Below are 288,358 nucleotides of genomic sequence, written 5' to 3'. Positions count from 1 at the left end.
TCACAACTAAGCAGGCTATTTAGTAATCATGAGGAAACATTCAAGAAGGATTGAAAGTACAACGCTGTGCCAGGTTGTATGATTTGTCCTGTGTTAATCACATTCCTTATCTCACCTTGCCGCTTAATATTTATCCAACTAAAACTAAATTTTTGGCACTATTTAACTAATGCATGATCTTTCAAAAATTCCTATGTGAAATATAGTACCATGAGTATACTATGGTTGTTGTTATAAGAGTGTCTGCAAAAAGTCGTAGTTGTTATAGTCTCTGAATATTTTTGTAATTATGAAGAGAGTTATCTGGTTTCAAACAAGATTTTAACCAGAAACTGGAATCAGAATAGAAAATTTGCATGTGCTTATCTAAGCTAAATAAAAACTGAGTGACTAACGATTTTTTCTACCTCTTCAATACTTGGAGAATTTGACTCTAAACTTCACCCATTCAATTGTGAAGGCTATATACAGTTTTTAATGCCTATTAGTCTTAGCTCATTTCAAGCTCTGTAATCAACAATTTTATCTGTTGATTCCTTTTAGTTGAATTCATTAATGAAACCTAACACTATAGTGGCATTTCATAGGTTTTTTGTCCTTTGTATTAGTTATTTGATTTTCCTTCTCATTTCTGTCATCATCAGTAACTCTTTGGCTCTTTCTTTCCTGAACTTGTTTTTCATTCACTCTTTGTCACTTCTTTCCTGCTGTTTACCACCTTTTCAGGGCAGAAAATACAACTTGTCTATCACATAGAAAGCAGAATATTAATATGTAATTGGATGTAAATAATGCATCTCCCATCAGAAAAAAAATGGATATTTTAAAGGCAAAAAGAGGTTAGAAGACTAAAATTTGCAGAAATTTGTCTTACACGTTTTCCAGCATATTTTCCACGAAAAAAAGGTTGCAGTAGTGCCTAAAATTGCCAGATTAATTGATTAACTTAATTGATTGACTTAATTGAATAAGTCTTCCATTTCATATTCAAACATTCATAACTAGAGGCTTACTTATAGAACAATTGTTCCCAAAGCAATCTGTCACAGACTGGGACCATTCCTTACAAATCCATAATGAATAAAAGTTTATTTTTGTTTTAATTGGAGCAGTCTAACTGAAACCATCTTTTTTGTTGTTTCACAGAAATGTTATGGCCAAGAGAATGAGATTCAGATTTAGTCAGAAACCAAAATTAGATTCTACAATAAGTTTTGAAATATTTGAATCCAAGTAATGAAAATTGTCAGTGTAGGTTTTCTGAAGTAGTTAGTCTGAAAAAACTAATACTTACCAATTTTTATGACCTTCTTAAATGAAAATCTCTCTCAAAAGTTTCACTTCTGCTACTTCTGCTATCAAAATATATTTGCACACAGCTGAATACATTTCTAATTTAGAATATATCCTATTTAATTTCTAAAATTTCTAAAAGGAGTTTGCATTTCACTTTGCTTCCAATTATTAATTACACTTGATTGGAAGAAATTAAAGTAAACCATGCAGAGGTGCAAATTAATCTGTGACACTGTCTCAGATATTTCTGTTCCTTTACTCTGATATTCAGCTGTGATTGTAGAAGATATGGGTCTGGGAATAAAGTATTATTGCAAATATCCTGATTCTAGTCCATAAAAATGAAGAAACTCAGCAGCATCATTCATTTTGAAATTTTTCAGTTGCCTTCTATTTCAAAATGTTTTGATTTTGGTGAAATTCTAGATAACATGTTCAAACTGTGAATGCTTGTCAGAAAACAGTTCTCAGAAGAAATTTTTGGAAATATGAAAATAGTTGTAGAAGTTTTTTATCACAACAATAAAATTGTTATGGGCAGGTATTCAGAGTCGTTTGCATGACTGAAAGTAACTTCAAGGATGTTTTTCTAGTAGAGTATATAATTACACTATTTCCAGTGAGGCATTTTCTGTGTGCTACTGCAGTAGAGCTGAGTCTACTCTATAAGGCTCCATTGTGTGAAAATAAAAAGCTATGCTCATGATTTTGACTCTTCAGTCATTTCAGTGTCTCACAGTTTTTCTACACTAAACTGTCTCTTTCTGGAATAGTCTACCTTGTATTTTCTTTTCCCTATCCAACATTTTTAAATTCCATTTTACTTCTCCTACTCTTGTCTTCTTTCACCCATAGGGATCCAAGCCTGAGTGTTTTGCTACTTAGGTTCAATACATGGCTCTCAACCCATCTATGCACAAAAAATGAAATAACATTTTCTGTTACCTCAGAAATGCTTTGAAAAATTATTATTCTTCTCAAAACCCCATATACCAACTGAATGAAATATCTCAAAGTCATGATGAATTTGTTAATAACTTCAATGGACTATATAATTTCAAAGTATTTAAATAATTAAATAGAAAATATTATTTTGTTTTCTTATAATATCCATTTGAAATTTTTGTTCAAATTTATTTTAAAATAATTTTTTTAAAATAAATTCTAATTTTTTAATAGTCTTTTCACTATGTACTTTTTAATTAATATAATTTTTCTGCTTGCAAAGAACAAAAAATACATTTTTTAGAAAAAGAATTACATTTGAGTCTGACTTTTGGCTCAAAGTAAAAATAAAAGAAATTAAAATAATGAACTTACTTTTACATATTTGTCATTTTTATCACTGAAGAGAAGTTCAAACATATTTTCCTTAGGCCTGTGCTCTCATTTAGGTTAAATCATTGTTTCATAACCCTGTCAGTATAAAGGAACTGTAAAATAAACATATTTTAAGACCAATTATGTTGCAACAGGAAAATAAAGTAGCCTTTTAGTCTAAATTATAAATGGGCCTCATGACTCTTGTTTCATCAAGACCTCTCACTTCAAAGACCTTTTTTTCCCCCTCTTACTTTGTATTCTGTTCTTGCTTAGTCCACTTAAGGGGTTTTGAAATATTACTAAAATGAGTTTGAGCCACAAACAAATTAGGCAGATATTCCACCAATTGATAATTTAGGTAGGATGGATAGCTTTACAAAAGTAATTTCTGAATGCTTAATCCTCATTAAGGGTACAAATGCAGATAGAATTACTGAAGAAGCCCTCAGTGTTGCAGTGGTTGAATCCACTGCAGGAATGACCAAGGAGCCACAGAGTCCCAAAACAGTGGGCAGGCTCAGAGGTCTAAGACTACCCCGTTTTACCCCTTTTAAGTCCATGTTCTAGATAGTTTTCCTTTCCTTGATACCCCACTGGTTCCTGGGTCCCTTGTTCCACCCCTCGCCTTTCCCATTGGTCACTGTCCTGTTACCCCACACCCTCTCCACCCCCTGGCCCCCAAAGGATAGGCTCTGATGTTCTGTCCCTCCCTTGGTGGTGATCCGGATAAAACCCCGGGCCCCTCAGTGTTCTGTGTTCTTTGTCCCTGGGTCCCTTTGAGCAGGGATCCCAATAAACCCCTTGCAACTCCATACAAAGGACCCCTCCTGCCTCTTTGTCCCTGGCGACGCTGCAGAAGCTGTCCGGCTCTGTGTGTGTGCATGGCTGTGAGTATCGACCAACTACAGTGCGTCAGAGTGTGTCCTGACACGGTTGCGCTGAGGTCCCTGTTCGGGCACCATGTGACGCTCTGCCTGAGGGGTGGAAAGAGCCTTGCGTCCATCCCGATCGGATCCCACCAGAACCACTCCAGGGGGTGCCACGCGAACGCGCTCGGACACACTCTGACACACCGTAGTAGGTGGATACTTACAGCCACACACACACACAGAGCCTGACATAATGAACATAATAAAAAGCAATAAAACTGTCCCAGATGGCTTATATTCTAAACATCTGGCAAAACACAACCACTGGGTCTTCAGGGTAAGATAAGGTTACTGTCCAGGCAGGCATGTGTGAATAAATTAGATGCGACAGTGGCTCAGCCATCACATATGGTCATCGATCTAATCAATAGCAACAGAGCAATTATTCATAGGAATATTTTGGTACATATTTTCCCTTACATCTAAGACAGTTTAATTAATTGCATTTGTCTATATCCCACTGAAAAAAAAAAATCATGGTCATGCCTACTTACTATTTTCAAACTTACTAATGTAAATTAAAATTCACAAATCAAAGAACAATCTTGGTTTCCACCAATATACTTCACCATGTCATTGCTTTAATATTTCAAAGAAAGAAACCAGTGGATCACCAACACTTGCCTAGATCTGCTGACCATAGGTTAGCATTACAAACCCTAAATCCTGAAGGACCAATTCAATAACTAACCTCTTTAAATAGCATTTACTATTCATATTCTCAGTATAGATATGATTATGTCAACCTCAAAGCCATCTCTTCATTATGTCAAAATATTTCACCTAAAATATGCAACATAATTTAATAATAATGAGGTCTGCTTGTGGTGGGATAAAGTTTTCACCAAGGCACATGAGAGAAGACACATAAAACTTCTGACCAACATTTTCATAAAATAACCCCAATGGTAAATGCTAATATGAACAGATTTATAGTAGCTAAGCAGAGTGAAGGATGAGAAGCTATAAAACTGTAAAAAGAAATATGATAATATTCATTAATGTCTTGAGAATTGCTGTTTTATTTCTCTATAGTAATTATATCATAACTTGACAAACCTTCTGGAATTTTGTTTCAAGGTTTTCTTGGCAAAGAATATAGTTATAACCTCATAAACAGGTAGGAAGCATTCTTAGCCCATTACCAATCAAATTATATGCCTAAGGGGAAATTTCAGAATGAAAACAGACTGGTATTTTCAGCATTTACCTACTTTGTAAACCAGTATATCCACTAAGCAGGATAAGTAGTATCCACACAATTTTTACTAATGAGCAATAATAAAAGCCTGTTAAGAATTCCTGGCATTCATGGGTTGACATCAGTCTGAGACTGAAGATTGCATTTGTTTGTTTGAGTAGATCTGTGTCAGTCTGTAGACAAAAATCTCTTTCTTATCTCTCTTTTCCTCATATTTTCTGAAATCTATAAGTATGCATCCACAGGTTATGTCCAAAAACAGTGAAGCTAGAAGTAATTCACAAGGCCTTAGACTTATCATTAGTGAAACCATACACAGAACCTCTGAAGGACACAGTGGTGATTTGAAGACACATTTTTATATTAAATAATAATAATCTAAACCTGTTGCGTTTATTTCAGAGATCGTGTTTATTGATTTATTGTTTTTGAAAAAATGGTGAGTACTTATTAATATATAAGGCTTGAGTTTTTAATAGGTAAGGTGTTAAGGCACTGTAAAAATACACATAAAGGTAAGATTAAAATATATTCTGTTACCAGCCATTTATTCATATAAGAAAAAAAAATTCCTGATGAACTATATATGCTAATCAAAAAATACTGCAATTTACTGAGTGTTATATTCAACACTCTTATTTAGTAAAAAATCCATGGTATATAATTAAAATATCTAACACTTTTTTAAGAGCCAGAGGCATTGGTATTCATATTTTAAGATTATATTAACATGGTCTGTTTCATCATATTTTTATTCCTCTACATACAAGATCACATTAGCTTCTTTGTACTGGGGAGTTTAACATGTCTTACTGGTTTTATGTTAAAATATTATCAAGGCATTAGCACTAAGGATATATTTAGAGTAACATAACATAGCATAACCTAACATGGAGAAGTAACCTATTTTCCTTTTTATGAATTCTTGACTGAATCCTTATAAGAAATGATATTCCTAGAACTGACAGACAAGATATGTGTTATTGGGAAGCTTCTTCTGAGGAAACATATTTTATTTCTCAGAACTCTTGAAAATCTTGGGAGTTACTATTTCATCCACTGAAACATCATTTTAAGAAAATCTGTCACATTATCTGTTTAGAAACCCAGAAAAGCAGGTGTATGGTATAGCAAACTCATTCCCAATTTTTGTAGTTCAGGTGGAAAGAGCATTTTGGTTCACTTTTCCCCCTCTCTTTTCAAGGATGGATAGTCAGCATGAATAGGGGATTTACCTTTCACTCTTAATGTGTATTTTCACATCCACTTAGAGATTAGCTAAAATATAAAAAGCACCAAAAAAGCATTGGAGAACTGCTGAGGAGATAGTCATAAACATTTGGAAACATTCTCTCCCACACTTTCCTCTCTGAAAACCTCTTTGGAAACTTATATTCTAGGTCACCTCCTCAACATAGAAAAGGACTATGAAATCTAAAAATGATTCACATAAAGACTATTAAAGAAACTACTACACAATAATAGATTTTATAACAATGCTATTAAAAATTGTTTCTTTCATGGATTGAAAGCATGTTACGGGTTGCTGACCACAAATTTAATACAATAAAATTTATTTTTGTATATTATTCATGTTAAATAGTGCCATTAACATCCATACAACAATCTAAATGGATAAGGTAAACCAGATTTGTCCCCAGTTTATTTCCTACTCTGTCTTATTTGAATGCAAATATCTTTGAAGACTTTGTATAACCACTTCAAAAATTTAAACAGAACCTCAAGAGAGGCTGTGTAATTTTCAGTTCACTGAACCAGAGAATAGTCTCTCAAAGCTGTTTCAGTGTTGTCATTACTTCCACCTACAAAAGAAACAGTGATGACTCAAAGTTGGAAACAAGAAAAAATAAGCAAGTACCTTCATAACAGATAGCTTTCAGAAACAGCCTATTCAACATCTTTCTTGAAAGTTTTGCCTAAGGTAGATAACTGGAATTTTAATTTCAGTCTCTGAAATAACCTGAGTGTATTTCAATATATTTAATCACTTTGATAAAGTAATAATCAGACAACTTAATGTCAGTCCTAAACTTTTCTGGTAAAGAGCCAATCAGAATAAACGATTTGCTGAACACCATAAATTTAAATCAGAACCAAAGTGCCTTTTCCAAGCCTACGTAAATTACTGATGTACTGAAGGAAACAGTTGGCTTGATGACTCCCTGTGTGTATGATTTCAAATAGGAATACAAACAGACATCTTTTCTTTAGAGAATCAGGCCTTTGGAATGTGTCTTACTGAGCGGAAGGCTGCACACAACCTGAAGGATGGTTTCATGAAAATTACATTAAAGAGGAACTTATGTTTCATGAAAATTGTCATTTGACCACAAATTACTAACAAGCTGCTGTTATATTTGACTAAGTCCAAGTTGGGGCATCTTATTTTCTGTAAACAAGAAATCTTTGGAAATACTCTTTATGCAAGGGAAAAAAAAAAAATTAGCACTTTGAATTATAAATTCTGTGAAAGTTTGAAAATATTCCACTTTTTATATTTGTGTGCACATTGTGAATGAGGGTGATTCCATACACTAATTCAAAGTAACTAGTCATGTCTCTATATCAAATCACAGAGTCACAGAATATGCTGAGTTGGAAGGGTCCCACATGATGCCAAATGTAGTTGCATATATACATATATATTATATGTGAGTGTATATACTCACATAATAAATGCTGCTCATGTTATATGGAAATTTGTGAAGTACTTTAAAGGTGTTAGGCTATTCATGTTAGTAAATTCAGTGGAAATTAATTTCATTAATTACATTAACAAATGCAGCAAAGAATTAATTTAAGAATTTTGACAGTTCTCATGTTATCTTTTGGGAAGGTTTTCCTAGAAATTAGATTCTGTTCTGGTTTGGCCAAATTTAGAAATATATATCCTCTGAGAGAAGGCACAACCACCCCTCCCCCCACCAGGTTTGGGAAAAAAATAAATTTTCCTCGAAGGAAAGTGAAGAAGATAAAACTATTTATTTAACAAACACATGGGAAGGAAAATAATGTTAAATGGTAAAATCTTTCGCTGTAGAGGAAAAACCTGGGAAAGTGCTCAAGTCCTCCCTTTGGTCTCCTCAGAGCTGGGGCTTGGCCCAGGGCCAGGCCCTCTGTGCCCGGTGGAAAGTCCTCCCAATGTGCTCTGATGTTACAGCAATCAAGCCGTCATGTAGAAAAGGGAGAAAATCCGAAATTCCAGAGAAGGAAAAGTTCAACTCTCAGCCTCTCTCCGGAGAACAAGAAGAAGAAAAACTGGCCAAAAGCTGACTGGAAAAGCTGCAAGCCGGGTGCTTCCTCGCTCCCCCTGCCCCAGCTGGGAAAAAAACCCTGCTATCTTTATGTGACCTTGAACAAGTTTCAAACTGCTTTGAGAAAGTGTTGCTCAGTTTTTTTCTTCCCCCTCTCAGGCTCAGTTCAGAGGCATAGAAAGGCCAATAATTAATTTCTGGGCATAGGCAGCGACATGGGATACACATCATAAGGTCACCTCAAGACAGATTCCTTTTGTTAGAAATTGTTACTAATAATCAGAGTACATCTGAAATGATTTACTAATATTTCTATGAGTCACATAAATTTCTATTATACAAATCTTAGGTCTGTGATAGTAATCATTATATAGCCAAACTAAAATCCCTGAGGTATTAAAAGATTGGTAAGATGAGGGAAATTGTCAGCTTGATAAACTTGGCCAGTAGGGGCTGAAGGAGACAGGTTTGTTCAGCATGGAGAAGAGACATTTTGGGAGGATCTAAGAGCAGCCTCATAGCACCTATGAGGACATCGTTGTGAATATAAAGGCTGCTCACATTGGTGCATGACAGGAGAATGAGAGACAACAGGTGTAATTAAATTAAGAGTGGTTAAAACAGGATATTAGAAAAAAAATCTGATATTTAATATTGAAGCTGATTTCCAAACAATGTAGACATTTCCTTTTTTTAGGTTTTTAAGGCATGGACAAAGTGGGAAAACTGGGTTATACTTATTTGATGATGCTTTGAGTAGGGAATTGGATTAGTGATCTCTCAAGGGACCTTTTGAAAACATACTGCAACTTTTCTGCTCCGCAATTCATGCATCTGTCAGTGAAATTCAAAATTTAAATTTTTTTATCAAACTCATAGAGTATGTAAGTGGTACGTCATTCTTATCTTTTAAGGTAATTTTTGAAAACAAATATAATGACTTCCTATCATCTCATTTTATGTGGGTACTTCAGGTCACCTTTTTCCTCATGTGTTAAGTCCTTTATTACTGAACTTTAATTTAATTTCATTATGTCATTCTAATATTTAAAATATTTATTCACATCTTTTCATTATTTTTCCCATTGCTATACAGAAGACGTTTAAATAAAGAATCTCTTAAAATAATGAACCAAGGCAAGAAGTTTTCAACATAGGTTACCAACGAGGGTACATTATTGTCTCTTTTAGGAGTGCTGCTGTGCAAACATTCATACTGGAAAGGGAGTAAATGATGAAATGGAAAATTTTTCTAGTGAGTCAAAACAAAATTAAAAAAATAAAGATTGGCTGCAAATCATTGCACAAATTTGTTTTGTAGGAATGGTTATTCAGTAAGGCAGGAAGTGAATAGTTTCAACAGATTGAAAACAACACAAACAGGCAAAAAGATAACTGCTACCTCTGCCCTGTAAGGTAATTCATTTGACTCTACTCAGCAAAAATATCTTACATTATTATAAGCTGCTCTATAAAAACATCAGATTCATGTCAATAGCAACGAAAAAAAGAGGAAGAATGTTAAGTATTATTAGCAAAAGAATTTAGAAACCCACAATATCTGATTACATTGTTGTATAAACCGATGGTACATGCATTTCTTGAGTGCTTCCTGCTGTTCTAATCATCCTATCTCAGAAAGGTACAGCCTGTGGAAGTAAAAAGAAAGATGAAAAGCATGATCAAAGAAATGGAAGAGTTTTTATATTAAGAAATGCTTGATAAACTATGACTCTTCAGCCTGCAAAACAGACAGCAGGAGAGAGATGTGGTAGCATTGCTCAGTACTGTGTAGGCTATGAAAAAATTGATTAAGGAACAATTATTCATTTCTTTCAGTGCCCAGAAAATAGGAACATTCAACAAAATTATCAGGCCAAAGGAAGTACCTTTCCACACAGAGTAAAATTAAGTTTTGGATCACATTATTGTCAAGAGCTGTGGAGACCGGAAGTATAAGGAGGTTCAGTATGTGATTAAGGAATTTGTGAAAAGTCTATCAAGCTCTATCCAATATAAGAAAACTTGATACACCCCAAAAGAGCACACACAATCTCATGTATCTGTCGCAGTACTTCTAGTAGAGTTCAGAGTAGTGTTGATACATAGAATAATAAAAACACAGGACTAGAAAGCAGAATGACAAATTTTAGTTAATCACTAAGTCATTTCTGGGAGACATTTGTCTAACAGGTTCTGAAAGATAGCATCGATACATATTCTACACTTCCTTAGAAAATCATTATTATTAATTTCTTCCTAGTAAGTAATAAACGAGGTGTTCAGATAGACAGTATTTATAGACTGTATCAGGTGCTTCAAAATGTTCTTTGCATAATTTTCTTTAATACAGCTGGATTTCTCAGAAAGCATAGCACAGAGCAGGCAATCAAGTTCTTCATGTTAGGACTAATTTTGATGGACTCCAGTGTTCCTGGATACAACAGTGTGATGGATGTGCAGAAGTGCATCTGAGATGGTCTAATCTGTTGTACTTTGCTGGTTTGCCTTGTGGGAAATTACAGCATTGAACCTTTCTTTCTCTCTCTCTCTCGTCTTTAACAACGATGTGCTCAGTAAGCTGGGTTGAGACTGCTCCCGGTTTTGGTGTCAGTATTGGGATGATGAAAATCTTTATGGCTCAGTTGTGTTGTAGCTTTTTGTTAAGCTACCACACAGGGGTCAGTGTGTGGTCAGCAATCACCAGAGGCTCCTTCCATGCCTAGATTCTAAGTGTCAGGAAATTTGTGTTCAGGGTTTCTACCACTTTATCAATATGTTGGGACTGCAATGTGTAAGGTCTTCTGTGGGAATATTGGCAGGATTTAGCTTTTGAACACTTGGGTGGTTGGTGTTTCCTCTGATCAAATGCATATGGAAGATATATTACTTCTGATTATATCTGGAAGCAAAATAGATAGTTTCAGCTCCAATATCTGTTTGCATGTCTAACTACCAACCTTGGATAAAAGGGAGAAGTGTGCTGGGAGTTCTTGGTCGTGTCTCACAGGGCTTCATGTGACTAGGAGAAACTTGAGAAATAGATTAAAATGCCAGTGAAGCTTGAGCTGTCTTTGCACTATGAAGAGTTTAATTTGTCTGGAGATGCTGACACATCATCAAAATGAGGGAAGAGTTTTGAGATTAATTTACAGTATTCTGCTAAGAGCTGTGAAAGATTTACCAGAAATTTATTCTTCTGCTTCTTCAGAGAACAAATACAGGAGATCTTGAATGTCTAGTGTGTTATATTTTCAATAAGGAAAATGTTTACTTACCTGCCTTAGAAGGACCCTGAGAGGTGGGTTTTAAATTTCCATAAAACTCAGCACTTCATAATAATACACAGAATGTTTAGTGTGATTTAAGTAATCAGTCTTGAGGAGATCAGTTTGTTGCCTCATAAGGGTCATGTCTGCTTGGTTATTGCCTGATCTTGTCCTTTCAGAGGCAAAGCGGCAAGCTCATTGCAGTGCATCATGGATACAGTGCTCTGTAAAACCAGGCAGCTTCCTAAATAAGGATGATCCAGCTTTTTATATCTTCACAGGAGTGTTTAAGTATTTTTTCTTTTCCTGTGGTTCTAATGAGAAGTTTAATTTTGCCTGAATAATGAAGATCTGAATGGACAACCATGTTTTTTATAACAAGGGTGACTAAATTCTAGTCAAAGCATCATGCGAATTACTAGTAGGCCATGTTATATGTGAATAAAGGGGAACTAATTTAATCATCTTTGATCTTGGATATTACAAGCATACATTATTTTATGCTGTGTTCTTTGGTCTGACTCTTCAGATTTATACTCGATTGTGTTTCAAAGTGGCTTCTTTTTACTTTCTGTTAAAAAAGAAGAAGAGTTTTAAAGGTTTGTGATAGGTGCTTTGAGGATGGATGTGCTTTAAAAATGTTTCAGGGTTAGAATAATTATTGTGAAATTTTTCTCTTTCTTCTATTCAACAACAATCAGGCTAACTCATTTGATGATATATACATAGACACATATGTATATATTTAATAAAATGCATTATCCTTTGACAAGACAGAATTATTTTTTAATGGAAGAATGATGCCTTTTTTACTTTTCCACATCTGGGTGCTCCTCATTGCTCCTAGTCATTTGGGAAAAAGTGGTTGTGAGCTTAAAATGGAAAAGTGAAAAATCAGGCAAACAGTAAGATCCCAAATACACACTGTTTGTCACTTTAAAAATTTTGTTGGTTTGCATTTATTTCTAAAATAACATTTCTAGGTATCTCTAATATGAAGAGATTTAAAAGTTCAGGCTTGCTTGGAATCTTGTCTTGAAGCTCACTCTAATGTTTTGCTCTGAGGATTTATGATTTGTCTCTAGTAAATGATGCTACTGCAGTAGGTGTTGCAGTCTGAGAAGGCTGGTGTCCTGTTTCTGGAAGCTGTGATATCCCCCGACTTGAGAGGTAGGCAGTTCCTTACTGGACATGGCCAGGAGAACCACCCTCAGATAGTGATATACTACTGTCATGAAACTTTTTTCAAGTGTTTCCAGGCATAGAAGACTTGTCATCCATCTGATACTTGCTTGAGATTTTAAGTCCGTGTTTTCTTGTTGATTGCTCTTTTTACTGGCTGTTCCTGGCAGTACAGAAAGAGGGCGAGGAATGAGCCACTCTAAACCAGAACGCCATTGAAGTCTCTAAGCCTGCATGCTTAGAGGAGGGATATACCACGTATTATGCTGAACTTCACAGATCTGCCTTTAGTGTCTGCTCTTCTGGGGATTTCTTCTGTGATTTTGGGAAGCTGCTGGAGCTCTTTATACCAGTGTTCTCCATCTGGTATTTGGAAATAATAAGCTGTTACCTGACAGGGAGGACAATTCTACTAATATCTTAGGGACTAAAGGGTGAGTGGGAACTGAGAGCTTCCTCCATATGCAATAACCCAGAGAACTGAACAGCATCAGTCCAGCATGGCCTGTCCTCTTCAGCCCTGAAAAAAAGAAAAATTGAACAAATCAATACAGCAAAACAAACAGAAAAGTGATAGCTCATATATTGCAGTGCTAAGTGCTTTAATGACTTTTTCTCCCCCAAGAAAAGCAAAGCCTGTAAACAACATAAACTTTGGGTTGTTAGCACAAAAACATAAACACAGATGTGAGAGGATGTGGTGGTACAAGTAGCTCCAACTGCTCTGTCTCCTGAGGAGAACTCAATCAATCAGCTACGGTAGTCAGCAACCCAACAGTCATGGTGAGAACCCATGAGTCCTTTGTTCTGCTGTTTGCATGTTTTCCCCTGCTTGGTTAATGTTTTTCCCTTCTTGCTTTATGTACGAGGTTGTGTATATTCATTTCCCAAGTTTAATATGTATCAGTTCTAGAAAGTTCTTTGTTCCTTGATGCCCCATTGGTTCCTTCCCTAAATCCCTCCTTTGTGTTATTTCCATTGGTTCCCTTGCACTCAACCCTGCCTCCTGTCAAGTATCCCATTTGCTGTATCCCTTATCCCCGCCTTTCCTATCCCCACTATAAAATCCCTGGACCCTTGTCAGATCCTCGGCTCTCCATCTCGTCCCCCCCATTGTCTCACTTCAATAAACCTTCTGCAGAGAAATTACATGGAGAGTTCCCTCTCTCTTCCTTCTTTGCCTCTGCCTGTGTGCCTTCACCCCCTGTCTAGGGACGGCCCCCTCAGGTGAGGAGAGCACCCCTGTCTGCCTGCGCTTTTGTGTGTTTGTGCCTGCCGTAGTGCAGTCGGGTTGTGGCTACACATCTGGGCTCTCTTTGAGCTAGCACGCAAAAACCTGACAAGGGTTTGGATTTCAAATTTGAATTTCAAACTTGATTTATTCCATCAACTGCTAGAGATGAAGAAAACTCCAGGTTTGAATTTTTCTTCCTATATTTTTTTCAATGGAACAGAAGGGGAAAATCAAGTATAGGCATATCCTTCTTCTGTCTACCTTCCTGCCAAAAAATTTTGAAGGGAATCATAAGTATTTCTATTTCAGCAAAATGCTGTGAAGAATGCAGCAATTAAAAACACAATGTTTACCTTGTATTTGTTTGTCACTCTCTTAAACCTGAGGTTAAGGGTGTTTTCTAAAATTTGCAGAAAACAGAAGGACAAGGGGAAATTTGAAATTTGGTGATTGTATCTGAAGCCTTGATGTGTCTTTGTAAATGTAAGATCTGTGCTTTGATGATTGAATAGAAGAATACTGAGATTTATATTCTTTTTTTCAAAACTATAGTCAACATCGAATGTAGTAAACTCATAAGCCAAAGGTGGGAAAAAACATTACCTTGTTGTGCTTTTGCTGAGGAATTTTCTAAAGGAGACCTTCTCAACTCGTGTTTCTACCTGACCTTCTAACTGTCATGAAATAGAGGTAGTGATTTCTAACGTACAAAATCTGTGATTTTTTTCTGGTCTTCTAACCCATATTTTTAAGTTTTTTTTAGTCTGGACAGGGTGCTTGTTGAGGGTGATGTGGTCAATGGCAGAGAGACACAGGGAGAGAGCAAAGGCAGAAGAAACGGAGCTGAAGTGTCAAAGCATAGTCATGTGGCGGATTGGAGACAAACAGCTAGAAAGTCTCTTAAATATTTAGCCCAATATCATATTCCCCGGGCCAGTTCACCATAGTACACCCATGTACAAGCCTTCCAGGTCTCTAGGGATTTGTAGCTGAGCAAGTCTCTTCATGGAAGGAGAAATTGGGTTAGTAATGCTGGTTTCCCAATGGAAAGGAATGACATGTTTTCAGTAGCTAAAATGTTAATGGCAGATGGAACTTCTCCTTATGAAACAGAATAGTAGCTTTGCAGAAGTTGCTCTCTGTCTTAGGTTTTAGGCCAGTATTGGGATTCTAGGTGACTGAAGTTAGTATGTCACGAGTGTTATTAAAATTCCTCTTTTTCTCTCCCTTCTCTCCTTTAATCAGTGATGACCCCAGAGAGAAAATTTTTCTTGTTTTCAGTAGTTCCATTGTGGACTAAATTAAAATCTTGTGCTATATATAGGACTGTCAAGAAATTATACCTTCTTCACACATACAAGATGCCTGCAGCACAAAAGAAAGGTGCGCCATCAAGGGAATCAATGGTCTCCAAATATATAGTTCTGCAAGCTATATGCAGGACCTACAGGCCAGTCTTGGACTGGTTTCTTGTCTATTTGATGGTTTCACAGTGAAGTGGTTAGAGAAAACATTTTTATTCCTTGTATTAATGTGATATGATTAAAGAGAGAGGCCTGCACTTGCTTTAAGAGTAGGTTTCAATGCGATGCATGTGAGTGGATTGGTACTTGTTTATTTTTAGCTAAACAGATATATTTGTTATCTTAGAAGTCTTCATTGTCTGGAATCATAGGCACTGGCAAAGACATTCAATCTGTTGGACATAACATTGCGTCAACAATTTTCTCCAGACTGAAGACTTTAGAAGACAACACAAAGTATGATGTTTAAAGGGCTGCTTTATTGAGAAATACATCTTTCTGTAGACTAGTCATCTTCATCCTTCTGTACACACTGGGCATGTTACATATGTATGTCAAGTTGGACACCCAGTTGAGAGATGCAGCGTCAAGTACCTTTTTCAAATCTTGGTGGCAAGATGGGTGAAAGTTTTGGTTGTCAGCTTCTAAAAGTAAGGGGGTTTGTGGTGTAGAAGGTAGGTAACAATTATGGCTTCCAGTGCAAAGTTGCCAAATACTCTCTCACAAAGCTGCTGCCAGAGTGTCATCTTAGAACACAGAAGCTGAATTTGGAAAATGCGAGTGTGTGATACTAGGCATGTGTAGGAAATAGCCCTGCTTCTCTGCAAACTGCTGTCTTAATAATTATTCCTTCCTTCTACCTTGACACCATGATGCTAACTAGCAGTCTGCAGTAAAGATAAGATGCTGGAGAAGGTACATACCTGAAAACATGAGTAACAACCACACTCTTAGTTTTGTGAGGCTGGAATGCTTCCAAAATGTGTTTTGCTGGTTTTACCTGATCTACCACAATAGTCTTTCAGATAGTGATTTGACAGTGGCATTTATTAAATGTGAAAATAGAGACATTGGATGTCATAAATTTACAGGACTAGCAGTCTTTGATCAGAATGATTGTTTTGGCAGAGAACAAAAACAGCATGTATATATAACATTGAAACTGCACATTTGTACTGTTACAGACAAGATTCTACACTCCAGCAGTGCCAGCATGCTTCATAGGTTGCCAAGTGATCTTCTCAGATTTGATTTAGGTCTTGAAAGGTTTGAGATGGTTTCTGGGTGGTCCTGGAAGCAGCTGTAGGGAATGTGTAACTATGTGTCCATCTTTCACTAGGTTTGAAGCACTTACATCCAGTGGGATCAGGGTTGCCTCTGATAAAGGGGAATGGTTACACCTGCACTAAATTCCTACAGTTATGTTAGCTATGAAACAGAAGATTTCTGCATTAGTTTCTTATATGAAAGGCATAACTAGATAATTCCTCTCTCATCACCCTAAGGAATAAACTAAATCTGTGAAACTGACACTTCAGTCCCTTGTGGAATTGCACATAGTTTTGTAAAAAGTTTGGATGCAGCTTCTGGGAAACTGAACTATCACATGCTATGAGACGCTAAAGTAGAGCTAAATAGCTGATCACTGTTGGATGAAAATGAATTTATTATTCCTGTGCACTGAAGTTCAGTAGTAGATAACTATCACATCAATTGTGTTGACCCTTGCAATGATTAGATATTTAAAGCAAACTGGCAGATGCCTGTAAGATGCTGTCTTGATTTAGTGTTTCATACTGACATACCAGATTTGATTAGCTCTAAATTTAATATTAGGATTGCTCTGTCTTGGAAAATATTTCTCATATTATTTACAGTTCCATCTGAATCCCACTGTTTCAAAGGGTCTATCTGTAGATGGTGCACAGTAGTTTAATGTTTTAAAATCTCTGGGCTTTGATTCAATATTGTGTTAAATAGAATGATGGTTTCCATAATGCATGTAGTAAGAGAAAAGTGTAGACCTACAGGAGGAGGTGTAGGTTTTACCAATTTTTTCCAAGAGGAGATTGTTTATGTTGTCAGCCATGATGCTGTGCATCAGTTTTATGCAGTGGGAGAAGAACAAGTGCAAATGGAATTGGAGAATTGAAATGGATGAGACAAAGTAAGGTTTCTCCAACCTTCCCCTTCTGAGTAATACAGAAATCACCCAAAGGAAAAGAAAGGAGAAAACTCAAGTGCACAAAGTCAAAACACTGAGACTTCTTGATGCTTTTGTGTGAGGAAACAGTTGTTTTCTTTATTCTCATTACCTGCAAGAAACCACATAACAAATAAGCAGTATTTTTCCCATCATTTGAAGAATCAAGGGGTCCAAATTTAAAGAAGTTCTAAAACTCCAGCCAAAATTTGCAGCTAGTGTTCAAACACATGCATGCTCAGGTATACATTTCTCGGTCACTTTTAGTGGTCTTTCAAAATACTGGACAAAGATTTCTATATCCATTACACTTTGGCAGACAGTATCAAATGCATTACAGCACTGTAATATGGTATTGCAGGGCTGTTATGTAAGAATAAGCATTCAGTTTTGGTTTTGTGTTGCTAAGTTTAGGTATTCAATATACTTTAGCATGACTTGCAGGATCATCTGGGTTATTCTCTTCACAACAAAAATATTTTGAGAAATCTGACTTAAATAACACATAAATTTGTATAAGACCTCTATAGGGTCATTCTCTGCTCTTCTCAGTGAGAGAAAACAAATATCATGAAGGTGATCCAAGTGACAGATGATATGTGAAGTTCAGAAAGCAGAAAGCAAAGTGTTCCAGAAACTAAAGTTTTCTGAGCTGACCAGAAGTAGTTTAGAAAGCAGTTTAGGATGTAGGTAAGATGTGCTATTGGTGTCTAGAAAGGTGAGATGAGTACTAGACAGAAAATCTTGGTTTGGTAAGAAAAAAAGGAAGGAAAACAAAACAAAGAAAGAAAGAACCATTCCAAAAAACCAAACAAAAAAACCAAAGCTACAAGACAATGCTTAATAAATCTGGTATTTGAACTATGGTGTCCTTTTTCTCACAGGGTAACAGCTCTCCATGGGAGTTGTTCTACTGGGTTTTAGCTGTTTTCCATATAAGGAGGTGCTCAATATGACCTAGAAAAAGCAATTTGGTCCATAACAGAATTTCTCTTTCTGTTGTGTATTGTTCTCCTTTTATTGTACATTATAGATGTGCCTAAAGCCACACTCAGGATAACTTCTGTGAATCACTTCTCTCTTGGGTGAAATTCAATAAAACAGAAAATAGCAGGAAAAATGGTTTGAATTCAAAAGCAGCTGTACAAGATCTTACGAGTAAGGAAGCAACTGAGAAACGTCGTGATGGTTGGTTGCTCTTCAGTTTCAAGGGTGACCCTCAGGTGGGTGGAATTGTTTCCATTGGTGATGCAGTGGGCTTTTATAAATTTAATCTTGGAAAACTAAACCATACTAAATATTGAGCTTTCCTGTGTAATGTGTTGTTAAGGCAGCATTCAAACCGATTAGCCCTGGGTTGAATTTTCCTAGTGCAAAGCTGTGCAATTTCATACTATGATTGTGTTTCCAGTGTTGCTTGTGAAGGCTCTATTATACCCTCTTCTAGGCCTCTGTGCAAGAACATATTTGAAATCTTGATTGTAGTTCCTGGCTGAGCATGAGGGTAGGTTTTTTCTTTTAGTCATGCTAAAACTCTACAGTGAGAAGATTTGAAGAGAAGGGATAGAAGAGGAAATGATTTCGTGCAAAGGTATGTATGTACCCAAAAACTGGTCACATTAGAAACTGCCACTAGGTTTAGCTGATTTACAAACATTGTGTTCACAGAGCAAGCTGGTGTTATGTGTTTTTAGAGCTATAATAGTTCCATAATGGTTCCTGTGTTCAATGCAGTCAAAAGAGGAAGTCAGATGTTAAAATTTATGAGGGAAAGGATAGAAATCAGTGTTTTCCCACAGGAATTTTCCATTGCATGCACTCATCTTTAACACTAGAGACTCAAAAATGTTCAAAGGGCAGTAGAGGTGTCATGGGGATGGCTTCTGTACAAGCAATTCTGAACTGGTAGGGTAAGGTTTCTCAACCTGGAAAAAAGATGCCTCAGGTCTTGTGTGTGAAAGATACCTGTGAAGCAGGTGGCATGAATACAGTGTATAGCCAGTAGTTGCTTACTGTGTTTCCCTGTGAGCAAAGCCATTGCATAAATTTGTTATGTTTAGCATTGATGATCTCATCTTTTGGCACAGTAGCACCATTGTTCCTCCCCTGAGCTCTGTGGAGGCAAACCCCACTGGACAACTCAGCCTGCAGGGTAGGGATCTCTTTTAGTCATGGACACGTTTAACATTACAAGTGTAATCCATATGATCTTTATGCTGACCCAGGTGAGTAATTTTGATCCTCTTTACATTAGCTTAATCTGAAATTACAAAATGCACAGTATGTGCATAAGCAGTAATGCATCTGGCAGCACCTATATGTGCATGTTTGCTTGTTTTTTCTCAACAATAATACCACTTTAGTCTCCACATCAGGCAGGCTTCCAAGTCCCAGGGTATGTTTTGTGCTTGTGCAAACCACAGAACTGCTCTTTATGACAACCATGAAGAAGAAGGAAAAGTATAGATATGTCAAATATCAGACAAAACAAGGAATTTTATAAGCAGTGAAAAGATATTTCTGCTTCCCTTCACCAAAGCTCCTTTTACATTTGTTAAGAGTCACTTCTCACTTGACTGTTTCTGAAGAATACTCAGAAATGCTTAACAAAAGTGTCTTTAAGCACTCAAACTCAACCTGGAAATGAATGTTAATTAAAAGCACTTTAAAAAATTGCTCTGTTCAACAAAAGCCTTTCCTTTGACATGTTATAGCCCTTGATACTGAAAAACATACACAGAAATGACACAGGCACTTCAATTAGCTCTGAAACCTTTCTTAAATAGTTAGAATGAGGGTATTGGTTTATAGATTTGTACCACATATTTAAATGTCAGAAGCATAACTTTGAAAGCAAAACAATGACAAACAATTTTGTGCTAATGTGTAAACTCTGCAAGTGATGCAAGGTTTAGATACGCAGGGGGTATATTTCTGGTGTTTTTCTTACCAACCATTTTCTATTTCCTCTTTCAACGTTATCCGAGCTTTTAAAGAGGGGTTTAGTTTACTGTTGTGGTCATAAAAGATATGGCTGCTGCAGTCTTATTTATATGTTCAAACTTGTATATATATTTATACTACAAATGGAGGATCTTAATCAATACAATTACTGATTTTATTTTATTTTATTTCTCTGCTAAATTACTATTATAGGAAAAGAAAGTGTAATGCAAACTAACTAAATTACTAAATTAAAATGTCTTTTCTGTTTCATTTTACAGTGGTAAAAGTAGCACTTTTTTCTTTCTTCTTTTTTTGTGTTATGAGAGGAGTGGTTTTCAATCAGAGAGATGAACTAATCTTTGAGAAAATAAGTTTTCTCACATATAGGCTCGGGCTCTAAGGGGTTAACAGTTTCTTGACATGGTCAAAACTAATATTTGCAGCAGACTTGTTTAGGCTAAGGGCAGCATTAGCTACACTGCTTCTTGTTCTAGGAGTCTGAGCCCAACAAGTTAGAGAACCTCTCCCAAGATAAATAAAAAGCCTTGCAAAACACAGAGCAGACAACTTAAAGAAAACCATTTCCCCTTTCTCCTGCCTCAAGCAGGATGATGTCAAATCTTCATCCTATGCTGGCATATCATGAAAATCTACTCTAATGAAGCAAATTATCAGGAAAGAAAAGGGTTCTCCCAAAGTAACACACTTCTTTAAAGGGTAAATAAGGTCTACATCACCCCTCCTACATGAGCTGTCATATTGAGGGCAGCTATACAATGGCACCAGTATCCTGCTGGTCTTCCCTAAAGCGTACCAGTACTACCAGGGACCATGTACACTGGGTTACTCACTTTTACATATGCCACCTGCCTTGTTTTTGAATAGATACATTATACACAAAACAGAAAATAGAGATTTTTTTTCCCCTGTTTGTATTCACAGGGCAAATATACGGAAAAATATGTTAGGCAATTTCAGTATGTGACCCAACTAGGCAACAATTCCTTCAAATAGTTTCAAAATTTTCAACATAATGCATCCCTTCTACTTGAAAAGTCATTATTAGAGATCCTCAAAGTAAAAGGTGAATGGAACAGTGAATAATTTTAGTTGATTTCTTTTTTTTTTATTTTAGTTTTTGACTGGCTTATTACCTTACTGGGCCGATTCACCCAGCAGGTGTTGGTACATGTTGTTCCTGAGGAGGCTTCCTGCTGGCAAATTGGTTTGAAATCAAGAATTGCATTTATAATCTTGACAATAATAACTATGAGAAACATGCTAGTGAAGGCTGGATGAAAGGCAGATCATCTTTTCTTCCAAAGCATAGGCATAAGAGTTTTCAAACTGTGTTATCTCTTATTTTTAGCAAAGAACTTTTGATATACAATAAAAAAGCCAAAGTTAAGCCTTAGATACATTTTTTAACTATTGACTGTACATTCGTTTGATAAATCAGATCATCAGATTCATAGTTTTAAGTCCTGAGTAAACACTATGAAACTCTATTGCGTACATCAGTATAGTAGAGGAGGATTGAGATACCAGTCATTCTATCAATTGTGAAATTAACTTGTTTCTTGTGATTTCTTATTGGTTATATAGTATTGCACTTGTAACTTAACTTTTTTTAATACATCTGTATTTTTCTGTATCTTTAAATATATACTTTTCTAGTCAACCTCTGTTACGACCATATATTCAGGCAAAATTCCTTCTGAAATAAATAAAAACTTGTTTGTGCCTGTCCAGGAAGTTTGAGTAGTTGCTGTAAAATTAGCTAAGTTTACCTTAAAACAGGAATTTCAGTTCATCTCAGTGAAGTGTCAGTGAGCTGTTCCAGTTAAAAGCCTTCAGTTTCTTGGTACCAGTAATGCCTGTAAACCTCAGACAGGGCACTTACCATTAGTAAAGAGGAAGGAAAAGCTGTGTAGTTTGGTCTGCACTCTGATCACATCCAGATGGGCATTATAATATCTTCAGTAGGATTAATTTTCCCTTACTTTGAATGTGTACAGTCTACCTACCTTAAGCTACTTACAGGATGTAGCATGGCATTCTTTTGCCTAAATATGCAATGACAATGTGGTTACTAACTCAGATGCAGAGAATTGCATTTAATGTAAGAATTCCACCCTTATGGACCATTTCCAGTTTATGCAGATTATGTTAATCTGAGCCAATGTAAGGCAGCAGCCAGATTTTTTGCTACTTCCTTTCTTTTCCACTGCCAACAAAGCAAGTAACAGGTCTTAAGAGACACTTATCCTTTAGTTTGATACCATTTGACTCAAATATCTTTCTGACCTGGTATGGACAGATAGCTCAAAGTGATGTCTTCACATCAACAAATACAAAGATAAACAGAATTTCAAAAGCAGTAGGGTACTTGCTTATCCTACTGCCTTGAGCAGAAGTAGTTTTTAGGTTTTTTAAAGCAAGGTAACCTCTGTATGTATCAAATCTTCTTCCTTTTATACTAGAGCCATTATCATAACAGTCCAACAGAAGTCAACAACCACTTGATTGAAATTATGCACAGATGTTTTCATAGCAGTACTGTCAATCTCACAGGTACTGATATAATAAACCTTTCTTAGTATTGAAAGGAAATGAGAGGACAATCTTGCCATTAAGGATGGAAAAGTACAAAGAAACAGCCACTGGAAAAAAAAAATTCCTCTTATATGCGGGTGACAACGTGATGGGCTTTGAAGAAAACAATCATGATCACACTGTTAAGTGAGATTAAGACAGACAATATACAGTGATAGCAAAGTAGACTGAGAATGTGGAATTAAATAAGCAGTGCAAGAAAGAAGAGAAAATTTGTTAGTAAATTTTGTTTTTATTCCCTTAAAATCTGGTTTACACATAGTAGTCTAGGCCTTAATCTAAAAATGAACATTCCTGCAGAAGTACAAGTTTGCATTATGAAGACTCAGTCCCACTGATTACCCATGTAGTATATTTCACATGCCTCATCTAATATGCTGCTCTAAAACAGTTCTCAAATTGTGTAGACAAGTTAAAGTGCTCAGCAGAATCCATTGCAAAATGCCAAAATTGCATACATGAATTGGCAGGAACTCAAATAGATCTATATGAGTTCTTATCAGCTTTCCAGACACTGCATTTATGTAATTGAAATACTAAAAGATCGATGTGTTTTAAACTCCTCTGAACTGCACTGTCGAAAACTAAATCTAAAAATGAGTTTAGGTCTGCTTAGACATTGTGACAGCTACTGTGAAGAACTAGAATGTCCCCACAGATTTCTTGTGAATGAGATTTGCTTAAAAAAAACTAGATTTGAGAGGATGAAGTCTGCTGTTGACTCTACCTATTGAACAAGGATAAGAGTGGCACCCTGATGCAAGAGCTATAGATCTCTACAGGAGGGAAAGATAAGGGCCCTGAATGCACCAGTATCATCCTCCTCAGTCTCATTCCAGGTCCCCATCCACACACCCTCTTCCCTTTGGGCCCAGAGTTGCGTTTGAGCTCAGGTTCTGGCCCATTGCCCTTGCTGAACTGTACTGTAAGTATGCTGTGTCCAACCCTGTCTTGGTGATTTGGCTCTGACTCAGTACTACCAACCCATTTGGTAATCAGTGGACTTTTGTCTGACACAGAGTACTGCCACCAGACTTACTCTGCTCTTCATGGCTGGGACTGTGCCCCTGCCTTGCAGTCTCCCTTGGCTCTCATCTTACCTTCATTTGTGAAGACTCCACTTGCTCCCTGAAATGGAGCACCACTACTGCTTGATTTATAATAAGTGCACTGAAAGAGGAAATACATTTTTTTGCTGTATTTTGCTGACATGCTGGTCAGAGTGTTCTGAAAAAAAACAGGGCTAAATCTTCAGTTTCAGAGGAATAGACACAATACCTTTTTTCAGTACTGAACTGTAAGATATACCTATTCCACAGACCCAAAAATATCCAAAACAGGACTGCATTCTGCCAGAGGCAAAATGGGTTCAGCCATGGTGGAAAAACGACCAGGAAGCAGTGTCTGTGCCCTTTAGGAGTGTGGGCTGGGTTCCTGATAGAACACCTATATGCCATTCACTCTGGGGCAGGCATTTACCCCTGGGGTTTTGCTGGGTTACCTCTGCAAGCAGCCTAGCTGGGAGTATCTGGAGAGAGTTTAATTTAAGGCAGCTCTAAAGAAACAGCTCTTCATATGCAATAGTCCAGAGGTCCTACTCACTTTTGCTAATGAGACCCAGAGTGCTAAAATTTTAGCACACCATGACAACTAAATGTAAAAAAGTGTCTAATGTTATTTGGTCATCAGCTTGCTTGCTCACTTACAGCCAGGAGGGAAAGACTAAATTAAGTGGGAAAACATTGAGCCATGGTAGGTAATAAGGGTTTTACCCACTGGTTGAAAATCCACTTTTTCAAAGTGTTCATGCATCATTCTCCCCCGTCACCAATTAAAATTGGGATATTTTTGTATATATTAATAAAATAAGTGTTAGGTTCTTTTTTTAAACAACATTATATTCCTCACATCTTTCCAAAATCTTCTGAATATTAGTTCAGTAAGGCTATTTAAAATGTGAAACAAACCCCTCAAACAATTAAGTTTGAGACTTTATGTAGTCTAATAAGTTGGCAAAAGAATATTTCAAGAGAACTGAATGTTTTCTTCTATTGACTGCTAGTCAAACAAATAAAATTCTATTTTCTCATTAACAGATATCAAAATACAAGGAACAAGAAGTTAATAGCAGAGACAGTTTTCATACTGGCCAAGCTATTTCACCTATGTTTACTAGGAGTACTTTGGTAGACATTAGCAAACAGGAAGTCTTATTTCATATGACAAGTTGCACACCTTGCAGAAATCCTTGTAACATGTCCTCTGACCCCCGAGCCCACATGTCAGATTTGTGCATGGCATATGAGGTCTTCCTAAGTGAATTCATACTCATGCAGACAGTGTTTTGCACAACACTCCAAAGGAGACAGTGAAGAACTGGCTTCGGGAGCAAAGCTGGCACTAGAAGGCCTGTGCAATCAGCTCACTTACATGCCTGTTTTGACAGATCAGCCCTGGCGTGAACACTGGCTTTTCTAGCTAAATTGGCTCTTAGCCAAATGCAGTGATAGCTAGAAAATAAATAGTATAGAAGGTGAATTTACTGGCAAGGTACTGGGCAGTCTTCACTGCCCTTTGACATCCAGCATGTTTGGAAAATAGGGAAGAAGGGGAAGGAAAAAGAAGCAATATTTACTCTTCCTGGTAAATAAAGATAATGGAACACAGATGTGCCATATGGCCATGCAAACAATAATTTGAACAGAATAAAACAGTGCTTAAATTTAGCTGCTTCTTATTGGAAATGCCTTATGTATACTGTGATTTTTTATAATAACATTTAATTTAATTTAACAATTAGAACATTTTTTTGTTATTTGTCTTTATCCTAGGAATAACTTGATTTAATTTGCATTAATGTTTTGTTTGCAAACAGTAAATATTTGAACTTCATTTGACTCTGTCCCAAGTTGTCATTTTTTCTCTGCTGTACAGTTTGGTTACAAACAGTTCACATTAAAATCTGGAAACCAAAGTAACTAAATGGGGTTAAAGTTTCCTACTAACAGAACCTGAAGTCAGATGAGAACATTTTCTCTTCAGGTACATCAGAAATCTGGATTAGGTAATTAACCAATCTTTCACAATACTTTTGACTTATACATTTTCCATTTAATCACACTGAATTTGATCCCAAACCTACCAAGCCTATACTCATGCTTAAGCATGAGAAAGCAGTGATTTTCAACTTTAGCCCTGACTCAGCTTTCTTTTGCTATTCTGCAAGTGTTTTGACTTCTTACAAACAGAAATAGAATCACATACTGTTCTGATGTGGTTTTATTGACAAGAAACATTAAAGTGACAACTGCATCTCATTTCAGCTAGTCCTCAAAATTATCTGAGGACTTCTTCAAATTTATTACATAGTGAACCACAGAAACAGATTCAAATGGATTTTTTTTATCCAGGACTCATCACTGTGTTAATGTGGTTTAATGCATTACTATTCCTTAGCTGTCCTGTGTCATAAACAGTTAATGAAAAAGTTTAAGTCAGTGCATTTTAACCCCTGTTTGCCATGGCTTGACAGAGCATGCACAGATCTGTTACTGATGTCTAAGTAGTATGTGTAAATGACTTTATTACATTGTGGTAAACCCCGAGGGTTGATTGAATTTAAATAAATATTGGAGGCAGCATTATGGGGATGTTGTAGATCCAAAGCATGTCTATTGAGTCTTAAGGACAAAAGGTGATGTTAAAATTTTTATTTAGCTCTCTAGAATGAAATCAATGTGTTTTGTGTTAGAAGAGATGTTTGGGTGAGCTGGTAAGGATATAGAAGCAGCATGCACTTTCCTTTTCTCCTATCCCCCTGCTCAGAACTTGAAGATGGGGAACTGGTATGCAAACCTGTATATGTGACAATTACTTTCAGCTCAAAGTTTACCCATGATGGAAATAAGGCTGTCAATCTCAACAGAAGATATATGTTGGGGTTTTTTTAAATTGAACCCTAAATACTCCTTTAGAATTAGGGATTTCGCTCAAGAATCTGAAAAGTGAAACATCAAAAGTCACAATATGATGAAATTTATCTCAGATTTCTTAATTTTCTTCTCTTCATCAGTGTACTTTTTTTCCCACTGTTTACTCTCTTGGGCATACTTATGTCACACAGTGAAAATTGTAATCCTCTGAATGCAAAGCGCAGGTGACTAACAGCTATGCTCTGCAGTCACACACCAAAAAGCAGCATGTGAGACAAATCTTTAGATGCATTTCACATTTACAGGCAGTATATATATATGAATATATGTATTCAATATATATATATAAAATATATATATAAAAATATATATAAAAATACATATAAATATATGAAGTATATATTAACTATTAGTGCTTAAAAATCTCATAATCTGCCAATTTCTCTATATTGTGGCTTTCTTTACTACTCTTTAGTTCATAACCATGCCATGCTGATAATCCCATATGAAGAATTTTTTGTTTATTTTTCTGTACACCAGACTGTCCCCATTTCCTATGGTGAGACAAATAGCCCATTAGTCACCTATAAATCTGGGTGGGATTAGGAAGTGGGTGGTAAGCAGCACAGATGAGATACAACTATATGAGAGAGATTTGTTCTAACAAGCATCACAAAGTGTTTGTGTTGCATATGCAACTCTATTATTTGAAGCTATCCAGTGACTACATACATAAATCTTCTATGGATCAGCCTTTCTCTAGACAGAAAAAAAATCCTGACACTGCTAAAGTCCTCCAGGCCTTTCCACAGGGACTTCTCCATATCTGAGCTGTTATTCCTGTTCTGCTCTCTTCTCTGAGACACTGGTCTTCCTGACACTGCTAAAGGTTCTTGGGCATTGTGTAATTGGTCTTTGCTACCACTGGATGTCTGTGTCTGGCTCGGGTAAGAGTAAAGAACCTACTGGGCTCTCTTTGGTTGCCCATTGTATTTTGAATCTGAAGTCCATGTACCAAGCCATAAGAAAATTTTCTTGATCATATATTCCTCTGATGCGGTGGTTGCCTGTCAGACCTTCTACCTTTTTTTTAATTGGTGCTAAATCCAACCTGCATTCGTCTTAGTTTACTGCTTAAAGCAGGGCCTTAAAGGATCTGCAAGAACGAATTAATGAATGAACACTGAGAATTCAGAAACAGAGTAGGTATGCTTATTTTTCTTCTTATGAATATAAAAGGCTATATAATCAAAAGCATTTAAGCTAAAGACCAAACACTACATAAAATCTTTGCAGATTTCAAACCATTTTCTTGGGATAAAAAAAACAACCTCATAAAACTGGTGATTGCTTCACAATAACACCCTTTTCCCTACTTTCCATCTGCCCCTCCAATTTATGCAATCAATGGGAAGCAGTTCGATTAACGGGCCCTCATTTTTTGGTATAATGTTCTTTTTGATTTCTTCTTCCAGGATTTAATCCAAGTATTTATATCTGTATTCTAAGCATCGTTCTCTTTCTTGAGCGTGATATGAGGCAAGAAAAAAAATTGTTTACAAAATCCCTTCCTCTCCTTATTCATTTCCTGCCACTTTTGATTACAAATGTGTTTTACCTGAGGCTTAAAAAAAACAAAGCAAAGTGCAATGACAGAGTCCCTATGTACACGACCCATACAGAAGATTTCAGAAGCTAAAAGGATGTCCAAATGAAATATGTGCTCTGAACATGAAATTCCGTAAGTTGGTATTTGTTCTCATGAAGTATTAGACAGTTTAACTAACAGTTGAATCATAGGTATTTACTTAATCTTTTGAAACACAATTTTCAAAATAGATAGGAGCCACAGATAAAGTTTGTGAGTGTAGTGGAATGATTCTGTGTAAATTCTAAGACTTAATTATACTGGCTGTTTTGGATTCATAGATTATTTGTGAAGAACCACAATTTTGTGAGCATGTTTATCGTTCAAACCAGTGTGACAGTATTGCATTCAAATTTTTAGTGACTTGAAAGCCTCTGAAATTTTTCCAGTTCCAGATTTTGTGGGTCCTTATTCAAGGTTGAAACCAACCGCTTATGTTGCACACACTAGATTTTCTTTATCTGGATCCATATATAAAAGAGAGCTTGAAAAACATAAACAGGTCCAGTGTGAATAGATAAAATGCCATAACTGGAGAAGGACAGTAAAGCAGCACAGTCCTTTTGGCCATGTAATGGGTGTGGGGCCACACACTTGCTAATGTGAGGCATGGACACCACTTTAGACCTAAAGAAAATGATAGATGTTGACGCAGTCCAGCACCTTAATTGTGCCTCCCCTGATGGGAGAGACTCTTTATAGTTTTTGCCAGGAGTCCGAGAGACGGACGGGACTTCTGTATTTTCTCGGTCTTCAGGTTGTTTATTATATCTTATCAGTAATTCACATGCCGACAGCATAGCATGAAGCAGAGCAACATACAAAAGGCAAATGCAGGAATGCTCAAGGCTTTTTAAAGGTAAACTAACCAATGGTCACTAAAAGTGTACATTATTTTTACTTTTCTACCAATTATCTTGTCATGTACACAGGAACTGCGGAATTCTTTATCCAATCATCCCAAACTACTTCTACTGCAGAATATGGAGTAGTAGTAGTAGAAGAAGAAGAAGGTCTGGAGAACAACAACAATCCTCCATTTTGAAGTGTTTTGCTTTTATCTACTTACTATATTAATAAACCCAAAACCTCTAAATTTTTCACCCTGTGACAATCTTACATAGTATTCTATCACCTAGTTCACACCAGTGTAGATTCTAATTCTTCCCAGAGAAGAAGCATTGCTTCTGCATGGACGAAGGTCAAGAACAGTGCTGTCCAGGGGGGTAGAACCCTTCAAAGCAGGCAGAGAAATATTCTCTGCACTCTGGGTTCCCACAGATGTGGTAGTATTTATTGTTAGTATTTAGAAAGACAGTCATTCATTTATCTCTTCTTTCTTCTGTAGAACATGTGTATAACTGAAACAAAATACTATGTAAAGATAACAGAACAGTATTGTGAGATAAAAGTGCAATTCAGAGGGCAAGAATGCTTATCAGTGTACTCAAAAAGTTTTGAATTTGTTCATAAGGTGACTAATTTCAAACAGTTCATTACTTTAAAATAATATTTCCCAATGTTGTAAATGCTCAGAACTAAAGGTCCTCTCTGCTACTAGTAGTTTTACAGCACAAACAGATGGGTTTGAAAGTTCCTGGCATTCTGTTATTTAATTTCTTCCCACCAGTAGTCGTGTCAGATTTTCAGACATGCTAAAATGACAGAAAGAAAGACACAAAGGAAATAGCCTTGTATTCAAAACCTCTGGCCCATTTCATTCAGTATCATGTTTATAATAGTGGACTAAGTCAGATGTTCCAACAGATGACAAAAATAAGCAACTCGTATTTATGCCTACATTGCCAAAGCCGTTTGGATGTTGAAATCATATTGATATTAACCTTTGTGAATTTAAGCTCTAAGGAATAAATTGCCTTGAGCATCTCAGATAACTTGACATAGCAACAGAATAAAATAGAAGTTTATTCCTATCCTGTGGCAATGGCTAGTTGTCTTATTCACTGGAGCATTAGGGATAATGCTTTTTCTGAGTTCATTTGTGAATTACCTGATCTACCATGTACAAGAAAGACTTATATCCTTTGCTCCTCTGCACAAGAAATTATAAATAGGGTACTGGCATACCCATACCCACTGCCTGGTTTCTGTCTTTGTGCAGATGATATCTTTTGTTAGGATTCTCAGGTGCCTAGTAAAGTATGATGTTATTGAAACCATTCTTCTGACAAATTTGGTTGAAATTGGCCAAAACCTTCAGAAATTACAAGACAGGACTATACTTACAAATAATTCTCTCCCACATAGGATTATGTACTTGCCATTAAGACTTTCGGCCTTAGAAAACTGAAAACAAGATAGATCTCTTCAGTGCTTCAAGCAGCAAGAGAGCATATTTCTGATAGTGGATTTGTGCACAACATGGACAAAGGCTCTAAATCACAACCATAAGCTGAATGCCAGAGAATATTGCTGGTTTGCCTTCTTACATATTCTTCTGACAGAGAAAAATAGCCTTAAGACATTTTTTGTTAGAAAGACCTAGACCCATTTTGCCAGTTTTCTCAGTCTAGCCTCCAAGTCCCCATATACAAAAAAATAACTTGCTATGAATTGCAAGCCCAGTTCCCGTTACTCAAAAAATGAGAAAAAACTCTACATTCATCTTTGATTAAATATATGCAACTCGTCAGCTCTGGTGATTTTCACTACACCATATGGCTGTTACTTGTTGTAGTCAACTGCCACACACATATCTTCATGTGGATTTTAGATACTGGCAACTGAGTATGTTATGAAATATATGTTCCTGTATACTGTGGTTTATCAGTTTGCGTGAAAGTTAGCCTCCAAGGAAGCAGAAAAAGACTTGTGAATGTTTCAGCAGCACTAAAATAAGAAAACATAAATGAAAAGAGATATTTAAAATAATAATACTTTCAACAATTCTAGCAAGACCAGCGGAGGAGGGAAAGCAGCTTTCATATTATATCCAGTAAGGAGAGAGGCTCTCTTACTATCAGGTGTAGGGAAACAGTGTGTGAAATCAAGGGGCTCCACAAGAACATAGGAGATACCTGGTAAAGACCCAGTTACATAGTTCAGAGTCCACATGAGCGGCCAAAAGTCTGATTTCAGGTAAAAATTTTAGTAAAAATGGATTTTCTTCCTGTACAGTTCTCTCAAGGAAAACTGCAAAAGACACTGCATTTCCTTGTCATTTACGGTTCTTCACTGGATTGTTTCAGCACTGAGAACACATGATTTTTTGTGTTTATCTTGGTTTTTTCTTATTTCATTATTTTTAATTTTGTTGTTTCTTTTTCTGTCTTTTTCACGTTGGTGGGTTGAGGTGTGGGGGGTTTGGCTGTTAATTTTGGGGGTTGTTTTGTTGGGGTATTTTTTATTATTGTCCTTTTTTCTTTGTCCTTTCTATTTTGCCTGTCTCATCTTTTCTTCTTCATTAACATCATTCCTTCAAAAAATTAGTATTGGGCTCAGATTTGTGGTTGTGAGTAGCATTTGCAGGAAGAAACTGAGTGTTTGGAATTCTTCATCCATCCTTTGTATATACATACTGCCTAGAGACCCAGATAATTAGAAGATAGATAAATATTTTCAGTATAATTAGTGATAATTAGGGTATTCCTTTTAGAATCAGGTAGGAGAAGACAGATAATGCCTCTAACAGATTTTTCTACCTGGCTAGATTTTTCTGATTTTGGTTGTCTATTTTCCAGTTAGAGGAATAAGGAATGTTTTTATTATCATTGTTTCTCCAGATAGATTGTTTTTTCAAAGTCTTCAAATGCTATTTATTTTTGTATTGAAAATTTCTCTTTCCAAAAGTGTAGTCTATGAGCAGTTTTCCCTAAAGTTGTAATAAATGTCTAGGCAAGTCACTATCTTGTCAGTCAGAGGCAGCACAACTTTCAGTGATTCACAAAGTGGTTATTTTCATGAAAAGTACTGTCAGAAAATACTTATACTTTGTAAAGTGGTTACAGATTTGAAACAGAAAGCTTACATCAAGTTCAACTATTATTTGTCAAGTCATTCAATAAATAAATTAACTAATTAAACCAGCAAGCACCTTGCTACAATTCAACCAAATATAAACTACTTATAATCCTTACACACACACAAGTGTGTATAGCTGCTGATAGCAGTTCAGTCAGTAGGGTTTGTTTAAATTAGATCATAACTATTGATATAATTTTTAGGCAACAGATACAGTCAATTGCTGTAGTTCCAATTTCCTTTGATTACAAAGGGATATAAAACAGGACTCACTATTTTTTACAATACTAAAAGTATTTGTTAGTAACACAGTATTCATGTCTCCTATTTAGAGAAATGCAAATGTTTATTTTCCCTGAAAAACAGCATATATTTTATCTTCCTTTGGGTGTATTTTCATGACTATTGCTTATTAGATTTTCCTTCTTTTAATTTGAACATATATTGATAAATAGAACAACTGACCAGATTATAAAAAGCTTAATTTGAACTAGTATGGAAAAAAATAACTTCAAATTGTTAATACAGGGGAAAAAAGTCTTGATTTTCTCAGCTGTCTATCTGGAAAGGTCCTTTTTGCAAAGCTGGAATTGAAGTGCTCAGACCAAACACCTTAGATACCTAGAACTGGGTCAGCATAAATAGAAGGAATGATAAAAAATATTTTACTTAGCAGCATAGCATGTTTCTTTCAGAAAAAATATGTGCCAAAATCCTACATCACTTAAAGGATTTTGCATTTATATCCTCATATGTATAGGATGAGAACATAGTTGGTGTAAACTGGATTAGCTCCTTGAATTCCAGGACTGTTAAGTCAAATCTTCTTTGAGAATACTTCTTCATTTCTGTCCTGATGGACTAAGGTACAATCAGAAAAGAGATGCTGGAAAAAAAAATCTGACATACCTTTCAAAGTGTCTCCTCCTTAGAAGAAAAAGAATTGCTTGTTTTCTTATTAAGGATTAGTTCTGATTTGAGGCAAGTTGTTTTGCCGTATGTTCATGACATACTTTCTGTCTCCACAGTACTGAAAGTCAAAGTAATTTACTGTAAGCTTGTAGTGGGCTGACATTGGCTGATGTCAAGTGCCCACCAAAGCCACTCTATCACTGCCTTCCTCAGCTGTGGAGTGGAGAGAAAATACAACAAAAAGACTTTTGGGTTGAGATAAGGATAAGGAGAGATCACTTACCACAGGCAAAACAGACTTGACTTGGGGAAATCAGTTGATTTTATTATCAATCAAATCAGAGTGGAGTAATAAGAAGTAAACTCAAATTTTAAAAATACCTTTCTCTCACCCTTTCCTCCTTCTCAGGCTTAACTTTATTCCTGAATTCTACCTCCTCGCCACAGTGATGCAAGTGGATGGGGAATCAGGGTTACCAAAGTTCACCACACTTTGTCTCTGCCGATGCTTCCTCCTCAGAAGCAGGACTTCCACTGCTCCAGTATGGGGTCCATTCCAGGCAAGTCAGTCCTCCATAAACTTCTCAGATACGAGTCCTTCCCACAGGCTACAGTTTTTCTACAAAATGCTGCAGTGTGAGTTCCTTCCATTGGGTGCAGTCCTTTAGGAACCAGCTGCTCTGGTGTGGGTCTTCCATGCGGTCACAAGTCCTGCTAGCAAGCCGGCTCTAGTGTGGGCTTCACTCTGCATGGGTCTACAGGTCCTGCCAGGAACCTGCTTTAACATGGTTTTCCCCTGTTAGAAAGGGTCCCAGCCTCCTTTGGACATCCACCTGCTGCAGCATGTAGTTGCAGGTGGATTTCTGCTCCACAGTGGACCACCTTGGGCTGCAGAGGGACAGCCTGCCGTACCATGGTCTTCAGCATGGGGTGCAGGATAATCTCTTATGATGCCTGAAACATCTTCTCCCCCTCTTCTTCACTGACATTGGTGTATGCAGAGCTTGATCTCTCATATATTTTCACTCCTCTCTTCTCTCAGTGCTATTTGCTTCTCTGAAGCAACTTCATTTCCTTCTTGTTTCTCTTATCTCAGAGATGTTACAAGGGTCACTAATGGCTTGACCTTGGCCAGCGGCAGGTCTGTCTTGCAGCTCGTTGGCATTAGCTCTCTCAGACATGGGAGGAAGTTCCTGGCATCTTCTCACAGCAGCCACATCTGTAGGCTCCCTACTACCAAAAGCTTGCCACAGAAAACCAATGCTACAGTTTATATAATGAATCATAGACTTAAACAATCATAGAATGGTTTGGATTGAGAGGGAACTAAAAGGCCATGGCAGGGTGGCCACCCAGTAGACCAGGTTTCTCAGGACCCCACCCAGCCTGGCCTTGAACTCCATGGATGGGGCATCCACAACTTCTCTGGGAAACCTGTTCAGGGCCTCACTACCCTCACAGTAAGGAATTTTTCCCCAATATCTTATCTAAAACTTCTCTCTTTCCATTTAAATGCATTATAACTTGTCCTGTCATACCCTTGCAAAAAGTTCTCTCCAGCTTTCTTGAAGTCCTCTTTAGGTACTGGAAGGCTGCTCCAAGGTCTCCTCAGAGCCTTCTCTTCTCTGAGAAGAACAACTCAAACTTTTTTGCTGTCTTCACAGAAGAGGTGCTCCAGCCTTCTGATCATCTTCATGGCACTTCTCTGGATGCGGTCCAACAGGTCCACATCTTTCTTGTGTTGGGCACCCCAGAGATGGATGCAATATTCCAGGGGGGATTCTTATGAGAACAGAGTAGAGGGAGAGAATCACCTCCCTCAACCTGCTGGCCACACATCTTGTGATGCAGCCCAGGATGCAATTGTCTTTCTGCACTGCAATTGCCAGCTCACATCCAGTGCCTCATCCACCAGCACCCCCAAGTTCTTCTCACCAGGGCTGCTCTCAATTAGTTCTTCTCTCCATCTATGCTCGCGTCTAGGATTGCCACGACCCAGGTGCAGCACTTTGCACTCGGACTTGTTGAATTTCATGAGGTTATCATTGGCCCATTTCTCAAGCTTGTCCAGGTCTCTCTAGACAGCATCCTGTCCTCTTGTGTCAACTGCAGCACTCAGCTTCGTGTAACCTGCAAACCTGCTGGGAGTGCACTTTTTCTCACTGTCTATGCCATTGAAAAAGATATTGAAGAGCACCAGGCCCAAGACAGAGCCCTGAGGGACACCACTTGTCATGTGTCTCCACTTGGACATCAAACCATTGACTGCAACTCTTTTAGTGTGCCCACACAGCTAATTCCTTATCCACTGAATAGTCCACCTTTCAAATCCACGAGTCTTCAATCTGGAGATAAGGATGTCATATGGAACCATGCCAAAGGCCTTACTGAAATCTAGGTAAATGACATCAATGAGTCTTCCCTTGTTGAATGTTGCAGCCACTCCACCACAGAAAAGTAAGAAGAACATTGAAGTTGGGGTGGGTCATTACTACTGTAGCGACCCCAGTTATTTTACATATATTGACTTCTCAAGGACAAGCAAAATACATTTTAATTTGGTGTATTTACAAAGGGTAAAAGACTATTTGCCACTCTTTATCCTGCACCATTTGAAAGTAAGAGTCCAAGATGAAGAAAAACACACATTTTTCATAGTCAAAATACTACCTTTGAGTGAAGAAAGTGACTGCTGAAGAATAAGGTGGTATGTTGCATGATGTATGAGTGTCTTAAACAACAAAAGATTCCTTAAAAGTTTTTCCAGGCTTTGGATCAAGACAAGGAGTATGTAATATATTTTTTCGTTTTCCTTTTTTCTCCTTTGTGCAGGCATTTAGACATGATGAAAGAAAGAAACTTGATATCACTGACTTGAGTAAGCCATTGTGTGGGTAGTTAAGAAAAGTTTTTCATTTCATTTCTGTAGAACTTTTTTCTCTATCAAACTGAGGCATTTAGTTTTTCTATGTTCATAGCAGGCAACTTCAAAATAGTGTATTGTTATTTCTTTTGCAGAGTATTGTAATAATATGGATCAAAAAGATTAAACTTTTATGAGGTAAAACATGGGGGAAAATCAGAAAAAAATGTCCCGTACATATACATGTGAGGAAAGAGCCTGTGGAGATGACTGAGGAAGGGAATAACACAAGAGTACAAGAAAGACATTGGGTCAAGGGCAAGATCAAACCATACATATCAGAGCAATATTAGACCACCTATAAGTTGTTTTGAAAATCCCACCACTGACTTTTCCCCTGGAATCTAGAGAGACTCAATGTACTGAGCAGATTTTTGACCACCAAAGTGACTAACTGACCATTTGACCAAGATCCAGGTATAAGCTGGAGCATCTCTCTTACCCTTGGGTGGCTGTCTTTCACTGACTGTAGGCTGAACTCAGCTTTGTGCTGCCAGCCTCAGGAGAAACACCCAGTGCTACCTGATGCATCTGGTGGATGCATGGCATAAAGTATCTGTCCAGGCTAGCTCAAAATATGTCTCCTGAGTGGTGCATCAGGGACTGTGTTGCCATTTCTGCCTTGTGGCTCCAGACTTATGGTGTTAGTAATAGCAGTGAAAACAAAAACACATTTTCTGACACTATAAAGACCAAAGCAAAACAGTCAGAAAATTGGAGCCTCCCAGACCACAAGGAGAAATTGAAAAACTCTCAGCTTTTAGATACTGGGCTTTTGTGATACAAGCCAGTTCTGCTGTTAACAACAGATTTGTACACCTGCCAGTCTTAAACTAAATTATACTCAACATTATATTTTGTTGCTGGGTGATTTTCTAAACATTTCTTTTAGAATAAGGGTTTCTTTAAAACATAGACTGATGCCCAGTCTTTTGCTAGTCCTAATTTTACTGAAATCTAGGAAAAATATTATAGGCAATTTATGAGAAAGGAACACAAAAAAGATTGTGTTCACTTATATGATTCTCCTTGTCACACAGATACAGCATTTTGGGAGGCATTTACAAGTGGTTTACTCCCAGATGTTTCCAATGCCACAGGGAAGTAGATTATTTTCTAACAATACCTTTCCCAAATATCAGTCCCAGTATTGGAAAGGAGTATTGAGATTAGCCAGTAGGATTCTTTTAACAAAGCAGAACTGCCATTAGGCAGTAGGCATATGTCCAGCTCATCAGCACTTTGATTCACAGCTCTCTCAAGCCTTCCAGCCAATTAAGAAAGATGTAAAAGGCTAATCAACCCTAATTTGTGATCTTGTTTAGTGTCAGGAAAAAAATATTAAAATATTATTTCCTTTCTTTTGTTCTTTTCTTCAACAGAAGAATAAAAGACATGAGCTTTCCAGAGGAATAAAAGACATGACTTGCTAACATATTGGCCCTGTATGGCATTTTCAAGAAAACATAGTTTGTGGGTTGAGCTAGAATGATCCTGGCAGCTAGTGCATACAATTCAGCAGCAGTCACTATCCAAAAATAGGCAGGGCTGCTGTGTCCTGGGGTCTTGGATTTGGTATGCTGCCACACTCACTCCCTTCCAAACAGATAAAAGCATACACTGATGCCTCTGCCATCCTCTCTATCTATATCCAGTACCCCTCACATATTTTTATTATTTATTTGTATTAAAATGCCAGTATTTTGACATATACATACACATTCACACCATTTTACTGGGGCATTCCTAAGCACGTAATTTAAAGTTATCTAAAACCTGCCAGCAGACCCTATTTTCAACCTCTATTTCGGCTACAGCATAGCCAAACTGCATGTTTTACTAATCTGTGTTATTTTACACATTGCAAACAGGTTTGGCAATGCCTTTTCAATGGTTTCCTGAACACGATTTCATCTCTTGTAACCTTCACCTGTACACATTGCTTAGGTTTATGACCAGGCTCTGGACATCCCCTTGGTTTTTTGACAAGTTGCATAATAGCAAAAAATTTCAAGCCTCTGGCTTGAAAATGAAATGTCAGTCCACAAAGTTGCTGGTAGGGAAAGCTGGTGACAGAAAACCCCAGGGTGTGAGTGAAAGCAGCCTTGTACTTTGACAAGTGCAGATTCCAGCCTATTAATTACATTGACCTTAACATCAAAGCACTTTCGGGTAAGAGAGTTAACAGCAGCAACACTGTAAACTTACTGCTTTTGATGTTGTTGTAACAGTTTCTATAAATGATCAATTTAAAACAAAAAAAAAAAAGAAGAAAGATACATTAATTTCTTCATCCACTTGCAGTAGCTTGCATTCCTTCTCCTTGCCCTCGTCACAACCACCAGTTTCCCATCAAGATAGCAGGTACATGGCAGACTTTGTTAACAACAGAACATATTTACGAGTTGATTTGAGCCTTTGCACTAGATATAAATTCCAGCCTACTTCTTGAAGGGCTCTATGTGCTCTAGCTGCACCCACCAGAAGTGGTGATGCATCAAACACCTGCACTGGCTTCTTACTGCAGGACTTGAATTGTATAAAGCTGTGTGGTAGGAGAGTGACTCAGGAGAGACAAAGATCACAATTTATTAGAACACTTTTTATTAATGTTATGATTTAACCCCAGCCAACAACCCATACAGCTGCTTGCTCACTCCCCTAGCAGGAGGATTAGGAACAGAATTGGAAGGGTAAAAGCTGGAAAACTCATGGGTCCAGATGAAGAGAGTTTAATAGGGAATCGAAAAGTCATGCACACAAGCAACACAAAGCAAAGCAATGCAAAGCAATGCAAAGCAATGCAAAGCAATGCAAAGCAAGAAATTCATTCAATGCTTCCCATGGGCAGGCAGGTGTTCAGCCACCCCTGGGAGAGCAGGGCCCCAGCACGCATAACGGTGACTTGGGAAGACAAATACCATCACTCCAAACGCCCCACGCTTCCTTCCTCCTTCTTCCCCCACTTTACACACTGACCATGGTGTCGCATTATCGCTAACCCGAGCTCTCTGCAGCTTCTGTGCCGGAGCACGAGGTGCTCTGATTTTCCAAGAGCGTCTCGTTAGCAAAGCCACTCAGCAGGGCAGCCACACACACACGTGTACATGCACAAACACACAGATAGCTTAGTAATATGAGTCGATGGCAAAGAGGCAGGAAGGATCTTTGCATAGAGTTCCACGGGAGCAGTTTATTGCTTCCACACCGTGAAGGATTCCAGGGACTAAGACCGAGAACACTGGAGAACTCAGGTTTAAGTACAGGAGTTGGGCGAGCATCAGGGACTAATGATCCAAGGGCAGGGGGGTGGTACAAAGGCACAACTAAGGAATGGGGACCAATGGGGAAGCTCTGGGGGAGTGGTGAGGGTCAAGGGCCAATGGGGGGAACCTGGAGTGGAGAGCTTTCTAGGACATGAAACATATGAGGTAGCAAGGAGGCTGGGTGGCCAACAGCCAGCCATGAACACAGAACTGGAGTACATTACCATAACAGAACAAAGCATTCTGGGAGAGGCTTCTTTTCTCACAGTGACAGAGATGTAAGTCTCTGGTACCAGGGACTGTCTTACCCTCTGGTAACTCTTTGTCCCTTGTACCACAGGCTAACTGACCACCACATCACGTGGTCTGGAATATCCCTTCAGTCAATTTGTGTCACCTGTCCTGGCTTTGTCTCCGCCCATCCTCCCATGCACTCTCAGTCTCCTCCCCAGCATGGCAGTATGAAAAGCAAAAAAGACCTCGGCCCTGTGTAAGCCCTGCTTAACAATAACAAAAACATCTCTATATCATCAACTGTCTGTTCAGCACAAATCCAAAACACAGCCCCAGGCCAGACACTGTAAAGAAAATTAACTCTATCCCAGCCAAAACCAGCACAATTAATTATTTCTTTATGTCTTGGGGTGACCTTATGATGTGTATCCCATATCGCTGCCTATGCCCAGAAATTAATTTTTGTGCCTTTCTATGCCTCTAAACTGAGCCTGAAAGGGGGAAGGAAAAAACTGAGCAAAACTTTCTCAAAGCAGTTTGCAGCTCGTTCAAGGTTACAAAAAGATAGCAGGTTTTTTTTCCCTAGCTGGGGCAGGGGAGGGAGGAAGCACCCGGCTTGTTTTTTTCCAGTCAGTTTTTTGGCCAGTTTTTCTTCTTCTTGTTCTCCGGAGAGAGACTGAGAGTTGGACTTTGGATTTCCTTCTCTGGAATTCCGGATTTTTCCCCTTTTCTACTGGACTGCTTGATTGCTGTAACATCAGAGCACATTGGGAGGACTTTCCACCGGGCACAGAGGGCCTGGCCCCAGCCCAAGCCCCAGCTCCGAGGAGACCAAAGGGAGGACTCGAACACTTTCCCAGGTTTTTTCCTCTACCGCGAAAGATTTTACCATCTAACATTATTTTCCTTCCCATGTGTTTGTTAAATAAATAGTTTTATCTTCTTCACTTTCCTTCGAGGAAAATTTATTTTTTCCCGAACCTGGTGGGGGAGGGGTGGTTGTGCCTTCTCTCAGAGGATATATTTCTAAATTTGCCCAAACTGGAACACTTTATTAAGAATTTATTATTAACAGCAGATAAGTATTGTCATGATTCACTCAATTATTTCCTCACACAAACTCATATGTATGCAGCTGCCGTAACAGCTGGAAGGCCAGCTCTTTACCAAGGAGGGAAGTCATACTGATTTGCTAATGTATAGTGGATTGAACTCATCCTCAGCTGGACAAAGGAGAGAAAATGTGATAAAAAGCTCGTGGGTCAAGATAAAGACAGGGAAAGACCACTCACTCATTACTATCATGGGAAAAATATATTATAAACATATATTTAAGATATTACCAATCCAATCAGAGTAGAATAATGAGAAATAAAAACTAATTCTTAAAACCGTCTTGCCCCCAGCCCTGCCTTCATCCTAGGCACAACTTCACTCCTGATATTTTTTTACCTCCTCTCCCCAGCTGCACAGATGGATAGGAAATGGGGATCACAGTCAATTCACCACAATTTGTCTCTGCCACTTCCTTCTCACACTCTTTCCTGGCTCCAGCGAGGGGACCCTCCCATGGGAAATGATTCTCCATGAACCTCTCCAATGTGAGTCCTTCCCACAGGCTGGAGTTCTTCATTAACTGCTCCAGTGTGAGTCCCTCCCACAAGGCACTTCAAGAACCAGCTGCTACAGCCTGGGGCCCCCACAGAGTCACAAGTGCTGCCAGAAAACCTGCTTCAGTGTGGGCTTCACCCTGCATGGGTCCACAGGTCCTGCCAGAAACCTGCTCTAACATGGGCTTCCCACAGGGTCACAGCTTCCTTCAGGCATCCCCCTGCCCTGGCATGGAGTGCTAGACAGGCTGCAGAGTTCTCTACAGGCTCTGTACCCCCATGGGCCTCCATGGGCTGCAGGGGCACAGCTGCTTCACCAGTCTTCACTATGGGCTGCAGGGGAATCTCTGTTCTGGTGCCTGAAGCACCTCCTGCCCCTCCTTCTTCACTGACCTTGGTGTCTGCAGAGCTCTTTCTATCACATCTTTTCTCATTTCTTTCTCCTGGCTGCTGTTCTGTGCAGCTTTTTCTCCCCTCCTATATACATTGTTCCAGAAATACTACTGTCATCACTGACAGGCTCAGCCTTGGCCAGAGCCAGGTCTGTTTTGGAGCCAGCAGCATTGGCCCTGTTGGACATGGCAAAAGCATCTGGCAATTTCTCAGAGGGAGAAACCCTGTATTGTTACCAAAACTTGCCACCCAAACTCAAAACACTATTCCTTGGTAGTGGTAATATAACTCAAAGTTTTGTTGTTACAGATCTATATATAAAATTCAGTAGGATTGCATGTGGCCTGAGTTATACAATCTGTTGTTGGTGCTAGTGTGTGTGAGTGGCCTTGGATGGACACTTAGTGTCCTGAGTTTAACAGTTCTTGCAGATTCAGCAGAACCACTACACTCATTCCAAAACTTCTCTTTTCTGATGATACATTCAAGCAACAGCTCCCAGCAAATGCTTTCACTCTAATTGTCCTGCTATTTTCTGGTAAGTACTTCTGTGTCCATACCTGTAGATTGCTTGTGGGTCTCATTCACAACCACTCATACAGAAACAGGACTTTGTGGCATGTCTAAGTTAACCCACTTTTGAGAACACACTGTGCAATACTTCCACTTAGTGTACATTACTAAAAAGTTTTCACAGGTTTTTCCAAAGCTTCCTGGCATATTCAGTTTTAGACACTTAAAACACCTAAAAACCAAGGATAACCACCATAAGAAGCAAAAAGATTTGCAATATTAAGCTGCTTTTATTTTCTCCTCAACAGTCCTCAGTGCCCAGATCTCTATATAACATCTACATGTTATTCTGGGAAAAGTTTTGGTAATGATGAATCCCAACTAGTTTGTTCTCAGAAGCAGTGATGTGTATAATTTTAAGTCCTACCTAATCTTACTATTAAAAAAGACTAGATACTACCTTCTTTAGTAAATATGCAAGGTATTGGAAACATATTTCAGATCAGAAAATAACTGCACTGTGATAAAAGCGCTGTATGCTGAAACTTGAACTGAAGGTCTCTATGTTGGTCACTTTATGATCTGATGGAAATTGTAATTTTGAAATACGATGAAGCTTTTGCATTCTGAAATTCTACTCATAGAGCTTGTGTGTGATGCAGTTTAATTCCTGACACTAGATTCTTCATTCTCCACTCAGTATTCTCACATTGCGCTGTATCTCTTCACAAAAACTGTCAAACAGCACAGCTGGAGTTAATAAACTGAGGAAGGTTGCCCATTACCAGTTACAGACATCCCTGTTGTTTGATGCTTTCAGTATTTCATTATCTCTGCATCAGCACTGGTACTCCTGCAACTGAAAAGCCATCAAAATAACACAGCTTGAAATGATAAATGAAAGCAATAGAACAACTGCAGCACAGAGCATGCACTTCTGTGGGCTTTTCTAGGTGAATAGAGATTTGTATCTGTGCTGTGGCAGTCTTCTACTGCACAGAAAAGGTTTATCCAGATGTACTCATTGGCTTAAAGCCACCGGACTCATTTTACATAGCCAATTTTCTGTAACTGCTAGCATACCTAAGAAATTACATTTGATTGTTCTTCCTGAGAAATAGATTTTAGAAAGGTACAAGATTTCATTTTTTCTCTTTCATTAAGGAGAGAGAGGAAAATACAGTGAGATCCAGGAAAAGTCCATATTGACCACAAAAAATTTTACTGCAAAATTATTGTCAATTAATTGGAATAAGTCAAGTTAATTGGTACATTCATTGCTGAACTGAGGTTAGGTATGTGACTCAAGAAGGTACTAAATTCTCAATGAAGAGTTAACATAATGGATCAGAATTCTCTGACCCAGTTTAACAATTAGCTGGAGGTGGCGTGATGTGAAATTTAAATGTACACTCCAGAGGAGGGAGTTCTTTCATCCTTTTCACAAAATTTCACATGAATTCTTTCATCCTTAATAAACATGGCTAAATTTAAAACAGGAATGTATATTTCATTTTATTGTTATAAGCATTATATGCTTAGTGCCAACAGCATATTTCCAGAAACTAAAAGTATATTTCTCTCACCATTTGTCAGATCTGCAATGTATTCATATAGCTATTGTATATAATTAAACATGTAAAGCAGAAGACTGAGATTGGTAATTAATCCTTAAGATTTTGCAGTAGTGTCTGGGAATTAAGCCACACATTTCCCATTATATTCCAGAGAAATCATTCAACTAAAATTCTTTCACTGCTTAGGAAAACAGGAGCCAGCTTCTCCACCAATTTGCACTTTCTGATTTCCTATGGTCAATATCTGTTGGGGTCCCTCCCCCGCTGTGTAGCCCTGGCAGAGGGGCCCTGAGGGCACAGACACGGGGCTTCCCTGCCCCTGCTCAGCCTCGTTCCCATGGGTTGGTTTGTGTTCCCTGCACGGGCAGAAGGACCCTTGGTCCCGTGACTGGAACAGTTCCTGGGCAGAGCTCCGGCCATGCGGCTGGAGAAATAAACATCTCTGAAACAGCTATCAAGAATCTGTCTGTCCATATATATTTCCTTTCCACGGGACTCCTGGTTTGATATATGCGTGTTGCAGTATCCCCACTGCAACATAATGGTGGAGATTTGTGAGCAGAACGATCCCCGATCCCTAAGCGACTGATTTGTGTGAGTAAACCCTGGAAACTTTGGATTCCTCTTCTTGGTTTTGCTTTGCTATTCCATATCTAAACTATGGAGGAACCGTGGGAAGACTCTTGGCTCTCCGAGCCGCATATGGACATTTATCTTAAACTTAAAATGATTCTTGAACAACGATTTGTAAATTTTAGCTTGATTCAAGCTCAGAAAGAACTGAAACACTTCCTGGCATGGTTGTTTAAGAACTTTTTCTATGTTTCTTGGGATTTAATTCTTACCAAGGGCTTTTGGAAAACCGTTTGGACACAGTTAATATTTGAGTCAAAATATATGCCGATGGAAGAATATTTTCGTGAATATTATTTAGTTACCGAGACTGCTGAGCAATGTCAGCTGTGTCCTGGCGAAGGGAAGCCTGGCGCAGGGACTGTGCGGCCCAGGCCACGTGCACCGAGCGCTCTGCGAGCAGCAGCGAGGCAGTTCCCGCGCGCGGGCGGAGCCAAGCGAGCCGCAGTGTCGGTGGCGGAGCGAGGCGCGGCGGGACCCGGCAGTGCCCGCCCGGTCCTGTGCAGCGCGTGGTGGAGCGAGCCCCGTGAACGCCCGACTGAGAGGGGCGGCGCGCAGGCGGCGGCGGGCGGCGATGGCGGTGGAACGGAGCCGCGCCGAACCGAAACACGCGCTGGAGCAGGAGCGCGGGGGGGTCGTCGCTCGGGGGCCCGGCCGAGACGTGGATGCAGCGCCCGGCATCGGCAGCGAAGCTGCAACCAGAGGAGGCGACGCGCGGAGAACTGAGCGGCGCGGCCCGGCCCGGCCCGCGCAGCCCCGAACGCGACCCCGGGAAGAGCGCGCAGGCACCAGCAGCCCCGACAATTCCAACACGGGAGCGACCGAAGGAGAGAGCAAAGACGCAGCGAGACAAAAAACAGCAGCCACTCGGAAAAAGATCATAGTAACTAAGACCTTAGGGATAGTAAAATGGTATAATGTTAAGCAAAATTATGGTTTTATAACAAGGTGTGACAACCAGCAAGACATATTCGTGCATAGAACTGCTATTAAAAAGAATAACCCTGAAAAATGCATCCCAAGCTTGGGAGATGGAGAGGTGGTGGAATTTAATATTGTACTAGGGAGAAAAGGGTTACAAGCATCGCAGGTCACTGGGCCTGATGGTGTTCCTGTAAAAGGCAGTATATATGCAAAAAATCGTAGTCATGTTAGACAATATCTCCATTGTAAGCCCCCCCTACAGTTTCCCTTTCCTAATCCCACCTTTCCCTTTTACCCTATGTCCTATTACCCCCAGTGTATTCCCAATCCGTTTTTTCATCCATGGTTTCCCTCACAAAACCATGCTTTTGCCAGTTGTTCCCCCAAAAATCCCTTTCCAATGCCGAGTGGGGGATGAAAAGGGGGAGGAAAGAAGTTAAACCCTCTCCTGCCTCAGTTTCCCCACAAAGCATGCTCAGAGAATTCTGTCTCCCTTCTGTCAGCCCTAAGATGTTCCAGAGAATCTGTTTGGACATTTAAAGACTCAGGAGGGTGGCTTGTTTTGTTTTGAAACTGTTCTTGTTATGTTTATCCAGTTGTTTTCATTCTCCTTTTATTAAAATAAAACGGGTGAGGTGTTGGGGTCCCTCCCCCGCCGTGTAGCCCTGGGAGAGGGGCCCTGAGGGCACAGACACGGGGCTTCCCTGCCCCTGCTCAGCCTCGTTCCCATTGGTTGGTTTGTGTTCCCTGCGCGGGCAGAAGGACCCTTGGTCCCGTGACTGGAACAGTTCCTGGGCAGAGCTCCGGCCATGCAGCTGGAGAAATAAACATCTCTGAAACAGCTATCAAGAATCTGTCTGTCCGTATATATTTCCTTTCCACGGGACTCCTGGTTTGATATATGCGTGTTGCAGGATCCCCACTGCAACAAATATCTTTCCATTATATAGTTTTGTGTTTCAGTCTGTATGTTTTTCTGTAGAAATTAGAACTTACGTACTGTAATTTCAGATGTCCAGCCTTGAAGAGATGATACATCACAGTCCTTTACTGACAAACAGAGAAAACAAAAAAATTAAAATTCACTTTAAAATAAATGCAAAGTGCAAAACAGGGAGAGAGACAAATACTCCAGATCAAAGAGCCTACCGTTCTGATGTAAAAAACCCCATCCTCTTATAAATATAGGTAAATATTCTCTTTTGGGGTATTTTGTTATATATCAAGTGCAGCTAGTAAGGTGGTTTTTCTGTGTTGTTGTTCAACACCAGCCAGCAGCTAAGCCCTTGACAGCTGCTCACTTACTCCCCTGGTGGGAAGGGGGAGAGAATCAGAAAAGTACAAGTGAGGAAAAGCTTGGGCTGAGCTAAAGGCAGTGTAATAGGAAAAGCAAAAGCCTCGTGCAAGAGCAAAGTAAAACAAGGAATTCATTCACCACTTCCCATGGGCAGGAAGGTGCTCAGCCACATCTGGTAAAGCAGGGCTCCATCACGCTTAACAGTGACTTGGGAAGACAAACACCATCACTCCAAACATCTCCACTTCCTTCTTCTTTCCCCAGCTGTATATGCTGAGCATGATGCCACAGGGCGTGGAATATCCCTTGAGTCACTTGGGGTCAGCTGTGCTGGCTGTGTCCCCTCACAACTCACTGTGTACCCCCAACCTCCTCACTGGTGGGGTGGGGTGAGAAGAAAAGGCCTTGACTCTGTCAGCACTGCTCAGCACCTGTGAAAATATCCCTCTGTTATCAAAACAGCACAAATCCAAAGCACAGTCCCATACCAGCTAATATAAAGAAAATGAACTGTGCATCACTGAAATTCTGCTCATCTAGTTTTAGACTCCTGTTAACACAAAGATAGGGAATTTCAGGAATTCTTAGAGCTTCCTGAAGATTCAGCTTGCTTTGACATTTGTTGAGCAGTGTCATACATTTCCATTGCAGAGAATGAAATGATAATTCAAAAGTTTGGGGGAAAAAAAGAATATTTCTTCTCACAGTTTTGCATTTGGGCACATGCAGTGGGTCTAACTAAAAAAAAACTCCTATAACTTTTTTTTTATTTTTCTTTCCCTAACAGATTCTTTGGCCATACGTATATAATATACCTGGCATATAAAAACTCAGGAAGTTGCTAAGCCTAAGTATACAGATCTGATCCTGATTCTACCTGAATTTAGCTGCTTTTTAAAATTTTATTTTATTTTAAATACTGGAATTTAAATAGATATTGTCTGGTTTGACACTGAAATACTGTTCCAAACTTGGGAAAACTTGGGAAAACCACTTGGAATTAATGCAAGTAAGAACCAACTCTTTGTCTTCCTGGTCAAATATGTGTGAACAAATTAGTTATGTAGTTCCAGACACGAAGGAAGGAAGGAAGGAAGGAAGGAAGGAAGGAAGGAAGGAAGGAAGGAAGGAAGGAAGGAAGGAAGGAAGGAAGGAAGGAAGGAAGGAAGGAAGGAAAAAGAAAAGAAAAGAAAAGAAAAGAAAAAAAAAAGAAAAGAAAAGAAAAGAAAAGAAAAGAAAAGAAAAGAAAAGAAAAGAAAAGAAAAGAAAAGAAAAGAAAAAAGAAAAGAAAGAAAAAGAAAAGAAAGAAAGAAAGAAAAGAAAAGAAATTCTTTCAGCCTATAGTCATAGTTCCAGAAACAGAAAAAACACTATGCCTTTATCCATAGTGACAAATACTTCTTTCCCACTGACAAATAACTGGTTCGCAGGTTTCCCTATTGGAAAGTCAAAGAACTGACTCATGAGACTGACTGCAAGCTGCACACTGACACCTTTTTTTTACTCTTTTCCAAAATTATTTTGAGGTAATTATTTTCATGTACCTGAACTGATTGCTGAAATTCTTTTTCTTTCCCTACTCCACTCCCAGTCTTTTTTTTTTTTTTTGTTAATCCCCTGCAAGTATTTAGAATTAGCTTTCATGTTGTGCCTTAGTCCTACTTTCCCCAGGCTTTGCAAATTCTCTTTTCTTAATAAACATTTTTTATCATTTTTGTTATCCTTTTTTTGGAGTCTTTCCAATTCTGCAAAATCTTTTTTGTATTATGGAGCCCAAAACAGTGTAAAGCACTCAAACACAGTTTCACCAATTCTGCACTGAGATAAAAAATTAATTACCTGCCCCCCTTCTCCTGACCTAATTCCTCTCATTATACTGTACATGCTCAATATGGTATTTGCCATTCTGCTGCATATCACTCTGTATTCTTCTGCAGAGTTTATGGTTTGCTCTGAGCCTGTTTTTTCCTGTAGCCATGGAAATTTCTAAATTAGTCTTTCTCCATTTTACACATTAGGGTCTTTCACACTTCACTTTTAACATGATAAAAGGTCAATTATGCAGTATTTAGACCCTGATCACAGTAGGGCATATTGGGGTCTTCACTATATTCTAAGGCTGCAAGAAATGGAAAAAATGGTGTAGTTGGATGCAGCAAATTCCTCCAACCCTAGAGCTAAGCTAAAAATGCAAATCTCCCTTTTTTGTTGGAACATGTTGCCAGGGCTATTTGAAGAATTACCTGTGTTTTCCTAAGAAGCGGGGCTATAATTTAATTTTTTTTTAAATTTCAATATCTAATGTATACCGTCTTCCTTAGCTGTATATATCATGCCATCAATTCACACTCTGTTTTCTTGCATTCTGGTAGTTATTCTTACTTCTTCACCTCCATTTTTGTTTTATTTTTTCTTAATTGAAACAAGGAAATTTTTTACAGAAATTCTTTTTTGATCACATGGAGTATGTCACCTTGGTCAAGAAAACAGAATGACTGGCACTGTACTCAGGGAGTATGAGTATCCTTCTTTCTTCCTTTACCAGTTAGACCAGACAGACCTTAAAAAACAGTGTAAATGCTTTCTATTCTCATGCTGTTACTCATACAGCCTCCAGGACCTTAAACAACATGCAAAGATCTTATCACAGTACAGTTAAAGGAAAAATCAAATGTTTGGCTTAATAGCAGTTATGAACTTTACCCAATGACTTTACTCAAGTGCAGCATCAGATACAGGGAAATATGATTAAAATATTTCTACATAGATCTGTCCATCACTCTTTTATTATCTCTACTTACCACATTCTATTCACGTGTTAGCAGTATAAGTGTCTAAATAGGTACATAGATTTGACTTGGGGTAGGAAAATAAAGCCAAACAGTGTCACAGTCATTCCTATAGCACAGAATTTGTTGCCTAAAAAGCAGTTTATTGTACAACTTCATAGTATACAATGCAAATTGCCAAGAGTGTCTGATGAATAGCATTGTACCAGAAATGATGGGATGGTTAACCTGTAAAAGGTGCACAGCCACATAAATCCATTAGACCTGACAGATATCCAGTGATGAGCACTGCAGACAGGTAGTTGCTAGCCCAAGAGACATTAGAGCCTACCAATTTTATTAGTTTAGTTTTATATTGATGCTGATGCTCTTGGCCTTACAGTCATATCTCAAGTAACACAGGTTCTAAAAGGTTGGTGAATAGCCTCTGCTCTAAGTTATCTAGGCATTCTTGCTCTTTAGTCAACAGAAAGAGAGAAGCATCTCCCAAGCAGCAACTCAGTTTTTCATAGACTCTTACAATTTTCTCTGATGATTCAAGGGGAAGCTTAGATAGGCTAATTTGAACCAGCTGGCTAACTTTTAGAGAGTGAAAGGGACGTGCAATAAGCAACACCAAGAGTCTCTCCAGGGAGCAGTGTGAACTGTTGCTGTGGGACTGGAATTTTGCTGTCTTACATCTGCTTAAGCCATGCAAAATGTTGCATGATTTACCCTTGGTTGGGTGTTGGCTGAGCTGTGTTAACAATGTGACTGCTACCAATTACAGAAGTGAATCTGAGCCGATTATGACCCTGGCAGAATTGCTGCTGAGTACTGATTAGTCAGCAGACACCTAGAGCAATTCAAGTTTATGGCTGAAGATCAGTTCTGTATTCAAGTGTCAGCCTCTCTGGCCACAGCTAATAAGTCTATCATTGATGAAGCCAGAGACACTAAAACTCATCTGGCAGTCTTCTGATCAGCAGAGTGCTCTTATTCACATCAGTTTTCTTCTGATGTGGTACTTTGTCACTATGAAGGCTTAGCACCAATGGACAGTGATATTACCTCTTGCCTGTAATGAAGCACTAAGTTGGGATGATGTGCTGTGAGTGCCTTCTCAGTACAGAATGGAATATTTGCATCGATTAGCCTGCTAGCTGATGGTCCTTGACTGCTTTAATTTCAAACGCACTACTTTCCATTGAAGTGCCATAAAGGTTTATTTATTTATTACTTTGCATCACTAGTAGATACACAAATTCTTTGAACAGATTCCTGAGGCAATTTATTTCTTTACGGATGAAAAATTCTGTACTTTTTTGTTAGGAGGCAGTTGAAGAATATAGATGTATATGGAAGCAGTGGAAATTATGAAGCAGAGAACAAACACTATTTTTTGACATTGCTGTTGACTAATCTACTGTTACTACTGTTTTAGGTTTTTAACTCATCTCTGATAAAGTTCTCTGATAAGGTGTCTTGGGGTGACCTTATGATGTGTATCCCATATCGCTGCCTATGCCCAGAAATTAATTTTTGTGCCTTTCTATGCCTCTAAACTGAGCCTGAGAGGGGGAAGGAAAAAACTGAGCAAAACTTTTTCAAAGCACTTTGCAGCTTGTTCAAGGTCACACACAGACAGCAATTTTTTTTTTCCCAGCTGCAGCAGGGGAGGGAGGAAGCACCCAGCTGGCTGCTCCTAGGACAGTTTTTTTGGCCAGTGGTTCAGCTGCTTTTTCTCCGGAGAGAGACTGAGAGTTGAATTTTTCCTTCCCTGGAATTTTGGATTTTTCCCCTTTTCTACTGGACTGCTTGATTGCTTCAATACGTGCAAGATAACAAGTATAACCTGTTCTTCATAAGACATCTGGTAAAATGATGAATGACTGGATACATGCAGACTTAAGGTTGACCTCTTGACTTCTACTATTCAGTAAGATAAACCGGAACAGGAAAGAGTTTAGCATTCAACTCTTAAAATCCCAAAGATTTTCTAAGTGAAACAGAGGCATAGAGCTTCAGTCTCCAAAAATTATTTGGAATTTCATAGATGAAGTTAAAATACATCACAGCTTCCATTTTGGGTGTATCTTTCTGATTATAGAGATTATAGACACAAGCATTTAAATATATAGGAATAAGAATATACATATATAAATGAATACATGAAATAAACTTGCCAGAATTGTTACTAATCACTTTTTATTCTTTTCACTGTGAGTACTTATACGAATAGCAGTACGTTTTTCAGACTCTTTGAGAAATTTCCAGTACCCCCACTTTAATCTTTTAAGTACTCTCAGATGGAAAATATTTTACCCAATCTTCTTAGCCTCTAAAGGATCAGAGAATCCAAAAATCTAAAATCAGGAAATATATATATCAGGAAATATATAATGTGTCATTAGTCTTTGGACTAATATTCTGCCAGCACAGAATACATCCCCACATTACATTTACAATCTTATCTCCACACTTGGCTTCAGTTTGACAAACTTAAGATTAAATTATTTCATTATTTTATTGATTTGATAGGTAATTTTCAATAAGCCTTTTCTTTCTCTTTTTTATATGACCCTGCTTGGCATTGCTCCCTCAAATATTCATAGACCTGTCATTATAACCCCTTGTAACCTTTATGTGGTGAAGATGATGTGTGTTTAACTCTTTTAATTATTTTTTTTTCCAGAACTTAGTACCTGAAGTTCTCTAATCAATGACCATGTTATAAATTTCTCTTTCCTTTCAATCAGGCAATAAATTTAGTCAGAATCTACCTGGAGTAGAAATGCTATTTCACATATTTCCCTGCTGAAATCTAGTATTACAGAGAATAGAATCTGTTTCCTCCAGGGTGACAGAAATAAATAAAAAATGTTATGTACAGCATCTGGATGATGATATTTAAAGTTATGTTCCCCAAAAAAGAAAGATATTTCAGCTTACATAATTTACTGAGCTCTATTTTTGTTACCTTCTTCTGGTATGTTCATGAAGATGCTCAACGAGATTTGAACAGCACTGGGATTTGTAGATCATTAGTAACACTACTGTGACAAGTAAAAAAAATCTAATCAGAGATTAATCATAATGAAACATAATGCTATTATTTATTTTTCTCAAGCTCTCATTCTACACATTTCTATATATTCCACATTTCTGGTGTCTTGAAAAATATTTCAAATTTACCAATGACTTAATAGGTTAGATCTTTACTGAAGTCAGAGGAATTAAACAGTGCCTATCATGCTCACTGCATTAACCCTACCTTCTTTAGCAAATTGCTGAATTTTCTTTGATAGCAAGTTAATTTAACATGATTTCTTGCTTATGAACTCTTGCTGCCTGCAATTCTCCTCAAGGTGCTAAAGGATTTATTGAAGTATTTCTCTGATCTCATACATAGTACTTACTTAAGAGACTTATAAAAACAAGTTCTATGAATTACCCAATCTACTCCCTGAATTCTCAAAGATGACATTTGATGGTTCTATTTCTGATGCAATCTATTTATACAATCTGGCCACATTGATTTCTTCAGGTATATAACATTTAAAAGATGCATCCTTTGTGATGATTGCATTTCTTACATACTTTTCTGTATGACCTGTATTTGCTATCCACTACTAGAATTTTTACCTTCCTTCTCAAAAAAAAACAAAACCAAAACCAAGATGTATAAAATACATTTTAAAAAAAAATTTTTATACTCAAAACTCCAGCTAGTGACAGTCCATCTGCCTGAAGCACAGTTATGGACTATGGAACATAGTCTATAATTATGGAAATTGTGTAGAAGTCCAGTGTCAGAGAGTATGTATTAAATTTACTGTAAACTAAAAGAAGAGAGAAAAAAAAAAAATCAGCGTTCAATATTTAGAGACTAAGAAAATTCCAGTCCAGACCCAGCCAAAGGGAATAAATAGGTATGTTGATCATCCTTCCCCAGTCTTTCAGGCAATAGGGTTTTATAAACAATTTTATTCAATAACTATATGCAGGAAAAACAGGATATCAAAATAAAGTAAAAGCAATGTAATATGGTCGCAATTTTAACTGAAGTTATAATGTACTTAACATCTGACAGAGCACAAAAAAGGAAGAATGTCTTAGAGATTTTGTACTTAAGTTCAATTACAGCTTTCAAATATGTTTTATACTGTTTCTGAGTTTTTCCTCCCTTCTCCTTCTATGTGTCAGTTTGATCATACAAGAAAACAATTTGGTCACAGCTGTCAACATACAACATCAAAGTTGGGTTCTACCTCTTCACAACAGTGATAAAGTGCTGTGGAAAATGGTAGTAGATAGTAACAGATATATACAAGGCTTTACAATTCAAAATGTCTATCAGGGGACTATACAAGTCTTCTCAGTAATATATTTCAACATCTCAGATGTCTACTGCTTTATCAGCTCCTGCAACAGATTCCTAAAGAAACCACCAAGAGAGAATGCCTACAGTATGAAAATGCTTTGTAGACTCAGGTTCCCAACCCCTGGCTCTCACCGTCATTAATAGCACCAATTTTTCACTGAATTGAGAAATGCAAATTACAATTAATCCTTTTCTTCACATTAAATTAATAGTTAAGGTGTGCACAGATTTCTTTTAATCTTTCAAGTCAGTGATGATGAGCAAATACAGTTTTATCATTAGGATTTTAGTTATATCCAAAAATGTAAAGGAGTTCAAAATCAAACAGAATCAAAATCCTTCATTCTATCCACGTCACCCTGTATTATTCCCCAACTCAGTATTTCAAACGTGACCCATATCCAGTTTGAAGAGTCATATTGTGTTACAGTACCGTATGTAACACAATATGATGAGTGTAATGGGCATGAAACATCAAAGAAATAGTGTATCTGCTGAAAGTTGATCCAATTTTCATTTGACAATAAATGCAATGAATTTTAACCTGTTACTATGAGACTTATTGATACTTTCTTATTAATGCTCTGAAGAATGAATTACATTGTTATGTGCATATGAGTACAATTATAATGTGATTCAGTTCCAGTGGGAATGATGAAATGTCCTAAAAATAATAATGTAATTTCCTTTTTGTCCTGTGCTGTCCCTTCCCTGTCAGTGTGCCATTATGTTACAAGAACTTCAGGTGCTTGAGTTCACTATAAGCAGAAACAAATTAATGAAACTTCACCACAGTGTGGGATTCTAAACTATTTATTATAGGTCCACTGAATTATTAAGTAACTCATCTGTCTACTGTCTGGCAAAGAAACTTTTGATTAAAATATGTATTGAAATGTGGTTTTAGTAAACTTTAATTCATAAATACTTACAAATCACATTGGTGACTTACAATTATAAATCTGTGTTATGTTCATATATATGTTAGGTCTGTGCCACCAAAGTATTTAATTTAAATAAGTTTATTTATATTATAAGGATTTGAGTGTATGTAACACACAAAATGTATAGGTTTGTGTGTGTTATTATAGGCACATGTAATACACACACACACGCATGTGTGTGTATATATATATGCAGAAAAGAGAGGGAGAAAGATGAAATTATTATTAATATGAACATGATTTTATTAACATAATGTGGATGGGTATTGCTAAGTCAGGCGGTATCTAACCCGTCAGCAACCTGCTAAGTAGGAACGAAAGGTCCTGTTTTCCATGAGTGTGGACATGAATACTGTTGGATGGCTGAGAAGAAAATAATCAACTCCTGCATCTTTTTCTGAGTAGTCATTGAGCAACAGCAGCAAAAATGAACTCTAAAGAATCTGTGTTGATGATAATATCTCCCATAGGTAGTCCTGGCTACACCTAACTAGTTGAGGACATAACTAACAGAATTGAAAGGAACCTAACTCTGTTAGATATAGATGTGGTTCTTCAGAAATGTAGATTTTAAACACCTATAAACAAGTGATGATAAGGCTACTAAAAGAAAAAAAAAATCTTTTGAAACTAACACTCACATCAATTCATCTTCAAATGCTGCCCTGCCTTGCCAACTGATGTCCTGTTTAAGCAATTTTGTATTCTTTTAAATTTTATAGATGTCTTTATTTAGTAGACCATTAAGTTTCAATGCAATCTGGGAAATTTCTGATAGTATTAAATAAAGACAAAGTTCATTAAAACACTTCAGTTGCTTCATCAGTAAATATTGCCAAAACCACCTTGGGCTTTGATAATTTCTCTATTGAGTTGGCTAGGATGATCTGGTAAATTTACTCCTTTGAATTTGCAGAATGACAAAGACTCACATTTTATTCTCCCTGTCCAAGAGTGCCATCAGCAAATTATTTTGCAGTTTTTCTCCAACTTTCTTATTTTGTTTTGCCTGCTTTTTGTTTTGCCTGCTTTTTTTTTGGGTTGGGTTTTAGTGGTAAAACAAGAATGCAGTAATATCTAAGTTTGTAGTGTCATCAATATTCAAAGTAATTCTGGTGTCTTGGCTAAAGGAGAATAAAAAGTAGAGCCATTTCACTCTAGCAAGGCAGGGATGGGATTTTCAGATAACTGAATTCCCTATAGAACAGAAATGATACTGAGGACCAAAGACAGAATCTGCACAACTCTGTTGGTGATGTATTTTTTACAGAGTAAATTTAACTGACCTCTGTCAATACATTTTACTGTCACAGTTTTGTAAGACATATTTAGCCCTCAGAATGGCATATATGCCTTTTCTCTCTCACTCTCCCTGTCTTATTTCCCTGTACAGCTTGAGCATTCTTCTCTGAGATTGAGCTGAAAGCAGGGAGACACACCCATGCAGCCCAAGCTCTACCGAAACAGCTTATCCTACTATGTTAGAGAAACACCCAGCAAGGAAACTTAATCTACTGCTAACTGGAGTTATTCATCTTTGGAGTCAACTGAGTCATTGTGAGGAACATATTTAATGGTTGCTCTCTGCCCTGCAGCAGTTACATTTTTATTTCTGGATACAATTCACTATGTTGTTTATTCTGCATACAGCCTCAAGTCATCTAAGGCTCTCAGATCGGGAACAGAGCTAGTATTGAACTCTCTAGGACAGAAAACCTTTTTCAATAGAAGACTATGATTACTATTTGACCTATTTCACTTTGTTTTGAGAGGTTGTATGAAATATGCTCATTAGAGGAACCTGAATTTGGCTTTTTTCGATAGCTTCACAGTCAGCTTAAATCAAGCTAAACCAGGCAGCTATTAGAAAGGGTAATTCTGTCCATAATTACCTTCACCTTCTCGCCAGGGCTTCCTTGCTATTCTCTTGCATTAACTTTACTTATTTTGATCTATGGTATGAATCATATATATAAAAAACCCCAAACAACTGCTGGGCTCTGTAACCACTCTAGCTGTCTGTCATGATTTAATACCAAGCAGCAACCAAGCCCCATGCAGTTGCTTGCTCAGTCCCCCACCAGCAGGATCAAGGAGGAAATCAGAAGGGAAAAAGCCAGAAAACTCGTGGGTTGAGATAAAGACAGTTTAATAGGGAAAGTAAAAGCAGTGCACGCAAACAAAGTCAAACAAGAAATTAATTCACTGCTTCCCATGTGCAGACAGGTGTTCAGCCATCCCCAGGAGAACAAGATTCCTTCACGTGTAACAGGGACTTGGGAAGACAAATACCATCACTCCAAATGCCCCACCCTTCCTCCTTCTTCCCCCACTTTACACACTGACCATGGTGTCGCATGGTCTGGAATATCCCTTTGGTCAGTTTGGGTCACCTGTCCTGACTTTGTCTCCTCCAACCTCTCATATACCCCCAACTTCCTTGCCAGCACGGCAGTACAAAAAGCAGAAAAGGCCTTGGCTCTGTGTGAGCCCTGCTCAGCAATAACAAAAACATCACTATATTATCAACCCTATGTTCAGCACAATCCAAAGCACAGCCCCATATCAGCCACTGTGAAGAAAATTAACTCTACTCCAGCCAAAACCAGCACACTGTCAAAAAATGGAAACAGAACATGCAAATAAGTATGAGAAGAAAAATTTATATAATTGCTCATTTTTCACTAAGCATAATCCAGTTCAAAAGGGCTGCCGTGCTCTCCTACCCATCGTTTTTCCAGTGCCTGGTTAGTATCAGATATAGCATGCAAGAAACTGCAGAACAAGCTAGATCAGAAAGTTCAGTGAAACAGACACAAAGACTTAAGAAGGGCAGGATCATATGAAGAAGGATAACATGAAGGAGAGCAAAACCACCTGTGTTAGGTCCTCAATTAGATTAGATTAAACATTACACAAAACTTCACCCTTTGATCAGTCTAACTTGATTGTGAAGCCTCAAGGCTAAAAGTTTGATTATGTTTTGATTCAAAGCTTCTTTGAATTAAAGTCAGATATGAAGACAGCAGTTCTAATGGATTTAATTTATTTCGTATTAACACAATTTGCAGTGAGCACCAGCAGAAGGTGTCATTCAAGTCATCAGTGTTACATACAGTCTCAAGTGAAAGCAAGTAACAGATACATTAGAGAAATATGGTGTAGGTAGAGGTGGAATAAAGGCCTTCTGACCCTTGTTTCCAAAAAGTCTTGATTTGGTCTCTGTTGCTCAACATAGCCTTAAATACCGGGGTATGATATTTTCCCTAGCATTTTTACGGACACTGAGATGCGATGACAATGAGTTTCGACGTTCATTTACTGCCTTCTAGGAAATTTCTCCTATTTATGAAGCCTAGGGTATGGAGAATAACTGACCCTGATCTTCTGGGTTTTGCTACTTGGGCATTTTTTATGTTTTTACTATATAAACATGCTGGTAATTGTAGAAAATTTTTTTCCTGTTCTACTAATAATTTAGATTTTCCCTGTATTCCCTTTTCATTGTTCATCAATGATGAAATACTTTTCTTGAAATTGAATGAACTGTGTTACCCAGAGTATTCAGGACCAAAATATGGCACTGACTTTCTTGAAGGCATTACTTTATTTCCTTATTTACTGATCCTTATGAATCATCAGGATTTAAAGCATTTTTAAATGTAAATGCAGATTCAGTGAAGTTTGTTTTTTGAACTATCTACAGGAAAAACTCATCCAGTTCCAATAAGGCTCTTTACATAGACTTATACTTCACAAGCACGATTTTGGATTTGGAATTGCACTTTAGATTTGGATTTTGGAAGTGAACAATTCATAATGTCTGGTAAAGTTCTGTGGTGGTGATGGTGATGGGTGTATTTTTTATAATACAAATCACATTCAGTATAGCCCAGGCTTCAAACGGGATATTCAATGCAGCTAGAAAAAAATGTTTCAAATTACATAGTACATACACCATGTAATACATGGAAATTATATGCATTCTTCCAGTGCTGGATGTAAAAATCAATCCTTTTGTCAAATGCTTCTATTGTAGACTGCCATGTTGGAGACCTACATTCAAACAAAGGACTCGGAGGGCTGGGCACTTAGCTTCCAGGGAGAGGAGCCTTCTGTCATTCAACAACTCTCCTCAGTCGCAGGCGACAAATGAGCTGCTGTAGATAAGACACTTCAGACAGGCTTCTGAAAACCCTTTTGATAAAGTCTCACATCTGAGGTTAATGACAATAGCTAAGGTGTGGGAGTCATGTAATAAGCGTAAATCTGACTTGGAAAATTAAAAACAAAGAGCATGAAACAAAGAAAAAAGTAGCACTAGTTTGAAGAGAATGACATTATAGTCAGAAGGAGTAAATAATGAGGAACAATGCAGTATGATACATGAGAACTTAGATGATTTAAATACTAAAAGATGAAAGCTAGTTCAAAGCAGCTAAATAGAGAGCAGTGACAGGTTCCCAGGGAAAAAAAGGATATCAAACAATTGGGTGTGTCATTAAATATAAGAAATCAAAAGGTAAAAAGAGTCTAAAAGATAATTCTGTGTGCAGCATTAAATATGAATGATAAGTAATAAGATGAGAAAAGAAAAATCTATGTCTAACATTAAAAACAAAGGAACATTACCAACTATGCCTAAGTAGGGCGAAAAGGAGTCAGGTACAATTTATTAATATAAACAAAATCTAGAAGAAACAGACTAAGAAGTGAACAAAGGAAAAGGAATCCACTTTCAGTTAAAAAAATCTAGAAGGTTATTCAATCCTAGAAAATAGGAGTGTTAAATACTTCTTGCTGTACAGTTAAAAGATCTTCTAGGCTGCTGCTTTTGCTCACTGTGCCAATAGCTCAGCTAAACTATCACTACTGAGAGCTCAAAAGTCATGCCTAGAACTTACCTAGCCCATGTACTTATTTACAGGAGACATCTGAGGCCCAGATGATGATTCTGTAAGAAAAGTCAAAGCAAGAGAGACTGGATTTGCAAAAATACTTGAGGCACCAAAAGTTACAGATTAGAAGCACCCCAAAATCTCATAATGAGATCTCACAAATACTTGTGAAACTCTGGACCCTAACTGATGCTAGCAGAAATCTTAGTACTATGAATTCTTGTGGATTAAGTCCATGAATAGTAAATCCTATCAGTGTTAAATCCCACTGCTCCTGTTATTCCTAATTATGACATAACAACATTAGGAAACTTACATTTCTTTTTTTTTCCTTTGTCAACATGGATAGTCTACTTTTTTTCATTAAAAGAATGACCCTGGTTATACCTGGACATTATTCTAAGTTTTTGAGCCCATGAGAGTTTGTCCATAGTAAATATTTCCTAGTATATAACTTATTACCATAACAATTCAACCAGGACTTAATTTTTGTCATAAATGGTGGGTAATTAAGAAAAACAAGGTTGTTGCTGAGGTTTTTCAATTTAAAAATTTGGAATTTTTCTTGTTTTTCTCACTTTTTCCGAATTTAAAAATTTAAGCATTCAAAAGTGGAGAAATTCCAGCTGGTATAACTGAACTACTGACTGTACTAACAGTAACTGCATGAAATACTACTAAAAGGACAGTGTAGTTCAGAAACTGATTTTTTCCATTTTGTGGAGGCAGGAGGATTCACTGTAGATTTGGTGGGTCTAGGAACATCACTTCTGGTTTGTTTTTGGAGTTTTTTTAATCTGAAAATCCTGTAAATCAATAAAAATAAACCTGCCATACAAAAATGTTTAATAACCTCACCAAAGATCAGTTCTAACCAGGTCAAATCTTTCAAATTATAGAAAGTCTTGTGTGAGGATGAGAGAAACAGGCAAAATATCTTGCAGAAACACAAGAGAAAGATAAAGAATATCAAGCTGTTAAAGTATCTAGGAGTACTGTTCTTAACCACACCTCCATCTTCCAATGTAGATGGAGAATGGCAGTTGGTCACTAATTCTATCTTGGATTAGCTTGGATCAACCAGTTTACTACAGCTCCTTGACAATGGAGTTGTAGCTTAGTGTGGAAAGGAGAGAGAAGCTCTAAGAAACACTAAAAATAAGATCTTTTAAAATAAAAGATCATTTTAGCTACATTATGTAGTGAATGGGAAGCAGAAGATGGCAAAGAATAAAAAGCAAATGTTCACAAAGTCTGATTTTCTAGGACAATAGAGAGAGACATAGATATGACATCTCTAGATTTTATGCAGTTTTATTTCTTTTACAGATCTGTAATCTGTTGAGGGTTTGGTAGAAGGGGTCCAATAAACATACTGCATAACAAGCAACAGCACAGTGGACAATTTAGACTTGAGAATGAGGGCTTTGTGGGATGAAAACAAAAAAGATGGTGTGATACCAGACTGAAAGAAGAAATAACACTTCTTTTGATCAGATATGGAGCATAGCCAGACTTTTATCTCTGGGCTATCTGTACCTATGTATGTGTAGCACAGACCAGAATGCTTCAAAGTCAGGACATCTTTAGTTATCACCAGAACAGATGCTGGAACCTATGCCCATATTTATGTTAGTAAACTGAACTGTGCAATGCTCTCTATTTGTTAGCATGGTGCCTGGCACAGATTTCTGTCTTAGCCAATTAGCATATTCTATTGAATACATATGCTTCATGTATATTAGCAAAGCATGGTCACAAACCTGTAGTTGCTGTCATGTCATTACAAGCAGATTGACCTTACTCTTTGCCACGAGACTAACTATGCTTACTGTAAGTTGCCCATACAGGCCTCACAGAACTGAATTTTCTTTACCTGGTCATCTTAGTGGTACAAAATGCCAGACCAAACGATGTCTTGTATCTCTGGATCCTTCTATTCTTTTTAGTCATAACAAAGGCATAACTGACTCGCAGCATTCATCTGTAATAATTTAGTTTATCAAAAATCTTTTTACTGTCCTCTTTCCTTTGGTATTCATGTCTCAAAAGCATAAAGATGTTGAAGACCAATATCTGTGTGTGTTTCATTTCACACTTTATGAGAAAACCTTTGCTCTTTGAAATGTGAGCTTCCCTAATTAGCAGTTGTAATTCCAGATCTCTATAGATTCCCTAAATTCTATTTCAAATCTCCTAAAAAGACTACTACTACTTTACAGTTTCAGTAAATTTCAACTCATCCTCATATTTACATGATAACAATTTTATCATTTCAGTTGTTACCAGTCTTTCTCCTATCTCTCAGCAAAAATGTACTGTTTACCCTCCAACTCCTTCTAATTTTTCTTAGTTTTTCTGAAATTATGCAATTGTCCTACATCATAAAAAATGCTGTGCTAACTGATTTTTTTATTTCTGAACATACATATTGGCTAAGTTTCCAACAATAACTCTTGTATTTTGAGAGACAATACTTTTTTCCCTTAATAGGTAAACAGAGCTGATAATGATACACAGTCCTGCCCAGTATCTGTTCTAAAGTTAAATCAATCATTATATTCCCTCTCCATGAACATCAAACCTCTCTCACTTCAAAGGAGGTAATTTTTAATCTGCTAAATCTACAGATTCTGATTTAATTATTCAGATGTGATTTAACATATTAAGAAAATCTGAAGAGCTGTAGACCTAGCATTTTCACAAAGAAGAATATCTACTTCCTTGTTCATAGAATGATTCTGTCCCACTGTTTCTGTTTCATATATAAGTTCAGTTTATTAATTTGACAGAAATTTTAATACAATTATGTATAAACTCTTCAGTATGATGCATGACAACATTTTGAGAGATCAGGAGAGAACAAGAACAAGCAAAAAGATATCCCATGATCTTTTAATGAATAAGTGGATATGTGGAACTGCCAAGATTTCACATGCTTTTCCAGGTATAGGGAATGGGAGGCTGGAGAGCAGCACAGTGGAAAGGGACCTGAGGGTCCTGGTCAGTGGAAAGTTGGATATGAGTCAGCAGTGCCCTGGCAGCCAGAAGGGCCAAGCGTGTCCTGGGTGCATCAGGCACAGCATTGCCAGCCAGGCAACAGAGGGGATTGTCCCACTCTGCTCTGTGCTGGTACAGCCTCACTTTGAATATTGTGTGCAGTTTTGGGCACTGTAAGAAAGACATTAAACTATTAGAGAGTGTCTGAAGGAGAGCAACAAAGATGGTGGAAGAGCCTTGAGGGGACACCACGTGAGGAGCAGCTGAGGTGCCTCGGTTTGTTCAGCCTGGATAAGACAAGACTAAGAGGAGACCTCATTGCAGTCTACGACTTCCTTGTGGGAGGAAGAGGAGGGGCAGACACTGATCTCTTCTCTGTGGTGAACAAATGATAAGGCCCGAGGGAATGGCCTGAAGTTGTGTCAGGGGAGGGTTAGATTGGATATTAGGAAAAGGTTCTTCACCCAGAGGGTGGTTTGGCACTGGAACAGGCTCCCCTGGGAAGTGGTCACAACACCAAGCCTGACAGAGTTCAAAAACCATTTGGACAATGCTGTAAGGCACATGGTGTGACTCTTGGGGTGTCCTGCACAGGATCAGGAGTTGGACTCAATGATTGTGATGGATCCCTTCCAACTCCGCTTATTCTGTGAGTCTATGTATGATAACAGTTTGATTGCTTATGAGGTATGTTCTTAGAGGTATTTTTGTTTCTCTCTGCCTTTCCTCCTCAACTAAAATATGGAAAGATCTCCACCACAAAATCACAAAACTGCAGAATGTCTGAAGTGGGAAGGCACCTCTGGAAATCACCTAGTTCAGGTCCCAGATTAAGGCAGACCCTCTCACAGTAAACGTGTTTTTCTGATGTTTAAATTTAATTGATTTAATTGCCTGTATCTTAGTTTGTTATTACCGCCGGCCTGGTTCCTACGGTATATCACTGTGTCCCGCAGCCACAGGGAGGAGGAGGAGAGAAGATCCAGCAGGCAGGAATTGTGCAGCAAGATTGATTTATTTAATTATTTTACAAACTCTTTTATAGACTTTTTTCTTCATAGTCTAATTGGACAAAGGACCAGCCACCCCTTGGGGGTGATTGGCTAAAATCCTAAAACATCCATTGTCAAAGTATTTTTCTACTATACCATAAACAAGACTTTTCAAGGTTGCAGGTGGCTTGGTTGTTTACATTCCCTGCTACCTCTTCTGTGAGAGAGAAAAGTCTCTCACGGACTTAGAAAATAACAAGAAAATCCTCACTAACAGCATTTTTGTACCTACAGTTTGTGGTTGTTACCTCTTGCCCTTTCCTTGGCTACTACTGAGGAAAGTCTAGCTCATATTTACACCATCCAAACAGGAATATATACATATATTGATATTGCCCCCTTGGGGCATTCTCCTCTGGCACAACAGTCATCCTGAGCTCTGTCAGCCTCTCATATAAAAGACACTCCCATTCCTTGACTGTATCTGTGACCCTTTGATGGACTAGATCCAGAATGTCCATTTCTCTCTTACAAAGACAGCACTTCAAATTTGTCTCAGCAGTGCTTATTGCAGGAGAAGGATGACATCCCTTGAGCAGCTGGTAGGCCTTCTACCTATGTGGCCCAGGACACTGTTGGCCTTCAGTTCTGCAAGGACAGTAAGGTTAAGATATCTAAAGATATCTCCTGTCTGAATAACTTGTCTTACAGATAGGAGACTGGAGCTGATATCTTTTAAATATTCTCAGATATATATGACTAACTGATTTCAATGACAATTTGGCACTTAGATATTTCAGAGAATGTGAACCAGTAGAAGTTTGTTTATTATCAGGCAGAAAGTTATAGAAAAGAAGAAAATAGTGTCAGATCTCCAAAAATCCCTATTCCTAGACTCATGTTGCTACTTTACTAGATATATGTGAGATTAATATAATAGATTTCAAGCTACTGACATTATAATAGATATCTAAAACTGACATAAATTCAGATGTACTTTTAATCTTGGTAAATTTGAAAGCAGAGGTATGATCAATTCCAAATGAAATAAAGTACCAAGAAAAACAACACCCCTATTTTTCAAGCAAACCGTTTACATTGAGAGCTGTGCAGCAGCAGGAGCTCTGACTGAGGAAACACAAAATACAAAAGCTGTCACCTTCTCAAATATTTTTCCTTCATCTTGATTTCACAGAAGAAACTACCTATAATTAAGGTAATACCTTTTTTATTAACTTGTAAGAATAACATTTTCAGAAACATTGTCTGTATGAAGAAACCTGGACTAAAACTAAAAGCTGGCACCACAAACATATACTGCAGTGAGAAAAATAATTACCAAATGTTTGTGCTGCTTAATCCAAAGGAAGGGACAATAAAGTGGCAGAAAAAAAGGAGTAAATTAAAACCCATATGTATTGGAAATCCCTTCTCTATATTAACCACAATGTTAACATATTAGTGAATTTTATGTTTACTTGTAGAAAAGATCATTAGCATAATTCACAAACCTCAGAAGAGTCATTAGGATGATATGGCTACTCAAAGGAAGCATTCATATGTTACTCAGAGCAAAATAAATTGCTACAGATGTATTCATATGCTGTAGTGAGTTTTGAGGATTGATTTATTTTTTCTTAATTCTCACTGTCTATACAGGCAAGAAATAAATATGTAGTATGCATATGTAAGATAATATATGTTTAACAATAATTGCAGGATTGCAGGCAATTTATACCATCATAATTTTTGTCCAGGACTTGATCCACTGAGGATTTGATCTTCCAGTAGAGAAGAAAGCATTTTTCCCACAGGAGAACACTCTGTTGAGACAACAAGAAGATGCAAGGTCATGTACAATTCTTATGTTTGAAAGAAAACTATTTCAGAAGTTACAAGCTGAAGGACTAAATAATTAATTCAGATATCATACTGTCATGACTGACTTTAACTCAAGTAAGCAAATTCAAGATTCAGCAGCTTTTGTAAACCTACATCCTGTCCAGGCGTCTCAGGTGACTTGGGTGTGCTATTGGAAGTGTGTAAGTATAAAATAAACACAATACCCTGTTCCTGTGATTATACATGCAATATAATAAAGGGAAAAGTGAAACAATAAATTAGAAGGAAATGTGAGAAGCAATGTTCAGTAATAGTCAGGAGACCAGATGAGTTTTGTAACCTGGACCGTAATAAAAGAAGGAAAGTAATGCAGGTCCCATTTATATTATTTGCTTCCTCTTTCATCTTTCCCCCCCTCCTGGAGGAAGCACTATCCTCCTCACCTCTTCAGTCTCTGGAAATGGGTGGCAGTGCTGCAGTTCCATGGGAGATGGCAGGACAGTGTATTCAGCCCTCTCTGCTCCTTGCTCTTTTCTACTTCACTATCAATTCAGTCAGCAAGAGTACACCAGTTCTTCTGTAACTTTGTTTCAGGATCTGAGACCTAATTAGATGGAAGAAGAAGCACTAGGAATACTCCGGTGACAAGAAGATTTCCAATAACTGCAGTGGCAAAGCTCAGCTGGAACTACTCAGGTTCATTTTCAAGTTGAATGTATTAGTCTTGCATGTCAATGATGAGCAGCTGCCTCCCTCTGAGAGACCGTACTTTTAAGAGACTGCTAAAAATCTTAAAGCTGAATCCACTCCTAAGATATTAATTAGTTTGGTCCAAAATATTAGTCTGTCTTAATTAAGCCAATTCCATATGGACCAAAACAGGTTTGCTAACTGATTTGCAGCCTAAATGGAAGCATTTATATCTAGGAGTATGATATTAGCAAGACCCATTTAATGAAGATGGTGATTTTCTCAAAAGATGAAGAAAGGGGAGGGAAAACCCAACACCTAGAAACAGATTCCTGTATCTTTCTTTTTTGTTTTTAGTTATGTAGTTTTAACCATGAAAGTGGTTTTTAAAACTTTTTACCAATATGAGCCACTAGCATTTATCTACTGTGCTATGATCGAAAATTGGGATTTATTAATACATGCTCACGCAATCTTTCTCTCAAAATTATCCCCTTGTGAAGCAAAGGTGTAGATGTGTAGAATGTTTTCTGATTGTCTGTATTTCCACAGTGGGAACTAGAGTTCCTGGTTTATTACTACCGCTAAAAAGTGATTGGCACTTCAACAAAAATCAGTACAAAATAGCTATTTTCTCTCCAGCAAAAGTGGGGCAGTGAGATGCCACAGAATTTGCAGGGATCTGAGTCTCCATCTCTCTGTGTATTTTCTGATTAATAATAGAAAGTTCATGGATACCTTCACAGTACCCATCTAGGGCAGGAGCATAGCCAAAATCCATTTCATTTGGGTGCAAATCTTCTGTATAGGATTTACAGTTCTTCTGACAGACTGAGGAGGCTGCATTAACTCACAGTTTGAACTGATTCTCTGTCTGCACATTTTCGTTACCTGAGAGAACAAAATTGCATTTATGACTTACCAAGTTCTTGGTTTTTTAAGCAAAACTGTTCATTTGAGGAAGAGGGAGAAGGAATTTTTACTTTGAAAGAAATATCCTATGTTTGCAAAATCTTTGAAAATTCACCTTCGTTCAATTGAAAAATTAATCAAACAACCCTTGAGATGCTATTAAAATCCAATACACTGGTGCTATACACCTAATTATTTTGATAAGCCTACTGTTTTAAGAAGATACTTTCCCTTTTCTTTTTTGTGTTTTGTTTAGTTACAGAAAAATACACACATTTATAGTGCCAGCATGGGTTCTAATTTAAGATGATCTTACAAGCACAGATTTTAAGCAAACAAAAAAAAAAAAAAAAGTCTTTTTAACCAAAACCCATGGCCTTATGCACAGAAATACATTCAAAATGAAACTGGGAAACCACTGAGAAGCAGGTTTAACATATCCTCTTTCTTCAGTCCTTGTAGATTTTAGGAAGAATATGTGTTACACTTTGGGTCTGCCTGACCCAAAAAATTTTCATCATTGTTCATCCTGGAGGAAATATTCTGATCCATTGCATTAGCTGTTAAAATTGCTCACCAACGTTGCAGACAAATCTGCACAGCAGTATTGCAATAGCACAATTTTGTGTGATCATACCGGTCGTGTCAAATCTCTAAAGGATGGGTTTTTTTAAATAGCTGTATGACTTATTTATGGTTTAAACTGCAGAATATTTCTCTTTTCCTAAAGCAAAAGAAGGAATAATAATATTAAAAGGTAATCTCATTATGTCATTCACCAAATTTGCAATCAAAACTCTTTATCTTTGGAAATAAAAAAGATTTTGTGATTCACAGTAAAGGAGAAAATCACTAGCTCTGCTAATATGAAATAATTTTTGAAAGAATTACTGAAAAGAAAAGGCTATGCACTTGAAATTTCCAGCCAATATGAATGGAATGGAGAAAGAAATCACAGATTACTATGAAAGGAGAAAGAAAATATTTTAACAATTATGACTAAATAGATTTATCTGAAAATAGTCATCTTTCCATATTAGGAACTGTCTTACTATTAAATGAGAAAAGAATCTAAAAATTACATAAATAAGTGACTATCATAAAGCAAGTATTACAGTATATTAAGGTGATAAAATATCCTTCATTTTTCCTGCTTCTTTGACATGGTTCTGTCTTTTTCCTGATAGATGAAGAAAAAGGCAGACAAACAGATAATTTTTTCACTGTGTCTTGCTGCTGACACTGAAGTGAATGTTTTTCAAAAGAATATAATTTTTTTTTCAGAGAGAACATGCCTACAGAAAGAAGATGTAAGGACAAAAGCAAGGAAGTTTCTTAGAAGGGGATTCCTCTCCACTTTCAGAAAATACTGGTTCGTATTCTGTGTATTCTGGCATCTAATTGTAGTATGAAGTATATGAAGTAGTTAGGAAGCGACATTCTTATAGAACCCATAGAATGGTTTTTCTCTTGAAAATCAGGGGTTCCTAGTTTTTGTCTCTAAACTCTGTGTCTTCTTCAGATTCAGTGATATAATTCTTTCACCATTTGTTTCTTCTGGGCAAAGTCCAGAGCAGTTTTTTTTCTTCTGTCTTTTCATTTTTTATAATTACTATTATTTTTCTCTGCCTTTGTTTGTTTAAGCCTTAAGTTATACCATTTATTTTTAGATTTTAAGTGACTAGTTCCAGGACTGTGATCTCTGTATGAAGCTTGTCATGTACCTAGCACAGAGGGACACCAAGTAAGTAAGTTTCCAAATAAAATAAGTAAAAAAAATCAAGAAAACCCATTTTGGAATAAAAATACATGTAGACACCCTGCAGCTAGTGAAACCTAAGTTTCCCAGTGTCTTAGGGTCACTTTTGAAAATAGGAACTGACCACTTCTTAAAATAAAATGGTTTTAAATTGAAGATTACAATAAAGTATACCACTGACTGTCTTTTAGCAACATTTACAATAATTCACATCCAGCATATTTACATGTTTAGCTTTTCACAATACTTCCATTACAAGTAACTATATATTGTTAGGGAGTGAAGAAAAGCACTGGAAAGCCATCATCCACACTCATGATAAGAAGGTCAGGGGCATAGTTTTGTTCTTGCCTCCCACTATTCCCCTGAAAAATCCAGTGTGATACATAAGCACAGGATTTTGATGGCTGAGATCTTAATGATAAGGATGTAGCAACAGGTCTTTGATGCTGGCAAGAAAACCATATTCTATCACTATTTAGTTCACTAGTGCAGGAGTAGCCTTTGGATTTGTGTCCAGCTAATACCTCTATTACATCTATAATGATAAATATGATCATTTTGGTGTAACTTTTTTCCTTTTTCTTAATTTTTTTTTTTTAGATTTCATTCTTTATTTGCATAGAATTCTCCATAAGTATGCAGCACAAGGGCTGCATACTTGATGACTGAGTTACATCTCTTAATTGCAACTGATGCAACAGAGTGCACAGCTTTATTCTTGACTTGATAAATGTTTGCAAATTTCAGATAAGAATATTCACTGCATATATTTAAGACAATAGTTTTTACCTGTATGGAGTGAAACATATTTTCTGATGAAAATTCATGAGATGAAATATCACCTTCAGAAAGCTCGTGAAAAACAACCTGTAGGGTGAATCTTTCAGGATCCAAGTTTACATAGTTCCACTGGTGTACCCAGCCCATTTTCAGTGACAAGGAATGTACAATGATATGTGTACCTTTCCTAAACCTATTGCGTACTGCATCTCTGCACTGGCGTTTTTGCTGCTGGGAATAAGGGCTTGGAGCACAGAAAACAGTGAAGTACCTGGATACTGCACTTGTTATTTTAAAAATACCTATTTGTAGTTTCTGTGTGAAATCTGAGTTCATGATTTTAAGTGCTTCCTCTATGAAATCTGAAATCCCTGAGGTGCTGTTTGTGGCAATGTCTAGAAATAATTTTTATTTTATTTTAGAGCACAGCAACTCTTAAAATGGAGATTAGGTTTTTATTCTAATGGCAGCTGTATCAATGCACTTGGTTTCATATATTAATGGCAAAAAACTGGTGGTGTTGCAGGAGAACAGACTAAAACACAATGGTCAGACACATCACCTTGCTAGGTCTGATTGTAAATTCCAGATGCAGAAATGCTGTGGAGTTTGCTAGACCTTTTGTTTCTGATGGCCCTTGAATTATATTGTTCATGTCAGATCATGAAAGGACATTAATACTGGAATTTTGAATGCTCACTTTTTTTTTCCTACTTCTTCCATGAAGATAAAAGTACTTCTTTTCAACACAGACAACCTTAAGAGCTGTGTTTGTTCTTTATCTGTCTCATATTAAAAAAGTATTGATTACTTCATAAAGGTATTTCTTTTCGGAACAAAATGGTATTTCTTATAGAAGAACAAAGCTTATTCTGTTTTCCAACTTTCTTGAAACTGCTGTTTGCAGCTTGCATTTGCCTGCAACATTTCAAACAGCTAGCACTGCTCTTACTTCAAAGGTATGAGTTGAGCAGTTGCCATTACATCAAGGCTTTATATTTCACAAGGCTTTATCTACAATAGTCACATAATTTATTGCCTTATTATTAGGTCAAATTCAGTTATCTTTATTCAAGTTTTCTGACTAAAATAATGGACTAAAGAGTCCATCTAGCTGTTATTGTTAAAACAGTTTTCTTGTGATATTGTAGGGAGAGCATTCTGGATGGGATGTTACCCTTAATTTTTTCCATACTCTTTTAATTTCTGAAGACAGATGCCACAAACACATAGAAATGCGTGCTCACACACAACTGAGACAAATAAATTCAAAATAGTCTTGATCGATGAACCGTTCCATTAAAGATGGATGTCCTAGCTGTGACTCAAAAGAGCCTTTTAATTTGAATGTTTAATTTTAACACATATAGTAGGAAATTGAAAATGAACTTCATGTTGCAAAAACTACAGTGTTTATCTCTCTTTGTGATGGGAGGATGCAAAGATCCCACGCAGTGCTTCAGCCTGACTGTACTGTGCACAGCCAGGTCCATGGAAAAAAAGAACTTGTTATAAAACGGAAACACTATGAGGGAACAGAAATTATATGGTAGCAGTAACAAAACAAAGCAATAGCATATGCAATGGCATAATAGGGTCATTATGAATCACTGTTATTCTTGCTGACTCTAGGTATATAAATTAACAATCATTTAGGGTAAAATATGAATGCAGACAAAAGGGAGACAGATCCCCTAGAGACTGTAGATTTTCCTGTTCAGACTGGTGGAGTTTGGCAGTTTCATCAGCTCTTCCCTTTAAAGTAGGGTTGCTTCAAGTGGTGAGACCAAGTCCACTGGCTGCAGTTCAGCTGCACACCAGGTGATTAGACTGGGGTGGGAAAAAAGTCTGTAGGACAGAGGAGTCTGAGAGGGGAATACAAATGCTTTGGCAAATATGTGAGCTGATTCCTCTGTGTTTCTTCCCAGCTTCAGTGAAGAATACATGGTAAGTTTTGGGAATCCTGCCCCTTCACTGCTTTCTCGGCGCTCCTTTCTTGAAGTCTAAGAAAGTACATAATAGAACTCTTGGCCAGGAAAGAGAAGTAGTAATATTCTAACTTGAAATGTTTTTTAGTTTGTTGGTTTGGGGTTTTTTTTATGATAGACGTCTATTTTTTAATTTTTACAATGTTGCTTTATTTTGCAGATGAACACAGTAGAAAAAAATACGGATGTTTTTCAATACTATACACACATAAACAGACACCCTCATGTAAGTATGCATTTATAGTAGGCACATGTAAATATATCTAATGCCATAGATAAGGAAATTAAGATGCGGTTTCCTAAATCAAATAATTATGCAACATCTGAAAATTATTCTAAGAAACATTCTCAGTCCATATTCTTCTGCAGAATTCCTCAGTAAATGCTGTGATTTACCATAGCAAACATTCAAAAAAAGCAGGAAATAAATTAATTGGTGCTGACTGTATTGTATGCTACAATAACAGTCTTACTCCGCTTGAAGACTGCTGGGTTCCTCCCCCCCCCCAATAAAATCATATGTTTCTATTCAAAAAAACCCTTATTTCTGAATTCCTGTAACAGTAAACTCCAGTATTCTTTAGAGCATACAGTAGGAAGATTTCTCAACAGAAAGGAAAGTCTATCTTTAACATATCCCGTATGTGTGGATTTCAGCATATTTGTATTCATACAGACTCATGTGACAGATTCTTTTATTTTTGAAACCTTTTCCTTAAAGCAAGCATTTGTATTTTTAACTTTAGGTAAGGTTCTAAACATTAGCATTTGTGTGCATTTCATTCAGCCTACCTCATCATTTTCTTGTTTCATGCCCAGGGCTTAGCAGTTGGAGTTTAAAAACAGCTAGCTTTAATGTCTATGACTGACATGTAATTTCTGCTTACTTTAAAGCTTTTTTTTTTGCTAACTTTGCCTTTTTTAAAATTCTTTCCTGTCCATAATCACAAAGCTACATAAGCTCTTTTGTGGCTTAATAAATATTGTCAGTTTTTTAAAGCTCAACGTAGTGTGTATTCTTCTTCAAAGATAGTTATTAAGCATATAAAAAGAAGCTTGTTACATTTGTAGATTCATTTTTTTTATTATTCCTACTTCTTATATTTAAATGAGGAAAGATAATCCATTAAAGAGGTTGAACTGTCAAGAACACTGCCATATCTATAATTAAGTATAACCTTCCTGGGTTTAAATAACATTATCAACAAAAGCCTCTAAATTTGAAATTAAATTCTCTACCTTCCATTAACATTATTGTTTTGCTTGGAAACTCAGAGATGTGAATGCAAAGGAGGTATTTAGCTCACAGCTATGACATATCTCCCATTTTTAAAAGTAAACAATAACAAGAGGCATTCCTTTTTGGAATATATATGCCTTAGATTACATGTTTAATGACAAGCATATACCTTAGTTCTGCAGAAGTATTGCTGAGAATAGCAGTTAAAGGACCCAGCAACATATCTATGCACTCGCCTTTGCTTCTCATTTTGTGATCAAGTAAACAGTTCTGAAAGATAAACTGGAAGCAGTATTCCATGTCATAGTTCTTAAAAAGAAACTTATCATTACAGCTGGAGAGAGAGATTTGCCTCACCTCCAGAAGTTTGTTCCTTAAGAAAAATGTTTCTCGTAGCACTTTAGAAGTTTCTATAAAATAGAAGACACATATAACTGAATTATTTATTACATAGATTTTGCCATTATTCATTTGGAGTTGCTGGCAGAGCTCATTCATTATTTGCAACATATCTGAGTTTTAGATTAATATGAACATGATTTTAATGAATCTGTTAGAATTTTTCCTGCCATGACCCTCACCACCTCACTGCATGACAGAATGTGTGTGAATAGCTACCTGCTGAGACATACACATCGCAAAGAAAACAAAATACAAAACCCAGCAATTATGAGCTCACAACTCATCCTTCCCACACTGCAGATAGCTGATAATGGATCTTCATGGGGTAACCTGAAACGATTTGATTTGAGGACTGCATACATCCTTTCTTCTCTTTCTTCTCTTTCCTACACAATCCATTTGCTTAGTATGTTTATGATTTTTTTTTTCTATTTGTAGACTATTTCACATAGAGTAAAAATCACTAATATTGACTTGTATTATGACTGATAAGGGATCATTTAATCTGAAAATTTGTGACAAAATATTTCAAACAAGAAAATGATGGAGGACAAAAAATGAATGTGTGGCAAAGTGTTTCAAATGAAGATGGAAAAGAAAATTATTAGAAAGCACTCACTCTCTATCAAAATTTTCCTCAAAGCCCATCCTGCCCTAACTTAGCATTTAAATGAGGTTGTTCAGGTCAGAGAAACAGTGATGGAAGACCTGCTAACACAGTAAATTACCCCTTCCAATTTGAATTTCCCTTACTGCACGAGGAGTTCCATCTCCTTTCTGATTTACCTACTGTCTTAAAAGAAAGAGTAGAACTGAACCTTCAGAAATTTAACTTTCATTTTTATTTTTAAGTCTAGTAAAAATGCATTAGGACATTTCATGGGTAGTACCATGCACTAATCAAACTAGATACGCTATGAAATTAATTCTCTGTGTTGTGCTGTGTTGTGTTGTGCTTTGCTTTTTGTTAAAATAGCTGTAGGGCTTATGATGGTGTATATTGAGAACATATTGTTTATTTGTTAGAATACAGTAAAATACAGTGTTAAAAGTAGTCGGTGTAAAAAATAATTTCCATAAGCCTTTATAGTATCATTATGTTTAATATATCATATTCCTGTCAAATTGTAGCAAATTCTGAATTAAAATAACAATGCTCGGGAGTAGGAAAAAAGAAACAATTTAATTTAAAGTCAATCTTAAAGTTAGCAAACCATCTACTAAAACACTAATTATTAAATACTAAATTCTAAATACTAAAACACCATCAAATGTACTTTTCACAACTTAAAGAGCCCAATTGCCTGTCTCAAACACTGTCAAGGCCACAGAAGGATCTTGTCACAAGATAAGCCACCACAGCAGGAATTTGAGATACACACAGAAGAGAGGCACTTGCAACAGAAAGGCACTAATTCCAGGCCTGGCAGAGGAAGCTGGTTAGCACATCCTGCTTAATGCATCTAGACAAAAATTTCCCACTGTTACAGACTGTGGGAAAGGAAGCAATTGTCCATACATACCCAAGTTATGGGAACGGCATTTGTGACCGCCCCATGGATACCAAAACTTGGACTGTGTAAAGGTGGTACCCACAGAAGAACAGCTCTGGGACTCCCACAACTGAGAAGCCCAGGATGAAGAAGGACCAAGGGACACTGCTGGATTCACAGCTTTTTTTTCTCCTTGATATCTCTCTCTCTCTATCCTCCTTTTATATTTCTTTCTATCTCTCTACCTCACATTCATTGTTAAATACAATCCATATTATTGACTTTGGCATATGGTCTGTTTGCACTTAGTTTGGGCAAAGGCATCTGTCACCAGTCAGATTGTAACACAGAGTAAAATACATTTTAAAATCCAGGAAAAACCTTCAAACTCAGACTTCAGAGAAAACCTTCATACTACAAAATGAAAATGTACAGAAAGAGCTTTTTTCCTTACTACACTGACTCATCACTTCTAAAGCCACTGCTACTGTGTTTTTTTATCTAGCTAGAGAATTTAAGCTGCTTCAATAGCTCGTAATAGAAGAGCAGCAATGTTAAACCCAGGCACAATGCTGCTCTCTCCATCCGCAAAGGTGAATAAGATGGTTCATCTTTAGGCACATGCATAATAATACTTACTCTAGGCTGTTCATGCACATCAAGATAAGATCATCTACAATTTTTTGTACATTTGGTTTGCTCAAGCATAAAGAAAACTTTCCTGTGTGAAGTCCAATGCTCTGATTTAGGAAAAGAATAGACTGGGATGTTATTGCTGCACAAAACATTTCACAAGCACACAGTTGGGTGAGTGCACATGTACATGTGTCTTTCAGATGAAGGTCAGCCTACCAAAGCAGCTTGCTCTCAAGGATCTTCTGAAGTCCATCCAGCAGTCATGCTTATCTAGTATATCCAACTTGACTTTGAAGTCTTGATAATGATCTCCAAAGTCCTGAATAATTAGTCTTGATCATTTGAGATAAAACTCCTTTTTCTTAAGGTTACAATTAAAATATATTGAGACTCTTTTGCTTATGTTTTTAAGTGACTTTTCCTGAACCGACAGCACGCTAGTTAAAAAAATGAACTTATTCCTTACTGCAAGTTTTGAAACTCTACTGATAAGGAGCTTTCAAGTATTTTGAAAAGTCAAGATAAGCTGGAAAACAGAAATAAAAATATAGATGTTTCAGTCTTCAAAAAAGGTTATGAAAACAGCTTCTGTCAGTTACTAGTCAGTAGCAGAATGGCTGTATTACTAATCCCACAGCATGACCTACAGCATGTGGCAGAAAAATCACAGCACATCAAAATGAATAAGACCAAATATAATAAGAAGCTCTGATTTCATACAGTAAAATTATTTATTGAAAAGTCAAACATGTTGTACTGAAGATTTTTTTATGCAATGTATTCATAAGAATTGGACATTTCTTATGTTTCAAAAAAGAAGAAATATTCCCAGATCGGTCTTTGATGGACAAAAATTAAAAAAAAATTGATGAATGGTGGATGAAGTCATGACCAAAAACCTGATGCAGCCTTGAGTAAGAGAGAAGGCTCCACCTTTTTCTCATTTCCCTGTTGGAAAATATACTGTGTCTGTACTTCAGCCTGTTCTAAAATATCTCTTCAGAAAAAACAAAGAAAAATACTTTACTTATTACATTGCATTGATAATGTAATCCTAACAAAACTAGATCTTTTTCCTCCCACTAAACTGCAAGGGTTAACTACTACTTATTTATGCAATGAAGCTGAAATCAAGTAAATGCCTGTTACTGCTCGCCCAAAAAATAAAACTGTTTTAATATCACAGCTCTTGCTGTGTTTCTCTGAGGCTTTTTCATACCAGAAATTGAACAAAACTCTATTATGAAATCAAAGTAAATAACATCCCAGATATTACTTGTTGTCCCCCAAAACAAGAAGTTATTGTAGCACAAAAATAATACAATTTATTTTAAATAACAGAAGATATAAGTGAAGGGGAAGTGGAATAAAGTTCACTGACCTTTTTTCACAATTTTCAATATTCTTCTGATTTATGGTAAAGATCAATGGTAAACCACATGTGAAGTTATATCCTCTGAAATTGTTTGAATCTGCAGGAGATAAATAAAAAAATATCGAGCTCAGAACTGTGAAATGTTCACTTTGTCTAAAGATCATTTCCATATTTAATCAGACTGCAGGGATGATTTTCAAAATGTCACGGATTTTTCAGACTGACAAGTTTCTTCATATTAGAATGTCTTCCCTTTTAGAGTGAAAAATCTGTTGTTTTCATTCATCTTATCTTCTATAACTTGATTTATTATTCAGCATTAGCTGCCAAAGTGGTACAAGGGCTTTATTTGGAAGGAAGCTGAGTATGGACATGACAAGTTTCCTTTCCCATTGCTTCGCCCAAATAAGTCCTGAAAAGTTCCAATTTCCTCTCTGTGCATTGGCTCTCAAGGCATCAAAAACACACACATAGATGGGAAGAAAAGCCCTTGTATCTAAGGAGAACATAGAAATGAAACACATTTGAAAAAACAACCAAACTTCCACTGACAGGATAAGCCTTACAGGTTATTCTAAGTGTGGATTGTTTTACTGATGAAGAAATGTTTCTCTTTCCCTCTTTTTCCCAATAAGTAAAGGAAACTCTCCCAGTAAGTTGATGGAAAATGTCTGGAAGCCAAATGCAATGGTGGATTTCTCAAATTTTGACTTTCAGAAAGTGAGGAAGGGAGTAAAGAGCTATTACCAGAAGAGCTATTTCCAAAACTGTGTAACAGAAAGAGGGAAGATGAGAGCAACAAGTCATACATTAACTGAAGTGTGATGTTTATGCCTTCATCAATACTGAGCACCAGTTGATATTTTAAGCAATGATTTAATTGGTGAAATGACACATTTGAAACATAAGGAAATGCTGATGCTAATGAAACATGCTAACATGAAAATGCTAATGAACATGCTAACAAAACAGTCTAGGAAATTTCATGTTTAGATTCATATTTGCCCTTGTGTTCATGTGTCTTCCAACTGAAATTATCGAAGGGTTTCACCTTTCAAGCTCTTCATTTTCTATCCAGTTTTTAAAAAATCCAAAATTTTGTTGTATCTGGAACCTGCAAAACTTTTTTTTTTCTTCCCATAAAAAAAGTTGTTTTCATTAAAGCCTTTAATGGAATTTATCAACTGCTCTATTCCAGAAAACCCAAGTGTGTGTTCTTTTATTAGAGAATCATAAATGTTGATACCATTGACTTACAGAATAGTATGAAAGCAATAAACCGCAGCTATTCCTTCCCCTTTCAGCTATTTCCAGGAGACCATAATAAACAGAAAAACAGCATTATTAAGTTTTAATACCCTGTTTTATTTTTTTATTCAAATCAAATTTATCTTAATAGAGAAATATTTTATTTACCTTTTTTTTTCCAGCTACTTTGAGTAAAGAAACATTTTTGGAAGTAGACCTCTCATGAGTTCTCCAGAATTAGTTTAAGAAATGTGAAGCTGGCTGAAAGTGAGGGTTTCTCCCATTCACTGTATTTTTAATATGCAATTCTTCTCAAACTGTCTGAAGAATGATCTATCAAATTGAATAGCTGATGCACTTTGAACACTTAGCTCCAAAAGATAGATGACATTTTTTTCATTAGTTTAAAATTTATATGCTACAGTATCTGTCACAATAATAATAGAATCTGACAGTGCAGATCATATGGGTATTCCACACAGCAGAGGTAATGTGTTCTTTGGAAGATAAAATGACAATTTGTTCAAATCATAGATTTTTAAATTTTAGACAAACAATGTAGCTCTCACTCTATGTAACTCATTCTTTCAGACTAATCTCTTTGCTAACAGTTCCATGGCAGGATCCAGACCACCCACATTCTATCTCTATGGGAATTTAGCAGACTGTAAATGTCCAAGAATATGATCCGGAAAGCCTGCTCCACAGTGCTGTTTACCTCAGAGACACAGAAGCCTCTCTAGGTGCTGCTCTGAGCAGCCCTCTAGTTCCCATGATCTCTAAACCTCAGCTTTAGCCTATGTCCAGAATCACCCTCTGTCAGCAAAGGAAGGCCCCTGGCTCCTGCATCCTTATCCAGCGGGTACAGCATTATATGAATGCTGAATACATTCACCTCTTTCATAGAGATAGGGTGTTACTCAATGCAAAGCTCACGGTCATAACTAGTTTTATTAAGAAAAACCCCAACATATTGGTGGAAAAAGAGCAAGGTGTTTGAATAACAAGTAAAAGGAAGGTCAGGCTGCCAGGAACTGTAAGATCTATTATCTCTGCCTGAGGGACCTTAACTATAACTCCTAATTCCACTTGCTGCCTCACCAAATTATTATTATTATTGTGTAGCCAAGAGCACAAAAATCCCTGAGACAGTACTTAAACAAAAATATAAGAGTTTTGTCTCCATTATCTAGAATTTAAGACATTTGGTTATCATTAAATTCTGACAGGCTGATTAGCTCTACTGCTCTACCTTAATGCAGCATATTCCCTCTGCAACCTGAGCTGAAACCTGTGTATAACATTTGCATCCATTTACAAAAGCTGTCTTGTTTGGACACACCCAAACATCATAATTTCCTCATTTCCTGTACTTCCAAAATTATGTGTGTTCTCCATCCAACTATGTCTTTAAAAACAAAATGGACCAATAAACTAAATTTGTGTTCTTAAAACTGGTGAAGGAGAGAAGAATAAAGGTTTTTACAGAATAAACTCCAATCTCTGTTCTTGTTTTTTTCTTTTCTAGGACTTACACTGTTCATGTCAGTATGCACTGTACACAGTGACAGAAACGTTTGAGGACACACCCTCAGGTAAAGAACCATTTTCCTAGCATGGAAAAAATTAATCACAGATCAGTCTAACACTAACCAATAGTATTTACGACACAATTTGAATTTTACAAAAGAGACACAAACCCAGGAACTTTTGGAAAGGAAATACAACCAGCTGAATCATGCCTGCATTAGCAGAAACATCTGAGATCATCTTTTAAAGCCTTTAAATTCAGAGCAGCGACCATCCCTTTCTTTTTGTGCAAGAACTAAGTGCGTGTTTTTGACCATTCTTATTTCTTTTTCAACCTCCATAAAGAAAGGCCGCTGTAACGAACAATTTTCATTTCACAATCTATGCCTTCTATCCAAGCTTTTAGAGTAAGGAACTAAAATCCAAACACAATAGGATCCCTGAATATCAGAATGGTAATTTCTTTTAACTTCTAACCTATATCTCTATTCCAAATTATTTGTATGAAATACAAACCCTCACCCACGTTGCCTCTTCAGTTTCAGATTTATCAAAGTAATTACAGATAATGTTTCAATACTATATTAATTCACCATTTGATCTGATAGTGCATAGATAATTTTTTGAACACTTTTAAAAACTGATTCCACCAAACAAAAAAAAAAAAATATATATATATATATATAAAAAGGAAGAAAATTGCATCTACGGCCGTTCTCAGGCAATATCTTTGGAGGTTTTCAAGCAAGTTGTCTATTAAAGGGAAGATATTATAAGGTTTATAAGGAAAAAGCTTTCCGCTTTCATTAGCAGTTTATCAGTCACCAATTACTGTAGAATATCTGTTAGGGTTTCTACACTCCATATTCCCTTATCTAAAATCTTCATGTCTGCAAAGTAATATTATCCTAATAATTTTAAAATAAAATCTCATTTGCTAATTCTTCTTCCTGCAGCACCTCCCACATCTACCCCCAGCTAGGTATCTTGAGCTTGGTAAGAACCAGGTGTGACTGTGAAAGGTTCTTCTCTGAAGGCCTGCACCATTTTGTCCACAAACGAAATGGTACCCATGACAACTCTTAATGCAAATATAAAAAGGCAACTTCTGATTCACTAGTGGTTGAAATTAAGAAAAGCTTGCATTTCAATAGAGGATTTACCTAGTTACCTGGGAGTTTTGTAAAACTGTACTAGGATGCATCATAATCTCTGGTTGCTATTAATTTTATCTGGACTTGTGCTATTTCAAATTTCCAGAAAGGATATTTGCTCTACTTAAATCAAAATATCTTCCCCAACCGGTCACTTTTCCCTGACATTTTGCTAAATGTTGTTTCTGATAAATTTTTAGTCATGAGCCAAATGATTGATACCACTCTTTAAAAAAAAATATGCATGACTGTCAGGCAATAATTTTGACTTCACAGCAGGGTATTTTATGGATACAAAATAAGCCCCTGCTGTGCTCTAAAATTCACAGGGTGAGAGTCTCAGCTCCTGCAAGCCCAGATGTACTTTTGAAAATGAAGGATGTGTACTATCTTAAATTACTTACAGATCTATCCCAATACAACAAAGACAGAGAAATCTTCAAGGAAGCTGTACTTGCCAACTCTGTTTGAAAGACTTTTCCAAACATTTATAAATACCTCTTTTCTTTGCTTTCCAGCTAAGGCTGGCATGTGACTTTAATCAACTAGACTTCAGTAAACTTCACACCTCTGTTCTGTAGTGGTCTGTTAAGCTGCTAACAGATAGGCTGCTTTTGCTGACAGCAGCTGTTTCCAGTGTGCAGTAAGTCCATATATAGGAATAACTCAGGCCTGAGGGAATTAAGTAGAAGAGTAGATTTTAATAATGCTGTGCACAGTCTTAAAGATAAATGAATTGTTACAATATGAACATGACTTTAATATTTAGCAAAGGGTCCAAATATTCCCATGGCTATATATAACACCCTTCAGGAGGTTTAGGTGATCTAAATTGCTATCTAAATCCCTAAATCACTTGAATGGGAAGAATTGCCCATGTTTAGACAATCTAAACAACCATATAGTAGTTCAGAGGACATCTAAGCCAGAGGACATTTCACTACATGCAGACGAAAATGGAATGGGTGATATCCTGTCCTTATGTGGGCCTAAAACTAAATGAGACTGAGATTCACAGTTCAATACTGCTCCATTATTTTCTGGCATTTTGATGGCAGCAAGAACCCTTTCTTTTTAAATTAATTTTTTTTTTTCACTTATTTCATTGCACCTTTAGATGTTCCTCCAGGATATAAAGAATGTCTATTCTAGTCCCCCATCAGCTTCAAAATATCAACTCAAATACCTCAGGAAAGGTGTTCTGTCCATAAACTCATGGCCTACTTGAACAGCAGCAACTTACCTGACAGAAAGAACTTTCTCAATGTGTAGAGCTGAGACTGTACCACCAGGTAGAAAAGATGTATAAGGATAGCTAAAGCAGACAGTCTATATAAGGATATATAAGCCAAGAAGTCAGCAGATGTGCAAGAGAAAATCGAATATTGCCAGACATTAAGCCGTTCTCAGACAGGAAGGGGGAGCAAGGTTCTGTTGTTCTTTTGGGCATGGCTTATTTATTTTCTAGATTAACAATCGGTAAATAAAATGCACAAGTGGTCCAGAATTCAGGATTCTTTGTCCCCCAGGAATATCAAACACTCAGAGTAGAAGGTTTCTAATCTTACAACTACATTTTATGTCCAAAACATAGGTCCCTGGAGCTTTCTTAGACTACAGCTGTATTAGCAAACTGATCAGGACTTGGACACAGGCTGTAGGGATGGCTTTACTTACTCTATGTATGGACAAAAAACAATCTTTAAAAACATGCCAGGGAAATGCTCAGGGAACCACATGGACTGAGGACTGTTCCTAGCAGAGTGAATTTTCCCAGTATGCATGATAACAACCCTGTTTTGGAGAGTAATTTGGACAGCATATATTGAAATTACTGTAACCTGAGTCATATAAGTTTTAAGGAGGGAAAAGAGTTCTGTGTCATCAATTTCTATGTCTAAGTGCATAAAGCAAGGTTGTGAAGGTAGTGGTAATGCACATAGTCATCTAATTTTCACATAAATTATCCTTCAATTACGTAAGTGTCCATGTCTCAAAAGTGCCTAGCATTGTGTCTCAAATGTACATTTATAAGCTTACAATTAATAAAACTTCCTCAGTAAGAATGAGAAGATTTTTATACACTGTATTATAAAGTGTCTGTGGTTTGAAAGTTTTCATGAATTATGACCTTATTCTCAAAATATTTTAAAACAGTGTGTCCAATAAGTTTTCCTAGCGAGGAGGTATCTTTTCAGCTTTTTACCAGCTAGCACTTGTATTTCAAAGCCTTAGAAAGCCTCGAGCAACCCAGAGAGGTAGCACGGGCGATCTAGCACTTTAGTAGCTCTAAAATCGGTATCTGTATCAGCTGCAAAGCAAATACCATCAGCAGAAGCAAAGAGGGAGAAATATAGCTCCCTGCCCGCTCAATTCCCTGCAGTTAGAAGCTTTCAAATGAAACAGACAACCAGAGATGTTCACACGAGGATAGCAGAGCCAAGAAAGGGCAGGGCCGCCCTTGATCGTCTCTTTTATTCAGAGAAGGGGAAAGGGGTGGACTGGGGGCGGACCCGGGGTGAGCGGCCAATCAGACACTGCTAAAGAGTCTGAGTTACATTTGGTTTTGCCCCCGCTTGGAGCAAAGGAGTTCAAAGCACATGGCAGAGGCAAGTGTCTTAGGGAGGGGGAGGGGAAGGGGAAGCTCAGAACAGGCAGCAACATCCTAGTATGCACATTTTTATACACATTATATAGATAGTAAGTTCAACTTGAATTTTTCTGCTTCTGTTTTGAAAATGCAAATAATCATACAGGTCATGATCTCTGGCCTTAATTAGGTGACCATACTGAAAACATTTTATAAAAAGATATAGATGAAAAATCAAGGTCAAAACACTAACTCATTTTCCAGAGGAGAAATGTCCTCTATGTGTAATTTTTGCTAGCAAGGCAGTAAGGTTGCAATAACTTTTACCAAAAGGAGTTACAATAGAAGACTGTGAACTCGAAGAAAGATCTTAAAAATGTGAAACACAATTCTAGAGGAGAAAAAATCTAAACTACTTGTAATTTGGCTATCTGGAAATGTTTGTATATGATTTATCTTTTTGTTGCAGCTGGATTCAACTGTGAAGGTAAATTGCTGAAGAAGCAGTTTACTAACTTAGTTTATTCCCATTAGACAACACTGCCTTATAATGAGTAATGGGAAAAAAAGTCTCATTTTTTATGCATGATGTATCCATTTATGTAGCCTTTACAGACCCAAATATATATATCTGCATCTATAAATACTGTACAGCCAATTCTGTTTTAATTTTTATTATACTAAGCTCCTATATTTAAAATAAGTGTCACTGGTATTTTTTTATAATAAATCCTTGAAATATGGCCTAAACTGACTAAACCTCACATTAAAATAACCTCTTTAAAAATTAAATTTCGTACTTTCTTTGTTGGACAAGTCTTAAGTAAACACTTCATCATGAAAAATATTGCAAAATTTTCTATTAAGCTAAAGAAACACCAGAAAGCTCAGAATGAACCATCCCCTGGAACAACTTGGCTTTTGCAATTGTTCAAAAGTTGGAGGACTTTCTAAACTAGAAACTGCCTCTGCCTTGTTTACTAGCTACATGTGTACTATCCTCCCTAAATCTGTCTAATCTTTTTTCTAATATAATTTTCTTTTGACATTCACAATATCCCAGCATAATGAGTTCTACAATTTCAACACTAGAGATAAAAATTTTACAGAAATGTGCACAGCTTGTCAAATAAGAAGACTTTTTTTTTATTTAGAAGTACAAAAACTGTCCAGAAGGTCTACACAAGGCTTGGTGCACATGTTCACTTTCAGTGATGAAGGCGAGGATGCTCAGAAAAGACCTGGAGAAGGAAAGCAGAACAGAGAGACCAGGAATAAATATTTAAATATAGAGGGTGATCTGGAAAAAGAGAAGATCTTGTAGTATTATTCAAAAGCTTTACTTGCATTTAAAGAGACTTGTTGAACCAGTCTGTCAAGAAGGCTGTCTAAATGTCCTTGTCATAATTCCAGCCTGGAGGCTGGAACATCGCCCACAGGGCATGTGTTTGCACCTCTTACCTCCCCCCAGGCTCTTACACAAGTGAGTTATGTAAAGATTTAAGGGAAAGCCTGTTTATGCTCCTTTTCATACCATTCTATTTCATAAGTGAGAATATTTTGTTACACAAGATAGAGTTACAGAGATGGGTGATAGCAGGATGAGAAATGCAACAGCAAAATATGGGCAGTTGAGAATGGTTCAGCTGAGATCCAGTAAATGCAGGCAATGAATAGAGTATATGTCAGAAGGCTGCCAAAAATGGCAAAATCTGAGAGAGGAAAGGTCTGTCTCACACGGTCTGCCTAGGGGACATGTCAAGCAGCAAAAGAATTGTGAAGGAAGGGGCAGTGTGATAAGTTCACGTGGCTTCTTCTGTTCTAAAATAGAATGGTGTTCCCTGAGAGATAAATGCATTATTCAGAAGCCATTTCAGGTCTTGGCCAAGGCTGGACTTGAGGATGCATAAAGAAGTCCGCACACAGAAGTAACCATTTCATTGTTAGTTGCTGGCATTTGCAGAATGCATTAATGGCTGTTAGGGAGGTTTTACAGCATTGCTAATTTCAGTGGCGCTTTTTGAAAAGGAGATGTGGGAGCCATAATTTACCTCAGCCTTTTTAGTGAGGGAAAGGGAAGGTGTCAAAGAAAAGGGGAGAAAAAAACCTTTTGCTTCCTTCATGTAGAGAAGGGAAAAGAAAACTGAAATTGGACACTGAATCAGAAAATACCAATGTACTTCATTTGGTTTTCAGGCCAAAAATAAACTGAGATGCAGACCCTGAGACGCAGTTGAAATAGAAAGGTATCGTAGCTTACAGTGGTAAGCTTAATTGTAGAAAATAGGATATATAAAGTGAAGATGTAAAGCAGATGATGAGCAATGTTCAGTGAGGAGGTCAGATTTTTGCGGATACCAACATTTTAGGGTTGTTAGTATTTAATATACATGTTAGGAAAATAGCTGAGTGGTAGAACTTGTATACATTATAAGGAAAAGTATTTTGCTCACTGTGTAAAATCCATGATGTTGAAAGTTTAGTTCAGTCTTCTGAACTCTATAGCTCTTGTTTCTTCCGGATATTTCATACCTTATCTCAAGCTTTCTTCAGCTTGTTTACTGAATTTTCAGTCTGCTTGCTCAGGAGATTCTTAAGCCAGAGCAAGCAGACTAAAAATTCTGTAAATAAACTGAGGAAAATGCAAGATAAGGGCTAGTGTGTTCAAAAAGAAAGAAGAGCTGCAAATACCTTGGCAAGGAATTAACTCTTCACAATATCTACACACATGCACATATGCTATGTGCATTTGTGCTTTCATCATGTGCATTAAGCAGATTTTATACATAGTGGCAGGTGTGGTTGTCCTACATACCATGCATAGCAGTGCATCACTGTTTCCCATTTAATTAAATAGGAAAGCCATAAGTAAACTGCTGACAAAGACACAATATCACAGACAGGCTTAGTGGCTGCCACTGTACTTATTTAATTTTAAAATAATACAACTGGCTGAGAAGAGAGAGCAAAATCTGTGTAATTTTGAACCCATTTATTCTCATACATGTGCAAACATAATATCATCTTTATAAAATCAGATTAAGAAACTACAAATAGAGTTGTAGAGGAATACATTTTAAATGTTCTGTTACTGTTCTTTTAGAAGGTTCATTCCACTGAAATTGGCTTTTGTGAGGTCTTAAGGAATGAAAAGCTCCCTCAAGCACTGCTTTCAATTCTCTCTTCATCTGTAAAAACAAGCCAAGGAGTGGTTTAATTTACTGTTGATCACTGGGGAGAAAAAAAAGGAATGCAAAATTTAAATGACATTCACACACAAAGTTAATAGCTTTTATCACTCTCAGAAGGCAAGTGTAGAGGAAGTATTGCTTCTTATAATATACGACCTGCTTTCAGCTTTATTGTCTTTAATAGTTAAAGCACTGCTGCGAATGTGCATGGACTTAAGACATACAGTTGTCTTACCAAAGTGATAGCAGTGGGTCCTACAGTGTACTGGATTTACTATTATCACAGAGTTATTTAGTACTTTGCATTCATAGATTTTAAACTCCGTACTGAATGACCTAACAACACAACAGCCAGCAAGGGCAAAGTTCAGAAAGGTTGGGAGTGAGGCTGGGAGTTAAGAGTCTTAGACACTGAAAGTCTCACAGAAGGTGGGGGACAGATCTCCAGAGCCCTAGTCTAGTGCACCTATTTACACATTGCTTCCTTCAAGGGAAAAAGGAAAAGAAACACAAAAAAGCAAGCTGAATAACACACAAATGTGACATTAAATAAAACCTTCACATTCCTATCACTACCTGACTGATAACAGAAAAAAGAGCGGTTTTTTACATTTCAATTCCTATCAAGGTAAAACCTGGAAAATTACTTGTCAGAGTTCGTGAACAGTGAAAGAAGTTGCCCAGGTGAAAGACCTATGCTAGAGCACAGTTTATCTCCATAATTAGAGCACTCTTTTCCACAAGTTAAGTGGACTTTAAATCCTTCTGACAAATTGGTCAGGAGTTTGGCCTTGGTCAGCTCTAGAAAGAAGTCAAGGAAAAAGTTACTCATAAAATCTAGCTCTTATCTGTTATTTATAATGGGTCTCAGTCAGAAAAGATATTTAATTTTGATCTAACAAAGAAATAAAATCTAGTGGAATCATTTCATTCAGCTGATCAATTTCTGCTGTTTAAATTTCTTATTTGGAATAATCCTGTGACACAAAACAATAACAGCTTTGACAACCATTAATATTTTTTGAAACACTTGTGCAGTAACTTCTAATATTCATATATTTTATTTAGAAAGTGAACTATCTAGTATCTGCCAGCATAAATTCTATATAGGTATTCATACTTACTCCTGCATATGCTACTATTTTTTTATTTCTGTTGTGTGTTCCAGGAGGCAGTTTTTGCCTTTAGATGGAACGTTTCACCCAGTTTCACTGAGCTGTAAATATAAGTCTGCAGCCAAACTAACTTGATTTCAAGGAGGTTTTTTCCCTTGTCATCATCTCAGGATAGAAGATGCAATTAATATGATGGGACCATAGCAGATATCCAGTAATGCTATTACCAACTGGCTAGCTCAGCAGGATGTTTTCAGCATTTTCATGGCACAGCAAACATGGGAGAGATCCCTTTCTGTCAGACCAAATCAGCTGCATAATCCAAAGAACAGCAGTAAGAACACACAAAGCACAAGCAGAGTTAATGCTACTATCAATATGCTTTTCAGTTTTCTCATCAAACTACACACTGTTCCCTCCCTACATAAAAAAAAAAAAAAATCTTTCCCTGTTTCCATTTATTACTGTAGGCAATAACAATAATTTTCCCACTGATGCCTTCTTTTAGTAAAAAAATTATTTCTTAGGGACAGATGAGTAGTAGGACATCCTCATTAATACCAGCTGAATCAGTTAAAATCCAGTGAACATCAAATGTAGTAACGACAGTGTGTGAATAATAAATAGACTTGATTGTTACTTACACCAAATAGTGCTTATTTATATGTTTCTATAAAACATCCTCACCAGAGTATGACCCAAAAGAATGAATTTATGCCTTCCAGCCCATCAGCACCATCTACTGTGACTTGACATAACAACAGTCTTTGCCACAATAAACACAAGTTTCAGTTGGGTTTTTGTTCTTCACATTTGTCTTTCTCGGGATTTTCTTTTTTTCCCACTTACTGCTCCAGAACAGCCTATCAAAAAAAAAAGGTTTCCATTTGCCATTTCTGGAAAATTTCCTGAAAATATGATTATTTCTTCTTCAGAAGAAATCATCCTTCAGACTTCAACTGGTTGAATAACTGTAGAGTTTTGAAAATGCGTAAGGTGAAAACATATGTTCAGTTTTCCTTGTTTTAAACTGTCAGAGTGTAGGGAAATAAGGAAAAGAATAAAATTTTTAAAAGTTTTAAATTCAGCATAAACTAAGTCCCTAGAATCCATTCCTGAAAATGAAACTATAGTCCTCTCATGTCTGGTCAGTATTGAATAGGAGAGATCTGGCAGAATTTCACAAGTTTAACAAGTACATGCCAGACTTCCAACATAATCCTCCCACACAATGCGTTCATAATTTTGCTCATAAGGCAGAGAGTTCTCTTTATAGCCTAAATACCATCAGGAAAGAGGTTTAAACCATTTGATAAAGGCTAGAGATTTGCTATCTGTCATCATATCTAATTTTAGCTATATAACTTTCTCTTTCGTCTGTTTCCTTTCTTCCTTTAATTCAAAGACAGATGAATCTGCAAATCTCTCTGCATATTTTTGTTAGACTAATGGACTCACTGCCTTAAAAACCTTCCGTTAAATCTCATCAGTTTATTCAGATTCTTTCTGGCACAATACCAGTGGTTGCTGTGACTGTTGTGACTCCAGAATAATGCTTGGGCAAATGAAAAGAAACAAGCTTTTCGACATGTTTCGATAGGGCCTGTCACATTCTTGGTTACATAGTGCATAGCATTTATGAACTCATGATAAGGAAAAGAGACACTGTGATGAAACTAAACAAAAATTAGTTATGAGAAAAAAAGGTCTAAATTTTTCTCAGAGAAACTGATGCAAATCCTAAATTTTCCCCTTTAGTTCTCTCCAGAATGAATACTCTAGCACAAGTGACATTGGTCCCTCAGACAACCTTGTCAATAGGCTTATTTGTTCTATTTACAAAAGATATGCTTACACGTGCTTGCCTTCATGGGTGTAATAAATTTTATATGCTTTATTTTTCAGACATTAAACCATTTAAAACTGATTTGCCATACCTGGTATATAAGACATCGATTTTAAAAAAAGATGTTAAGTAATGAGGTATAGAAAGAAATTAGGTCCTCAGCGTGCTGCACTTGACAGAACAGCAACCTTCCAGAAAGAAGAGAGTGGAAAACCCCTCAATTGTAAATTGACCATGTTCCTTCCTTTTCCCTCTTATTCAGGCATAAGGTGATTTCTAAAACTCCTTCCATAGTTTCTTTTAGTGATTTGAAATGACAAATTCCTAACATTAATGGCACTCGTTGTGTGCTATTCTGGGTTATAGAATGGCTACTTCTTTTTCAAGCAGGCGGGAAAATCTAGGAGAACTCAGGAAATAGAAGTACATAATTGCATCCTTCAAATATATAAACAAAACAAACTAATATTTTATATGACCTCTTCATTCTTAAAAGCCAGATATTTACTTTTGTTACAATCACAAAGTATTGATGCAGGAACATTTTCTTTTCAGTATGTCCTTCACATTCTCCCCTGCAGTCTCTTGATACTTAATATATTCTTTTCTTTTAGTTTCCAACTTCTCTTTTACCTGTCCATCAACTCTCCATTCCATAGATCCAAGCATGCTTTTCAGTCTTTTTTTCTTTTTTTTCCTAGACAAAAGGAGGTTGTGTTTTTTATTCTTTTCACTGCAGTAAGAGGAGATGGAACTTTAATGGCTTTAATAAAACTTTTCTCCTCTACTTCAATGTTAAGTTACCCTTTCCACATACTGTATTTTGCTGTGTAAAAATTATTCTCTACTAAAGGTAAAGTTTTCCTACTTCAGTAATTGATTACATTTTTAATATTCATTAATTCATTCATATTGGATATTTTCAGTGTAGCACAGATATTAAATTACCATTATGAGGCAGGAGTTTAAATGAGCTAGTCATAATCTTGAGATTAAGGACATTCACACAATAAAAACTCAGAACACAATAGTGTAACATACTCAAGCACTGGTTATTTTACATAGCTACAAATGCCAAACATAAATGTAATAATATTAAAAAATTTATACTGTATCTTTCAAATTACTGACTTTGTGGTATATATTATGAATAAAAGCCCAGGCCATTGTCCAGTTTGAAATCAGTGGATTTACTACAATACAGTTAATTCAATGGATTATGTCTAATTTAAATCACTGTAGGATAATGTTTTAAGCAAGACTACAGTTGGTGAGGTGGGCAGGATCTGGAGCAGGTGAAAACATTAGCTTTTTAAGAACTGACAGAAGGTTGGATTTTCATTCATGTAGTCTCTGATGAGTTTAAAGAATAAATTCCAAAAAGTTGTCATGGGATTTCATGAAGGAAGAGTCCTTCAATATTTGAAAGAATCACTCAGTCAGCACTGGCTGCGCAATAAAAAAAAAAGATTTGTCAGCATTAGTTCATGGATTAAAATACCTCAGATACAATTGACAAAGGCATTTGAAGTGATGGCTGATATGTAAAAGCTTCAGACAAGCAAGCTCAAAGATATCGTTCAGCTTCTGTCCAAGAAATTACTAAGCAGACTAAGAGCTCTTCAATGTGAAAAATGATAGAGAGTGAAGAGAATATAGAGTATAGTATATGGGATCTGACTTTCATGAGTGGACTAGAAAGGTCATTCCCCATCTTTTACAATAAAAGAACTATGAAGAATCAAAGGAAAGTAGCAGATTCAACAATAACAACACCAAAAATAACAATTAAAACTGAAACTAATAATTCACCCAGCAGGAAGCCTGGGAGAGTTGTTGCCAAAGGTTCTTATTTGTGCTGGCAGTCTATATGAGGTTTAGGGGGAAAAAAACACAGAAAAAAATCCACTGAGAAATAATAAATATTTCAAAGTCCCCTGTGTTGCAAAGTCGAGACTGAAAAATAGAAGGAAGATATTCTTTTCCAGCAATCCTCTTACAGACATTCTTGGAAAGGGTAAGGGTTAAAGACAACTATGAGAAATAAGAAACTTGAAATTGAGCTGAAAATTTGAATGTGCACAAAACTCAATATAATAAAGAAAGGTCTTGCATTAATCGTGGGTGTGATGCATTCCTGGTGTTCCTACGTTCAAACTCTGAGTCTTTTATTTCTCTCTGATGTTTTAGGAGGTTTTTTTATCTCTTTTACCACCAAGTTTTATTTGCCATCAAGAGATCCTTTAGGTGCAGCCAAGTTCATTTAAACTTTTGCTGCAGGTAGAATTGACCCATGTGAATTACTCAAAACCAAACACATACCTTATTTCCCAATCAGATTTTACATGAATGATTACCTTTCTTGTAATACATGCTTTAAAGTATTAAAATGATTTAGTATTAATGAAAAGTGATAATTTTTTAGTAATTGATCATGGACATACAACCATGGGCCACAATACCTTATTACTTGTTTCATAAGTTGGTATTGCTGAACCTCATGCTTGGAAATGGGGCCAGTTACAATTAAATGAGCCTAATTTCAGATTAGCAGAGATTTCAGGCATCTTATTTTGTTTTTTTTAATTGGGTTTTGGTTGGTTGGTTGGTTGGTTTTTTGTCTAGTGAAAGAGAATGTCTTCATGTAGGATAAGCCTTTATGTATACACACATAAGCCTGTTTTGATGTTCCTGCAAATATTTAAGGTAAATTATATTGAAATATGGCTTGATTTTCCCAGATTCACTATGCTGGGTTTGTGACTATGAACTTGCAGAGATGTCCATAAGTGAAAGTAAAGGCATATCCCAAGATCTTTCCAGTTGTACTACAGGGCACTCTCACTTCAAAAAGCAAAATGAAAAAATAGCCTAACAATTTTTCTGCCATGTCCCTGGGAAGGTTGTTCCAGTGAATGGAACAAAAAAAATTCTTTCTTATGTCAAGATGAAACTTCTCCAATGCAAATTATATCTGTTGCCCCTTGTCATCCCCATGTGGCTCTTCCAAAGAGATAGCCTCCATCTTCTTTGTAGCCACCGTTTAAGTACTGGAACACTGTGAAGAAGATCCCCCTTGAGCCTTTTCTTCTCCAGTCAGACAAAGCCTAACTCTTTCAGCTTTTTCTCACAGTATTACCGCAGGCCTGGTTCCTACGGTATATCACCGTGTCCCGCAGCTATAGGGAGGAGGAGGAGGAGAAGATCCAGCAGGCAGGAATTGTGCAGCAAGATTGATTTATTTAATTATTTTACAAACTCTTTTATAGACTTTTTTCTTCATAGTCTAATTGGACAAAGGACCAGCCACCCCTTGGGGGTGATTGGCCAAAATCCTAAAACATCCATTATCAAAATATTTTCTACTATACCATAAACAAGACTTTCCAAGGTTGCAGGTGGCTTGGTTGTTTACATTCCCTGCTACCTCTTCTGTGAGAGAGAAAAGTCTCTCATGGACTTAGAAAATAACAAGAAGATCCTCACTAACAGCATTTTTGTACCTACATCACAGGGCAGATTTTCCAGCTCTTTGATCATCTTCATGGCCCTTCTTTGGATCCTCTTGTACTCTCCCTGCCTTTCTTGAATTGTGGGGACCAGCACTGCACACATTACTCCAAATGTAGCCAAACAAGTGCTGAGTAGAGTGGAATGACCATGTCTGTATCTCTACTAGCAATGCTCCAGGGACTGATTTGCCTTTGTCATTGCAGCAGCGCTCTGCTGACTTCTGCTCAGCTCATTTCCCACCAGGACCCACCGGTTCCTTTCAGCAAGGCTGCTCCCCAGCCACACAGAACTGAGCCAGTACTGGGCTATTTGTCCCAAGTGCAGGACCATGCTCTTGTCTTTGTTAAACTTCATGCTGTTATTTCTAGCCCACGCTACCAGCCTGTCCAGGTCTTTAAGATGCTGTCTCTTCAGACATATTGTCGTGGATTGACACTGGCTTGGTACCAGGAACCCACAAAAGCTGCTCACTCACTCCCTGCTGCAGCCAGACAGAGGAGAGAAAATTTAATGAACAGTTCATGCATAGAGGTAAGGACAGCGAGAGATCGCTCATCAAATACCATCAAGGGCAAAACAGTTTCAATTTAGAGAATATGAAGTGAAATTACTACTAAGAAAATCAGAGCAGGATAATGAGAAGTAAAATAAAACCTTCAAAACACCTATCCCCCCACCACCCTTTCCAGCTCTACCTCCCACCCCAGTGGTGCAAGGAGGCAGAGGATGGGCATTATGGTCAGTTCATCACCCTTGGCTTCTCCCACTGCTCAGGGAGAGGAGTCATTCCCCTGCTCCACTGTGGAGTCCCTCCCACGTGAGACAATTCTCCAAGAACTTCTCCAGTGTGAGTCCATCTCATGAGCAACAGCTGCCTGAGAACTGCTGCAGTGTGAGTCCATCCCATGGGCAACAGTCTCCCTCAAACTCCTGCAGCGTGTGTCTCTTCCACAGGGTGCAGTCCTCCAAGGAGAGGCTGCTCCAGCCTGGAAGCAGGGGCCATCTCTCTCCCATTGGATCACAGCCTCCTCCAGGCATCCACCTGCTCCAGCATGGGCACCTCCCCCACAGGCTGCAGGTGGATCTCTGCATTCTCCGTGGACCCATGGGCTGCAGGGGGACAACCTGCTTCACCATGGTCCTCACTACGGCCTGCAAAGGAATCTCGGCTCTGGCACCAGGAGCACCTCCTCCCCCTCCTTCTCCATTGCCCTTGGTGTCTGCAGAGCTGGTTCTCCCACATGTTCTCACTCTTCTCTGGCTGAGATTAAAACTGTGTAACAACTTTTTGTTTTGATTTCTTCTTAAATATGTGATCACACAGCCATTACCATCCTTTCTACCTGGCCCAGCCTTGGCCAGCAGCACATCCATCTTTTGAAGCCACAAGGGATTGGCTCTGCCAGACATGGTGGAAGCTTCCATCAGCTTCTCACAGAAGCTACCCCTGTAGCTCCCCTGCTACCAAAACCAGGCCATGCAAAACCAATACACATGTCCACCTTACCACCAAGCAAACTTGGTGAGGGTGCTTCCAATACCATCATCCAGATCATTTATGAAGATGCTGAACAACATGGGGCCCTGGGGGACCCACCTGTGACAGGCTGCCAGCCTAAGTAAAACCCACCTCTGAGTACAGCCTGACAGTAAATTTCCTACCCGTCTTTCAAATTACCTACCCAGGATCATCTCAGTTTTGCCAGGAGAAGGTTGTGGGAAACAGTGGCAAATGCTTTGCTGAAGTCCGGGTAAACAACATCCATAGTTCTCCCCATGCTGACAGAATTTTTTTTTCCCACATTTGTCCTTGGTAAATCCATCCTGGCTTTTCCCGATCATCTGCTTCATTTGTTTTTTAACAGTTTCCAGGAGGACTCACTCTATTACTTTTCCAGGGACTTAGATAAGACTAATGGGCCTCTATATTCCTCAGTACTCTTCTTGTAAGTGGGTATGACTTTTGCCTTCTTCCATTAATCAGTGATATTCCCTGGATAGGGAGTTTGGAGCTAGATATTTAAGGTCCCTTCCAAACCATTCTGTGATTGTGTGATTCTATTCAATGGTCTGTGCTGCAACAAAGCTGTAACTGTTTGTACAATGTAAAGCACATATATCACTAAATTATAGAGTAGGAAGGAACATGGTATCTGTCAGTCTTTATCTGGCATGCTCATTGCACATTATACTGCAGATTTTTTCAAGCAATAGGCAGTGAGGGATAGTGAAGAGTTTCAAAGAATACCTGGTAACATTACAAAGTAATTCCAGAAACATTCAAACGTAACAACCTTCACAGCAGGAAGTAATCAAGGCATATATGCCCCCTATAAGCCTAATCCACTGACACTCAGCTGGTCTATAGTATTCCATTTTACCACAAAATTTCAAGGTTTTAAAAGCTGTAATTAAGTGGATCGTTACAAGTATTGTGTAACCAGAAGAAACATGGGGTCTTGTGGGCATGCCAAAATTCCAGTGGAAGCTGACTTAGCTGTATTTCTGCAAAATTATTATTTACACATTTGAAATATATAACTACTTACTGTTCCATATAGTAGTAAACAAAGTCAGAAGTTACAGGTGGGTGGCAATTCTGCTGGGTTCATGGGCAGTCAGTAATGACAGAAAGTAACTTCACTAACCATTTGAGCAAATATTTCGGTTTACTTTCGTTCACTGTGCTCTTAGAATTTACTTCTCTATCTTTTAGAAAAAGAAATAAATAGCTGCAGAGAGTAATGTACTCGTGTACATCAAGTGTTATCAGCTGAAAAGACTAAAACACTGTGATGCACACATTGGAGCAGATCTAATATAATATCACATATTACATATTGTCTTTTTCATTTTACATCATATTCTACCGTCATTCTACTCAAGCAATGATGGAGAACATTTTTTGTATCATAAAAGAGAAAACTATTTAAAAAATAAATGTCATAAAGTCTATTTCAGATACTCTTCCACCATGAAAGAGTTTGTTTTTTTCCTAAGGAACCACAAGACAAGATTTGATAAATCTTACTATGCTTCAACTAGGACAACTTTATTCTCTCTCATCTTTTACAAAGTATTCCTGTACCACATAGATTCAGCAACATCTTGAAAAAAACAATGGAAAGCATTACAAAATGTGAGGCTTATGGAAAAGTTCAATTTATAATGAATAATTGGGAAAAAAATCCTGATATTAAAATTAAAGTTGCAAGTGACATTTTCTTCAGAAATTCAGAAATTCAGCATGCTTCTGTCTGGGAAAGAAACAAACACCTATAACCAGTCAAGCAACTATAATTCTTAATTGCATTGTAGAATTTTTTCATGTTGTTCTGCTTAGGCCTAATACAACTCATTTAGCTGTAATTTCAACTTCCATTCTCTAGAAAATTTAGTTTGTACCCATTAATTATGACTATCATGGAAGAAATGCAGCCCTTAACAATGCCAAAATCCCAATACATGTATATGCACAAGCTTGGGATGTGACACTAATTGTTATGTAAGGTTTAACACAATCCTCTCCTGAACCCATGAAAATTATTAGCTCAAAATATTGTTACTGGAAAAAGACTTCATAGCTACTTTCACCAAGTGAGCAGTAGGAGACCAAATGATTTCAAAACAGGTTAATGACTTATAATAATTACTGAACAACTATTATCTCACAAACTGGAAGAACCTTTCCCCAGGGTAATTTCCTTCTTACACTATGAACTTTGAAATTGGAGCTGGGCTTGAAAAAATTGGGTAAAACTGATGCAACTGATAAGGGCATCAAAGTTTCATTCATTAGATCTACATTTAAGAGAGAAATACAGAACAGTTTACAATGGCCTACATATTTATTTTTCATTACATAAATGCAAAACAGCTGCAAGCATGCCTAACCTAAGATGGTGACAGGCAGTATTTGATAGCGAAAATGAAGATGAAAGGGCAAAAAGAAACCCTGTGGCAGACTGTGTATTTTTATTCAGATGTATTGGCATAAGAAACAGATGTTAAAAGAGGTTAATTCAATATTTATATCAACCTCCAGGAGCAGTAAACCAGTAAAACTTGATAGTCACTAAAAGGAGAAGTGCTTTAAAACCAGCTAAAGCAAGACTACAAAGTTTTACTTTAGTCATGACAGTACCTAGTGGTCAGATATATAGCACCAAAATGTCAGACTAGGTTTCCTAAAATAGATGTGAGATGTAAGAGAAAGAAAAGCAACAACTATCCAGAGACAACACATATCATGTGAAAAGCCATGATATTCAAACCAATAAGAGAGAACACCAGGCAAGATGTGAGAAATCCTGCAAATTAATAGGCACTTATCTTGGCAATTGCTCCCTACACTTGTTCAGGGAAACAAATTCCTAAGGATGGTGCTCATTTTGTATTGTAGCAAATAGAAGCCCCTCCATGTCCATTGACAAGATGTAGATCTCTAGTTCAGGTGGAGCAATCATAGAATCAGAACAGTTTATGTTGGAAAAGACCTTTTAGATCATCAAGTCCAACCATTATCCCAACACTGACAAGTCTGCCACTGAATCATGTCCATAAGTTCCAGACCTATACATCATTTTGATACCACCAGGCATGGTGATTCCACCACTTCCCTGGGCAGCCTGGTCCAATGCTTGACAACTGTTTTCATAAAGAAATTTTTCTTAATATCCAATCTAAACCACCTCTGGCACAATTTGAGGCCATTTCCTCTTGTCCTATTTCTTGCTACTTGGGAGAAGAGACTGAGACCCACCTCACTACAATAGCCTTTCAGGTAGTTGTAAAGAGCAATGAGGTCTTCCCTCAGCCTCCTTTTCTCCAGACTACAAAATGGAAAAAACAACATAAGCTGAAAGGACATAAATATTTTCATAATTCAAGCCATGTGAAGGTAGTAGAAGTTTAGCGTTCAGTGATTTAGGCATCAGAAATGAGACTCTCCCTGTCATATATTCAGGTAAACACTGTGAGTCTCAGTCTTATTAAATGGTGAATGAAAGCCTCTCAGGCTGAAGCAGTGATTAGGAAGCCAGATACTACTTCCTAGGTTAGCAACATAATTAAAAAGATATTATGCAAAATATAGGTGGTTTTGTACCAACATTGCTATCTATACTTCTGTGGATGGACTAAAACTTTTAAATATCATTAGGCTATTATTCCTCACTTTATTATCACAACCATCCCCAAGTTTGTGTCATTCTTAATTTACAAGCAATGGGAAAGCATTTCTGTGGTTTCAAATTACCAGTGAAATAGCTGGTGAGAACAGGTTTCTCAGGAGTTAGGAAATTATGAATACTAGGCTGTTTATATAATTCTACAAGGGCCTGGTTCAGGCTCCATTAAAATTAATGGAAAGCTGTCCACAGATCTCAGATGTGCAATGAATCACTGGGAAGTGCTGTCCTGCCTAATAAGTATTTTGATCTTCACAGTCAACACCCATTTATGTAGGTTTTTAGAAGTAATTGATACTAGTGTATATCTACTAATTTCAGTTTGTCTAGTTAATTCTAAATGGAAAGAAAAATACAATTATATTGCACATTCAACTTAAAATAAAAATGTTTCATTGTATTATTTAAATCCAATTAGCTTTGATTACTTCAGCATAGTAACTGTCAACTTATGCTAAAGGATTTTTTAAAATACTTTTTCAAAGGGGATACCAGCTATCATGAAAGGTACTGGTACAGCTTTTGGTAAATAATTCATGAAGAAAAGATTTCATGGAAACAATCTGAAATGCTTCATTAGCCAGAAGAATTTGTACCCCACATACCACTCTCTAGTTCATACTTTATGATCATATGGGCCAGTTTAAGTCCCTACGGAAGAAACTAAATCTACTAAAGAAAGTAATAGATTTAGTGACATTCAAACAAAAATTGCACTTTCAAATTAATAAATTCCTTGAGTGAATTATATTTTATTGTGTGTTAAACTGACAGATGTTCAATAATTTTATTAGTCATAAAGAATAGCTTCTTTCCATCTTTTTTCATCTGACCTCACTTGCTGGATCTGTGGTGCTAAGCTGTCTCTGTGGACCAGCTCATTATGAGACACTCAGAATCAGACTGCAGTTCCATTCACCTTTTCTTGGTGATGAAGCAGATTTAAGAAGCCTATGATGCAATGCCATCATCCCACCCATCAGTTACAGTCTGCCACCAGTTCAATTGTCCAAGTATTGCTACTGTATATTACCTAGCTGTTGATAAATATTACTTGACAACTAAGTGATATATAGGAAGAGGTTTAGGGCCCAGCCCTAGGAAAGAATATGCTATAGCAGGAACAGTCAGTCTCTGTCCCTTTTTAACTTTTCCCCAGTGCTGAGTCTTTCTCTCTTTTCCACAATGATTCTTTATATAAATTCCATTCTTGTTAAACTACTTCCCATAGTTTTTCCTTAGATTTAACAACCCATTTTTAGGGATTTTGAGATATTTTACCTAAAGTGTGTTGACACTGCAGAACCCAAAGTAGCAGAAAAATATTTGAACTCTTCATTATCAACCTGTAGTACCTTTACAGGACTCATCTAGCCTGTGCTTCCATGGCCAAACTGTGCCAGGCAGCTGAGTTAACTCATTGGCAATATCAGTTAAGTCAGACAAACAAAGTTGTTTCTTGATTTAATGGCTAGAGTAGCATATATTATTAAACCACTCAGTTAATCCTGTTATCATTTCTTTGGAATAACATCCATATGATAACCTAATACTCCTCCCAGATATCTATCCATACAAATAAGTCTCTTTATAGAAACACCCTACCGCTATATCAGAACAGCTAGATTCTCTAGTTTCAGAGTGAATGAATGGCCATTGCCTTATGCAAGGGGGAATATTTCTAATGGATAAATCAAGAACATTTTGACAGAAATTATCCGCTTGTTGTGTGCAGCTGTTCCATGTAAGTTTCCAGATGAATAAAACTTGGGTATTATTTTTGTAGACTCAGTATGATCTGTAAGGTGACAGGAAACAATATGTGTATCTTTAATATGCAACAACAGATGAAATCCCTGTGAGCTTTCAGAAAACATTATTGGGGCTAATGTGTTATTGTTAATGACCCTATGGCTTACCATATGTCCAGATGGTAAAGTTAGTTAATGCATTCTTGTTTTTTTTTCAACTTCAATTCCTTCATAAAACAAGCTGATAATGGTATTAACGCTAAAGAATGAAACTATAGAGGAGAAGACACTTGGTTTTGTTTCAGGGTATCAGTATTCAGACAGCATTACATTCATTAGTATTTACAAAATTTACTTCCTGACAGTAGCTGCTTGTATAAATTCTGACCTCGATTACATGTATGACCTACATGAATATGCTAGAAGGTGACATTGGAGATTTCCTCATTTCCTATTACAACAGGACATGGGATTAATAAATTGTCAAATACTGTGTAATATGTTCAATTAAATTTTCACAAGTAGTAAGGAAAATAAAAAACACAAAACCAAGCTGAATGCAAGAAAATGTAGAAGACAAACACAAACGGATGATAAATATGCCCAGTAGCCACTTCCCAGTAATTTCTGAGCAGTGGCAAATGACACACAATTTTTGTTCTAGAAATAATAAATTCATAGAAAAAGCCTAGAGACAAAATTTGACTCATTCTCATTAGTACAAAGACAGAAGATCACCAGTGTCAGTGGAATTATCCTAGAACTACCTTGGGTACAACTGGGCTCAATAGCGAGACTTCAGAAAACAAAAAGTGTACAAAACTTTCTTCAGAAAATTTCTGGATTACTTATTTGGTTTTGGACTCTTGTGTTCTGCATTTTCAGATCAAAATTTTTTTCTCATTTCACCTTATTTCATAATTCAAAAAGTAAGGGAGTATATGTACATGTGAGCATGCCCACAACCAGTCACATGCATACACAAGTTAGTTGTGAATATTCCAAAGGAAAAATGGCAACTTCAGAAAAGCAATCACCATTTTCTACCTTGGAAGTCACACCTAGAAATTGCTCAGAACTGTTCTGGAAAGACATATGAACTTTTAAATGTTGAATGTTTCTGTTAAAGTGAATTAAAGCAACTATTAAAAATTTAATTTTTTTTTTTGCCTGAATGTTCTATTGATAAAAGGAAAATAAAAAATAATTCTTTCTGGCCTGAGTAAACTACAGCCTTTTCTGGGTTACAGAAAACCCCAACAATATATGGCTATTTGTGTAATATCACCATGCAGTTAAGTTTATATCTAATTATTCCTCTCATGGTCTAACTGCCCACTTTGCCCTCCTGACAATCCAAACCAACAAGATAAAAAAAAGCATTAAATTAATATGATTTTCACTGTGGTGGAGCAATTAAGGAGGTCATGTAAACAGGTATCCATCTCTCCTGATGGCCTTACATAGTTGTCATGCTCTTCACAGCCACGGGTCAGCACCTTAAAGCTGAGACTGCTACTAAACTGGAGAGTTATTCCTCTGCCTAATTCTCCTGTAATGATGAATAGTTTCATTTAGCCCTTTCATAGCTTTTGCTGGAAGAAAATACTCACTTTTCCAGGCATCTTTATTACAGAAGGGGACAATTTAAAAGTTAAGCAAGGAAGTCTGCTTAGATAAAACTCTGCACAGCTCCATTCAGAGCAAACAGCTGGAAGCTTAGGTTTCAATATTGCACTGACATAAAGTCGAGAAGCTTTCTCTCAGTCAGGCATTGCTCTGACAAGGGGAACATCTCACAGTAGTTTCACAGCTGTTGGTGCCTGTTTCCAGCTGAGGTCATGGCTCAAGGTGTGAGTGTTTTTTTCTTCTGTTCCCTACCACAGCAAAGTTAAATTGCATAGCTAGTACAAGCAAAAGTCAGCACAAAAAGCTTGCTACTGGTTTTTTGTTCAAATACATCAAATCTGGATGAATTTTGCATATTAGTAGGCGTGATACATATGAGTTTGGGATGAGAAGGCAGTTCTTAACCATCAAGACCCACACAATATTTTTCATGAGAAGATAGACTGACCTTGAATACCAGTCTTGTTTGCCAAACTCCATGTTACTTTCTCAGGATTTTTCTCCTTACTGTTTTAAACAGTTTTAAATTTTTATAAAAGGGGGGAAAACAGTGTAATAGGATTCAGGTAGTATTCATTTCTATAGCATCCATCCATTCAAGGGTAGTAAGTTCGTCTTTAGTCAACTATTTGTCAGCCAAGAAGGAAAACATTACCATTTTTACATATCGCACAGCAAGTGATCCTATCTATTTCAAATACTATGATGAAAAAGCTTTTGTTTCGTATGGAGTTTTGCTTACACCTTTTGGAAACTTTCAAAAGTTTAAAGAGATACTACTATACAATTGTTTTAATTGCAATTTGTTAGAAAAGTACCCCCGTTCACGAACTTAATCCCAGTGTTAATATAAGTTTAAAACTCTGTAATAATTATCTCTTTAGGAGGATCTCATCACACAGGCCCTTTATTGGGCCATCTGCTTTGTCCAATAATGCTCATTACAGCCTGGGAATGCTCATGTCTTCTAAATTTATGAAAAATGCCATTATGACTAATACAGAGTCTTCAAGAGATGCAGAAAAATATATATAGATCAAGTAGTCAAAAAGCCTCTGTCATGAACTAAAGCACCACGAGAAATATACTGCTGCACACCTGTCAATAAGCAGTTATGCATTGCTATGCATTCAGATAACTAAACTAGAAAGATCAATCCTAGTGTTGTAATTAGTTATAGATCTTATTTATTTTCTCTCCATATGATTAGTTTTTATTGTCTCCAGACAAGACTGGAGTCTACATTTGTTCTTTCATTCACTGTGGCATGTTCTAGTGTCAGTGTACACTATTTTTAGTTCCCACACACTTTAAATTATATATTTTGTTCTGACTCAGAGGTGATTTATGGCCATATCTTCTTTTTCCCCTCCTTATCAGACAATATGGATAATACAGATATGTCAGTTTGTTTAAATTTATGCCCAACACTCTCTTCCACAGCTTCTTGTTTTAATACCATATACTAATGGGCAAAGTAGGACTATGCCTAATCCAAATGTGTATGGAAGAGCTACTTGTCATCTCAGAAGCTTTTCTCCTGCTGTTCGCGCAAACTTCTTATTCACTTCAACACTTTATTAAACATTTCTTCCATCAATGACAGCAAATCGCCCTATTTATAATTCAGGTATTAAAAAAAAAAAAGAGTGAGCACAACTTGAAGACTGAGCATTCAGGTTTAATATACTTACATTGCTTATCTGGTACTCAGATTGCAGAACCTTCAGAATGAAAGGCAGGGTGTAGAACATATTTTTCTCTCTCAGTACATCTCTGGCATAGCCTAATTTATGATAGCTGAAGATAAATTCAGAACATTTAAGCCTTTTTATATAGGTCTCTAGCATTAGCTTACAATCTGGTTGCTACTTTTCTCTCACAGTGAACATAATTTTGATTTATTTTTATTTTTCCTCTTCTCAGCTTTTGCAGAATGCTGATGTGTGCCTTTACTTAAAAATACCATCTTGAGATTGACAAAAGTTCTCTTTTAAATAACTTTTTAATAATTATTTCCATGATTATTTTCCTTTTAAAATCCTCATAATCATTAATCATGTTGAATATCAGACTTTAATTCTTCATTGGATTTGGCAATGTATTTGTAGTGTTGTAGTATTTTTAAGCCTAATGTTTATATTGTATATTTGTGTACATTTTATAAATCCACATATATCACTTTTGAAACAAAGTTTAGGATTTGCTGATGAAATGTATCCATGACTTGGAAATCTATAAGGTATCTTCTCCAGTTTTTTTGATAGAGGCTGCAAGACCATGTATATAAACAAGTATTTTTTCAGTAGATTTCATCAATATGTCTATCACAATCTCATGCCATAATGAATGGGCAAGGGTTCTTCCTCTATTTGTAGAATGTCCAAGAAAAGCAAAAGTTTTGCTATAAAATCCAAAGTTTGATCTTTTTGCATTTAAATGGAAGTGCAATTCCTGGTTCTACACTTTACTAAACTCACATCAAAAACAAACAAACAAACAAAAACACAAAAAGCTGAAAAAGGAGTACTAACAAAGCTTTGTTCAAGAACAGAAAAAATGGCTTTTGTAATTTATCTTTTATTTTCACAAAAGGAAATATTTTAATGTTTTCTAGAAGTTAACTTTGATATTTCCCCTTTTGGTTATTCTGGAATTTTACACAGCAAAAATCTTTTTTTCATTAATGTAAGAACAAAAGCACTGAATCTGTCTAACTACCTGAATCTCCAACTGAAGAAATGTATTACTTTATATGGAGTTCTAGGAAATATCAGAATTATTTAAAGAAAAGCATTCCAGTGATTTCTCTTCCTATATTTTTATGAAGATCTTTGAGGAAGAAAATCGAAAGGTATAAAATGCCATATCTTGTAACTGCAATGCTGTAGTATCTTACAAGAATATTTATGATTCTTCTAAGGGAATATGGGTCTCAAATGACAGCTGACAACTTGCTCTATTCCCTTTGACTTCTATAGAAATTGGAAATACTCAGAAGTTCAGAAAAGGTAATACAGAGCCCAGCTTCTTCCTGTTCAAGACATGCTCATGTAGGAATCACACAGCACACCCTCTTCATAAGTATTAATTTTATTTGACACTCTCTTCTGGAGGTAAAAGATGGGGCAGAAAAACTAATAGAAAGAAGGTAACTCTTATGAATAGGGAAATTTGCTTCTCAAGGAGCTGCACATGGTAGCATAAAGGTGCATTAACATGCATCAATATGGTGCAACCCCAGTTTTCCACTCTGATTCCTATCATGGTTCAATTTAGATTTAGGAGCAATATTGATCTAAAAACAAAAAATGTAATTCCTTCCTACTTTGAAAATGAATGTTTTCCCCTTTTTTCTTCCTAATTTAAATACACGTAGATATTTCTTAAGGCCTCTAGCATTTCCCGATTGACACACACTTCTCGGGGTCCCTTCCCCCCTGCCGTGTGGTCCTGGGAGAGGGGCCCTGGGGGGAGGCACGGAGTTTCCCTGCCCCTGCTCAGCCTCGTTCCCATTGGTTGGTTTGTGTTCCCTGCGCGGGCAGAAGGACCCTCGGGTCCCGTGATTGCCTCAGTTCCTCAGCAGAGCTCCGGCCAAGCGGCTGGAGAAATCTCTCTGAAACATCTATCAAGAATTGGTCCATAAATATATTCTTTCCACAGGCCTCATTGATTGATACACATGTTGCAGTATCCCCACTGTAACACACACTAAAATATTTAATGGGCAAATATAGGGGGTTTTATATTGCTACATAAAAACATTGATTTCTCTGCACCTCTTTTCCTTTTTTCTGCCATCATATCGTGTCTCTTCTGATTCCCTTTCAGAATACATTTTTCTTTATTCAGGGTTTTTCCCCCTGTAGCGGGTTCAGCGGGTTTGTAACCGGGCAGAAACACCAATTTAGTGTAGTGGTTTGGTCCAAGATACTCATTGCTGTTTATCTTCTGTGAGATAAGAATTAGGAGAAACGCAAAGCAGGCACCAAACTTAAAAGAATATAAAGAAGTTTATTAACAGACTTAAAAGAGGGGAAAAAAAATTATACCATACCTTCAGAACTCTCCTCCTCCCCCCACCTTCCTCCCTTCTCCCACTGACAATGTAAAAAGACAACCCTTAAGATGTTCAGTCTGTTTACCACTTCCACAATAACCTTGTTCAGTCCATTTAGAAAGAGAAGTCTCTTCTTGCTCATGCTATGAAAACATTATCACAATGAGACAGCCGCCCACTTCCAAATATTGTTCAGTCCATTTAGGAAGAGGAGTCTCTCTGCCTGCGTGTGAGTCCCTTCCCCCGACTTGCAGCTTTTCCCGCAACTGCTTTCGAGGGTCCACTCTTGAAGTTTTTTGGGGTACAGTTTTAAGTTTGAGCCGTTCAGAAACAGAAGTTCTCTTCACCCATCTCTGGGAGCATTTCATCTCTAAGAACAGAGGCCCTTCTCCTTCCCTGGGAGCAAAGGGTCCTCCTCATCTTCATCTTTAGGACTATCTGGGAGCATCTCTAGGAAATGAGGTTTTCTCCTTTCCCATTTGGAGCCAAAGTCCTCATTACTTCCATCTCTCCCTGTCCAAACTTCTCATGAAATTACAGCTGCATCAGCATCTGCCTATCTCAGCGCAGGTGCTTTTGCTCACGAGTTGAACACTCCATCCCCCGTATCTTCATGAAATTACAACAGGATACTCTGATATATCATAGCTTCACAACCGACTTTCAGCTTTAAGCATCTCCTCTTTCTCTTCCCTCAGGTTTTCAGCTCTTCACAGCACTAAAAGGGTTAATCTCACCTCGGCCTTGCAGCTGGAATGAAGCTTATCACTGTCGGTCACCTGGCCTCTGCCGGACAGCGGTGCCGCTTTGCTGAAATCTTGGCCACAGTGGGGGGGGGAAGAGAGCAGCCTGGCCCGAGCACGGGGTCCGCAGCCACCTGTCCCAGCACCGGAAACGAGAGAGCGAGCTGTGGGGGGTTTGTCTATTCTTAAGTGTGGATCACAGAGACGGTCACAACTTTAAGTGGCTTAAAGAATTGTCCATATTCAAACTGGCCAGCTGATAGGGTCTCTCAGGTCCCAGAGGAAGCCGTAAGCACCCCTTAGCAAGGACATCCCTTCCGGGACTATGCTTGCTAACCTATGACACCCCCTTACTGTCACCTGCGTGTCTTAAAACTTCTCAACAACTTTGCAGTTTAGGAAGTAATTACTGCTTCCATTTAACACACAGTAAACAAAAATATGAAAATGTGCTTACCTGAAGCCACTAGAGAGTGGTTCTGGGACATGAAAAGACACCTCTTGATTTGAAGTCTAACCTTCTACCTAAAAGATTATTTCTCAATTGGCTCATGATTTAGCAAGTTGAGGGAATACATTCAAAGCACAAGAGATGATTCCAGTATCTAAATGAGCACTAAGTGTGTCTATACTTTATCCTGGCAAGGGTGCTACCTTCAAACTCCACCATCCATACAATTTGGTTACAAGTCCTTCCTGGGTTCCACATTTCCTTTAGTAGATCCCCCCACGCAGGGATCTTTTGCATTTACAAAAGGATGCTTGTTGCTGCTCAGGCAGATATTCACCTCATTGTGCCATGAATGCTTTGAAGATCCACAGATTCAAATTTTCTTCTGGTAAAGATTTTTGAGTGCTTTTATTTATTCCTGATTGTCATGTTCAGAGTAGTTAGAGTTCTGATGGACATAGTTCATGTACATTGTTCAGCTGATTCCCTTTCTGCTAAGTCCATCTGTTAGAGTCAGTCAACACATGTTTCAAAAAGGCACCCCCTCCCGATTTAAATGACAGATCATCTACATTATTGTCAGATCTGATTTTTAGAAATAAGTAAGATTTTGGCCTAGATTTACCATACCTTTACCATCAGAAATCTCTTCATATGGCTATTTACAAAGAATTTTCAGACTGGTCACTCTATTTGAAAGTTAAATCTATTAACTTTATAGCTTCAAAATAAATTTCTAAAAATTTAAAGTATTCTTGAATTTCTTTTTGGCCTTTTCTTCACAAATTTCAGCTATCAGTTTTAGACCTTAATACTGGAACAGTATGTTGTTAGTGGTCTCAGAAATCCTGTGTGTAGAATAATATTATTCTTCTAAATTTACTGGCTACTCTATTTATTATTTCTGTTTAGCCTTTAGATCAAAGAAAAGGTGTCATTATAATAAAAATAATAAAATTATATTCATTCTGATATGTTTTTGAAGGGTTAAAATTAGAGGGTTGCCTATGTTTGAAAGAGATCTACTCCTACAAACTCAGTATAAACAATTATGCCTTTGCAGTAGTATAATACAATACATATTTCTCTGTAAGATTCTAAGAAACTCTCTGCATTTAGATATTTGGCACTCTGAATTACTCCGCATCACAGAGGATGTTCCTAAGAATGATGTTACATAAATGACCATAATTTGCTATATCAGTTTGAAACAGAGTACACTTGCTTGCACGGGAGAAAAAATCACACCTATAGCTAAACATCATTTGGAGATTTATTCTCAAATTTCCCTTCAAATATAATTATTAAGTAAAGCCAATATCTCCAGATGGGCAATCCTTACAACAGGATCTGCAGTATAGCTGAGAAGCCAAGAGTGAGTTCTTAAATGCATTACTGCAACGTGTTGACTTTCTTGTCTTTGCTGTAGTTGCAGTTTTGCAGCCACAGTCAATGTAAATTGATGAGTTTCATATAAGATATTGTAAAAATACCCATTCCGATGTTTCGACTGCTGGCCAGGCGATTCCTTCCAGTTCAGCATCACCAGCGTAATCTTCTTTCTCTTATGAATTTCTATTTTTATGAGTTTTTGAAGGAAACTTGCCTGGAAAATACAATGTGGGGCTGCTCAAACAAGTCTGATAACGCTGGGTGTTTTGATTTGATTAGAGGTGTTCATGCTAATATAAAAGCAGTTGTCAAGGTCCCCTCAGCACAATGCCCCATCAGCTTTTGTTGTGTAGGCAGAAAAACTGTGGGGAAAAGAAAAACTGAGTTTTCAAGATATTAGATGCTTCTTTCACTCACCAGACAAAAAAAGCTTTGAACAAAAGCACCTCTGTAAAAAATACCCACTTGCCTAACAACGAAAACACAAATAAAAATAGAATATAAAGGTTTAATCAACAGTTTGTATCCTCCATATAAATGCATATGACTGCTATGTGATTATCTTCACATACAGATGGCTTAAAGGTATCATTAAGGTTGAGAAAAGAAAATAATATAGCAAAATAAAATCCTGCAAACCTGCAGGCAAACTACTTGCCAGTTTTAAGTATCCCTGATCAAAGAATAGCATACAATACAAAATGATAAAGGGAGGACATGAGAAACACCCTGAAAAGTAGTATTTCGTTCTGTTAGGCACTGACTGCAGACATAACCTCTAATCAAACACTTTGGAGAAGTGCCAGCAACAGGGTGAGAGAAAGCAGAAAATTCCTCCACAGAACACTATATGGCTGAAATCACTACTAAATGGATTTTGATAGTACTAAGGGAAAGTAGTTTCATGTTACATACCTCCCTCATTTTTGTAAAATTCACTGGTCCAGTTTAAAGGTAGTTCATGTCACACAGAAATGGCTTAGTGGTTCATACTAAGGGCTATCTGACCTAGTGATCAAGTTCGATGGTGGCCAGAGAGGACGCACATGGAAGCATAAGAACAGGGCAAGCACAGAAGCCAGTTTGTCCAAATATCCTTTCAGTATCCAGCTAAGGTGCCTTTGTCTACTCCTTCTTGACCCTGGGTTAACAGCTAACAAGTGAAATACCTAGGTGTTATGCGTTGCTCTTCAGGGCAGTAAGGGCAATGGCTGTCTGCCACACTGAGAATGGATTTTGTCCCTAACATAGAATTTTGAAGGCATAAAAAGAGAAAAAAAATGGTTCAAACAGTAATAAAAATGAAGAGTAGTCAAGAGGCCATTCAGAGACCAAGCAGGACAACAAAGGTGTCAGAAACAGGTGTGGATAAGAGAACTAGTAACACAGCTGGAAAAAGCCCAGCAGCTCCTATGAAAAGAAATGCTGTCACGAAGGCAAGGCATTGAAGGAATTCAGCACACACCATCCCCCTTGTGACCCGAGTGAACCATGTGCTGGAGGAGAAGAAAAGCACGATCTTTCCAATACTCACTCAAGAAGGATCACCATATCAGCTTCTGCTCTATTAGAGTCTTTGAAGAATCCTGACAAATACTGAATGCTTTGCCTGGTCTCAAACTGTGATACTATATTATACAATGGTGTTCTAAGGGTTTTCTGATTTCAAGTGCAATGTTTGGTTTGTCAGTAAGATTAATTTAAAAAAAAAAAGCAAAAATGTCAGCTCTATGGGAGGGAGAATGATAGGGTCATTGTCATGAGAGGATGGCAAGAAAGTAAAACACATTTTTTATTAATTTATTTAATAGACAGTCAGAAAGCCTGGCACTATTCATTTGAATTTGTGATGATTTCAAAGGCAGAACTCATATCTTTACCATTTTAGACTCTGAAATTCCTGATTTTTTTAATCATCATATTATCTCCAGAATAGTTTCTGAATTGAGAAGTGCTCTTTAAAGGAGAAAAAAATAAAAAATCAGGATCTGACTAGAAGATCAAATAGCAGACTATGGAAGGTCTCCCTCTTATTTTAATGAGCTTCAGACTACTCCTTTGTTGTATAAGCACTTTACCATACAAATATTTTTAAATATTTTAAAAATTATTATATACCTATGACATTTTTAAAGTGGAAGCACATTCAAGGTAAAACAGAGTGAAAGTTAAATGGGAAGCCAGTAAACAGCAGCACATTGACTAAATACATGGAAAAGAAAATTTATTTCTAGAAAACTGAAATATCTTCCAAATTTTATTCCTTCTCTCTTTTATTCTCTCCTTAACAAGGAAATGAAAATGGACAGCAATTTCTTCATTCTCAGTATTTCTCAGATGACAATACAAAACCGCAAAGAGAGTGAGCTTATTGAAAATATAAGGGTCAACTTCAGTAAAAGAGTCAATCAAATCAATTATGTATGAATCTGAGCTTCCAGGAATCTTGAGAGGTTAGATCTGATACTTATATCCCAAGCCATCCCTTTTATAGGTTTGCAAATGTTATTTTAAAATACTGAGACATTTCTTCACCATAGCAGTGTTAGACAGCAGAAATCCCCCTTTACACGTAGGTGAAAGAAAAAAAAAATGTGAAATTACTGGTTTTGTATAGATGGAAAACTATAGATTTGCACAAACTGAGACTTATAAACTAAACACCAGCACACTTCCAGAGGCAGAATGCAGCAGAGTTTTCTGACATGTTTTTCTGCTTTAAAAAACTACAATGCTTAATGTTTTGGAAAGCTAGACCTAGTCAATATTTATTACACATTTCAGATTTAAAACACATAAAAAGTAAAGCTTTAATTTACCAGTGCCAAGAAAACAAATGAACTCTGTTTCTACCATCATAATATCTGCAGCAAACATTTGGACTGAACTTACCACCCCCATCACCACCTATGCAAAAGGTAGATTTAAAGTACCAATAAACACATATTTTGGTAAATTTTTCTCTTACAGAGAGCAAAAGAACTGAAAGCCAATTAAACTTGGAGAATGAAAAAAGTCTCATTTTTCATGGTGCTTTATTTCCATATACCTCATATATTAATTTTTAAAAAAAGAAATGAGAGAAATATTTACGTAAATTAAAGATAAGATCAAAAATATTTTTAACTTTTATTATCTTCTCTTTCCCCCCACGCCCCTAAGGTAGAAATGAAATTTTTTATAGTTATTTTTCTTCTGAGAAAACAATGAATTTGGTTTTTTTGTTGCCTAAGATTCAGTCTGATAATCTCAGTTTATTGGATAAATGAAAAAAATGAATTCACAAGCAGAGCAAAGTTCTTTGCTGCAAAACTGCCTCATAACAGTGAAAAATACGACGTTAAGACAGTCCCTTTTCCTTACTTTTCACACATTCAACCACAGCTCATCTCATAGCTCCTTTGCTGTCAAATAAATTTCTTGAAAACCTTACAAGCATGGCACTGAATTATGTTAAGGTGAGCACTGTGTGATCCTGAGTGATCCTTGCCAATTCTGCAACAGCAGGGTATGGATGTCTAAATGAAAACAGGTTGGGAGTCAGAAAGCCAAGACTTACTTGTTTCACTGAATTCCCTGAAATGAAAGCAGAGACATGAAGGCTGAGATGCCCTCATTCTTTCACAGAACTTTCAATGTAACTCTGACCTATGTCTGATTATACATAAAACAGTGAAAGAAAAGTAAACAATTTTGGAATTTTTATTAGTAACTCTTGTTTATTTAAAATTTCACGTTCTCTTTGGGAAACTGCTAATTTTAATTACAGTTTTGGCCAGGAAAAGCTAGAAAATTTGCAGGCTTTCCTACATTTTCAAACACTCTATTCCCATCTATTTCCAGTAGGCAAACCAGTCAGGATGAAATAGAAACATAGCAAAAAGTTCATTAAGATTTCTACTTTAAATAAAAATATTTTTTATTAAATGCAATTTTAGTATATTTTGAAATATTATGCAGTAAAATAGTGTCTTAAATTATTCAATTTGCTTTTTGTTGCCCAAGTTGCTACGTTATTTCCTAGGCGTTTTTCTAAAATTTTGCTATTCTTAACTGCTTATTGCTTAGATTGCCCTTCAAGAAAAACTTCAAGTGGCATGTAATTATAATATGGTATAAAAACACCTACGTAATTACATGTTTAAAGAAACACATCCAAAATAAAAAAAGCAGGTATAGGAAAGAGAAAATTGTCTGAAGTTTCTGTGTTCCAGTGTATCACTGTATACCTTGGAAATGCTTACAATCAATGTATGGAAAAACGAAATTTGACATTTAAGCCAGTGTTTGGTTTTTTGTGCTCAGAGATAGATAGCTCAATGATAAAGGGCATTGTTTTTGATAAACATTACATAAATTATCGGCTGTTCTAAGTATTCCACCTAAAAGTTCCCAAGTGTGTCTGAGGATGAGCTGGGCTATTTGGATCATTTTAACAAAGTGAAGCCTCAGGAAAAAAAAAGATATATTAATTACGTATCAAAAAATAGTGGCTATTCTTTCAGTTTTGTGCATTTTTATTGAGAATGCCCATTAAAAATAAAGATCAACAATCAGCTATGGTATTTCATACAGGACAAGAATGTCAAAGATAGCAGGATCAGTTGCAGTGTCCCCTATTATGCTGGAAAGTAGACATCTATTTCAAAGCATTGGAAGTGGGAGCTTTGCTTCTTAAAAATGAAATGTGAATGAATAAAGTATTCTGATACCTTTTAAAGATACATGGAAAGTAGTTTTGGAAGGTGCTGTTAATATGTGCTGCTTCCCCTTAGTTTGAAAGTTAATCAGAACACCTTAAAAACACACAATTATTTTTTAAAAATTCCTATTTCTAGTTTTATCCTCAATAAGCATGTAGGTCTTCACATATGGCTGATTTATGGAGACTGTTTCACAGAAGGAATTGTCACTTGCTTCTGTTTAAATTGGGGTCTGGAAGGCTATGTGTAACAGCATTCCTGATAATTGGTTCTATTATGAAGCACTGTCACGGCAAATTTTCTGAACACAAAACAGACTGCATAACATTACCTCCCAGGAAAAAAAAACCAGAACACTATCCTGCCTCAGCAACACAAATTTGTATTCTAATTACATGGAGTAAATGCAATTATACCTCAAATAATGCAGGTGCCAAACCTGAAATTTGGAGTATGTATATTAAACAATACAGAGTTGCCACGGAGTTTAAAACAAAGACATGAAACACTATGGTTTCAATTCTTCTCTAAGAAAAAGAAGAAAAGAATTCTTCTGTCTTTTCAAAGTGTACTACACTGCTATATTTTTCTTTTAACTCACTCCCTAGCAGACCTTTGCTACTTCATTAAAACATTTTTCAACATGTCATATATATTTGTGGTGTAGCAAACCCTAGTTTATTCATGCTGAGTGGCTAACCTTTCTCAAAGCAATTTAGCAACATTTCTCCTTTCTTCCTTTTGTAAAATCTCATCTGAATGGCTCTGAAGTGGAACTGGGCAAGAATTGACCTAAACATAAACCTTTTTAGTATTAGAAAAGGAAAACTTTGGGGTTTATTTATTTGTCTTGGTTCTGGTACATCAGCTTTGCTTTGATTCTGATTTTCATGCTTTATTCTGTCATCCAGGTCCAGCTAGCACCAGAAAAAAATTGTTCATTGTAAAATTGCTCTCATACTATTTCAAGTGAGAATGAAACCAACGTGTTTCCCAAAGGCTATCACATAACATGGTCTTAGAATATAACAATCTTAATTTATAGTTGCCTTCACAGATACTGAGATTCTCCTCCAAATCATCAACTAAAATATCAATATTTAGGATACGAAACTTCACTTCAAGGAGTGCATGATAGTTTGGATGGATCTGAAAAATCAGCTAAAAAAAATCTGAATGAAATTAAGTAAAAAGCAATTCAAACATTAGTTACAAAAAGCAGTATTTCAATTTGCATAATTTATTTGGACAAATTACGTATTTCTTTTTCAACATTTAATAACTACATTTCCTTATTCCAGACAACATCTCATCATATTCAGTCAAAATTCTCAAGGTCTCAGGAAAATCCACACTCACAAAATTACATTCCAAATATCCTTGATTATATATTAGTCATCCTTCATATAAATAATGAAAAGTCCTCAGATGTGTCTTTTAAGAGTAGTCTATAGTCACAAATGTGTATACAGAATTACTATAAGGGTTTTCAGTGTAAAATTCCCATTTTCACTTTGATCTTGGAGTTGAAATTGTGGTGATTTAAATTGTAGATCAGACAGTAATAAATGGGACTCACAGGAGTACTTGGGCAAAGTACTGGTTGGGCAGCAGAACAATCTTTTCCCCTCTGGGATTCCCAAATATGTTTTATACCAATCAGCTCTAGGGTAAGTTTAACAATAGAGGTACCTTATTTTCTCAGCTGAAAAGGAAGAGGTTATTTGCCTGGCAGCCAGGACATGCTTTGGTGAAAACAGAGGATAACAAAGGCTCATCTGACCACTGCATCACCCACAGTGAAGTTGAAAATTTAAATGCTTAGCAAAAAAAAAAAAAAAAGAAAAAAGTTCAGAAAACTTTTAAGCCTTGAAATGTGAAGGCAGTTCGGACAACACACAATTTAGGCCCAACAAAACTGACACAATACATAACTTAGTATAGGAATAAAGAACTACACAATCAACTCCGTTAAAGTAGTGCTGCCATCAAAGATAGGATATACGTATTTACAAATCCACTTTCTTTGTATAACAAAAAGTGCTATTAAGTGATCAAAATTTTTGTTTTTCTCTTTCATTTGAGGAAAATCCTTTATGTTTGCAAATTTTTTACTTCTTAGGGATTCTTTTCATGAGCTAAGAGTACAGTACACAAAGCTCTCAAAAACAGTTAAAACAGTACTTAATTCACTTTTTGCAGTAGCAAAAGATCCCAAATCAGTTAAGGTGAAATCATTTCAACTTCCCCTAACTGGAGGATTCTACCTCTTTGCAGTCTGGTTTTAACCCTATCCACTATTCCCTAGACACCATATTTTTACTCATATCACAGTATTGTCAAGCACAAGTGTAACAGGCTGGCTAGACTCCTTCCTCATGCTTTGCAGGTGGATTAAAATCCTCTAACTAGCCCCTCTGGTTTTTTCCTTAACTATTGCCCATTTCAAAAGAGTACATAGCCTCTAGGCAGGATAAATCCTCTGTATTTCTGTATATTGTCTTTCCTACTCATCTACAATGTCTCTCCCTTGACTTAGAGATTTAAATACATTTTCCACTTCAGAGTCTCAAACACGTCCCTCAAAGGATCCCTCACAAAAACACACACAGCTCAAGCCTACTCAGAGGCCTAAATTAATTATGCTAATCAGACTAACCTGGATAACCCAATTAAGTTTAATTAGCTGATGCCTTTCTTCCTAAACCACCTTGCCTTGGGGACATTTTACCTTTGCTTTTAAGCTAGCTGCAGAAGTCAATCTCCTCCTGCAAACTTGCCCCTCAGCAGACATTCAGCAGGGAGAGACTTGTGGCAATAAGCCTCTCGAAAGCCTTAGCAAAGCTTCTTGTTTCTTGAATACTTAAAACTGGACTGTATTCATATTGAAATTTTGGCTGGGAACAAAAGGAGCTTATTTAGAAAGTCTAGCTTCCATATTCCACATTCCAATATTGCCAGTAATAATCATCCTTTTTGGTTTTTCTATGTCATTGGAGAGACATTGTAGCTCTCTGCTTATAGTCAAGAACACCTCTGTCTTTAGATAGCAGTGCCATTGACCCTCTACTACGTATCTGATCCTGAAGCTGTGCATTATTTCATCTGTGCCTCCCTTCGATTTCACTGCAGGAAACCTCATCTGCATATATTTACTAAACCTGCATGCAGTGATGCAGAAAAACTCCTCTATGGCAGATCCCAGTTAAATTCCCTCCTGCATGAAGTGAAACTATCTTCCCTCACTGCTTTGTGAACTGAACAAAAAACTTTTGAGCTTCAGGTTCATCAAAAAAATTAATTCTTTTCAAAATTTCCCTCAGAGAAAAGTCTAAACAAAAAAAAAAGTGAAGAATTTCTACCAATTGGAATTCCAAAACTATTTTGCCTCAGAAATACTGAAAAATGGCGTTTTCAGAAAAAAGCAGGCTTCTGGAGTTCTTCAGATAGCCAATAAAACTTAAAATTCGTTTCCTACTCTCAGTAGACTGTTCCATATAGTATTTCTAATGATAAACTAGAGAAACATTTATTTCAAATCACAGGAAATTTTAAAGGAAGCTAGCAGACATCCTTCTTGAAGTGCATTTTTTCTCATGAAAGAGGAATTGTGAAGTCAGACAAGGAAGAGAAATAAAATGGTGGTACATGATAATCAAATTATTTTTCACCTAAATAGAAACCACTAAAGAAGAGGCAATCAAAATTGCAAAATATGTTCAAATTTTGAAGCCTTTTTTTCTTTTAATTTTAAAAGTTGACATTATTTTATGCTGGATATCAAACTTTTTCTATTATAAATAAAGTTAATAATAACTGGAAAAGTTCAATAGAAACTTTCAGTATAACTCAAAGACTTTTGCCCAACTAAGTGGACTGTTCTCATTTTCACTCAAAAAATATGGAAAAATGCATTACTTTGAAAATTATAATACAACTTTGGTATTGTGTTTATTTGGTTTATCTTCAAGCTTAAAACTAATTATTGTACTGAACAAACTCTTATTTCCAAGCACTAAATGAAATGTGATTTTGGATAAATAGACTGTAGTTAAAATAAATACTGAAGCAGCCACTCTCATCTGATAAATGATGACCTAGGAAGATTTAATAAGTGATATAGAAAATCAGGAACATCATTGATCAAACATTTTATCCCATTCAAAAGTCTGTATTCTAAAGAAAATTTTGATAACCAGAAAGTTATTCCTTTAGTTATTCTAAGGAATATAATGCTCTGCAAAAAGTACAACTTACCTTCCTATTAAGGCATAACTTTGCCTCACATTACTGTCTGCTTAGATTTTCACTGTACAATCAAAGCATAGACTTATTCTAAATATTACTAAATTTCTGTGAGTTTCAGGTTTTTATTTGTGCTTTTGTTTATGCGGTTTTTTGAAGGGTGTTTTGTTTGGGGATTTTTTTGTAATAGTCAAATGTACAAAATATTGATATTTTAGAAAATATCTCTACTGATTTCAGTAAGACTTTTGACTAAGTGAGGATTGCAAGATTATCTCCTTGATTTTACATTCCAACAACATGAACATGCTTTGCAAGTATGGCCTCTATATAAGCATGATTCTTAACAGGCTTAAAATCCACAATAATTTGTGGCAGTTCTGTACTTTGCAGAATGCAAACTATTCATATTTCTCCAATTAAATACATTAGAAGTATGCTCTTAAGCAGAAATAGAAGTCTCTGACTGAAATAAGAAAGACCCTTATCAAGCTAAATGTTACATTTCCAATTATAACACTTGGGAAACAGTGATAGCAAAAAAATGCTGGCTGTTACATACCAGAAGAAACAAGTCAAAACTTACTTTCTTGGAGGTCTTCTTTTTTCCCTTATCTCAGCTCTACACCGTGGCACCTTCTGACCTATAATGTTGAACATGTTCAGGCTATTCAACTGTTAGAATAAACTCCAGCAGCAAGTATGAAATGAATTTCCTATTGAAAACATGTTGATAAAATGTTGGCAGGTGGAAGTAGTGGCACATGATGGAGAGAAAATTACTTTGAAAATACCCAATCTAATGTTCACATTTGGAATTAAACAAGTAGTTGCCTGAAGCTTCCCCTATATTCAGGAAACTGTCTATCTTGCAATTTGTGGTAGGATATGGATTCCTCAAGCCAAATAAGTCCTGAGGTGCATCTGAAGTACAGATAGCATGTTTCCAAAACTGTTTATTTAGAATACAACCATTATTATAACCAAATTCTGCTGTGAATTAGCTCCCTTAGCTCCACAGAGGTCAGGTCTGTAGCTTGCATTTAGTTCTTAAACACTAGCGTAGTACTGAAAAATAAAAGATTGAAATGCTGACATTAACATAAAAAAGAAAATTCACAGAACATGTAGCCTACTCAATGATTTGTACTACTTTAAGATTTAGACTGCTTAGCTCAGTACCGTATCACCTTGAGAAAAGCAATCAAACGTACGATTCCAGTACATAGAATTTATATGCTCTATACTCATGTATAACAAACATGTTCAAGTGATAGAAGAGTTTCCTATGAAATGTGTATATTTATTGTTTCAAGGAGTCTGGGTGAATCTCTAAAAACTATTCCTGGAACTGGAATTAATGTGAGTCTCAAAGCTTTAGACAAGTATCCTGAAGACAGTACTATAGGTTTCTAGATAATCTCCAAATCCCCTCCTTCTAAAGGTTTTATATGTGCTCCAAAATGAAAGGACACTGTGAATCATGCAATAAATCAAGGAATTATTATAGTATGATAGGGATTCAAAAAGATCAGATGGTACATATTTCTCTTGAAGGCAGAGGACATTAATGAAGAGGAATAAAACCAAACAAAAGAGTAAAGTTCAGAAGAGACATTCCTTTTTAAGCCCTCTTACTCTTCACCTCATAGTTCCTCTTAATCCGTCATGGATGCTTCTGTTCTCTGTGATCTCATGTCACAGTCAAACAATAGTGAGTTAAGAGAATGCAATTTAGAAGGATGGCATGCTATAGCAGCAAAAGATGTGGCAGGAGAGCTGCAACTGAGAAGTATTTGTCTCTCTTCACTCAGTGTTGACTTCTGAAGATTTGTAGGAAGAAAAAGTAGCCCTCAAGACCTTGAAAGATCTGCAGGCATATTTTTGGAGAGACACAAAACCTTCTATTGACAAGCCTCCCAAACTGGATTTATTTTCTGATGTCTTAACTTTGCAAGTAAGAGACTGAAATAATTTTTCAAGCTCACTGAAGACAAAAATCTGCTGTGATGCTCCAGTTTCAAAATTTGATATGCTACTGTGTTCATCTTCAGACATCACTGCTAGTCAGTAGTGGGATTTCCAATGTTAGTCTTTACCTGCGCTGATCACTAATCATCTGCTAGAGAGGAGGAACAGTAATTAATCTTGGTGAATATCTCTATTTCTCTGGTCTCACAACTCAGTAAATTCTTTAGCAAACTAGAACTTTTATAGAGAAATCCTGTCTTGGTTCTAGAATCTTAACATTAAAAATTAATATTTTGTGGTGATTTTAATAACAGCGAATATGGTTGGATGTCTTGAGCAGTTAGATGTTAGACATAGCATGAACTAACAAAATATATCTCAAAATGCATCAAAATTGCTGGGAAAACTGCTCTACATTGTGAATTGAGAAACAGAGCTCTCCACTCCGTTTTTTTATGATATTCCTCCAAAAACTGAGTCATAGTGTAGTTTTGTTTTTTTTACTTTGAGCACTATTTGCACATGCAGCCTTAAATTACATGCATACCCTTGGTTTAAATGCTTCTAACAAACATTACCACCCTCTTTCTTCAACACACAGTTCTTAAGACCCCACTGCAAATGGCAACCACATTTTCACTCCTTCAGGTAATTTTTTTAACAAATGATGTAAACACCTTTTATTCTCATAATCAATACAAATTAAAAGCCAAGCATATTTGAGGATTAGTTGGTTTAATAATTATGACGGTTTTATAAAACAGCAAGACAAAACTGTGGAGCTTTGTATGTGGAATAACACTACAACATAATACGATTATGTTGTACTTGCATTGGCAAGTAATTCAGTGTGATATGAACAGATCAGGAGAATAAAAAATTGGCACAGAGGCCCCTAAATCTACATTATACAATTCATTGCTGCACCTGCTTGCCCTTTTCCAATCAGAGGCTCTAATTCTGAGACAGGCTTAGCCTGGGAACATACTGTCTGAGATCTGAGGCACTTGCCCAAGGTTTTCAGGTTGGCATGAGCTGGTGCCACAGATCATAATCAGACACAATTCTGAGAGCCTTAGCTATCTTCAAGAAATCACTAGCACTGAGGAGATTCCTAACATACTTCTCACAGAGAGAAACAGCCCCTTTCGGAAGGAAATTCACCCCGCTGTGAAACACCTGCCAGAGAGGTACAGGGTGGAATCTACATCTCACTGTATGCACTGTGGAAGTTCAATCAGCTAGCCTAGTCATCTAATACCCTGAACATCAAATTTAGGAAGCATTCAACCAAATAGCCCCTCCTTCATTACTGTATCATTTTTATGTTTTAATTAGTGCTAAGCCAGTTGCAAAATAATAGTGACAATGTTCATACAAACTGGTAAACAATATTTATTTTTAAAAATAATTCTCATTACAGAAAAATTTTAAAAATATGGAATGATCAATCACAAATAAAAAGGAGGAGAGAGAAGGATAGTAATTCAAAGGGAAAGAGGAAGACACAGTGCAATGAAATATCCAGAACACTGGGTGAAGATGAAAAAGAAATTGTGTTAACCTAAAATGTTTCATTCAAACACACATACAATCTATATTCATAAATTCATACAAAATTTTAGCTTTTTCATTTTTCTTTTTAGTTTAGGCAATCAAACATAGTTAAATTCAACTTTTACATTTTTCAGTTTCACTATGTCTCCTTTTTCTTCTAAATTTTTTGTTGCATCTGATTATTTGTTTTATTTGACTAAATTTTTGGATAATGTAAAACATATCTTTATTATTTATAGGGAAATTGTGTCCCAATTCTTTCAAAGCACCAACTGTAAATTGTATATACACACACAGACAGACTTTTTCTAGTTGTTATAGAGACAATATTATCTTCAGTCTTTTATACTTAAAGTAGTGTTAGAGGGGTGTTCATGCTCATTGTAATTTAAAAAAAAATTGTACTTTGGTGAAAAATGGTATACCATACACATTTCAGACCTGTTATTTTCAATAATAATGTCATAGAGGTACTCATTACAGAGTAGAAATAACTTACTCCAACAGTTTGCCATGGGAGAGTTCATGCTGAGTGTTGAGATGCTGACAACAAAGAAAGCACATACAACTGGCTCATTTCCAGTACATGGCATTAATCAAAATAGTGTATTTCCAAGACGCGGTATTGTTTTTCCTCAATCTGCAAATTCAAGGTAGCATCTTAACACAAAACAGAGTCAAAAAAATATCTCCTTTAGCTGGCAGCACTGTTCATTTCCCACCTCTGCAGTAAATCTAATCCATTTTAAGAACACTTCTTCAACTTTCACATCACACTTATGTCTCAGATGTCATCCATGGATTAGTAGAAATGTGCAAAGCTACCTGAACTTGAGTTAAACGGTTTTTCTAAAGAAACATGCTTTCGTCAGCCAGAAAAATGTTGTCTCACTTATTTTTCCAGATAAGAGCACAGTGTTTTGGTAATAAGTACGGGTCAGATATTTGATGAGTGTAAATCAGAAGATGCCTTCCAAGTCCTAGCTAGTTTTATTCCCAGCTAAGGGACTGATTTATATTATCTTGGGACTTTTACAGTCTGTGTATTTTATTGTTTCCTTCTCAAGAAATAGCCAAAGTAACACTTCTTGTATTTTTAGTACTGTAATGAAATCATAAAATGGAAAATTCTAGTTAATTAGACAGGCAGAAATAATCTGAACGGTTTTCGAATAATTAGAAAATTCTGCAAGTAGAACATTTTTTAAAGGAAAATGGGGATTTTCAAAACCATGGGAATTCTAATGTTTTAAACAACACCTACAAAAGCTGAGCTACCCAAAACATTTAACTGCTTGAAAAGCAGTGACTTGTGCCCTCATCCATACCAGTACAGCACTCCAGCTGATTTCATGCTGTGGGGCTGGCTCTGCTTAAGCAGCACTACTCAAGGACTGATCGTTTCTTAGTGTATTAGCACCTTTAGTCTACTGCAGACGCTGGAATACATGCATAAATAGTGGGCATGACAATGAAGGAATATTTTGGAAAAAATCTTTGCATATTTTTGTAAAAAATGTCTCATAAACTTTTAAATCACTTACAAGCTCACTCGTCTTTTCACAAGGCTCATCTAACCCAGCATACTTTGACTCAGCGATGTAGTCCATGTGATGGGGATTACAACTGCCACTACTGACTATTGTCTACATGCTGCCAGTGACTGCTGCCATGCCCATCTTAGAAACAAGACAGTCACCTCAACTGGTGCCATGGTTTTTGTGAGGCACAGTATAGCACTAATATAGCTTCTATGCTTTTTAACCTGATGTGTTACTGGTGTTATTTCACACAGAACAGGCATATATGTTTGGTGCTTATATTGGTTGAGGTCAGCAAAAATTGATGTGCCTCTCATCTCCAATCTGCTACATGAAAAATATTCATGTAAATTAATCTTGTAAAATTATTTTCCCTCATTACTATTTGTATCTTTCCAATTAATTTCTATTTCTTGAATTTTAATGGTGAAGGTCCTAGAAGATATTCCATAAAGAATTTGTACAGGGATTTTCCTCATTTCCTTTTGTTTCACAGAAGTATTAAGCTTGATATATTGAAGGACCATATTTGCATTCCCTGAAGCTGGTTGTTAATGGATTTTTCTCTTTCCAACTGAAGGACAATAAGCATATAGCAAGCATTCACATTAAGTCCGAAGCTGGGATTCATGGGGATGTAGGCTAAGCAGACATCTAGTTTTCCTCCAAAACCAATGTAGTGAGAAAGGCATCTCTAAAAGCCAGTACAACCTTCCTGTCTTAAATAACTACTTTAGCATAGAAGTGTCCTTTTAGAGGCATTTCTCTACGATTATTTAAAGGAGCCCAGGTGAACAACTTAAAGTAGGCCTCTAAGTTTTAGACAGGTAATGATGGGCAAGATGAAAAGGCTGAATTCTGTGACCTTTTATTTTGTACTATTAAATCTTATTATAATTCTATTATCCTGGTCCTCAAGGTCTCTTAACTCTACACAATATTAAAGTGCTGCTTTGTATTTATAGTCCCTCTCACCCATATGCCACCTGCAAATTTCATTAAAACATTTTTGCTTTGTGTGCCAGGGTCATAAATGAATATATTAAATGACATCAATTCTGAGCCAAGCTTTGAGAAACTCCACTGGTAACCTACTTTCAGCCCAACATCTTGCTTTTCAGCATAGGTATAGCATATTCTTTTATTCTCTTTAGCTAAGCTCTTATACAGTATAAAAAACTTGCATTACTTTGCATCTTTCTAGGCTGGAAATATCAAAAATTTATAAACATTCAGAATTAGATTTTGGAACACATGATTTCTGAAAATTAGTAAAAGGATATTCAAATGATCTGTTCAAGGACTTAGGTTACAATGTAAGATGTAACCAAAAAGTATATATTCTATCACCACCTTCATAATCTGCTAAAGCAGGTTGGGGCAGTGTTCCTTATCTCCTTCATGACTCATCCCTGATAACTCCCTCAGGAGCCTATCTTCTGCTAATGGGCCATCAAGGCCTTATTGCATGACATCATCCCATTGTGAGATGCTCCACCCAGGGGTAGGAACCAAGCATTCCTGCCTGTATAGAATCTGAGGTTTGGAACACCACAGCTGGCCTTACATACTGGGTTCCCAGAGGACGAGAGCTACATAATCACCACTGGACTGTCAGAGGAAGACCAGACCTTTCTACAGGATCACCACTTCAACAACATCTATCCCTTCAACGGGACTGCAGCCACCATTTAATCAGACTGCTACCACCACCCTGACCAACAGGATGTCAGGCTGTATCCTGACTCTGTCAGTTTAAGCCAGTGTTTTCTGCCTTTATATTAATTTTCTTATTAAATTGTACTTCTGACTTGGAATTTCCCACTGGTTTGTTTTCAAACTAGTACAGACTTCAGGAATGTAACTCCGTTGTCTACACATGGGCATCTACTGCCCTGACCCTCACCTGTGCTGTATGTTGTGTTGCCATATGGACATAGAGAGTACCTTAAGATATGTCAGATGACAGCTGCTCAGGCAACTGATTCAGGCCCTTTGTTAATGTACTGGGTGTAAGCAGCAAGGTTTTGGTACAAGGAGGGCTGCAAGTGTGGCTTCTGAGAATTGAGGGCCTGCCCTTTGCCAGACATGGCCAGGTCGGGCCTGTTCCACAGCAGATCCACCACAGGCCACAGCTGAGCCCATCAAGCCAAGCTAATCATGGCTCTGTGAAAACATGTTTTCGTAAGGTCAAGAAATGGGAGAGAAGGGAACAAAGAAAGAGAAACAAGAGGAAACAACAAATTCAAAGGAGGGGGAGGTACTCCACGGTGAAGTGAACACATGCACCTTTCTCCCAAAGGACTGAGGCTCGTGCAGGACCAATGCTAGAGCCCCCTTGCAGGGATGACAGCCCACAGAAGTCCTACTTGAGAGAAAGTGCTTCTCATGAGGCTCTGTGGCCAGTAGAGGAGCCCACACTGGAGCCAGTATTAAACTAAATTACAATTTAGGGCCAATATATTAATTACTAAATGGTAGTAAATCCTTCTCTGAGTCCCAGGAACTTTGGTATGTAAGATACACATGAAACAGAAAAAGAAACAAGTCTGTATCATCACAACATAAAGATGAAATGGTTTTACTGAATATGCAATATGTGTAAGTCAGACAGATACCTACAATCATTGTATATGCTCCCCACAGTCACTCCAAACGCCTGGGGGAAGAGTCTGTGGTTTGGCTTTCATTGACTATGCAGGGAGCATAATGATTTGGCTAGGCCTCATGCCTTTTTTGAGGTTTTTTTGACAGCTAAATTTAGCAGGTTATTATGGACAATGACCATCAAAGTCCCATCTGAATTACATTTAAAATTTGATATGCCTACAATACAAAGAATATGGCTAAGTGAACAGATCACTGTACTCGATATTACTTCAGTCTCTAAGTAGTGATACATTACACCTGCTGGTCTTACACCCACCATTTAGTGAAAATGAGTTATGATTTGCATCATTAACTGTGATTACAGCTACAAAAATAGACCTATAATGGTCATATTCCCCATTTTCTGTTAGAAGAGAATTCAAAGCTAGGTGCTACAAAATAGATTATTTTAAGTTTTTCTTAGAATACTACTACTTTACAGAATTGAATGGGGTATTTCAGGTTGTTGATCTATGTTTAAGCCACCTGTGATAGGAATACAAAATAGGAAAATTGTTTCAGAGCGCCTGTGCAATAAAAATACACTATGCAAAGACAGGTACTAGTCAAGAGGGATATATAAGAGAACCTAAATGAAGGCCTGTGAGGTCTAACCTCACAAAACGGGTGTAAGTACCACTTTGAGATAATTCACCACTTTCCCATTGTCACAGTTTAACCTCAATAGGCAACAAAGTACCATGCAGGCGCTTGCTCACACTCCACCCTACCCCTCCACAGGGTAGGAAGGGAAAAAAAAAAGTTAAAACTCATGTTTTGGGACAACAGCAGTTTAATAGCTGTTTAATAAAATAAAATAGACATAATAATAATTTCTTAAATAAAATAATAATAATAATTTGATGAAATAAAAAATTATAATAAAATATAACAATGGGCATAAAATAGTAATAATAATGATGATGATAATGTAATAATGAAAAGAGAGACAACAAAAAGAGACTAAGAAATAAAAGCCAGAAAGGGCAAGTGATGCATAATACAGTTGCTCACAACCCACTGACTGATGCCCAGCCTGTTCCTGAGCAGCGATTGGTGACTCTCAGTAGTTTATATATTGGGCATGACATTCTATGGTATGGAATATCCCTTTGGCCAGTTTGGGTCACCTATCCTAGCCATGCTACCTCCCATATTCTTGTGCCCCTGCTCATCAGCAGAACATGAGACACAAGCAGTCCTTGATTTAGAGCAAGTTACTTAGCAACAGTTAAAACATCAGTGTGTTGTCAACATTATTCTCCTAGTAAATCCAAACCACAGATCACTGTGCCAGCTACTGTGAAGGAAATTAACTCTGTTCCAGCTGAAACCAGAACATCCATGATTAGTGAGATGCTGTCTAGAGAAAGAAAAAAAATATACATAAGGTTCAAATGTCTGTATGGGCACTTAGCTCAGGACACATAGTTGAGTTATTGGCATCTTTTTCAGGATACACATAAAGTAAAGGAGAACAAACAAACCCTATTTTTCACCATTGCTCACTCATTAAAGCACACACCGGGAAGTAGGATGTTTGGCATTTTCTGAGTGCAGGTCTAATTTCACAAGGGAGTCATTTCAGGATCAAGTTGCTCCTTAGCACTATTCATCTCAAGTGTGGCTCACTTGCTGTAGATAAGCCATGGTACAAGAAGGAATGGGAAATATTTTCACTGATTCTAAATAGTCATGGGCAATGTGTCAGCATCATGGTAGTATCACAGTTTTAAGGGTAACAGATATTAACATACTTCTGTACTAATTCTCTTCTGATATCACTGTACTTGCAGACTTTTATCTATTAACTCCTACCCTAGTGGCCCAAACCTCCTGAGACTCTGCCACCATCCTTCCCACTTCTCCATTCCAGGCCTATAGCATTCTGGAGATATTTTAGAGGAGTATTATGGAGTAAGCAGTAAAAAAGCTTTTGCCTTCGCTGCCATCTCAGTTAGCAGATCTCCTTGATATCTACAGAAAAATATCAAAGTTAAAAAGAGTTGTATATATGCAGCTTGACCAGGCAGGCAGTGGACTCCAAGAAGGACTGGTTGAGGGAGACAAGTTGGTTGGTATGGAATATTCATGCATGTAAATTTCAGAGTGGGTGATAAAAATCAGTCCTAGAGCTTCCAGCAGCACACTCTACTAAAATCTTCCCTCTGAAATGAAATCAATCAAAAGTTGCCTTTAAACATTCAGTGATGCAAGATCAATTGTAAACTGAGGGAATGCATCACTGAAGAGAGATAGCTTAGCTATTCTACATAGTTTCCAAGAACTCCATTGCCGTTTTTGGAAAATATTTAATGTCATGAAATGTGCTGATAACATGACTTTCTTTCCTCTTCACAGTAACACCATACAAAATCTAAACTTTATGATCCATTTCTAAGTCTTCATTTTCAGAGTATTTTCTCTATGACACTTGATTACTTTGGATTCTGGGCATTCTTTGGGTTTTTCTAATAGCTAGCAACCCAAGGAATAGTCTTTTAAGTGTAGAAATTGATAAATTTCTTTAAAAAACCCAAACACAACATAATCCTCAACCAAAACAAAGCATTTCCATTTTTTCACAGTTATTTTTCCAGTGAAGGGAAATAGAAGCAGTTCTTAAAGTCACTCTCATTCAAAATGAAAACTTTCTTGAAATATCAAAATTTCTTCTAGAAGGGATATTCAGAGTGTCAGTCAGCTCTGCCTGAAAGTACTGTTCTGAATTCATTCAACCACAGAAGCAAGTCTGTGATTCTTTTCAAGGGTTCTGAAAAGTTGTATTGTATTTTCACTTTAAAATGCACATTAAAGCATTACATGTGCTCCAATGTGCATTATCAGCAACAAAAATGCTTTTAACCCTCAACTTTTAAAAGCAGCTGCAGGGATTTGTTCCCCAGAGAAGACAGTCTTAAAAAGGCCAATGCAATTTCTAGGTTCCTGAGGGACCGTGCCAGGCTTGCTTGGATTGTCTCTGGGGTCTTTCACACAGTTCAGCTGAGGAAAGTGCAATTTGTTTGTTATGTTTGCTGATCATTCTTTTTTAACCAATTCAGCAAGTAAAAATAGCAAAAAAAAAGCAGAATAACCAGCAAACATAGGAAACATCTGAAGTGCACATCCTTCCATTCTACAATTACACCTCCAAAAATTGTACTGATCAGAATTTCCCCTGCATGTATAAGGAAATAAGGATTCTAAAATTTTTCTTTCTCTCTGAAATTAAACATTCACTATGACTTGCTGGACTGAGTTAGGTTTCGTTATTCATCTCTCACAGGAAACAGCCAGAAGGAATTGTGGGTTGGATTAAGCTATTGGTCACCCATGTCACCAAGGTAGCTCAATCAATAGCAAACTTTCAGTTATGTCCTGTGCAACCATGAGAAGAGATTAAAAAAAATTACAGGAAAGTACTTAAAGATCTTTTTTTTTTCCCCCCCAGGATTTGGAATACTACATTAATTGCTTTAGCACATAATCAAAGTTTGAATGAACACTGCTTTAGTTTACATCTGTGAAATACAACACAAACTGCTCAATAGGAAGTTCTTGTGATTATTTATTTGGAGTTAGGGAGAGAAGCCTCAGCTAAAACTGTAATCTTATTTAAAGACATTGAGCATACATATTACCAAACAGTCCCTGATACAATTATTTCTCACTTAAAGTAAATAAAACAGAAAAGAGCTGATGATTAAAGTGGTTATGTGAGTTACTAAGCATAGTCAGACATTCAGAGACAGGAATAGAACATAGATTGTCAGGTCTTGGTCCAGCATCCAGATGTTGTTTGTGGAATACTCTTTTTTTTTTTTTTTTTAAACATTTTCTTCACTGCTCTAAAAAAGACAGTTATAAAACTCTCATCAGAAAGCATTTTCACACTAAATTCTAACAGCTCTAGCACAGTTAGAGGGCAGCAATAACTAAATTCAGCTTCACTTTTGGATATGACTGGAAAGAAAGCCAGGAGACACTCTTTAGTTTACTCTTATCTCTAATATGGTCTATTCACTACTGTGCCATGGCTTTTACCTTCAGCTCCCAGCACAGCCTTTGCATATCCTAACATGAAAATGCAAGTATAAATTTAACTGTATTCCCACCACAAAAGATGGAATATTCTTTTACTTTAAAACAATAAAACATTATTAAAAATAAAATATTGCATGGTTTTGAAATATTTTTCCTTCTTACCAAAGGCAGATATTTCAACTAAATCTCTTTTCATGGAAAGTAATAGTTAAAATTCTGAGTTGAGCAATAGCAATGCATTGGAATGATAATAATTGTAACTAGAATCAAAATTGTACAGAGCCAATTCCCATTATAACTTGAAAAATATACTCTTGTCCTACTAATAAAAGTAAAAACGTAGAAGTCTAAATCAATGACAGTGATGTCTTATTTCAGCTTTGCAAATGCTACTGTAGTCATTCCGGAATGCACTATTTCATAATCATTCAATAAAAGATGAATCACAACTTTCAGTATCCTCCCCTCTCTCCCATATGCATACATTAACAGATTTGTGAATATAACAATCTCCTCAAACTGCATGATTTAGTTTTATGGCACAGCCACTATGTCAGACTAATATTAAATACACTTTTTTTATGTTCATGCCTACCAGTTTGGACAAAAAATGAGAAAGAATGTCTAACAATGTGAAATAGGTCAGCTTTAGATGTGATTTCTATCAAAAATAAAGAAAAATTACTAACTTTTCCTTATGAAACATTAGGGAAAACATGAAAGAGCACAGTAACTGAAGAAAGGTCCTTTGGACTAGAAAATTTTTTTCATTATATATTTGAAGTTCTCTAATAAGAGATTACAAATCCACAAAAGTGAATTACTAAATACAAACTAATAATATATAACCATTAAATTATGCTGTTGTCATCATATGAAGATAAGCATTGCTAGTTCTTAGGGCTGAGTTGAAGCCATATTCTTGTTTTTAAATTCTGTTGTGGGAAAAGATGAGGATAATGAAGTGACAGTAAAAAGATGCTGTGGTGTTAGCAAGGCTAGGAAACAGGCTTAGGAAACACATAAAGAAATTTTACGCCAATAGAGATTTAGTTAACTTTTGCTAGAAAACATTGAACTGCTTTGCAAGGTAAAAAAATCATGTAAACAGAAGAGCAAGACAGTCTAATCTGGTTATTGGGAAAATACCCACCTTATTGTATAAAGCCAGGAGAATTATAAACTTTTACAGTAGAAATGAGTTCTTTTTTTCCTTGAGAAGATAACACCATATGGAATTATTGATAGAAACCAAAACTGAAATCTGAGGACCTTAAAAGTGATGTCATCAGATAGCACAGAACTTGTATGTGTTCAAAATATAGCTACAGATCAAAAAGTGTTGTAATGAGAAGGGATAGCTTGGAGATTGTTACAGCTTGATTATCCATGGCTGTGGACTAAGAGCAATGGAGTTACCAATTAAGCACATCCACAAGTGGAAAGGTACATAACCTGTTATATTATCTCAGGAAGCCATCAACCCCTTAATCAAAATACCAAAATGTTACATGGCCTCCCTGGTGTGAAGACTGAAACTGTGATAAGGAGACATGACGGTTTTACTGCTAATGTCAAAACTTTTGAGAAAAAATAACAAAAAAGGAGGGGTTAGAAGCAATTTGTATTTTTTTTTTACAGCTCAACAGGGTTTTAATATGTCACTAAAATATGCATAAAGGATTTCTTACTGTCACTTTGTCAGCTCAGAGGGAAGTAGGAAGAAGCCTTAAAATTTGGAGGAAAACATGAGGACACTCTAAGGAGGGTTAGTTTGTCTAGTGGGATAGGAGGTCTTCAAAAATTTCATTTATATAACCGCAGCCAATTCAACTGTTGTTATTTCATAAACACTAAATTTAAAATAGTTCTTCTACCCCAAAAGAAATGATGTTCCACAGTTCTTGGAATATGTAGACCACAGAAAATAGAGAATTAATTTTTAAAGTATTATTTATGCTTCACCTGTTGGAGCAGTGTAAGGAGGCACCAACTAGACTATGAGAAGATGGAAAAGATGGGGAAGAATTATACAGAATGATCAAAGAGGATATAATGAAATCATCTAGAATCAGTTTAAGAAAGTAAAAAAAAAAAGAATCTTTAAAGACTGTTGTCAGTGAGTTCTAACAAGCAATAGAACGAAGACAAAACAATAAAAGGTATAAATGCTGCCACTTGTGGCATTTAGAACAGAAAAAATATTAGCACAGGAAATACTTTCCAGGGAAAACATGATTTACTGAAGGCAGAGAGACCTTGGAAAGCTGGAAATCTGGATTCTAAACTAAATGTGAGTTGCTGTCATCTTGCAAGAGTGCAGAGAAGACACTTTTGTTATTCTTGCTCTGTTGGCTTATATTGGGAACTTTAAAAGGTTTAGACAAGTTCTCTCTTAACATGTGCTTATAGCATACCTAAAACAACACGGCTTTAACCGCATCTCAAACTGTGTCTCTTTGTAGCATGGAAATAATGAGTACTCTTTTCAATTATTTTGCAGAGCAGAATCTTGATATAGTGAGATTTTGGAATTTTTTAGGCTTTATATCTTTTAACATGAAAAGTCAGTTAAAATATTATCAGTAGTAGTGGTATAAATTAGTTTATTATATTTTGTGGCATAATTAGCTTATTAGTATTTTTTAGTTTAAATATAGACTTGATAAAACAGAGTTGATGAGACTAGGTTATAGGAGTAGCTACAGAATATATGCTTCTCCAGGCAGGGGAAATGATGTTTGACACTTCAGGGATTCTGCTTGAAAGAATAACCACTGGCAACAGTCCTGGAGAAAAGAGGGGTCCAGAAGAGTGGTTTGATTTTTGTGCATCAACTCATCCAAGATCAAGAGCATTTAATTCAAAACTGCAGAAAATCAAGCAAAGATGGCAGGAGGCCTACTCAGATTAGCAAGGATCTTCTGACTGAGCTCAGATATCAAAAGGAAGCACACAAGAGGTAGAAGAAAGTTTGGATCACCCAGGAATAGAGAGGCAATGACTGCTTGGTCACACAGAGACCACGCAGGGATGTGGTCATGAGAGCCAAAGTCCACCTGGAGCTAAATCTGGAGAGGAATGTGAAGAGTAAAAACAAAGGCTTCTACAGGTATATTACCAGCAAAGAGAAGGTGAGGGAAAATGTGGGCCTGTTTCTGCATGTAGTAGTAGGTTAAAAAGGGCATGGAAAAAGCTGAGGTATTCCATGCCTTCTTTGCCTCAGCCATCAACAGGAAGATATGCGTACAGGAATCCCAGGGCCCTGAGAACAACAGGAAAATCTGGAGCAAAGAAAGTACCCTCCGTGGAAAAGCACTGAGGGAGCTGATCGACATCACTGGAAGGCCACTTCTGGTTATCTTTGAAGGGCCATGCCAAATGGGAAAGAGAGGGGGGATCCCTGACAACTCGCAGAAAGAAAATGTCACTCCTATTTTGAAGATGGAAGAAGCTTTGGTGGACTTCCAAGTGATCACCTCAAACTGTTGGAAGATGATGGAACAACTAAATGTGGAAGCCACTTTTAGACATGAAGGACAGAATGGTGACTGAGGTTCAGTCAACACGGCTTTACCACAGTCCTGAATACTGTGAAATGACTCATTCAGTGGCCAAGGAGAGAGCAGCAGACATTGTTTATCTTGACTTGAGTCTCCTATGAAATTCTCATAGACTAGCTGATGAAATATGTGCTTGATAAATGAACAGTGAGTTGAAAACTGGCTGAACTGCTAGGTTTGAAGGCTTGGCATCAGAGAACAAAGTCCAGCTGGAGGTCAGCAACTCATGATAAACCCAGTGGGTCAGTACAGGGGCAACACTGCTTATCATCTTTATTAATTATATAATTGATTTGACAGAGTGTACCCCCAGCAATTCTGCAAATTGCACAAGACTGGAAAGGGTACCTGATACACCAAAAAGTTATGGTGTCATTCAGAGGAACCTCAGGAAGCTGAAAAAATGGGTTGACAGGGATCTTATGAAATTCAGCAAAGGGAAGACACCTGGAAGGGAAGAACACCATGGAAAAGTACAGGGACCAGGTGACTTCAGGATGACACTGATGGACAGGAAGCTGAACATGAGTCAGCCATATGCCCTTAGATCAAAGCAGGCCAGTAGCTTCCTGCACTGCATTTGGACAAGTGTTGCCAAGAGGTCAAAGGATGTGATCCTTCCCCTCTATTCAGCACTGGTGAAGATATGCCAGAAGTGCTGTGTCTAGTGCTGGGCTTCCAGTGCAAGGGAGACATGGCTATACTGGAGAGAGTCCAGTGTGAGGCTACCAAGATGATGAAGGGACTGGACTATCCAGCCTATGAGGAAAAGCAGAGAGAACTGTAGCTGCTTAGCCTGGAAAAGAGAAGGTTCAGGAATCTAATCAATGTCTACCAATACCAGACAGGAGGAAGTACAGAAAGAGCCAGGCTCTCATTCATGCTACCCTGGGAATGGTCAAGAATAAATGGCCACAAACTAAACATAGAAAATTCTATTTCATCATAAGAAAAAATATTTTTACTCTGAGACTGATTGAACATCAGAACAGATTGCCCACAAAGGCTGTGCAGTCCCCATCCCTGGAGATATCAAAAAACTGTCTGGATATGGCCATGGTCAACCAGCTCTAGTTGACTGCTTGGAGTAGGTGCACTGCACAAGAGAATCCCTGGAGACCCCCTTCCAACCTCAGCAATTCTCTGATTCTGCATTTTATACAGTTATTACACTCTGAAGGGTGAGAAGCGTAGAAAGACAGTTTTTCAGCTCCAATGCTTCCAATGATGTTAAGTAAATTTACATTTGATGAGGATCTGGCTAAGAGAGCTTTAGAGCATTAGATGGAACAATTCTCATATAAGCAAAACTGGCAAACAGCATAAGAAAATGAGACTGAGTCAACTGCTAACATTTAAAGTATGCTTCTCACAGCAAGCATTTGGGTTTAAGGAAGGAAAAGTGAACTCGTGATTACCATTAATGAGAATGGTTGGAAAACATAAAGGAGTGTTCAAGAAAGTGCATGCATGTGGAAAGATGTGAAGTACAGATATCCTACACTCCCTAACTTAGCAGAAATGCAAAATATTTTAAAACAAATAGCATAATACATCCAGAGAAAACAGTCAGAATGCTGAAAGTAAGAAGCCAAAAGACAGTGAGACTTTAATGATAAGAAGGATAGGAGGCGGTCAGAGCCATTCATCTATTAAACTGTTGTTGGTTTTAGTCTCTATTTCTGATTTGCCTTTCCTTTAACATTCATGGAAATAGCCAAATGTTCTGCTTCTCCCGTTAAGGATCCTGAGATATCACAGGACTGCAGGAGAAATTCAGGGAATAATGCTAACTCAGTATAAATTTAGCTGCTGTATATATTCAAGAGAGACAGCTTCTTCCTTCCTGTATTCTTGCTGGCCTATGGAAGAAGATTATAAATGCTTCCTTCATTCATTCCCAAAGTTAGTATTGATATGAGAGACTATGCAGTCAGCAAATCAGGAGTTAAAAATAATTTAAAATTTAAACTGATTCATTGACAATTCTCCATTATCTGTATACTTCAAACAAGTGAATTACTTTTTAAATTCTTCTAAAATCCTTCTCTTCAGATTCAATCCTTTTTCATTGTCAAATACATTAAAGTTTATTTCTAACTCTGAAACATATATATATATTAAAGCAATTTGGAAAGTATCAGAACATGAATTTATTTTAATCCTTTGACTTTGTTTCTCTTGATGAGCTGAGAATTTCAAGAGAATATAAAAACTCAACAAAATAAGAGGTGATATCACTGGAGACAACAATTTCCTTCCCTCTAGTCACTGAACCGTGAATAAAACATCATGATAATAATTTGGTTTTTTATATTCTTGATTTCATCTGCAGACAGGAAGAATGAGGTGAGACTGTTGGAATTAAATTAAGTTTTCTTCTTGCTTAAAGTGATTGAGGTCAATGCACTAAAGCATTGCCAACATAAACATAAATGCAAGCTACCTTAATTTGACTGTCTGAAAAGCACTGTTACTGACAACAATGATGCTTGATAGATACTAGTTGATATTTCCCCCAGCATAAGTATCTCACTGAAATGTTTCATAAGTCATGCTTTTTTTTTACTTTTTAAAGCAATAAGGTAGTTAAAGGCTATGGGAAAGGTTTGATGCCATCTTTATAGTACAGCTAAAGGGAAAAAAGGCAATCTGTGGGGGCTTTTAATATATTTGCGTGCTCAAACTCTAAAATCACACAAACTCTAATCAACTTACAGGAAATAGAAGTTTACAAAAATATACTCTTTCCCAACAGCTTTAGGAAAATCTCATTTTTCATTAGAATAATATCTAAAATTTGACCTCTTAGTTCTTTTCAACTTATATGGAAAACTTTGCTTTCTTTCATGGACTTATACTTCATTAGGAAAGCAGATAAAACATCCGTTGCTAATTATTATTTATTTGTATCACAGTAACACTAAAAGGCTCTCACACAAATCAGAGGTTCCATTGTACTTTACGCTGGAAAATGCACTCAAGGAGACAGCCTCTGCTTCAAAGACTTTACAGACAAGGCAGACACATTCTTTCCTCTGAAGATTAGAGATGAGGTATTGTATCACAGAACAATCATTTCCTCTACATTACGCAAAAAGTCTTTAATAGAGACAAGAATTAAATGTAGATATTCTACTGATAACCTTAATTCTTTGATTGTCCCTTCATTTTCAAGTACAAAATACTCCCTGGATAGTGGGCCTAATCACAAAGGCTACCAGGAAACTTTCTGGGCATACAAGTAAACCCTTTGTACCTGTTTAATCTATGATCAAATAAGGAAATCTCCTCCTAAGCTGGAGAGAAATAAAATGCATTTTAGAATTCTGATAATACATGTAAAAGCCTTGTCTACTTCTTAATAATTCACACCAAGCGTGTTTGTATTTATGCTTTGATAGGAATTAATTTTTGCACTATTTCTTCTGTGATAAACCCTGTTTCACAAAATCTGTTATTGATTTCCTAATAGGCTGGATATCATTGCAAAATACTGATATAGGCTTTCCTTTCCTGTATATGAGATGCCTTCAGTATGCATGAAATAATGAATAGATTACAAAAGACTTTCCAAATTATCTATTGATCTTAGTGCAGTACACAGTAGGAATGCAAAATTGATGAAAACTTGAGTGAAACTAAAAGAAAGAAGATCCAGAGCTTGAATCTTTTTTAAACTCATAAAGTAAAATGAATAACAGCATGTTTTCTCCAACATAACCCCAAAATGGCTGAATGTAAATATCTGAGCTATCATTAATATTAATTTGAGATCCTTTTTTACCACCCCTACTGCATTAGCAGGACCTGGAAAACAAATTATGGAGGTAATCAATTATTACATTTATCCAAAATCAAATGCAGTATACTCTGCACCAAATATTAGTTGTTCAGGGCCATGTCCAGACAAATTTTGAGTATTGCCAAGAAGGGTGATTCCACAATCTCACTGGACAAACTGTTCAAGAGTTCTGTCACTCTCACAGTAAAAAACTGGTTTTCATGTTTAAGCAGGATTTTGTGTATTTCTGTTTGTGAGCATTGCCTCTTGTAACTTTGTGGGACAGAACTGAATAGAGCCTGGCTCTGTCTTCTTCACACCCTCCCTTCAGATATTCATATGCAATGACAAGATTCACCCTTCTGAAAATGCCAGTCCTACTGTAAAGGCTAAGGAACAGGCAGCATTCAGTACCTCAGCTTTTCTGTGTCTGACAGCAGATGCCCTGCCCCACTCAGCAACAGACACACCTTTACCCTAGCCTTTCTTTTGCTGTTTATGTCACCTAAAGAAGTGTGTGTTTGTGTATTTCTTCTCATTAGGTGTTTCTCCTGATTAATTTTTTTCTCATATGTGATGTTTAGTCTGAGAGTATTTCCTCTGCAGTGAAAACAAGCAATTAACCTACGATTTTTTTCCAATATGGCCACAGTATCTTATATGAAAAAAACACAGTATACTACCCTTTCAGGATTCATTTGCAGCATTTTTGTATTTTTATAACGTTCTAATTCTACACTGATATTAGAAAGACTTCTCAAAACAAATCTCTTCAAGTCTGCTTGCTTTAATTTCTTCAAGGCTACTTTCTCTGATTCATTCCATGGGCCCAGAGATGAAGTCAGGTTAGTAAGTTTGTTGAAACAAAGATGCCATGTTAAATCATATTTCTTCAGCTTTTTTGGCACGGCTGACCTCACTCAAAACTTTAGCTTCTTCATTAAATTTGTCCAGATAAAGTGAAGATATTTTGAAAACAGACTGCAGTTAGGCAGCAAATAATCATAGGCACATTGGATTTTTTGAAGTAAAAATGGATTTGTTTCACACTTACATCAAAAAAGTGCCTCTATTCCTTCTATTCAGTTGTTCTTTTTAGCATCTAAAATGTAAATTTCATTTATTTTGAAGTCTGTTAGAAGAAATTACCCAGACAAATGTGCTATATAAATATATATATATGTATATATTTATATGGTTTGAATTTAATGCTTTAAAAATTAATGAGTCATAAGAGAAGAGATATGTCAAAAAACCCCAAACGTTAAATGAAGGTAATAAGAAGATGGAATGAAATCTACAAGAGACATGAGTTTCAGATGGAAATAATTAGGAAGAAAAAGTAGGAATATTACAGAGATCTCTAAGTTATTGATGTTAGAATAGGTGAGACTTCAGAAGACAGCTGGAGTTATCCTAATAAATCTGAATTTTTCCCTCAAAATTAATAGAAATATATCCTCCAGGAAAAAGATAAGTAGACATACAAAGAATTTTCATTAAGACTATTTTCCCCCACCAATTAAATGTATAGCAAAATTATATTATAAACATCTGCTTCATATTATTTTCTTCAAATATGTAAACATAGCAGAGTGGATCAGCTGGATGTGCACCTCCTTATGACTTAAATTTAGCCTCCTTTTTTTTTTTTTTTCTTGTTACTAAAAATCTCTCAAGATTTATATAGTTACCTCAAATTATCCTTCAACTATTATTCGTCATTGATTGTGGAGAATAAGGTAATGTAGGTTACTGTGATCCCTTATTACCCATACCCTGAAATCACCCTATTAACCTTGGTGAAACACTGGTATCACCACCATGCTTGCTAAACAGTAACATAGCCCAGTATTTTCTCTCCAAAAGCAGGAGGCACTATTTAGCAATCACATACATGCCCTTCCACTACCTGCCATCCACTATTGTCATCTTCTCAGAAGAAATTCTTCACAGAAGGAATTGCAGGGAGCACATACCTGATTTCACTGTCCAATTATCAACATGTTGCCCAGGAACTTGATTAATCCATTTTTGAAACTGCTTGGTATGTATCTCCACAAACACCTGTGGCAATACACGCCATTAACTCACTAATCCCTCTATAAGGCAGCACTTTCTTTTACTTCTCTTAAGCTCTCATCCTGCTAGTTTCAGTGAGTGTATTCGAGTACTGGGGGATTTAATGAATAACAACAGCCTTAACTACTATCTTCATGACTTTGCCAATATTTATCATCTGTCCAGGCTTTTCTTCCCAAAATGGAAAGGCTCAGCCAGTTTGCCAACAACACCAGGCTATGTGGTGCAGTCAACACCCTGAGGGAAGGGATGCCACCCAGATGGACCTTGACAGGCCTGAGAGGTGGGTCTGTGCAAACCTCATGACAAGGCTGAGTGCAAATTTCTGCACTTGCATTGGGGCAATCCCAAGCAGAAATACAGGCTGGAAAATGGTTTGATAGCAGCCCTGAAGAGAAGAATGTGGATGTCTCATCCCTGGAAGTGTTCAAGGCCAGGCTGGATGGGACATGCCCAGTGGAAGGAGTCTCTGATCATTTCAGGGGGGTTGAAACAAAATGATATTTAAGGTCCTCTCCAATGCAAATCATTCTATGATTCTATGACAACTTTAATCTTTTATTATGAGACTATTTTTCATTCCCATAATCATGAGAAGTTGATTTCTCTGCATCATTTTTGACTACATTGCAGCCTTTTTGAGATGCAAGGAAAAGCTCTGTATCAAGTGCATCAATGTTTCTGAGAGAAAAAAAATGTTTGTTTCTGGTTTAGTCTCAATATGTTTCCTGATGATGCCAAATATTCTGTTTGTTCTTGAGAAAAAACTGCACACTGAGCTGATGATTTCAGAAAACTGCCAGAGAGCCCAAGATATTCTTCCTGAGTTTAACTTCTACTTTCAAGTTCACCATTTTTAAAGTATGATTTAGGTTCCATTATCTCCTATTTACTCACATAAATGATCATCTTGCATTTCTTTACTCAGTACTTGAATTTAGTGATCTCCTTATGGGGTTTCTCACTATCAGTGTCACATTTAACTGCCTGAAAGACCTCAGTAACATGTGCAAACTTGAATATTTGGTTACACATTCCTTGTCTCAAGGTTATCTCTGAAAATATTGCATAAAAACGCACAGATCACTGATCTGTGGGGATCCATACTCTACTTCCCCCCCGAAAAGAGATTTAAAATTAAGCTGTGGCCTACCCTTCATCTTGCCATCCTATTAAGCCTGTTTTTTTCTCCACACTCATAGCAACCAAACTTCTTACATGGCCTTTAAATAGAAGCTTCTCAAGGATTTTAATTTCCAAATCCACACACATTATGTCTTCTGGCTCTCCTTTACCCACTTGTCTACTCATACTCTTATAGAGCTTCATGTTTCCTGGCACCTAAGACAATGAGATTGCACCTGTGCTTCATCATGTTATTCCATTTTGTAGATCATCATTTTGCAAGGAATGGAAGTCAGACTCACCCCGTAGCTCCAGGATTTCCTTTTAAGCCCGTTTTTTGACAGGTAAGTTACACTCAGCAACCTGGCAGTCTTCTGATGGTGTGGATCTTTGTAGTAGATAGTTTACACAGGTTCACCACAAATTCAGCAATTCCCTGAGTTCAAACTAATTGCTGAATGCAGTACGGTCCTAGTGACTTACCCACATTTATTTGACATCGTGTCATCATTGGATAAAACATACAAAACCTCTCCTTTGGAAAAGCTGTATGGATTGCATGTCAACTCGCTTTACTTTTTTTTTGTCCTAGCTCCTTTCATGTAGGAATTTATCATGGAGACATAAGTTTAGTATCTGTGGTGGAAAGCATTTTTATTCACAAACATATGCACTGAAGTTCATAAAGTCTCAAACAAGTTCATGAGTCTAAAGAGATAAGCAGTATTAAGACTTTTTTTCAGTAGAGGAGGAAATGAACCAGGATTCACACAGTCATATTAAAATAACCAAATCTCTAAGTGAAAAGGGAGATTTATTCTCTAGGTATGCTTTAAAAGGAAGCAGCTGTTATCACTGCATGCTCAGTAACCTGTAAGTCTAGGAAGCTTAGCAGATCATACCCCTCAAAGGAGGAAGGCAGTAGGTGCCTAGTTCTGGATCCCTGAGTTAGGGCTGAATTGCTGAACTACCAGGATTGAGATACTTCTGACAACTGCAGTAACAGTGATTTAAGCATCTGGACAATTTTAAGGTCAAGAACTGAAGTGCTTACAGATTACAGACCTGTCAAATATAAGAAAGAGCTCTGTGGGAGCTCTGGACCTCACAGGTTTAGAGTAAGACTTCAAAATATGCTGCTCTTCCACTTCAAGTACTTAAATTCTTTATGAGATTCTGCCTTGGCAACTGTCAAAATTTGCTTTGAGTTTACCCAGCAATTACACCTTTTTGAAGTAACCAAGTAGTTGTGAAAAAAATTATAAATCGCAGAATAATTTATGCATTACTATCCTAAAACACAATGGGAATTATATTTGATGTTTTATACTGCTTAGCTATGCTTGCAATACAATACACAGTACAAATGTAGAGTATTGACCTCTACTGGTTATAATATTTGGTGCTCTGATGTTACGGTGAACCATAGCCAACCCCAGGGCCAGCCCCAAAAGCCCTGAGCACCCCAAAACCTGGGATCCATGCCTTACCTTTAGTCACACTTTTCTCTTCCCTGTATTTCTCCTTTGGGTATTAATTGGTCCTTGTTAATCCTCCCCACCTGCCCCTTCTCCCATTGGGTGTAATCTCTTCTCCCCGCCCCGGTAACACCCCCTGGCTGATGTATTATTGGTTACTGTGTATTTTCCACGCCTGCTTGTCGGGGTACAAAACCGTCCCACTCACGCACGTGGCTGTTTACCCTGGAATAAACCCTTTCTTGCGAAGGGGAGTGCCTCCGCTTTGTCTTACCTCCTTCGCGCGCACTGGCCATCGGGTGCGAGGCGAACCCGAGCTGGGGATTCGCCCCTTCCTCCGCGCGCCGCCATCGGGCTCCATCTGTCCCTGCTCGGGGCAGGCAGGAGATTGCTCGGTGCCCTGGACATCGTGCTAGCTGGCACGGGACCATAGCACTCTGATAAACTACATATGACTGTATCTCACACTGCCTGTGTTAAAGACATTCCTACAGTTTAAAATCTGATTTTTTCCAATGTTAGCCTCTGCCTAAAGCCACTAGCAATAAATATCTACTAGTCAAACAGTAAATACTTGTGCACTTGTTGCAGAATGTCTCGATTTTAACGTTAGCAAACTTGAAAGTAAGTAAATTTCAAAAATTTTTCATCGTTTATATAATCTGAATATTTTAGTTTCCATTTCTCACAAATCTAAGGTAAAAATTCTGTCTGTATGCTCCTCCTCTCCCTGTCTTTCAATTATTCCACCATATTTTGAAGTGTTCAAATCTGTTGACGATTCTCTAAACTGTCCTTTGCTAAGAAATCTCGTGGGAGTTGTGAGAGGTTTTTTCTAGTGTATTCAAAGAAATTTGTGAGTCAGTTCTTCTCATTTGTTTTGAATTTTTTGGAAATTTTCAATGTAATGTTAAGAACTTTCCTATGCTTCCTTAAAAAAAACATAAGTAGAAGGTTTCCAAATGGTATATTACATATGTATGACCTGTATACATATGCTATATTTTATATCCATACACACCATTTGTATGAGGAAGGTATTTCCATATATTTTCCCTTCTGCACCCTTATTCAGTTGTTGTATGTGCTCTGATTTTAAAATCAGAATTGCCCAGTAATGTAAATAGCTCAGAAATATTTTTGGCTTTTTATCACAGTAAGAACCTAATCTAATTAACCCATTTTAACCTGATTAGTCTGGGTACTATTGCAGAATGAATGCAAAAATGATAATGTAGTTTAAACACATAATAATAGTAATTATTTTATTGCAAAAATTACTTATTAGCTCCTGCATTATAGCAAGATTTCTGACATTTGTTAACGTTGTTACTCACCCACCTCAGAAGAAGAAACCAAATAAGCAGTTATAGTTTGTTCATTAATTCAAAGTGTTACAGAAACTTGAAACCCTTATGCACATTAGAAGAACCCACCAATTATTTGGTGACACTTTGTTCATGAACTCAGAATAGCAACCTGTCACTGCCTAACTTTGTTAGTATGGGACATTTGCCTACAAAAGAACTCTAGCTTGAAAGTGAGCATCTATCACTTTAAATCCTTGTCTACGAAGACAAAAAGTGAAAAATTCTTTTTTCTCCTCTTTTTTTTAGAATGCAAACCTTGATTAAATTAATAGCAGGCAAGCTATTAGTCTTTGAGTCCTAGGAACCATGACAATCGTCCAGTCTAGCCTCTGATATTAACACACCATAGAAATTTCTCCATTGTAATCCTTATAAGCCCATATCTCCTTTTTTAGCTAGAACATCTCTTTTGTAAGACACTGGATTTATTTAAAGTTTTCAGGCAGTGAAAATCCACAACTTCCCTGGATAAGATTTTACAAAGATTAATTACTTTTACTTTTAGAAATATGTACTTTCCTTTTCAACCTTGAATTTATCTCACTTTACCTTGAAATAAGATCCCTGGATCTCATTATACCTTTGCAGCAAAATTAAAGAGCTGCATTCTGCAGTATGCATTTTCTTTGTGAATGTGCTTATAGATAGTGTTCAACAGGTTAACTGTATGTCACATGTATCCAGCAATATAGCTTCAAAACATGTACTCTACCCTACATTTTGATATCCAGGAATAATTTTATGATCATTTGAAATGTTGCTAGATCAGCATGACCTTCATATAACATTCAAATAGAGCACTTCTATATTCTTAAGGGAAACAATAACTTAATATTCATTTTTGGGCTTTGTTTGACACTGAATCCTGAAGTACTTGACCCTAAAATATTGACCCAGTTGTTATTTTCTTTCTTGTTGTATAGTTTTCATTCAATATATACTGACTGCCATATGAAAGGACTCCATGAGCACACAGTTGACAAGACATTGGCACTAATTGTTATCCCACAGAGTTGAGAAATGGAGAATTGGATTGACTTTCTATCTGAGTGAGGCAGGAACAAATTCATCAGATTGTCCGTTATCTCCGTATCTGTCAAAGGAGCTACAGATTAGGTCAGGAGAGATCAAAGACATAGTGCTTTGCTTTCGGTATCTTTGCATCCATGTTCATATGCTGGGAGAAAAACAGCTATTTTGCACAGTTTGTATGAGGAAAAATGACAGTGAAAAAATAATATTTTAAAACAAGTATTGGTTTTTAGACAAAGTTTATGCATATTCCCTTCTATAGCTCTATTTATTGGCCTAGTTTATACTAATATGTAATTTAACACAACAGAGGAAGATCAGTAAATCAAAACCAGGTGGTGATGTGATCCAGCATCAACACCCTGCATGGTCTGTGATTTCACTTTCAGACTAGCTTTCATCTGGTCCCTGGACAAAACACCATCACCACATACGTGTTATGAAGGATCAAACATGAGTTCAAATTTGTACGGTGATAAAGTGCACAACCAGAGCTCCCAATTTAATATCCTCTATTGGACATCTGGTTTGTGTGTAACAAAACCTTCTTTTGAACCAAAACAATGTGTAACAAGTGCAATTGATTGCAGGATTAACCTCAGATCTGGGCTACTGCTTCAAGTAAAAATGTTGGGGGTACATCCCTGGAATAACACCTGTTTAGATAACTGGTCGAGGACTAAGTGCCTCTAAAACAGGGAATTATGTGACTTAGAGAAACAAAGAGGAAAATACTCCCATCTTTACTATCCCACTCACTGATAGGGACATAACTCCATATGTCCCATTTATATTAAGAATAAGATCTGTTCAAAAATGTGATGCTTATTCTAGCCTCTAAAACTGTCTGCTCAGGCACTGACAGACCACAGAAGACCAGGAAGAATCTGGAAGTATATATATGAATATATATTAATTTCTCAGCCTGATTTCAGCAGCTGTCATTTAAGGAGCCAGATCTGAAATTCAGGAGATTTAGATTGGTCCCTCAAACTTCTGTGAGATGCTCTAGTATCAGGAATCTCCATTAAACCAGCAGTCAAGTGTATTCTACGCTCAACAAAACACCTAAATATTATAGTAACCCTGGATACAGCATATCATGAAGCCTTAAACAAGATGATTTGGGAGTGTTTAGGTCATTGCCCTTTTGTTAGCTATTTGCAGTAACAATATGAAAGTATCATAAGTAATTATTATTGCCTAAAAATTCAGGAGTATACTACTATTTGAAAACATATAAGGTGGCCTTAAAGTTTGGTGCAAGGACTGTAGTCATGCTCGCTGGAATATCCAAATTTCACCTCAAATAATTTATAGTTGGTTCTTGTGAATCACCATTGTCTTTGCCTCATACAAAACAGTCCTTTGGAGCCAAAAGACCTAGTTTTAAAAGCACTGGATATTTCTTCTCCCTTTTATTCCTTTTATGATATGTCATCATGCTTTTATTGCCACTCTTCAGAAAAATATCACCAAGTTTAAAGGTCTGAACAGTATTCATTCCTGTTTGTTCTTTCCCATAAATTCTCTGGCCAGATTTATACCAAAAGCAATTTGAAAACATTTACAAAGGGACTGCATAAAAGATGCAACCTATACAATGTTTTTTATTCTCTTAGCTGATAATTTTATAATCTTGAATTTTTTTTAATGACATAGATAACATTATTCCAAGTTTATCTATTTGTAGGCACCAAGGGATTCTATGTGTAAAGCTGAGCAAATACACAACATAAAATGTTTACTTGTTCTCAAATAGCTCATTCTGTTTCACTATGGATGATTTTAAGCAAGGACTGTGACTAGAGATCTGTAATTTTAAGTAATGCATTCATACCTTTGCAACCTTTGAGTTGCAAACTGACTTTCAGCTTCCTACACAGAGAAATAGAGATGCTGAAATTTTTATATAGAAGGGAATGTAACTGGCATTTTCCTGAATAGGGAATTTACACTTCACAGTATAGTGTCAGCGCAAATTATATCCCATGAGCACTACCTGTGAATTATAGTGGTATCCATTAGCACTGCTGTGGTCACAGGTCTGTCAGCTGTGCTAAGAGAGCTGTTGTTGCTAAAGAGGTGTAGGGAGGTGGGGTTGTTGCAGATCAACCACTGACACGTATTGTTGCTAGAAAATTTTATATACAGTCTCTGAGGTTTTTATTCATCCCTCTCCTGTTCTGCTGTTTGAAATAAGCTATTGTCACATTCGAAAGCAATGTGATAAGGATGTAAGTTCACTTGTACAGATCTGCTAGGTTATGGCAGAAAAAGGCTCCTCTGCCCACACACAGATGTGTGAGGCACACGGTCAGGCAGGGGAAACTCAGTAACCTCATCACCTACAACTGCTCCCCACCTCAACCTGGAATGTTCCAGGGGAGCATCACCCCAGTGAAGCTGGGGACAAACCCACAGACTGAGGGAGGTGCAGGATTTGTGATGGGATGAAGAGGAGGAATTTCTTGACATTGCATAAGACTTATTATGAAAAATTTAAGGGATGAGCCAAAGGGGGGGATAGAGAAGAATCAAAGTGTTTGATGGAATAAGCATGGGAAAATAGATGAATAAGGTGACAAAAGAGGATGATCACATGTAAATAGTCATATTTATATATCCATATGCCCGTTGCTCTGTTTGCCTGCCTGGCCATGCCCTGTGCCTATCACCACAGTCTGTCCTGTCTTCTTATTAAATCCCATTTCTATCTCTTTACCTTAGTGAGGGGCTTGTGTGTGCTTGGGGTGGGAAGGATGTGAGTGCCAGCAAATGGAATCAGATCATGGGTCACAGGGACTATGTATCTGTGGTGCCAGTAATTGTAGACACCAGTCTGTGCACACACTGCGAGTGATTGTGTATCACCATGAAATCCCCAGCGAATATGAGACGGAACAAGTCAGGGAACACGAAACGCGGCTTGGTAACCAGGTATGGAAGTGGACTCCAGTTTGGGGTGGATCTGAGTGTGCACATCTGGGAAGGAGACAGCTACTGGAGAGACCCAGAGGTCAAGGCTGATTGCTAGAGACCACAGACGGGGTCCAGAGACTGACTGAGAAAGAGTTTGTGTGTGTATGTCTGTGTGTAACAATCCGAGACCAGATGCACAAGCCAGTCACTGGGGAAACTAAGACTGGTTACTGAAGGGGTCCACAGTGCAGGTGACCATGTGTCTCTGCATCTGTGTGTGCAGAGGGAAGATCTGGGGACCTGTACCAGCCTTGGAAGTAGAGTGCCCAGAGGAAGCTATTGCACAGACCAAGTGTCTGAGCCTCGTTGGAGGGACTGATCTTGCATGTATATATTTATTCCCATTAATGCATCTTCATCCTTATAAGGCACAGGGGGTACGAGGATGAGGCCACATGTGCTGGGATTTTTTGGGTGCTGAATGTTTCTGTTCATTTTGATATGTGTAGCTGAACATGTCTAAATACAAAAACATGATTTGTGAATGCGTGTGCCCACTAGGAATGCATGCTCACCTCTAACAGGCTAGGAGATTCAGCAACACTAGCAATACCTGGCTTCAGTAGGTGGACACAGAATATGGTTAGCAAAAATGCTTTCTGCATACAAACTCCTCTTAGAAACAATATAAAAGTAAGTGTAAAATATATAAATATCTTGTTACACAAATAATCGTTAAATATTACACCAGTTACATATTCTGTTCTGTGGCACTTTCAATGTATCATATTGGAAGTGCATATAAATCCAAGGCAAAAATGACTGGCTTTCAAATAAGAAGTCTACTCATAGAGTTATCCCCATTTAATTTGTACAACAATGACCCTGTAGCTGGTATAGTCAACTGAATCAATATCATGCATATTTGAAATACAACAAAGATAGATAAATAGATGTATAGCATTGAAAAGCTCAAAGGTTTTAAAACTAGGAGGGCCAAATCCTGTTACTTCCATAAAGGTCTCTAGAACAGTATGTATGTCGGACAGGCAGGATTTGGCTTACAGCCAGCGTTAATATTCAAGGCTGATGAAATCAATAAAACTGCTGCCTTAAGATGTAAATGCATGGGAAACAGAAATAAAGACCTCCTCCATACTGAAGATTACTGCCATCACAGCAGAACTATAGGAAGTTATCATGTAAGCACTAAGTAACTTGATGCAAAGTATAACAGATAGTTCTACATAGCTAGAGCTAGAAACCTAGGGGGAAAAAAAGGGAACTCAAGCTCACTTCTTTTTAACTGAATAGTAAAGCAAATATTTTTAAAACTGTTTTTAAATTTCCTTAATGCACATCTGAATGTATTTAGAACTGCTTTAACAACTACAGAAGAAAAGAGTTGTAGCCTTTAGCTCTTTTCTGAACACACAGAGGTTGCATACTATACAGAAACGTGAATCCTTTCCAAGCTTCAGTGGAACTACCGCGATAGCAGACAACACCTTACAGGATGAGCTAGTATTGCATAACAGCTGTATATATTACATTGCATATGTTAAACCTTCTTGGACATTTCATACTCTGCAGTAAATTTTACTCCCAGAGGTACTTCTATTATAATCATTAGATTTTTTCACATGAATGCAAGTTCAGTGGATGCGGAAAATTAGTTTCTGCCTCAAGTTTTCTTGTTACCGTAAATCACACTGTGCTAGTTGAATGTAGGTTCCTGTCATTTAACAGGACAAAGGTTTAATAAAAAACATTTACTTTTATAGTTCTTTTTGTGTCTGCAGAAACTTTAATCAATAGCTACAGATTAATTTTCTTGATGCAATATCTGTTTAATATGCCTCCAGTTTTAAAGCTTTGAATAGAAATTACTACACCAGTTTTATCACTACCACAAGGTTTCCTATAAACTACTTAAAGCCATTCAGCCCAAAGTCACACCTTCCAACTACAGTCACTTAATGGGGTCCAAGTTAAATCCCTTCTCTGTAACCAAAAGTATTTCAGCCCACCAGCCTGTTGGCTCCAGTCAGTGGATACCTTTTGCAGTCCTTGTGTTAAAGCTGTGACTTGATGCAGAAGAGGATTCAAGATTTCTGCAAACACAGAGAAGAAAACCTTCAGATTAGAATACAAGGGAACTGCATTCCGAGTTTTGCATCAGATCCTGTTTCTTTGCTGTGTCTAGTGACTAATACCCAAAACTACTCCAAGGTGGAGAGTCTGTCCCCCGCCTGGTATCACCATAGCTTTATGGCTGCTAGCTCAGCCCTATGCAAGGAGACAGCAGACAGAGTTTGGGCTCCTCCATTTGCAGAGGTTCTGGGTGCACACTACTTGTGCCCTCTGCCCTCACCAGCTGCTCTGTTCATAGCACAGACCCCAGCTTGCTGCTTTGCACCATGCATTAGAGGAAAAATGCCAACAGTTTCTTGCACCCAGAAGATAATGTGCCTAAGCCCAATTTGAAGCTGTGAATTCCAACTTCACACAGACAGCTAAATCTAGGAGAAGATGAGATTTCAGGATATGTTGTTCTTACCTCTAACACCATTTGCAGAATTTGCTCTTAATCCTCACTGAATTCACATTCTATTACAATTCTCCTGAAAACCCTGAGAAAGCTTTTTGTTCACTAATTGAGATCTATTTTAGCTCTAGTAGTTGTAAAAAAACATCTATGGAGCTGAGGGCTTCTCTTATCTAGTTAGAGGTTATATTTAATATTCTGGTCAGTTGTCTTTTGCATATGGATTTGCTAGATAACAGAGCTGCCATATTACAGTAATCCAAAAATTAAGAATAATCATACACTTTGTAACATTTTAACCATTTCACTTTTACAAATGAGAGTCTTTTCACTAAGGATTACCTTCCTTCCTATTAAAGAAGTTGATAAAGAATTCTGCACTGCACATAAGGTGTGCCAAGCACTACTTATTCTTCCTACAATCCAAAATACTCCTACCACTTACAAAATCATTTATAGCAGATTGTTGCAGGTAAAATGGGACATTGCTTTTGGTCTTTCAGGCTTTGCATGCCCTCAGGCTTGTGATTTACTATATATTCACAATTTTCAGAAGCACTGTCTAAATTTGATATAGCTTAGTCCATAGATGTTCAGTTTCAAACAAATCAGTTCATGTTTTTGGAGATAATTACCCGTCTTTCTATTTGCTATTGTTATTTCACACAAAGGATTAACTTTCATTCCAGAAAGGAAAACAATTTCCACACTACTGTATCAAAGAAAAGAAAGAAAGAAAAAAAAAACCTAGCATCTTTACTACCAGTTAACCTGTCTATAGACACAAAGGATTTCAAAATTAACTTTTTTTTCAGACTGAAGTTTTCCAAAATTAAGCAACAGTAAACAGTAAGTAGCATGGGATGTGAATTAGGACAACACAAAGAAAAGCTCCATACAGAAGGTGGTCTTCCCAGAATGCTGTGTTTGTGATATTTTATTACTTGTAAGATTTGAAGATTCCAGTAATGCTAGTTTCCCTGTACTTAATCCCCAAAGCATGAGCAGTAAGAATTTGGGTTAAAACTAAATTGTCTACTTAATTATTTTGCCAAAATAATGTAGATTAAAAATTAGCCTATTTTGCCAGTCAGTTTTTGCTCATATTTAGATCTGTCTTGACCTGTGGAACTCTCATTTTGAATTGATTTTGTGCATCAGGCTTACTGAGTCTGGTAAGGCAACTCTGGCTTGGGTTTCATTCATTTTTAAGTCAACTGGTATGACAATTTGCAGTAATATTTGCTGCTCATCAAATCCAGTTGTTTCATGTGGACTTGGTAGTTTAAACTAAAGTGATAAGTAGTGAAATTTTCATAACATCAATGCAAATGCTATTGTTAGTCTTTTGACAAAAGTGCTTGGCCACAGTTTGGGGATTTTGGGGTTGTTTCTACTAAGAAAATGCAAGTCTGTTTTTGTTTTAATCTTATTTATGCAAAGTCACTTCTACTGAAGAGTGCTGGAAACTGAGACAGTAATCTTTCTTCAAAAAGTATGAATTTGACGATACAATAAATTAATTGTGTGAAGCTCATAAATTATTTTGCTGGGTGTATAGGACAAGATAATGGCTTCACTGAGAACAGGGATGTTTCAGGTATGCAGCTGCAAGATATCATTTCCTTTAATTTTTGGAACTGTGAGAATAACACAGCTTGTACCTTATTTGACCACTTTGGGTATGCAGCCTAAAGAACTCAATATCCATTTACATCCAGATCAATGAGCATCTAGGGAATTTTGATTTCTAACTTAAATCTTAGAAAAGGATATCTGACACTATAAAGCAGGCATCACATCATGTTCTGTGTGAACCTCAGTGCCATGATTTCAGCATGTTCTGTGCACACCTTGGTCAGGGGTCCTAACTGGCCCTGAATATCACCTGGAGTTAATGTAAACATATGTCTAAGTGTCTTAGACTGAGAAAGCTGTTGGCATAAAAAGAGAACAAAACCTGACATGGCGGCCACCACTATATGATATATTCTACTCCCAGTGCAAACTTGCCTCAGTGCAAGTGGTGAGCTTGCCACAGTGGTAAGCTTTGAAATCTATAGCTTGTGTGTTACACAGAAATTAAAAGGACCCTTTAGCTTGTAATTTGGATGTCAGGACTTGACAAAGATGTATAAACTGTTTCCTAGATAAAGCATTTTCTTATGTTTTTTTATATTCTTACCATTAAATATGTGGTGTAGATTATAAATATAGAAATAGACTGATTAGCTGATTTTATTTCTTGTCATGCTTTTCTGCCTAACAGTGAATTGCTGTGTTACTATAACAGAGCTTGTGAAGGTGTGTGGTGCTGACATAGCCAGTATCAGCAGTACCACTAATCTTATCAGCAAGGCTTGTCTGGCAACCTCCTTTCCTACAGTAATTGTCATAACCCATCATTTCAGAGATGGAGTCTGATTCACATATCTGCATGCTTATTATGCTGCCATCCTTCAGGACATCACCATTGCAAAGGATTTGAAAGCCTGAAACAGGACCAGGCAACCTCACCCTGAACCCTGTGAACATTTATGTACAATCTTTATGTGTATATAGCTACACATACAAAAATTAGAAAGGAAGCCAGTAAGTACATCAGGAAAATACCTGCTCCAAGAGAATCAGCTGAGAACCTATAGCTACAAGCCAAAATCCCTGCTGTTCTTAAATAAACTGGAGGAGAAACAAAAAAGGTACAATGCACAGACAAGATGATATCCCTTCTGAATTTCTGTACCTGCCTTTTGCAGTGACTCAAAACAGCTCACTGAAAGCTTTACAGCACTGCTTACAATAGTGTAAAGGCACTATTTACTGCTGTGTTCCTTCTGTTGGTATGCCAGCATCCAATAGCAGTGTTCTGTGCAGCCCTGATAGATGCAGATGTCAAACAGCAGAATGTTATCACCTCTGGTATCCAACGCAGACAGGACGGACCGTCAACCTACCAGAATAACTTGGAGCTGCAATTTTAGCAATGCCCATACTGAAAAGAGACCAATCATAAAAAAGTAATACAACTTAACTGTATAGCATGTTATGAGATACCTTAGTCCATTATCAGTGGAGGATTCCAATAAACAGCCCTCAGTACTTGCCTTGTGCACAAGTACTATAAGCTTGAATATTTGCTGTCACTCATTTCTGGTATTTATATGCTCAAATTTCATTTTAGGGAGGAAGATATAGATACATATGTATCAGTGGAGAATTTAGTTTCTAGCCATTCAAATGTGAACAGTTTAGCTCCGTTTCTTTGCTAAAATTGTAATAAAAATCTTTAAGAAGGTTATTTTTAAAAAATTATAATGGTAATTTTGAAAATAAACAATAGTAAATAAGAACAAGTTTCTTAAAAAGTATGAGACTAGTATAGTTATAAATAATTTTATTTTTAAAATGGTTGTTTACCTGTTAAACTTTTCTTTGGTAGGCCATTGTTTCTGTAGAAATGCACTTTAAATGAAAAATCTATTTATTAGCTCCATACAAGTAAATTAATAAAGTTATGTTGTGGTAACACAAACAGAATTCTTCATGCTTCCTACAGAAGAAAATTGAACTTTCTTTGAAAATTTTTTTTCCTCAGTGACAACAAATTTAACATTCTAGTCATACAGCTATATCACAGAAATGACCACTACAGAAAAGGTATGTAGCAATCCTTTTAAAATAATGGTTTACTAACAGCTATACAATGCACTCGAAAAGAATTGCATGCTTCTTTTTCATTTTAATATGGATAATTAAATTCAGAAATACTCATTCCTTTAATATGAGGCTATTATTTTTTAATCTATATAATAGTGGAAAAGTGATCCTATAACATAGAATTTTTTTTCATTCTTTTGGTACAATGTCCTATCATAAATTTCAGTTTGAGTTTTTTAAAAACTGTCTCTGTATTGACTGGAGTTTCTATCCGATAACTCTAAATACCTTTTCACATATTAACTCATCAAAATGAAAATTTCCAAAACGTTTGCTGTTTATGACTCTTCAGTTTCCACTTCCTTAAGAAGGGTTGTTTTAACCTGGACTCTTTCATGAAATAGCAGAAAATTTGAAGCCTTGGAAAAACTCAATTAATTTTTACCATGAACTAGTAGGAGGCATCTTCATAATATATGTAAATCAGGTATCAGTCATTTCAGAACTACGTTTTAATATAACCCCTCTAGACATTCAGATCTGCTAAACAGTATGTTCCCACACTGGGCAACTAAAAGGCTTTCTGATTCAAAATGCAAGACTTTTTCAAGTTTTCCTAATTTTCTTAAGGCTGTTCTAAACTTTTCTTGTTTTAGCTACAAAATATTTCCTGGTCTATGCTGCATGTAAGCACCACCCAGTAAACAGACAATTTTTGACTACCATCAAAGTGAAGGTTTTCCACCCAAACATGAAAAGAAGTCTCAAAGCCACACAAAGATAACACAAGAAAAGGAAGAACCAGTCAGCAAAAATAGGGCTCTCCTTCAAGTATTAATTTGCCAGGAGTCACAAAAGGTTACGTACAAAGGACATATGACCTTCAGTTTCCCATCTGCAACAGGTCTCCAGTAAAGATGCTCTGTAAATTCCCTTTAAGGATGTTCCATGCAGTTCAAGAGGAGCAACAGTGATAAAATCAGTTGAATGAAATTCAGAAGACTTCTTTGAATTGCAAAACTTCTAGTTGAAGAACAGAAACACAGAGGACGCGTACACAGTAGATAAAGTGAAACCGTATTGTCACCTAGTACACCAATGTGCTGGTGATGCTGATAACGGGTAACCAAAACTCTTCATGCCAGGGATGCAGCTTTTGAATCCTCAGTGAACCTCATTCACATGACTAAGTTATAAGTCTTTGCAGATATTTTTTACAGGATCATGTAGGAGTTCTGAAGCAAAAGGAGGGATAGAATTCACTTCTAAAAGGCATAATTGGGAAAGTGGCCTCTTTTTTCCTGCAGTTTTTTCTGATATTAGGAATATACACAGTATTCTGCTACATATAGCAGGGAAAGGCTTTACAGGAAACAGAGCTCTGTCTCTCCCCATAAAAACAGTAGTACTAGCACACTATTAATGGTGATAATAAGCAAAGAAATTAAAGTTGTCTAGGCTTTGAAACCATAATCACTTTCTTTAACTTGTATGGACTCTTTAATGCATTGTGCTATACCAAAGAAGAAGTCTTTTTTTCTTTTAACTGTGAGCATATATGGTATCAAAGCTTATCCTTTTAATGAATACAGCTTTACATAGAGCATCTGAAAGGTACTTGCTTGTCATTGCCTATTTATCTTAACAAGGATTATTTGAAGCACTAAAGGGATCCTTTAAACTTCACCATATTTGAAGCATAGTATACAGTTTATAATATATAATAGAAGTGAAATTAAATCATTTTTCAATACCTTAAATTTTGTTGAACTGGTGAGGAAAATATATTCGCATCAAAGTAATGTGTTCCTGCCTGTGTAACACAATGATGATGACACAACAGTTTCACAGACACTGAAGTTCCCTATCTGTGTTTCAGTCCTGTGATCTAACTACTAGCTTCATGAAACATCAAACTGTCCACAAGCAATTACAGAGGGTCTGAAGTCAGTGAGATTACATTAATTTCAAAAGAGCAAGGAATGAAACTCATACTGTAATCCCTTAATCAGCATCTTCTAACTTTATGCTAATTTCAGCCACTCACCCACTGAAACTTCCTTATGAACATATTCATTACTAACAGATAGCAACCAAAATTAATGACCTCAAGTTACTTTATTTTCCAAGTAGGAGGTCTAGGATAAGTAGCAACCTTGTGTAATTTTTCACCAATGTCAAATATAAAGGTCAAATAGGGGGCATTTCAGAAGCCACAGCCCATAATGAATAAACACATCCAATTTCAGGAGCCATAATCCTGAAGAGCATTACAAATTAATGATTAATGACATTAGTCAATGAATGATCTTTAGTAAATTTATTGACATGTGTTTAACCATGTCAGTAAGCAGCAACTCAAAGGTTAAAGTAGAACATAAACCACCTTTTTAAGTCCTGCTTAGCATCCTATTACTTTGAAGGGGAGAAATTATCTTCAACCTGTGTGGCACTAAATATTGAGTGAGATTTTCTGAGAATTAATGGAAAGAGGGTGGAGTACATTTTTTTGCTCTTAAAATTCAAATTTCTTACTTTTAATGTTCCTGTTTTATAGTTTCTCACACTCCCTAAGAGCAGTTACTTCTTATACCTACACACTTTCACTCTCCAGAGCTACAGCTTACACTATGGTTCCATGAAACAGTCAATCTGATATTAAGTAGAAAGGAATCAAAGATGGAAGTAAAATAAGTCAGTTGTAAGAGACAAAGCTTTGAAAAATTCACTTTGTCTGTTCAAAAGGATTAAAAATTTTTGAAAAGCTAACTTTTTTTCCATATAGACATTATTCCAGATCACATATCAGCCATTCCACTGCTGCAGAAAGCCAGCATAGAGCTCTATGAGGTGGTCTTTGTGAACAGGAATGCAACTGTGCTATATCTGATCAACTTGAGACCATCAGGGAATTGAGTGCACAAATCCAGCAATACTGAACATACAGACATGAATTTAATATCAGACGTTGCTTCTCTGGTACAGATTAGAGAAAACCTGAGAGAAGCTGAACTCCCCACACTATCCTTCCTATGGTTTGCATGAAAAGATGGGATACATTATTATTTCAGTTTCCATACTGGGTAACTTCTTCCTTAAATAGGTAAAGCAAGCTGGTGGAAGAAAAACCTGAAATTTTCTTTCAGTTCTTTAAAAGTTCCACATTTGCTTCATTTAAAAGCAAGCTGTCTGTAGAGTCTCTGATGAAGGGATAAGCAAATTGAACAGAAAGACCCAGCAAGGATCTGAGGAACAGTCATGAGTGGAAGACCCATAGTAACACAATCAGTGAAAACCTAATCAGTGAAAATTAGAGCACACTGAGTCAGCTGCCTCTAAAACTATCAAGAGAAAATTATTGTCCCTGGTGTGAATCCCACTGAGATCAGACAGCAGCAGAAACTCTCTCAGAGGCCTTCAGACTAAAAGGAGATTATTGCCTACAAGGGTACAGGATTTATCACAAAATGGAGTGGGGAAGAGGATTTGTGGATTGTGTAAAAATTGTTAAGGGATGTGTCAAGTTAACTGTGGGAATGCTCAAAAATTTTTATGGTATGCTTAAGGTAAGGACAAAAGATAGGGAAAGAGGGTGACCAAGGTGAACTGGGAGGAACAAATATGGGAAAATAGAGAAGAAACATGACAAAACCAGTTTCATGTGAACAGATAGCTAGTGAGCAGGTCTGTGTGTCCTGATCACAGAGGGGAAGAACAGGTTCAGGCTGACTGTGAGACACATGGTTATGTGCATTTATAGGTGCCAGTACAGGCACCACTCTTCATGGGGGTCTGTGTGGCCACTGTCATGTTAGACTTGTGTGCACAGACTAGGAGTAACTTGTGTCTGGGGACAGGGAGCCACAGTGGCTTCACAAGCATGGCTGGGGAGACTCCCCCAGGCATTCCAGTTCACCAGGTTTGGCTGCCTCTAGCAATTTCTGCAGAAGAATTTGGAAAACTGGAAATGACCCATGTAACTACTATTACTTTTCAGAGAGATATTTCAGACAGTAACCAAATCATCTTTTGAGCTTAGCAAATTGAGAGTTGTGAATTCAAAGATTCTTCATCCCTGGAGATATTGAAAACCCAAGCAGACCTGCCCTGAGCAACCTGCTGTAGGTGACACTTCTTTAATCAGGGTTTTGGACCAGGTGATCTCTAGAGGTCCCTTCCAATCTGTGATTCTCTGACAAAAAATTCTTCCCCTCTTTTCCAAATGCCCTAAAAATTATGCAGTAGAAATATAAACAAAAAACTTAAGTGAAAGCTCTTAGGGAACAGAAGGCACCTTTCAAGAAGCTTTGTGGCCTATATGGCCTCGACACACAGACTCAAGCTTTCTCCATCTCTTTTGTGAACCATGTGCCTCTGTAATTGCATTAAAGCAATGATCCCAACAAATCATGTTAGATAGGTTTCCTTCCATACCAGTGCCAGCCTGGGGTTCAGAGCTTTTTCAGATTCATGTAATTCAAAAGGTGAAAAGATCCTGAAAAATATAATATAAAGATCTAAAGCAAGATCATTATAAGTAGATAGAATTTAATCAAACTGCCTGTTTTATCATAGGGTTAGTATAAGCCAATTTTAAAAGGAAAAACTAAAACCAGAGACCATTATCAACATACAGTACATGTTTATGGTAAAACGATGCCTCAGGGGAGAAGCTGATTCTTTCAAAAATAAAAATAAAATGGTTTTCTATAAAACCTCAACTCTTAAAATATTTATATTCCACTTGAAAAGACTTGTCTAATAAAATACTTCAAGATCAAGAGGAATCACTGAGGCATTTAGTCTGCCTTTGCACGTATCTCAAGCTAAACAATATACCAAATTATTCCCGTAGTCACATCAGTAATAAATGGGTTTGACTGAATCATACCTTTCAGAAATAAACATACAGAACTGATCTGGAAATACCAAGAGGTGGAGAAAGCAGCATTTCTCTCTATAAGTAATTTCAATTGTTAACACTAACAACAGTAAAGACACTTTATTTCTAACCTGAATGTATTTGGTTTTAACATTTAGACATTAGTTCTTGTTGTGATTTTCTCTGATAGATGAAGGAGCCTTTAAAAGCCAATGTTTTCCATCCATGAAATTTAACAACTATTAATCACTGAAGATGATGGTGTAATATGCAGGAAAAAATACTTAGCAACTTTAAAGAAAATCTAAGAAGTGAGACGAAACAAATCCAAACTCCATGGTATTCTTCTGATGCCATGATGACTTTCTGCCTTTTTTATATGTATATCTTTTATATACCCTCTTATATAGCTTTTATGTATCCCCAGTGCTTTTAGCATGCATACTTGTAATTTTGTTAAATCTGGTAACTTAGCTTAGACCCAATATTCCGTTAAGCCAGGAGACCAAACATCCTGGAGGCCAGAAAGCCCTATGCTCTCCTGAGAAACCAAGGTCTTCCCTAGAGCATCCTATAAACCAAGACAGGCCCATCCAGGGGGGGATTCCTTGGGATGGGGGGCTTCATTTGAGCCTCTCACTGGGGAGTCTTTGATAGATATGCTAATTTGCAAGGTCTATAAATTATATACAAGACCTATCGTCTGGGTACGTGCATTTCGGGGTGCATGTCAGTGTGCATTTTGGTGCATTGGTGCACCTTTAAGGATCCTTCAATAAACACCAAGGTAAAAACCCCTTTTCCCCTTGACCATGTCAGGCTCTTAATTTTAAGACGAGGAAAAGGCAACACTTCCTATCACTCTCTAATACTTTTACTATTCAGGATATTTAGCCATTTTTGTGGGAGGTTTTTTTTTTTTTACTATTTCAGAGTACCACACTACTGTTGAAATAAAAAGTCATCTAAACTACATAGTTCATGTAGGCCAGAACCATTAGCCAAATCCCATATGTGTTTATTTAGGTATGAACATAGAATTGCTATTTATAAATTGCCAGAATAAAGGATTGCAGATTCAGCAGAGTTTCCTATTTTTATCAGAATTTTCTGAAAAACATAAGAAAAAAGGTTTTTCTTTTTCTTGGGTAGTTTTCCTAGGAACATAATTCTGTAGAGCAGTATGCTTAGTTGCTTATTTAGCTTTTAGCATTATTAAACTTCTAGAGAACAATCTTAAATATTGTTATTTTTGTTTCTGGACATATTGACGTGATTTCTAGTATTATTATATGAGGACACATTATTTGACAGAAAAACTGATTATATGAGATCAACACTGAAAAGAAATAGGAGTATATTTGACTTGTAATGTCTTTTAAATTGTAATATCGCCCTTCATGTCAGACATTTTACTTTAGATCACCAGTGTCATTGTACACCAGGATTTCATGGGGAAGAGAAACAAAAAAGTCTCACAAAAATATATTGTTTTAGTGATTTTTTTTTTCATTCTTTTATTAGAACAGTGGGAGACAGAACAAAAACTACCATAGTGTCATAACAAAAGAATACTAGCTATTGCACTGCTTCATTATACTTCCTGAATAGACATTTTGTTTCAGGCTTATTCAGAAAATCATTTTCTCCAAGTACTACAGCAGTGAGCGACAGCTTCTAGGTAAGCATATACCACAGATAACAACTAAGGCCAAATTTTAATCATACCCTTGGTTCTTTTAGCTCCTAAAAAACGTCCTTTTGAAGTAATATTTCTGGACTGCACTAAAGAACAAGTAAAAGAAAATGTGTCTGCTTGAGCTACAACAGCATAACAAATTATGATTACAAACGTGTGACAAGACAGACAATGAATAGAGATCTTGAATTCATTTAACGATTGTTGGAATAATTTTGCAATGACAGATAAATGCATTTAAAGGCAGGAATATATGTAGTCATTTTTGTGTCTACCTTTAAAGATATTGTTAAACAGAGAGGTTTAAATCTGTAAATGTTCTTATTCAAATTTTATATTTGATTGAGATTTCTTATTCAAAACAAAAGTAGGAATTACCAAACAAAAACAAACTAAGCTCTCCCAGTGAGAAAAAGTCATTTTGCATTCAGCAAGTTTTGACAATTACACCCAGTAAACCAGGACAAATGGTTTAATAGAAAGGGTATTTCGGATCTTGCAGCCTTAGGTTTTCAGGTTCAGGAATTTCCCAAGTCTGTGTTTTAACTACCTCCACCTGTACAGGATTTCTAAACTGGTAACTTGTTTTGTGAAGAGATAACCCGCTTCTCATCCCAGAGTGAAACTCGTTTTTTCCATGAGATACTTAAAGTGAAAACATACCAAGACACCCCTTCACAGACACAATTAGGACCTGAAATCTTACTGAAATTCAAGTGGCTTAGGCTACTCAATGCTAGCCCCAAAATCAAACAGAAATTAAGAAATCCAGTTACAATTGAATTGTGCATTTAACTTTCCTTTTTCTGGCTGGACATGAATATATATTTAATAAGGAGCAGTAAATAAAATTAGATTTCTTAAGGTATATTAACATGGCTGAAGTACATGCAGGAAATCACAGAAACTTTCCCATGTACGTCATTCATCTTACTGAATTTTGAAAGCAACTTAAAGTCATTCCAGGATAGAATCAAAAAAAATTGTATGCCCCTACAACACCTTGCCTCCATTGTTAGGACATTGCTCCTGCTTTTTAAGATTTTTACAACATAAAGGAGGCAAGACACAGTTGCAGCAGGTGAAGTTCCCCGGACCTCCAAAGAAACCACAAGGAAACATTCAGGCTAGCCTATTCCCAAACTTCCCTGGACAGCCTCATTTATTACCTTAGCTGCATCACTTCTCTGTCTTTCTCTTTTTCTGCCTCTTCTAGATGGCTTTGAACTGGTGACAATGAATGGTCTTGTTATGTGTATGAATTTGAGCAAAAGCCAAGCGATTCTGCTATTGTTAAGGGCTTCTAAGCTTTACTAAAAAAAGTAGTAACAGTAGGAGGGTTTAGAGCTCACACTAAATTTTACTTAATGATACCTGTTACTGGGGCCCAGCAAGCTGTTATTGACACATCACTATTTGAGTGACATCTAATTAATCATTATATCACTAACCAGAATCGATGGTTATAACTTTGAGGACCTTTGTTCAACCTTCCCACTGAATAACTTGCACCAGCTTCGAGTTTAACCTAATGTAAGGCTGTTTAACCTATAAACCCTGTGGCTGTAGGAAAGTACCCTGGGGTTTTCTCACCTCGGTGTTTACTGGAATGTAATTGTATTCTAGTAGCAAAATAAATGTTTGCTTCTCTCTGATTGAAAAACATCCCTGTCAAACCTTGGACATACAGCATTTTCCCCTCGTTCCCCTAAAAAAACACCATAAAAGAAAAAGAAAAAAACAGATACATTTTCTTTCACTTAAACTCAAGGAGAGTTATTCTGGATGACCCTCCCAGTAGTAGGAACTTTACAATCACACTTTGCTTTTAGAGGCTGGGAAAGCAAAGCATCTAGAGAGAACTATACTTATCTACCAATACTATATCTTATTTTTCCTTAAATCACCAACTGTTTGAGTTCTGTGATGACAGCGTGGTCACTAACTTTTTATTTTTTTAAAGAAAGGAAAAAAAATGAGAAAGTCTTAGATCTCCACCTTGCGTGGTTGATGATGAATGACTCTATAAACACTCTTGAGGACCTTGGTTTAAGACTTGTTCATTACCGTTGGAGAGTAAAACATCAAGATGTGATTAATTTTGCTTTTATTTTTGTAATGTTGGAGCATTCCAGGTTTCACCTTGATGTTTAGTTTATCCTCCACATTCTGTCTAAAGTTTGCTTATTAGCCCCGTTCAAAAGAGAGCGCCTGTGTAAGGACAGGAGCATGTTAGTCAAGTCCTTAAGAGGAAAAGTCATAGTGGCCAAATAAGAGTACTACTGGGTTTTTCCTGTGGCAGAGTCATAACAAAGCATGGATTCAATCCTAGTAGCATAGTTCAGTCAAATACATAAAGTTTTCCTTCTGAAGCATAGCATGAACAAACAGACACACATCTGCACATGTATATTCTGAGTAGTAAGTTCTTAGAGGGCCAGATTCGGTGCTTAGTCTGGGTTTTTAGTCACTGCTCCATCACATTCCTATTTACATAAAACACTTTAATTTCCTAGTTGAGCTACATTTTCTGTTTCATTTCAAGGATGGCCCCAGCCTCATGTTTTGTGACAACAAGGCACCAAGATTGTGATGCTGAGCTCTTGTTTCTATATATTCCATAAACAGACTCCATAACTTTGCTCCAGCCTAACTTCTTTGAATAAATTTCTCTGTCATATCTTATGTGTCAGAAACTAATTGCTTGTTTTCATACATGGAACTACCAATTAAAAGGCTTACTCTCTTTTTCTTCATTGTACCAAATGTCACTAAGTAGCTAGAGGAAGGCATTTTGCTATTTTAGTCAAGCATATGGAGGAAAACACAAGAACATGACTTCAGAAGTACTACGGAAAGACTAAGCTGGCATCAAAACATCTCAGCAAGTCTATGACATTAGAAATCAAGACAATCACACAGTAAAATAAAACATGAAAAATTCATATTGAAAAGCCATGGATGATAAACCAAGTTCCATCAGTTTCAATTAATTTATCTTCTTTGCATTGAACTCACTAATTACAACTCAGAGAACTGAGCCATAGTCCTTTGTTTCTGAGCAGAAAAGGTCTAAATTTAAAGTGGAATGACAAGAAACCCCAAGGCTTGTATTAAATCAAAAAACCCTAGGCATTTTCAGATGAAGTTTTTTAAAGGGAAAAGGAGAAAGGGGCCAAAAGCAATCTCTGAGTCAACCAGTCCAGTGGTGGCACCAGTGGCTAAAACCAGTTCTCCTTGTGCCTACAGATGACCTAAATATCCAAAAGTCTATCAGATGATAGGTGAAGATAATGAAGTGGTTTCAGTTAATAGTACATCCCTGTTACCAGAGGTACCATCAGGAAACTAGAATCCATCCAAGACTTTCTCTTATGGCAAGGTGAAAACAATACCAAAATAAAATGAGGAAAAATTACTCCATCTCATATCCTGAAACTTCCAACAGATAAATACTGCAGTCTTTTTTTTTTTTTTCCTCTAAAATAATGTTAAAATCAGTATTGAGAGCATGTATTTTAAATACAAAATTCTTAGCCTAAATTAGGATGCATATTTCTCTATTTACTCTGTGGATACTCTATGTTGCACAACACAAGGAATTTTGACTTTTAGTATGAAGTTCTCTTAAACATTATGGGACAAATAATAAACCAAACTTCTGATAGATCAACAAGCAAGTTAAGCTAAAATTAAGTTTTAGACACTGAAAATTTGTAGGGTTTGATACCTTGAGCTTTGTGTTTAGGAACACTGTTTTTAAGCTACAGCAGTCATAGCTTGAAGCATTAGCTTTTCCTGATAGTCTTGTTTCCCCACACTGCAATTTCTATTAACTGCATTTAAAACAAGTCAGAATGACTATGAAAATGAATGGGACATAAGAAATCCAAAGAAAAGGAAGGGGGGAAAGAAGAAGAAAGCAAGCAGTGGTTTGTATCTAATACTACAACTTTCCTTCTGAATAAGTAATCAGTGAACTGAATATATAGTAAACAAAAATGGGGAAGAAAAAGGCAAGCACAAGAGGAGTAAAGAAAGTAGAGAAACAAAGAAGAAATGCATACCACCTCCAGCAGCCTTTATTTTCACCAGTACAAGCTATTACAAACATAATTGACTTTTTATGTTGGCAGCTGCTGCTCTTTCAACAATAATAGGCAAAGAGCATAATATTACTCTGGTTTATCCATGATATTAATTAAACATTCAGGTCTGCATCACCCATGATGATTCACTACCCCTGCACAGTGTATTAAATATACATTCCTAGTTGGTTTTGAAGGTGAAAAAGTGAAACATAAAGCCCATGCCATAACAAATAATTTTGCAAGCAATTCCACTTCTTCCAAACAGTTTACAGTCGATGAAAGTCAGTAAGGCATAAAGGGGTTCCAAAAGGCCTTCTCAATCTCCAGCACAGGCAAATGGCTTCAGAAAGCATGTTTATGTACAAGAGTTTCTTTTCCTTTCCAAATCAATTCATCACAAGCTGGTGAAGATATATGCCCACGGGAGGCAAGGGGATCCACATTTTCTTGTAGGAAGAGATTAGAAGTCCAAAGAATGGATCTAAACCACAGCCTACTAATTTCATGAGAAATGGTTTTATTATCTACCAGCAGCATCCATTTTGCATGGATACGGAAGTTTTCCTGTTCAGGGGCTGGTTTAAGAGATTGAATATAGTTTGAATGAGGTTTCACAGTATTATGGAGAGAATGAAAGGTACACTATAGCTTAACATCCAAGCATATAATATTTTAAAAGTTTATGAACTTACAGGTGTCCATACCAGTGGGTGGAGCACTTATGTACTTTTGTACATTCAATGTACAAATTATTACATCTTCATTGAAAGGAATTTTAAAATGTATAGTGTACACCAGGAGAGGATTTAGCCAACTATGCGAATTACCTAACATAGAGTAACTTTAAGAAATTTTCCACTTGAACATGTGATTGCAAAACTTTTATGAACACTTAGTCTAGGAAATATCACCCTACAAATGACTGTTTGCAAACATACTTGTGTTACAGCAAGTTATTGTATCCTCTGTTTCCTTACCATTAATCCCAGTGGAGTTCATTTTGAAAAGATAACACTAATATCTGATAGGAATATGCTGATAATTCTATGAGGATTTTTTTATGATTCAGCAACCAGGAAAACTCCTTGTCTAAGGAGCAGAGGTAATATTGAGAAACTGTTTTCAGTCCTGATTTTCAGCAAATCAATGCTTTCAAATTATTTTAATGACAGAGACTAGGAACCCTATGAAATATTTATGAGAAAGCGCAGATCTATAGCAGTTCTAGTCTGTGACTGCAACATATGGTTTAGAAATTGAAACAGGTGTGGGAGAACAGGTGGTCACAGCCATTCAAGGGTATAGCTGGAATTTACCATGAGGAAAAGTCAAAAAAAAAGAAAAAGGAAAAAGGATTAAGTAGCTCAGTTACCTTCTAAGGTAACTTGCATGATTTTATGACAAAAGCCACAGCTCTTCAATGGGGAAAGTAAAGTGTGAGACCTTGTGATTTTGTTACACATTAATATCCTAGAACAAGTTTATGATAGCTGTCTTCTTTCATACCTTGCCCTAACTAAATTTTTGTCAAAAATCACTAATAATTTAAGAAAAAAAAAGCACTGTTTCTAAGAAACAAATGATACAGAGGCATAGTAGTTCAACTTCATTCAGATGTCAAAAAAATAAACCTATCAACTGGTTGCTTTGACTGATCTTCAGATCCTCTAGTAGATGTTGCTATGCAATAAAATTAGCCTTGGTGCAATACTTGATCTATTCTGAATTTACACTTAAGTCAATTTGCAGTTGTACAAACTCTGCAGTATATTTAAAATTCACATGCAAAAAGCAAATACATGACCGGTACAGCTCTCAGATTCCTTGAGTATTCAAGCATGTCTTAAAAGATCATCAATCTTGTACTTTCTTCCTTTATAAGGATGTTTCATCATTCAGTATATTTCCAATTTGGAAAACCGAGCATTTCATAGATCTTTAACAAAAGCATCAAGTCCATAAATTATATTCTTGAATGGTTCAGAAGTTGCCCCTTGGATCACAAAAAAAGATCACTTTTGAAAAGAGAACACTCATGCACTTTGACATGGAAGTACAGTAAATAAAACAAGCTAAACTGCAAATATATCTGGAGTCTGCATTTTTTTTCAAAATCATCTGCAGGTGTTGGTTTTATTCTGGGAATCCCTGAATTCCCACCAAGAAAGGCAGGACGTTGAATTTATTCATGTTTTCTTAAATGTATTGAACTTATGCATTTAAGATGTATGCACTCTGCTAAAATTGATCGTTCTATTTTTTAACGTTCACAAACCAAAATAATTTAAAATAAAATTAACTTATTCTAACCTCTGCTTGAGACGAAATTCCTTTTGGCATTTGTGTACTGAAAAGCTATTTTCAGGTACATAAGAACTGACATGCCCGATCAAACTAATGGGCCATCTAGATAATATATTAAGTGTGCTTATCAACTCTCACAGTTTTCCTCTGAAATTCCTGATTCGAAAACTTCCTATTTATTTTTAATCTTGTAGACAACAATCAAACCAGACCGTTAATTCCAGGGAGAAATTTACCATATGTGCTTGAACATCTTTCCTATGGATCTCAGAAATGCTAGAAGTGTGGTGCCTAAATGGTATATTTAATATGTTTTTACTAAAATACGCTGTCACATGCAGTCAGAAAAAATAGTCTTCCAACAGCAGACCAAACTCATCCCTAGCAACATTACACAGAAGCCAACAGGGCTGCTCCAAGGATAAAAGTAACCAGCTATGCTTCAAATTTACTGCTTCTTTCCATTCATCTGCATTAAAGAATAAAATAAACACTCACTACTTTTGCTACTCCTAAAGCAAGCCAGATAAAATTACTTTAAAACTAGTAAAACTATTTCACTTACTAGGCAGGAACATTACTGCAGCTAAAAACTCACAGTTAAAGCTTTTTTCATATAGCAAACTCTCTTTAACAAAATTTATTTTCAGAAATTATCTTACTCTTTGAGAGTGCTTGCACATGCAATTAAACTTCATTAAAGTTGATGAGATTTAAGCAGTGTTTAAAGTTAGGCACATGTTTAAGTACTTCCTTGAATTAATCCTGTTACTGTCAAACTGTATCAGTAAGCAACCTAAGAGGTGTTTCTCTAATACTCTTTTAGGACTTGACAGCATCTTTACAAATAGTATATTCTTGCAGAAAAAAAAACCCTTAAATTAAACTATTAGATTAATAGTTTATGTTCTTGTGCAGATATGGTTTTTGTAGGGTGGGTTTTTTTGATCAATTTTATGGAAAATTAATATTAGAGAAATTTTTAATGTTCCATTAGGATGGTAAGGAACTGAAACAGGTTTCCCGGAGAAGTTGTGGTTGGCCCTGGAAGGTTTGAAGACCAGATTGGGTGGGGCTTTTAGCAACCTGATCTAGTGGAAGGGGTCTCTGCCTATGGTAGTGTGGCTGGAATTAGATGATCTTTAAGGTCCCTTCCAACCCAAACCATTCTATGATTCTGTGATTCTATAATTAATTTTGGGTCTCTGAAAAATATTTCAAACTTTAATCTCTTGCAGGACCTTCACTTGTTCCCGTGCATGAAATGCACATCAGATCCAAGAAGGCAGATAGGTTGGTCCTTTGTTCAAACTACTTATAAAAAACTCAATACTCAACCCAACTGTTGGAAGTATGACTGCTTAGAACACTAAAAGATAGGCTGTGATTTAAAACATCCTCAACTATATTTTACACAAATACTTCTATATTTATAATAATATGTCAATAAGTCTATCACCCCATTTCCAGAACATTTTGTGTTTATTCACAAAAGCAGAGAAATGCTTAACCTGAAGGAAAAGCCGTAAGTGGTATAAAAAAATAACAAAAAATTACACAGAAGGAGGAGTTGGGATAGGTGCATTAGTCATTTATTCATTTTCATCACCCAAAAAATAAAAGAGTTAGCCCAGTCTTTCAAATTCCAGGATGGACAACAGGAAGTAAACATATTTGAGGTCTAACTTTTCAGTATTTCAATCACATGTATGTAAAATCACTGACACTGTGCTCTTCCCACCTATTAACTGATAATCACTAACAGCAAAACAGGGAGGATATGCAAGCACTAGAGCTAATGAATGATTTGCTGCCACTACAAGTACATTTTCAATGCAGAACTGAATAGTTTGGGATGTTATGTTATATAAGCACAACTAATAATTTCATTTATATTACCAAGCTATTTTAAAAATATGACATTCAAACTGAATGTGAAAATAATCAAAAAGCAGAGCTCAACAGATTTTTAATTTAAATTTAACACACAGCTGCATATTAAGAAAAAAGTCATCTTTGCCATACATAGTCTGCAGATGCACAGAGATGGTTTCAAGTGAGCCCAAAGAATCAAATCATAATTATGTTCCAACCTGTTTCAGAAGATGATTCCATTTTCTCTTCACATGGTTGTGACGAAATCAATCTATCTATCCCTGTTGTCATTCAAAAGACAGAAATCTAGAGGAGCTCAAATGGGATCAGTCTTGACATTAAGTAACTTGGCAAGTTATGGAGAATCTGCAGACGTTATTTGTTCAGTGGTAGTTTCAAGTATGAAATTTCACTCTTAAGATTTGCAGATGGTAAAACTGAGCTTGTGGTGATAAACCTGGGTAAAATCTGTGGAGTTTAATTCAAACCATTTACTTTGCAAGCTACTGTAACTGCAAGCTACAGATCTTAAAACTCCAGGATAGTGCTGTTGAGGAAACTCATTAAAATCTAACAAGATAAATAAAGCAAGAGATAGTTCCATTTAAAATAAAACCATCTCACAATCATGAGAGCAGAAGATATTCTTTGTTTAGGAACATTCTAGGCCTATGTATGTGTGCCTATATGCACATGTATGTGTGTGTTTACATATATACAACGTATGAGGTGAGCTCTCTGACAAGTTACATTGCATTCTGCTGATATTGCAAATTTTCATAGTGCCTTAGGTTACTTTTTAATTGAATTCCTCTATTTATACATGAACAGTATTAAAGAAGTCCCCGAGGAGTGCACTGTTTGATACTGGATGATTTTGTTCAACGCCACGTCATTTTAATTTATATCGAAGGAGAACTTGTTAGAAGCAGGCTGCAGTTGCTTAAGCTTTAAATGTCAAGTACGGCCGAGGAGGAGGGTGATGTTTAGTTAATGTAAAAGACAGTTTCCTAAGTAGAATTAAAGAGCATAATTTGTCAGCTAGACTATTTAAGTAAAATGGAGTGTCCTTTTCAGCTCACAGCCTATTAAGAGGGGCAAAAAAAACCCCTTGAATACCAATTACATTTCTGGAGAGTACAACAAACCTCTAAATATATTCTGTAAGAAACTAAATATTCTTATCTTCTGACCTGTATTGCACCTCCATAGAGTAAAAATATAGGGAAAAAAAAGAAAGGAAATTATTTAGAACAACACAGAGTAAGCCATGTATTATGGTTAATAAAGAGTTGAACAGTTGTTTAACTGAATTTGCTTTTCTGAAGTTGGATAGTTGATTGCAGTCTGAATGAAAATAACACAATTTACAGTAAAGTGACAAACTTGAAACACCACTGAAAAGGAATTCTTTGGAGTCACTCTAATACAACCTTTTCCTTACTTTTCTCTTACTTAGAATCATAAAATAGTGAAGAAAGTTTCAATATGAACAGCAATGATAATTATAAAGCCTCATTACAGAAGCATTTTTAGCCCTAGGATCTCAAAACGTTGTAGAAAGAGACATATTTCAATCCACTGTACAGAGTGGTTAAGAATAAAACCTGGTCTCCCAAATCTTCTTAGACTTTGCTGCCTCCTTCCTCTCACTCTCATATTTCTTGTCAGGGGATGGAGAAAAAGGAATATGAATGAAACATTTAGTCAAAAGCAAAAGGTAAAATAAATTCAGGACTTTACGTCTATTTAGATGTGTGCAGAGGGGAAAATCAGAGTTCTCTCTTTTTTTTTGCAGGAACTCAAAGATGGAAATCTGCCTGAGATGTGCAGTACATATTTAGTCAGTTTGATTTGTCCAAGGTGCAGCTGAGTCACTGTACATAGCCTTTTTCTGTTGATCTGTCCAAATAATCTCAGGCATAGATAAAAAGTTCCCTGAATGGCTTCAACTAGCTTAGATATCCCAGGATATGTGCTCACAGTTTTCAAATTCTATCTACATAAGACTTTTCAGTGGGGAAAAGGAGAAAATGTAGATAAACACAGATATATGATAACTATGTGACATGCAGCCATTTTCACTTACAGAATCTAACAATCTTCCTGTGCATGACAGGCATTACCAAGCCTCAAAATCCTCTTGAAAGAATGTGGGGAGAAACTAGGATGGATATATTTAAGGGGTTTGTATTTTGCTAGTCCATTTATTACTATTCTCCCAACCTCATATGTTCACAAAGCAAGCAAAATTTTTAACTTCAGCATTACAAGGGTGGCTTTAAAAAATCTCTAACTGTAAGTTTATCTAAATACTACTTAAAACTAACATTTTAAACAACAATTACATTCAAATAGGAGAGAAACCACACATATACCTTAATTATATTAGGGTTAACACCCATAGGTCTAACACCGCAGAACTTACTGGGGCATTTCACACAGTCCTTGGGACCCCTCCACACCCAGCCCCAGGAACTTTATGCATTCCACCAACATATCTCTTTCTTCAGGCTGTTTTACTCCCACTTGTACTGCTTTCAGAGAAGGACAGAGAGAGAAAAAAAGGGGCCTGGATGTTAAATTTTTTCTGCTTGGCTGCTTCAAATGTGATTAGGGCAGCTGCTCTCTTTTATGTCTTTCTGCTAACCTTAGAATGGCTGGATGCTCTTCTTCATCCCCAGGTTTCTGCAAGGAGTTCCCTCCTGAAACAGTATAAAATGTGACAGAAAACAACTTTTGAATTTTCACAGAGTGGGAGGAATCACTGGCTGGAGTGTGTCTCATTATTTCTGATCTCAGAAACCCAGAAGAATGCAACAAACAGTGTGTGCTCTCACCTAAAAGAGTTGGGATTCTTTTAACTCATTGGCTTTAACAACAATGTAACTTAGGAGAAAAATTCTCCCTTTTGATTTGCACTCAAATGCTCTCTGAAGGGAAATGTATACATCTGTAGTTTATTTCTTTGATTAAAAGAAATCCAAACAAAAACCAAAATGTCTTATTTGTAACATTATTGATTTCGAACATTAAAGTCAGTAGGCTTATGCTCCCTCTAAAATAAAGAAAAATTTAAAAAAAAGGCCAAGGAGACACAATTTAGCTGTGAAGTAGGTCTTTGAAGAATTCTGTGTCCAACTGTCTGCTGTGGAATTGACCCTGTCGGCATGCCAGACACCCACCAAGGCTGCTCTGTCACTGCTCTCCTCAGCTGGACGGGAGGCAAAATAAAACTTGTGGGTCAAGAGAAGGACACAGAAATAACTCAGTAATTCCTGTCATTGGTACAACCAGATCCTAAAACACATTCCCCACATCCATCCCTTCTTCCCAGGCTCAACTTCACTCCCAAATTCTCTAACTCCTCCCCACAGCAGCACAAAAGGACAGGGAACGAGGGTTGTGGTCATCACATATGGTCTCTGCTGCTCCTTCCTCCTCATGTGGAGGACTCCTCACACTCTTGCCCTGATTCAGCATGAGATCTCTCCCACAGGAAACAGTCTTCCATGAACGTCTGCAATGTGAGTTCTTCCCACAGGCTGCAGATCTTCATGAACTTCTCCAACATGGGTCCTTTCCACATGGTGAAGTCTTTCATGTACAGACTGCTCTGACATGGGACACCACAGAGTCACAAGTCCTGACAGCACACCTGCTCCAGTGTCGGCTCCTCTCTCCATGGGCCAACAGGGCCTGCTCCAGCACAAGCTTCCCACAGGGTCACAGAAGCCTTTGGACATCCCTGCACTCCAGCATGAAGTTCTCCACAGGCTGTAGGTGGATCTCTGCTCCACTATGGTCCTCCATGGGCTGCAGGGGCACAGCTGCCTCACCATGGGCTGCAGGGGAATCTCAGCTCCAGTGCCTGGAGCAGCTCCTGCCCTTCCTTCTTCTCTGACCTTGGTGTCTGCAGAGCTGCTGCCCTCACACATTCTCACTCCTGTCTTCCCACTGCTGTTGTGCAGGAGTTATTTCTTGTTCTTAAGCCTGTTATCCCAGAGGCACTACCATCATAATTGATGGGCTCAGTCTTGACCTGCAGCAGGTAAGTCTTGGAGTCAGATGGAATTGGCTCTGTTGGGCATGGGGAAAGCTTCTGGCAGCTTCTCACAGCTGCCACCCTTGTTGCTTCCCCACTACCAAAACCTTGCCATACAAAGCCAGTACATCTGCTAAAATTAGCAGTCTGTTACGGAAACTTACTAAAAGCAACGTACCCAACTTTAACAAGAATTCCTTATAAAGGTTGTCTACTAAAAGTGCAGCATGGAATATTTTAGCGTAGCTAAAACTTTTGAAACTCTGCAGACCTTAATTTGGCATCACACTTGTCAAACAGCTCTGCTACTCATATAGTCCAGGTATTCATATCCTCTTTCAAAGATGAAGATATAAAACTTCTTTTTTGATGACTTTCTAGAAAATGTAGTCTTACAGTTTTGGTAATAAGGAATGCCTGCCAGCAAAATCCCTGTAATGATCATCACCAACATACTTTAAGAGAGTACAACTACTTTGGTAATTCTCTCATTAATTTCAGTAAATGTTCACTTTAGAATATAATGTATTTTATAATTATACAGTTAGAAATATGGGCAAATTGATTTGTGTGGAGAATTGAAATGTTTCCCTTCATCACTTTTTAGCTTCCTCATTGCTTAAACTGCTCCTGATGTTCTTGTGTTTGTTTCTATTTGCACATGTCAATTTTAAACCTCCCAGACATTTTATTTTTTTCTTTAAATATCAAGGGTTTTGGTTTTTTAAATTAGACTATACTAATCTGAATTTCAAGGTATGAGTTAATTTTTCTCTTCCATAGGTCATCAAGCTTTAGCTTGATCTTTTTATAGAGAAAGATTTCTCATTGCTATAAAGCATTTTCTTCTGTATGGTGTTTGGATAGTTGATTGGACTCTCACTTTCTCACAACACCTTAACCCTGGAAAAATGGAATTTTACTGAGGTTGGAGGAATAAACAAAAATCAAAAAGGTTGTAATAAAATCAAAACATTTACTTTAGCTAGAAGTAAGAATTATTCCTCCAAGGAGGTAACTTGAGAAAAATAATTACAGGAGATACTGCTCTTACCATGCATTAAAAATGGAGTTTTAGTTAAAATGCTCACATTATTTATCATTAAGCCTAAAAAATTAATATTATAGATAGGTACTTCGGAAAAAAAAAACCACACACACCAAATAGCCATGCTGCTATCCTTCTAACCACCCCAAATCTCCTTTCTAAATCATATTTACTGCCAGAATTTAGGAGTCAAATGGTCCTCTCTAATTTTTACTCCTACTCATAAATCCTCAGGATTATGAAACTGCAGTTTTAATGTGTAAAAATATAATAATTACATGAAAATGAAGCTAACAAAGCTCAATCCATATAGGGAACTGAGATCTCATAGAGGCATCCCAGTTAATCACTGTCTGGCTTTGTGAACACTGATGTTCACAAGTCTTATTCATAAACAGTACCATCTCGCTCACAACTATGTGCATGAAACTAAATAATCTCACTTAGAACCAAAGGGGCATTTACAGCTGCTTTATTTCTCTGTCTTCTCCTATCCACTCAGATTTATGCAAAAATTTGTTGCAACCTTCAGCCACCAGGCCAGATCACACATTTTCAACTCTACACCTCAGATGCTGCACAGCAATCTTTTATGTCTTCTCCTTGTAAGCAACGTCACCCAGTTTAGGATTATGAGCTCTATGAGTAGGAAGCCTAGAAAATATGCATAAAACCTGTCCAGAGTTTTAGGTGTTCTACATGGAGCATCCTCCTTCCTCTCATATGAGTATAGAATTCCTTTATATGAACCCTGACACACTTTATTTTCCCATATACAGTCTGGAGTCAAAAGTGATTGGCTTCCTGGCACCGTGTATTAAGTTTTCTGGTTTCAAACTCCAGACACTATTTGCATACATGCAGTCTCTGTGAGGATTTCCACTACTTTCCTTATTCAGACCTGCTTTCAAGAGCATGAAGTTTAAAACTCCAATAAACATCTGTTCTAGAGATGGATTAACTGTGAGCAACCTGCACAGCCCGCTTAGTGGTGAGATGAGGCTGTTTACCATTTCCTGCTTTGACTCAGACTTCCTATGCAAATGTTAGCAATATTTTTCCCCCATTTGGGCAAAATACCCATATCAAAGTCACATGAAGGTGATAAATTTATTGTTTTTAAAATGCAGTTATTATGATGATGAGAGACACATAAAATCAGTGTTATCAGAGAAATAATTTTAATTTTTTTCTTTTAGCCAAATAAATACTAAATAAAATGTTTTCTGATGATCGCAACCATTGTCAACTTTTCCTTTCCTTTTTCTTTCAAACCTCTCTGCCTTATCAGTGCAGAAACCGATCTCCTTCTTTCTGAAACTTGTGGACCAGCTTTACCCCATTGCTCACCTGTTCTATTCACTACTTCTCACTGCCTTTCCCCATTTGCAAATTTCCACCTCTATTGGATTGCTAAAAAAAGGCTCTAGGAAAAAAAATATTTATCTCACATCATTTATTTTACAGACCAGTCTCCCAACTGGTTGCTGTTCCCCAGTAAGGGGTAATGCAGAAGCACAATCTGAAGCTGTCTTTACTACCACAGACTGTGCTCCGTACTCTCATTATTTCTGGTTCTTTCAGCAGCTATCCTTAGGATATCCTTATAACATTATGCTTTCTATCAGGTGTCTGAACCTATTTTCATTACTTCTTGCTGGCTTCCACTAGTTTAGCTAATTATATATTGTGGTATTTTTTGTATTTTTGTTTCAGTAATGACACTGAGTCTTATATTCACTAACTACTGTCACAAATACAAAATTTCAGTAAATTCCAGTGAACCTTTTCATTTTTCAATTATAATAAAGTCTAATTTAAACTTTTCTTCTGATTAGATCCTTACAATCTAAGGGATTTTTCTTTTTTTACCGTTTTAAGCTCTGAAAGTCAGTGGTATACATTGCAACGTTGCATTATACCAGTATTAAGGTGAGGTGTAGTGACAATTTTAGGTAGAATATCCATCACTGATTTTGTACTCCTAACAGTACAATCTGAGAAACGTTTTTCTTCAGCACTGCAACTGCACTACACTGAGGAACTGACAGATTTTTCACACAATAACTCCCAAACTTTTTCTGTTTCTTGGCCAGAAATCTGTGACAACTTTCCTTTTTGTGTGTACATTGACTTTTCATTTGCATTTTTGATTTATTATCATACTCTTGTCAGTTGACCTACCATCTAAATCTTTCTGCATTGTTTCTAATTATATTACAGGTATAACAAAGAGATGTTTTCCTTGGGTCTTTTTCTCCCAAATTTGACTAGAGAATAATAAATTGTCTTCTTATTATAGAAATAAAAAAGGTCTACATGATGTCCGTGCGTTATTGGGGAAAAGAAAAGAGACAGCAGGAAGCAACAAAGAGGTATAGTCCAATTCTACATTCTGGTAAGAAAAGGGTCCAATATCACTTATGATGTCAGAAATAATGTTTCTGGGAAGGGTAGGAATGTGTTATGATTACCATCTATCATTCCTCTGAGAATGAAGTCCACAGAGTAGCTCTCAGGCCAAATTTTTTTCAAATTTGCATTGGAAGCTTGTCTCGTAGCACTTCACACCATGCCATACCTTTTTACTAACTGCGGTTGTTTCAAATCTTGAGCACTTAGTAAAGTATCTCTTTATTTATGATACACCTCATATTTTACTTTGCTTATTAGAAAATATCAGGAAAGTAATTTATAACAACAGATACCTATTTGACCTTACTAGTTAAGGTGTAGTACTTCAAGGATACACATATTTTGGTTTGTCAGACCCATGAAATCTGCCAAGCAAGTACTTTCTCTTGCATCCTATCAGAGGAAAAGGTATCTTCTGGTACCTGGGGAAAGGTGTGGATATTCTCCTTTCTTCTGGGGAAAGTCCTAAGAATGAGGCCACAGTCAAATCTCTATTCATAAAAGAGATTCCAGAAGCCTGAGGACATTTCCAGAAGGCTGAGGCAGCCTTTATGTAAAAGTTAATTTCAGAGCTAGTGTGGGTACAAAGAACCTCAGTGGAGTAGAAACAACGATGAAAAACTGATGCTGCAACAAAGAACATGTAATTTGGGGGCAATCTAATCTAATATTTATATTGATTAGAGTTAGGCAATTTAAAAGTATATGCAGGCACAAAGAACAGGTGATGTGACAGACAAGAACTTCAAGATCTGAAAGATAATGATCAACACTCTGGTGGACTTGCCAGCTTCTGACGGGGAAATTAACTAGGAGACAGAGTTTAAGAGGTTCAAAGAGAGAAACAGAAAACAGGAGATGATACAGATACAGCAGCATTAAAAAAAATACTTAAGGTCTTAAGAAATAATAGAAGGATCTAGATTCGGCAACAATTAGTGAGACTTGACAAGACTTACTCAGTTTTACTTACTAGTAGTAGGTGCTAAGGATGCTAAGCATCCTATATTCTTTGCTAATAAAATGGTACAAGGAATTACTTGGTGCATTTCTGCTTTAGCATCTCCCAATAAGAGAAACTAGCCAATTGCATTTCATTTTGAAGATTCAGGCCCCTAAAGGGAAGTACAAGAAACCCAGAAGGGGACTTTCAACCCTTTCATAGTTATTATGCCATATAACTAAATGTCATGTACTTATAGCAGAAGGGGTGATGCCTTTAAATTGAAAGTGGGTAGATTTAGATAAAATATTAGGAAGAGATTCTTCACTGTGGGAGTGGTGAGGAACTGGAACAGATTGCCCAGAGAAGCTGTGGATGCTCCATCCCTCAAGCTGTTCAAGGCTGGTTTAGATGGGTCTTTGAGCAATTTGGTCTTGTTGAAGATCTCCCTGCCCATGACAGGTGGGTTGGAACTAGATGGCTTTTAAAGTTGCTTTCAATCCAAACTATTTTATGATTTTATGATTATTTCCTTTCTCATCTGCTTCAGCTTGCATCTAGAGTGTGGATCGAAATGTACCTTTAATCAGCAAAGCTTGTTGAACAAAATGTGTTCCCTCAATCAGCAGCCCAGGCTGTTGTAACACTAGTTATGTTGTTCCCATTCTGGATTACAAGAGCTTGCCATTCAAAAAGAATTACTGTTTTTCCCATTTACTCTTTGTGGCAAAACGACAATGTCTTTATTTTAGATTTTAAAATTATGGCTCAAAAATATAATGATGCAAAATAATATATCTAAATTATCTTTATGGAACTTCTGGTGTCAGGACTTGTCCAGAAATATGTCAAGGACCTGATGTAGTTCTTACTGGACTGTTAACTGAAGCTGTATTAAACCCCTACGAATCCTCTCTGCAAACTACATTTATACCTCACAACTAGATTAGGTTATGAAAAAAAAATTAAAATATAAAAACTCATGCAGAAAAAGAGTGTGTCTCCTGATGCAGAGAGAGTATATTGTGCTTTGCAAAGATGGTTACTATAACAGCACTAGTCCTGCATGAACTGTATGGAAATTAATTTTATTTCAGTACACTGCATTAGAGATCCAAAGTCCAACTTTGTCATTATAATTTTTCATACAATTACCTGTTGTCTTGGTTTTGAAAGACAGGTGTCTGCTAAGGAAGGCAGAAGCCTCCCTTGAAATGGCAGATGTAACCCTCCGAGTTATTATAATTTTGAAATCAAGGGCCTTTAGGCAAAGATGTGGGAAATAGGAATAACAGTTCTTTACTATTATATATATATAACCAGTCAAACAAACAGCAATAACTCTGGCAGTAACAACGAACAATCACAAACCCAGTCCCAGCCTTCTCGGCTGTCAGGCCCTTTCCCCTCGGGTGCAGTTCCGCTCGCAGCCGGCAGGGGCGCTGGCGGCTCCCGGTGAGCAGGGCAGGTGCGATGGTTCCCCCGCGGCTGCAGGGGGCGCTCCGGAGCGAGCTCGGGGAGCACGCGGCACTGGTGGCCCAGGACCCCAGGGAAGGATGGAACAAAGGCTTCACAAACCCCAGACGGCTGGCCCCGGTGTCCGGCTGGACCTTCGGGAACAGCAGGCTGGAATGGCAGGCTGGAACGGCAGGCTGGAATGGCAGGGATGAGCCCAAATCCCGGGTGGCAGACGTGATGTATCCAAGCAGGGAACCCCCCGGAGGTCTAGGCAGGCAGGGCGAGCACAGCTACAACGCAGTGAAGGCTCCAATCAGCGGCGGGGCAGGGCGGCCACAGCTTGGCCTCCAGTGGGGCAGGGAAGGTGGGCCGGGGGTCCTGGGATCTTTCTCCACAGAAAGAAAAAAAAACAGCCGAAAAGAACCAGCACAGCTTCTCCCTCCGAGAAGGCCGAGAGCGAACTGACTCCACAGCCAGGTGAAACAAAGGAGTAGCCAGGCCCACCCCTCCCCCACTGGGCAGATCTTTTGTCTTTCTTAAGTACAGCCATTTATCCCCTAGCAACATTCATATGGGGAAAAAATTCCTGTAACAGGGGAAAAAAACTAGGACTAAACTAAAACCCCAACACCTGTGGTGTCATGTTGCGCACTAGTTCAAAGAGAGCCCAGAGGTCTAGCCGCAACCTGACTGGTCCTAGGCAGTCCACACAAAAAGAGAGGACGCAGGAGGGGACGAGCTCCTCACCCGAGGGAGCTGTCTCTGAGCAGGGTGTGAGGGCACACAGGTGGAGGCGAAGAAGCAGAGAGAAGGGACTCCTCATGTAGGTTCTACGTAGAAGGTTCATTCACATAAAAAGGTAGGGACGAAGAGCCAAGGATCTGAGCGTGTCCAGGGATTTTATAGTGGGGATAGGAAAGGCAGGGATAAGGGATACAGCAAATGGGATACACGATAGGAGGCGGGGTTGAGGTAGAGGGAACCAATGGGAACAACACATAGGGGACTTAAGGAAGAAGCCAATGGGGTGTCAAGTACAACAGAACTTTCTAGAACTTACACATATTAAGGGAAATAGCTATACATAGACTTATATGTAAAATAGGGAGGAGAAAACATGGACCAATCATACAAAAATATGTAAACTGTGGAACTGGGGGATTATGGGCTCTCACCCTAACCACAGAGTGAGGCATTCAACTTCGGTGTTGGTGGACCCTGGGGGGTGAGGGTGGCTGCAGCCACTTGCACCTCCACAATGTGGGTCTTGTCTTGCTAAAGATTCTGTCTGTCTTTTATTCCCTGTGGCTGTCATCTCGAAGAAAGTGCTCAGTCAGAATGTAAAAGACTTTCCAAACCCAGAAGTTAATGGCCATAGCAATAACTGCTATTTATGCATTCTATTCCCCAAAACCTCTGAAGCATCAACAACATCTGCAAATTCAGAAAGGCATATGCCAAAGCATGTGCTAACAGTAACTTACTGGCAGCAGCATGATGATGGATTTGGGATCATTTCACCTTAAGAATCAGTCTTTTCCAGATTTTTCAAGTGGTTTTATTTGGCAGACTTTAAAATAGCTTACTTCAAAATTAATTTGGTGATTAGGTACCTATCCTAAAATAAGCATCTAAGTCACAGAACATTGTGGCAACTTCATGTACTGTCTCCACAGAAAACCTAAAGGTGGTGCAAATAGAGGGACTGGCAGACACTCTTGTTCTAGTCTGGTTTTAAATAATTAGGGCAGGGTTGCAGCAAAACTAAACTAGATGTGAAAATATGGATTGTTCTGACTGCTCCATTTTCTGATGTCTCCCTTTCAGCACACTCTTCTAGGAGACAAAAAAATCCTATATGATGTGAGCTCTTTCGACTTGAGTGCATAATTTATCTATGCAATTCCTATTTCAGAATCTCTTGTTTTGAAGAAGTCTCTGGTTCAAATATTTTTTTTTAAATCTTTCTCAAATTATCTACTGCATTTCAGGGTTAACCCTCAAAGTATTCTGCCATTCATATTCCACACAGCAAATCAACGACTGCTGCTCATTTGTGATTCCTGCCAAATCACTACACTCAGCTCAGACTGAATAGCTCAAGACCCTAATATGGTGACAGCTGCTGGGAATGTTTTTCTGTAAAATGAATAGCTGGATATTATTCTATCAGCTAACAGCACACAGTCTTCTGAGATCTTATTTGAATATAGGTGGTGATAGCACATTTCCTTGTAACCCATATGTACTTCACAATATGCTGAGTTTGTTCCTATTACAATAATTATAGCTGCTTGCATTTCTTTAAGTTCATACAAATTCTTGCAGAATCAGGGTCAAACTTCAAAATTAGGCAGTCAAATGAAAGTGCAAGTTCTTTTTCTTTTTTTAACTGGTTAACATCATTTCATGTAGTAAATGCTTTTGTCCACAATAAATAATGATAATTTAGAAAACTAGAGTATGCCTACACCAGAGTCAGTGAGAGCACTTTCTAACATAGGCAAGAAAACAATATCATAACAGCCACAAAATCATGTTTTTCATAAACCAATCAATCTTCAGATTAGAATTAATTCTGTTTCCTGCCTCCACTATTTTTGCTGGAATTCTCTTCCACACTTCACTGCCTTACAGTACACATCTTTTAAGCCCTAGAGCACTTTTTTTCTTTTTTTTCTTTCTTTTAAAGCTAAACAGCTCCTCTCATTCTTTGTTGACAAAAAATGGACTATTTACAAGGAATATTCAGTAGTTCCCAGCCCCTGCTCTACAATCTAAAGAAATCCATATAGTTTCATGATGTAATATAGATATTTCTTATCAATTCTGATATCTTTCTCCACTTCCTTTTAGAAAACGTGATCAGGCCTCCATATATAATGGTGCTTGCTCTACATACCTAGCATGAAATGATTTATAGAGGAGCCAAACCAGTATTTTGTCTTCAAACCTGCACTAGTGGCTTAAGCGGACTCCCTTAAGAGAGAGAAATTTGGGTATTTTACAATAGTTGATCAATGAGATCAGGTGTATATATCAATGCAGACTGTCTGCATTGTCAAGTCTGGCCACAGGAAAACAGGAATAAGACTAGTGTAACTGTTACAATGTGTGCTAAACTTCAGAAATTATAGAAAATTTGGGACATTCTGCCTCCTTTCTTAAACTGAGTTGTAAATTGTACTGCCACATGTGGCCACAAAATGTAAACTAAACCACAGAAATGGCCTGGGCAGAAAGCAACCAAAATGAAATCACCCTCCCCACACTGACTCCTGTCCCACACACTCAGCCCTGGAGGGTATGGGCAGTGACACAGGGAGCAGCCAGGAGCTGGAGAGGTAGTTATAAACAAATACAATAAGAGACAAAAAATTGCAGCTAGCTTTTATTAATCCTCAGTGTCTTTTGTATTGCTGCAAGTATTTTTTTATTGATTTTCAACCAGATTTTTAACGGGGGGAGGGCAGTTGGTTTGGGCTTTTTTTAAACAAAGCAAGTTTTGAAAAAGAAGCGTCAAACTTGAAGCTGAGAGGAGTATCTCTTTAATACGGTTAATTTGTGAGAGAAAGGGTTAGTGGTTAAGCAGCAGGTGAGTGCTGGTGAGACTGAACATTAGATACTACCCTACAAATGTATTTTGTGGCAACAAAGGGAAACTTACTGCAAAAACATCATTTAAAGACCTAGAAGTAGAGTACTTGAAATACACTGGCTTTAGGCGAGTCCTTTCATGTACATTTAAATTATCTATGGACTCAAGTAGAGTCTCCAGAGGGGGCTTGTAGGTTTCGCAGTCAATGTTCGAGCCCTGTTTTAACATTGTGAACAAGAACTAGAACAGGACTGCATGTGCAGTTATCAAGCATGTGTAATAAACAATGTCATTACTCCCCACAGTGAGCAGATAGGCCTCCTGCCACATCTCGACTCCCTCTCTGTACTTAAAAGAGCAATTCAAAGCAGGAAGCTAACCCAGGTGCCAGGAGCCAGCCTCAGGAAGTGACTTTTTCTCTCCGCTCCTTTCTCTAACCTACTGGTTTAGGCACCTGTGATTATTCCAGAGTAAAACTCACCTACACCCCACCGACAAGTAATTTGAGAATTTTCTCTGTACTCAAGTTCAAATTTGTGTTGAGATTATTAATGAAAATTTTACATTACATCCATTGCAAGACTGATCTTGGAGGAATTTCATTAATATTTCCCCTTTAACAAAATCCATTCTCATCTCTGCTTTAGCTGATTCCTCACTTCCTTATAATTCCTGTACCATTCTCTGTCTTCAGCAATTTAACTACTAATTGCCTGGGTAACACTGTGGTAGGTTTAGTTCTCTAAACTTATTCCAAAACAATGGTTTAATCATACTTACTGGACTTCTGGGGAGCAGTGTGTTTCATTTTAACTGTTTCTATTAGTAGTTTCTAAGCGGTTCTTGTTTTCTGTTGTCCAGAAGTACTTTCAGTTGTTCTTTACTCCAAGAAACTTCACAAACCTTGCAGTTTACTGAGCTCAAATCAATAGCTCTGTAGTCATGTGACACATTTTTTCCCATTCTCTATATTGAAATTTAAGTGTGTTCAGATTTTGAGGTTCAGTGTAATACAATATAGGAACCACAGAAAACATTTGTCAAAAAATAGCTAACATAAACAGCTAGGTAGGGAGAAAATAAGATGCAGATGGGAACCTAAACTGGCACTTCTTATCTTCTGAGTGCTTGACTTCACAACCTTAGTACTACAGGTTTTGAATTAATAATGTCCTTGCTTTGTTTTAAGAACACTCCAGCCACAGAAAACACACCAGACAGAAGACTCAGCAGTAGGGCAAAAAGTTGGGTTATCTCTTCATTTTACATTTTCATAGAGACTATCTTCTTTTTCTTAAAGTATTTGATTATGTTTGAATGCTGAAAAATACCTCAAACATGAATCTACCAACAGCCTCCACTTTTTATTTACCATTTTTCAGGGAGGAATGGCTGTTAAGAGGCTTTTTCTGAGTACTTGAAAACAGAATTTACATAGAGATTAATACACTTGAGACATTCCACAGGACACAAATCTGTTTAATTGATTTTTCTTGACTGTAATCATTCTATCCAAGATATTTTTTTCTACACTTGAAAAATTACAGACAAAAAATCCAGTTTGTAATCATCTTGCTGAACCATGCAGAAGTCCTCTATTAATTTTCTATTGATACATTCTTTGCTCATTGGCTGAAAGTGCAGCTTTCTCTGTGAAGTTATAATATGAGCAAAAAAGTAAGAATATCTCTACAAAGCAATGGCTGATATGAACGACTGGCTAGATGCTGTGCAAACCTCCATGCTGGTAATGCCACCAGCTGACTCAGAAGCTGTTGAAAGCTTCTAATCTGCTTCACTTCTGCCTCATTTCCTGCAGCATTTTTGCTTGATGGTGGAATTTTGACAAGGCCTTGCTGTGGCTTTGTTTCAATTTAGTTTATACACTGATCTAGCTATACCACAGGTTTGGCAGCTACTCAAATATACTTAATTCTCCCATATCCCCAGTGATTTTATGGTCTTCATAATGTTCAGATCTTATCAGCCACTGAATTTCATCTTCTCAGAAAAGTGAAACTTTCCTTTCCTTCCTGTTCTTTGCCACCAAACATTCCTTTTTATCATGATTTTCAAGCCTTCAACTTTAGAGCATAGAGGTCAGTGCATTTTTCATCTTTACTTCTACAGAGATACTCCTGTGCATCCTAAAACAACTACCAAGTAGTTCTCAGAGGACACAACACACTAAACCCCTGCTAGAGCATTTCTTTGCAAGATTGTTATTCTATGAAACTTCTTGCATGACATTTATTCAATCAAATTATAATTGACTTCTCTTATCCCATCCCCATAAAGTATTAAAGTGCAATGAAATGAAAAATAAGAATTGGTATATAAGGATCACACATTTTAAAAATGAATTGTTAATCTGTTGATAAAATCAATAAACATCTCTGGTATTCCTGTCTGTGGAAAAGATAAATATTTTGTTGTAAATATAAAGAAGCCAATTGCAAACTTTGCTTGTCATTGCAAAAGCACAATGTATGATGTATTAACCTTTCAGCTCATAAGCATTTGTCTATGTACTGGCTCTAACTGGCACCAGCAGACATCATACTTTGTCAAGAAAAATAATTTTTTGCTGCATGCAATGCATGATACAGCCAGTCAAAGGGAAATTAAGTTATAACTACTTTTTTCTTAGCAGACCTCTTAATTAAAGTCAATTTTAAAATTTTTTAAATTTTAAATTTTTAAAAAACTTTATGACAAATATTCATGAGAGAAATAATAGTCTAACTAGAAAGTATTCATTGAAGATGCATTTTTGCATATTCAGTGATGTTTGTACAGCTGCTTAAACCTGTAATTGACATCAGGTCTTCTTGCCGATTTTCTGAGACAATCCAGCTCTGGTAAGAAAGATTTTTTTTCAGTCTTTCAAGACACAAAACTGCAGAGAAGTGTATTCAAGAGGGATGTTTGAAGTAGCATGCAGGAGCTAAAGCCTGTTAACAAATAATGAAACAAAGGTTTAAATCCCATAAATCTCACTCAGTTTCTTTTAATGTTTATAAACTGTTTACTGAAATAATAGTGTTTCTGTTTAGCAATGAATGCAACAGTGAGATGTTTCTTCTTTAGGGGAAAATCTAAAAGGTAATGCTTTTTTCCTAATAAGATTTGTACTTAGTTATGACATAGCACTGCTGATGTTGAAGGTTTAAAGCTGAGTAACAATAAGATTTTATTAATGTTTAGTGACAGTCTGCCTAGTAGAAAGGATGGAATTGATGGATAGTCATGCTTTTTTACACCACTTATTTGGTGACTCCATTATCTCTGTGAGCACAGAATAAGGCTGTCTGTTAGGCACACATGAGAAGCCCAAGTTTTTCCAGCACCAAAAGGGATGCTACAGTAATTTCATTCTGTACACTCAGTCCTCATTTCTCACATCAGAGGGGTTTTAGGCATAGAAGTAATCGGGTTTGTCGTGGTTTTTTTTAAGTCAGACTAATTCCCTAATTCCCAATTCACCTAACGTGAACAAAGACTTGCGCTGACACAGCACAAAGGAGGGAGGTGCTGCAGGAGGGAAGGAAGAAAAATAAGGCAACAGGCACTGAAACATAGCACTTTGTACCGTGAAACTACTGCTCAAATCAGGAGCAGCTTAATTTCTCTAGAGTAGGGAATGAGCAGCAGCTGTAATTACTGCCTGTAAGTACAAACGCTCCCTCACTCCCCTGCCTTGGAGAGGCTGAGCTGCTGCTGGCCATTTAAGACAATTCACAGTTCCCTTGCCAGAGTAAACGGTTATATCCAATAAGGCCTCTCACTTCTTCTCCCGTTTTAAGAGGAACTTGGTTTTAACGTACATCATCCCAGTGATATGGCTTCCATCAGGGCCTTGCAAAGGCAGAGACAGAGCTAAATGGGCTGCAAACTGCAGAGCAGGCATAGAAAAGCCTCTAGTTAAAACGAGGCCCACCGGCTGGTGTAGCTACAGGCACTAATGGAGAATGGTGGCTGCTGGAGCAAGCGTCTCAAACCTTCCCCACTGAAAAGGGCTTCGTGACAACCTACATTTCCAGCTTTTTTTCACTTGTGGTCAGAAAATCTTTCCTATTTTTATTTAAATATTTCTGTTTGCAGAATTAAGCAGATTTCATGTCCTCACCCACTGGACTTAACTTGGCTTCTAAGATTTTTAAGAGGATTTTTCAAGGTCAGACCTGGTTCCACTCCAAGAGGGAAAATCTGCTGGGCAAACTTTAATGTATCCCAAAGACACACACCTTCTCAAACATGTTTGGTCATATGTCTCCTGTAACCTAGTTCAGAGGACTCATGTTCTCATCTCTGCCTAGCTTACTTAATTTTTCTATCCAAGCCTCAACAACACTGATCAAAACATGGGTAAAATAAGATCCCAAACTATGCAAGATTACATGTATTTTACTTACAGCACCTCTGAAGCCCATACCAAAAAAACCTACTTGCTATTGACCCAGTGGAAATTTCCACTCATGTCATAGTTTGCTAAAGCATATGATCATTTTTAGGTTTGAGCAAATACTTTTCATGCCCTAGGACTAGAATGAGGCATATTTGCTCCATTTGTATTTGAAAGGCTAATTCATTAGCACATTACGCCTACATCAAAACATTCATCCTCAGAGGTGCTAAAAAGTCATGTCAGTTTTCTAGAACTTTTAGTTCTATATTATCTTTACCTATATTACAAGAAAATTTTCTTTCATGCCAAAAAATATATCTGTGTTTTGCTGAATTTTCATGAAACCAGTTTTCTGCATCTCAACTATGTCTTTTCTTAATTCTTAAATGGACAGATTGGGGGGACCCTTCAGCTTGTAATTCCACTGATGCCAATGTAGTTACAGTGCCTTGGCACTGTTGTACAAGTGGTCAACACATAAAGGACATAAGGATAATTCTTTCAAAAGAGAGAACACAGACATGGCTGAAGGGGGGCCCAGAGGCAGCTCCCCACACACTGCTGATACTTCAGGCTCTGCAAATAATTCTCTCTCGAAAATAATTTCTCTCTAGAAAGCAGTTACACGCTTAGCTCTCAGTTACGTCCCTCTTTCCTTCTTCCCTTCATCTTCAAATTCCTAAGGGAACAAGAAATTTTCCTGAGAGTATTTCAATTCTCATTTAACCAATTAAATCCCTTAGTTGATGTGCCATACAGAGACCTACAAATACTCACTCAACAGTAAATCAGTAACAGTATTAAAGCATTTTTCAATAAGAATAGCTAGAGCACACACAGATTCCTAACGAAGAGGATTTTCTAAATATTTTTTTGTTACCTTGGTTTGCTTTATCATCACTGTAAGCTGCAGCAGGCTTTACAAGCCTGAAGGACAGGTGAGCAAGCAGAAACAGATGAAAGGCACTTTTTGAACAAGTCACTTCTGGCAGCATGGCAGGATTGATCTAAGAGGTTAGTCAGCAGCAGAGAAGATAGGAGCTCTGTGTGGCTATCCTAGACAGGCTGTAGGACAGCCTGCAGCTGCTGTGCAGGAGGCAGGGAGGAAGCAGAAAAGACCAGGAATGCTCCCAACACCCTCAAAATGGCAACTACAGGAAGGGGAAAAGGAAATGGACTAGAGGAAAATAAAGCTGCAGTTAGGTTCAAAGTTATGTTGAAGTTTGAAACTGAGAACAAGAAGTTTTATTTAATACAATAACAGAGAGACAGCCATTGGGATTTGAAAAGAGGAATTATATCTCTGTGTCAATAGAAAGGAATATTATTCTGGTAGCTTCATTTTTTAAGAATAGAAGAGGAAAGGGATTGGGGGCCTATTTGTGATAATAGATTCAGAGCTCACATCTAACACAATTAAGGTTAATAAACAATACCAAAAATATCTCTCCCCACATTCAGCATAATTGTGATATATTTGGCTACTGAAAGTATTTGTTGATCCCACCTCTCCCCCTCACTTGCCCTTATGCCCACAGATGAGAAAAATCTTTTCTTTCCCATTCTTTGTTAAGTGAGAAAAGGTATTTGCTATTGAAGATGCTACCACCAATATTGCTTTCTTTAATCATGGAGAGACATTCAGCTGAACCCTTAAAAATTGAATTTCACAGTGTTTACATAAAAGTGGATGTGGATACAATTCATTTCTGTGTGTTATAAAGACAGTGGGTTTTATTCTGCAAAATGCAGCAGATTTCCATATTTATCATTGTAAGCATAGAATTGCTTAAAGGCAGCACATCTTATAATTAATTTTTACTGCAGTGTGAAAAGAATCCTAAACCATTAATCATTTTCCTTTCAGTATATACTGAAAGAAAATTTTCTTTTCTGTCTTGTTCTATACACACACATGCACACACACACAGGAGATCTTGTTGAACCTGACTTTCCAACACACTGGTTACAAATTGAGCCCCTTTCAGCTTCTTGATCTAAGCTGATCTACCCATCAGAGAATAGCTCTCTGGTCATGCTGGGTTAGTTAGAGTTGCCAGTGCCCACCCAGCAACTTCTTCCAGAGCCTTCACCAGTTTCAACAGGAACAGATGCTGGATTGAACTTAAAATCTAATGTTTATTTTCCCGCTGATTCTTTTTAGCTTTCATTCACCTTCCCTAACTGGCTGACAATTTTTTCTCAGCCCAATCATCCTCCTGCCTTCTATTATTTTGCATTACTGTAGGTGAATAAGTAGCTTTCTGTTAGAGAAGGCAGTTGTATTTCTTCTACATATGTATTTTTTCCCTACATAAATGTCAGCAAATAAGATGTTACACTTAGTAGTCTCCAGTAGGGTAGTTTAAATGAATGCACCTTATCATTCAATCTGCTGCCTAAACAAAGCCTGGCAAATAAATTATTATACATGCCAAACGTATTATGAATATTAACTAACCAGTCATTACTGGCCCCATCCAAAGGATGAAATAATGAAGAAAGAAAGAAGAGAGAAGAAATTATGTCTCTGAATGACTTCTACAACTCAAGATTCTAAAGACTCTTTTAGGGAACTGGTGAACTTTACAGGGTTTGACAAGTAACTATTTGGGGGCCAAATTAAAATTTGAGCCATATAAGGAATTCAGGATCACAGGCAGACAGAACTAGATGCATACTCTGAAATTGCATGGTGCCAAAACTATAGCATGTACCAATTTTTGATCTTTAAAAGAAAAACAGCCTTCTTACTATTCTGAAGGACAATCCTTTTATTTTCCTTTTTTTTCTTTTTTTTTAAGGTTCACAGGGTAGCAGGTATGTACTAAAATTGTACTGTTCTTGACAAGCATGAGAAATTAACTAACTTTACCATATATACCTCAGCATGATCAGAATCAGAAAAGAGGCATTTTTTTGTCCAAGCTATACAAGTGTGGTCTTATGTAGGGAAGGAAGTTAATGTCAAGGCTTTGTGCTGATTTTCACAGAATCACAGAATCACGGAATCACAGAATCACAGAATAAACTGAGTTGGAAGAGACCCACGAGGATCATCGATTCTCAGCCCTGCACAGCACCATCCCCAAGAGCCACACCATGTGCCCAAGAGTATTTTACACCTAGGGTGAGCAATTTTTATCCATTGCAGACTTATAGGGAATCCAGCTGAGGAGGGTAGCCCACACCATGAGCCACTTGAGCCACAGCTCCTACAAGACAATACAGAGAGATTCAGTTTCACATCAAAGCCAGCTGAATACATTCTTCTGATGATTTATGACAAGAGAAAATAAATCTCCTTAATGCTGACATATAAATAGTCTTCATTTGTATGTTGCAACTCAGTGCTTAGCTATATTTTAATGTTTCCTAATTGTATTTTTTATTAATTCAGCATTTTCCTTACTTTTCAACCAAATTCAGCATATAAATTAGTGTCAACAGATTTTAATATCACACTGGGTAAGAATTTCTATTTTCTGGTAGCATTAGCACTCTTGCTGTAAAATGATCTTCTGAACCACTAAGGGAGATTCTGAAAACCATCTTTTGAGTAGGTTCACAATCGTCTCTAACACACACACATTACACTCATGTTTAACATTTTAGGGCCAAATATCAGAGGAATTATTTCAGTGGTGACACACAGCTAGCATACAGACCGTGGTAGATTTTAGCTTTTCTTTCTCATCGCTGTCAGTATGTGCTGCATGTCATATCAGCATATTCAGGCAGATAGTTTCTGAAAGTTATTGCTAAGATGAAATGCTACTCTTCTTGCTTTCTTAAGAAGAAATACATCGATGAGTATGCAATAAAGAGATGAAAAAGGTGACAATTCTCTACAAGGGGGTGGTATTTATCATACAGTATTTTTATGTCACTCAGTACTAAGTATACTACATCACATTAGCTTCTATCTATATATAACTTTCCACAAAGGCTACTCTTTACAAGGTGATACACCTTCTGTGAAGGCAGCTCTTGAAAAGAGGATCTATATGATCTTGGCATGTTAAATTAATTAGAAATATTTTTAAGCAGATGATTCTTTCTCCATATAGTAGGGCTTTATGATGGCTTTCTTCAAACAAGCATGCTTCTGGTTTTGTTTGAAAGTGGAAAAATATAAATTTTTACATATTTTTTCTTCCTCTATGATGATAATATTCTTTTACATATATATTTTTATATATGCATATAGAATGTATTGTTTATTCAAAATACATTTTCTATATATTTAGACTACACATGGTTCCAATAGATTACTGTAAAATCTCTGCTTTTTAACAAAAAATAATTCCCTGTATGTGAATAGAATTAGAAAAAAGTCATCTCCACTTGGTAGTTGGGGCAGATCATTGTTTAGCTACGATTGACTGAGATCAAAATAAGAATAACCACATCATATGGCACCTCAGATCCAATCAGCTCTATGTCATTTAACATAATCCTTTATGTCCAAACTCGAGATCTTAAAGCCTGTGCATCACTTAATTAACTAAAGCATACAAGGTCCTGAAGATGAAAGTTCCAGGAGCTGTCTGAAATTATAGAACACAGCTTTGAAGTGTAATAGAACAAATAAGAGATCATAAACAGGAAAAAATCCACTTAAATAGTGTCAAAGAATGGGTCAGCTCAGCAGGAACTATCATTTGTCTGCAAGACAATTTAAACCCTGCTTGCATTGCTTATGTTCAAGCATTGATGATTTAAAAGATTTTTCTGTGCCTTAGATTTCCATAGCACTTCTTACAAAACTGCCTCAAAACCAAAGAAAAGTATTTTAAAAATGCTAAATATACTTTCATGTTGGAGGCTTAAGAATAACCCATTTAGGTCTGTTGTAGCAAGTGCAGCAACTGGCACAGCAATAGCCTGGGTGTTATTCTCAGCTCTGATATTTTGCCAGTTCTTTTGACTTTTACCCAATAAAAGTTTAAATCATTTTAATGAATTCCTGAATTCCTTATTGTGGCATGTAGTAGCACTGCTTGTTATTTAGCAACATGCAGATTTTGAAATAAATTGGATTTAAAACATATACAAGTAATAAAAAAAAGTTTCATTATTTCTCTCTGCTCCTCCTTTGGTGTGTTTTGGGTTTTTTTACAGAAAAACTTTTTTGCCTTTCATAAAAGAAATGCTTGAAGCTTTTACATGATTTATTATCTACATTATACTAGGATGTAGCATAAAAGATGAGAATGAGCTTCCTCTTTTCCAGCCAGAAAACAGAATACACATAAACCATGAGACAGGTTCAATTCAATAGAGTAACAGGAATACCAGATGTCAAACAATGTTTTTTGTGCATTTTGTGAATTTTAAACAGTTTGTAGATAAAGATACACTTGATGAAGCATAATCAAAGATGACTGACATCTACCACTTTAAATATTATAGTACATGTAGTTTACTTTTTAATCAGGAGTATTATTTTCCCTCAGCATGAAACATAGAGGACTGAAATATAGTAACACCTATTACAAGTTGGAGTGGGGGGGAAGCAGAAGAAAAACAATCTGACCAAGGAAGGAAGAACTGAACTTTGAAACAGGAAAAGATATCTTTCTCAACATCTCTTATGGAATAGGTAGTAAAGGACAGGAGATAGAAACTTCAATTATACTTCAGAGTTCTTTCAGAAGATTCTCATCATAGGTATTAACCCAGGTAAAGGGGGGTCCTTTTTTAGAAGTTCTCTTCAAATCTAAAAATCAAATTATGACACAAAGGACTTAATTATTTACTTTTAGTATGACAGAGGACACGTACTTTTAATCTTGGAGATTTTAATGGGCCAGTCAGTCCGTCTCAGCCCTAACAAGTCTCTAAGATTGTGGCAGTCATTTTACATACCAGAAATTCATCCTCTCAACATCCCATTATTGTCCTTACCTTAGATCTTTTATCCATGTTTCATGGAAAAGAAATTAAACTTGTGATATTCCAGACTTGAAACACTGACATTAAAAGGGAAGAATGCATGTTTTTACTCCCAAATCTTGTCATATCCAGTCAATCAGGGTTTAAAATCTCCATGTTCTACCAATAATAAAGAACAGGCACATGTTAGTGGAGCTGCTCCAAAAAGAGTCTCTGAAAACTGTCAGCCACCAGACCCAGCATTCTGAAGGGACATTAAGTCTTCTCCAGTAACGACAGGACTGTCATAGGTGCAGTGTCATGGGGAGGGAGCAAATAGAATACCACAAAATTTATAGAACAACCTCTCTTCCTTATCTCCTCTGTCTCTTTTTCTGATTTAAATGGGATTTACAATGACATGACAAATTTCTGAAGAAATATAAGGGAGATACAGGCAAAAGGACTGCGGACCTGCTTTCATGGATGACTTGTTTCACAGAAAGAACATCCCTTATTGTCTTAAGGCACATTAGATGATTTTGAAATAAAGACACAAGAGCAAGATAAGGCTGTTTTGGCAAATATGTTGCAGGAAGTAAGTACCTGACCTAACAATAGCAACTTAGGAGGTATAGGAAGGAGCTGCCTGAGGTGTAAAAGTCAACAGTTCTATTAAATACTAAAACAAGCGCTGCAAAGGACAGGATTTTCAAAGCTATTAATTATTTTTATGCTTCATCAGGAAAAAAAAACATGATCCACAAACTTTATTTCTGCTAAAGCTAGCAAGCTCTATGAATAGATTGATACAAAACAATTGATTATGCAGAATCTGCTCCGACTATGAAGCAACCTCAGCCTCAACCTAAAAATAGACATAAGGAGCCAGCCATCAGGTGAGCAAGTTTTAACTTAATGACCCTTTTCCCTGTTTCCCATATCTTGCTATGAAAACTGAAGAGTTGCCATTTTAGGAAGGACTACAGCTCTTTGATACTACAAGCAGCTTCAGTTTCTCCAGTCTAGCAGCTGTGGAAATAAAGCTTCAGAGGGTCTGTGAACAAAAGGGATGTTCAAGGCTATAAACGTAAATGAGAATGAAACAAAAGGGAATTTCTTCTTTATTTTTTTCTCTTTGTGGAGGGGTTGGAGGAATTGAGTGACAGAAGTCATCTTTATGGCCAGTCTGTTTTATAATCTGGGATTGCCATTACTGAATATTTGAAATTATTTCATAAATATTTATTCCGAATGCATGCTTACATTTCACTGACATTGTGGCCTTGTTCGGAGTCTGAAGGGCTGTACTGGATGAAGATAAAGGAATTGTTTAGTGCTTATTCTTTATGTACAAATTTTGCTGGATTAGGACCTTGAAGACACAACTGTTTCTCTATTTTTCTCTCTTCACTTCTCACAACTTAATACTCTCTCATATTCCTGCTCATGCAGTCAGAAGTATTTTTGCTGTAGGAATATTGCATTGAAGAGGTAGGCTTAGAATTATAAACAGGAGGTATTTTAATTATCAATTCATATTCACCATCAATCTATTAGCATCTCTAAAAATTGGTTCTCTTTTCTTTTTTTCAGCCAGAAGCAGCTCAGTACAATGTAACTTACACTATTGCAGCAGGATTGTCTTCAAAAAGCCACCATCCCAGTTCAGTAACTTCTCTGACAACTCCTTTTTCAGTTCTTAACTGAATTGCACAAGAGTGAGAAATACAAAGTGGCATGCATCCCTGTCCCCGGTTTCTATAAAACACATTTTTTTCTGATACCAGATTTCAAGGAATTAATAGCAGAGATAACACTTCATAACTATGCCATCATACCCATAAGAATAAAATCCTAATATTTAAACCATTCTATTTTAAATTCAGTGCTAATTACTTGCCAAAATGCCGATACCAATTAGTTAATGAATTTGCAAAATGGCAGCTCTCTAAACCTAACTGATCTTTAAGATCTGATTCAGCCTCGCCCAGTTTCAAGTCGAGTGCTCTCACTGGTAGGCTACAAAGCATATGCTCTTACACGTGTGCTCTCTTACTATCTACTTCTTCGTATTCCTTGATTGTGGCATCTTCTATGACTCCTGAGATGCCCATTTCTTTTTCATCCATTGATTGTATCAGTTTTTAGCCAGAATATCAATAAACAATTTTAAATCTTACAGAATGTTAATTCTACCTTATCCATATGAAGAATAAAAAACTACTTCCTAAGGGAATAACTGGACTTCCTGATACACACTCACAAGTGTTTTATTCAACTACAGGTTGTTCATGCCATTGCAGAAATCTCTGATTCAAATTGTAAAGAAAGAAGTTTCTCAAGCCCGCCACAATCCAGAGGAGGGCAGCAAGGTTGGTGAGGGTCTTGGAACACAAGCCCTATGAGGAACAATTGAGGGAACTAGGCTTGTTTAGCCTGGAGAAAAGAAGACTTAGAGGTGACCTTATCACTCTCTACAACTTCCTGAAAGGAGATTGTAGACAGGTGGAGGTTGGTCTCTTCCACCAGGCAGCAGCTGACAGAACAAGAGGACACTGTCTCAAGCTGCGTCAAGGAAGGTATAGGTTGGATATTAGGAAAAAGTTTTTCACAGAAAGAATAATAAAGTACTGGAATGGTCTGCCCAAGGAGGTGGTAGAATCACCATCTCTGGATGTTTTTCAAAAAAGACTGGACATGGCACTTGGTGCCACAGTCTAGTTGAGGTGTTAGAGCATGGGTTGGACTTGATGATCTTGGAGGTCTCTTCCAGTCTCATTATTCTGTGAATCCCCTGGACATAATCTTGCCTGGGAATATAAAATTCCACCTCCAGATAATGGAACACATTTTTTAAAATTTCTTGCAGCAAAAAACACATAGTCTAATGATACACCTTTTTTTCATACTGAATATTTTTACTTGCTAATTGGTTGGAGTAAATTATACATTAAATGATATCTTAACATTTATTTTATGCACAGAAGCTGATATTTTTCCTTGAAATATCACCCCCTGCATAAGAAAATGCTTAAATGTGCTTAAAACTAAGCATGAACTTAGTCCCTTTAGAGTGAACAAAATTAGTCCCATGCTAAGATCATGCATCTGTTTAAGAACAGTAAGACATGAAGATAATATAGTTGAAGGAAATTATTTCCACTATTCATTTAGATATGCTAAAACAAATGGACATAAAAGAATATTTAAAAAAATCATTATTTTTTAAAGATAACTTTGGATATCCTTGATAGCTGTACCTTTAACTCCATTATGATGCCTCATGAATCCCAATCTTTTTTGTTAATGCTCCATACTTCATTTTGCAAGCCATGTTTAACACAATAAACAACAGAATCTGTAAAAGCCTGACTACTGGAAGTAGTTCTGGTGAATTCTGCAGAGGGGCTTAAATGTGCAGTTCACAAGGCAGTGCAGATGTAACTAAGCCAAGTGGTGGAATGGGGCTCTGAACCCTGACAGCCACATCTGCTCCTCCTGGTTCTGTCAGCAGCCAACAGGACAGGAGCAGCACCAGCCTCACCTCACCTGGGGTGCTGTTAAAGACAGAACTATGTTCTGTGTTAGCACACAGCTAAACAACTGCCCCCCTCTGCAGCACCCTTGGTCGCTGCAGCAGACTGTTGCCTTCAGCCCTGTGCCAGGGTGGATGCAGCTGGGCTTTGGACAGAGGGGAGAATCAGAGCCCAATGTGCATTTGCTGTGGCGAGCAGCATTAAAGGAAGAGGAAAGGTGTTAGTCCACGTAAGGAGAACATGGAATTTTCTCCTTGATAATCAAAGCCTAAGGCATATGTCCTCAAAGGATACTGCTGTGTAATGAAGACCTTCCAATCTTTTTTCTGGTCAGATCTCAGCATGCCAAAGCATTGAGAGGCTGATGAATCTGAATTTCTCAACTTTCGTGTGAGGAGTAGGTGCATGAAATAAGGAGAGGTGCAGACAATACACAGAAAAAGATCATCTTTCTTTGTTACCTCCCACTCCTCTCACAGCAAGAATCAGTGATGGTCTGTGTCCACTAAATTCGGTATGTTGCTGACGCATCAAATCTATGGGCTGCCCTTTACTCACAATTTAATAGAATTCCACATGACTTGTTGGAGGAATGTTATATAAATACATTTAGGTATTAATATGTTGCATTTACAGAGAGACTCTCCTAGACATTACTCTTGGTAAGCCTAGAAAGCATTCTGTGGTCACTGACTCAAAACAATAAAAAACAATTCTGGAACCACAATAGAGACAAGGAACAATATTGAATAGATGGGTATTATTATTTTTAATGAACAATGGGCAACATCACTGTTTCTAGCTGTATTGATAAATAACAGCTTTTGTGTAAAATTCAAAATCGTGCAGATTAAGAAAGTATTGTCCACCTATTAGCCAACATCTCTAAGTCTGCTTTCGAACTGCAGAAAATTATTAGATGACAAGAACTTTATCAATGTGTTTTTATTTTCTATAACAATACTTTTGTTTGCTGAGCTTGCTGTCAATAAACAACTTATAATGTTCACTTTTGATTTAAACAGTGCTAACATTTCTGCATTTACTGCAATAATACTGTGTGAGCCGTAACACCATAAAGTAAGCCATAAAAGCAATTTGCTCTCTTTATGATACTGATTTTTAAATAAATTAGTAAAGTTTGTGTTTATTCCATGCAGAAAGGAAAAAACAAAAGTAGAAATAAAAGAATTACACTTACTTACAGCTTTTTCACTTATCTAAAACAGAACACCGCTTATGTGAAAGGTTTTGTGGATACATCCCTAAAGCCCACAGAATAGTTTCACACCTGCACTGAAGTGCTTCAGGAAGGAACATATCACATTCTTAGAAAAACTTAGGACTTCTAAATATACATCAACATGACAATTTCTGAACAAGTTAGATCTTAAAGTTGAAAACAGAATACTTTAAAGCAAATACTTTGCCAGTATATGAAGCTTCATTAAGAAATGGGATACTTTCTTTCCAGTATTATATTTCCAGCCCAGTTTCACTGAACCTTCTAGAAATCACACCATCTTTTTTTTTTTCTGATGTACTAATGGGCCCAGAGTGCCAAACATATTGAGTCAAACAAAATTTGTTTCCTGATTTTCCAAATCACAGTTAACAGGGAAAGAATACGAGGGAAAATGGGGTCCTGTTCTTTTTCTGAGCCTGTGTCTGATACTAAAGACAGGCAGAGACAATTTTTATGGTGCTAACTGGCTTCTCATCTGTCACTGATGGAGAAGTAGCTGTAGAATGGATTAAGCAGTTCATTCTGAGTGACATAAGGAACAGAAATGCCTTCCAAGAAATTCTTGTTAAGAAAAAAAGAAAAAAAAAAAAAGGTTTTAAGATTAGGACTAACTGAGAAACAGAATCCTTAGTTTGGCAGAGGAAAAAAAGGGAAAACAAACAAACAAAAAAGCCCCCACGCATATGCATCAAGAGAGAAAAAGAACCATGCCATGTAAACACAGACTGTGCCCACTCCTTCAACAATATATACAGGGTTGGCCCTACCATAGCAGAAAGCATAAGTAGGGAAGGCCATGCATGGGCTGGTGTTTGGAACCCTTCCAAAAGAGAAGAGAATAAACAAATGACAATTTTTCAGCTTGGAAAAGGGATGATGTATAACATTTTGTGAAACTGTTTTGTAAGGAATAAATAGTTACAGCAGTATATATTACTTTGATCATTGAACCATGAATAGTATAGAGATAGTGAATAGGAAATTACAGTGGCAGTTTATAGATATTAATTCTAACAATTAGCAATAAAAATTAATATATCTACTAATTATACATATACATACTAATTATACATATATGTGTATATATATATATATATATATATAAATACACCATAGCAATTAATTATAGGTAATTATTACAATGATTATTACTACAACATTATTCAGTTGTGGGACAGTGCCACATAATCCTGTGAGAGATGAAAGTAAATTCCAGAAAGGACAGGAAAAATTCACAGGAGACTGTGCCATCAATGGCTAGTCAACACTGTGCTTTTAGCCCAATATTGGCTTTAAAAATTCTCTCTATTTGGTTGACATAAGATGGGAGAGAAAACCTGAGAGACCTTTTGTCTTCCTTGGATTTTAAAAACTTTTCTGCTGTGTATCCAATATTTGTCATCATTAGAGACAGAGTGCTGGTCTAGGTGGATATTCGGTTTGACACAGGACAGCAGTACTTGTTCTCTAGGGCATGTAATCAGCCCTGTATCATTAAATTTATAGATGCATATGAAAAAAGAAGAGTAACCTGAGAAACTTACGAGAATCTTAGGCTGACATTTAACTTTAGGTGTTGGAATTATAAGAGTTTCAAGATTATTTTGTGCAGATTCAAGGGATTTATACACAGCAGTAATCATAGAATCACAGAACGGTTTGGGTTGGAAGCAACGCTAAAGATAAATCTAGTTCCAATCCCCTTATCATGGGAAGGGGCACCCTACAAGGCCAGGTTGCTCAGAGCTCCATCCAGTGTGGGCTCAAACATCTGCAGGGATGGGGCATCAACAACTTCTTGGAGCAACCTGTTCCAGTGCCAAGTAATGCAAGAGATTTATACGCAGACAATATTAAAGAGATTCAACCACTTATAACAGATAAAAGGTATTTTTAATTCCTTCTGAAAATAGGTTATTTCATTTATAATCTTCTAAAAAGTTTTTCTAATAGGAAGAAAAGTCTATATCAGACTATCTATCACCCAGCAGGTTATACAAATATCTTTTAAAAAAAACCCCAATCAATCAATTATATTACTTGATACATTTGACTTATGTTTTCTCACTTGTCCTACTGTTGATTTCAGCATATTACCCTCTCCAAGGTCAGCTCTAAGGTTTAGAGGGCATCAGATAGTCTCACCGATCATTTTACCTACTCAGAAATTACCCTCAGACATTAAGCTCTATCACAAGTCAGGAGGAACACTGGTGTGTGGTCCAGACTGTGTTACCAGTTTCCCTTCCTTGTGAAGAGCACTACTGAAGTAACCACATCTCTGCTGTATGGGGATGTCAGAAATTAAATAGTGCCACCATCTGTAGGATGTCCATGTCACACAAAGTTTTTGGGTTACACTTGTAATAATAGAATAAAAGCCATTTAATCAAGTGTCAGTCTTTCAGGGGTTTAATTCTGTGATCTTGTTGATCAGGATGACACATAGAATAGTTCTGTTCCTTGGAAGCCAAGGTATGGTGTCACTGGTGTAGGAGGGATCAGGTTTTCACCTCTGCTATCAAGGAAATCAATAATTATCTTCTTTGGAGAGACAATATCTAGATACATACAGATGATATAAGTAAGTTTGCAATGTTGACTTATGTGTTCTGCTATGTAAGCAGTATCTCAGATGTTTTCAGTTTGAATTTTTATTTCCAAGTCATATTTACTGCTGAACTCTTTTCTTAGAGCTCTTGACAGTTCTTGTTAGTATTATAGAACTCTAATATTTACAGACTCACTCCTTTTAGAGATTTAGGTACAGAAATGTAAAATTATATTAACTCAAGCAATCAAAAGTATATTTTAATTGGTTATATAATATTACTCTTTTTTTCTGAGAAATTAAGACATGGAGATTTCTGAGGAACTTATTCTAAACAATCACCTTCTTCAACTGATTTTATTTACATATATTGGAGGGATCATTTTGCCATGAGTTTTCTTATATTGTCTCTGTTCCTCTTTCTTACCCTCCCAACTCTGTTGTGTCCTTCCCCACAGAAAACACCTGCATTTCCTTGACTCGTGAAGCTCTAGTTCCTCTACCTAACTCTGCCTACCATGAAGTTATTGAAAGTCTGGCCTCATTGCTTCCTGCTGCCAGCTGCACAGCAGGTGCTGGTATTCAGTGCTCCTGGAGTCAGAGCTCTCCTTGTATGTTACCCAAACAGCAGCATATTTCCAGAGGCATCTTCTCTGCTGCTTGGGAGTCTTATACACAATTATATTGTGGTACCCCAAACTGCACACAGGACTCAAGGTGAGGCTGCCCCAGTGCAGAGTGGAGCAGGACAATCCCCTCCCTCGATCAACTGGTGATGCTGTGCCCGATGCACCCCAGCACATGGCTGGCCCTCCTGGCTGCCAGAAGAAACACACTGGCAGGAGAATTAACCTGTGCTCTGAGAACAAGAGAGAGGAAAAAGACCAGACAACAAATTTATCCTATGTTACCTGATTGTATTGCTGCATGTACATCAGTAGACTTCTCACAAAAAAAAGAAGTCTTGGTATCTGAGAAGAATAAGGAGCTGCTTCCATTAGATTCCATCTGAACCTGCTTGGTGGGGTCCAAGGACTCTAGGCAGCTTTGGGGACATCAGAAGCATTTCAAAATGGCCTGTCATTTTGAAACCCTGAGAGCTGTGTTAAAATTCCAAGACAGAAAAGGATTTCAAATCTGTTTTATCTTTAGACCACTATTACCTTGTTGAAATAATGTAATTTTCTGTGGTATAGTTTCAGAGAATTCTAATTGCAGTTTGTTTTTTACACTGCTGTTTGATTAACCAATTGCATGCTCTTAAGCACCAAGGTCAGTCATTTCCTCTAAAAACCTCCTACCCAGACCATCTTTCTCAAAATCATTGCAAACAGAGAAATTTCATAATGTCACAAGCTCTCTATTCTCTATATTGTATTTAAGTCAGAATACTCTAATCAGGCTTCTGACCTTCATTAAATTACTTCAAACTGATTATTTTTGATAAAAGTTACAAATAGTTATCATAGGACGATTATTTTTTTGCTAAGTCTATACTACATCAACAAAATTATCCTTTAAGTTAAGTACCATATCTAAACTCAAAACAACACCCTCTCAGAAATTTAGTTCTGGAAAAATGCAAAATCTAATTATTTCAGTCTACTTCATGTGTTCATTCAAGTCTATACTTCCCCTAACTCAATTGGACTTATTCATAAAAACTCAGAAGAGGAATCACACAAAGACAAATCGGATCCAGCATAGTTTAAAGAAGGTTTCACATTTTCTTATTTGAAATTATACTTCTGAAATTTTGTTGAGGTAGATCCCAGAAAAAGAATCTCAGTGGCATACCCTGAGAATGCTAGGAATCATGGTGCAAATAAGTAATGTAAAAATGCAATGTTATACATGTAGAAATTTACATTACTTACATTACATGAATTTAAGTTATGCATGAAAATCTCTGAGATGCAAATGAAAGAGGGGAGATAAATTTGACATGACTAATAATCAATTTTAAAGTGTGCCCACATGGAAAGGCAAAGTCATCTTAGAAAGGTAGTATGTGAAATATTTTTGGTAAGTATTCATGGCTTTTACACAAAATAATTTCAAAATTTTCTTTTAATTACTCCTTCACAATTCTGGTCATTCATGTTCAAGAGCAATCACTCTCTATCTGGAGCAAGTAGATGGGGAAGCAACCAGTATGATCCTAAGTTTGGACAGTCTGTTTTACAGGAAAGACTAAAGGAACACTTGGCTTCCTGACTCTCTTAGAAGAAAAGCCAAGAGGAGATATGTTTGCTCTATGTAAACACATCACAAAGTTTAATATTAGAGACAGAAGGGCTGTTTAAATTAACAGGCAAAGTCACAAAAGACGAAAAGTAATGGCCAAGGAATATGCTCAGAACAAGAATTATTAAAATGCTTAGCTGTCAGGTGAGATAGTTTCTGGAACACTTTTCAAATAGCAGTAGAGAAACAGAAGCAAAAAAAAAAAAATCTCAGTACAAATAATCAAGTAGTATATGGGTCATGGTTGTTTGCATGTACAGACTATCAGACGCAGTAGACATAGAAGATTCACGCACTTGGCATGTGTTAGAACATTCCATGAGCTGGGAGACAGACAGCAAGTGTCCCTCCTGAGATATTAACAATACATTCCCAGGAGAGCTCCACAGGCTATCAGGCTTTGTGTGGCAGTGGGTGAGCAGGGCACAGGAATGTTCTTTGTGTCTGTATTTTGCAAGCTATTGCACCCTCCTCAGAACCACTCTGTAGCTATGGAGTCATACAGTTCACCCAGGAAAAGCAAACCTTGGCTTGCTAGGTTTGAGTGTCTGGATGATGCTCTCAGTTATATGGCTCAGTCTTAGGTAGACCTAGGAGGAGCAGGGAGTTGGATCAATGATCCTTATGGGTCCTTTCCAAACAAAGATATTCTGATGTGAATAATTGGTACACAAAGCAAGACTTTCCCAACTCTTTCTTCTGCTCAGAGCTTCGAATAAAGCCATAGGCAGACATATTGCAGTCCAGAAAGATTTCCTACTGAATATTTAAATACCTGCAAGACTAGATAGAGTTAAGCAGCAATTTTAGGTATCTACTGTTAAACTGAATTTTTAAAAGTGATACTATGCAGAAAAAAAAGGACCTTTGCACATTTATGAATCTGTCTTTTAGATGGAGCCCATTTAACTAAACTTGATTGTAAAAGGCAGAGTGCTGGAATTTAAGCTAATTTAAATAACATTTGCTTCGATGACTCTAAGGCACCATGTGTTTTATACAGAAAGGTTTTCAGCATGATATATGTAATTTTGCACACATTTTTCTGACCTATTCAGATTATTGCCTTGTAGGTTATCAAGATACAGCAGTATATTGTGTTATCATATTTTCAAGTTAAACAATAAATATTTTGGTATTTCTCTTTAACAAATTCATTCCATGAACATGTTTCATTTAGAGAAAAGGGTTAATTGGCTTATGTTCACTGAAATGTTTAACAAAAAAAACAATACAACTTTATTGAAAAATGAAAACATCTTTTTTGGGAACCTCATTCTGGTGCCTTAAGGATTGTCATTATGTTGAGCATTCAGCAGTAAGTGTGTCTCCCTGGAAGTGAGTGAGAAAGAAAGACTATAAAGTCAATATGCTGTCAAGCCAAATATCTTCCCAAAGCAAGATGGGCTGCCAATTCCTCCTAAAGAAGTCTCAAAGGGAATTAAATTATATTCTTCACTGCCTAAAAGTCCCTAAACACAGGTTAGAGCAGGTTTTATGAGATGCTGTGCTTTCAATTCTATGCAAGTACTTCTAAAAGAGCACCTTGCTATGCTTGCAACTGCCTCATTCTCATCAAATCCACACAGTGAGCACTGACCAGTGACCGAGGTGGAAAAGTTCACAATAAACTATTAAGTAGCTTTATACAACATGCATTAAAATCAACAAAGAACTTCCCAGTCACTTCAGTAAATATTGATTTGGATCTTATAGAAATAAGAATAAGGAAAAAGGATCTTGTAGGATATTAAGTGGGTTTGGGGTTTTGAGGTGTGGGCTTTTTACCTCTCAGTAAAAGACTGCAACATCTCTTTATATGGCCATTATAGGGGAGAGGAAAAAACACAATAAAAATTTCAAGCATGTAGAAGGCTAATTTAATTCCTGATCAAGCCTGAAGAAATTAAACTCTCACTTAAACACTGATCTTTTTCCATTTATTTGTAAGGGAGTAAGAATAGCTCAATGAATGCAAGTACATAGGGATGGAACCCTGGACCTTCAAGCTGAAGAGACCAATTTTGTTATTCACTTTGTTGCTTCAAAGCAGGATAAGCTGTACCTGTATTGTTTCTTTGGCATGAAGTTATTCTGTCAAGTACTGCTTGTCACAAGACCTTGGCTCTAAGCAGCTGGGGATCCTTTTTAAATTTACTGAACCACACTGACCTGAATACTCCCTGAAAAACTCCAGGATGACTAAATACCTTCTCTGATCTTCCTTTAGTTGTTTTTCCCAACTAATGAACACGAAGTTTCATTCCTTATCAAACAAAACAAACAATCAAACAAACAAACAAAACAATAAAAAAAAAAACTAAATCAGAGAAAGGAATAGAAGATATATGTGTTTTGGGAAAACACAGAAGAAATCTCTTCCCACAGAACAGAGTACCTTTGACCATAGACCATTCATCTATATGCCAGTGTGAATATCCAGCAGCCAGTTTCCATTTTCAGCACCACTACCACATCCCCAAGAGCTATCATTAGTCATGCAGCCTCAGAGTGTTGAAATATTGGCAATATATTAAGAACATAATGCTTAATTCAACCTAGATGAATCTCCAGGCAGCAGCAATGTTGGGCACAATTCATGCTCTCTTCCATTCTGTCCATGGCTGCAAGAGGGTAAGTCAAATAAAAAGACCATTTTACTAGCTCCACTAATAGTCCTTTCATTTGGTGCAAACCTCATTCTGCTTCTCTTCTTTCTGGAAGATTTTGAAGACTGTGGCAGTCTGTAGTCACTGGGGACAGGACAAGACTCTTAAAAGGCTGGGCAGAGGTACAGAGGAAGCACATGAAGCAGAACAAGCTTTTCCCCATTCTCTATTCCTTGCTCTGAGAGGGATAGTCTTGGCCATTTAAATGGTATCTGTTTACTTCAGAAGCTGATTGCAACAAAATCAATAAGAACAGCCTGATTGCATATTCAGCCCTATTTTGCCAAGCTTGCTTGTTCTGGAATTAAAGTTTTACTATTTAAGTAAGGTTAAAAAAGACAACTGTTGAGATATTAACCACGTTAAAGATGATCACACATTGATCAGGACCAAATGCTTAGCAACTTGCTGAACAGCTTATAGTTTTTAGACATCCCTTCCATATAAGTCTGTATTTTCTAAAAAAAAATCTTTCCTGTTTAATTTCAGTCAAATTTTACAAAAGAAGAGTTTTGCAGTGTGAAGAATTCTATCACTAGAAATAATTAAATAGAAATATCACAAACTTCTGTACAATACAAAGATGTTACAATGTAAAGCAAAACAATTAAGATATAGATGAGGATCAGTGCACCTACGTGAGAAAAGTTCTTTCAGGCAATTTCTTCAGAACAATGCTTCTATAAAATACTTTTCAAATTTTACAAGTTAAAGATTGTAGATTAAATTGTTCAATATTTTTCATTAAAATTCATTTTTCCTTGTATATTCTTAGCTGTAGAGTAGATGGGTTGGTGATCTTATTGCTAAGTGCAATTAAGGCTGCTCACACAACCATAGTTCTTATGTTTCTTAAGTCTTGGTTGTGTAACTCTACAGTATTTAATTTCTTGTAACACAGATCTTTTGGACATAGAACACAAACAGTGCAAGTTCTCCCCTTTTGAGCCACTCATAGTCTAATGCAGTCACAGATGTGTCACACATGAAGAAATTTGGGTATGCATGAACTGCTTATCCCTTGTAAAAAGATCAATAATGGAAGCCTTTCTGAAATCAAATAAATTTCAAGCAACATGGAGAAGACCTTTTTTGACCTAAGTGTTAGCCCATGGGCCATTTCAGGTAGGAGATGAACCTGATAATAGTTAAATATTTCTTAGGTGCCATTCTATTTGTTTACAAAATATCCTAATGTTTGCTCTCACTGTGTTCTCAAATGCTTTTCTCTCCACTTCTCTGCCTTTTCTCTTGCAGACAGACAGATTCACTCTTACCAAGCAACATCACAACAATGTCTGTTTAAGAAATGCTCTGAAGTTGCCTTTGTACTGGGAAGTCCCACCTTTACAGTGAGAGCCTCTTTTGTTTCACCTTTCCAATTCCATAGATGCTTTAGCTGTACACATGAATATTTATTAGTAATGACTATCAGATTGACTAGATTTCACACAATTCATAAACACGCAAGTCTTCCTCCACACAAGAAAGACAGTTCATTTCAATCACACAATGCACTTGAAAACATTGAAACGACGACGGCTGGATTTTATTGCCCTTAGGCAAGTTTGCTGGCATTTAATTACATACTCTCATTGGGTGAATCTTAAAAAGGCTCAGCATACAGCTAGCAGCCCTAGAGCACAGACAGACATGTTTTTAAATCTTTCCAATATTAAGTATTTTGAAGGAATTATTCCTCATGTAATTCAGACAGACAGAAGGTACTGTCTAAAACTGCAGAGAGGCCTCCCAGAACCTTAGAACTTGGCATCTCCCATGCTATCATGCTCTCAGCAGATTCTCCTTCCCTACTAAAACCCTGTACCTGATTAAGGCAGACAGTGTTCTGAGGCACAGTGGGTACAGCTATTTTTCCTGAATAAAGTTTTCCCATTCCAAAAGTACCACTAAAGTAAACAATATATTTTCAACCACATGCATAGAAAACATAAGTTGTATTGATTCTATCTTGACTATTTCATGTGAAACATATTGCTGTAGGTCTACAGGCACTGGGAGAGAATGCAATTAACTGCTTCACCTCACTTGTGCATAATTGTGCAATATAAATCATTTAGGTGCCAACAAAAATGCCTTTTTTTGTTTCTCTTTGTATGTGATTTCTTGGCTGTTGCACAGCATAACTGACATGAAACAACCAGAGACACAAAGTGGAGGACAACTACACAGCATGTGATTTTTGTGCTGTTATTCCCAGCTGTCTATCTGCAGTTTTCACTTGCACTGATGCTTACTACTAAAGCAGACACTTATGCTTGAAGCAGCATTTTTATGGGCTTCACCTATGTACCTTCTGAACCAGAAATCACGTGGAGCTTTTATGCAAAAGATAATTCTTAGCCTATAGCTAGGAATGGTCATAATAAGATGCACACTCCTAAATATTACTGTTTGTCAACGGAAAGTGAAAGAAATATGAAATGAACTGATTTGTACTGGTTTGGCCATAATGATTCATTTCTCGCTTGATGGAACACTGTGATTATAGGGCCAAATGCAGAAGATGTTGATCTCTTACCTTTTTATTTCACTTTCCTTCAGGCCACTTGAGCTTTATTTACCAGGTTTATTAACTACCATGGGGTTTCTTCTGCAAAATTGTTTTGATCACATGACTAGTGAATAACAGCAGGTACCATTGGATGAACAACAGTTCAGAACAAGCAAAGACTTCAGGAGTTACCCAGCAACATAAAGTCTAGTAAACCAGGATTAATCAAAACACATAGGGAAATTTCCTTTTATTTTACCTGTGCAGAATGCTAAAATTATTAGGTTTAAATTAATACCACCTTAACATCTCCTGCAGAGGCATCTTTGTGTACAAGGGGCTCAGTAGGAAAGCGCATTCAAGAGCTTGTTTTCCTCAGACACAGCACAACTTTCTTCTAGTGCCCCATAGCACACAACTTATCCAGGCCGTGTGGTACTGGAATAACTGCTTTGGAGTTCTGCAGTAAAATTGGATCAGCAACTGATTTGGGACAAAATAATTCAGGATTTTATTGTTCTAATAAAAAGGCTAATCCTAAAGCATCCAGTTGTGTGATTTTGAAGCAGTGCAGTTTAGGAATCAGAAAGTCTTTAAGTGTGCTCCTGAAACACCTGTATCCAATATCTACAACTTAATCATCCCCTCTGTAAAGCAGCCTTGAGAAATTAAAGGAAATCACCCTGACAATAGCCAAGAAGCAAATATTCAAATAGGAACAACTTCAGTATATGGGTAAATACAAATCTTTTTTTTTTTTTTCTGATAAAAACACTTTTTTCAGAGTAGAAATCTATCATTTGCATTTTCAATGTTGCTTTATAAACTATTATCCTCTGCCAATAGTTACAGGGTGGTTTTGTGTTGTTTTTTTTATTTTTTCTGGTTTTCTTAAAGGACATAAATTGAATACTACAAATATAACAAATGAGATCTTTCACATTTAACTCTGTCTAGATACGCCTGTACTTTCCCTGCCCTTCATAATATTTGAACCCTACTGTCTGTATTCAGCTATATATGATTGAAGATAATTATGTTCCTTCAAGTATTGTGAAAATCAGCAGTTAGACTGAAGGGTAGGGCATAAATTGCTGTCCTGCTGAGAGAAAGACAAACAGATTTCAGCCTGTGTACACTCCATTTGGCAGCAGCTTTCTAGCAAGTCAGCAAGTGCACCCTTGCTGGCTGATCAGCACACAGATAGTTCCAGTCTAGATATAGCACTGCTGTCTCTTGCTGGTAAGGGATGTCATGGATGACATGAAAGACAACTCAGCTGGAAAAGGTTAGAGACAAAAGATACAAATTATAAGAAAAAAAGACTGATTAGTTCTGCTTTTCATGGTGTAGCCAATAGACTTGGACCATATGAATTACATCATGCAAGTATGTCTCATATAAGCATATATTTTCTAGAAGATTAATTATTTGGCAGGGTGCAAGTTATGTGGCAGAAAAGAAATGTTAGCATTAGGAAGACTTAAACTTTTCAGCCATGGCAAAGTTACATTGTAGAATATGATTAAGTCAGATGCTTTGTCCTGTTTCTCCTGCTTTTTTGCCTTTTTTCCTGACTTGGAAAGTTCTGCTCTTTGCTCGGCTGCTGCTGCATTTTTATTCTCTCAGACATTTTGTAGGTCACAAGGGTATCGTTCTGACTGAGATGTGGTCAGAGAGAATAAGAAAAATCGATTTTGGAAAACCTCTGTTAGAACTCTTTCATGAACATTTTGTTATATCCATTGTGAGCTTTTAAAAGACTGAACCTGTGAATTTGCTATTGCCATGTCTTTGTATGATTTTTGTAGGCTTATAAGCTGAGAAAGAGCAGCACAGCATAGAAAACACCCCAGTCTTCATGTACACTGGGACAGATTCCCTTTTGTATTAGAGTGTAATTTAATATTCTGTGCACAGGCATGGAGAATTTCTTGCTGGGCACTGAATTATGCAGAGAACTGTAGATCTGCAAACAGGAAGCTAAGCTTAGAAAAGATAATGTATTAAAAGTGCCAGTGAAAAGCTGTTCTGCTTTCTATGTTCTTTAACTCCCCCTCAAAGTCCTCTGTCCTTTACTAAATCTACAGGAAGATATTTGGCACAGATGTGTTGAAAGGTAAAGTTTTTTCAAAGACTTGAAAACTACTGGTCCTATCTATCTGCCAAGCTTTTATATAGTTCCCTTCACCATAACACCTTGGAATTTCCACTGATCAGGTCTCTGAAAAATCAATGCAGGAGATGAATTAAGTATATCTGAGTGTTTATGTGAGGTTGAAAAGCCTTTTGATTCACAATCTTGGCACTGTTTTTTAGTTTTGTTCAACAGCAGCAGAGTGCAGGGGAAAAAGAGGGAGGACTTGTGATTAGATAAACTCCTTTTAATTTTTTCTTTCTGTCTTAGCCAGATGGAAACACATGGACAATTGGTTTACAGAGATCTTTATCCTCTCTCCTTCATTAGCACCACAGGGAAGTTTCTATAGTGGCTAATGCACTTACTGACATGGTTTCAACAATTTAATCACCCAGAAGCCTCTCTGTAAGGTCAATGTTCTCTACATTTGTTCCAACTCATTTACTGAGTAGAAAGGTGAACTTTTTCATTCCAGGTATGTCATTATGGAAATCATGTTAATGAATCAAGACACTGGAGGGCATATGTATCTCTGTTAGCACAAGATTAATGGAGACTTCATCAAGCAGGATTCAGTCTTAAATTCTTCTGGTAAATCGAGGTTTGAAGTCTAATTGTCCATTAATTGTCTGGACTTTATACTGGCATAGCAGCTTCCGTCTCAGAGAAACTCAAAACATTTTGCAAACATCAATACAGCACACCCAAGGAACAATTCTTCTATTACTGAAACACAATAACCTGAGGGCACAAAGAAGGCTGTAGCACACAGCACTGCATAGTAAACTGGGATGGACATCAGCCCACACATACTACAAATCCTGCTCCTCAAAGAAAAAGCGTTTGCTCAATGAACAACAAGCAATTTTTTTTCTGTTTATAGATCATATGCATATCCATATTTACTATTTACCAATATCTGGGTTTAAGCTTACTGGTGTAGAATCTCACTTAAATGTTTATGAATTTAAAGTGAACTGAACAACAAAGTTTGCATGTTGTCAGAAAGCAAATATTCACTTAATATTCCCTAATTTTTTTCTGCAGAAGTCTCTGATTACAGAAAAAGTAATTAAATGTGTTTGTAATTTAATCCGCTTTCTTGCTCATGAAAGTTTCCAGACATCAAACAGAACAGTAAAAATCAAGGACTGACAAGAGTAAAAAATAGTAATCTAGAATTAGTGTGAAGGCACATTACTAATTATTCTCCTATTACATATGAGAATACTACTTGTTGTTCATTCATGATTCAAATGCCTAAAAAAGAGAAAGGGAAGTGCGGGTGCACTGAATACATAAATTTTTTATAATTGAAAAGGATGGATAATTTCTTTACTTTCAAGTTAGCTCCAGGTCATAATGTGATTTAGGATTCTATATCCAGCTCTATTTTAGAGAACAATTTGAATATATCTGCAATTATATATTCAAAAAGACATGTTTCTCTAATATAACATAATCTTACTTTCTAATTGTAGAATTCAACACAGTGCTATTTGGAATAAACCTTGATTCTTCACATTGCTTTACCACTACATTATAAAAATTGATAAAATCAGACTGACACCTGTTGAGAGCCCAAGCATTTAGAAAAAACACATACTGTTGATGTTTTCATTTTAATTCTTTTTTTCAACAGTAGATATATAATCAGTTTAAAAAACTTTCTATATTCAGAAATTCCACTACTTTCAGTAGTTTTCCTTTCTTTTATTTTAGTTAAAAAGCTTTGATCACAGAAAATATTTCGTTTTCCTATTTTCTGTAGTTTAAAATAATGAAATATAATCAGAAAGATAAATATAAAAATGTAGGCAACATCCAAAGGTTAGCCCAGATTTCACATTCTCCCTAGATGTGTTTATGTATGACTGTAACACTGTCTTTGGAGAGAGACCAAATATTTTGATCTTTTCATGTAGTGCAAAATTATACCAGATGCAGTAGATCTGATGAAAGAAATAAGCAGCCTCTCCTAATAATAATTGTTGTATCAATGTTTAAATATATAACTATTATAGTAGAGTTTAACAATAAAGTGACTCGATTTCTCTAATCCTGCCAGAAACCTGAATATATGATAACTCTCAAAAATGGAAAAGAAAAAGATAAGGTGTATACCTTGTTCTGCCATATAAGCCTACCTCTGTCCTCTGGGATTGGTGACAAACTCTTGGCTTATACTCTATACATATTCCAGCCAGGACTATCCTGAAAACAAAAATTCCAGGAGGACTATTTGCTGTTTTAGGATGTACAGTATTTTCCACAGAACTGTCTTCTCTTATTCCTCTTACAGGAATTCGACCTGCTTTTCTCCATAGTAGCAGTGATGTACTGACTGGTGAAGAATATATATTTTAGCAGGTTGCCAGGAGTCAGGATGAACCAGTGCCTCTGCATCTTAGCAATCATAGATCCTTTGTTCCTGTGCTGAGTTATGTGAATCATGCGCATACAGAAGTAGAATAACCTATTCTTGCCAGAAGGACATGAGTAATCCAGTTAGTTGAACATACAGCAGTATAATGAAAAGAGAGAATCCTAGGGTGAATGTCAGTGAAAGGTTAAATCTGACTAGTCTGACATGCTTTGTACAGAAGAAGTGAGTTTGCTTCAAGTATAGCAAGCTCATATTCAGTGCTTTGTCTTCGTGTACATAATGCAGTGAAAACGTGGTTGGGATGGGCACCTCTCTCCTGTATATGACACAGGTTCCTAGGCCTGATACACAACAACCAGATCCCACTAGAGACAACTGATTTGCATGACCATTCTTAAACATTTATTTTCTCTCCAGTCTGAATCTTTTCAGGTGTCAGGCAACCCATACAAAGTTCTTTAAAGATGAAAATACTGGAGCCAGAGGTGGAACCACCTCTCTGGGTTTGAACCTAGACTTGTTACATCATGGTTTGGTACATGGTTATGTAAACCAATATAGACCAAAGACTCATTTCCACTAAAATTCTACAGTAACATCTCAAGTACCCATGTACTGGGAGCTATGTTAATAGACTTTGCCTTCGTTGATACAATTAACTCATTTTCCTTGCTGGTAGGGCAGTTACCCCACTCACAGCTGTAAGCTCCTGAGAACCATCTCTGTGGGTATAAAGGATTTGTGCTTCATGGATAAGAAAAGCTGTGAAAAAAAAATCAGAATTTTCCTCCTATACCTTGTTTAGTCTCCTGCCTTTCAGAGTAAGTGATATACATGATTAGGGAAAAGTCCAAGAACAGAGTCAGCATATCTTAATTATAATTCTCAAAAATACTATTTCCAACCTTCAAGCATTTGTGGCTCATCCTGTGCTAGAAGTGTTCTCCACACATTTAGTACCCCCCACCCTGGATCTTTATACAATTTCCCCAGTCTCCCTTACTCCTAAGTAAATATTTAGTAGCTACGGCACACCACAGCGAAGATTGCTATAGCTTAATGAGCTTACTTTTACAAAAAGGGAAATTGCACCTGCCAGTTAAGATGGCCTCTTGCTCCCAACTCTGCATCATATCTTTCAGTTATCCAGATACTGAATTCTCTGAAGTTATGATAGGAGGCAATGGTGAAGGGTGCAAGAATAGAGACAGGATATCTTTCTTCTGCATCTGTTAGCACCTAGAGGAAAAACCAAAAAAACTGATTTTATATTCAAATGCAAAGAAGAAGAATGAGCTAGTGAGTACTGGATCACCTTTAATCTGTGTCTTGATAATTTGCAGGAGGGGGGAAGGTAATTGTAGAAAAATATCTGCCTGCACTGCTTTAGAACCCATCTCTTCTATTTATATATAAATAAATATATGTTAAATATAAAGTGAGTCAGAAATTATAATTTTCTATTCTGCTCTGTGCTGTGCATTTGTGAAAATCATGATTATTCATTTCTATTGGTCCTCTGTACCCATTTTCTTCACTGCAAGATAAAGTAACTCTCAGCTGTGCATTGCTGTGATAATTGAACTAGATTGTGAGTGATTTGATAGATATGACAGAGGTAGCCTTCAAATCACTCTCTTTTATGATAGATACAACAAACCTCCCCACATGCTGCGTTTGCTAGGGGTTATAAAAAGGGTACCCCTCCCACCTTGCCAATAGGGAGCTCACAGACCAAGGTATTATTAATGCCTGCCTCACTGTCTAGTGTTACAGATTATCAAAAAGTGCAGAGGTGCATGCCTTTTTGAAAGAAACGTAGCCCTCCAATGATGGGAAGAGACAGGGACTTCCATAGACACTGCCTGCAAATATAAACTGAAAAAGAGGAGTCTGGGTTAGCAAAAGACTACTGTATCCATGTTATGAGTAAGGCAGTAATCTACAGATAGGTACCTTTTTGGACTCAGGTGTTTAATAAGCTTGGAAAGAACTGCAGAAGAGAAAAACTTCTGACTGACATCCAGGGAACTTGGGTCTGCTTTTGTACAGAGACATGATACTGCAAAAGACTCAATACAGAAATGCTTAGATTTGCATGAGGTACTCAGATTCAGCTGTAATGTACAAGCAAGAATTCTGGGCATCTTAGTCAGAAGAAAAATCTAATTTGTGGGCTAGAATTAGAGTTATATATATACATATATATGAGACAGCAACTGGGGCAAGGAGGAGGAAGGAAGAGAAAAGAGGAGGCAGGAGTGATGCCTTATCATCCAGGATAACTTCAATTCCCTTTTACTCAGGGAATAAGGAATATATTATACAATGGACTGAGAAATTTTACAGGGGACCTTTCAGGGGCTTTGTGGCAGAGTAAAGCCACAAACTCTGAGTGTTTCAACAGTATTTGTTCTAGAGCAATTACTCAACATGAGTCAGATTGAGCCTGTATTACGCACAATGAATGCATGAGGGTGCTTTCTTTGTTTTTCCCTTATAAAGGAAATGAATGTCAGCAATTTATCAGTTTGAAACTCTCACCTGCTTGCTTTTCTCATTGGTTTTAATTCAAAACATCTGTATGAAAACCTATGTAGGGAATTATATACTGAAGAGAATCAATTGCTTCCAAAAAAACCATCATCAAGATTTTTTTCTCCTGAACCTAAGTCCTACTGCTTTTTAAATGTGTATTTAAGAACACTGAAATTTAACTCAATTGGTGGGTGAATTTCAGACTCATAGAGAAGTTTTAACACAATCATGGGAGTTATTAAGTAAATTGTTTATAACAGATACCAGATATAACCTTATATTTCTACATTTTAAATTTAGTTATTTTACTATATTATACATATTTTCATGTTTTTATATAATGTAGCAACTATTATGATTCCAAATGGCATAAGACTTGCCACATCTTCAGACTATTTATTTTCCTCTTGACAGTGGTAACAAAAAGCTTTTCATGAGAATTTTGAAGAAAAATATGATCAGGAATTCGCTCTAGTAGCCTTCAGAAATCTCTGTATACCTCAGAATATATGCTAACAACCTCTTGGAGCCTCATATCTCCAGAAATGTAAAATTCCACATATTTGTCTTTTTTTTTTTCAGTTTCCATAAGTAGTTAGTGTTGATTTGAGAAGGAAGATAAAAACATAAACTCAGGTATCAAATTATTCTCTCATCCAGAAAAAAAAATAAGCTGCAGATATCCCTCCTGAGAACCTAAAAGGTATGCGAAGTTCCCAGTCACTCTCTTCTTAATAAACCTGTTCTAAATGGATTTCCACTTGACAACAATATTTCTCTGTTTCTATCTTTAATTCCTTCTTTTTAGGACCACTCATTCTTTTCCTTCATCATACTCTCTCCTCTGACCAGGTTCTACCCCAGCATGTCTCATTAATTTTGAATAGTCTCTGTTAGTTTGCACCTCATCAGTTCTCCTCACCAGCATCCCAGTCTCCCATTACTGCAGCTTGTTGCCATGATGCAGGATGGCATTGAAGCTTTTTGGTCTCCACCATTATCCTCTGACTCTGGTCTCTCAGCTGGAATTCATTATGCTTCAATATACAAACACTCGTCCCTAAGCTCCTCGCTCTTAAGGGAGATCTGGCTACACTTCAGATGCGGCATAACTTTGAAGAAGGGCAAACTTCTTTCCAAAATCCATGCTGTTACCTAAGAGGAAGTAGGAGACTGAGAAAATGATTTAGTAATGTAACACAAACCTGAGCAGCACAAAGACACACGTGCTCATTATGGAAAAAATATCTCCCTCAGTAGACTTGCTTAAAGCAAGCTCTTTGGCATTGAGACTGTTTCTTCTTCTCTGTTTATGAAAGGATTGTACAATGGGGAGCCAGACTGCATGGGCACCATGGGGCAACACCATGACATAGAAAATCAGCATCTGAAGAAAAGAGCTACTTTAGTGTCAGCTGTGTGAGAATCATTGCCCCCAAATTTAGTTTCAGTCATCAAATCAGTCTCCTGCTCCTACTTGTTGATATGTATTGGACTGAAAAGAGAGCATTTTTGTTTCCAAATGAGATTGGATTAAGAAAAGCAGGTGTATGAGACACTGTAGCTTCCCCTTTTCCACAATTTGGCTCATCTCATTTTCAATTCTGATAATTAACTGAGCTAACCTCCAGCCAGTACTCTTTTTTTCCAGTTCATTTTTCTGTCTGGCTCCCTACTCATTGTTTCTGTGCAATCACAAAAGAATTGCTTTGCTTCTTCTCTGCCCTGTTCCTTACTCATTTCAATGATATAGGGGTTTGTACATGTCCATAGTGCCAGACTTCCCTTGCTGCTGGCGGACACCTCTCTCTGCAGCCCCCTCTGTTTTGTTGCTCTGCCTCCAGAGGTATGGACAGGAGACTGAGCTCTTTCCAAAGCAACTCAATGAGCTTAGTTGCAGTGAGGCAAAAAAAAAAAAAAGCAATTGGCAGCAAGGGCAGACAGGGTGACAGAGCCTTTAAATATTATGGTGTTAGAAAGCACACAGCAGTTATAGACAGGAAGAAAATGGAAGAGAGAAAAAATATTGGACAGGAGAAAGCAAAACATAAAAGACAATGAAGCGGTCAAGTGACAACTTCAGCAAGCTAGGAACAGTCTATTGTATTAGTCACTAGAAATCTGGTTTGCATGTAGGCAGAAAATATTGCCCAGTGAATGACGAGACACTTGTTTCCCTTGTTCTGCTTTCATTGTCCTCTCTTTATTCCCTCATTTTTGTCTTTCATTTCTTTTTTCCTTCTAGTTCTTTGAATTACTTCTTTGCACTATAGATTTTTCAGTTGGACTTTGAAGCAGCAATGGAGAAGTAATCAGAAGAGAGAGCAAAGAATGCATTTCTCTAGATCTGATGTAACATTTTGTTTCACTCTCCTAATAAGTTATTTCTTTTAATAGCACACAATTATATGTGTATGACCCTGGCAACTTCAGGTCACTTCTGTCCATAAGTGCTATTAACAGTTCTCACAATCTTATCATCATTCTTGTCATATTTAATGCTTTTCTTGAAGTCCCAACTCTCATATTCATATCATTATATGACAATCTCAACTTATATTCTTTGAAAAATAAATGAAGGGTGGGATTCATCTCACCTAATTTAATCTGAATAGAATGTAGACACCTACATCTCAGCTCCCTAGGCTGACTTCATAGTCAACGAAGAAAATCAGGCAATTTTAAAGCTTGGTTCCTCTGATCTATTTTAGAAGTCTATTTTAGAATGAGATATGCCACACCCAAGAAGTGCCTACTTCTCCCCACTGACAGAGAGCAAGCTCAGGATGAATAACTGAGCTGTAGATGATGACATTTGGTCAGATGAAACCTTTTTACCTCTGGGGCTTCTGGGAAAAAAATCAGAATGTAAAGTCTAATAAGGATAACTTTCTAATTACTATAACATTAATATGCAAATAAGAATAACCCCAAATATTGTATTTAAAAGCACATGTGCTTCAAGAATTTCAGCTTTCATTTCTTTAGTCTATTTGATGAGCAGGCTGGTTTTAATTTTTTTGTTATATTTGAGTACCTGAAACTGATATTAAATACTGCTTTAAAAATACCATTTCCCCTTCTCTTCAAATATTTCTTTGTCTCTCACTTCACCCACCTTGCAGTTCTCTCACTTTCTATGGCCTTTTTTTGTTTTCTGGGATTCACTGTATTAACTTCTACAAGGGTGTGTGGAAGGCACGAACATACAAGGATATCTGATCAATGACATTTTCAATGTAAAAGGAGATAATAAGTGAAGGGGGAAGAGTGAACAAGAAAGAAAAACAAGGTAGACAAAGGATAGATAATAAAGACAATGGCAAAGACCAAAAGTCTCCAGGTAATAATTTTTGGACCATTAAGAAACTCGAGGCATAATTCCAGAAAGGATCAACCTGTGATTTTAACTGACAAGAGGGAAATATGGTTAATCAAGACATTTCCGTGTTTATGTGAGTGCTGGACTAAGGTGCCACTTCTGAGGCAACAAGAGAGGGAATTTGGACAAGGGTGTGTGGATAACCTTGCCTGACCTGTGGTGTCACTCACTGGAGCCAGCGGGGTCTCTGTGCCACCTACTGGTGTCAGTGGGGGTCTTGGACCCGGCCACTTCGGTAGGAATGGTGTGTGCCCCCAAAAACAGCTACTAGGAGGTGAGGCAGGCATGAGTGAGGAGTGTGAGGGACTCAGCACTGGCAGCTGGAATGAGACCATGGATCACAGGCTGTGTGCCTGGTGCCAGCTGCTGGGCAGGGGCAGATGCCTGTATCTCATATGTATCACATATCATGTGTCTGGGGTATGTGGGGTCACTAGCAAACCTTCCAAATGACCAGCCTGTGAGTGAGGGACCTGTGGGGAGTGTCAGAGGGCACAGGGTCCTGGGCAGGAGTGGCAGCTGGACAAGTACCAGTACCACGCCGGTACTTGGGGGACCAGTGAATGTACAAGTGCTTGTGAATCCAGGCTGCTGCATATGTGTATGTGACCTTCAGAAAACTTCAGAAAATAACTGAGATTTTTATAACTGGCATAAAAAAAATCCTTCCTTCTCTTTTCATTTAGCCAGAGTTTGAGGTTTTCTTCTCTTGTCTATGCACTATATCTGGCTGCATTTGACACACCTTGTAACACGTATCCCAAATAGAGCTGTTCGCAACTTGGCAGTCTCGCTTCCCAAGGGCTCCTGCAATTACAGTCTGTCAAACATATATCACTTAGCTAAGCAACAACTAAGCAGAGCAATAATAACCTACAAATTTTTCAAGGGAAAGCATTGCAGAAGGAGAGGCACTATTCCAAGTGACAAAAAGGGAATATAGCTCCAGGAAGAATAATGAGATAAAATTAAGAAGGGTGTTTGTTTTGATTATTTTGCTAAATGTCAGGAGGGAAAATCATTCTGACTGGGGAATTATTCACCTTGTTACTCGTCTAAGAGAAATATTAGAAACTCTGTCACTTGGAAAATGCACTAGCAACTGGACAAAAGGGAGAATAAAGAATAAGCCACAGGATAAAAAGACAGTAAGTTTGGGGGAGAGCTAGATGCTTTTTCAGGCTTTTGAAAATTCTTTTAGCCTCTGCAACATATTTTGGGAATGTGTGAGCAGCTTCTCACAAGCTATTGAATTTGTGATTTTCTTAACAGAATCCTAGACTAATAAATAGTCAAAACCAGTGATTGCCAATAATTTGAATATTTTACTGTCTGGTTTAGATTGCAAGGGAAAATTTTAGTTTTGCCATAGTATTGAAATGACTGGAGAAAGAAATGGATAGGAAGGAATGTGGGGCTGGGATGTTAATACCAGAATTATTCAATGCTGAATAATAAATATTATTTGTGCGGAATTTGTAGGGAAGGCTGGACAACCGTATGAGAAGAGGGAGTAACACTGTGGAGGAACCCCAGAGCAAAGCTGCAGGGAGGAACCTGTCCACACTGTGGATAAAGTCACCATCTTGCAGACTGATGAGCAAAAGTGTTCTTATAGATTAAGCATTGCTGGTCCAATATCTCATGGGCAGGGTTGTAACCAAAGCCCCCACGTCTTCTTATGTGACATCAGGCAAATCCTGGCTGCTTTTTGTTTGTTTGTTTGTTTGTTTATTTGTTTTTGACAGAAAAGATTGTGAAACTATGTTCTTTGTTGTCTTTGGGTATTCACTCACTGTTTGTCAGATTCTCAACAGATTAAACACTCCTGTATTTTCTTTTGAGTTGGTGTTTGTAGCACAGCTTCACTCTATTTGCTGGCTTCTGAGAAAACAAAATCTATACTTGCTTTTCTTTTTCTTTTCTTCCTATTTTTTTTTGGTATTATTCTGGATCTATGCTAAACAGATCACTGTTCAACAGTTTGACTGTGAACAAAAGAGTAAGAAATTACTGTATGTTCAACTCAAAATTAAAATAATAAATACTCTGCAGAGGACAAAGGTTGACTGTTTCTTGCAGAATCTAATTTGCTAAGCATTGCAAATTAGACCAAGAAAACTGATTATGTGTGAGCTTTTTACTTCATTCTGTACTCTGCTATTCCATAAATGGTTGCAGGATAAACCTATTCAATTAAGATAAGGTACTGTAAATTGTACAGAAAATATATTACACCTTTTCAAAAGTAAGTTTCTGGTTTTTCATCTCTTTTTTTAAGTTTTCTTTCTTATGGAAAAAGCTTCTGCGTTCTGTGTTCTTGTTTAACTCAAAGTACATATTGTGATCTGAAATAAAAAGTCTGCATTAAAAACATTGCAACATCTAAAATATACATTAGTTTACTGACACCTGCCATCAACAGTAAGATATCTGCCTTATTTATAGTGATAGTGTTAAATCTGTTTTATATTATTTGATATCTTATTATACAAAAATATATCTTATTATATATGATTCTATATTATTGTAAATTTATATCTATAATTTTATAATAATTATATAGCAATTCAATTTCAAAGGAAAACAAGACCACTTTTAGAAAAGAAGATTGTCCCGGAAGAACCGAGCATCCTTGTGTTTGATTTTCAGATGCTCAGTCCTGCAGGTGAAATTTGGAGTCCCAGCCCAGTTATCATAATGTCTTAGAAGGTAAAGTGCTTGGGAGTAGCATCCATTCAGAAATCCATTATGTTAAAAAAATCATAAACACTGAAAAAAAAAAAAGTTACATGTAAAATCCTATTTTGTCTGTGGTCATAAACACCTATTGGTCAAAAACATCTTTTTGTGGTTACATGTATCTAGTATATCTATCGGAAAGTAGAGTTTACTGGGTGTAGAGTTTACACCAGAACCCAGTGTCTTTTCTTTGAAATCTCAAGCAAGTCTTAACCCTGGCTAAAAAAAAAATCTATAATGTTATCAATGTTTTTCATTAAGCAGAAAAGCAACATGTAAGGGAAGTTACTCCTTTTTCTTTTGCTTTTGCTTTGCTTTGCTTTGCTTCTCCTTTGCTTTTCCTCTCCCCCTCCCTCTTGTGTCTCTCATTTTTCAAGAATGCAAACCCTGACCTGAATCGGATTTGTTGCAAACTCTTCCTGGGTTCTGGTTCTTCCTTTCATATCTCCCTATGTTTTCTGCATTGTAAAGACACTGAGAAAATATAGGAAAAAATATAGAAGCCAAATGCATCTTTTCTGCCTTACAGCTGAGAATTGACAGTGCTAGGCCACTGATTCCAGCACTTTTAACCATGCATCCCCTTCTACATAGCAGGATAGCTTCAATAAAGATTCCATGCTGGAATCTACAAGCATATTTCAGTTTCAAGATCTGTTGTTTCAGTGACAGACTACCAGTGATTGCAGCTGTAATACACACCAAGCCGAATTAGGGCTAACGTTCCGAGTGGTAAAACTGGTACAATAACAAGAAAGGTTATTTTCTCCTTGCTGTTACAACCTTCCATTCCTGGGGAGAGAGAGAAGGCAAAGGTTGCTTTCCTGATCAGGCATCCCAGAAGCAATATATTCTCTGTTACTAGAGGTTAAGATTAACTTGAAAATTAACAGCAGGAAGCCTCAAGCTTTCAGTCACAAAAGAGATATAAAATTATCCTCCAGGAAATAAATCCTTCCTAACAACAAAAAAAAAGCCATCCTGCATCTATCAATTTACTCAGAAAACTGATGAGCATTGCCTACTCCTGGTAGATATGACTTGAAGATATTGTACTTGGTTGTACATTCATTAATTACCTTGAGTTACAGAGCATAATGTGATCAGTGGTTTCAGTTTATCATTCCCACAAAAGAATGGCTTAGCCTACTAACTGGTGGTGTCAGAAAGGCTGGGGAGGATGCTTAGGAGATAAAGTACTCTGCTTAGGTCACTTCAAACTCTCAGTTCTTGACATGGAATCCACTGCCATTTCACAGAATCAATCTTTCTCAGCTACTGAAGTAACACCGAAAAAATATTTAAAGCACATTATATTGATGTTACTGGATACCATCTAGTCAGCTAAAGAGTGTTGAAATATAGGTTATATACTTTAGAGTCAAAAAAATTCCATTGCCACCGTAGGATTTTTTAACTAAGCAGAATTCAGCTTGCCCTGTCGGATATGGACATGAAATAAGCTTTTATCCTGAGTAAGCAAGAGCAGAATGGAAGGTCTGTGATAAGGAATATGCAGGCAGAAACTGAAGCCAGATGCACGGGGTCTGCACTGCTTCCTTTTTCCTAAGGCTCTAAGAGACGTCAAAATTCCTGAGGCACTACGGTGAGTGCAGGCCCACCAGAGGCAAAGTCAGGGCACAGGTATAAATAAATTCTGTGGCATCACTGCCAGAAAAACCAATTGGTTAGGTAATTTGGCTTACCAATTAGTGTAGGCAACCCACAGATGTGCAGTTTATAATAAGTAATTTAAGCCGTCTGCATATAAAAATGACTTAATAGAAACACATGGAATCTGAATAATTTTTAAGCAGGTGAAGTAAGCTATTTTCCATGTTGCACAAACATAATAAGGTCATTTAAGAAACAATTATAAGGCACCACAGGGTGAATAAAGTATAAAATTAGAATGATTGATGGCCAGTATAACCTTTCTTAGTTCCCATAATTGCCTATGTGTTCTACAAAGTTAAGTAAAGGGACACATGCAATTTAGTTGCTACTGTATGATTAGCTTTTACCGAGGAAATAGGATGATTCCAGAGCAGACATTTAGCTCAAGGAATATAGAATTAAGCAATGTTTTCTTCTTACTGCTGTAGGGGTTTTTTTAAATTGCATAACTTTTTTAAAATTTATACCTTGAGAATTGTTCTCGCTCACTCTAAAATGTCCATCAGCCTTCAAGAATTCATCACTGAGTACCAACACTGTAGCTGTCATTCAGACAATTGTCTACCAGATAATTCAACCTACCCTGCTATCTTCTCCAAGGGAGTGAAATAGCCACATAACAGGAGCTTAAATGTTGGTTTTATCCAAAAGATTATTCGGCTTGTGAAGCAGCTGATTTTGAAAGGTTGTAAGTCCTTTACATGCTTTACATTCTGTCAACAAAACAACGTAGTGATAAAAGTAAAGTAGTCTCTCTAATTATAATCAAATAGCCCATGATATATTTTATAAAGCCTCCAAAGTCTGCTAACTTATCCATACCTCTCTGGCTCTTACAGACTTATAACTACACAGATATGCTTCTTATGAAAAGAAGTAGATTATGCCTTATCAGCTGTTTGGAAAAAAGCTTGATTTTACAGTCTATCAAAGCTTGACATAAGAAAAATGAAAAATTTTTATATATCACTACTGACAGAAATATTTATCTTATTTTAAGCTAGTTAATATAGCTTTTAATTAGGGCTTTTACTTAGAGAATTATAACCATTTCTCTAGTCTGCTACTGTTTTCAGATTTGATGCAATCAAACCACAAACCTTTGTGATGTAGAAAAGAACAGTACAGAAACTGTAAATGGACTCTTAAATAGAAGTATTATGACCTTGAGATTTAAATACACGTACCTAAATAAAAATCATGACTCTATGCAAAAATCCAACAGCAGAGTTGGAATGTAGCTGTCTTTTGATACATTAAAACTGGATGACTTGTTTTAAATTAATCAAAAATGTAGAACTCAGCAGGAGAATGCTTATTAAAATCCCTCTTACATAGGTATTTCTTATTAGCTTTGAAAAGCTCTATAGCAAACACCTCTAAACTTAGCACTTTATTGCAAAAAAATTGAATATATTTACCTGTTCTACTGAATGGACTGTAGTAAACAGCAATTCTAACCAAAGTCATCATTTATTGTCCAACCAACTGTACAGCCCTCTCATTATTGCCTTATAATCAAAGAATCACAGAACACACTGAGTAGGAAGGCACCCATCAGGATCATCAAGTCCAATTCCTGGCCGCATGCAGGACACACCAGGAGTCACATCATGTGCCTGAGAGTGTGGTCCAAATAATTAATACCATTGACCTTTACAATATCCCTGTAACTATAATTTTTCCCACTGAAGAAGTGAGACAACAGAAAATAAATGCTTTATCAAGGATCTCACTAAAAATCAAAGGCAAGATATCCATGTAAAGCACCTGTGTCCTAGTCAAGATAAAATTAATAATCCAAAGTATTTGGCATACTACAAGAAGAAAGTTGACAGCTCATGATTTTCCACATTCTGGTTAAAGGCACTGTTGTGTTTAATTCTAGAATCATAATTACCCAATATCCTTTTTCCTGACAGAAACCACCTGCAGGCCCAGAAACAAGGTTCTTCTGCCTCTGCTGATGGAAAATGAGCTATTTTAGCCAGTTTGGAAGTTAGGGGTCATGGTCTGAAGGCCAGGCAAGAAGAAGTCATGAAGCGATCAATTTTATTTCTTGCAACATCAATCCTAAAGAATTTTTGAAAGGCGAATTAGAATCTAAATGGATAATATTGATTTGGGTGAACTTTACTTGAGAATTTTGAAATCTAGTGGACACAGCTCTGTAAATCTCTTCCCAAATATCTTTATCTCCCAGCCACAATGAGTCTGCCAGTCTGACAAGCAACTATGCCCCACAGCAGCTTCAGGATAATTCACCTGCCACTACTTGAGCTCCGTTTCCACACCTGAAGTCATGTCTATTCTTCTAGAAGAGGAAATTTGTCTCTTAATATTAAAACTATCTTTCTTCAAAGGCTTTAAATGAAATAAGACTGAAATTTTCCCCTTGTGTTCAGCTTCACTATTTAAGTTTTAAAAAATTTAAAGTTTTATTCTCCTGAATAACTGAAATAGTCTGCTGCCCCTAATCTAAATTGCTCTTTGGGGCAGAAATTGCCTAAGAATTATCTTCAAAACCAGACACTCAGCCTAAATGGAGAGTGAACCTGTAAGCACAGCCTGCTCATGCCTTCTAAATCATGAAGGTGTGCCAGGTAAGTCTATATGCTGCTAGGCACACTGCTTGCACTCAAGTCTGCGTTTCAGATTTGTGGATGGCAGTCAAGCAGGATGCAGAGCACATTGCATTCAAGACCTCTTCAGGGGCAACTACGTCTCATCCCACATAAAGCTAAGCCACTATGGAAATATAAAATGATAGAGAGGTGATAAAACATTTTTTAGATAAAAAGTCTATTCAGTCCCACATCATATACTTGTGTTTCACACAAACTTTATAATGATGGCTGAGCTGTGCTGTTCAAGGGAAAGAATACTAAATATATTAATAAATCATACAGCTTTAATAAATGGTACTAACTAAATGTTTAGCAGCTAAACATGTTGGTCAAAGCTACATTCCTCTGGTATTTTTTGAGACAAATGTAGATTAAAACATTTTCAAACAAAATAATAGGTTTTATGAGGTTCTTTAAATATATGGAGAAGGACTTTGACTCCACTCTTGCGGTCCTTAAGCAGCAGGAAAAACTTCTGTTACATGAAATACTTCCCGTGAACACACTCAATATTTTCCTGCCTCTTAGGAAGTGTTTCCTAGCTCAGGAGTAAAAGTCCTTTAGGAAAAAACGTCTTTATTCACTACTTTTCTTGTAATGCCTAGTACATTAGGACTGAGACCTCTGGCTGTAACTACTGCAAACGTAATGTAGATGAGAAACATCTTCAAATTATTTCTGACTCTAAAGAACTCAGTCTATGGTGTGCAAGTATCCAGACTTTCATTACATAGCCTTAAAAATTAATTCTTTCCATGATGCAAAGTGTTCTGAGAGATCTTATTTCTTATTGAGCATTGACAGTGACAGCCTTGGAGTATTTCTCTCTTATTCAGCATATTGATATGTAGACACTACAACTGTCTGAAAAATGCAAGATTATCTTTGGGTAGTAAGACACTTATGAAGTAAAACTCAGCATATAGGATTAGAATTGTTCACTGAAGAGAAAAAATCAAATAATAATCTGCAGATTGGTAGTCTCGAGGTTTTACGCATGTTCTGTAGTTTGTAAATCACCTCTCTATTTCTGACAGGAAAGCCAAACAGTTCATCTTCAAGAAGTCTCTTTCCACTGCATTAGAGTTACCAATTCTAGCACCAGAGTGAGAGGAGGAGGTAATTCATGACCTTACTTTCTGCCTTGCAACCCTACCCAAAGGTGTAGCTGGATAATTTTTTTATATTGTTTCATGATTTGAAAGCAAGAGGAAATAAAACATCTTCTGGAAAAAAAGAAAAACCAATTCAAAAAATCGGTATGGAACTAATTCTGAACAAGGAACAAATCCCGTTAAATTAAGGCCTGATAGTAGACAAGGCCATTTGAGTTCTGAACAAAAACACATACCAGCATATTTATTTTGCTCTCTCTAGGAACAGAAGAGAAATGGTTATGTTCAGTAACTAACTTCCAGTAATGCACAGGTGCCCATCATCACTGTATGATCACTAGTCTGTCTGACAATTAGCCAATACACTGATTTTTATCACTTGCACAACAGGGTCATATTTTCTTTTCCTGCAGAAGCTCTCTTTAAATCGCACCTTTTAGAGACAGCTGAAGTTCATCAGTTGATGACAGGAACTAGACAGTGCCATCTGCCTTAGCAGCAGTTCAGGTAATAGCAAAGAAAAGCGACTTGCGAAATATTAAATGTGCAGGAGTGGATTTTTTTTAAACTTCCCATTAAAAGTGGATCTATATGGCACTATGTGACACTCTGAAGAAGCACTTTGAGTCTGCTCTAAAAGAGCTTTGCAACCAGTCTAAGTATCCTGTGCTGAATATTAAGTTATCACAGTTTTGTTACTTTTGGTATCTGAAGTAGTTGAAGATCTTTGGCTAACGCTCACAGCACTTAGATGCAAGCTGCATACCAGCATAATAGCTGTACTTAGGGGATATGTACATTTTTCCTCCTTTCCTGGGCTAACAAAGGTTATCTCCAGGATCCTGTTAAGGAGAAGCATTACTGAAGTCACTAAGCAGGTGTTGCATGTCCAGGTCTCATGTATCCCACATTGCATTGAAGGTGCTCAAACCAGAGCAGCACAAAAAGTGGCTCTGCAAAGCAGTTGCATTGAGGAATTTAGTAGCAGACACAAGGGGTGACTGCTGGCTCTGGGGCCACAAAGGCTGAGATGAGTAACTCAGACATGGGCACACAGCAACACAAAGATCTTGTGAAGGAAGCTTGAAGGAGGCTTCAGCTGGCCCCACAGATATGGGGCAAACTACTTCCTCCACAGGATAAGGCTGAGAGCTCAGGACTGCATTTCCCTTTCTGAGGTCATTTTGCAAGTATGGGAAAGAGAGAGGAAGGAACACACTTAAACTCTGTTGATGACAGTAATACTGCTTCTGTTTTTCATTCAACAACCATTTAGTTTAAAAGGAATAAACATATCTGCAGTCAAGGACAGTATTTCAAGTCTACCTCATCCCAGATGGATTTTCTCAGTTCTGGACAACAGATTCAAGCTCTTCTCGCCCAGTGTTTCCTATCACAGAGATACCAATTTATTTTCACACGGTAGCCTGGGTTCAGCAGGAAAAAATTCCTTAGCACCAGGTAGTTTGCAGCAAAAATTGGGAAGTACAGGGTTTGTCTTCCAACAGGGAAGTGATCCATGGACCTGGACCCACTCCCCAAGTGATCATGTACTCCATCACATAAGCCAGTATATCAAGAAGAGAGCAGCACTGTTTCAAAGGGGCTAAAAACAAGCTCTTGGCACTCTGGGCAACTGTGCTTAAGAAGTTGGAGCCTCTGGAGCTGCAGCAGTCTTGCCAACCTTGCAGCTGTGGCCACCATGGCCCTGGAGAGTGCTCCAAATGCACAAATGTTCCTGCTCTTAGATGAATTTTAGCTCTCAGTATGTAGCATCATGGAAAAAATTGGAGCCTGGGTGTCTGCTGCAGGCCTGTACCTATCCAGGCAGCTGCCTGCCTGACTCTAAGGAAGACAGGTAAAAATAAAAATTTCCATGAGAAGATTATCTCCAAGCAAAGACAGGTTGTTGGAACTACTGCCTGTTTCTCAGAGGGTATCAGTACTATAGTCAAAATTTAGGATACACCTCTCTACAATATCTTCTAATCAAGCTCCAGTAGGTATTTATACTACCAAGTAAAACTATGTCATATTTAGAAGATTTTTTGCTGGCATGTACACAAAATTTCTTGGACTCTTGCACTGATTAGACTATAATTTCTATATTGGGGATCATTAGAAAAATTAAAACAATGTCTCCTGTAAAATTAAACACAAGCTGCATGGGGAATCTGTACAGCCCTATTCTCAGTTTAGAATTTGGCAATATCACCCAGCCCTTAGGGCCAGTATCTGGGTAATCTAGATGTATTATTATTATTTCTGAAATGTCTGTAACGGTGGTATCAACACACTGAAGTTTGCCAAGAATCTGAACTCCCAAAGCAATGTCTTTCAAAAACTATTCCAAAAATTACCTTTTCTACTACACTCTAAACTGTAGCATACTCTTATAAAGGTCAAATTCTGAAAGTTTGCATGGAACAGACTGCACACACTTCATCTTATTACAGCCTGTCCAGACACATTTAAACTAATAAACAACATGAGAATTTTTAAAGAAGAATCATGTCTTGCTCTGGTTCTGAGTCACCGGGATGAGAACATCCAGTTTTATGGCCACTACTTTTAAGCTTAGCTTCAGCAAAATCTTTGCTCCATCACAAAACTCAAAATAAAAATCTGTCCTTTTCCAGAATACAGTATGCCTGTCTTTTTATTGAACTTCTTAATCTCTTGAAAATTCTCCTTTTTTTTTTCTTTTTCAGGCTATCTGCAGACTGTCTTTGACAAGATTACAGGAACCATGTCTAAATTATGCTTCTCTATGAAGCAGTCTTGGACTGCCACCGTCTCTCTGATCCAAATTCCCATGAGCCAAAATTGTTGGATTTGGCAAGTCTGCAGTTACACATGGCCTCCAGCTGTTCTGTGATAGGTTAGGAAATAAACTGGCCTTCATCCAGCTCAAGGGATTCATATCAAAAGCTGTGTAATAAGAATTATATGTGTGCAAACATAAACATTCACATTTTATTCCCTTTTTTTTTTTTTAACAGTCCACAGATAATTATTACATTACTAATAAAACAGGAAAAATGGCCTTTTCTTCTTGAAAAAAGAAAAGGATATATTTAATTCAAGCCGAGAACTGTATGAAGTCTTCAGGATTAAACATAGCCTCCTAACAAGCATATGTAAAAATTATAGCTATTCCAGTTTAAGCAACATATGCATAGTTCTCATACAGAAACAGTGGTTCAGAAAATACTGATCATTCATTAACAAAGGTACAAGTACCTATATTTTTGTTCCAAATATTAGTAGTAGATTAATGGCATCTCTCAGTCATTTAAAGCCTCATGCACATTACAGGAATATTTGTGCATTTTGTTATAAGAAATTAGAGGGAGTTCGGTTACACTTTACTGACAGAAAGTATGGTCAATCATAAAAAACCAAAGTCTTTTAAACCTTTTAAAATTAAATAAAAGTTCATAATCAGCAGAGAGATGAAAATCCATCCATTGTCCACCAATCCTTACCACCAAAAGGCACTATAAATAGCACCTAATAACAGGCCAAGAACAGTGTCCTCTGGATTCGGTTTCTGAAGCAGAAAAGCAGAGCTGAAGCAGCAGTTGAGTTAGATACAGAGATCATCTGAACAGGACTCACAAGACTAAATGCAGACCAATGTGACATTTAAACAGAATGTACAGCATCAGTTCTTAAGTGAAATAATGGAGTGATAATGAGTGTCAGAGAGATGACTAATCAGAATAAACAGTCTAAAAAGCAAGTTAGTAATTGCACTAGCACTTTTTGCTGGCAAATCACCTTAAGAATCTAAATGGTCTTACCATTATTTTGCTAGGATCATGACTGAAATTTCTTAGCTACTCAGCAGGCACCAAGAGAATGATATACAATGAAGGAATTGCACTTCATAAAACTTTTGACAAATAACAATATTCTGAGGCTGGTATGTGCTTTGAGTATAACTGCCGACATTTCAGTAAGATTAAATTTTTATTAAAAGACTTTTTCCTCCTTTTCTTCTCTTACTGTGAAAATTTGTATACCCTACTGTTGTGAGACAGTCCTTTTTATCAGAGAAAAAATAAAAAGGATTAAGAAAAAATGACCTAAATAATGATAATAATTTACATTTTCAGTAACAAAAGATGCATTTTGAAAAGTATTTGTATCACAACTGTCTCTTCACAGACCAGTTGAGATTATGCTAAGCTTTATATTGGCAAATGGTGAGATATAAACCTGATCCTAAGAGTTTGCAGAATAAGTGGCAGTATCAGGGACTACAGTAAGTCTGTAAGTGGCAGCTCCTAAGTTTCTACTAGAGATATCACTACTGCTGCTGACTTCATGTGGAAAGTATTACAGAGGACTCAAATTACATGGTGCTGGCTAGAACAGTCTTAAAATGGATTCCAGGATCCTAAGATAGATAGGATGAGATAATTAAGATATATAGAGAAAACAAAACAAAAAGGACTAAATAGAGGAGGCACGTCTACCCAACTGGGAGACGTGGATATGTACCACAAGCCCTCTATTCTCACTCTCACACATATTTGGCTACCCTGGGTGCTTCTGCCACTGACCATTGCCTGCAAATCAGGGGAACTGAGAGATCAGGACCTTGCCAAGTGCCAGAGCGCACACCCACAGATAGGTTCCAACATAACCTAAGAGACTTGTTCAACATTAGAAAAAAAGTTAGGGATCATTATGAAGGAGAAACAAGGATTCCTAGCTCCTGGCCAAAAGACTGTACATATTTCTATTGGGAAAGCTGACTGAGAAAATGAATAGGCAGTTTAAGAGCATCACGAAAGTATGTGGAAGAAAAGGACCCCCTACAACAATCGGTGTGTTACCAAATGCCCAAGCAGGCTCTGGCTGTACTTCACGAGGAATGTTATGCTATTCCCCACCTGCCCCAGTAGATTTATCTTCTCATCAATAATAAAGAATTTGCTTTTCCCAAAAGCCCAGGCAGACTAGAAGTAAAACATCTTTGTGTGTACTCAAAGATAAAGCAAGCACTTGTAGCTTTCGCTGATTAGCAATTACAAGATTGGCCCTGGGAGGAAAAATTCTGTAAGATTTATAACTGGAAAGCACTTTTATAGGCCTTTGTGGACCATCTGGTAGAATTTAACAGAAAACTATGCTTACCTCATAGAATTCTTTGCTGGCTTTTCCATTACATCTAGGGTTTTTTCTGTCAGGAATCCCTCCATATATTTTGCTGACACTCAGATTCCCTGGATGAAAGAATGAGCTCTGCACTCATTATAATGGACAGCTTCTCTCCAGTCTTTCATTCTATTATTGTAAATGAAGTGACACTAAAAGAGGAGGTTTTGGGCCACTTCCTGGCAGGACATTATGCAATTCTGTTCCTTCCTTAGCCTATAGGGCAATATGCACCACACATCAAATTTGCCCTATAGCTCCTCTGCTGTCCTTTTACCATTCTTAAAAAAAAAAAAAAGCAAAAGCATGGTTCTGCCATTACTTGTGTCCACAAAATAGCAGACTATTGCAAGATAGCAGTATTTGAAACTCTGCTTTTTCCTCTCATTCAGACTAGTCTTTTCTTTCTTCTCCCTGTATGTGACCAGTTTCTCAGAGGAGACCTAGTTTGGCACAGCAGAGCTGTGAAAAAGGCATCAGAATAGATTCTCCATGATGTAAATTAGAGTGTTCCTGTCCAATCATCCCCATCGAGGTCCTCAAATGAAACCTCCCACTGAGATACAAGCTATTGGGTTTCCATCTGTGTGTCTCACTGTCAGTGGCTATTGTTTTAAGTAAACACTGGTTTGTGTTACTTTATTTTTTTTTATTATTCAATACATGTTGAAGCCTGGTTAAAAAGAAACAAAAATTGCTGTATTAAAAGACTAGTATTTTCAGCATCTTGTGATGTAAATTGCTAATTTAAAACCCAAAATATTGTTAAAGTGTCTTTATTTAATAGCAGACGATTGCAAGCTGTAATTTGCAAGCTGTAGTTGCAGATGGCAATGTTTTTCTCTCTTTTCAGCAGTACAGTAAAGTATTTACTGCAGTGATCTGCAGACAATGACATACCAACTGCGAAAGAAATGCTCAGGGGTAATACAAACTATCAGGATTCCCATGAGGTCCAGCATGCAAGGTACCTGCAACTAAAGCATGAAATTTAAATACCAATTAAAATATTAAAATCTCTTGTGTGGTCTTAAACAACAACTCCTTGAAACAGACAATTTTAATATGTTCAATTGCCAAGTACATTTCTAACATAAAACAACAATCCTTGTTTTCTTTCCTGATTTTTAATCCCTTTAGATTGAATACACTTATTTTCCAATTCAGACCTGAAGGCCCAAGTCTGGATTTGAAACTGACAGCCACCATCTGGACCACATGAGCAGAAAGGGTTATATGTGATCTGGCACATGTCTAGCATACTGTTCCATTTCTTGTACATCAGGACATGCCAAAATGCCATGAATGTGTCAAACAAAAGCTTTGCCTTTTATTTCATTTTGTTAAAAAAATCATAAATGTTTATTTTTCAAGAGAAAAATTACTTAACTTCATCTATTTCATGGCATTGTATGAAACATTTAAATACTGCATTCTGTAGTGCCATCTAGGGGATTTAAAACCTGGAATAAAGTGCTCATCTGATAAAAAAAAATAAACAGTAAAAAATCAGCTATGACTGCCAAGGCAATCTCTTATGTATATCTAGTGGTTTGGATTACTTTTTCCTGCTGCAATAGGAACATTTGAACAAGGTCCATGTATAGTGTCACATCTGTAGAATCCATAAATAGGAGAAGATGTATTGTTCTATACTTCTCCTTTATGGACAAATAATTCACAAAAGCAATCTTAAAAAAATATCTGAAATAAAATCAGTGTTGTGTTCTGAAATGGGATGTAGAAAAAATTTCTAGCCTTAGTTCAGTTACCAGGAAATATATGGGCTTATTTTTTTGCACTAGAGATATTTATAAAAAGATCAGACATGTTATTGTATAAAATTACAGGAAACCGAAATAAAACAGGAGAGCTACCGGCATTTTCTTCGATCCTCAACTTCATTCAGATTATTTTTTTTCTAAAATCTCCTGAACCAGATGGCATTACATAGTAATTTCCAATGCATCACTGAAGAAATTGTTAGGAATTATTAATTTTGTATCACATTGATAGCTAGAATGATCTATAAGCCCTTCAAACACATTTGCATTTTTTCTTCTTACAGAAACCAACTATAACAAGTTTACACATTAAATAAGTGATCACTCAAAAGGGAAATGCAGAGCAAAAATCAGACATTGTAAACCAGAGAACTACAAGCCTACCTTGACTCAGGTGACAGACATGCCCCATTAGTTCATACTAACATATAAAAACTGATACCTCTGGATCATCAACAGGCATCAACTGTCAAAATATCATTGAAATCAGTGAATAAGTTACACAGGCAGAGAACCTACCTACACACTTATACGATCTTGTATTTTTCCATAGTCCCAGTAACAGATCAGTTTCTAACCATCAGGATGAGAGACAGGACCATTTACTTTACATTTGAATTTCCAAACCTCACATTTTGACATTCTACCTGGAAAACATGTATATTAAACATTTGCAGTTACATGCTGGAAACTATTTGTTCATAAGGGTAAGATTTGAAAAGCACTTAATAAGTGTCCTAAAAACATATATAACACAGCTTTTGACACAGCTTTTATTTGGAGCTATTTCAGGGCAGTAGTCAGGCTTTGATCCTGCAAGAAGCTTCCATATTCAGCTGGCTGCCCCCAGCTCCCTGCTTCTCTAACTGCAAACTGCCACCTATATGCATTTTTACATCCTCCAGTCACACACTCTACATCATAAAGTGATATATTCCTCCCTTCTCACCTCCCCAGCCCATGTTCCTGTATCTTCTTCCCCACATTTTTATCACATTGCACCAACCCAGTGCTACACTCTGTGCCTGCCAAGGCCTCTACCCTGTGCTCCCACTCAGAAGGACAAAGCACAACATTGGCTCGGGCACTTGGGAGTGCATAAAGGAGTAGGCAGTAGAGACAGGCTGTTATTACACATCTTCTGATCAATAGTAATTGTAGTTTATTGGGCACTTGCCCAATGGAGACCAACAGGTATATCACAACTTAATGAAAGGAGAGGCAGAGGTTCTGAATGTGTATTCCTATGGGAGGTCATTCTACTATCTGTAATTAGTCCACAACACTTTAAAAGGGATTTATATCGATGATGCAGTATCTGAAAATATGATTCTACTAAGTGATGTTAGATTTGCTGCCACCTTCCCCAGCAGTTCCAGTCCAGGACCCTCTTGCCCAACTGCTGGAACCCAGCCCAGTGCCTGGGGGCCCCTGGTCTCTGCCCTGCCTGAGGGACATGGTTGCTGTTTTCCTGGCTGCAGTTTCTACTAGTAGCAAAGCTACATATCCCAGAGACACACACATGGACACAGAGGGCACTGACAGGACAGGTCACAGAAGCTGCCACAGACAAGGTGCTGCCTTCAACAGCACCTACACAAAAAGCTCATAAAACACAAGCCAGCCAGCCCTCCTCCTCTTCAGCTGGTAGAGACAGGAGGTCAGTAGTGCAGGCAGGGACATGGCAATCTCTAGGTTCACAAGCACACACCTATTCTCTGTTCCATCGGGTACCCGTGCAGCACTCTGTCCATCCAGCACCCACTCCCTCTACTTGCCAGCTACGCCAGCTTGATGCTCACTAGCAAACGCACATGCTCACAAATTCATCCCTCATGTACTTCACATTTTGAAGTCTCTGTGGATGTCCCAGCACAGATCTTCTGCCCATCTAATGCCCCAGCCCAGACTCGAGGCCCCCTCTTCACTGTCCAGACCCCCTTGAGGTATGCTAACAAAACCCTCACCCCTTACACACCCCTGGTTGGAGAAGATCGAGCAGCAGCTGGCACCCGGATACAGGCTGTGACCCACAGTCTCACTTCAGCCACCAGTGCCCAGTCCATCACTTTCCTCTCTCACACACTGTGCCCTTCTCCCCAGTATCTGGGAACACACAGCGTTCCTGTCCAAGGGGCTGGAAGTTAAAGACCCACGCTCACTCCAGCAGATGACACAGAGGCCCCATTCGCTCCAGTAGCTGCCAGCACAGGCACCCTCAGCCCTGGCCTGACTCAGCTAGCACAGAACCCACTGACACACATACAGGTCTAACCAGTGACTGGCACTTAGTCCTTGCAACACACACACACACACACACACACAGAGTGAGTATACACAGACAGATAGTTAAGATAAGATTTAATAAGACGTAAGAAGGTAGGTCATGCTGCAGAGATCAGGCACAGGGCTTGGTCAGACAATGTACTGACCTGCCCCATTCTACAAGCAACCAGTCTCCTTACCCTGCAGGTTCCCCACGGATTTGTACTTATCTATTCATCCTTGGCAACCTCCTGATCCAGAGTTGCCCTGGTTTTCAATTTTATCTGCTGCAAAGTCCAGATTGATCTTCCTGGAAGTGGCATCTGTGGTTCCTTGATAGCCCACAATTAGTGTGAGTGGTGAGGTCTGTGTTTTGTCACTGTCTCCATGTTTGTTTTATCAGGGCTGTGTCTTCATACATTTTGGTTTCTGACTTCCTCCTTTTTCTTTTGGATTCCCAACAGACAAGGTCCCTGATCAGATCTCTAGATTACCACCCTGGAATAAACATTCTGACACTCTCACAGGTCCCCATCAATAAATGTGATTGATCAGCTTTGGTTCCTATCACTGACTCCCTTATCATTTGTTCGTCAGCTTTGTGTCCTTCTATGTTCTTGTTTACGACTTCCTCCTTTTCCAATTATCCTTTGGCATTGGAAAGGTCCTTGACCAGATAGCCTTAAAGCATCAGACACTCTCCTGCACACAGCCCTGTACACACCCTGCCATCCTGTGAAAAGGTATACCAGAGGTTCTGCCTTCCCCAGGTTGGCTGATGCTGCTGACCCACTCGCCTATTTCTCCCCAGTTTCTTTGTGGGAGAAATTATTGTTTCCTTTATACCAGTGGTGACCATAAATGGAACAGTGCAAATGGAAGAAGTATCTTTTTTTTTTTTTTCAGTAAGCAGAGAACTACAGAGAATATAGCACAAAAACAGAAAAACAGTCAATATATTTGACATTTTCCAGGCTACAGGACTTAACTGGTTTGAAAACTTTGAATGAAATAAAGTTTGAAGAAGTGTTGATATAGAAAAGGATGCAAAATATGGGCTTTACAGCAGCAATTATTTTTGAGGATAACAATCTGTTCACATAAAACACCATCGATGTTTAAAATAAGAAGTCACAGGAGATCAGGGGAATCACAAAGCAATGAGACTTACTGCGGTTTCAGAGAAAGTAATTAAGAGCCTAATTAAGGACAAAACCATATAAAAACAAAAGTAAAGCTTGATGGGGGAAAAAAACAGCAAAGCTTCCACAAGAGGAAAGCACTTTTTCCAACCCTGATACATTTCTTTGAGGCAATGAACACTCAAACAAGATTTTGTGGGCCAAACTCAGAGAGGAACTTGAAAAAGGCAACTAAATCCATGGAAAGGACAAATTTTACTTCACAGTAGTATAAGGTAATGTACCCAAGCAATAAGCTGACAGCCTGGAAAATCAGATTTTAGTTCACCATAACCAGATTGTGCACCCACTATCTGATAACCATAATAATTAAGTAGAAGCTTAAGGTGATTCTAATTGACTTTCTATACTTTGCATGACAAAACTGACATTTAAGGTATCTACAGCAGTATGTAACTGCTATAACATCCCTATATGGACAGTCATGAATTATACATTATGTTATTATTTTCTCTATATGGGAGATATAGGGGTAGAGGGAAGTTACATATCTGGTCTACTGTCACAGTAAATAAACATCAGTTTGGAAATAACACCTCAGTCTGCAGATTACAAGTAACAACTGTATTTTTACTTTTCTTTACAGCTCTATACCAATAGTAAAATGTGAGTAGTGAAGCTGGAAACTCACTGGAACTTCCAGTGTGTTCCTACAGAAGACTGTAAGAGACCTCATGGGGTCAATCTAGATTGACTGAATGGGGAATGCTTTTGAAAGATGCCAGGGAATAAAAGCAGAACACAGTTTTGATGGACAATCAAGGGACCAGAATTCTGCAGGCAGTTTAGACATATCCACTGAATTCTCTGCTCCTGACTACAGGAGGTTCAAAGCAAAAGCTATGCCCAAGAATATATCACACTTCAATAACATCCATGTAGAATATCCATTCTGAGTTTGTTCATTTGTTTTTTCAATTAACATTTTCCAACCAGAATTTTCAGTCAATAAGATTTCTGACAGGCTTAAGCTGTATTGCTTCAGGGGCAATCAAAATATCAGGAACTCACAGACAACACAGGATATCCCTCATGAATGGGAAATCCTGGAGCTTATCACGGGTAGACTACTATACCATGCTGCTAGGGCTAATGGCGTAAAGAAAACATGGACAGAACTCAAAATGGGTTCTCTTTTATTGTTCTGGACAAGTGGAAAGACTCAGAGATGAATAGATATGTGGCAGAAAAACAACTGGATGCATGCCTGAGTCATCAGTAAGTCTTTGTTTTTTCTTCATAGAGATCTAGGAGACAGACATGGTGGCCTAACACGGAAAGCTTCAAACTAGGGGTCCACATCCAGAGGTAATCTAGAAAGCAGTATATATAGAGAAATTCTGCATAGGAAAGGCTGCAAATGCACAATCCTGCTTCATGTGCTACTATACTAATGCTCACAGCTTGGACAGGAAACAAAACAGAGAGCCAAAGTTATCTTGGTAGAGGTAAACAATAGCACAAGATGCAGTCAAAAATAACAGAAGCTGCAGCTTGGGAGGTTCAGGCTGGACTTCTAAAGTACTCTTCACTGGAAGAGGAGTGCAGGACTCAGTAGTTAGTAGATTCACTGAGCTGCACACTGGACTGAAGGACTTCCAAGCATTCCTTCCAAACAATTTTTCTAGGATTCTGTGACATATTTAATGTGCTTCATCTGCTAATTTGAATCCAGTCTACGGGACAGGACTAGTGCTCTTCTGAAGACAAATACCTCAAAACTGAATAATGTGAATGTCAGCTTCTCAGCATCATTTTACTCTACAAATCTCCCCCTACTGTGCTGCACTACTTACTAAAATAGACCTAGCCAAAGAAGGAAATTTTAATACCTGTAGGAATTAAGGCTACTGATACAAACTCAGTATGATTTTCAAGAATTTCAATACCCACTTCTATTTCTTCTAATACAAAGCTGAACACTTCTGAAAAATCCCCTTTAGCATCTATCTGAATCTTCAGGCACCTTTTAAAATGTAGACCTAAATTTTCTAAGCTTCTTTGGAAAATCCCAGCCTTTATCCTTTTAGGAATGAAAAGAATGAACTGTACAATTTGAAGTTAAGGAAAAGTAATAGCTCATGCACATAGTATCAGCAAATTAACTACAAATATGTGCTTAACATTCTTCAAGAGAAAAGCCTTGCAAAAGATAGGACACATCAGAAAGCTTATAAAGCAAGATAACCGTTATTTTCAATATAATTCTTCTAACCTGACTCTGAAGTCCTCATTTTAAATTATTTAATGGTTTTGATCAGGCCATAGTGTTTTTTTCATCATTCGTTTCGCTGACGAACGTAAGAAACATAATTATCCGTCAGTTTATAAAGTTTGCATTTCATCACATTTTTAATATTATAGAATTAATCATGCAGGAAATTCAAGTGCAGAGACTAGAATGGATCAAATTAAATAAATGATAAAAGTACAGAAACAAAACTCAAAATATATTTTCTTTAAAAAATGGCAAGCTAGCAAGACTTCTTGTTATCATTGTTTTATCCCGGCATGCAACCAAGTACCACATAGCCGTTCACTCAGTCCCTTTCAGTGGAGTGGGGGAGAGAATCAGAAGAGTAAAAGTGACAAAATTCGTGGGTTGAGATAAAGACAGTTTACCTGCTCATGCAAGCAAAGCAAAACAAAGAATTAATTCACCCCTTCCCATGGGTAGGCAGGTGCTCAGCCATCTCCAGGAAATCAGGGCTCCACCTCAGGTAATGGTCACTTGGGAAGACAAATGTCATCGTTCCAAACATCTCCCCTTCTTTTTTCTTCCTCGCAGCTGCATATGCTGAGCATGATACCACAGGGTATGGAATATCCCTTGGGTCAGTTGGGATCAGCTGTCCCAGCTGTGCCCCCTCCCAGCTTCTTGTGTACTCCCAGTCACCTCACTGATGGGGTGGAGTGAGAAACAGAAAAGGCCTTGACTCTGTGCAAGCACTGCTCAGCAATGGCTAGCGCAACATTTTGTTATCAATAATGTTTTCAGCAGAAACCCCAAACATAGCCCCATACTAGCTACTATGAATAAAATTAACTAAAACAGGCATACTCATAAAAGCTGTTACCAGCTGTGAATGATTTCTTATTTCTATCAAACATAACTTATAAAACATTTTATATAATATTCATAAAACTGTGAGAAAAACCACAATAATAACACTTTAGAGTTGTATTGTATCTTCTGTCAAAGATCTATGCCAATCTTCTCAACTAATCAACTGTACTAGCTAAGCAACTCCTCTATGAAGCATTTGTCAAACAGAATTGGGTAAACTGAGGCAACAAGAATTTTCATGGTAGGGGCTGAAATAGATAATGTGTCCTGCTACCCACTGCTGTGCTTTTATTTCAAATAATTCTTTTGCTAGCTCATTTAGGAAAAGCTAGTCCCCACTTTATCTATTTTTTTGAGCAGCACCCAATGTCTGGCAATATCCCTTGGGAAGACAACACGTTGATTTTACATGAGTTTGGATCATCCAGTCTCAGACTTTTCTAGGTCAAGAAGGACCATGACAGATTTGTGTAGCACACTACACTACTTCATAAACTAACAGCAGAAGCAGAGAGCTGACACGTGTAAGGAGGAAGAAGCATTTGTAATTATGTTGTCAGGGTACAAAAAAGCAAGTTCCCTGCTAAACTTATGCTATAGATAACCTTCCTCATGCAATATTCAGAGCAGACTTCTATCACATTATTAGCAATCTCTTAGCATCAGAAATAATGCTGGTGACACTTGTCATCTAATCCTTTCATTACAAGTTAGAGTAGGATCAGCAGTTGATCAGCACTAGGAAGAGCTATATTTCTCTGAAGTTATCTCCATAGAAATGGCTGATTTAATCCTAACCCTCAGTTTATCAGTTCATAACTTTGTCCTTTGCAAAAAGAAGCTTCTTGTAGAGAATGATACATGATAGTCTCTATTAATATTTTCATCTTTTGACACATTACATATCCCCTCTGGAATGAAACAATTAGAAGCACAATAGCAAAATTGCTGCAGCAGCCAAAAATCTGTGAATGCTGAATTCGGAGTCCTGTATTGAGCAGCTAGCTGGGGACTCCTGAGTCTTGGCTTTTCCCCCCATGGTGCCAGTCAGCCACTTGGATAGGTGAAGCAGTGATTATTACAGCAGGTCAAGAGAGTACAGAAACTATCAGTGAATTAAAGATCTGGAAGCATGGAGAGTGATATGTAGAACACCTATTTGCTGAGTTCAGCAGCACTTAAATTAACATTGCTTATGTGACTTTTCTTTCACAGGAAGCATAGTATTTCAATGTGTCTCATTGCCTGGCAGTCCTGCACATATTTAACAGGCTCTTTACATGAGCCTGTGTGCCAGATCTCTCCAGCATCCCACCTTTGTCTGTTCTTCAAAACACCCCCAGCTTCTCCGTTTCATTCTGCATCATCATAATACCCACAACTGGCATCACTGAACTGGCATGATACTGGGGACAACAGCCCTCAAACATGGGACACATCACAGTCACTGCTGACATGAATGAGAAGCAGGAAGAGTGACCCTGTGGTTGGGACCAGCTTCTGGCCAGTTGTACTGAACCTTACTAGTGCTAAGCTCTTTGATACACAACTGCATGGCAATGCCAAGTGACTGGATACTTCAGAGGTGTTTAGCCTCCCTTTCAGCACTCCCTGGATGTGGTAAACACAGGATCCATGGCAGCTGCCATGTCTTACAGGTGCTCATCACCTCCATTTTGACAGGTTCTGCTCACTTAGGAGTCATTACACAGGGAAAAGGAAACAATAAACAAAATTGGCCAAATCATTCAAGAATCATGCAGAAGATAATAACACATTCCAGGGAACACTAGCCAGGCAAGAAAAAAACAAAATTTCCCTCGTTCTTTTTCTCAAGCTCTTTTCCTTTCCGTGTATTTCCTACTAGTGCTATTCTGTGTATTTCCTTTTGCTATTGAATTTTTAACTCAGAAGCAGTAACTGCATTCCTGAAGTGATTTTCCTTTAATTGTCAGTTGTCATCTCTGTTTCTTCTTTCTCACTCTTTGCCAAGAATTTTTTTCCACTCATTCCTCCTAATTTTAGTAATTTGTTTGATTCTTCAATATTCCTCTCAATATTGTGTCTCCTTTTCACCTTCAAAGAATCAAAAATCTATCTTACTTCATTTGCTCTAAAAAATTAAGACACTGAAGAAAGTGTATAAAACTGTAATTGTGTAGATAGATATGCATGTGATCACTTGGACCCTTCTATTTAATTTCCCTCCCAGTCAAATGAGATATTGTGACTTCATTTCATGCTTTGTCTAAAAAAGCAAGATCATCTTACTATAAAAAAGAAGCAGCAGCAAATAGAAAGGAGGAAATGGCACCAAAAAATATCTGCTGAACATGCTGATTCTGTCCTTGATGCTTGAAGTTGAAACATACCATTAGTGCCTCAAAATAATAAGCTGACTGATCATATTTCTACAGTCCAGTAATTTTTCTCAGTCAGGTATCTGCAAGTTAATAAATCTAGTTACAGATTACCTAACTAATGTTCAGTTTATGATGGATAAAATTCAGAAAGCATTTTGTATCACTAAGAAGCCATGACTTCAGTCCTTTAGGAAGGCAACAAAGGAAGATATCCTAAAAGCATAATGTATACTCTATGCCAAGAGTTAGTGAGCCACTAATTGTACTTACGACAAATTTAATAAAAGAAACTATAACTAACAGCTATCAACATGCTGAAAAATTCACCAGCGAGTATTATCAAGCTGCTGAGCCATTCACAAATGAAATACTATCCTCAAAAGCAGCACACAGGAGGACATACATGTATTTCACAAAATAGTTGAAAGGTCCTGTGAGCTGCACAAGATATCTGCACAAGTGTCAAGAGTTCACCAAGATATTCAATTAATCTGTTTAGGATCAGTCACTTGCATGTTGGAGTTTTTTGGAATGTTCTAGGTATTTTTTATATACTGATTAATTAGAAATATTTGATTGTACTGTACAGGCTTTAGAGTGCTGCTAGTAGACATAGATTAATAATATAGTTAAAATGGTGCAAACAGACAAAAACTAGATCAAGAAGGGCTGAGGTCATAGCTGGATGTTAAAGTGAAACTTGAATCCCCTCTCCCACACCACCAGGTTCTCATTCCCATATCTCTTTACTTCTTCACGGACTATGAGTCTGTAGAGCTATACTTCAGGCAGAAGGGGAAGCTTTAAATACACAGATTTTGGCCTGCTTGCTAGGTGGGTCAGAGCCCTACTTGGGTTCACTACGCAGCTGCAAAAACAGAAATATCAACACAACCATGAGTGCAGTGTAGGGATTTCCTAATGGTCATAGAACTGTCTTAGAAGAGAGGCAACATGTATTTGTATCCCCAGCCTGGAAGGGAAATACCAGCTTCCTTCCCAGATTCCTCCAACTGTGTTTGTAACTAGATACACCTTTTCTTGGGTCTATTAGGATATTGATTTAATTGGTCCGGCCTGTGGAAGTTCAGGTGGAAAATGAGTGCTAAGTCCTAAAGTACATACCATAAACTGTAATACAGTGTCTCAGTTTTTGAGACAAGACTTCAGGAGGAAACACTCGGGAATGAGTGTTCCTCCCTTTTCCTCCATCAATGAGACAAGTGGGTCACAAGAACTGAAAGTGGGAAAAAGAAGCCAAACTGTTTATTAACACGTGAACAAAACAGGGTAGAACAGGATAAAAAAACCCCTCAAAATACAATAAATTCCCAGAGTGGGCTCGGACCAGCCGGGGCCACCCCGTGTGCCCGCCGGGGCTGCCCCCGCAGGCTCCCTGGACCGGCGAGGAGGGAAGGGAGGCAGTGAGGCAAGGGGAAGGAAAGGGAAGAAAGAACAAGGAAGAAAACCAACAGAACCTTTTCCCATCTATCTGGAACACAAAGGAAACCCAAAAAGCAGCGCAGTGCTCCCGGCGCACTCTCTCCCCAGCCCTGCCGAGCCCCCGAGCCCTTGGGCTGAGCCGTTCAACCGCCCCTCGGGTCCGCGGCTCCGGCCCCGCCCCCGGGTCCCTCCTAAAGGCGCAGCGTCCTCGGGCACTGAGCAGCGGTTAAGGAACAAAGCAGCTTCATAACATCACCCCAGGACATAGAGTCTGCTCTTTGTACAGTGCCCTGCATGCAGCAAGTGAAGGCACATAGCTGGAAGCAAAGGAGTGGACACAAGAATAGATGGGAATGTGAGGGATACACTGAAACGTGAAGGAAAGAGAGTGAGAAAAAGGCAGAAAGGAGAGTGATACCTACCACCTGAATGATGCTTTGCATTTTTAGACACTGAGACTTTCCTTCAGAAATGTTTCTCTCTGCTTTGCTATTCTGCTTCTCCCCCTTATTCTTTAATAAACCTATTGTCTCTCCCTTCATTCCCTCCACTACAAAACAGGGAAATCACTACAGGCATTGCCATGTCCAAGACCAGCATGGACACCCTTTCAGAAAAACATTTAGAAAAATTAGAAAAATAGAGATGTTTGTTTCAGAAACTTGCTCCAGGAGTTTGACATTCAATTTTACCTACAGTAAAATTATTATCTGATATGGAACATGTTCTGTACTCCTAAAAGCAAATTTATATATACTTTATTATTGAGATAGAAGGAAATAGCACCATGCCTACTATTTAGAGGACAATATACTAATATTCCTCCCCAGCCAAAATCTAGCAAAGAGAACCTAACAGTCAAAGCCAGTAAATGTGGCCTTTTTGGTAAATACTTTTATCATGCTTCTAATAATTTCAATTACACTTTTTCGATCAAGGAAATCCAATTTCAGCCTATCTGCAGTGCATATTTGGTCAACTACCTCACTTTTTTTTGTTTCTTATGTTGTCTGTCTGATTCAATAAATAGTGAAGAGCAGCTATTTTTCTTCATGCATAAATGCTCTTCTTGTTGTCCAAATCTGAGAATCCCCAGGTGTTTGCACAATCAAAATCCATTAGCACTAAGTTAGATCAATAACTATGAAAGAGTAACAGGGACATGGTCAAGCCAAACAGCTGATAGCAAGTCATTCAGTTAAAATCATGAATACACTGTTGGAGGCATTTCAGCACTCCTGACAAGATGTATGTCAGGCAGGATCCAATAATCTAGAAAGCAAACAAGATACATACCCTGCACCATTGAAGTTGATGGCTGCATTAGAACTACAGTCTATTTTTAAAAATAGCTCAAAGACACTAATATGAAGGCAAGAGTCAAAAGTACTTTGGATCAAGTCCTGACTGGATAGATTACTAGACCAAGTTTCAGTGATGATTTCAGGAAGAAATGCTTTTTTCCAAAGAAAATAATAATAATAATAATCTCTTATGAGTATTTAGTTGCTACCCTACAGCAAGTGTTTTTGCTGGTCTACAGGAAGGCCAAAATAGAAGTTCCTAACACTTTATTCATGGAGCAATAGTTACTGAGAAAGCATTTAACTGCTGGCCTCATGAGAATATTCAGCACAAAGCACATACTTTAATAGGCTAGGCACAAATAAACTTTTTTTCTTTTTTATGGCAGTATATATGGCTTCTCAGGATGCACTTATTTCCCACATTCTGCAATATGCAATTATTTCTTCCCTGGAAACCCCTCACCTAACTTACACAGCTTGCCTAATATTTTGACATTGGCCATTTATCCTGGTGTGGACTATCAGTCTTGTCCTTGGCTGTAAGTGTCAATCCAAGCACTCCTGGCAACAGTTTTACAAGCCAGAAAATCGTTAGCAGAACTAAATTCAGCAACCTTATCTAATTGCATCATTTCAGCCAACCCTTCAGCACCCTCAGGTGAATCAAATATGATACAAGGTTTAGAATACATTCAGTTTCTCCAAGTAGTTCCTAACCTGTTGCTCCTCTATCCCATTGTCCTCCCCACCCCCAGTGTTTCTTGTACTGAAAATTTTGTTTGTGAAGACAGAGGCAAAAAAAGACATGGAGTCATTCAGCCTTTTCTGAACCATCTGTTTCTCCCACACTCATTGATAGACCCACATTTTCCCTCAGCATCCCACTGATTCTATCATATTCTCCCGTTACCCTTTATGTGCATCAGTACTTTTATCGGCAGCTGGGCTTTGGTCTTTCTGAATTTGCTCCAAATGCTCAAGCAATTCTCTTTGTATTCCTCCTTTGTTGCCTAGTTTTCACTTCTTGTGTGTTCTTGTGTTTTATTTCATCCAGAAGCAGCCTGCCTAGCCAAATGACTCTTCTGCCAAAATTTCTCATATTCCTGTGCAAATGGAAGAGAGTTAATTTTTGAACTCTCAGTAAGTTTTCTTTGAAAAACAACCATTTTGCTTATGCACTTTCTTTCCCTCATGGCAGCTTCTAGTGGGACTTCTGCCTAACATTTTGAAATGTGGGCCAAGAAATTCCTGGAAGAGATTGAAATCTGGTTTCCTGAAGGCCAGAGTCCCAACTCTGCTCTGCACCTTTTCAGCTTTCCTTCAAGCTCTGACCTCAGACACCTGTGAACAGCAGATCATGTACACCATTATACTGTCTGACCCCTCCAGTATTTGCACTCGGAAGTAGCCAATATGCAGTGCAGCAGCTTCTCGAATTGACTGCATATTGCTGCCCTTCCAGAATATGTCTGGACTGTTAAAATCCCACAAAAAGATAAGGATGTATAGGCAGCAACCTCCTGTTAGTTGCTTTTGGCTATCCTCATCTCCTTTTGGTCAGGTGGTCTGTAGCATACCCCCAGCACGGTATCCCCAGTATCAATCATCAGACAAACGCATTTCCAGTTTCATGGGAGAGGACTCTACCACAGCTTTCCTCCTCTTGTCCTAATTTTCCTAGGTAGGCTGTAAACACTCATGGAAATGTCTAAATTGTGCATAGTATTGTACCTGATCTTTGTGATTTTGATATTTACGGGCTTATGGAAGTGCATGGACTTCCAGACCTTTCTTGTTAACCAAGGTCTGCATACGAGAGTACAGGCACTTGAGGAAAGCCACATATTGCCTTATTTACTACTTTCCCTCTTACAAATGGCTTTGTTCCCAGTTATGCCTGTTCTCTCCAAAATATATAACAAAATAGAGCTTTCTAAGCCTTTTGGATACTTCTCTATCTAGCCACACATTTTTGTGCTTTGACTCCACACAGCAGCATCTACAGCAATGCACTTCTGATCTTCCTTTTGGTTCCATCTCAGCATAAAGTCATGTCAAAAGACAATGGGAACAAGGCAAAACACTAAGGGAACCGCGTCAGTGATGTAAAAGCAGTTGGCAGGAAGGAAGTAGCAGTAAATAAGAGCTCGGGCCATGTGAGCATCAAACCACACCACTACAGTACAGCTTGTTTCCTATGCCTTTCACCTCGAAGTTGTCTTTAAAATACACCCTAAAAAATAGCAGCCACTCTATTTCCACACCTAGAAAACATATGGTTTCCCAATGAAGATTGTTTCCTTCTATAAAAAAACAAAGGTGATGAAAAATCTTCCAAAATAAAACATCAAACAATGAGAAATTTATTTTTTATATATATATATGCATATATAAATATATATACCTTCATGATAAGCCATTTATTTTAAAACCTACTAACCAGTTAAACCTAAGCTTATCCCTACATTCTGTCCCCCTAAAATAAAGCTAGAAGAAATAATCATTTTAGTTTCTTCATAAGAGGAAAAAAGCATTTTAAAAAAAAAAAAGCAACTCTATTTTTCATATTCCTAATGAGGAAATTGAAATATGTGCAGATGATGCTACAGTTACTCTAGTTCAAAGAGGTATGTCTCAGCTTAATAAGGTCCACTTTATTTGTCAATGAAGAGACTCCTGCAGGATGTGAGAAAAAGAAATACCATAATTTGCGCTCCAGAAACTGCTAGCATCACTTTTGGTGCATATTAATGCAGCTCAGTACTGTCAATGAGGTGATTATTTGCTCCCTATAGAGCTCATCTCACAGCTAGATTTTAGGATCCTTAGGAGTTTTTGTTTCATGTGGTGCAATGTATAAATTCTATTTTACAGCTTATTCCAGCAGCAGTCACAGAGAAACCATCTCCAGTTCTGGTTTTAGTCACTAATTTACAAAGGTACAGAAACAAATGTGTAATTTTTCATTTTACAGGGTTAAATCAAATACTCCTCATTCCTACACCTGTGAAGTCATTCTGCCTCTGTAGGAGGTTCCACTGCAGTTCGTACAAGTATTGAGACACTTCTCTTTAGTACCAACTGTAAAGGTACAGTGATACTGACTTCAGTAGAGACAGATTCCCGAAGTGCAAAAGGGTCTGGTGTGCTTGTGCAAGGAAGTTTCTCTGCCTTGGTACCAAACGAGCAACTGAAGCTACCTGAGATGTGCCTAAACAAGCCTTGACCCCACATAAGGATTTTTTTAATGTTGGGCGGATTAGAGTTCCTGTATTGACTGGGAGCAATAGGGATGCATCTGCATTAGTGCTTTAAATTAGGAACATGCTTTGAATGGGATTAAGTACAGCACTTTGGCTCCAATCACAGAGGAATCCTGGATTATACAATCTGTGTACTTTTGGATGACTCTGGGAGAAGTACTCCAGCAGCTCAACTCACACAATCCAAACAAAAATGGACATTCAGTCCACCGGGCAAGACTAATGTTAATTTGAAGTAATCCCTCTGAAATTCTTTCTGCGAAGACACTAACTCTTAGCACTTAACTCTTGATCATACCACTGTCAAAATTCACTCTTTTTGAACATATGTCCTAGTATAAATATAACTGAACTACAACGGACTTCACAGCTTCTGGTGTTATAAAGAATATTTCAGCCATTATTCTGTTGTTTTAAGCCACTGAAAGATACAATATTTTTTTAATAGTTGGATGCATTTTACAGCAATTGAAACACCTAACATTAAACAGAAACATCTCATATTTTTATATCCACTTCCCATTTAACAATTTCAATTCTTTTTGTAATCATAACTTGTATAAAATAGTACACTCAGGCCAACTAAGCAACAGAGGTATTTCTTTTAGAGGATACATGCAGTGTAAATGCACTGTGACATCTATTGAAAACCAGCAACTTGTTCAGAGCTCTCTCTGGAGTGTATGTGAAAGACCATCCAGTCCTGGACTGAAAATAACTAGGAAGCACACCTTGCCATGCTAACACCTGCTTTAAAAGGCAGCCAAATGAGCATGCAAAGACAGTCACCCAGGATGTGAGTTCCAGACTCTCCTCTCCTTGGCAAAATAAAGATCATATGACCCTAGAGCTCTCATAACCCATTGCCATCATAACCTTTATTTTCCCCTTTTAGAAATGAAGCAAAAGGGATAGGTACTGGTTATGTAAGCAGCTGATTATTTGTCATACTTTACTATAAATAAAAGTGAAAATAGGATTTTAATGTCAACTACAAAAGTTAGGTAGCTACACAGCATCTATATCCTCTAGATTTTGCTTTCTGCATTTCACAGATCCTTGCCTTTTAGTTTTGTCATTACATCAATTTCACAGACGCTCTTTCTTGCATGGCAAGGATGCTAGGGTGGCCATCTATGTAATATGCATTTCAATAGAAGTCAGTTCTCCCAGATTAAAATTAGGTAAACTTGTTCTATATTCTGAGGATTAAAACAGAACTTAGCACAGATATATTTCTGTGTTCTGCCTTATTAATATGAAACAGGCATTTGGAATACTTTTCTTATAAGAGTTCCAAAGAATTTCCTTTACATGATGACAAAGAAGTACCATGACCTGAGAAACTCTGTATAAATTTACGTGATTATCTGTGCTTTCATGCCATTTTCAAAGACAGTACTTGTGGCCATAGGTTGGGTTTTCAGTTGGTTACAGTTTTTTTCATCATTCAAATTACTAAAATGAGAAGGAAGTGTTAAGCTTCTTTCCAGAGGCTTCCTTTTCATACCTAATATAAAATATTGCCTTCTTGTCACCAAAACACTTAATAAGAAGCCTCTACTTTGTATTCCACAACTGTTCTTCTTAGAGGCATAAGATGATACAGTAGTTATTGAAATTATCTCTGTGTGCCCACTAGTGCACATTTTAAAACAGTACTACCACCACAGCTTTGTGGCATACCAGTTTCTGCCAGCGTTTTTGCATATTCCTGAAAACAGTCCCTTTTAATTTTCTGAATGCAGGCTCTGTAATCTCTCTCAGCAAAAGAAATAGTCAAAGTGCCTGGTAAATATTACATACACAAATCTATATATGTCTGTATCTACACATATAGAGCCATTAAAACAAATACCATATATCTAATTCACATAAGTTAACTCTGCTTGGTCTCAAACAGCAGAATTGATGTTTATGGTTGCATAAACTGTAGCTAAGTATCTTCTTTATTTATCTTGTTATTTTTCTAGTCTTGCCCATCAGTGTATGCCATTTTAGGAGTCATTAGATATAAAAAATTCCTCCTGTTCATAATGGCATTTAAATGAAAAGGCGAGCTTGATTCCAGTACATGTGGTATAAATTTAGAACTACTGCATGTTTGTCTACATCAGCAAGCACAAAGAACATTTAATCCCAGCTCATGAGCACACTGAAATCAACAACAAAGATTTCTAGCTTTTTGTTGCATAACTCATCTCTCAAATGACTACAAAAAATCCTCCTCCCTCTACCCCCAAAAGCCTTTTTGAAACTAACCCCCTAGAATAATTATCTTACCACTGTAGTATTTATCATAGAATGCAATACTGATGTGTGAGAAGGAAACAAAAATGCTATATTTCTTCCACAGAAAATGCAAATGGAGCATTTTATCTTTGCCACTTAAAATCCTTAGACATAAATGCTACGCCATTACCCTGCTCTATGTTAGTCATAGGGAAATTCTGCTTAGATTTTTTATCAAGCTCTTCACTTCAGTGAGTTAAGTGAGCTGATTAGCATCTGCTCTCTTGTCAGAGGAGGCAATGTACGCAAGCACTTCATTTAATACAATTCTTAAAGTACTTTTAATGCACAAACACAAGCATATTGCCTTCTATTATTTTAGGGAGGAAAGGCCACAGATGTATATGGCTCACTTAGAGCAAACATGAATTAATCAATACAGCATGCACTTTATATCATTTGACAACAGAGAGCCAGCACAGCTGCACAGTTCTATCATTGCTGTCCAGCTGCATCCCAGCTCAGAAGTGATGGATCATTTTGAAATCCATACAGGAAAATCATCCCATAGTTACAAGCTTAAGTTTCTGAACACATAAGCCTTACACTATCATGGAGAGTTTTATTGTGTAAGAGCATGTTTATCCTGGAACTTCAGGTGAGTGCTTCAGCATAGCTTCAGGCTATGCTTAAACTTCATCGTCCAGTAGCATATCCTAGCTCCTGGCCCTGGCACACATTCTGGTCACATCCAGGCACACAAGAGCCCCAGTTGCTTGCTCCATATTTCACAATTTGGATGATCGAGAGAACAGAGCTACAGTAGACTCGGGGATACATTTGTCTATGTGCAAGCCTAAAGTATCTTTTTGTCAATGTTTAATGGGAAGCATAGACAGAGAGAAGAAAACAGTCATTTAAGAAAACAGGCAGATTTAAAGAGCCCTGTAAGCTCACAGGCTTTCCAAAGCTTTCTGTTCAAGTTGTCATAGTCCATGTGAGACTCAACAAAGGTATGGCAATCGAGGAAAGAACATCTGTCAAGGTGAGAAAGAGTCTCCTAGCTAACCAAAGTCAGTATAGAGCAAAACTGGTTGTATGAGTGGCCTCAGTACCCACAAGTCAAATTTCTCTATATTGCTATGGAAATTAACTGCTCACAAATTATGCAGTATCCTATACTCCTCTTGCCTAGAAAAAGTAGTCAACTACCTGCAGATGTAGCATACGTATTTTTTGAAACACAGCTACTCCTTAGAGTTCTGTTGAGACAGTATAATTGGGTCTGATTAAAGACTCTGCCTAAATACTATGCTATTATAAAGCTCAATAATATATTACAGAGGGCTAAAAAAATAAATTAAGAGAAGGTAAAGCCATTTCCCCTCAACCAGCGGAGTTCCAGTGTTCCTGTCCAAACATGCTCATCGTTAAACAATGTCAGCATATTTGATTGTGCAAGCTTTTTTGGCTTTTCTTCTTCTAGTTATCTCATTAGTAAACTGCTCTTTTAATCAATAAGTTGCCAACTGGGAAGCTAAGTTTCTTATTCAGCTTTGTGTGTTCCACTGTTCTCAGAAACACTGATGAAATTATATCCTGTTTTCCTTAAAACAGCATCTCTCTTTTTGGTTCATTTTACCCTATGTACCAGAGCAATTGGAATATTCTTGATGTCATGAACAGTCTTGCTGAACCCAGAGTATTTTCTCTATATGCTGAAAAAACTAAAATAGGTATACGATGTTCTGGATTTGTTTTTCAAGAGATGTTGTCTATCCCTAAAGCCCCCAAATTAAATCTATGAACATGCAAAAAAGTTATTGAAAAAATTTCAGTGAAATTATCTGTGATATTTATCTGAATACACAGATCCTGAATTTGTGATAAGTCTTGATAAAAACAACGTAGCACTGTGCATGTACCGTAGGGTAGATAAACGGACACTTAGTGCACAAGCTTTAATGCATTCTAAGTTCACGCACCAGCTTACCCAGATTAATTTGTCCACATTGATACTTTCAGCAAGATGTTTAGTGTGAGATTTTAATAGGTCATGTATGGAAAAACTGAAACAAATTCTATGTTGTATTTCTTAAGAAACACCTTTTTCCACACAGCTCAAACATGTTTTTCAGCTGCCAAGATTTTCTCATTCACAGTATTGAATGCTATAGTATTAAAGGGCCTCTAAAATGTCTCATATACATTTATCCCACTTCTTTCACAAGGGGATTGTTTATAATGAATACCAGGGTCTGACCCTACATATTTTTGCACATACTTGTCAGGTACTTTAAAACTAACAAAGAAAATAGGGAGCAAAGCAAAAATTCACTTTACTTTTTACTGAAATGGATGCTCACTAAAAATTGGTTCTGCCTGAAACATTTTTTATAGTCAGTTCAAATATGTTGAATAACATTTTAAGCCCTGGAACTACCATCTCTCCGTAAGCAATCCAACTCATAGCCCCATGCACTAGTCAACTTAAAATTCCTTAACATCAGGAATGCCTGTTTGAAGCAATTTTGCTCTCTAATGATGCAAGCTTAACATTCTATGCTTCTCAGCATCTTGCTTCATAACAACTCCGCTTTACCAGAGAGAGATGCAATATATTTGCTAATACAGAAACATAAGAATCAAAATATTAGATCACACCAAGGTCCATCAAATCTTAATGATCTCTTAGAGCATCCAATAAAATTGTTTCACAGGAAAGTGTAAAATCTTTCCAGACTGAAAATTATCTACACCAATCTGCACAAAGTTTCAGTTCGGTCTCATATCATTAGACATAAGTTTAAGCTCTGAAATGAGATGTATTATGGTTTACTAAGTTCTTATAATTAATTGTAATGACTTTGTATAGCATGATTAAAATTATAAACAGGCAATCTCTTTTTACTTTTGCTAGATGTTTGTTTATATCACTTTGTGTTGCACTATAGTTCTCCCATGTAATTACTTTATGCATGAGGGAAAAAATATTGGCTTTCAATTTACCATCTTTATTATATACATCCCTGAACTGTTTTCTGTATAGCATGTAGATCTTTGTCTCTGCAGGTCTGAGTCCTTGTGGAATAGGTTACCCTAATGTTGCTTAGGTTTTACATGAAGATATTTATTGCATAATTATGTAAGGAAGCCTACATCCTGTCTTGGATAGACATCTCTATTTTTCTAAATATAAGTAAATAAATGTTCTCATTAATGCCTCTTTTGTCTTGTATTATAAAAGAGGAGGAAAATTTGTTATTAATCTTTCTACAGTATTAAGTATTTTGTATACTCTTATTGTGTTCCCACTTACTCATTATCTTTCCAAGGAAAACCCTCCCAATTTTCTTTCATGAGAGGTGTTCCAGATTCTCTATAATTGTTATTGGCCTTCTCTGAATCCCCTTATAGGTGGTTAATATTTCTCTGAGATGTGTGGAAAGCCCTGCATACAGTACTATACAAGAACTCCTACCACTGACTCAAAAAAGTATTGTAATAATCTCTTATTATTCTTCACCCTACTTCATATGTGTCCCAATATCATGCTAACTTTCCTGACTGTAGCTGAGCTGTGCACTGAACTCCTTATAATTATTTTTCTCCCTTTCTTCAAGCAATACTCGTGTCTTAGAATGCTGTAAAGTGCACCACTAGGTTTAATTTTAACTTCAATATGTATTAATTAACACTGAATTGCATTTGCTTTTTTGTTGCTCTCTTAACATCTTTAAGTTACTGAAATTTTCTACTGTTTTCTTTGATCAAGCAAATTCTCCTCATCAGGGATTAAAGTGATATGTGAAACAACCAGATCTACTTGGATCAGTCAAACTGGTCAAGGGATGGTCTTAGATAACAGCTTCTGAGTAAATCAATTCTCAGTAAGCAAACAAGCAAAACCAAAAAAAACAAAAAAAAACCAGCAGTTGCCAGGAAATGCACATAAATAGGAAATCCTTTTTGATTATAAACAAGTGGCATTTGAAAATACAACAACAGAATCACTATACATAGTATTAACTAGGACACGTACATTGTATTGAGCAAACAAGAGATAACTCTATTAGCATTCAAAGCTTGGTAGCATAATGGTAGCACAGAATATTATAAATGCATTACTGTGTCACCTTGTATTGTGGATAAGTGGGTTTTTTAATAGCTGAATCAGAGCAGCAATAAATTTGAGCCCAACACTGAATAACATTTTTAGTCTTTATTTTTCCTAAACAAACAAGCAAACAGGATCTGTTAGCCATCCACTTCTTTTCTTACTTGTGTTCTCATAATTCTAAGATCTATAGAACCATGATACATCTTCTAAAAGTAATAACTTGCTTTAGATAGAGAAAACCTTTCTGACTACATTGTCAGTGCTTCACATCCTGGTAATATGTAATCATGACTTTCAGAACCATTTGTATAAACTACCAGCTTTCATATAGAGGTTAAATTTCCCATAAAAGTTTAAATTTGCATGAAAATAAGTTTATGGAAAAATATACTTTGGACAGATTAATCTTATCATACAAAGTCTGATCCACATAGGTCTGACTATGCCCTGAAATAATTTAAAAAAAAAAACTACATCCTCACAATATTGGTCCTACCCATTTGACCTAAGACAACTTGGGTTTTTTCACTTACCTACCCAAATTGATAGACTCTTCTTGCATTATTTTCAGTGTAAACCCAGAGGCACCAATGACTAGGAAGAATAAAAAGTAAAAATGTCACAAATTACCACATCCCACCTCTGGATATGAATACAGTTCTTTATCATTAATTCATATCTCTTTTCAGTCTACCTCCCTGTGATGGCATTTGCTTAGTCTAAACATGTCAGTCAATTAAAATAGAATGCTTTGTTTGGGGTGGGTTTGTTTATTGGGGGAGTTTAATCTCAAAATTTCATTTGGTGTAAAGCTAAATATCACATTTTTCTTATTTTGAGAGAAGGAATAAAATATGTTTGTTTTGTTGAATCATGTTGTTTGCTTTTATCTTTTCTGAAGCTATTTATCAAATGCATTAAGATAATAAATCAATATGTTTAGTGGGTTTAAAAGCCATTCTCCTAAAATGTTTTGGCTAGATCTAATTATGGCATCATTTAGTTTCTTGTAGAATCACAATGCTCTGACTAATTTCATTTACTCTCAAACGTAACTTTCCTTATTTTTCTCTCCATCATTCCCTCCTGTAAGTTTATGACTTGCTTTTCATGTATGCAAGTGAAAATCACATTAAGCTGTTGGGATCACTCAACCAAAAACTCTGGTTTTTTGTTTACACAGAGTTTTCAGAAATTTAAATATAGTAAGAAACCTTGATACTTATCCCTTATCCCACTAAAACTAATCAATGATATGACTCAATCTGACCAGGACTGCATCCATGATTTCTGCACAACTCTGAAATACAGAAGCAAAAACAACTTGGATAAAATCAGTTTGGGCAAAGTGGGGGAAATGTTTGCATTATAAGATAATCCTTGCAGCAGCTACTTGAAAAGCTCTAAAAAAATGAGTTGTAACACTGACCTAAAAATCTCACCAAAAAATAATTTCCATGTGAATTATGTCTTTGGTGATTTTTTTTTTTTTTTTTTTTTTTGCGTTTTTAAGGTCTTACAATCTTATGTGTACTCGCTGTCTATAAGTCACACAGAGCACTTTTGCCGAGAAACACCTAGAAAGTACCATAGAATGTGGTAATAATACAATAGAACTAGCATAGCTCCTAAAAATAAGAAAATTAAGAAAAAAATCTAAAAGCAATCCACAGAAAGTGATATTGAGAAAACAAACATTTAGTCCTGCCAAAAAATGAACCATTCTTAATTAAGTCTACTTTGTTCATTCTCTTCTACTTTGAAATGCATGATTATGTTGTATATCCTATATTATCTAACTGGAAATACCTGTTGTAGCATTTTGCCTATGAAAGCTTTATTGAAATGACTTCCATTGTAAAAACCATACAGAAAAAAATTAACATTCCAAGCTGAAAGTATTGTACATTATGAACTGAACAAACCTGTTGTTTACACCCCAATAACTTGCATACATGTCCCAGTTAACGGCAACAGAATTATGTCAGGGATGATTTAGGGATTTAGGTCCAGTGTAGATCAATTTAGCGGCTTCAGAAAGGGAAACTGGCTGCTTTCAAATTTCTCATTCACTTTGAGGGGGACAAAATTTTGCAATAATTTTTTGAAGTTGAAGGAAATGGGAATGGGACAAGGAATACAAGGGACAGATACCGAACTTACAGAGAAATGGGGAAGGAGATGTCTTTCTCCTTAGGAGTCTGAGTTATGTACATAACTAGTCTCCCCTATCTCCCTGCATGGTTAATTAGGACATCCTAATACTCATCTAATCTGTATACATTGAAAAAACTCAAAACAAATGAAATGCAGTTGCTCAAATGTCATTTTGCATACAGATGGAGGGATCATTCAGGAGCTCTGTTAAGGAAGGCCTAGCAGATCAATCAGTCTTGAACTCACAGTTTTCATTACTAGGTATTCTTATGAAAGAGAAGGAAAATCACTGCTGACACTGGAGCTGGTTGGCACCTCTGTGTGTAAAAACCTGAGATTTCTTCCTACTCAAAAAGCATGCTCAGTTGGAGTAATTTCTGTATATTCATGCTGATACTTACAATGATGTTAAATGATTCTAGGACAGCAATGCTCTCAGCAAGACAGGGCAGCATTTTCAAGTTCCTTCCCTGAGTGTGAGATGAAGTATTTAGTCTTTCCAATAAGCATAAATGTGAAGGAAAAACTGCAGCCTGAATGATTTTCCTAGTCAGAGATGATGAAAACACAGTGTGAGCTCAGAGAGATTAGTGCTGGCAGAACAGATGTTTGTTTTTGTTTGAAAATACAAAACAATGGGAAGATACAATGGGGCTGCAAGAGATGACCATGGAATTAGGACAGAATAGCAGGAGCTTGTCCACAAGACATGAATTAAGTCCTACACCAAAAAGATGGAATGCTATTCCAAAAAGCAATCCTAAACTGTGTCACATACTATGTCTCCCTGCAACTTTTAAGAGAGCTTTTTCTCAAGTAGCATATGCACTCTGCTATTGCTTGGTAATACCTCTCTAGTCTTTTACTCTGAATGAATGGGGTTTTTAATTTTACTGAGGTCCTTCACATAGCCCTTGGCACTCAGTGCTGAAGGTTTTCCTTAGTGAAATTCACTACAGATGTTTGCCTTCCTGTAATCTCTTCCACAGCAGAAACCCTATTTCTCTGCCCATTTTTTTCTGTACAGTTTGAATGACTCTTCAACAGCTCCTGTACAGTTTGATTAACCCTGCAACAGGTCCTTTAAAGATTCGCAAATTTTAACAGCTAATTTTAAGTGAGATCTAATCTACCAGAGGTACCAAGAAGCCACAAACTGCAGAGAAACATTCATTTGTGTCATCTGCGTAGGACCTGTGTTGATGGCTGAATTATATCGTTATAGTTTTCTCTAAAAAATCAGCTGACAGGTGCTTCAGGAGTCCTCTAGACACATACCTGCATAGACACTCAAAGATATACTTGTTTTATTAAGTGAATAACCACTGTTTATTACTTCAGAATATTTTTCTTTTCTTTCTTTTCACTCCCTGTCCTTTTCATATTTAAGTACTTATCTTTGTTCTTTTTCTTCTCACCTCATCCTATTGCATTTTCATTTTCCTTTCCCTTCTGCCTTTTTTTAATCCTCACATACCTTGTTCTATTTTCCTTGCCCTTGGTGATTTTGCAATGTTACACTTTAGTATCTAGAATATCGGTGGAAGAAAAGATTGTAATTTGTTGATAAAAAGATCGGTAAGAGATAAAAGAATGAATGATTAGCTGGGAAAAATTAGATTAAGTGGACATCCCTATAAAAGCATTAAAATTTTCCACTTATCTGTTCTGTGCTAAAAAATTCTGTCTAGAATGTGTAAGGAAGGTACTCCCTTTGTGTGTCCTTCAAAATTCATTTGGAATACATCAGGGTCCCCTGCCTTTTCAATTACATGTACTTCATTTAGTATCAGCTCCCCGATTTACTGAACTCTGGGTTAGGGAAGTTCTACATGTAGATTCTGCTGTCATCATATCATAGAGCATAGCAAACGGTACAGCAATAAATACTGGAATAATAGAAAACACAACTGTGTTTTTACGCATGAGGAATCCATCAACTAAAGATAGCTTCTACTTCTTACAACACTGCAAAAGCAAGAAATGTCCAATGGGTTAACCTTGGCTGGCTGCCAGAAGCCCACCAAACCACTCTCCATTCCCCCTCCTCAGCAAAACAAGGAGATAAAATAAGATGGAAATGCTCATGGCTTAATAAGGACAGGAAACTGCCACAGGCAAAACAGACTCTAGCTGGAGAAGACTGATTTAATTTACCGCCAATTAAAAATAGACCAGAATGATGAGAAAAAGGCCAAACTAAATATGCCTTGCCCTCACACCCCCTTTTTCCCAGGATCAACTTCCCTCCTTCATTCATCACTCTTCAACTTTCTCCCTGCTCTAAGTGGCACAGTGGGATAAGGAAAGGGGGTTGTGGTCAGTCCATAGTAACACTTCATGACTTCTCCTCCTTCCTCCTCACGCTGTTCTCCAGCTCCAACATTGGGTCCTTCCCACAGGATACAACCCTTCCTGAACTGCTTCAGTGTATGTCCTTCCTACGGACTGAAGCTGTTCATAAAGTGCTCCAACATGGATTCTTTGCACAGAGCACAGTCCTTCAGAACAGACTGCTCCAGTGTGGGTTCTCTACAGGCCACAGTTCCTGCCAGCAAACCTGCTCCAGTGTGGGCTCCACCTGGGCTGCAGCTTCCTTTATGACACAACCACTTCCTCCATCCTGGGATCCTCTGTGGGCTGCAGGTTGCAGCATATCTGCTCCACCCATGTCTTCCACGGGCTGCAGGTGGCTGACCTGCATTACCATGTTCTGCTTCTCGGGATGCCCGGGAATCTCTGCTCTGGCACCTGTTAACACCTACTTCCCTTCCTACACTGACCTTGGTGTCTGTGCCATGGTTTCAACATTTTCTCTCATGTCTCAGTCCTCATTTTCACAGCTGCTGTGCAGCGTTTTTTACTCTTTCTGAAGTACATTTATACACAAATGTGGCTGCTTTGACCAGTGGTGGGTCCATTTCGGAGGCAGCTGAAACTGACTCTGCCAGGGGCTGCTCTCACAGAGAACACCTTGTAACAGCCCCAATCCTCATCCCCCTGTGTACCAAAACATGGTTTGCCCTGTTTATAACCCAGATTCTTTCTAAAAGTCGCTGGAATGTCTAATTGTTTTCTCAACTTTTGCACCTACGGATGTATTTAGAAGTGAAAAAACAGTAGCAAACAAACTTGGACATAATTTTAGCAATGCAAGGGAGCCAAGTGAGTTTTGCAGGGTAAACAATGAGCTAAGTTTTTACTGTAACTAATATACTAGTAAAGCAAATTGTGAAAAAGGTGACAGGTCCTGACAAGTATGAATGTTGCTAATAGTGAATGAAAACTGGGATATACAAAATTGTAGGACTTCTTAGTGGTAAAATGTTCTCATTTGATATTGAGAATTTATCATCAATATAAAAGTAATAAGTAGGCATTTTTCTTCAAGTATTTTATGCACTAAAAATCATCCTTAATTTCAAAGCTATCTGGTTATGGGAACTGAGCAAAAAATGAATTAATGGAAATACCGATAAAAATACGTTTGATGCCTATAATCAAGAAAACTGAGCAGAAATGTTCAGCTAATTGTAATTCTCAACTGTATCCCTGTGTCTGCTCATAAAGTCATCCTCAGAAAACTAAGCTGGATGTCACACACTTTCACATGAATATATAACATTATTACTATAGCCAAACCCAGATTTTAATATTGACTAAGAGTGAGAAGCTTGGGAGAAAAAAAAATAACAACAAACCAACCCAAGTGAATGAAGCATACATGGAATAGTTTCCCCACGGTGCGCTGCAGTTTCATACAAGCTTTGCTTTCAGCTGGATTTACAGTGAAAAGAGTTGAAGACAGCCTCCTTCTGTCTAGAAGCCATTTTTCTCTTCTTTTAATTTCCCTAGCACTCTAAACAAGAGTGTTCCATCTTTAAATAATCACTGAGTCTAACCACCTCCAACACAGCACAAGGATGTGTTTTGCCATGGAAGGGGCAGCACAGGAACCTGTTTTCCAAGATGACAAAATGAAGTGGGTAACAAAAGAATAAAGTGACAGTTTTCAACAAAGACAGAACCCAGGTTACCTGACAAGGAAAAAAAATGTAGCTCCTATGAAAACTCAATGACAAGATATTGAGACAAATACCATAGGGCACAAAGCAAGGCAAATTACATTGTGTGTATTTCAAAGATTTTAATTTATGAAGCTCACAAGTAGGCAAGAAGAATATATTTCTTGTACTTGTCATGATGGAAGTTGGTCCTGAGGCAGGATTAACATTGCAAACTGATATCAAATACACACAAGAAATCATGAATATTTATGATAATGTATTTCATAAACACATAGAGCCAATAACTGCAATCCTGGATAACCTGGTGCTGTTAAATCTACAAGTAAGGATGTTACAAAGAAAATGATGCAGCACTTTTATGTAAAGTACCAAGTGACATATTCAAATAAGCTGTAAGAGTTATTGTATCAGGTACAGAAATAAATGAAATTACTGTCACTCATTACAAAAGACTCGCTAATGTTTCAGCACCAGACTTCTGTGTCCCCTCAGGGAAAAACAGAAATTACCTTGAAGGCTGGAAGAAAGCACTACTTCAGTCTAAAACTTTGAGCAATAAACAGAAAATAGAGTACCACACAGTCACATCACCAAATAATCACCAAACAGATAAAAAATCAATAAGAAACACCGGCTAAAAAAAAAGGTAAAATAAAGATAGAACATCTGAACAAAGTAAAGCTTCAGAGTCTGTCAGAATTTGCCATGGGAGCATGAAAAAAGAAAAATTAACTCTAAAGAAAGAGTTAAATTCAGAAAAGGAAGGGTACTAGGTGACTGGCTAGGAGGTCAGGTAAAGCTCAGACCTGTGGAAGAACCATACCCAGTTGCTTTCTGGAGGGGCTGCCATATATTCAACATTGTGGAAAATCTAAGTGAGAGGGAGAAATAAGTATACATGCAAAGTAGGCAGAGTTTTTCATTTCACATTAGAAGAAAAACAGCACCAAAGCAACCAAGAACCCTGACTCTGCCAGGTGCTTTGCTCCCTGCCCCAGCAGGGCAAGCCCAGAACAGAGACAGCAGGAGATAACAAAAACTGTTCATTAAGCAGGGGGAAGAATTAAAAGCAACTGCAGCGCTAAAATATTACCTCCCTAGAACAGAGGAAATGGTCTAGAATAACAACAACAAAAACACCTACTACAACATACAAATGCATATAATCCCAGGATTTCAGTTTTAAATTATTCTAGGTATGTCTACTAAAATACCTACTTTCTCTGTTAGAAATCACAGCTTGGGGAGGCCCAAAAGGCCTACAATTCAAAATATCTACAGTTTTCCTAGCACAGCATGAGATGTTGTGGCATCTCAGCTGTTCAAAGAAAAATGTTGTTTTCTACAGCTGCACCCTATGTTTATTTTGTATTTTGTTCTTCATGAACACCATCCAAAAAATATTTGCAGCAGAATTTCCCTGCATCTTAGGTAGTTAAACTTTTGAAGTTCTTAAACACATCAGGAAGGCATAAATCATCACCCTTCAGAATCACTGCATTTAAGCACTTATAACGCGTGAATTTGCGTTCAAATAATGGAAGTATGTTAGATGACTTCATCTGCAATTGTTGACCTACTGCACTGAGCCCACAGAGTGAATTTCCATCAAAAACAAAACACATGGCTTGCTTTCTGCTCCCATAGTGATTAATGATCAATTTTTTTACAGAATCTTAGGATGGTCTCCAAACAAACTTCCTAGAGTAAAGAAATACCTTGATTTTCTAAACCCCTTGGCTATATCTCATGACAGGAAATTTTCTATAGTATGTTTCACACATTCACTGTGTACCTTATATGTACATATAGCCAAGTAGATTCCACCTAAACACTAAATAAATGTGACAAAGTTATTTGGAATTAGTACATGCTACAAAAAAAAACTAAGCTAAAGTAACAAGCCAAAGATTCAGTAAGTAACAGGTAAGAATACGCACACTAACATACCTTTGATTAAGTAACTTCGGCACATATAGCTGCAGTTCTCAACAGTCAAACAAAACCTTGAGGTTTTCAGCAAGTTAATCTATTCCAGAGACTGCATAAGTGTAATGTGGCAGTTGCTATAGCAACCACATTTTTTCTTGGAACTCAGAGTAGATACAAGTGTAAGCGATTTCTCCATCTCACTGTCTAAGTTACTGCTGCGCTATGATTCTAAGCAGCAGCTCTAACCCAGAAACTATCCCACTTGCTAGTTATTTAAAATACATTTAACGTTTTCTGAAATATCCCTTTCTGACTGCTTACTTTTACCCTATGCTGCCCTTTCAAAAATCCTCGACAATTCAAAAAAAAATGAAAAAATGTGAACAATTGGAAAAAATGATAAATAGATCAAGTTATAATTTACTAATTATATTTAAATTATAATTTCCATATATAAGATATAGAAATTTGTCAACCCTTATTCTTAAACTTTCTGCTTAGAACATTCTTTGAAGTATATCTCGGTGGCAATGAATCCAAAAGAACTGGAATTCTTGTTTACAAAGTCATTACTTATTGATGGTTTCTGCAAAGCATTTTTCTTTTGTGCCACATTTTTGCTTCATTCTCTCACAATCAAAACACTCCAGACTTGAAGCCATGTTGGTGATTTACACCTCTGTAGATGCATTAGCAGATTCTTCTGGTTTGACTCCTGGCTCTCTGGTATAAAAGGTGCAAGTATCATTCTACTTGCATTTAGTTGCCAAAGACTAAATCTGCTAAATATGCTAAATGTGAAAACATACAGTAGTACAGGAATGTTTATGTTAGTCAATACATCACCACATTAATGAGCAAAAATGTAGGGGACTATGCACTAAAAACTGTGTTGTAATAAAAAGAACAATCTGAATACACGTCAGGGATTTCAGGGGTGCTGAGCATCTGCAGTTCCAAGTGAAAAGAATGGGAATTGACGTCAGTGCAATTATACCAGCTTCCAGCACCTGTGAATTTGCCCTCAAGGTGACCTAATATGCCTTTTCCATCTTTCATTTCTGTTAGACAGCTCCAGCACAACCAAAATATTTACTCCTCTTTACAATTAAACTAACCAAATAAGCTATGTAGAGCAGAGCATTCAAAGCATTGAGGCAATTTCCTATGTAAGAATTTTTTAAAAATTGTCATTTTCTTGATTGTCAACAATTCAAATTCTATTAAAAATTCCCATAAGATCCTCCGAAGCAAACAAGAACATTTAAAATTCAGATAGTGAACAATCATTTCAGAGTCAACTGCTTTTATTTCATCTGTGGGTGAGTAAATACAGATCTTCAACTACAATTTTTGGTCCCTGTATTTCCAATTATAAATTAATCTTTTGTCTTCTGCAAAGGGTCAGATGTACTAGCTTTTCCCACTAGACAAGCAGTAGCAGGAAAAAGCAGCTGAGGCTAAAAATCTGAGTACCATGCTCCACCAAGACTCAGTGGAATTGTTGATGCAGCTTGGGAGGGTTGGTAACAAATTCTCAATATCCCAAGGTGTTTTTTATGGGCTTCATTTCCAAAAGCTGGCCATCACTACCAAGATATTAAATGGACCTTTCATGTTGGCTTTTACTGCTTGTTACAAAGCATTGCCTCTGACACAAGCAATGCCTTCTTTATATAATAATAACCTGCCTGATAATGTCATGAGCCATCAGGGAGTGGGAAATAAGGTCTTGATATTCTTCACATTCTCAGATTATCCTTATCCCTCGCAGATCTCTTACAAAGAGAAATGGGCATTTTACTGCTGCAGTCTAAACCAAACCAGTCCACAGAAAATAATTCAAGCAGAAAGAACAAAAATGTCACTTTTGCCTTGAAAAGTCTCTAATTTTCAATGATGGTGTTGACAGTGTTTAAAATAATAATCTATTTAACAGATTTATGGCAAGGAATAATTAATTAATATTTATACAGTGTCTCAGAGATAGCAAGCAATGCTGGTAGGATACATGAATAAGTACAGAGCCAAAACAAAGCCTCTGGAAATTTTCCTACTTTTGGAAAATGAGGGTGTACTGATTTTGTTCAATGTGACACAACACTGTTATTCCACAATGAATGATGGATAAGACAGATGTCTTTTTCTGCTAGGAAGACTGGTTGTGCACCCTCCCCTAGTTACCAGTCTGAATTAAATTGTATTTTGTAATTTATTCATATGTGCAGTGGAAAGGGTAGCTATTTCTTATGTTTCTCAACTATGGCAAACTACCTGTTATCTTTTTCTATTTGATTTACTAGATAACAGCTTCTAACTGCACCAGACCTTTTGACAATTTTCTTAAAGTAAATTTGCTATTTCTTATCTAATCCAAATAGCAATAATTGTCCACTATACCTGTCCTATCATACTTAAAGTATGAAGCCACTATTGTCAACAGCATTTTGATTTCCATGTAGACAGAACTGTTTCTTGTAGAGAATTTCCATTCAGGAAGCTGCCTGCTTCCATTACTCACAGTGAAAGTTCAGATTCCATTTTGCTAGTTGTTTTCTCATTTAGGGGTTTTTTTCCCTGTTCTTCCTCTAGCTTATTTCTCCTACTCCCAGTATACCAGTATCTACTGAAGATTAAGAACCAACATAACAGTAAAAAACCAATGTTTTGTTTCTTGGAAAGAACTCAGAGATACTGACAGATGAGTCAAACTTGAGTTGTCAGAACATTTGTTTTTAACTTGAACCCAGGTCAGTTTTTCCCTTAACTTGAAATAGTTTCTCTATAACTCAGGTCATTGTGGTAAATCACCAAGCAAGTACTACTAACATCCTAACACATCTTAAGTGCTTGTAAATGGATTTCTTCTGTGTCCTAAATTAAATTGAAGTATAAAGATTTATAGTATTATCCTGTGACAACAGTCAGTACATTAGATGTTACATTACCCATTAAGCTCTAAGATTTTATTTATATTGCTTTGTTTTTTAGAATTATGTGATGACCTCAAACAGTAAATAGGTATTATGTCACAATAATGGATTCCACATGTAAATTGCAACTCTTGTCTTTAATACAGCTTTCCCCAGTGTGCCCAGTTTTATTCAAATAAATATTCTTCCTAGGGCAAGTAGGTTGTTGTTCCTACTAAACTTGAAGATGGATTAAAAATTCAGATACCTTGAATGTGAATCTCTGTTACATTCTGCTAATATTTTCTGAAGTCTTCAGAGCCCACATGTGTTAAAGTTTCTCAGCTCCCACATGAAACCAAGGGGCTTATATGGCGCAGCCTTGGGGAATTAAGGACTTTATTACATTTCAAAATTTACCCAGGCATATAGATCAGATTCACAGGGCTTTGGTAGAAAGATTTTTGGTTCTTTTTTTTCAATTTATAGAAACACCAGGTAATTTTTTAAATATTTAAACAGAGATGTAGCACTTCAACTTGGAAATTAAGAAGTTGTCAAATGGAAAATTTTTAGCAGAAAGAAAAAGAAATAATAAGAACAAAGGAAAAGGAAGGCAGGAGTGATAACTGTATGCATAATAACCACATTGGCATTGGCACTATTCTGCACTGAGAGGACAATTTCATCAAGCTGTTTGTTGTGCTTTTAGTCTGCTACTGCATTTTTCCCAGTTTGGAAGCATAGGCAATGCAGAATTGGTAAAAATTGATCTGTTCCAGAGTCCAGTATAAGTCAAAGGCCAAATGCCATTACATTTTCTTACTCTTTCATCTGAATGATAACGATGTGTTAGTAACTCAACACAAAAACTGCTGTACTCTGCGGTACATGTTACAGGGAAGTCATAAGTTACCACCAGCCTGGGAGTGTAACACTCAATGTCCTTAACTTACTTTTTTCAACCTTTCCAGCTTTTTATGAACAGAGAGTGGTGGTTTTATGTAGGGCTTTTTGAGGGCTTTTTTTCTTTCTAAATAGTAGTTTGAACATTGAGGGTTTTTTAATTTCTATTTGCTTTAGAAAATCACCTGTGTTACATGATTGTCTTCAAGTAAATGAAACAAGAGGACTATGGGTATGATGATGCTTTTACAGAAGTTCTACTTTAGTTAGAGTGATATCATTAGTCAGTTTGAATGCATATGTATTAATTGCCTCACAGCTTGATTCTATGGGACCAAGCTGACTTGTAGGGGATCCCCATATATACAGAACAAGCAAAACCTAATCATTTTGCTTTGTTAGGGGGTTACAGCGGTTTCAGTCACAACCATACACAATACCCTTTGGAAAGATCTATTTGTAACTTGCTGATAATTAAGAGTCTAAAATTATATATAAGATCTTTACACCACAAATCCAATATCAGTGTTTAAGCCACCTTACTCTCTCTTACTGCAAAGAGAATTTTGAACAGCAAGGCTTATTCTGATGTAAATGCATCTGTTTCAAAATACCTCATGGCATTTACTTCAATACACTTAGTCCCAGCATGACCTGTCATAGATGATAGGAGAATCTACCCTTAACATAGAAGTAGAACGTTTTGATTAAATTTTTCTGACGTTTTTTTCCCCCCCAGTACTGTCACAGAACGATAATCAGCATCAGCTGTGGAAAATTTTTTTAAATATATGATTTTTCAAACTGACATAAAATTTACTTTGAGATTGCTATTTACAGACTACATTGACCTAAACCCTATCATTGTGATAGCTTGTTAAGTCTCCCTGGCTCATGTTTTTTGACTTTTCATTACCAGAGGTTTTCTGGTTTCTTATTCCAATGTTGCATTTTGGTTTTTATTCAGCAGGATTCTGATTTCACTCCATCACCTGCTAACAGCTAAAACAATGTTTCACTGATTGAAAAAAAAAATTAAAAGAAAAAAAGGAAATAAGGATGGAAAGGAAAGGGAATTGACTGCTGCTCTCCCGAAATTCCTCTATGCGACCTTTCTGTTTTGGATGCGTGAGAAAATCACCAAGCTACCTATCCTTCTAGCAAGACATGAGCACTCCCACTCAACCAAGTTCTCCATGAATATACATTAGTGCTACTTTGATTTCTGAGGTCAATGGCCTAATAAAATCATACAATTGTAGTTGAATGATTTAGGTGATATTATGCAACAACAAGGTATAGTACAGCAATTGAGGGAAAAGCAATCATGGATCTAAATGCACCATCACCCAATAACAGTGCAGAGCCATGTTTACTTAATTAGTGAAACACTCCATGGCACTAGACACCACATTATTTGGTTACCTAACTGCCAAGGCTGTCACTACCAAACATCTTTGCTGTGTACTTCTGGGTACAGTGATAGAAGACTACCTGATGCTAACACTAACACTACTGACATATCAGTAGTTTTTATAAATATATCAGTATCAGTATATTATCCCAAGCTTCTTTCTGTACGTGAAAGAAATACTAGGAAAAGTTCTACCATTATACCTAGATAACTTATGCTGATAAATATTTAAACTTCATCATAAGAGTTCATATGCATACCAATGAAAACTGCTACACAAGAGTCCTGCAAATGAATTGGCAATATGAATAGAGAAGAGAAATTTCAAAGAGAAATTCATACCTGGCTGTGGTTTTCAAACCTGCCAAAATCCAGAAGGCAAGAGGCAGATACAGAGGGTTAAATCCAAGTCCATTTGGAAGAATTATTTTATCATGAAACTGCAGAGAAAAGAAAAAGAGGGGGAAAAAAAGATAAAGAATGATGAATCAAGGATAAAGGATACAGGAATAGTTCTGTTTCAACTTTAATCCTACAAACTGCATACAAACATACAAAGCTTTGGAGTCAGACATAAGATTAAATTTCCCATATAATTGCATTCCAGACTATGTTTTTCTTCCCTCTCAGGTATTCATCTTTAATTAGGCCTAGGAAGATGACTAAACATGGTTTTATTTCTATTACCCCTGACTACATGTTGTTAACCACAGATGTTGTTAGATCCATTCTACAATAAATGTGTAGCTTACTTAAATTCTGATCTACACCTTTTTTATATTGTAAGTTATGTGGTGCAACTTAGTGTTTTGGAACATTTCCATGTTTATTCACTTTTTAAAAGATAAATTCAGATGTAACGTACAAATTCTTATTGGAAGGAAATTTGTCTTCAAGACCTTTTCCTATGCTACAAATCAGTGCAGGAAAAAACAATCTGCATGTGCTTCTCAGAAATTGTTAAAACGTAAAAAAGCCATGAGAAATCACTGTGATTGAAATGTATTTTAAACTTGATTTTTTCATTGTTTCTTTTCCAATGTGTTTCCGTGGGGAAATGCAATGTTTCTTCTGGAGAGATGTGCAACAATGTAGCTCTAACACTAACTGGGATTTAACTCTTTGAGAAAAAAAAATTCCCTTTGGCATGCCAATTTCATAATTGTGGCTGTCAAATCTAAGCTGCTGAGCTCAGACAGAGATGAGGAAATAAAGCATTTTTCAAACCAAAATTCAGGTAACATCATCTCCTCACATACTTCACATTACCAGTTTACATCATGAGCAGCAGGGATTCAGACATATCTGTATCCTCTGTAAAAATTCTGGACATTCTGGACAAACAGATCAAAACACTCAGAATTCAAATTATATGCAAACAGAGTTTTAAAATTCTAAATAAAAAAATAACCGGCCACTAGAATAGTGTCCTGGAGCATCTCATACTGCTTAGAGTAGGACAGAACATTTACAGAATATATAATGTGTTGGATTTCTCATTAAATCATTGAAGTTAGAATATACTTCTCTGTATTAACTTGAAATGTTGGTTGCAAATGCTAGAAATACACTGATTCCTTTATTTTTGTACATTCACAAAAAATAGTCACATTATTCCTATGGATTCCATGCATAACCACATGCAACAGCAGCCAGTCACTGCTGAGGTCACTGCATGTCTCTTCCAAGGTGCTCATCTGTAGAACTCAGTTCAGGGCATTGCGAAAATACCTGGCCAGCACAGACACAAAACACAGTACTCCTGTGTTTATAACTGCACTTAATCTTACCTTGTGGGCTAAGAAGTGCTCATTAACCTTGATAGTGCCACACTAACACAGCTATATTGCCTTCACAGTCCTTAACAGGGTGCTCAAATCCAGCCGTAGCTTCTCTCTGCAGCTCTGTCTTATGCCATGCAAGCACAGTCAGGAAGGACAGTTCACAAATTGGTGGCATTGTTAATTTTGGACAGTTATTTTCATTACATCGTGTGGCCAAACTTCACCTGCTTCAGCAGATGCTACCCCTGTATATAACTCTACTTTCCACTGAAATCAAATGATATTATATGTTATCTTAAATATTTCTCTTGATGGCATGTTGAGGAGCTTTGGTAATCATCACCTTTCTCTAATGACTTCCTTAAATTTCAAAATTATGCCTATTTGACTGATGTAGAGTAAATAGGACTCTCTTCATGTGTAAGATAATCCCCCAAGTAGTATAGCTCCTCTCAAACACTTAATTAACACTTTAAAGCCCTCTTAAGGAGTCAGGTGAATTTTGAAGTGTTCTGTTTGCAGAAAATTAGCCATTTTGACTATTTTCTGAATTATTTAAACAGTCCTTAATCTACACAACTACGGTATCTCACTTTTATATATGTAGTTTATCTCACATACTTTTTCATCACAATTTCAAAAAACACCTTTGCAGTGCCCTTCAGTGCATGTTTACCAGACTGCTTAGTTTACTTCGATAGCTCTTTAACTATCACCCAGCTAGAATAAGTGTGACCAAGGAAAAAAGGTGTCAAATTTTTCTCTTCCCCCTAATTTCTATGAAAATATGCAGCATAATAGAGGATAGTTTGTGTTAGTTTCTAGCTTTATACTTCTGCTTACAATATTATGAATATCATAGCATACTAATTCTAGTAAAGAATATTCAACATAAACCAGCATTTGTGTGACACGGTTTTCTAAGAAAAGAGCAAGTAGTTCAGTGAGCAGTGGCAATGAGACCTGGCTCTTGTAAAGTCATGTCTTGAGAGTGAGCACCTCTGTGGATGTGTGTTCATAATCAAACAGTACCAATAAATAGGCATGAGGGGCTGTAACTTGTAGGATGACCAAAATTGTTGATGAATCTGAGTTCAAATTTATTATTTTTCATAAGTTGGGAAATTAACACAAACTATCCTCTATCATGCTGCATATTTTCATAGAAATTAGGGGAAGAGAAAAATTTGACACCTTTTCTCCTTGGTCACACTTATTCTGGAGCCAGGTCTCATAACCACTGCTCACTCAACTACTTGCTCATTTCTTAGAAAACTGTGCCACACAAATGCTGGTTTATGTTGAATATTCTTTACTAGAATTAATATGCTATGATATTCATAATATTGTAAGCCGAAGTATAACGCTAGAACTGCTTCATACTATTTATTGCTACATATTTTGTGAGTGAACACAAAGATAAACAGTTTAGTTTTCCAAACTGAATGCATCTGATGAAAGATGTATGGTGGAATGCCAATACAGACAAATTGCAGGCTGACAAGCAACATATTCACTTTGTTTTCTTTCTTTGTGGCTTCTAGGCATTATACGAATATAACATCACCAGTTAAGAGAGCAAAATCCATTGATGACAGACTGTGACAACATAAGGCAGTAAAACATTTCATCATCTGCTCTTTTCCTGTATGGCTGCTAAGGGTGATGTGTTAGGTTCTATCTCTCCGTTGCTCAGCAAAGTGAGTCAACAGGGTGACTTCTGTGCAGGACAAAGGAAAGTTACTTTGGATGCCATATCCTCTGACATCTGAAAAACAGGTCACAAAGTCCCAACTGAACAATTGCATTGATTTTCTGTTTGATTTGGAATCTGTCAATCTTCTTACCAGCTACTGTTGAGATACATGGGACAAACAAAAGAAATTCTGATTTAACAATAACAGCTACAGACAGTACAGGTACTCCCAGCCACAGCTAGGTATTCCCTCTCGGATTCCCAGTTGCTATTCCTACACCCAGAGAGCTCCTGACTCTTGGCAGGTATTGACACACTACAGAGAATTTTTTTGTGATTTTTGTTCTCCAGATCTGAAAGTTGAAAGAAAAATCTGAACCCTGCAGAGTTTTCACTGATCTGATAAAAGCCATTGTCACATTAAGCTGACCTGGGCTTTAGAGTCTCATGGAAAGAGCATCAAGGTGTAGCAAACAGTGTCCCTTGGAAAGGGACTCTGCCAGTACAAAAAGCATGTCAGGTAGAGAATGCACTGTCAATGGATAATTTCAGTTTGTTGAAACTGCCCCAAGGAACAGTCTAAACATTTCAGTAGAACAGTAAGTCAGGGAGTCAGACTGTTGTACTGATTCTAATGGCCTATAGACAAAATGGTGTTCTAGCTGATTTACAGTACTTAGAGAAAAAAGCATTTCTGAATGTCTTTTTGGTTTTCCACAGTTTTTGATCTCAAGAGAATCATGAAGAAAGGAAAGTTGCTTCCCTAGTCTGACAAGAGATTGGAGTGCAAAAAAAATATTTTAAGTGTGAGCTCCATAATTTACAGGGAAAAAATCAATTTTAACTATATTTAGTTTCTGTTTACAAGAAGAAATATTTGCTTTGCTTTACTAAATTATATTTGTGCAAGCCAAACATCATTACATGGCTTTGAATAACTCAGAAAACTATTTCCATAGCACTGACTGAATTAAGGCAATAATATCATCAGGACTTTAAATACTTTTTTTCTTCTATTGATATAGCTTTTTTTTCCTGTCCTTGCTGAACTTTTTGGTCATTCTTTATTCAGGTCATGTCAAATAAGAGAGCAGAATAGACTGGTGAGTAAAAGCACTCTAACAAGCAAGATAAGATGCTCCATCACTTTATGATGAAATATTCAAACACATTGCCCACTGGTATCAACTTAGTCATGACTGATTTAAATGATAGGCTGAAAAATGTGCTTTAATCTTCCATATAATAAGTTTTTAAAAATTAAAACTGAAATCACAGTTTAAAGAAAAAGCTAGCAGACACTTCAGTCATCATTTACTTGACTGTATATTTTCTGCCATTAAAATGGCTGGTTTCATTAAAGAACTGAATACAGCTGCAATTGTAACTCAGATTATGATCTAAAGTCAATAACTTGTGAGCTATTGAACGTCTTGGTGGATACTGATGTCATTACACTTTACATTAAACAAACTAATGTTCTTCCCAATTATTTTTCACCTGTGAAGAATAATGGAATGGTTTGGGTTGCAAAGGATCATAAAGGTCATGTAGTTCCAACTCCCCTGCCATAGGCAGGGACACCTTCCACTACACCAGGTTGCTCAAAGCCTCATCCAACCTGGACTTGAACAATTCCAGCGACAGGGCATCCACAACTTGTCTGGAAAGCCTGTTAACTGCTTCACCACTCTCACAGTGAAGAATATTTTTCTTTAATCTAAACCTGCCTTCTTTCAGTCTAAAGCCATTACCCCTTGTCCTGTCACTACATCCCCTTCTAAAAACTTCCTCTACAGCTTTCTTGTAGGCTCCCTTCAGGTAGTAGGGGGCTGTCAACACCTTGCTAACAAAACTGAAAAGAATATATAGCTTTAACCTGTTCTCTACCACTTCAAGCATTTTTCTTTAAAGTTCAAGTGAGAATTCAGAATAAATAATGTTTCAAAATACTACACCTGACTTAGAATACCTTCTGCCACTTTATTTTATTTCTGCAATATATACTTAGCACTCAGAATTACTTCTTTACCACAGGTTTAATCAATGACAATAGAAAAATATGATTTTAAAGAATTATAGCACATAGACAAAAGAACTACATAGGGAACTGATTTTTCAAACAGCCTTTTTCCTCTACGAAATATTTCCATTTTAATGAGAATTTTTGATTCCTGTTTTTTAATTCATTGTTTTTCTCCCCAACTATAGTGAAAGCAGAGAGAAGTTAACTGTGAAATTCACTATGATCTTGCGAGCAAATGGATAGACCCTGCTTGACAATTTATCAGTGAGTGCATTAATTTTGCCAACTTCCATTTCTTTTTGTTATTTAGTTGGATGATCAGAATAATTTTTTAAAGCATTAATTTCTGGGGACAACACAGGCAAACAATTAGAATTTACATGCCTCCATTAGATCACTGGTATGTATGCATTCTTCTTTCCTTGGTGAAAATTAGGAGTCGTCTTCAAGAATTAACCAAATGACAAAAAAGTCATTAACATTTATTCAAGCATGGAACTTTCAGACAGATATTTGCAGTTATGAGTGAATCCCATGAGTTTCATCTGTTCATTGATATATAAAAATTTCATTAAAAGGACAAAAAAATTCTTCTTAGTATAAGACCCACAGAGCTCAGCACGGTCTTCCTTAGAAAATAAGTAACAATCTCACAATCATTCATTTTGTACTTAGTAGTAGATGATTTTCCAAATACATGAGAGGAATTACATCACGACTAGGAAAGGCCATTTCAGAAACCAATAAAAGCAAGGGCATTAAAACTAAGGTAATCGTACCTTAGTTTTAATGCGTCACCCTGTTGACTCACTTTGCTGAGCAACGGAGAGATAGAACCTAACACATCACCCTTAGCAGCCATACAGGAAAAGAGCAGATGATGAAACGTTTACAGAGATTTTCACTCCTAATTTTGCCAGCTGCTCTTGGGTAGCATTGACCAAAAGCTGTTTACCCAGAGCAATCACACCTATAAACGTGAATTCAACTGGAAGTCTTTCAGGTGTCTTTCTAATATTCTGAAATACTGCCATGCAGTTAGTACCCACACTAGCAATGGATGCAAACAGGTGAAATCAAGGGCTGAACAGGTAGGAGTTGCACCTGATTCCTGAAGATGATATCCACAGATCCAAGTTAAAACATGCTGAGGAAAAAGCTTGGTCTTCTGATTTCTTCAAGCAGCCCTGCACACATTAACTCTACTTCAGGTTCAAATTACAAAACCTATGTCTGTAATCTTCTATAATCAGAAACTTTTTTCATCCTTCCAATTATATAAGATTTAAAAAAAAAAAAAGATACTATCTCTGCCTATAAATATTGCATCACCTTTAGTCCCAGATCATTACAGTTACAGTAATATTACTACCTAAAATAGATTAAAACAACATTGTCAGAAAGTATATAAAGTTACTTGCCTTGGCAATACCACAGTTTGTTAGGTGAAAGAGACTCCATTTTCCAAATCTTAAACACTGAAGTTACTTAAAGCATGACTAGGAAAACACAGCTCTAAACCTCATATAACTTTTATTTCACTTATATTTTCTGTCTGGAGGACAGTGACAGATATACGTCTTGTGAAAGGCATAAAGATAACAACACAAATTCTCCAAGTGTGCCTTTCTGAAAAATCCATTGCAGATTTGACACAAGGGGTTTATTTTTTTTATTTTATCTCAACGTCTGTTTTCTTTGTGTACTAAATGCTCAACTATACTTAAAACTGGGTTTTCAATTATGTGATTATGCATTTGTGTATCCCCATTGAGCTTCATAGGATTACTCAAGCAGAGAAAAGTTTGCAGAATTACAACTCAGGCTTGTCGATAACAGTTTTTTCAGTGAAAAAACAGACTTTGTTTCACAGTTAGTTCATTCATTGAGGAATATGTAGTTGCAAGTATTTAAGTTTTTTAATTACAGTACATTATACAATAGAAAAGATAATATTTCCCTAGAAACAGTGTTAATCTCCATTCTTTAATTTCACAAGGGTAGAAATGTCACTGTCTCTACTACAAGAATGGCCCTTCTGAATTGGTTTCCATGAAAGTAATCATTGAACATTACTCTGAATCATAAATTGAAGTAAATCATGCATTAGAATAAGCCCCAAATTTTCTCAGAACATAACACAGAAATACATAATGATTTTTCAATTTCTGCAGATACAAAAACAATTCCACTTTCAGGAAATGCGTTTTCCTTCTCAAGGAGAAAATGTAAATTTTCAGTGAAAAAAAAAAAGGCATCTTTTGTGATCAGTTTAATTTTTTCTTTTTTAATATGTGCCATTTTTTTAAACATGGTTTTCCACAGAATCCAGTCAAATAATGTTCCAACAAATTTCTATATAATTTATAGTATTTTCTAATTTGCTGACGTAACACAAATATGCACAACAAAGAAAATGTCGCTATATTATAAACATGAACAGTAAGAATAAGCTAAAACAAAAGGAAAATGCCAGAATATATTCATTCCCTTAAACTAATTTTGGAAGCTAGGTAAATCATTAGCTACATAATTTTGTCCAAATCCTGTTTCAAGCTGAAACTTTCAAACTAGAAACAGTCCTGTTTCTAGCTGCATAACTATGCAACTAGGGTAATTTGATCTTGATACAGAAGCATGAGAATTTCTTTGAACTGAGTTCTGTCCCAAGACATTAGTAAGAATGCTTTTGTTTCCCCATGCTTTCTTTTTGATCTGCTACTTGCAGGTTTATATATCTATTTTCCAGCATAAACTCCAACTAAATTGACTGTCCTGGTATTGATAAATCTGCTACAAATAGTTCATGAAGCTGGAAATCACACTTAAACCCATAAAGGAAGCATATATTAAAAGTGGGAAGAACTTGCCTTGAAGTTGAAACACGCTGAACTAAAACTCAGAAGATTTGTGTTCATTCCTGGCTCTGACAGACATCTTTTGAGAAATTTAATCTTTCTGAGACTGAGGTCCCCAAGTGTAATACATCCATTTATAGTTCTTATCTGGAAGGTAAAGTTTCTTAACTCCAGGTTTGCTCCTTTCCATATGCACAAAAATTATAGCTGCATTCTTGCCTGGTCTTTCCAGAGATACCATAAGAAAAAAAGTATTTTTGTTCTCAGAAATAACACATAAAAATCTTATTTTGTTTACCTTTCGCATTATCTGATGTTTTAGGCACTGGATAAAACATTTTCTTCTCTGAAGTTAATGGTTAAGCTACTCTTGCCTTCAACAGAGTGCCTGATTTCACTGATCATGTTTGCAAAAGATCGATTAACTGGATTTTTCATGCTTTTCTCTTCTCATCTTAATCTGCCTGCAATAGCTGCAGCTCTGCTATTTCTGCATCAAGAGAGCTTGGACTTGCTCCTGCTTGCACTGAGCCAAGTCTCTGAAGTGGCCCAGTGGGAACAAAACAAATCCATTGTCAAATTCAAGCTAGGAAACTAATGATGAATCGTTATTAAGAGCTACACGCAGACACACCAGCAGGAAAAAAACAACTCCATTTTCAGACTGATTTAAAGAATCGTCTCTCCCAAGACTACCCTAACGACTGACAATTCACTTTATCAATTCAAACTAAAGTCAGAATCATTATACCTGAGCATGATCATTAAGTGACAGTGAGTGTCAGACTGAGACAGTGTCATCTTATCTGGATATGCCTCTGAGGTGATTAGGGCCTTATTGAACTGTGTAATCCAGACATTAGGTCCCTGTACTGGCACTCAGCCAGATGTTTTATTTTCAGGTAACCAGCCTGGCAATCAAGCACCCAGTTTACAATTTTCAGATGTCAATCTATTCATATGAAGTACACAGAGAACAGTTCAACTATAGAACAGCCTTTACTTAACATTTCTGAAGATCAATGTGTTCTAAACCGCTTCGGAGGGGGGTTTAATTGGGAAACTGCATAGAACAGCATTATCAATGCGCAGGCTATCAGAATCTGATCACAACATTCCAAAGAAATAATTTTCCATAAAAGAGAAATGAAGTCAATGTTTACTTCACAACTGGGTCTTGAATTCTAATGTTTCATGACGGGGTAAAATTCATGCTATCCCTATGACTGACTTTCAAATTAGAAACTGTAACTCTTCCACTCACATGTAATTAAACAAGCCATTTGTGGGACTTTTTAGTGAATGCTGCTCTCAACACCATCCACTATAAGGAAGACTAATTATTTTTAACACAGCACAAGTGTTAATGGTACCTCTGTAAGTCTTACATAGATTACTGAAAGGTTAAAGGTAGATCTCACTGCATGGAGAAATAAAATCAATTTCAGAAACTTTCCAGTGTCTGACATTAAAATAAAACACAACATTAAGAGAACTTGGACTGTCCCCAAATCCTCCTTAGCCACTCCAGTATACTGTGGTGGAATGTATCAGAATATATCTGCTGAAGAGCACGAAACTTCAAGTCTACAGGAAAAGCACCAGTACAGATTATTTTTCACAGTTTCCAACTGATTGGAATCCCCATTAGCAAAGGTCAGGCTTAATTTGCCACAGTTGCATGCAGAAAGCCTGTGGTCCATCATAGTTCATGTAAGACAAAAAAAAAAAGACGCTGCTTAATTCACTCAGTAGGAAATCATTCCATTATATGTGTACGAAATATGTACTCAAGGGCATGTGGTTTTATTGTATAGCTACTGAATGTTAATGGTGTTGCATGTAATAAGTGTTGTACCTAGGTCATGAAAAGAAGAAGATATTTCATAACTAAGACAGGTATTTTTGAGCTTATATGACAGAGGAAATTCTAGCAAAATGTAACAATAGGTATTACTACTGTAGCTGTCACATCAGGATTTGGAATTTTTTAATATCCATTTTAAGTATTTTAGAGCTGTTTTGTAAAATCCCTGTTACATAATTAGCTTTAAAAATTACTCAAGTTAGCATTTTGTCTATAAGACACAATTGTAAGATGGAAGTTTAAAATAATGCTGCCTATTCTTTACTCAATTGAAAAGCTGTGCCACTATTATACTTGTTGCAGCAGCAGCTGCTTGCAAATGCCTTTGGAATTGATTTGGATCTCTCTGTCACATGCCAGTGGAATCAGGCAGAGGCTTTAATAGCGTGTGTTCAATATATACAGTTCCTTTGTGATCCTACCAGAGCAGATAAATTCCTAGCAGCTGAGTGTGCGATTACAACATCATCATATCTGCATGGTATTTTTTTCTTCCCCAAGCATCTTTCCCTGGCATCCTTACTGCCAGGAAGTTCCATAGACTGTAACTCTCACTGCTGCAAAATCTCTGATGAGCTTGAGCATGTGGGCACAAGGAGACATCCGACCTCTGTTACAGCAGCAGAGTGAAGAGAGGGCTCTGACTGCTGCTCTGAGGAATAACACACAGCACTTACAGGGACTTTCAGCATAAAACAATCTAAGCGGTTCTTATTTTTGATATGTATTGCCACTAATTAATTGACTTTAGTCCACTTCTTTCTTGCAAGTGGGAAACAACAAGGTAGACAAAATGACACTGAAAAGGAACAGAGATTTTAAATATGTAGTAACTTGCAGAGCATAGGTATCATATCTAGGATTTGACAGAAATTATTTCAAATTCTATCAAGTATACGTGTTTTATTCACAGACAGTCCTTTAAAAAATGTACCCATCTAAAAATAACATTTTTAAAAAATAAAATCTATTGTCCAAAGAAAGTTAAGTCAAGTAGAAAAATTCTTGTCACTCCACACTGGCAGAATGAGAGCAAAGTGAAAACTGGGACAGGGGAATAAATCAGGTAACCATTATTTTAAATAAATGCTGATCTGGTTAAAGAAACTATTGACAGTAAATTAGGAGTGAAAGTGGATGTCTCCGGTCTGTGTGGTCATCCCATTAGCATCAGCAGAAGTTTCATTCAGAAAGTGTTCCTGAATGGATTCTTATTGTCATGGGAATAACAACAAAGAACAAATGGTACTGCTTCAGAGCAACGGTCCTCCAAAACATAGTGTTTTGCTGTCCACCATATTTAAAGCACCATGCTCCACTACATGGAAAATGTTTCTCCTGAAAGAGCACAGCATTTTTCAAATATATTTTTTCAGCTGACCCAACTGCAAAGCAATCCCAGTATGGCAGCTGAAGTATAAAAGTACCAGCAGTTTTCTCAGAAAGTGATGACTCCACATGACAACCCCCCAGACTACACTGAAAAACTGATGACCTTGTACAAGAGCTTAATGAAAACTCTTCTTATAATCTAAAGATTGAGATTTAACACATTTTACCCGGATATAGTCTAATACAATAGATACAAATAGGATACATTCCTTAGAAATTAGATCAGATTTGTGGACAAGATTATGAAAAGTGCTGAGATGGATTATGAAAGGAAAAAAACTCATATATAAGCAGTCACCTGCATCAGGTAAACCAATGGAAGTTAATGGAAGTTAGATGTCCAGTCTGCTTTAGTGATCTTTAAAATCCTGTTAGGTACCTCTAAGCATCTAAATGTCTTTGAAAACATCCCTCTGTGCCTAACATTATTAGGAATCACTGGACTTGAAAGACTAAAGGGACTCAGCTTCACCTACAATATACAGCTGTACTTTTCAAGCAGAATTCATATGATTCAATAGTACATCTGTCCAATCAAAGATGCCTCCACCATCAAGTGGAAGATAGACACTCTTCATAAAATCTCCCATAAAGGATAAAGCACTCTCCAGAAAAACCTTTCTCAGACTTGGTATAAATTGGCCTCTGGAAGACACCTAGAGGGAGTTTAAATGGCTAGACACATAATTCATACCTGCAGTCTAGGAACAGAATGAAGGGTGCTCTTTTCTGATGATTTCAGAAAGTCTTTTTTGGGGCTTCTGTTCTGTCCCAAACACTAGTTAGGTCCATGTTTTAACCTTCACTATTGTGATGATGGTCACATTACAGAAAAAAACCTCAGAATAGAGGTATGTTCCAGGCATCAATTTTTTCTACATCCTTGGGCATGAATCCCCGATAAAATGCAATAGACTTCACTGAATCACTGAGCAAATGTACCAGGTCATGTAAAGGCACGAAGATGTAACCATGCTGCAATCTGCATGTTTATTTACAAACTCCTTTGAACACACAGGCAGTAAAGTGGTCTCACCTCTCTCTTACTCAAGAATTACACACTCAGCAAAGCTAGCCAGTGCACTGTCATGGGAGAGCACAAGATCTGAAATACTTAAATTTGACAAAACATTCATGAAATAAAAACAAAAATGAGGCATCTTTGTTTGACAAAGGGGAAAATTTCAGAGTTCACTGGGTGAAAAAAGTTACACAGGGAATTCTCTGAAATACTGATGGATGGGAAGAACATGAAATTTTGAGGTATGATGGGCCAGGGACAGTAGGGATATAAGCAGGATGAAATGAAGGGAATTTGTGAATTGGCTTTGAGGAAATGGCAGAGATAATAAGGACACAATAGCAATAAGAAACACCATTTTTTTCACAATGCTCCCTGTACTGTGAAGTTGGGGGACAATTCATTCTGAAGGTACAAAATATAGGACAAAGAGAAAGAAAAGGCATTCTCATTCTTCCCACATTTTCCATAAAATCATACTTATTCACTAGCTACCTGTTAACAGAGACATCTTTTGCAGACATTAGCTTTCATTGCATTAACTTTTGTTCTGCTTCTAATCTTGAAAATGTGAGCAACCTGCAAGCAGAATAGTAAGTCAGTGCCTTGAATTACCCCACTTATTTTGTTACCAATTGTCATTTCAATAACTGTATTGCATTTTGCTGAAAAAAAGTAATTTTATGTGGCATGAGCAACATTAATAATATCAAGATAAACATTGGAATTTCAAAAAATTTAAGAAGAATCCATCAACATTTGTTTCCAGTCACATTCAACCTCTTTTAAACTGCATAGTGTCCATTAATTCAAGGGATATCTGAACAGAACTATATTATTCATCACTTACCTTTCAGATTTATTGAGGCAGACCAGAAATAATGGAAGGAAAATACTTCTAATGCAAGTTTCTTGAGTATGTGGATTAAGACTATTCATGTTCACAAAGAAACCCAGCAAAACTTTTGATCTGAGAGACTGTGAACACTAATGATCAGAAAGAATGTCATGGTGGATTTGTTTATATTTTTAAAACTGTACATAAAAATAATTTATAAAGGAAACAAAATGCAGGCAAGAAAAGAAAGACATTCTTTGATAAATTAAAAATGTTTGCTTTCTCCCATAATGTAAGAAAGCTAGATATAAGAGAAGTATATTGTGTGTATGTTCAAAGGCTTAACAGCATGAGGTATAGAAGTATTTCAAATGGCAACAGCTCAGAAAATAGTATAGGTCTTGAAATTAAATCATCCTCATAAATAAATCATCAAATAAAGATAAAAAGACAAATTGGTATTAGTCTAATACAAATTTAGCTGAAGTATTAATATCCTTTTTTTCCACACACCCCACCCCCCCCCCCAGAAGGAAACTTGCTATAAAACTTGAGTTAAATGTCTTCAGGTCTAAATATTTGTGGTGCAATTCTTTATTGCCTTTGGTCACTCATAAAAATGGTAGTGATGTCAAGCCATCGTTAAGATGTCAAACTACAGAGCACACATTTTGATGTATATTTGAAGTCTGCCCTACTATTCCTAAAAGTACAGGTTCCATAGTTCACTTACATATTAGGCATTGCATCAATGTCCCTGGGAAAAGTTCTCCCTACTCCTTGATATGGACCCACACTCTCAGTGGCAGCTGTACATTTCCTCCATATCTGAAGGATCTTGTGTCACCTTAAAATTTTGTGTCAAAGTCTTGTAGGCCTAATACACATGAAGGAAAAGATGCCCCCTTCGTACAGTCAACTGAACCCAAGATTTAACACGAATTTTGCTGTGAAAGACAGATGAACCTAAGAATATAGGGCATAGTATTCAGAGCAGTATCTCATCATAAAAAAAGTTATAAGAATAAGGAAAATCCCAGATGCTTAGTTCTTATCATAAGATAATCCTACACACAGTGCACTTCTGGAAGAAAATTTCACATCATTTGTCTTTTTAGCATACTTTATAGAAACTTTTTTTTTTTTTCACATTCATAAAACTCCTGTGACCATTTTTCCTCCGTCAGGTTTCTAATTGTTTGTACCGAAACCATCCTAATCAGATAGTGAGATTTTTAGGGTGTGGACCTTGTCTAATTGTTTGGTTTCTAACACTGTGAGTGTACAGCACTTACATTAATATTAAACTGCATCTTGTCCTTTTTTTTATGATGCTTGTTACAGAGAAACAGACATCTTGTTTTCAGCTTCCTTTCTAAACTAAACAAGGCTTATATGATCAAATCTATGTATATCTCCATGTATGTTTGTCCCATCAAAATTTCAGATCACTCTGTCCAATTTAACTATATTTACATTCTCCCAAAATGGGGTTGAGGTCAGAGGTAATAAGCACCTACCCTGCTTCACGAAAATAAGTGTGTTGAAGACACTACTTCCCTGAGAATCAAATCTGCAGTACATGCCCCGTTCTTTTGAGATATTATAAAATGACAGATAGGCACAGTATTTACCGCGCAAATCTGAGGGGAGAACATCAGTCAGAGCTCACATCTTTCATTTGCCAGAATCGAATGTGTATCACACAGCTATGGAAAAACAGACTCACCAGTTGTGATGCTCACAGAGCTACCTAAGAACTCATAAGCAGATCTAGGGTCATGACAAAGGTCTACTTTGTCAGGCCACCCATTACTGGCTGTGGCTAACGGCAGGCATGCGGTGAAAAGCAGAGCAGTGGAGATGCACAGCACTATTTCCTGGGAGTACTTCTTCCAGTAATGTACAAATCATGGACATCCTGAACTTGGCATTATGTCTGTGTGCTTAATAGCTCTGCCCCCCCACGGCAAGGATTTGTTCAATTGATTTTGGCACTTCTGTAGACATCTGGCATCCCAAACTTCCCATGGCATTGGAGTCCCACGTTACCTACATGCTTCACAAAGAAATGTCACCTTTTGCTTGCCTTGTACTGCCACCTTTTAGTCTTACTTGATACTCCCTGGAGTTTATTTTTTTTAAGAAAACAGCTCTTCCTTGGTTATACACAATTTACAACCTGCTATTCTAATGACTTTGGTCATATGCTCTCTCAGTTGCTTCTTTCCCAACTGTTTAGAGCAAAGATTTAAAACCAATTAAAAAGACATTGGAGCTTCAGTGACTTCATGGCCATGGTTCATTTTCAAAAGAGGTATGTGGTGCACAGTACACTAAGCATATTATACGAGTACCCTCTATGTCAAAACCCAACCACTACCTCTTGAGGTATTTTTAGTATTCTACAATATATTTCTGGTAAAAAAAAAAAAAATTATTTCTGTATTTTTTACATCTTGAATTGATGTCAATATGCTAGAGATAATTCAGGTCTTAAATTTGAAAAGAATGGTGCAAACATTCCAATAAAACTATTTTTACCCAATTAAAATAGGCTTTAGATACTTACTAGTTGGAGAACAGAAAGGAAAAAGAAAGAGCAAACACCTTCTGCCTTTTCATTGGGCATAAGATGTAAAGGAAAAGAAAACCATATGATAAACAGAACAACGGAGATGGGGTGGCTTAGTACTATTTCCAGGCTCAGTTCCAAGTCACTTCTATAATCAAGTTCCAATCCAAGTAAATGTTTGGCTCACTTCCTTTGTATCTGACAAACTTAAGTATAAGAAATTCAAGGGCTTATTTGTTTCATTTTCACTCTGATGAAAGCATTCTTGCTTTTCAAGCAGTTTTCAGATCAGATCAATTGTTTTATTTTTCTAAAATGTCAAAAAACAGCATAGCTAGGAGGAAACTTATGCAGGAAAAAATGAGCTATTGCTTCTCTACTTATTGCACAATGTTACTTGCTTTTTTCACGTGTTCTATTATTTCTGGTGGATGCCATGCTGTCTAAAGCTTTATTGCAGAAAGGAAAAACTGCAGTAATAATGGCCAAAAATGTCAGGATGCACTGCACAACTATTCTTTGCACCACAACTCAAGAAGTATGACACTCGTTTGTAACATACCTCTTAAACATAGGTATTCTGCAGTTTGTCTTACATCAAAAAATACTTCTTAATGCAATGGAAGAAGGCATTTAAAAGACAGTATCTGAAGCTCTGAGTCACTCACTTTGGAAATAGATTACAGTATTCCTTCCGAGTAGCAGAAACAGAAACATTTCTTTAGAATGCCAAGGCCAAACACACAATACTCTAAAGGCATGATGCTTGCTATGCCCTTTACTGGCAGATTGATTTTCACATTCTCACCAAGCTAGCATTTAGCAACATTAGACTGCTGGTTGGATAGCAATGACAACCCAATTAGAAAACGCAGTCAATTAACAGGTCAGGCAGCCATGGTCCCGATATCCTAAGCAAGACTAGTCCTTTCAGTTTGTAAAACTTTCTGTTGACCCTTTCCTTATCATAAGTGACCCACCATAAAAACATGTCAAAATTTTGTGAAGAAACAAAACAGAAAATAAATTATAACTCATCCAAATAAGCAAACAGCTTAATAAAACTTTCAGAGGAATTCTCAGCATAGGAAAGAAAAGAAATGGGTAATAGGGTGAGATCTCTCATTTCCCCATAAATACATGCACTGTACTGTTTGTGGCCTTCAGGGAAATGTTTTTGGGTAGCCTGTGCTAATCAGACATATATTTTGAGAGCTTAGAACCACTAAAACTAGAAAATGGTATGGCTGTATTATTTAGCCAACTCAGCTTTCCATATAAATGCAGATCATTTTGAATTTCGGTTTGGTCGCCCCTGAAACAAAGATAGGTAGATAGGTAGACAGAGAGATAGATAGATAGATAGATAGATGTGTGTGTGTGTGTATATATATGTAGCTATAAAATACAAATAATTCCATATGGATCTAAGGTTATGAAGCCTGAAAGCAGGCAGTATATATTTCTCAACATATGATGCATACAAAGCAGATGAATGTATGGATCAAGAAGGAAACTACATAAATTGTTGTGCTTTTAAAGAGGGGCAGCTACGGCTTTTTTGATCAAACTGAGAGTTCAATTCTGAAAGAACAGTATTAGCACTAGTGCTGTGAAAACTAGTGTTCATCACATATGAAGCACATGTCTTTGGAGACAAAGTTACCAACCTTTCCAAAAGAACAACAAGGCCCCCTTGGACTTTCAAAATGGCCAAGATCTTTCCTGAAGCCTACTGATCATTTTTAAACTCAAGACAGATCTCTCTGTAATAGACTAGTGAGGTTTTATTGTCATGAAGATAGTTTATAAACATCACTGTTATTATCTTCATTAAAAACACCTTGAATGTGCCGTTTTTCAAAGTCCTGTTCAGAAATGCCTCTCCTTACATGTTCCATCATTGATGTTTCTTCTAGAACTATTGAATATCACCTTTTAATTAATCTTGAACCTAGTTAGACTTAATGTTCTACGTGAGCAAGAACAGTTCTCAAGTTTTATTCTGTCATATGTCTTGTTTCCAACTCCCATGGTTGACTAGTCGTGTCTTTGCTATGCTGCAGCCTTTATAAGAGATGGACTTATTTGCCTCTAATATCCATGCTGACTTAATGGTTTTATGTAAAGAGCAAACTGAAACAATACCAGCACGTATTACTGCTCATTAGTTCCTTTCAAAATTGTGTCAGTGAGTTTTGTTGCATAAGAAGGAATGTCAGGATGCCATTACAAAATCTAGGAAAAGCATCAACTAAAACAGCACAAATGCATTGAAGCTATGTGCATGATGTTGTTTTCTGAACTGCAGTGTAGGCACATCTGAAATCTGCTTGCTCACACTACAGAAACTACTTATTAGCGTCTGTATATAACACATCATCACCACAGGGAAAGCTAGTTTAAAATCGTAAATGTCAAGACATAATTAACTTAAAGGTCAGGTTTAATTACAATTGTTGAAACTGAAATACACTAATTACCATTACTATGTCAGAAAATTTCTTAAAACGATTTGAAATGTTTTGTTGGTGTCCATGCTTTTCTGTAATTGACATCTTTTGTTTCATGATGGAGACATTTCAATGAGCATTTTTTTACTTACTTTGAAGCAGAAAGAGAACAAACTAGAAAACTAATGAACAAAGCACCACCACAAATCTCAACAAAACCTGTTCTCTGCATTACAATATTATTAATTACTTTCTTGTAATCGGCACTTCAGATAATCATTCAGATAATGGAATTATTTGGAGAGTCTGGTGCATGGATGAAACAGATTTAAATATGTAGCTCTGAAGTTTAATGACAAAACTGATCAATAAGTGAAACAGACTGGTGAGAAAATAACTCAATAACTGAAAATTTTGCTCTACCTGTAGGCTTTTCCAAGAATTCTACTGGGAATAGTTATTGACTCACATAAGTATTTTAGTTCCCTCTTCCCCCAAGGTACAGAAAGTTTGAATGCTGTGATTTTATTTTCTCTTCTGTTATCTAGTGCTTATTCTTCCCTCCCCACTGCAGCCAGGAATTCCAACTTACCTTTTCCTATACTTTTAGCAGTGTGATAGATATTTTTCCCCGAAGAAGCCATTCCCAGCTAGCTAGAATACAGCAGAGAAAAGGTTAAGCTATATAAAGTTCATTTCCCCACAACAGCATAGATTTTAGCTGCTGTATGACCACCATGCAAAAATTCAGAAGTCTAAAAGTGAATATAGCAGATGACTCTGGAGGAAAATATTACTAACTGATGAAGACAGGCCATCAAATGCACTGATAAAAGAGACATACTCATTTATTAAGTTTCATTTGTAACAGCTGCCCCCGTGCTGCAGTGTTGATGCCTTCCAAAGCACACTAATCACCTGAAATCAGCAGGAAATATTTCTGTTTCTGGGGGAAATAATCCTACTTGGTAAGTGGGCAGCTCCCACACCCTTTCCCCCTCCTCTTCCACAAGCCCCAGTACTTGGTGCCTCACAAAAAACAATGGGAAAGGGTTCAAAACTCTGAATATAAGGAATATATACATCAACTAAAACAATGAAGCACTGTCTCAGGTACACAAGTATAGCAGGAAAGTGGCTGGCAGTTCAGAAAACAGCAAAAGAACAGCCTTGACTGTGCTACTGCCTTGCATCTCAATAAACGGGAAAGGATAGCATTTAATTAAAAAGTACCTGCCTCCCAGGTACTGATGACATTGAAATCAGTGTGGACAGAAGGCATTAAAACTGGCATAACCCAAAAATTCTCTTATTTAAGATTTACAGCTGACTGTTAGAGAAAAGTGAAAATTTATTAGGCTTCCATCTGGCAGAATGTATCATTAGTATTCAAACTGATAGCAACACTGATCTAAATTTAATAATCTGAGTGGAGATATGCATCAAAAAAGAATTCTTTTAAAATATATCTAATAGCAATAACTGACTTCTTTATTATAGTCTGCCTGTGAAAAATGCCAGATATCAAAGAACAAGACATCAAATGTTAATTTCAGTGTGTTCTTCTAGTTGAAACTCACATTAAAATAATACACCTGCTTCAAATCAAGTAGCACAGACTGTACCTGCTTGTACCTTCCTTGAGGAAGATTTGAAACATCAAAGTCCAGAAAAAGCAGGAGTTTCACCATACAGAAGGGAGCAGGGAGGTAGAAGTGCCCCAGCATTGGTAGTGGGGGCTGCAGGGATGGCCTCAGTGATTCCGGCCACTGGCCCCAGCGCAGGGCACAGCTGAGCCCTGACACCATGGGTGTGGGACCCCCAGGAAAATGTATCTTAGAAAGGGCAAAATGCTGTCCAGGAGAGAGGAGCAAGTTAAAAACAAGTGTAAGAAATAGGTCTGTGAACACCAAGGTCAAAAAGAAGGAGGGGGAGGGGTTGCTCCCAGTGCTGGATCCGAGATTCTCGTTCAGCTCATGGAAGAGACCACAGCAGATCAAGTGTTTCCCAGTAGGCACTGGAGAAGAGCACGTCTGACCAGATATCCACACTGCAGACCAGGAGAACCCTCCCAAGAGCAGCTGGATATTCCCTAAAGGAACGGCAGCCTCTGGACAGCTCATGCTGTAGCAGGTTCTCCTGGCAGGAGCAGCAGCCCATGGGAAGGGCCCACACTGGAGCAAGGGAAAAGTGTGAGGAGGAAGGAACAGAAGAGAAGTGCTTTGGACTGACTGCTGCACCCATTCCCCATCTCCCTGCAAAGGTCAGGGGATGGGGTAGACGGACAAGTCAGGAGGCAAGGAGTGAAGCTGAAACTGGGAAAAAGGGGTGGAGGCTGGTGGGGAAGGTGGTTTAATTTTTGTTTCTCACTATCCAACTCTATTTTAACTAGCAAAAATGATAGTAATTTTTTCCACAGGCAAGACTCTCTTGCCTCTGATGGCAATTAGTAAATGATTTCTCTTCCTGATCTCAACCCATAAGCTTTTTCATCCTATTTCTTTCCTTGTCCTGTTTACAGGAACTGGCAGAGTGGCTGGGTGGGTACATGGCAGCTGGCCAAGATCAGCCTAATCTTGTATTTTTATGGGGAACATGTCCTCTAAAGCCATACTTGAGTATCCTATGTGAGAATGATGAGAAAAGTGCATGTAACACAGAAAGGTAACCTGTAACCTAAATCTTTCTTTTTTTAATATTATTACCATGCCAAGTTTTATTTTGTCCTTGTTTTAATTAATTGTATGAAATTACTATTTTGCTTTCAGTTTATACAGCTGTGTTTCATATTTAGGTAACATCCACCTCTCATTCTCAATATTAAAGAAACTTTTTATACATCATTCTTTCATACCTCAGCCCTCATTTAATAACATGGGATTCAGGAATAATTCACATAAAGCTGAGATGACAACACAGAGTACCTGCAGAACAGTCCTTCTGTTAATATTTAGTAGGGATGCCAAAGAACACGCCCAAAATCACAGAGTCACTGCTATACCATCTAGCAGGTGAACAAGGGAACAGTCAATTTGTTTAGGGGAAAAAATAAAAATTAAGGCAAAGTCCAAGTATCACAAATTGAAAAGGCTTGTTCATTATAAGAACAAGTATAAAGTAACTACCTAGCGCACAATTTACATCAGTGTGGCACAAACAAAAATACCTACAAATTACTTACCCTTTTAATGATTTTTTTCTTAATTGCAGATTAATGGGCAGTTCAAATTTACAGGTTGGTAGTTTGTCACTGTGATCTGCTTTTTAAAAGATGAACAAGAAAACAACATTGGAATACTCAAAATATGTTGTTGACAAGAAGCCAGGCTATGGTGTTTAAATGGAACCAGGTGCTTTAAATGTCCCAGGGCCTCCTTTTGCAGGAAGGCAGGCACTAGTTCTGCATTGGCCGTGTCACAACAGGTGATCAATATCAAGACACTCACTCCTTTACCTCTCCTGGCTCAGCAGGGGTGAGCACAGCCAGATTCTGAAGGAGAAAATCTTTCACAGTAGTCAGGCAGCTGTACAAAGCAATGTGGGCACATCTCACATGACCTGGGGATAGGGGGTGAGTGTGTGAATGTGGCAGAGTCCCTGCTCCTCCCTCAGAGAGCTGTTAAAAAAACCAAAACAACAAACCCACCACCACATTTTCTTTTTCTTTTTTCTATGCCTTTTTTTCCCCAGTGATGAATGTGGATTCACATGAACTACTCCAGTGGCAGAAATATGAATAATTATATTCATAATTAATATATATACTTTAAATGTAGTCAAAAATATATAATTATATACCGAAATAATGGCAGTATACCAGAAAAACAAGTTTTTATTTTCAATTAAAAACTCTGAAAATATACAGAT

The 288,358-nt window shown here is 37.1% G+C and overlaps 2 long non-coding RNA genes across 5 annotated transcripts; one reads left to right on the top strand and one right to left on the bottom strand.

The window, feature by feature from the left end:
- Positions 1 to 65,216: 65,216 nt before the first annotated feature.
- On the bottom strand, positions 65,217 to 260,823 carry LOC116444527. Of its 3 annotated transcripts, XR_004240366.1 has the most exons (6): positions 260,768 to 260,823; positions 211,429 to 211,575; positions 76,734 to 76,824; positions 66,878 to 67,030; positions 65,893 to 66,053; positions 65,217 to 65,430 (listed from the first exon to the last, which is right to left on the bottom strand). It is a non-coding gene; the product is annotated as an uncharacterized LOC116444527 (long non-coding RNA). The 3 variants fall into 3 exon arrangements; XR_004240364.1 differs by lacking the exons at positions 211,429 to 211,575; positions 260,768 to 260,823 and adding an exon at positions 77,985 to 82,958; XR_004240365.1 differs by lacking the exons at positions 66,878 to 67,030; positions 211,429 to 211,575; positions 260,768 to 260,823 and adding an exon at positions 77,985 to 82,958.
- Positions 65,368 to 79,572, top strand: LOC116444528. Of its 2 annotated transcripts, XR_004240367.1 has the most exons (6): positions 65,368 to 65,649; positions 66,044 to 66,145; positions 68,336 to 68,423; positions 68,722 to 68,795; positions 71,742 to 71,807; positions 79,504 to 79,572. It is a non-coding gene; the product is annotated as an uncharacterized LOC116444528 (long non-coding RNA). The 2 variants fall into 2 exon arrangements; XR_004240368.1 differs by lacking the exons at positions 65,368 to 65,649; positions 68,722 to 68,795 and having other exon boundaries at positions 66,049 to 66,145.
- Positions 260,824 to 288,358: the final 27,535 nt, after the last annotated feature.

Source organism: Corvus moneduloides, chromosome 5 (assembly GCF_009650955.1).
Source record: "Corvus moneduloides isolate bCorMon1 chromosome 5, bCorMon1.pri, whole genome shotgun sequence".
Classification (NCBI taxonomy): Eukaryota; Metazoa; Chordata; class Aves; order Passeriformes; family Corvidae; genus Corvus; species Corvus moneduloides.
The sequence above is the reverse complement of the archived record's forward strand: the minus strand, read 5'-3'. Positions and strand labels throughout refer to the sequence as shown.